Source organism: Podarcis melisellensis (genome assembly GCF_964234715.1).
Source record: "Podarcis melisellensis genome assembly, chromosome: 1".
In the NCBI taxonomy this organism is placed as follows: Eukaryota; Metazoa; Chordata; class Lepidosauria; order Squamata; family Lacertidae; genus Podarcis; species Podarcis melisellensis.
The window spans coordinates 3,286,422-3,509,557 of record NC_138528.1 but is presented as its reverse complement, the minus strand read 5'-3'; the positions used below and the strand labels follow the sequence as shown (position 1 = coordinate 3,509,557).

Sequence of the window (223,136 nt, the reverse complement as noted above, 5' to 3'; positions counted from 1 at the left end):
CAGCAGTAGCTCCCACTTCACAAATAAAGGCTTTATTGAGCCTGTCTGGTTTTTAAGGCATATCTGGCCATTTTTATTCATATGCCCCAAAGTGAATTGTGATCCCTGCATTTCAGGGGACTGGACTAAATCATTCTCAAGGGTCCCTTCCAACTCTTCAATTCTGCGAATACCAAAATTCTCAATAACCTGAATTCCAGTTAATGTGGTCCGAGTGTTTTAAATGTGTGGTGCGCACCTTGGAGGGCACATTCTCAGCCTTGCTTTCAGTTCCTGCCATTCTCGATGGGTTTCTTCTGCAACACTCCATTGACGCAATACTAGTGCATTCGTAGTGGATTAACATTGGACCACCCACCCTTCCTTCTGTGTTATTATTTTGCAGTGTTTCCCCAGTGTTTTATTGCTGTCTGGAGGGGCACTCTAAAAAGTTAGAGGACTGGAGATAAATAAGTATGCCTACCTCCAAAACTTCTGCAGGCACAAACAATATTGAAAGCTGGGTTGTGTATGACCACCCCACTATGGCATCATAAGGGCAAATAAAAATTATGCTAAGTTGTGGGTGAACATATCAGACAACACAGTGATTCTTCAGACAGCTCTTGTTTATTCACAGGCCAGAACAGAACTGAACTGAAGGGTTCAGCCAGCCTGCTTATATAGAGCTCCACTACAACGTAACTGTAACAATTTTCTAAAACTATCCAATCACTAAATGTCACTTTCGATCCCTTATTTGCATAACTATCTACAGTCTCCCCCTGCTGGCCCAGGGTGAGAACTTCAGTACATAACAAATTATGCCTGCATTCTGGGTAGTTGCTGAGAGTCACGGCTGATCATTGTAGGCCAGGCTAAACAGTCCCATGACGCAGTCGGGCACCATCAGTCCTGTGGGTTTTCTGGGAAATTTCCTGTGCAAATTAGGGGTCAGTTGCATCTGAAAGTTTTCTGGTGACCTAAGTGTTCTCACTCAGCCGGTTCATTTCAAACATTTTATTTTATGAACAAAGCGGACAACTTCGTAAAACGCCAAGTTTGCCCGATACTTATTTGCAGCTGGCGCCTGGTCGTTGTTACCGCCAAAGGTATGGTAATTTTCCGTGGGAAAACGGAGCTCTAAGAGAAGCCTTTCCACCCTCAGGTTGCAGAGTCGTTGGCCACCCTGCCGTGGACCGCAGCTTAGAGACAATGAAACTTGAACATGCCTTAACTTGCGCTTTAACCGTGGCCTCACCTCTGCCGTGTCAACGCCAGAGGGGAATGCTCAGGGAACAGCACATGGATCCTATAGCCATGTAGTTTTGCGTGAGTCCTTTCTTCTGACTTTACGTGAGCACCAAACCCTCTACTGAGTTGCTGCTAGGGAGACCCATCGCCAGCCAGCCAGAGCAGGGAGCCTTCTGGCCCATGTCCAAGGCTTGTTAGTCTATTACCGCACAAGGCAGCTCCACGTATTCCTTCTATACCCTGGAGGATGTGGATGCTGAAACCCACCAGTTGCCTAAATACAGAGACCAGGCACCAGTTGAGATTCCTACATTGCAGAGGGTTGGACGAGCTGAATCTTGGGGTCCCTCCACAGTTCTATTATTCCTCTTCCTGCAATTGAGCTGGTGCATTCCCCTAACCTGTTTAGAGGGGCAAGCCCCACACACTCCTTAGGGATGCCAGTTTTAGGGGAATCGAGCCATTCACCACCTATGGTTCTTTATTCCCATGACGTGATTGAAACTCTAGGGGCCTGACAAACAGCCTCGTGGTGAAAAAATGCTCCATAGAGGCTCAGCAAAGTCCTAGCCTGAGTCTCTTTTGAAAGCACTGCAAACCTAGTCAAAACAAAAAAAAAAAAATACCTTCCAGTAGCACCTTAAAGACCAACTAAGTTAGTTCTTGGTACAGTATGAGCTTTCGTGTGCATGCACACTTCTTCAGATACACTTCTTCAGATACAGTTCATACCAAGAACTAACTTAGTTGGTCTTTAAGGTGCTACTGGAAGGAATTTTTTTTTTGTTTTGACTATGGCAGACCAACACGGCTACCTATCTGTAACTGGAACTGCAAACCTAGTTTTCGTTCACATGGACTATTTTGGGTAGGGTTACCTCTGCATATGCTATGCTGTGACTAATTTTAAGGGTAACTCTCATGCATGTTTGTTGCCTTGTTATCTCATCCTGAGGCAATAAATATAAATAAATAAAATAAAACGAGGCAAGTGTTGTCATTTTTTGAAAGTGCAGATTCTTTCCGTATTCAGTCATGGCTGCATATCATTCCATAAAAGTTTGCAAAATGTGTAAAACACCTTGAGCCTTTAACAAACGAACAAAAGAAGTTCAAAATAACAAAAGCACAAACCGTTTTGCAAAGAAGTGTTGCTGTTTGTAAAACTGCTTGTGCGAAAGGGGAAAGTGATCAAACAAAGAGGAAGGAGGTCCCAGCCTCTGGCTCAGGGCTATTTCTCAGTCGGAGACGTCCTCTGAGCAAACTTGAAAGCCTCTTTATCACCGTCAGAGCAAGGACGGTCCATCAGTTGCCCCAGTGCTCCAGCATATGATGGTATAGCTCCTGCTCAGGGGGGCCAGAGTTGCATTCCTCCAAATCCCTTTGTTATAAGAAAAATCCGCTCCTTTTCCCTTATGGGGTGTCCAAGAGCCCGTATAGAGTCCTCCTGTAGATTCTCTATCGTAGGAGAAGATAACAGAGACCAACCAGAGAATATTGAGAAGCAAAGCAGCTGGTAAGCCTGCTCTTTATTAAACTTTTGCAACAGGGTGCTCACTCACCACACACAGGAGGGAGGAGGAACCCAGAACATTGGTGTGCAAGATCTTACATAGACTTTTGAAATTGCCACCCTGTAGCTCAAAACCACCCCCCAAAACATCATACATACATCACAGAAGGAGGCGTTCTACAGCAGAAGAGGTGGTCTACAGCAGAAATCCTGTTTGCCAGGATACCCGATAATGGTCACTGAGTGCTTTACCTGGGCAGCCTGGCTATTCTTTTATGATGGTCAATACTTTAGTTCCTGAATCCAGGTCACAGGCTCACTCTATTCACGCACAAATACCCCCTTAAGACAGGATTTGTGAGTAAAGAGACAATGGAGACAGTGGCGTGCTTCAAGCTTTGGCGGGGGGGGGGGAGGCAAAGAGCAGATGGCTGGGGCATGGCTGGGGCGCGTCCCGGGGGCGTGGCACGTGTCCTGGAGGCGTGGTGCACCGCCTGCAGGGATGTGACGCCCAGCGGGGAGGCAGCCATGATGGCACCCCACCGCGATCGTGCCGCCGGGGGTGTCACACTCCCCCCGCACCCCTGTTCCTCTGCCAGTGAATGGGGAGGCTTTTCCCATTTCCTTCCTCACTGCAGAGAATTATTTGAGGTCACTGGAGGAGTCAAAATGGGTTCAGGATTGCTCTCCTGTGCTATTTCAGACATGTGGTTTACATACTGATGTATGTATTTGCCTTGTACATTTATGAACATATGATTTATATATACTGTGGTACCTCTGGTTGCGAATGGGATCCGTTCCGGAGCCCTGTTCACAACCTGAAGAGAACGCAACCCGCGTCTGCGCATGCGCGGGTCACGATTCACCGCTTCTGCACATGCGTGTGACGTCATTTTGTGTGTCTGCACATGCGCGAGCGGCGAAACCCGGAAGCATAGCTGTCAACTTTTCCCTTTTCTTGCGAGGAATCCTATTCGGAATAAGGGAATTTCCCTTAAAAAACGTTGACAGCTATGCCTGGAAGTAACCCTTTCCGGTACTTCTGGGTCGCCGCGGGACGCAAACTGAAAAGACGTAACCTGAAGCTAACGTAACAAGAGGTATGACTGTATGAGATACATATATCTCAGAGACCTTAGAATTCCTACAACACCTTCCACTACATCACTGCCAGTGCAGAGAAAAGGAATCACATCATGCTCGGAGACATGAAAAGCCTCCAAAAGAGAGAGGCTGGGTCTTGCTTTCTTGCCCAGGCTACACTGCAGGTGCTACTCAGAGGTGCACTCCCACCACTGCTCAGCACGGGAGCTTTGGCCTGCTCTGTCTCCAGCCTGGGCCGGTTCGCCCCTCCTTAGGCAACCTGGTAGCCCCTGGCTCCCCAGAGAGCCCCCATGTTGATGCTGACCTTGGCCAGGACACCTGCTCCACGTAGCCCACCGCAGCCTAGAACTCCTGGACTCAAGCAATCCTCCAGCCTCAGCCTCCCAAGGAGCTGGGATCACAGGCAGGAGCCACCATGCCCGGCTGGCGCTCTGCAGCTGAACAGCGGGATTACAAAACCCAGATTGCCCATCAGCCAGGAGATGGCAGCAGAAGAACGCTGTACTAAATCGATATTCGCATTATTTACAGTGCTAAGAAAAATAGCAACAATGGTCTAGTTGTTCAAACCAGTGAACTGAAGGGAAGGAGGGTAGCTCAGAGGCAAAGCACCGACTTTGAATGCAGAAGGTCCGGGTTCAATCCTCACCATCTCCAGGTAGAAGCTGCAGCCATGACCTGACTTTTTCCCAGGTCCATGTGAATCTCCACCAGGGCAATTGTCTTGCTTGTGTCGTGTTGCATCGTGGGAAGCGGACCCTCTGCGGCTCGTGCCTTGGGAATCGAAGGCCAGACTTCCTGGCTTCAGAGGCAGCAAAGGACAGGGTTCATAGCTGTCAACTTTTCCCTTTCCTTGCGAGGAATCCTATTGTGCATAAGGGAATTTCCCTTTATAAAAGGGAAACGTTGGCAGCTATGACAGGGATGGATAATGTACCTGCAATAAGGAAGAACGCGAAATGGATAGTTAGCTAGCTCTCTGGAGGTGCGTCGTCTTCTCCAAGGCAAGCTGGTGTGCATTTTAACCTAAATAAAAAAATTCCTTCCAGTAGCACCTTAAAGACCAACTAAGTTAGTTCTTGGTATGAGCTTTCGTGTGCATGCACACTTCTTCAGATACTGAAGAAGTGTGCATGCACACGAAAGCTCATACCAAGAACTAACTTAGGTATCTGAAGAAGTGTGCATGCACACGAAAGGTCATACCAAGAACTAAGCTATGGTTTTCCCAGTAGTGATGTATGGAAGTGAGAGCTGGACCATCAAGAAGGCTGATCGCCAAAGAATGGATGCTTCTGAATTCTGGTGCTGGAGGAGAATCTGGAGAGTCCCATGGACTGCAAGAAGGTCAAACCTCTCCATTCTGAAGGAAATCAGCCCTGAGTGCTCACTGGAAGGACAGATCGTGAAGCTGAGGCTCCAAGACTTTGGCCACCTCATGAGAAGAGAAGACTCCCTGGAAAAGACCCTGATGCTGGGAAAGATGGAGGGCACAAGGAGAAGGGGACGACAGAGGACGAGATGGTGGGACAGTGTTCTTGAAGCTATGAACATGAGTCTGACCAAACTGCGGGAGGCAGTGGAAGACAGGAGGGCCTGGCGTGCTCTGGTCCAGGGGGTCACGAAGAGTCAGACACGACTAAACAACAACATAACAGTACATTATAGCCCAGCAGCAGCTGGGCGCAGAGCAGTCTCCCTCCCTGCCACGGGGGGCGCTGTTCATCGGAGCCCGCCCTCTCTGCGCCGCCACGCCCTCTCCGTCCTCCTCCTCGGGGCCCCTTTTCGGCGCTTGCCTTCCCAGCGGCCCTCGCGCGGGCCAGCCAATCGGGCGGCGACGCCGGGGCGGTGGGCGTGGCCAGAAAGTTTCCTCGGCTGCCTGCCTGCCTGTGAGGCGCTGAGGGGAGCGCGAAAGGGAGCCGGGCGGGCGGGGCTCTTGGCGCCCCCTCCCCGAAAGGCCCCACCCCGCGTCTTGACCCCCATGGCGCCCCTCCGGGAGGGGCCCGGCTCCGGGGGCGGCGGCGCGGCGGGCTGAGGGACGGGGGGAGGGGCGGAGGGGGAGGGGATGCTGTCCCGGAAGAAAACGCGCGCCGAGCTCTCCAAACCGGGCGAGGTGCAGGGCAAGTACGTGATCAAGGAGACCAGCCCTTTGCTCCGCAGTGAGTCCACAAGCCCTTCCCTCCTCCCCGGGTGGTTTGGGCTGGGGGGGTCAAATGAACCCGGGGGGGCGATCACCTTCCTCCCTCCTCCCCCCAAGGCGGGTGGGGTGGGGGGGTCAAATGAACCGGGGGGGGCAATCACCTTCCTGCCTCCCACCCCCCAAGGCGGGTGGGGGGGTCAAATGAACCGGGGGGGCCCGCAATTCAGTACCAACATCACCTGGTCTCCAGAGGGGAAGGAGCTGCCTGGTGGGGGGAGAGGCTGGGTGCTAACTTTATTAAAATACAGCGGTACCTCAGGTTACAGACTCCACTAACCCAGAAATAGTACCTTGGGTTAAGAACTTGGCTTCAGGATGAGAACAGAAATAATAATAATAATAATAATAATAATAATAATAATAATAATAATGTTTTATTTGTACCCCACGCATCTGGCTGGGTTTCCCCAGCCACTCTGGGTGGCTTCCAACAAAGATGAAAGATACACTAAAATGTCACATATTAAAAACTTCCCTGAAATCGTGCTCTGGTGGAGTAGCTAAAGTGGTGCTTCAGGTTAAGAACAGTTTCAGGTTAAGAACGGACATCCGGAATGAATTAAGTACGTAACCAGAGGTACTACTGTATATAGAAAGGAGCAAACCAGTGATATTTTAGAGAGCAGGCTAGCAGGCGGGGCCCATGACTTACATCATAGGAGCCTACACAACACAAAACACTGTTGCTGTATATAGGTTATATTTCAATTGTTTTTTATCTTATACAGTGGTACCTCGGGTTACATACACTTCAGGTTACAGACTCTGCTAACCCAGAAATAGTACCTTGGGTTAAGAACTATGCTTCAGGATGAGAACAGAAATTGTGTGGCGGCAGCAGGAGGTCCCATTAGCTAAAGTGGTGCTTCAGGTTAAGAACAGTTTCAGGTTAAGAACGGACCTCCAGAACGAATTAAGTACTTAACCCGAGGCACCACTGTATTGACATCACCTGGCCCCACCTGGTCTCCAGAGGGGAAGGAGCTGCCTGGTTGGGGGGGAGGCTGGGTGCCAACTTGATTAAAATACAGTGGTACCTCAGGTTACATACACTTCAGGTTACATACACTTCAGGTTACAGACTCCGCTAACCTAGAAATAGTGCTTCAGGTTAAGAACTTTGCTTCAGGATAAGAACAGAAATCGTGCTCTGGTGGAGTAGCGGCAGCAGGAGGCCCCATTAGCTAAAGTGGTGCTTCAGGTTAAGAACAGTTTCAGGTTAAGAACGGACATCCGGAACGAATTAAGTACGTAACCAGAGGTACTACTGTATATAGAAAGGAGCAAACCAGTGATATTTTAGAGAGCAGGCTAGCAGGTGGGGCCCATGACGTACCTCATAGGAGCCTACACAACACAAAACACTGTTGCTGTATGTAGGTTATATTTCAATTGTTTTTTATCTTATACAGTGGTACCTCGGGTTACATACGCTTCAGGTTACAGACTCCGCTAACCCAGAAATAGTACCTCAGGTTAAGAACTTTGCTTCAGGATGAGAACAGAAATTGTGCTCCGGCGGCAGCAGGAGGCCCCATTAGCTAAAGTGGTGCTTCAGGTTAAGAACAGTTTCAGGTTAAGAACGGACCTCTGGAATGAATTAAGTACTTAACCCGAGGTACCACTGTATCGACATCACCTGGCCCCACCTGGTCTCCAGAGGGGAAGGAGCTGCCTGGTGGGGGGGGGGAGGCTGGGTGCCAACTTGATTAAAATACAGTGGTACCTCAGGTTACATACACTTCAGGTTACATACACTTCAGGTTACAGACTCCGCTAACCTAGAAATAGTGCTTCAGGTTAAGAACTTTGCTTCAGGATAAGAACAGAAATCGTGCTCTGGTGGAGTAACGGCAGCAAGAGGCCCCATTAGCTAAAGTGGTGCTTCAGGTTAAGAACAGTTTCAGGTTAAGAACGGACATCCGGAACGAATTAAGTACATAACCAGAGGTACTACTGTATATAGAAAGGAGCAAACCAGTGATATTTTAGAGAGCAGGCTAGCAGGCGGGGCCCATGACGTACCTCATAGGAGCCTACACAACACAAAACACTGTTGCTGTATGTAGGTTATATTTCAATTGTTTTTTATCTTATACAGTGGTACCTCGGGTTACATACGCTTCAGGTTACAGTCTCCGCTAACCCAGAAATAGTACCTCAGGTTAAGAACTTTGCTTCAGGATGAGAACAGAAATCGTGCTCTGGCGGCAGCAGGAGGCCCCATTAGCTAAAGTGTGCTTCAGGTTAAGAACATTTCCAGGTTAAGAACGGACCTCTGGAATGAATTAAGTACTTAACCCGAGGTACCACTGTATCGACATCACCTGGCCCCACCTGGTCTCCAGAGGGGAAGGAGCTGCCTGGGGGGGGGGGGGAGGCTGGGTGCTAACTTGATTAAAATATTGAAGGGGGGGACAGGTAAGCCTCACCTACCCAGGGGCTGATTTAGGTATAATGAGGCCGTGGCTGGACCTAACAGTCAAGGGTCCCTTTAAGCTACTGGAGGTAATGGGGCCCTTGATATGCCCAGCTGTCCTTTGCCAATAACAAATGGTCACTGTTTTTTGTGTTGAATATATGCCATATGTCTAGTTACAGGTAGGTAGCCGTGTTGGTCTGCCATAGTCGAAACAAAATAACAATAATAAAAAAATTCCTTCCATTAGCACCTTAGAGACCAACTAAGTGTGTTATTGGTATGAGTTTTCGTGTGCATGCACACGAAAGCTCATACCAATAACATGCTTAGTTGATCTCTAAGGTGCTACTGTAAGGATTTTTTTATTATTATTTTGTACACGCTATAGGGTAATTTATGGACCTAATAGGTATCTAAAGCCATTTGCACACAACAAGTAGGAGCCTGAACAACACAAAACACTGTTGCTGTATGTAGGCTTTATTTTTATTTTTTTACTTTATATTTTGGAAATGTACATCCAGTTTTTCCCCCTTTAAATTTTTTGGGGGCCCCCAAGAAAGTGAGGCCCTAAGCTAGAGCTTGTTTAGCTTATACGTAAATCCAGCACTGACCCCACTCCCACACAATCGATCTCAAAGACGCACCCCATTTAAATGGTCATGTGCTTTGGGGAGGGCTGGTTCCCCCCTCACATACTTTATTTGGGGGTGAAGGGACCTCGGCCCCTAGGAGCCGGCTGCTATAGCTCTGGGGTGTTCTCCCCTCTTCCCCATGAATCATTTTTTATTACTACATTTGCTTTTTCCTCGAAGGAGCTCAAGGCGGCATATACGTGGTTCTTTCCCCCACCCCACCCCCCATTTAATCCCCACAACAACCCTGCGAGGTAGGTGATGCTGCATCGTAGATGGAAAGGGGAACTTCCCCAGCGGCGGCGGCACCAAGGGGCCATCTGGTCCAAAGAGTTGCCGCTGCTGCAGTGCAGGGATGGGTGCAGCTGGAGCACCCATGGCAGGTGGCCACCATCCTAGGAAACTGTGGACACCCAAGGGCTCATTAGCCCCCACCTCCAGTCCAAAGGAAGTATCCATGGCAGGTGACCGTCCAGCCCCTCAGCACAAAAAAAACTCCCATGAAGGGGTGTGTGCATGAATGACTTCAATCTGTGGTGGTGGGTGGGTTTATTGTTGGGGGCAGTATGGAGACCAGGGTTTGCACTCGGAAGATTCAGGTTGAAACCGTAGCCCTGCTAAATTCAGTGGGGTTTGTTCCCAGGTTAAAGGAGGGTTCTGGTTATCTGCAGTGTTCAGCACCTCTTTTGAATGTGTTGCAACGGTTAAAAGGAGTTAGGAATTCTGAACGAGGAAGGGAGCTGAAGGTGAACACGTGTATGTAAATGGAAACACAGCCTTATGGCACCTTAAACCCCACCACACACATTTATGGCATGAACATCTTGTGGATAGACCCTGTGCTTTGTGCCTGAAGTGCAATCCTAAGTTGGCACACTTGGGTGCAGGGCAGGCAGGCAGTGGGGGACAGAGAGGAGGGAAACCAGAGGGGAGCAAGGTGCAGAAGGGCAGTTTTCCTTCCCTAAAAACCAAATAGTGAGCATGGTAACACATACATCCTGCTGCTGGAAAGCAGAGCCACCTCACCTGTCACTATTTAGCCTTTTTGTACTTTTCACCATAGGTTTGTTTTGCATTTGATTTCCCTCTGTATTTTTTTCATTATTCATTTACATACATACATACATACATACATACAATCCCAGTGTAATTTACACCTTAGGGCAGGGTTAGCCACATAATGTGGTGTCCTCCAGATGTTTCAGACAACAGTGACCATCATTCCTGGCTATTGGCCTTGCTGCCTTAGGCTGATGGGACTTGTAGTTTCCAGCATCTGGAGATCACCACATTGGTAACTAATGGAATGGGGTGAAGGAGGTTCCAGGGGGCGGGGATTTTGACAGGGCTGGGAGATCTTTTGGGGGCCAAGGACTTGCCTTACCCTAGTGGAAAGCTATTGGGGACCACATTCTGGTTGTATCCTGAAAATTGCTTGACTACTTTTTGGATATTTGCAAGAAGAGATTTCTGCCGAGATATTTCCCCTCTGCTTTGAACTTGTTTATTTATGGAGCTTACTAACCAATTCCTAGATGAAATGCCTCCCAAAGTCAGTGTACAATAAAATCCTGTGAAGAGAATTGTTACTGCCTCACCCAGTTTCAATTCTGCCTCACCCAGACACATAGTAATTTTTAAAAATTCGATGAAATAATGTGCCTACTTTGACCATGCTGAGGCTTTTCAATTTTTACTGCAATGCTCTGTTGCAGATCTGATGCCTTCATTCATCCGTCATGGTCCAACCATTCCAAGACGAACAGATCTCTGCCTTCTGGACCCGGGTTCTTCTGCCTACGCCGCGGGTGGGGATGGAGCAGTTTCCAGAAACCAGAGCTTCCTTCGGACTCCAGTGCAGAGGCCTCCTCACGAGATAGTGAGGCGGGAAAGCAACAGACTCTCTGCCCCTTCCTACCTTGCCAGGAGCCTGGCCGACGTCCCGCGGGAATATGGCGTATCTTCCCAGTCCTTTTTAACAGAGGCAAACTCTGTAACTGAAAACGGCGATGCCGGATGCCGTCACTATTATGACCACCACTTTTATAATGGTCAGAGGCGGCACCAGCTGGGGGATCATGTGCAGGAGGAATATAGATACTATGAACATAACACTGACCTTGTCCAAAGGATGTCACAGAATCAGGGAAGGCATAGTTCAGGCAAGTATCTCGACTTATTTTCCAGAATTTGCCATTCTGAAGTACAGCTTTTGTGTCTACATGTGTCATAAAGGTAAAGGTACCCCTGCCCGTACGGGCCAGTCGTCACCGACTCTGGGGTTGCGCGCCCATCTCGCTTAAGAGGCCGGAGGCCAGCGCTGTCCGGAGACACTTCTGGGTCACGTGGCCAGGGTGACGAAGCTGCTCTGGCGAGCCAGGACCAGCGCAGCGCATGGAAACACCGTTTACCTTCCCGTTATAAAGTGGTACCTATTTATCTACTTGCACTTAGGGGTGCTTTCGAACTGCTAGGTGGGCAGGAGCTGGGACCGAAGGACGGGAGCTCACCCCGTCGCGGGGATTCAAACCGCCGACCATGCGATCGGCAAGTCCTAGGCACTGAGGTTTTACCCACAGCGCCACCCGCGTCCCTAAGACATGTGTCATACTGGTGGCAGTAAACAAGGATCTACTTGTGCCTAAATACCTTTCAGCATCTCAAGCTGCATTGGAGAGAGTGGGACTATTGGTCCATAAAGGTCATTATTGTAAGGTGTGGGGGATTTTTCTTCCAATCATGTTCCAGAAGCTCCTCCTCAGAGAGAAACCAAGCTGTCTGCTGACTTCTGAGGCGAGGCCATGGGAGCATTCACAAATGCCTGGTGACCTGTGTGTGTTTCTGTACTGTCTTCTCGAAGGGTCATTCTGTGAATGGTTTTTAAATACAGCCAGGGCAATGTTTGCAAACTTGCAATTTGCAGGAAAAGGAACGTGGGCGAGAGAGATGGAAAAACACAGGCCTTTTTTATATGCAGTTGAAATGTTGAGTGTTATCTTAGTTTCCTCAGAAAACTGGTGATTTTGTTCTTGAAGAGTGAGGGAGCATTTGGCCTTTGAAGTCGAGCGAGAAGACATCAGATGTTTGCCTTGGAATGTCACTCTTCCTGGGCGTGACAGCATTCCGGATCACATTTTTCATGTGGTTTACTTGTGTTTACTGGTGGAAGCTCATCAGACAAAGTGAAATTCTTGAGTAGCGCTTGTGGAACCACAGTACGGGGCACAGCATAAAGACTCTCAAGCTCTAAAATGTGGTATTTATGTTGTAAACATAAACAGATCAATATGTAAGCATTGTCATACTTTCCCCCAGTTTCCTTGGTTATGAAACGCATTGCATTCAAGTTGACCATCTTGTGCAGATTGCAGAGGGGAAAATAAATCTGCAGGCAAGAATGTCAAAACTTTAGGGTTACTGACCTCAAATATGAAACTCTGCTTTTGAGAAAGAGATGCTTTTCTCTCAGAAGGCTTTTTTATTATTATTAGAAGAAGAGAGGCTGAGCTCCAAAGAGTTAGAGACTGGTTCTGTGCTGTGGAAAATTAAATGCCTGTGCATTTGACTGTTCTATAATGTTTAATTTTGGTTTGTTTTAGGAATGATACTTGGTGTATATAGCTTATTCAGATTAGCAGGGGGGAATGTCAAGTCTGCAAACCAAATAACCCATATCTGTTTCCTGTGGCCTCCATTAATCTGCCACCCCACCAAACTCCTGCTGATTGGCAGGAGAGAAGTTTTTGAAGAACATGAGCTCATAGGAGTCTGCTGGTGGGAGTGGCTTGGTTGTGGAAATGGAGTTGGACGCTGCTTGGCTGCCAGCCACCATGGAGTGTACATGATGGCAGAGAGGGGGAAAGCCAAGCCACAGATGACGCAGCTTCTTGAAGGCCTTCACTTAAAGCAGTTTGTTGGCGTGAGAGACAGTAATATGCTCTAGTGAGGTAGCAGGAGGCTGTGCTGGATGGGAGATTTGGGATGCAAACCCCACATTTAAGGAAAGGAAACGTGTGTCCTTTAGAGGGAACTGGGAACTTGTGAACACTTTGTGAAAATGGCTCCATTCCGGCTTCTGAATCTGGTTTCAGAGTGTAACAGTTGGGGATTACCCCTTGGTGCCTCAGGGGCTTGTTTTTACAGTTCCCCAAAGGTTTATCTTGCCCCTTTGCATGGAGCCACTGGGAGATGTCATCAGGGTATTTGGAGTGACATGTCAGCTACTATACTGATGATACCCATCGCTATCTCTTGGTGCATCTGAATCAGGAGAGGCAGTGGTAGTGGAGGTGGTAATGGGCCGGTTGTGGTCCAATAAATTGAAGCTGAATCCAGCCAAGATTGAAGCACAGTCTCTTGCAGGTTCTTGAGCCTAGGAATTTGGGAGATGGCTAGTTCCCTTCAGGGTTGCAGTGCTCTCGGTGGAAAAGGCTATTTCAAGCTACAGTTGGTTCACTATCTCAGAAGCTGCAACTCGTGCAAGATGCGGTAGCAAGGCTGCTGGCAAATATTTCTAGCTGTGTACGTACCACACCGGTTTTGGAAGAGAAACCTTAGGAAGAACTTTCTGACAGTAAGAGCTGTTCGATAGTGGACTACCTGGCAAGGCGGTGGACTCTCCTTCCGTGGAGGTTTTTAAGCTAGAGGTCCAGGATGCTTGAGCTGCGATTCCTGCATTGCAGGGGTTGGACTAGATGACTCTTACGGTCCCTTCCAACTCTACCGTTCTACGAATCTGTGATCTGCATTGGTTGCCAATTCACTACTGAGCCCGGTTTAAAGATGCTAACATTGAAATATGAAGCCCCAAATACAGTGGACCCTCTGGAGACAAAATTAATTCGTTCCAGGGGGGGGGTCCATGCACACCCCGAAAAACCCGTATCCAGAGGCGCCACTTCTGCGCACACGCACAGCACGATAGAGCGCTTCTGCGCATGTGCGAGTGGCAAAACCTGGAAAAAATACTTCCCGGTTTACCGCTTTCGTAACCCGAAGTTTACGTTACTTGAGAATGATGTAACCCGAGGGTCTGCTGTATCTGAAAGAGTGCCTTCTCCCAAATGAACCTGCTTGCCTGTTAAGCAGGGGAAGCTCTGTTGGTAGCACTGCTACTCTCTGTCGTTTGAGGGGCAGTAGCACTTGAGAGGGAATGACCTCCCCTCTTATGCCCATCACTCTATGCTTTCCAACAGTTGGTCAAGATGCACCTCTTTGCCCAGGCCTTCCCCCCCCCCCCATTGCTGTGCACTGTATTCACACGAACCATTCAGGCCTCCTGCTTGTTCACATCAGGGCTGTGGAATGCCAGCTCTGCAAGCCAAATAGCTTTCATCTGCTTCGTCTGGGCCCCTTTATCTTTCTCTCCTCCCCACCATTGAGGGATCGTAGCTGAAAAGCAGAGCACATGCTTTGCATGCCGAAAGTCATAGGTTCAGTCCCTGGCATCTCCAGCTGGAAGGACCTGGTAGTCAGTGATGTGCAAGGCATCTGCCTGCATTGAGAGCTGGAAGGTTGCTGCCTGCCAGAGTAGGTGAACCCAGTGGTCTTGAGTCAGTGTAAGACAGATCGCCATGTTCCCTGGCAGCCTTGCCTCTTAAGCAGGGCTTAATTCATGCCTAGAGAACACCCTCCCACTTCCATAATCTGTCTCTTGATTTATTGGGAAGCTGGGGCTGAAAACTTGAGGCTTTCATTCCAACATTTGCTCTTGGATGTCCTGGGAAACAGATTACACAATCAAGAACCATCTTTTTTTCTGATAAGCAGCCGTGTTATGCAATAGCTCTGGGTCAAGTGTCTGTGTTTTGTCAGTCTTGAAAACATGGAATACTTCCCAATTTGAACTTCTTTGAATACTTCTCTTTCAACTGCTTATCCCCTTATCTGGCTTGGCATGTCTGTTATGTTTTGGGGTATGTTTTGATAGTTGCTATCTTCACCCTGCCTTCCATGATACCGAGTCTTCCCATTTAAAAAAGTTCTCTTTGGAGAATAGCCTTCTGTTCTGGGAGGCTGGGTCTTATGTGTACAAACCTGTGCTGAGGTGAGCTGGGGTTTAGTAGCCATGTGGCATGGAGGCAGCTGCCCAACCTCTTCTGACTTTACTAGCTAACGAACTTCTGCAAGCAAAAGGAGCATGTTGCATAGAAAGCACCAGTGCTCTCTCAAGGCAGGAATGTTTGTGAGAGGAAACGATAAATCTAGGCACTGAGAAGGGGGTGTATTGTGGAATTGATGACAATCTTTTGCTGCTTTTCTGAGGAAAAGAAGTTGTGTAACTTTGCAAGAAGCCTGTTAAATGAGTGTCTGCTTTACTGATGCTGTTGTGGGTTTTTTTTTTCTCCTCCAGGCATTGGGCGGGTGGCTGCTACATCGTTAGGAAACCTAACAAACCACAGTTCGGAAGATTTACCTCTCCCTCCTGGCTGGTCTGTGGACTGGACTCTTAGAGGAAGGAAATACTACATAGACCATAACACCAACACAACACACTGGAGTCATCCACTTGAGCGAGAGGGGCTGCCTCCAGGGTGGGAGCGTGTGGAATCAGCTGAGTTTGGTGTGTACTACGTTGACCACATCAATAAAAGAGCACAGTACAAACACCCTTGTGCCCCCAGGTAAGTCGTCTGTGGGCTTCCCTTGGGAGTTTCAACCAATGCCTTAGGCTGCAATTCTGTGACCACTTACCCGGGACTTATCCCCATTGAACTCTGTCAGGCCTCTGAATAACCCTGTAAGAGAATGAACCTCAAATGCCTTACTGCTAGCACACATGAAGGACTTTCACTGGTTTCCAGCTTCTAAGGAAGAGTGGAAAAGAACCCAACATCACATCACCAATCTCAGAACTTTGAGCCTCCATTAGCAAAGTCTGCCAAGGGTAGATGACAGAGCACACAACACATAGGTCATACTCAGCACTTGCTCTCTACTTCCATGACAGGCAGCGCAGAGCCCTTGTCTGCTTAAATCCTTAATTTTTCTGGCTTCTCACCTGTTGAGACACACCCTAGAGACATGGTTAATCCCAGACTGGCAGATACAAGAATTTATACTACATTGGTGTTCGTCTAAGTGGTGGAATTCGCAAGATTTAACACACCCACCTTTTAAACATAGATAAGCTTTGTGGCACAGATCTCTCCATCCAAATCTGATAGACTAAACTCCCAAGTATGGGTATGTGTGCTTTGAAGTTGGCTTTCAGAGTGTCGTCAAGCTGTATTCAGTCAAATCGTTGCACCAGCACAGGGATTCCTTTTAACGCAGTGGGACTTGCCTCCTCTCTTCCCCCCTGCACCCTTCCCAGATTAGCCCTGGAGAGTTGGGGGAACTCCAATACAACCTTTTGTATCAAAGTATGGGTTGATCCCTGGGCTGGCACTGTTGTGCCTTGCTTTGCATTTCCTAAATCAGGAACACACACAAAAAAAAACTGCAATGGGAATTTGCTCACTCCAAGTTTCTGCACCCCAGCCTAAGAGAGCTGCTGTTACCATTTTTGGTGTTGAAGTGACTCATTTGATATTTTCTGTATCTCTGTGCAGCGTTCCCCGTTACGATCAGCCACCTCCGATGACATACCAGCCACAGCCAGCCGAGAGGAGCCAGCCTATCCTTGTGCCTGCGAATCCATACCACACTGCGGAGATCCCAGATTGGCTGCAGGTCTATGCCAGGGCTCCTGTAAAGTGAGCATTAAGCACATGTCTTATGAACTTTGATTTTTATTTCTGCCCAGTGGCAGGCAATTCATTGACTATAAGCTTGTATTTTTTTTAAAAAATGGAGGCATTTTGTTTGGGACATCATGAATGCATCCAGAACATTAAGCTTAAGTTTGTGTAGCATCTTAAAAATAAATGTTATGCTCTTAATATAATCTGTATTGGCTGGTTATCCAAAGTAGCATAAGAACATAAGACCTCTGGATTAGACCAGAGGTTCATTTTGTCCAGAATCCTGTTCTCACAGTGGCTTGTTTTAAGGTCATGTCCAGAAGATTCCTAGTTATTGCTGGCTACTGGCCAGGAGGGCTCTGCCGTGCCTCCGCCGTCAGAGGCAGCAACGCTTCTTAATACCAGTTGCTGGAATCCACAGGGAGGGAGGGAGAAGGTCCTTGTGCTCAACAATAATAATAATAATTTATTATTTGTACCCCGCTCATCTGGCTGGGTTTCCCCAGCCACTCTGGGCGGCTTCCACAAAGACCAAAAATACACTAAGATGTCACACATTAAAAACTTCCCTGAACAGGGCTGCCTTAAGATGTCTTCTGAATGTCAGGTAGTTGTTCTCTTTGATATCTGGTGGGAGTGCGTTCCACAGGGCGGGTGCCACCACCGAGAAGGCCCTCTGCCTGGTTCCCTGTAACTTGGCTTCTCGCAATGAGGGAACCGCCAGAAGACCCTCGGCGCTGGACCTCAGCATCTGGGCAGAACGATGGGGGTGGAGACGCTCCTTCAGGTATACTGGGCCGACGCCGTTTAGGGCTTTAAAGGTCAACACCAACACTTTGAATTGTGCTCAGAAACGTACTGGGAGCCAATGTAGGTCTTTCAAGACCGGTGTTATGTGGTCTCGGCAGCCTTTTCCAGTCACCAGTCTAGCTGCCGCATTTTGGATTAGTTGTAGTTTCCGGGTCACCTTCAAAGGTAGCCCCACATAGAGTGCATTGCAGTAGTCCAAGCGAGAGATAACTAGAGCATGCACCCCTCTGGCGAGACTGTCCGTGGGCAGGGAGGGTCTCAGCCTACGTACCAGATGGAGCTGATAGACAGCTGCCCTGGATACAGAATTGACCTGTGCCTCCATGGACAGCTGCGAGTCCAAAATGACTCCCAGGCTGCGCACCTGGTCCTTCAGGGGCACAGTGACCCCATTCAGGACCAGGGAGTCCTCCACACCAGCCTGCCCCTTCCCCCAAAAACAGAACCTCTGTCTTGTCAGGATTCAACCTGCTTCCAAGTTTTTCTCATGACAGGAGGCTGGGTTAGATGGGCCATTGGCCTGATCCAACAGCCTCTTATTTATTTATGAAATTTGTGCACCGCCCTTCACCCGAGGATCTCAGGGCGCTTTGCAGCATAAAGCTCTCCTTATGCTCTCCTTATCTTTATCCAGTGCTCGCCCAGTCGGTTACATCGTTCTCTTGTCTCTTGCAACAGATACGACCACATCTTGAAGTGGGAGCTCTTCCAGTTGGCTGACCTGGATACATACCAGGGAATGCTGAAGCTGCTTTTCATGAAGGAACTGGAGCGGATAGTGAAGCTGTACGAAGCCTACCGCCAGGCTCTGCTCAGCGAGCTGGAAAACCGCAAGCAGAGGCAGCAGTGGTATGCCCAGCAGCAGCACGGCAAGAACTTCTGAGCTCCTTCCCTCTGAGGGCTCTTGGAATGTTAGGGGACTCTTTAAAAAAAAGGAGAAATCGTGAACAAGTGCTTTGGTTAAAAAGGCAGCTTCGCTCTCGTTGATCTTGCACCTTTTGTAATTACCTTCTTGTGTATCATGTTTATTGAATACAAAAGATGTTTGTTATATTGTATAAAGAAAGTTAGTTTCTTATTCTGAGAGCCAGTGTGGCGGGGAAATTCAAGGAAAGCCACGTTTTATATTGTTATTATTATTTTGTCTGATAACCTTTTTTTCTAGCAACGGTTGTACCTTGGAGAAGAAATTTTATTTTCGAATGCTGTCAGTGCGAGAAGCGCCCTGAAAGTTAGATGAAGCCTGTTTGCTGCCTTCCGGCTGCTGATCTTGTGGGCTGCCTTGCCTCCAGGGGAAAAGGAGGTTCTGTTTTTCTGCTGCACCTCTGTGGCCGTGGACACAGCTTTAATATGCAAAAGGTCCACATGATCTTCCATTATAAAAACATTGCAGAAATACGGTTCTGTTGGACCCAAGCAATGAATAAGCGACTGCCTTATTTTGACTTTTGAGCTCATTCTTCTAGTTTGCTGCAGATCCTCTCAGGAGCGTTTTGCCATATGCAGGCTGGCGCAAGTGGGCTGCGTTGAAAAGCAACTGGAGAATCGAGCCGCCTGCCTTAGCCATTTGGAGCAAGTCTCACCCTAATCAAACCAGCAAGGAACGATTTTGTGAAAACTTTCATCCAGTGGTAAAGTTGCCTTTGTATCTCATTTCACATTTTGATCTGTCATCCTGCAATTTCTATGAAAGTTCTGTAACATCTGTGTCCTGTAAATCTCAGCAATCAAATAAACTTGTTTTTGTTTATGTGGCTGGAACAAATTTATCTCTGATTTCCACATGACAATAAGCTGCGGTTGAACGCTGTCTAACAATAGTTTAACTTGCTGCTAACAAACCAAAGGCTGAAGTCATGGCTTCTTGCTGGCTGATGGACGTTGGCTTGTTTTAAACGTGGCTTGGCATTATGTGGAAACCCAGTAGCACCCTTACTTAACCATGGTTTGTTGTCCTGGCTCAGATTGCTTGTTGTTGTTGTTTAGTCGTTTAGTTGTGTCCGACTCTTCATGACCCCCTGGACCAGAGCACGCCAGGCACTCCTGTCTTCCACTGCCTCCCGCAGTTTGGTCAAACTCAAGTTTGTAGCTTTGAGAACACTGTCCCACCATCTCATCCTCTGTCTCCCCTTCTCCTTGTGCCCTCCATCTTTCCCAGCATCAGGGTCTTTTCCAGGGAGTCCTCTCTTCTCATGAGGTGGCCAAAGTCTTGGAGCCTCAGCTTCACGATCTGTCCTTCCAGTGAGCACTCAGGGCTGATTTCCTTAAGAATGGATCGGTTGGATCTTCTTGCAGTCCATGGGACTCTCAAGAGTCTCCTCCAGCACCAGAATTCAAAAGCATCCATTCTTCGGTGATCAGCCTTCTTTATGGTCCAGCTCTCACTTCCATACATCACTATGGGGAAAACCATAGCTTTTACTATACGGACCTTTGTTGGCAAGGTGATGTCTCTACTTTTTAAGATGCTGTCTAGGGTTGTCATTGCTTTTCTCCCAAGAAGCAGGCGTCTTTTAATTTTGTGGCTGCTGTCACCATCTCAGATTGCTTACCAAGCTACTAAGGCTCAAGCCAAAAGCAGATTGAAAACAAACCATGGGTTAGTATTGGGGACAAATGAGGCCACTGTTTTGTTACCTACTAGAGTGGCTAGTGCCTGTTAAGGGCAAACAGGCAGAATCGTGGGATTGTTTGGCCAGAACAAACACACTTGCTGATCCCATGCTTGGGTGAAGTAATTTGCTTTCTAGCCCTTAAAGTTGGAAAGTTATAGGAAAAAACCTTACTGTGTCACGGCACAATGAAGGCTATCTTATAACCTTCCCCTTGAAGGCGTAACATGTAATTCCCTGTTGAAGCTAAATGTACAGACACTTTACTTTCCAAAAGTAATTTGAGCAGGGGCCTGCCACCTAGCAATGAGAATAATATTTGAGCTGTAGAAGGACAAGCACCTTTAATTGCAATTGGCGTTTAGCAGTGTGTGCACTGAAGAATTGAGGACCCTGATCCACATACAGTGGTACCTCGGGTTAAGAACTTACCGTATTTTTCGCCCTATAGGACGCACTTTTTCCCCTCCAAAAATGAAGGGGAAATGTGTGTGCGTCCTATGGGGTGAATGCAGGCTTTCGCTGAAGCCTGGAGAGCGAGAGGGGTTGGTGCGCACAGACCCCTCTCGCTCTCCAGGTTTCAGGAGAGCCGCAGCGCCAGCCCCGGTCTTCCCGCTGTCCCCGGACCTGGTCTTCAGGCAGGCGGCAGGGAGAAGAGCGCTTCTCCCCGCTGCCGGCCCCACAAGCGCCTGGGGGGGGGGAATAATTTTTTCTCTCTTTATTTCCCCCTAAAAAAACTTGGTGCGTCCTATGGGGCGAAAAATATGGTAATTCGTTCCGGAGGTCTGTTCTTAACTGTTCTTAACCTGAGGTACCACTTTAGCTAATGGGGCCTCCTGCTGCTGCTATTTCTGGGTTAGCGAAGTCTGTAACCTAAAGCATCTGTAACCCGAGGTACCACTGTATGTCAAGCGGATTTTAGGCTTGCTTTTCTTAAACTCTGGACTCCAAAACTTCTTTTAAAAAGCAGCTTGTAATATGTAATAGCTATTCAAAGCTAGAACCTGTTTGTTTTGGTTCAAAATACTTTTTGCTCCGGTTGAAGGGTCTACTGCATATACGTACAGGTGCTTTCTCCTGATGCTGAAGGAAGCTCTGAAAGATGCAAAAGGTGACAGGATCATGTCCATCCGGTGCTTAGCATGTAACGGGAAGGAGACTGGGTTCAGTTGGGAGTAGGTGATAATGAATTAGGGACAAATGAGGTAATTGTCTTAGGAACCAAACTTTTAATTGACAATTAAATAATAAAAACTTGATACACTCTTTATGCACTAAACAAAAATATATACAGTGAAACTCTCAAATACATGTACAAAAAAAAAAATACTTCCCATCTCTTTTAACATACCATCGCAAAAGAAATATTCTTTGTAGCTTCTGAGAAGGCAGTCTTAAAGTGAATAAATTATCATTCACAGCTGCATGAAGGGAATGGTGTTAAATAAAAACCTCTTGAGTACAAATTTAAATATGTTAATGTGACGTGGTGTCTCCTGAATATGAGCCACATTCCGTTTCAGAATACTGGCCGTTGGATTAATGGCATGGGAGCTTGGATCCAGAGGAGGCTATGAATGCATACTCTGGGATGGCAGGCTGCCACCATTGCAAAAGGAAGGTAGAAACCACTGCCTTCTCTGGCTCCAAACCTCAGTCTTGAAAAGTCCTGGGCCAGGGCCAAGTGTTCTGGAGAACCGAACCAGTAATGTATCTGCAGCAAAATTAAGTTTTAAGAAAACGAAAGTCATGCTGACCCATTCCCCTCTCAAGCAGGGCATTGTCCAAATTAAAGCAGCCACACTTAAGCCATTGGTACAAGTGAATGAGCTATCTGTTTTCCTCTGTCTTCGATTCACGGAGTGGCAGAGTCTCATACATGGATGCAAAATGATTAACATGTTTTAACGATGTGTTTTCATGCACCTCTGTGGAAAACAGCCGGGTTTACATTGTCTTCTTTTCCGTGCTTTCGGTGGGCTCAGCCTTCTGCGCCGTAGGGAAAGCGTGGTGATACAAATGTCTGTGTGTGGCAGCTGCACTGTAAAGTTTGTACAAAGCCTGCACACAAAAGCACAGAAAGGTTAGTGGAAAGGAGGGGGGTATGTTTTAAAAGATGCTTTCAGGGCTCTGGGGGTGCACCTCGATTCTGCAAAAGTGCCAAAAAGTCTTACACTCTTGGCACTGGTGGCAGAATTCAACTCTCCTTTTTTAAAAAATAAAGTTTCAAGTCTGCATATATATGTTTTAGTGTTTGTGTGTGGCCAGATAATATTGCCAATGCCCAGGGATTCCGGTTTGCTTGGTCCCTGCAACCTTGCTCGTCCTATTGCTGGCAGAAGCAAAATAATTAATGCAAAACATGAAAAGGTAAAGGGACCCCTGACCGTTAGGTCCAGTCGCGGACGACTCTGGGGTTGCGGCGCTCATCTCGCTTTATTGGCCGAGGGAGCCGGCGTACAGCTTCTGGGTCATGTGGCCAGCATGACTAAGCTGCTTCTGGCGAACCAGAGCAGCACACCGAAACGCCGTTTACCTTCCCACCGGAGCGGTACCTATTTATCTACTTGCACTTTGACGTGCTTTCGAACTGCTAGGTTGGCAGGAGCAGGGACCGAGCAACGGGAGCTCACCCCGTCGCGGGGATTCGAACCGCCGACCTTCTGATCGGCAAGTCCTAGGCTCTGTGGTTTAACCCACAGCGCCACCCGCGTCCCTATAAAAACATGGAAAAGTGCAACATAAATAGGGCAAAGCGAGCCAATCCATTATATAATCTGCGTAACTTCTAGTAGCTGCAGAATTCTGTCCTTGTTTGAGTTTGGGTTATAACTCACTTAATATTTTCAGCTACGGCGTGGAACCTCAAAACAAAACAAATTTCCTTCCAGTAGCACCTTAAAGACCAACTAATTTAGTTCTTGGTATGAGCTTTCGTGTGCAAGAAGTGAGCATGCACACGAAAGCTCATACCAAGAACTAACTTAGTTGATCTTTAAGGTGCTACTGGAAGGAAATTTGTTTTGTTTTGACTATGGCAGACCAACACGGCTACCTATCTGTAACTGGCGTGGAACCTGTTAGTTTGGAGCTCCAGCATCCTGCTGCCTATTTGCATGAGGCAGACCATCACAGTGGGCTAGGTTTAAGCTGCTAGAGTTTATTCCTGCCTCTGCATAGTCTCCCAGCTGTCACTCTAATTCTAGGTGAGCTTCTCCTCTTCTCAACAGCTTTGGCAGAATGCTCCAAGGAAGACAGCGGTTTCCCTTCAGCTGAAGGCAGGCACAGAACATGCCAGCCTAACACCACTGGTGTGGTAGAAGGGAGAGAGAACTTGCCGCAGTTTAGGATCGAGGCCAAGTCTATGGATCAGACATCTGGTACTCTGCCCCACGATTCTCATTTCTGTGAAAGCAGAAATGCTGTTTTTGCCCAGCAAGCTTCCCCAGATGCACCCAGGGTTCAGTCCCGCAAAAAGCCATCTCACACAAAGCAGCACATTCAGCAAGCGTGGATTTTTGGATTTCAACTCCAGTGCAACAGCCCTGAAATCAGGCAGCGCGAACCTGGTTGTGCTCGTGGCTGAGCCTAGGCTAAGAAAGGAACGATTTCACCCTGCCTGAAGCGACATGGCCCATTGCCGTCAGGCTTAGCAAACAAGCAGCCTCTTAACTGTGGTGCATAAGCATCTACCAGCGAATCCCAAAGGCTCGAGTGTCCTTAATTTGAACTTTTATTCTTAAAAGTTGTTCCTCGGTCCTCCTGCAATGTCCCCGGTTGTCACATTTTTCTGGGGTTTTCTGCAACAGCGTCTAAATGATTGCTAGAAACTTACCATGGCACTTGCCAAGCCAACTACCAGGAGCAACTAGAGCAGCCTTGCCCAACCTGGTCCCCTCCTAATAATTTAGACTGCATCTCCCATCAGTCCCAGCCAGCACAGTTCCAGCGGCTACTGCTAGAAGGCACCATGCACACTTATGGTTAGCATGGGAAGGGCCTGCTAGGTCAGGCCAATGGTCCACCTAGTCCAGCATCTTGTACTCATAGTGGCCAATCAAAGGCCTCTTCTGGCAAGCAGTTCTCCCCTCCTGTGGCTTCCAACATTCATAAGCATTGGCGCCTCCAATACACAATTTCAGCTTGGTTTCAGCTACCACTACCTGGGAACATCAGTTCCCATTCAACGTTGAGCCCACCAGAGAACTTGAGCCCTCCAGGATCAGGCCAGCCAGAAGCGTGTTCAATGCTGCTAAAGGATCATAGGACGCTTTCTTATATACAGAGCCAGAGCACTGTCAAAGTGGCTCTCCAGGCTTTGAGGTGGGAGCCAAAGCCCAGCTTTACCTGGGAACTGAACCTGGGGCCTTTTGCATGCAAGCAGAGCCTCCACCACACAGCTATGGCCCTTACCCAAGGCCTCCTGCCTAGAATTGCAAGAAGGAAGGCTGTCAAGCCCCGGACAGGTCGCAGGAGATGCACGATGGGGCTGTGCCATCAACGCCCTGGGCACAATGGGGCTGTGCCATCAACGCCCTGCAGGAGGCGCGTCTTGCAAGCCAGGAAGTCCCGAAGCAAAGCAAGCCTACCTGCCTCTCCTTCCCCACTTGGACAAAGGAGGCAGGAAGTTGAAGCATTTAAGCACCCCAAATATAGCACAGTTTGCACACACAGACGGACACTGAGAGAAGTGCAGCTGCTGCGGCATAAAGAGTAATGGGCTTACCTCATTCGTATTTCCCTGCAGGTAAGGCAGTTGAAGGGGGGAAAAACACAAGGTGAGAGAAAGAAGACATGTGCACTCTCCCCTAGACCTCTGTCCGCTTAAGGGCATCCTGGCGGAAAATTTGGACACTCCTTCCTCCATCCCCTCCCTGCTATTTGAACCCTTGTAAAGCGTCATGCCATCAGCCCAGGTTGCACAGCCTTCATCCAGCCCTGGGCCTTCCAGGCAGGATTCGGACCAGTGGCGTAGCGTGGGGGTGCAGGGGGGGCCGGGCACACCGGGCGCAACATCTGGGGGGGGCGCGCTCGCACTCGCAGCTCTCTGCCCCTACCTGGCTCACTCACTCTCTCTCACTGCAGTGCTGGCTGTGCGAATCCGATCTGAGCCGCCTGGTCGCCGCCCACTGTGGAGGGGGTGGGTTCCAGGCATGCGGTGCGGAGAGAGAGAGAGCGAGGGACTATCTGGGGGAGGGACAGTGCAGCGGCCGCCCAGCGCAGCGCTGAGCGCGGGAGAGAATCACACCAGACCAGACCAGGCAGCAGCAAGAAGCTGGCAGTGGCGGCAGGTTAGGGGTTAGGGGGCGCAAATTACTTGCCTTGCTGACAACCCACGCTACGCTGCTGGTTCGGACTACAACTCCCATCAGCCACAGCTAGCACAGCCATATGATGCTCTAACTCTGGAAGCACAGCTGTGCTGCCAGGGGGTGATGGGAGTTGTAGTCCGAACCATGCAGAAGGGCACCAGGGTTGGGGAATGGCTGACTGCGCTGAAAACAGGCCTCCTGGCACAAATTCTGCCACCTTTTTCACTGGAGGTTTACTTTTAATCATTCTTGTTTTGGATATTTTTTTGTGGTCGCTATAGACATCTGATGCTTCAACTGTCAGGAAAGCTGGGAGACAACAATTTGTCAAATATACACAGATGTTATAAATATATTAGTTCTGGGCAAAGTTTTGTTGGCATCAATTTTGCAGCAGGTGTTGGTGGTCAGGCTTCTTTTTAAAAGTTCATTTTATCTTAGGCATAAATACAATGTGGTTGAGAACTTCTTCTTTTTTAATGAGGAGAGGGATAACCCTCCCACACACAATATAAATAATAACCCCGGGGATTGTGTTCCACCATTGCAAAACGTTTTCTCCAGGAACACAGACAGAGTTGGTGTGGCTTTTAAAAGGGGGCAAAGAATCTCTTGGCCACCTCTGACTTAAGCCTAAGATCCTTAGAAATTTGCTCCCCGCCCTCCAAATTTTCAAAATATCTCCCCACCAACTTTCACGGGAGCAGAATGGTCCTGTGGAAATGGGGAGGCATTTATTCCAGTTCTAATTTATACCCCACCTTTTCAGGAGTCATGACCAAAAGCACATGAGGAACTGAACCGCTCTTGGTGTCTGAACTGAAAAGTGTTTTAAGGTAAAGGTAAAGGTACCCCTGCCCGTACGGGCAAGTCTTGCCAGACTCTGGGGTTGTGCGCCCATCTCACTCAAGAGGCCAGGGGCCAGCGCTGTCCGAAGACACTTCCGGGTCACGTGGCCAGCGTGACATCGCTGCTCTGGCGAGCCAGAGCTGCACACGGAAACGCCGTTTACCTTCCCGCTAGAAAGCGGTCCCTATTTATCTACTTGCACCCGAGGGTGCTTTCGAACTGCTAGGTTGGCAGGCGCTGGGACCGAGCAACGGGAGCGCACCCCGCCGCGGGGATTCGAACCGCCGACCTTTCGATCGGCAAGCCCTAGGCGCTGAGGCTTTAACCCACAGCGCCACCCGCGTCCCCGAAAAAAAAGTGTTTTAGAAGCCTTTAATAAACATGAGACCTTCTGCATGCAAAGGGTTTGCCCCTGACCCATAGCAGCTCCAACCTTTCAGCCTGGAGTTTCGCCCAGCCCCACCTGGAGATGCCAGGGACCCCACCAGGGCCTTCTTCATTCAAAGCAGGTGCCCAGCGCTGAGCTACCGTCCTTCTGTTGGCGAGGAGTATTGACTACCACCAGCCACTGGCAGGCAGCTCCTCCTCCATGGATTTGCCTGGTCCTTTTTTAAAGCCATGCTGCTGGCAGCCATCCCAGCCTCCCATGCACATAAACTGATTTCCCCGTGTAGAAGTGCAACCTCCTTGTGGACATCCTAGTAAATAAGGTTCACTGGATGACTCCGACGCTCTAAAATGTCTCTGTCCTCTCACTCCTCACCATTCATACTTTTGTCGGCCTCTGCCCTCACCCGTCAAAGCTGAGTTTTCCCCTTGTACTTAATCCTGTCTCCCTCCCTCCCTTCTTCTTCTTCTTCCTCCTCCTCCTAATCCCATGGGGGGCTTCCAGATGAACCATTTATTGAGCAGGGAGATTAGACAACGTTGACTATTCAACGAGCAATTATTCTGATCTGTTTGCAGGGAGGTTAGACAGTGTTTCATCATAGCAAGCATTACCCCAACGCATTCCAGACTATTTCCCCATCACCTTGCTTCCTGCAAAAAAAAAAAAATCCAATCTTTTTGGGGAAGCGGGTTTGTTACGCAAGACTCCCCCCAGTCTACTATTTATATTATTGCCTGTCTGTCCAGCTGTCCTCTATGCATTCGCGCACCTCTTGGGACACCGTTTCCCAAGTGGCATGGCAGCGCCCAAGATGGAGCAGGAGGCTTTTGTCTATGTTTGAATGCCCTTAAGATGCCATTTTGAAGGTAGATGGCGGACCGAACCTCTGAAGATACTGTTGCCCCATTTGGCGGGACAGTCGCCAAGATGAAGGAGCAGGTCTCGGCCTATATTTGGATACCGTCAGGTGCCATTTGGAATAAAGATGGCGGATGGAACCATGTAAAACTGCGCTGATTTAAAAAATGCACCGACTTATTTTGGTTTCTTAGACTTCCCATGCAACGCTGAGCACTTCTCTCTAAAGGTAAAGGTACCCCTGACCATTAGGTCCAGTCGTGACCGACTCTGGGGTTGCAGCGCTCATCTCGCTTTATTGGCCGAGGGAGCCGGCGTACAGCTTCCGGGTCGTGTGGCCAGCATGACTAAGCCGCTTCTGGCAAACCAGAGCAGCACACGGAAACGCCGTTTACCTTCCCGCCAGAGCAGTACCTATTTATCTACTTGCACTTCGTGCTTTCGAACTGCTAGGTGGGCAGGAGCAGGGACTGAGCAAGGGGAGCTCATCCCGTCGCGTGGATTCAAACCGCCGACCTTCTGATTGGCAAGTCCTAGGCTCTGTGGTTTAACCCACAGCGCCACCCGCATCCCTTACTTCTCTCTAGCCAGCTATAAATGTGGAAGCTGAATTTGTTGGTGTGTGACTGAATCCCCCCCACCCCGGAAACAGAGGCAGCCTGGAAGTGCCCAAGGCTGCCAGTTGCTGGCCAGGGGCAGCCTGTTCTACTGTCAGGGACTGGGCAAGGAGGAATGGTGGAGATGGCCTCCCCAGCCTGAACCTTCCGGAGAAGGAGGAGACAATTTGGAATTACAACAGGGATTTGAGGGAGGTTACAGCTCAGAGGCAAATGAGGGGGGAAAGCTGGGAAATAACGAGAGAGGAGGAAGAACAAGAAGCACCAGGGGAGAGACAGCTGACAGACTGAGAGTCTTTAGAGTGCATTCCAGTCCCCCTGCTCTCCCAGAACACGGCATGCCTTGAAAGTAGGAGAGCAGAGGGCTCAGAGGCAAAAGGTGTTTTTCAGCACCATAGAGATGACTCAGGAGAAGTGGGAGGGACGCAGGGAGTGGGGCTTCACTCGGAGTCTGCATTTCTAAGCCTCTCTCTGTGACTATTGAATAAAAAGCAACTGGTAAGACCTCTCCAGTCTTGTCCACTCCTGGCAACCTACCGTGGGGGGGGTTTGGATACTCTGAGGCCTGACGTCTGCTCACCTGGTCCCAGAGCGCTGCGGCCACTTGGTCTATGACGGCGCCCAGCTCCCTGTACTCCCCTGAGTACCTAATGTAGGCCCAGGTGCAGAGGGTGATCAGGGTCAGGCCCATGATCATATTGCACAGGCTGGCTATGATGTCCAAGCCGATGAAGCCGGTGACCCCGGCAATGACGTAGGTGATGAAGATGACCACAAAGAGCGTGGCAGGCGTGCGGGCGGCATGGAAGATGTTCTTGCTGTCATTGTGCTTGATGTATTGGACGTAGAGCTCGTCAATCTCGGCTTCCAGCTGCTGGAGGTAGCGGCGGCTGAACTCCTCGCCCCCCATCTTCTTCACGGACCGGAACTGCCGCACCGCCTCCTCCTTCAGCTCCAGGTGTTTGCTCTGGAGGTCGCTGGGCGCCAGGAAGGGCTTGTCGCCTCCACACACCTGCAGGTTCACGGTTTCTGCATTAATTCACAAGGCCCTGAGCTACATGGGCCCCAAACTGTCGCCCAGTTCTTGCACACAGAGGGCTTTCCCACGGCCTCTTAGAAGGCACCCACTGCAGGCCAAAGGGGGGCCTGGTGGAATTATGGAGGAGCCACGCTCCTTAATGGAGGACGCAGTATCAGGCTTACCTCTTCCATTCTTTTGTTGTAAGTGTCTTTAGCCGTGGCTACAGCTGCAAGGTTGTTTGCTTCTGCTGTGGCCTGCAAGGGATCAGGAGGAAAGGTCAGAAGAGGGAACCAGAAGAATAAGAGAAGAGTTTGGATTTGATATCCCGCTTTATCACTACCCGAAGGAGTCTCAAAGCGGCTCACATTCTCCTTTCCCTTCCTCCCCCACAACAAACACTCTGTGAGGTGAGTGGGGCTGAGAGACTTCAGAGAAGTGTGACTGGCCCAAGGTCACCCAGCAGCTGCAGGTGGAGGAGCGGGAAATCGAACCCGGTTCACCAGATTACGAGTCCACCGCTCTTAACCACTACACCACACTGACACCACCAGGAGGAGGGAAAAGGGTCACTGGGCCCAAGGAAAAAAGGAGAGGGAGTGGGGAGGAGCATCTTTAAGGGCTCCTCCAAACACCTTTTCCATTGCGCATCCACAATCATTTGTGCTCACGATGGCATCAGGGCAGTTACAACACTCTGCATGGAAGACGTTACGCTATGTTTCCAATCCGTGCTCATCCTGTAGCTTCCTGCTGAAACTCTGTAACTTGGTATACCTCAAATGTCCCAGTTTATTTTTTGTCCCACTTCTGTTTTGGTTTTTGTTGCACAGCTGCAGCACTCTAGTGTGCGCACGCACACACACACACCCCGGAGCAATGAAGCCTGGAGAAGTACTGCAAAACAATGAAGAAAGTAGGATTGTGGTAGTGGCCGAAAGGGCCATAATGAATGTGATAGTGTGAACCTCTATAAATCCTTGAATCTGCTTCTGATAGAGAAGTTATGGTAACCTGTTGCTTTAAGAAACTGATGGTTTTGCAAGTCGCCGTCCCCCACTGGGACAGAAGGACGGTTAATACGTAAATCACGAAAATACAGTTCATAAACATGGTGCAAATGGCTACACGTCACACGAGTTCCCAACATGCATACTCACACAATGTAACTGATCACAGTGAATATCAAAGCTTAGTCAGCAATGCTTATTGTGCATGTGTATTAAACATGAAATGAGGTAATGATGTATGTGATTGGTGGAAATTGAAATGCTTTGTTTGAAACTTATAAATACCCCCGCTTGGACCCTTGGGTGGGGTTGCAGTTTTGTGAAAAGATTCGACTGTAACCTATTGCTTTGCAATAAACAACAATGGACTCCTAACTCCTCTTGTCTCTGAGTTTTATGGGCGTAAACTCAGAGGATAAGCCGTTTTGGGCTTACAACAGGATGACCATTCAGAACAAATGCATCTCTTCGTTGTTGTTGTTTATTCGTTTAGTTGTGTCCGACTCTTCATGACCCCCTGGTCCAGAGCACGCCAGGCACTCCTGTCTTCCACTGCCTCCCACAGTTGGGTCAAACTCATGCTGGTAGCTTCGAGAACACTGTCCCACCATCTTGTCCTCTGTCGTCCCCTTCTCCTTGTGCCCTCCATCTTTCCCCAACATCAGGGTCTTTTCCAGGGAGTCTTCTCTTCTCATGAGGTGGCCAAAGTCTTGGAGCCTCAGCTTCAGGATCTGTCCTTCCAGTGAGCACTCAGGGCTGATTTCCTTCAGAATGGAGAGGTTTGATCTTCTTGCAGTCCATGGGACTCTCCAGAGTCTCCTCCAGCACCAGAATTCAAAAGCATCAATTCTTCGGCGATCAGCCTTCTTTATGGTCCAGCTCTCACTTCCATACATCACTACTGGGAAAACCAGAGCTTTAACTATATGGACCTTTGTTGGCAAGGTAATGCATCTCTAGTGCACAGCTATTACATCAGTTGTATGTTGCAGATGGCACCTGTAAAAAAACCCCAACAAACCCCACCAGTCAGGAGGGCCCTAACCCACCGTGGAGAGAACAATCCAAGTCTTGTAATGTGAGTAAAAAATAAATACACCTCAGTTTGTTTAATAACTGTAATCAGTGCTGTGCGACTTACCTGCAGCATCGATTTGGGGTGAGGCAACTCCTCTCCTTGGTAGATCTTTATATAGGCCTGGGAAGAAAACAAGACAAGAAGACAGGACAGGCTGAGTTTATGCATGGACAGAAAAGTCCACAAAGGTCTGTAAAAACTCAGGAAAACAGGAAGCTCCAACTGGTTGACCTGCAAGGCTACCAGCTTGTGAGGACCAAGAGGCTCACATGACTGAAGTCCTGGCTTCTTGGCTGCAGTGCCTTCCTCTATGCTTCTGGACTCACACCTGTCCATGGAGGTGCAGGTTAATTCTGTGTCCAGGGCAGCTGTCTACCAGCTCCATCTGGCACGCAGGCTGAGACCCTACCTGCCCGCAGACTGTCTTGCCAGAGTGGTGCATGCTCTAGTTATCTCCCGCTTGGACTACTGCAATGCGCTCTACGTGGGGCTACCTTTGAAGGTGACCCGGAAACTACAACTAATCCAGAATGCGGCAGCTAGACTGGTGACTGGGAGCTGCCGCTGAGACCACATAACACCGGTCTTGAAAGACCTACATTGGCTCCCAGTACATTTCCGAGCACAATTCAAAGTGTTGGTGCTGACCTTTAAAGCCCTAAATGGCTTCGGTCCTGTATACCTGAAGGAGCGTCTCCACCCCCATCATTCTGCCTGGACACTGAGGTCCAGTGTTCAGGGCCTTCTGGCGGTTCCCTCCCTGTGAGAAGCCAAGTTACAGGGAACCAGGCAGAGGACCTTCTCGGTGGTAGCACCCGCCCTGTGGAATGCCCTCCCAGCAGAAACTACCAGACTTTTAGAAGACATCTGAAGGGCAGCCCTGTTTAGGGAAGCTTTTAATGTTTAATAGACTATTGTATTTTAATATTCTGTTGGAAGCTGCCCAGAGTGGCTGGGGAAACCCAGCCAGATGGGCGGGGTATAAATAATAAATTGATATTATTATTACCATTCTATGTTCACCTTCAGGTGCTGGCTTTGACATTTAAGCTCTTGTAAGCCACCAAGGTCCAGGGGTGCTAGACTACAACTCTCATCATCCCCGACAATTGGCCGTGCTGGCAGGGGCAGATGGGAGTTGGAGTCCAACTCCCATCGGAGGGCAGAAGGTTCCCCACCCACTGCTGTATGACCTCCCAACACTGGTGCTACGAAGAAAAAGGCCCTGCCCTCCAGCTTTTTACAAAGGACGCCCTCTTCATGAGGCCGAAGAGGGAGGCGGCGCCCTGCCCAAGACGGCCCAGCAAGAATGGAGTTCCTGAGTCCGCCTCCTGACACCTTGAGGCTCACCTTGAAATATTCCACCAGGCCTCGGCAGGTGATCTGGTTGCCGTTGATCTCCTTGACGTCCAGGCTCTTGGGGCTGAGCAGCCAAGGGATCAGCACCTTCAGGTTCTTGATGAAGTCCTCGTCTATTTCTGTGGGGGGGAGGCGAGTCAGTGGAAAAAGCAGCCCTTGCAAGCAAGCGGATGATGTCAAACTCTTTGGAGAAGGACGTCAATTCTATAAAGAATCTAGTGCTTATGTTACCATCAGCAGCCAGGTGGCTAATAGCCTGGTCCTGGAAATCGTCAAAAGTTCCTAAGTGGAAGACATGGTTCCCTAATGTAGGAAACATTGATTTATTTATCAGATTGTCTAGTTAGAAGTGTAGTCTGGGGCGAAGCCAAATCAGGCAGTTTTGATGGAGACGGAGACAGACTAGTCTCCATTTTTTATTTTAACAACGACAACAACAATTTTATTATTTGCACTGCATCCATCTGAACGGGTTGCCCCAGCCACTAGGGGAGCCATGGCAAGTACTCTTCCCATTTTGTGTTTTTATTCTGTATTTTTATGTAGTGAACTGCCCTGAGATCTTCGCACGAAGGGTGGTATACAAATTTAATGACTATTTTTAATATATAATGATGATGCACGCCTCGTTGTGGTTGTGCTATATGGACTCATCTTAAAAACTTGGCTATATGTAAGTGCATCTCTGTGATTTGTTTTTTTATATGGAATATGTGCTATTTATGGTTCTCTTATTGTTCCTAAGATTATGCATTAGTTTGTCCATCTGTTTGTGATAAATTAATAAGAAGAAAAAGAACAAGTGGCAGGCGCATGTCTGGTTTTGATGCTTTTGTCATTTCAGCACCAGGCAGAGAACCACCATAGATGAAAGGTTAAAGGTAAAGAGATCCCTGACCATTAGGTCCAGTCGTGACTGATTCTGGGGTTGCGGTGCTCATCTCGCTTTATTGGCCGAGGGAGCCGGCGTACAGCTTCCGGGTCATGTGGCCAGCATGACTAAGCCGCTTCTGGCGAACCAGAGCAGCGCACGAAAACGCCGTTTACCTTTCCGCCGGAGCAGTACCTATTTATCTACTTGCACTGGTGTGCTTTCGAACTGCTAGGTTGGCAGGAGCAGGGACCGAGCAACGGGAGCTCACCCCGTCACGGGGATTCGAACCGCCGACCTTCTGATCAGCAAGCCCTAGGCTCTGTGGTTTAACTCACAGCGCTACCCGTGTCCCTTGCAGATGAGAGGTTGGTTGCTGCTAAAAATTGTAGGATTGGATTTTATTATGTTTTAACTTTTCTCGTCAGTTCTGGAACTGTTGCTTCGATTGTGTTTGAGATGCAGCTTGGGATCTTACAGTGAAGGGTGAAATACAAATACATTTCAATAAAACAAATCACAGATGAGGAAATGGATCAGGCCAGCAGGTTGGAGCCACATGGCCTTGTAGTCCAAAACTGGAGGCACGGGATTGGGAAAGGCCAGTTTAGAGCATAAGCTTGCAGGTGCCCTGACGGGAAGAGAGGAGTTTGCAAGAGCTATTGGGAGTCCAAATGCAAGGGACCTGTATCTGGTGGGGGGGGGGGGGGAGAGAGACCAGGCACACAGGAGGCAATCGGAAAAATGAAACGTGCAAACGAACCTACCTTTGAGTTTCCCGTCGAAGTTTGGGTTGGTGGCCACTTTCAAGCCCGGGTGAGGTAAGAGGAAGCAGGAGATGTTGGTGAAGCAAGAATGGATGTGTTTCCGGACGTTCTGCAGCTCTTCGTGCTGGTTCCCCGAGACCTGAGAGCAAGTGGGAGGGCGGATTAGCAAGGTCGCTCTTTAGAGGGGGACCAATGGCTTGGGAAGTCATAGAATTGTAGAGCTGGAAAAGGACCCCCAAGGGCCAACCGCAAGCAGGAATCACAGCTAAAGAACTCCTGGCTGGTGGCAATCCAGCCTCTGGGAAAAACCTCCAGAGGGAGCCTGTTCCACAGTCGACAACCTTGCTCCTTTGGAGTGAGGGAGCTCTGCCAAAACGGCCTCAGACCAGATAGAAAGGTTCCCCACCCCTGGCCTAAAGGCAGGGCCGTCTTACGCATAGACCTAAGTGGCGCAGGGCGCCAGGGTGCCAGATTTTGGAGGGCAACACCGGATGAGTGTCCGGGAAGGAGAGTCAGGGTGCGCTCCCTTCCCCGCTCTGGGGCAGCCCGCTCCCCTCCTCTCAGCCACCCATCGGAGCACGCTGCGTCCGGCTCAGGGAAGCCCCTTCGCGTCTCCTCCTGCCAGGGCTGCCTAATGGGCACGATCGGGGACAGGGACAGGGCACCCCTCTCTGGCCGCGTCACTGCCTGCACACTTCCCTGCGGAGTCTGCGAGCGGAGCAGGGAAGTGCCCTGTGCGATCCCGGTGCCCAGCGAGGGTGGCACAGCTGGTGAGGCATCTGATCTGCTTGCTGGCCCTCTTGTTATTGCAGGAATTTATGTATAGGTTTGGGGGGGTTGCCCCTCCAGCAGATATCATGTACCTGCAGCCCACTACCAAAATCAGCACAATCACTTTTGTGATTTGCCCCCACAAAACACTTCATCACAGTTTCTTCCTCTCTATTCAAAGGGCCTTTGCTGCACGATACCAAATGTAAGAATTCACTGATAAATGTATCTATGTACTGGCTCACTGGGAAAACTTCAGAAATTCATATAGACATGTGAGCTCAGCTCCTCAGCAGCCCCTCTGCCTGAGGGATAATCCCTGGCCTCCTGATACCTGAGTGCCAGACAGGTAGCCGTTCCAGAAATAACAAACCCAGACGAAGACAAAAGGATGTGATTCACTTGGCTGGGAAACAAGGAAATGTAAAGATCTCTTTTGTTCCACTTGATGGGTGTTTGGTGGAGGGCAAGGGGAACCATGGGGCAGGGTCCAGGATGCTCAGATTACTGCCACCAGACCTCCCCTTTCATGATGTAACCGTGATGTAGGAGTGATGTAGTTTGGGGGCGTATCATGGGGATTAGCAGCTAATAAAAGTTTGGGTTCTCTTTTGTTCGGGGCTTCCATCTTGTTCCACCTGGTGGCAGGTGGGAGTCCTGTTGCGACAGTTTCAATAAAGACCAAGCCTACTGGCTGCTGTTTTGCTCTGGTATTCCTGGCTGGTGTCCTTGATTTCTGTCCATGGGTGCCCTCAGATTTCTCCGTTAACACTGTGGCACAGACTTCCCTGGACGGGGACAGGTAAGGGGCGCCGGGCATTTAGAGGGAGGCTTCGCGGGAGGCCATCTGGGCTGCGATCCGGGCGCCCCTTTCTTACATGCAGCGCCGAGCGCGCATCGGACCACGCGATGTAAACGAGCCGGACCGAAGTGTCCCCCCCCCCACTTTAAAAGGGTTGACAACTCTGGGAAATGGGAGTGGGTGGGCACCAGAGAGATATTTGCACCACGGTGCCGGTTATGCTTAAGATGGCCCTGCCTAAAGTCACAAGGAAATGCTACCACCTCCTTGTCCAAACTGGCTGAGAATGCAGCTTTCAAAAGGGGGTGGTCCCCTTTTTGTATCTCTTATCCAGGCCCCGCCCCACCCATATCCAAAGGCTCCCACACAAGGATGCTCCATTCATCGTCACCTGACTGCCCAGCTGAGTCACATGACACACCTGCAATTGACCAGGTGCTGCCTTTTAGCAACAGTTACTTGCAAGCGTCGTTTGTTCCGCTTCCCATTTTAATTTGCTCATTTTTATTTTTTACTACTTGATGGGATTTAAATTGTTGGGAGTTTTGAACATTTAAAAAAAAAAAGCAGGAGAAAAGAAAAGCATTAAGACCAACCTTGAGGCGCTTTTCCAAAAACCTGGCTCCACCATCTGCCCCGTAGGAAAACTCGTAGGGAAAGCTCCAGTCGCGAACAAGGAAAATGAGAGACTGCAAAAGGGACAAAGAGAATTACTCGTGTGCAAAGTGAAATAAGTCGCCCCAACTACACAGCCAAGCTCTGTCCCCAACAAAACACTGAATACGCCACCCCAATCTCTGAACACTGAAGGACTCTGGGGGGTTCCATGTGCTCCCCCAAGTTTGGTTTCCTTGGAATGAGGGTCAGTGGAGACTGTGCTGTCTTTTGGATATATGGCTTTATTTACACACATATAAAGGTAAAGGTAAAGCGGGTGGCGCTGTGGGTTAAACCACAGAGCCTAGGACTTGCCGATCAGAAGGTCGGCGGTTCGAATCCCCGCGACGGGGTGAGCTCCCATTGCTCAATCCCTGCTCCTGCCAACCTAGTAGTTCAAAAGCACGTCAAAGTTCAAGTAGATAAATAGGTACCGCTCCGGCGGGAAGGTAAACAGTGTTTCTGTGCGCTGCTCTGGTTCGCCAGAAGCGGCTTAGTCATGCTGGCCACATGACCCAGAAGCTGTACGCCGGCTCCCTCTGCCTCACAAGTGACGCTGACACAAAACCCCACATATATTAAGTAAAACAGAAACATCGCCACCCGACCCCACCCCCACCCATCTTCCACCACCCCCCTTTCCCCTTTTTCTTCCTAATGTCTCAACAAATGAAACTGATCTGTAAGAAATGTTACTTGGAGAAAAGAGAGAGAGAGAGAGAGAGATTGCACATACTGTATTTTTTGCTCTATAAGACTCACTTTTTCCCTCCTAAAAAGGGGAAATGTGTGTGCATCTTATGGAGCGAATGTAGGCTGCGCAGCTATCCCAGAAGCCAGAAGAGCAAGAGGGATTGCTGCTTTCACTGCGCAGAGATCCCTTTTGCTGTTCTGGCTTCTGAGATTCAGAATATTTTTTTTCTTGTTTTCCTCCTCCAAAAACTAGGGGCGTCTTATGGTCTGGTGCGTCTTATAGAGCGAAAAATACGACACTTTCGTAAACTAAGAAAATATTTAATAAAAATACATATAATGTAAGTAAAGGAACTTGCTAGTGCAAGTTAGAAAGAATATTACTAAACAATATCTCCTCTCCTGCCTCCCTGAACATTCCCACTGATACTGCCCACTGCACCATCAAGTTCTCCTCCAACCTGTGGCCCTCCAGAGGTTTTGGGTTACGGCTCCCATATTCCCTGGCAATGGGACACACAAACTGGGGCTGCTGGGAGCTGGAGCCTGGCTTTTAGATCATCTGCCAGCTAGCAACACAGGTGGAGTGGGGTGCTCCCTGCACACGCCCCTTACCTGAAAGGGCTTCAGGAACGTCTCCTCCATGGCCAGTCTCCCATATTCTGTGAAGAGCTGAAACAAGAAGCAGACCAGCAAAAAAGATGAGCTTTTCTTTTGGGAATTATAGAGACAGAACTACCTAAATTGTGTAGAATTTTATGCATGTATGCTACTACAGCAGCAAGAATGCTACCAGTAAAGAAACAGAAGTCCCAGTAAAGGAAGAATGGATACATAAACTCATGGAATATGCAGAAATGGCGACACTTACCGGAAGAATAAGAAATCAAGATAACAAGCTTTTTATGCAAGAACAGAAATGGTTTATTGAATATTTACAGATAAACTGTAAACAGATGGAAACATTAGCAGGATTATTGCAATAACCTGCAGTTTTATAAAAGTATGTATTTACAGTAGATAATTAAATGAGCAAGTAAATGAACTTGGATATGCAGAAGGTGTTAAAAGATATTTAAGGAACCACTGAAAGAGGGGGAAGGAACTCAAATTTTGAAATGTTAAATGGACTGTAAAACTAATGAAATGTATTAATTTGAAAAGTATATGTATATAAAGAATTCGAGGGAGATGAATGTGTCAAAGAAGGGGCTGTGTTGAAAGGGGGCAGAATTCAACAAAGCAAAAAGTGGGGAAAGTGTGGGGGGGTGAGGTCTGCTCACGCCATGCGTCTTGCTCCAGAGCAGATTTAAGAGGTGTGCAGGAGGCACAGAGAAGGGAAGTCCAGTTGCGCTGCCAGACCTTGTTCTACACACATGCAACTTCATTTCATCGAGCCCTTTGCACTGGAACATTTGTTTCCAAGGTTGGACGGAGACAAACATTCTTCTCATCATTGCAAGTTCAGCAGATGATATCCAAGTAAGTCATACTAAAGAGAAGACCCACAGCAATCAAACGCCCATTTATTTCAGAAGGTCTATCTACTCCAAGTATGACCAACACTGGATAACAAGCTGTGTCATTGGAAGAGAACCCACCCTCTTTTGAATTAAATATTTTAATCTGGGCTCCATGATCACTGCAGATGGTGACAGCAGGCACAAAATTAAAAGACGCCTGCTTCTAGGGAGAAAAGCAATGACAAACCTAGACAGCATCTTAAAAAGCAGAGACATCACCTTGCCAACAAAGGTCCGTATACTTAAAGCTATGGTTTTCCCAGTAGTGATGTATGGAAGTGAGAGCTGGACCAAAAAGAAGGCTGGTCGCCGGAGAATGGATGCTTTTGAATTCTGGTGCTGGAGGAGACTCTTGAGAGTCCCATGGACTGCAAGAAGATCAAACCTCTCCATTCTGAAGGAAATCAGCCCTGAGTGCTCACTGGAAGGACAGATCGTGAAGCTGAGGCTCCAAGACTTTGGCCACCTCATGAGAAGACTCCCTGGAAAAGACCCTGATGTTGGGAAAGATGGAGGGCCCAAGGAGAAGGGGACGACAGAGGATGAGATGGTTGGATAGTGTTCTCAAAGCTACCAGCATGAGTTTGACCAAACTGCGGGAGGCAGTGGAAGACAGGAGTGCCTGGCGTGCTCTGGTCCAGGGGGTCACGAAGAGTCGGACATGACTAAACGACTAAACAACAACAACAACAATTTTAATCTGTAAAGGTAAAGGACCCCTGGACAGTTAAGTCGACTATGGGGTGTGGCGCTCATCTCCACTTTCAGGCTGAGGGAGCTTTCCAGGTCATGTGGCCAGCAGGACTAAACTGCTTTTGCCACAATGAGACACCATGACGGAAACCAGAGCTCACGGAAACGCCATTTACTTTACCTTTACCTTTTTAATTTGTAAAAACAAGGAGTCTTGTGACATCTTATTAGAGAGGTTTCTGAAATCATACATGGCATGGAGAAAGTGGATGGAGTGAACTGCTAAAAGCAATAGAAGAAGCATATCTAAGCAATATATAAAACACATTTAAAAGTGCAGAACCAATAAAACAAAGCAGTAGCAGAATAAAACAAATTTGAGCGTTATTTTAAAGGAGCCTGGAAAACAGGCAAGGACCAGAAACCTCTTTTCCTACAGACAAATGAGAGAGATTCCCAGTGAGGTTCATTCTGTGCTACTTCTGCCCAAACCCAAACCCCATAAATGGGGAAGGGGAGGGAGGGAGGGAGGGAGGGAGGGGGAGGGAGAGAGAGAGAGAGAGAGAGAGAGAGAGAGAGAGAGAGAGAGAGAGAGAGATAAGAGAGTGATATTACCTGCAAGTGCTGGAGGTCGTCTTCTTGAACATTCTGGGACAAATTGTACACCTGGGTGCAAAAAAACCCCACAAGCATGTAAAAATTAACTGAAAGCAACCCTGGCTTCTCTTTTGTTGCCAGAATTCCACCCCACTATGGCGAGTGGGTGGGTGTCTCCCCCCTGCATGTGATCTTGTGCCTCTTTGCCCAGAATCAGCGATTTTTCAGAAAGGGTGAGGATATGCACCCCAACTCAGCTCTAACCACTGAACTACAAACCTTCCCCTAGAAATCAGTTTACTAGGCAATCAAGTGTGCCATCAATTATGCTAACTAGCCAGGTCTAATGACGTTGAAGAACTCTGCTGGAAACGGGAAGAGGAGCGAAACTGTCACAATTCACGAATTCAGCAAAGGTCAGGAAGGGAAACCACGCAAGCAAATATGAGTTTTGTTATTTTCTGCATTCTTTTGGGCATGGATTCCCTTCCACTGAAATGCGCTGGAGGTAATTATCTGATTGCATAACAAATGACGTCCAGTATACCTGAAGGAGCGTCTCCACCCCCATCGTTCAGCCCGGACACTGAGATCCAGCTCCGAGGGCCTTCTGGTGGTTCCCTCGCTGTGAGAATCCAAGTTGTAGGGAACCAGGCAGAGGGCCTTCTCGGTAGTGGCGCCCGCCCTGTGGAACGCCCTCCCACCAGATGTCAAAGAGAAAAATAACTACCAAACTTTTAGAAGACAGCCCTGTTTAGGGAAGCTTTTAATGTTTAATAGGTTATTGTATTTTAGTGTTTTATTGGAAGCCGCCCAGAGTGGCTGGGCAAAGCCAGCCAGATGGGCGGGGTATAAATAAATTATTATTATTATTATTATTATTATTATTATTATTATTATTATTATTATTATTATCATTCCAGCCACAGTGGATTGTGAGACCAAACAGGCAGGTTTTAGCAGAAATCAAACTGCAGCTGAGCAGAAACAGCTCTGGTTGCAAGAAACGCAGGACGAGGCAGAAATCACAACCCCCTTGTGTCCCTTGCTGGCAGCTGTTTGCATCCTGCTTACTAAGGTCAGCTGGTCAAGCACAGAGCACAGCCCATCCTCTGTTCATGCCGTCTTCACCTTAGCTGTCAAGCATCCCTTATTTGGCAGGACAGTCCCTTATCCCAGCGCCGCGTCCCGCTGCTGTCCCTTATTGATGATGTCCCTTAAATTTCCTGGGTTTCAAAGGAAGTAGCTCCTCTCCCTCCCTCCCTGCCGGCCAGGGAGGAGGGAGGCTCCAGCTGTGTTGCTTGGCTGCGTTGCTCACCCAATAAGGAGCCTAAGTACGACTGGGGGGTGGAGCTTGCATGCCTTGTGCCGATCAAATCGGCCGCGTTGCCTGGGGACTCGCCTTTGCTCAGCGCTTCCCAGCGGAGAGGTGACAGTGGTTTCCCTTGCTGCATCCCCTTTGCCGGGTTGCTGCGCGGTGGGAACCACCGCTTGAGGCTGGTTGACTAAAATCCCTTATTTTGGCTGCTGATCCCTTGTTTCCGAGGCTGCTGGCCCCTTATTTTCAAATCTGTAAGTTGACAGCTATGGTCTTCATACACAACCTCCCTCCCTCCCCCCCCCTTCCCATCATCGCAGTTACCTGGATAGAACTGATCATGGTACTAAGAGCAAAGACGGTGGCTGAATCTCGCAGAGTTGACTGGCTGTCAAAGGTCCCCTGTGTGTCCATCAGCAGCACAGCCACCTGCAGGAGACAGAATAATAATAATAATAATAATAATAATAATAATAATAATAATAATTTATTATTTGTACCCGGCCCATCTGCCTGGGTTTCCCCAGCCACTCTGGGCGGCTTCCAACAAAGATGAAAGATACACTAAAATGTCACATATTAAAAACTTCCCTGAACAGGGCTGCCTTCAGATGTCTTCTGAATGTCAGGTAGTTGTTTATCTCTTTGACATCTGATGGGAGGGCGTTCCACAGGGCGGGCGCCACCACCGAGAAGGCCCTCTGCCTGGTTCCCTGTAGCTTTGCTTCTCGCAATGAGGGAACCGCCAGAAGGCCCTTGGAGCTGGACCTCAGAGTCCAGGCAGAATGATGGGGGTGGAGATGCTCCTTCAGGTATACAGGACCGAGGCCGTTTAGGGCTTTAAAGGTCAGCACCAACACTTTCAATTGTGCTTGGAAATGTACTGGGAGCCAGTGCAGATCTCTCAGGACTGGTGTTATATGGTCTCAGCAGTCACTCCCAGTCACCAGTCTAGCTGCCCCATTCTGGATTAATTGCAGTTTCCAGGTCACCTTCAAAGGTAGCCCCACGTAGAGAGCATTGCAGTAGTCCAAGCGAGAGATAACCAGAGCATGCACCACTCTGGCCAGACAGTCCGCGGGCAGGGAGGGTCCCAGTACATTTGGGGAAAGGGTTTCCAAGATTGTCCTTTATTTATTTAGAGCAGCGGTTCCCAAACTTTTTCAGGCCGCTGCCTCCTGGTTTCCATGATCTCATTCCCACTGGCCCCCGCCACCCTACCCTATAAAAAGCATTATACACTGCTGACCTACTAAACAATTTTGAAATGAAACATATGAAGAAAGCAAAAAGATGTTCAAAATATCTCTTAGTAAAAAACCAGAGGCATTCCTTTTAGGTATAATCACAAACGATATTCCTGGCAATCAAAGGAAAGGATTCCTCTATGCGACAACAGCTGCCAGGATGCTCATTGCCAAAAATTGGAAAGGGGGAGAAATTCCCATCAATAAAAGAATGGCAAATCAAATTTTGGGAATCTATATATCTGGCAAGATTCACAGCGTTCTTCAGGGGACAATCGGACCAAAAATTAGTAAAAGAATGGGATTGTGTTAAAGAATATATGAGAAAACCTTGTTCTGGAGTAAGGGTTAAAGAAATTGAAAAATGGTGCGAGAGGTATAAAAGAGAGAGGTAATCTACACTAGACACAACAATATAGAAAGATTAAAAACTATGAGGTCTCAGAACAAAGGAAGGAAGTCAATATGTGTATATGTACGTAACGATTAGTATGACGATACGGTTTTCTGTGTAGGTGTGATTTTTCTTTTTCTTTTTTGTTTTGTTTTTAATCTTTGTTTTGCTTTGTCTTGTTTGTTCTGCTTTGTTTTAGACTTTATGCTTGTAATCTATTTTTAAAAATAATAACAGTAATAATAATAATAATAATAATAATAATAAAGCATTATGCAGAATATCCGTTTGCATTACCCACTAAGGAAGATAATAACACAATAAAATCCAAACCAATAACAATTAATTGCACATTTCTTCAAAATCCAAAACTATGTGGTTTAATTGATTAAACAAAATGGATGAACTTGGTCCAGTGATACCAGCTTTCCAAAGTCTGAGTCGTTTGCATGGGAGAGTGCAGTCAAACATAACTATGCACGACTGCTAGTTAGTACATGAAGGGGTTAAGGACCACAGAGTTCTATTGCTAGATAGACTCGGTTAGGTCATGCCCCCTCTCCTCTGGAGAGGAAGCAAAGTTTCTTTCTACTTCCTCTCTCTCTCTGCAGCATGTAATGAAGAAGAGTGTTTATATGCTTGCTCCCAAGCTTATAACACGTTTGAAACTATATTCTGTATTTTCTGCCCAAAAGTATTTTGCCTGTGCTTTCCTTGCTGCTGCAAGGAACAATGCATGACAGACCTTGAATCTGTAAGTAAAGCATTTTAAACTTACTTAACAGTGTGCACATTGCAAGAGGGGTAGAAAGAGTCAGCTGCTGTGTTCAGCTGACAGAATAAAAAGATTTAACAATCTATGTTCCCAATGCTATACTACTGCTTAACTTTTATTAGTTTAAGACTCTGCTACGGGGGGGGGGGGGGGATCTCTGTATGCTAGCCCTGCATTTTGAATCCAGGCACCCAACCAATTTGTTTGTTGTTCACCCACCCATGCGGGTCCACAGGGATACATATATTTTAATTCCCCCAGAATTTGCAATTTTATTCCTCCACAAGAGGTGGTACCACCCACTATAGGAACCACTGAGGTAGACCAACTGGATCAGCCGAAAGGACTGCATGGCGATAGCTGTGAGTAATAATAATAAATAATAAATTTTTATTTATAGCCCACCCTTCCCGGTTCAAAAAACCAGGCTCAGAGCGTCTAACAACAAGTTTAAAGCACTTAATTGATGCAACACAAAACAGCATAAAATACAGTATAAAATGTGAATAACAATAAATTCAGAATTCAAAAATCAATTTAAAATTAAAATTAAATATTAGACGATCACCAGGGCTAGCTGGCTAAGTTAGTCCTGTTTGGGCCAGCGAGGAGACCAGGGAAAATTAGCTGTGGGATCCCAGAGCGGGTAATCTTCATAAAAAGGGGAGAAGGAGGGAAGGAAGGGGAATAAAAGACCAGGCTAAGTTCAAATTGAAAGCAAGGCGGAATAGCTCTGTCTTACAGGCCCTGTGGAAGGAGGTTAAATCCTGCAGGGCCCTGGTTTCATGGGACAGAGTAGCACCAAGGAGCTGCCCACCTTGTTCCCGTCGGGCTTGTCCACGAGGAAGACTTCGCTCCAGATCTGGATGCCTGTCGTCTCCCGCTCCGAGCCGCCTCTCCAGGAAAAGCCCGTCAGAGGCTCATTGTAGTCGCCAACCCAGTCTGCCAACTCCTGCAAGGTGGAGAGATGGGAAGCGGTAGTTGATTCTGTTAGTTCCCGTAACTGGTGGGCCAAATCAGGCCGAGATTAGCATCCCACCTGGAGGCTAAACCAATCTCCCATTTTTGCTATCTGTCAAGAACCTGGCACAGGCCACAAAGCATGGCTGGAGAGTCGCTTTGGCCCAGGGTGGGTGTGTCACTAGAGACGCAAGCCTGCATGAAAGGGCAGGGGAGAGAGACTGCAGGGTGTGTGTCATCATACAGGGTGTTATTCTATATTTGCATTCGGAAAAGGATTAGTGTTCGTGCAATGGTATCTCTCCTCCCCATGAACCAAGCCCACATCTGCTCTGGGGAGCGGCGGATCCCCCAGAATAGATTTAGAGGGAGCAGTGTCATAGCATGGGGGTGCAGGGGGGGGCCGGCTGCACCAGGCGCAACATCTTGGGGGGGCGCACTCGCACTCGCAGCTCTCTGCCCCTACCGGGTTAGGGGGCGCAAATTACTTGCCTTGCCCCGGGTGCTGACAACCCACGCTACGCCACTGAGAGGGAGCACTGGGGAGAATGTCCCGCTGCTCAAGGAGAAATAAGAAATGCCTTCCTTAAAAGGTAAAGGTAAAGGGACCCCTGACCATTAGGTCCAGTCGCGGATGACTCTGGGGTTGCGGTGCTCATCTTGCTTTATTGGCCGAGGGAGCCGGCGTACAGCTTCCGGGTCATGTGGCCAGCATGACTAAGCCACTTCTGGCGAACCAGAGCAGTGCACGGAAACGCCATTTACCTTCCCGCCGGAGCGGTACCTATTTATCTACTTGCACTTTGATGTGCTTTCAAACTGCTAGGTTGGCAGGAGCAGGGACCGAGCAACAGGAGCTCACCCCATCGCGGGGATTTGAACCGCCGACCTTCTGATTGGCAAGTCCTAGGCTCTGTGGTTTAACCCACAGCGCCACCCGCGTTCCCCCACGTTAGTGCTGTCCCAAGTACAATCCATAGGGCTTACTTTGGAGGCCTTTCCAGTGGAAAAGTTGGGAAAAGCAGGAAGCATACCAGATCCACCATATTCTTTTAATTGGATTTAATATTGCATCTTTACAGTGCTGTAACGTGTCCTGGGACCTTACAGTGAAAAGATCCTGGCTGGCGTCTCTGTTGCATTTGAATGGCTTTTAGACGTGTGTTCCTGTTCTTCTTGCTTTAAATTGTTTTTATAGATACCTATAATGGCTTAAATAGATGCAAATGTTCCAGCAGCCTCGCTTCAAGTGCACAATTGTTCTGAGCATGCTTTTATTGCACCGTAAATTGTTCCGGGATGCCATGTGGATATTGATGGGTAAAGGAAATAAATCAATGGCAATGAAAACACACACTACTATTATGGCTGGGAAGCTGGGGCTACACACAGATCAATAGCTCTCAAGATCTTGGCAATGTGTCTGCTTGGGGTGCCAAATGTCTGGGGCGTCCCCAGAGCTGTCAGAACAGCCCGCTGTGTTGCATTCTGGACGCTGGACAGATCCCCTCAACATTAGGACTGGCTAGACATTTAGGTGAGTTCTGGGACAAGGAGCTGGCCCCTAGCCCACGTCCCCTAGCCCAAAGGAGAGAGCCAGGCATTGCTCCTTACAGCACCTTCCCTGCTTAACCCCCAAGTGGCAAGGGCACGGTGTTAGAATTCCTGCTCCGTGATTGCAGTCATGGGATTGTTGTCTTTCACATGATGGTGTATGTTTTGACTCCAGAGTGGGAAGTGACGGAGACAGGATGTTTGTGTTCCTGTGTTCTGTGAAGTGGGACTATTGTCCTTTGTTCTTTTTCTCTTTGCTGTCTGATGCTAGAGAGAGAGGGAGCCATGTTGCAGTGCTCCGTGTGTGTTGATAGGTAAATAAAGTAGATTAGCCAAAATGCTGAGTTGCTGAGGTCTGTTATGCAACTGCGCAAACTCTGCGGATCCCTAACATAGCTGTCAACTTTTCCCTTTTCTTGAGAGGAATCCTATTCGGAATAAGGGAATTTCCCTTTTGAAAAGGGAAAAGTTGGCAGCTATGATCCCTAAGTGTGCCGGTCTGTTGGCATCGGTCGCTGTGATGTTCGGGCTGAAGAAAGCTTTTGAAGCTCCTGAACAAACGACCAGGAGGGAGAGAACATGCCAGTCGGGCATGTGTCTCTGCCAGGGTCCTACTCGAGTGTAGGCTGAACTCCTGACACACCGCTCGCGCTTCACCACCACCCCAGCAGGAGAAAGCCTGCAGGAACCATCAGGAGCAAGCCAGTTCAACGGCCTCCCCATCCCACCCTCCATTGCCTGGGACCCTTAAAAAGAAGCGTTGCTGTTTCGGTACTTATTCTTGCTCTCTCTTAAATTTTTTTATGTGGAATAGTAATCCTGCTGTCTTTTTGGCAGGAAAACAAATGCATTTTATTGCTTCTGAAATGTTCAGATTTAGCATTACTTTTATTGCATTTACAGATAGGTAGCCGTGTTGGTCTGCCATAGTCAAAACAAAAAAAATTCCTTCCAGTAGCACCTTAAAGACCAACTAAGTTAGTTCTTGGTATGAGCTTTCGTGTGCATGGTGTATCTGAAGAAGTGTGCATGCACACGAAAGCTCATACCAAGAACTAACTTAGTTGGTCTTTAAGGTGCTACTGGAAGGAATTTTTATTGCATTGTTGTTTATTAAATTGTTAAATTATTTTTTTTAATTATTACATTTAATAATTTTAATTTCATTTAAATTTAATAATTTTAAATTATTAAATTTATATGCCACTCTTCATCCAAAGATTGCGGGGTGGTTTACAATATACGGTGGTACCTTGGGATGCGAACGGGATCCGTTCCAGAGCTCCGTTCACATCCTGAATGGAACGTAAGACGCGACAGTGCGTCTGCGCGTGCACGGGTCGTGATTTGCCGCTTCCGCACATGTGTATGACGTCATTTTGACCGTGTGCGCATGCGTGAGTGGCGAAACCTGGAAGTAACGCGCTTTGTTACTTCTGGGTTGCCGCTGAACGCAACCCGAAAGCGCTCAACCTGAAGCACATTCAACCCAAGGCATGACTGTAAAGAAATTCAAAATTAAAAGCCTAACAAAACAAACCAACCCCCCACCAAAATATTATTACTTATTACATTTATTTCATAGCAGCACATAATCGTAGCGTTAGAAGGGATCCCAAGGATCATCTAACCTCCTGCAATGCAGGAATGTCAACTAAGGCATCTATGGCATCCATCAAACCTTTGCATTGGTTTATTTCTACAGTGGTGCCTCGCAAAACGAAATTAATTCATTCCACAAGTTTTTTCTTCTTGCGAGTTTTTCGTCTTGCGAAGCACGGTTTCCCATAGGAATGCATTGAAAATCAATCAATGCGTTCCTATGGAAACCGCCTTCAGACCAGGTCCGGGGACAGTCTGTCCCCCGACCTCTTCTGAAGTCCGGCGGGGGGCGAAAGTCTTTGCTCCCCCCCCCGCCTGCCTTCCAGGGGGCTTTAAAATCGCCCCGGGACAGTCCTCCGCTGTCCCGGGGCGATTTTAAAATGCTGGCGGGCGGCAGCGCTGCCGCCCGCCAGCATTTTAAGATCGCCTGGGACAGCGGAGAAGTCTCCGCTGTCCCGGGAAGGCAGGCGGTGTGGAAGCAAAACTTTCGCCCCCCGCCGGCCTTCAGAAGAGGTCGGGGGACAGACTGTCCCCGGACCTGGTCTGAAGGCGGTTTCCCCCGCCTGCCTTCAAAAGCTGTCCGGGATAGCGGGAAGCGCTTCCCTGCTATCCCGGACTGCTTTTAAAATGCTGGCGGTGGGGAGCAAAGCCTTTCGGCCCCCGCCGGCCTTCCTGGACCTCTTCTGAAGGCCGGAGGGGGGGAAAGGTTTTGCTCCCCACCGCCAGCATTTAAAAGAGGTCCCCAGAGATTTCCCTATGGGCTTTCTTCTTGCGAAGCAAGCCCATAGGGAAATTCGTCTTGCAGAACGACTCAAAAAACGGAAAACCCTTTCGTCTTGCGGGTTTTTCGTCTTGCGAGGCATTCGTCTTGCGGGGCACCACTGTATTTGCATTTTTCATTTCATTTAATTTATTAGTCGCTTTTCCCTGCCAGCCTGACTCAAAGTGGCTTACACACATACACAAACACATACCACACCCTAACAAACAAAAGCCCACATACGTTAATAAATAAAATCAAGAATTCATTTTAACGCATTAAAGATAAAGGCCAACAGTCTGGTGAAAGAGGAATGTTTTTGCCTGGTGCCTAAAGGTGTGTAGTGAGTGACGGAGCCAGGCAAGCCTCCCTAGGGGGAGCATTCCACAAGCAGGGAGCCACCACAATAAAGGCCCTCCAGACGGACACAAATTTGCATTTGCACTGTTTGTGAGCTGCCTTGGGGTGCTTTTTTTTTCTGCCGAAAGGAGGAGTATGAATAAATAAGAACAGAACATCTGCCCAACCTCACCTATTGAAATTGAAATTCTTTATTGTCACTTGTACAACTTGTATACAGTGAGATTACACGAGCACCCGTAGCTGTCAACCTTCCCTTTTTTTGCAGGAAATCCCCTTATTCCAGCACCGTTTCCTGCTGCTTCCCGCATTGTTAGATATCCCATAGACTGTCCCCAGGACAGGTGAGGCTGCTGATCCCTTATTTTCAAATCTGAAAGTTGACAGCTATGGAAGCACCCCTCACTCAGCTCTCTTAGTCTTAATTCCCCTCGTTTACTGACGCACACCCACCAAACCCGAAAGCCAGTTGCCCTGTTGTTATCTTTTCATTCAGCAGCCTAACAGCCCACGGATAGAAGCTGTTCTTTACCCTGTTGGCACAACTAATAAAAAAAAAAAGTGCCGGCCAGGGTGTGAATCATCCCTGATAATTTTCCTCACTCTCCTGAGGCAACGTTCTTCCGCTATTTCATCCAACAGATTCACAGGACAGCCCATGATATAATATTGCAAGGGCAGTGGACGGATCCCAAAAGCTCATTTGGTCCTGCCCTTGTGGGGAGGCCCTGAAGATGCCATGTGAGGCCCACCTACCATGTTGTACATGTATCTCAACATGAAGTCCATCAGGAACGACTTGCCCTTCCGGAAAGCCCCCGCCACGGAGACGGCCACCACCTCGCGGTCTCGGACGGCTTCCGAAAGCAAGATGCGGTTGAGGGCCTCTTCGTCCAGCTCAAAGGAGTGGTCATCCTTCACGATGAGCACCTGCACCGGACGGGCCTTCCCGTCGGACTCCTCTTCCTCTGAGCTCCACTCGTAATTCTTTTCGGAGAACCCGCCTGTGTCGGAAGAGAGCAGCCCCCAGGGTCAGGTCCCAGCAACAGAGGGTAGAGCTGAATCAGCCCCTTCAACCACCGCCCTCCAGCTCCCATCAGCCTCAGCCATCATGCCCAATGGCCAGGAATCATAGAATCGTACAGTTGGGAGGGACCCTCAAGAATCATCTAGTCCAACCCTCTGCAATTGTCATACACTGGAGGATAGATGGCAGAGGATGGAGGATGGTTGAAGGATGGATGGCGGCTAACAGATTGAGGTTGAATCCTGACAAGACAGAAGTACTGTTTTGGGGGGGGCAGGGGGCGAGCGGGTGTGGAGGATTTCCTGGTCCTGAATGGGGCACTGTGCCCCTGAAGGACCAGGTGCGCAGCCTGGGACTCATTTTGGACTCACAGCTGTCCATGGAGGTGCAGGTCAATTCTGTGTCCAGGGCAGCTGTCTACCAGCTCCATCTAAGACCCCACCTGCCCGCAGACTGTCTTGTCAGAGTGGTGCATGCTCTAGTTATCTCCCGCTTGGACTACTGCAATGAACTCTACGTGGGGCTACCTTTGAAGGCAGAAACTACAGCTAATCCAGAATGTGGCAGCTAGACTGGTGACTGGGAGCAAACGCCGAGTCCATATAACACCAGTCTTGAAAGACCTACACTGGCTCCCAATACGTGTCTGAGCACAATTCAAAGTGTTGGTGCTGACCTTTAAAGCCCTAAACGGCCTCATCCCAGTATACATGGAAGAGCGTCTCCACACCCATCGTTCTGCCCGGACACTATTTTACCTTTAAAAGACAACTGAAGGCGGCCCTGTTTAGGGAAGTTTTAAATGTCTGATGCTGTATTGTTTTTAATATTCGGTTGGAAGTCGCCCAGAGTGGCTGGTGAAACCCAGCCAGATGGGCGGGGTATAAATAATCATAATCATAATCATAATTGACACAATGCAAGAATTGCAACTAGAACATCCTTGACAGATGGCCATGCAGCCTCCACTAAGAAACCTGCAAGGAGAGAGCATCCACCACCTCTCCTGGGACTCTGTTCCACTGTCTAACAGCTCTTACTGTCAGAAAGTTCTTCTTGATGTTTAGCCTGACTCTCTTTTGTTGGGATTTGTAGCCCAGAACACCTGGGGGAAGGTTCTAGATTCAGGTACGTAGCTGTGTTGGTCTGACGCAGTAGAAACCACCTAGGGACGCGGATGGCGCTGTGGTCTAAACCACTGAGCCTCTTGGGCTTGCCGATCAGAAGGTCAGTGGTTTGAATCTCCGTGATGGGGTGAGCTCCCGTTGCTCGGTCCCAGCTTCTGCCATCCTAGCAGTTCGAAAGCACACCAGTGCGAGTAGACAAATAGGTACCACTGTGGCGGGAAGGTAAATGGCGCTTCTGTGTGCTCTGATTTCCATCACGGTGTCCCGTTACACCAGGAGCGGTTTAGTCCTGCTGGCCACAAGACCCGGAAAGCTGTCTGCGGACAAACACTGGCTCCCTTGGCCTGAAAGCAAGATGAGCGCCGCAGCCCATAGTCTCCTTTGACTGGACTTAACCACCCAGGGGTCCTTTACCTTTACCTTTAGAAACCACCTAACCCAGGTAGAGCAATGACAAACCTAGACAGCATCTTAAAAAGTAGAGATATCACCTTGCAAACAAAGGTCCGTATAGTAAAAGCTATGGTTTTCCCAGTAGTGATGTATGGAAGTGAAAGCTGGACCATAAAGAAGGCTGATCGCCGAAGAATTGATGCTTTTGAATTATGGTGCTGGAGGAGACTCTTGAGAGTCCCATGGACTGCAAGAAGATCCAACCTCTCCATTCTGAAGGAAATCAGCCCTGAGTGCTCACTGGAAGGACTGGTCCTGAAGCTGAGGCTCCAATACTTTGGCCACCTCATGAGAAGAGAAGACTCCCTGGAAAAGACCCTGATGTTGGGAAAGTTGGAGGGCACAAGGAGAAGGGGACGACAGAGGACGAGATGGTGGGACAGTGTTCTCCAAGATACAAACATGAGTCTGACCAAACTGTGGGCGGCAGTGGAAGACAGGAGTGCCTGGCGTGCTCTGGTCCAGGGGGTCACGAAGAGTCGGACACGACTAAACGACTAAACAGCAACAAACCCAGGTAGTCTTCCTGTACCAGATCCTGTACTTCGATCTCAAAGAAGGTCTTTTGCACCAGCTGCTACCTGAACCTTCTTTTAAGGAGAGATGAAAGACTGAGCCCTGGCTATTCTGTATGCAAAGTACATACACATTCTTTTACTGAGCTATGGGCCCCTCCATCCTTGCCATTCAATCTGGTTGCAAACTCACTGTCAATTATCGGTGAATTTGGCAGCATTTTAAAGCTGCTTTTGCACTGCAAGAAACCAGCCCCCGCCCTAGCATGAGCCAGCACAGAAAGTGACTTCCAAGAAAGCTATTTCTGGCCCAACTGATTCTCATTTGCCTGGAAATAAAGGGACTTGGTCCATCACACAACCCAAGATGTGCTTTCAAGCCAATCGGGTCTTCCTTTGCTTTGGCAACATCTTAGGGAATGTCACCTCTGCAATTATATCGCCCATTAAGCTGTTTGGTTTTAAAAGTCAGCGGGGAAGTTTTCCTTAAATAATTTAAACCACAACAACACACCAAACCTGTATTTATCACATGTGCAATTCGCCACAAAGCTGAACAGAAACTTCAACCATAATAGTTGGGCATCTTTGACTTATTCCATTTATATCCCACCATTTTGTGGCACACAAAGAATCACAGTGTTGGAAGGGACAACAACCCTGCGAGGGAGGTTAGGCCAAGAGGCAACGGAGCTGGCAAAACATTTCCAGTTGATGCCAAATTCCAGGCAGGAAGGACATACTGTTTAATCTAAGCTCTCTTCTGGGAATATTGACATTCCATTTTAGCTGCAGCTGGTGCCAAAAGGAAATTAGCTTTGGTGAGATCTTAGCTAGCGTCCGTGGTCAGTGACAGTGAACTCCATCATTAAGTCATGTCATCATACAGTTGTAGAGTTGGAAGGGACCTCGAGGGTCATCTAGTCCAACCCCCTTAAATGCAGGAATCACAGCTAGACAAAATTAATGGACTACGCAGAATTGGATAAAATGAAAGGAAGGATTCGAAACCTGCGGGACCAGAGATTTACAGAAGATTGGAAGAAGTATATGAACTATCTGAAGAGCAATTGTAACCAACAAATTACGCTAGTAGGACTGCAAGAAGTTCTGTAAGGAGAAATATATGAAGTGCTACAAAGAAGAGAAAGAAGAGAGATATTAGTTATGAGATTTAAATATAATAGGGAAAGTAAGAAATGTACACTAAGAGATTAGATTGGAAAATTTTCAGATGAGATTGATGGAAGTAAAAAAAAATGTATAAGATGTAAAAGTATGTTTAATTACTGTTGAAAATGATATGTTAAAAAACTAATTAAAAAATATAAAAAAATAAAAATAAAGCGGGATATCAAATCCAAAACTCTTCTTCTCCAAGGAAGAACAGCTCACCACTTTGTTCTACTTCTCTGCAGTATTTAAAGGAAAAACTTGCAACTCAACCAGACCCTTCTCCCCATTTTAGCTGCAGCTGCGTGGCTAAGGCAGGGAGGGAGGGAGAGCAGTATGGGAAGAGCTCTGTCAATCTTCACAGCTGCTCCAGAGGAATTAGCATTCGAGGACTTGCTGCAAAGACAAAATTTGCTACTCGGGGTTTGCAGTTGCTTGCAAAGTAGAAGAACGTGAGTGAGGCAGGGCTGGAGAAATAGGCGATGGAGAAGTCACTCTAGCTAGCATAAAGGCTATTTTGTTTTTTTAGGAGGAAATCATTTTCTGACATTAAAAAAAGATGCACATGACACTCGGCAGCCATATTCAGAAACACGGTTGGTTACAAATAAATCATAACCCCTTACACGACGCATTTTTTCCATCTTTGAAGGCACTTCACATATTTGATCTCAGCACTCTCTACAAAAACAGCAGGCCGGCATTACTATTTGTAGGTTGCAGATCATAGAAAATAATAATAATAATAATAATAATAATAATAATAATAATAATAATAATAATAATAATAATAATTTATTATTTATACTCCGCCCATCTGGCTGGGTTTCCCCAGCCACTCTGGGCGGCTACCAACAAAGTATTAAAATACAGTGGTCTGTTAAACATTAAAAGCTTCCCTAAACAGGGCTGCCTTCTAAAAGTCAGATAGTTGTTTATTTCCTTGACATCTGGTGGGAGGGCATTCCACAGGGCGGGTGCCACTACCAAGAAGGCCCTCTGCCTGGTTCCCTGTAGCTTTGCTTCTCACAGGGAGGGAACCGCCAGAAGACCCTTGGCGCTGGACCTCAGTGTCCGGGCTGAACGATGGGGGTGGAGACGCTCCTTCAGGTATACTGGACCGAGGCCGTTTAGGGCTTTCAAGGTCAGCACCAACACTTTGAATTGTGCTGTAGAGTTGGAAGGGATCCCCAAAGGGCATCTAGTTCAAGCCCATGCACTGAAGGAATCGCAGCTAAAGCATCCCTGGTAAGCCAACCTCTATTGAAAAACATCCACCCACGTCCGAGGGTGTCCTTTCCACAGTTAAACAACTCTTGCCGTTAGAAAGTTCTTCTTAATGTTTAGTCGAGATCTTTCTTGTAATTTCAATCCATTGGTTGGGTCCTACCCTCTGGAGCAGCAGGAAAAAAGCTTGCTCCATCTTCTATTTTGACAGCCCTTCAGATGTTTGCAGCTGGCTATCATGTCACCTCTCAGTCTTCTTCAGGCTGAACATACCCAACTCCTTCAGCTGTTCCTCACAGTGATGAGTGGGGTCAAGAGTCTACAAACTATGCTCCAGGACCTCTCTTGGGGGAAGGCTGATCTGTTGCCTTTGAAAGCAGCTGGCTCTCCACAATCCAGCCACATGCAGCCTTTGTAGAAAATACTGAGGGCAGTGGCGTAGCGTGGGGGGCGGGGGGGGCAGCCGCACTGGGCGCAACATCTGGGGGGGCACGCTCAAGACTCGAGTGCTAAAATCCATGGGTTAGGGGGCACAAATTACTTGTCTTGCCCCGGGTGCTGACAACCCACGCTACGCCACTGACTGAGGGCATTCCAGGGTCCATTTTCACTTCGGAGGAGTCTGGAACAGGGAAGACTAACTGATCTGGCCAGCATTTCACATGATCCAGGCCATAAGGTCATAGCCAGTGGTGGCTGGTGGCTGTTGGAGCTGGGAGGAGGACAGAAGGCAGGGAGACCCACAACAGGCAGGCAGTGACCGCCAGAACCACCCCATGAAAAGGCAGGCAGGCAGGCCAGACTGAGATTGGTGGGGCAGTGCCCCATTTGCCCTTACCAAAGGCTGCATGTACCATCTTAAAAAAAGAAAAGTTCATGTGGCTGCTTTTGACACAGTTAATGTGAACCACCCTGGTCTAGGACAGCAGCTGCATTTTTAAAAATATAATACCATAGCTATTTTCCCAGTGCCTGTTCATCGAAATGTACAGAAATGAGTAATGGTTTCATATGCATTTTTTTTTAAATTGCAAATATATATATATATTATAATAATAATAATTTTTTATTTATACCCCGCCCTCCCCAGCCAAGGCCGGGCTCAGAGCGGCTTACAAGCAATAATAAAAACAAGATGAATGATTACAACTTAAAAACAAAAATAAAATACAACATTAAAATAATGGAACATTAAAATATTAAAATGTAGCCTCATCGCAGGAGGAGAAGGAAAAGAAAGGGGGGGAAAAAGAGAGAGAGGGAGGGAATCAAATTGGCTCCAATCCAAAGGCCAGGCGGAACAACTCTGTCTTACAGGCTCTGCGGAAAGAAATCAGATCCCGCAGGGCCCTGGTCTCATGAGGCAGAGCGTTCCACCAGGCCGGGGCCAGTGCTGAAAAGGCCCTGGCTCTGGTTGAAGCCAATCTAACTTCCTTAGGGCCTGGGACCACTAGGGTGTTATTATTTATGGACCTTGAGGCTCTCCGTGGGGCATATAATATTTCTATATATTAATTCTATTAATATATAGAAATTAATAAGGGTGTTTGCCAATTCTGGATGCAGTGACCTAGACTGGTGAACCATATGCAACTTTAGAATTTTCTACAACAACTCACCCCATCCCACCCATCCCATTAGGCCTGGGGATTTGCTGTCTGATATTGTTCCCTAGCTGGTAAATCCTGGTGAGGGGCGGAAGAGAGAGAGAGGGACTGTTCCAACTGGAAAACACCACAATGGCCTTTCCCCTTCTTCCTTCTGCTTCCCCTCCTCTCACCTGGACAGCTCCTCCTCCTTCAAATGCAACACTGCACAGTCACCATGAGTCGCTTAAACTCAACTCACCTTCCCCACTTCGCACTTTGTTCTGCAAGCACAACCAGATAATGAATCTGGAAAGCTATTGGGTGAAAAGGGAGGGGAATCCCCAATAAAGCGTTCCAATAACTGGGTGTGTGCCCCCCCTTTTAAGGTAAACCCCCAGTTCCAAACCCACAACCCCACACACTGGATCTATTCCACGTAAACCACCCCCCTTGTGCACAGTCCACCACCACCATTTTAATCAGGATTAATTAATGGGGCATTTACAACAAGTTCAGTGGTCACCACTATTGATATGGTTTGGAATCTTACCTACAACAGGTATGTGTCATAAGTGTGCAGGGATAAGGGTGTTGTTGTTGTTGTTGTTGTTTTAAATGACTGGGTGGCTAAGGAAGGACTAGAAGATGGCACTGAGTTCCCTAGAACAAGAGACCTCCAGCTGCACTGACTACCAATTCATTCCTGGGCTCAGTTGTCTCAGTCCTGGACTTTACATTTAAAGCTCTGAACCACGGCTGGGGAAAGTGGTACCCTCTGGATGCAGCTGGACTCCCACGTCCATCATCCCTGACCATTGGCCATGCCAGGTGGGGCTGCTGGGAGTTGGAGTCCAAGAACATCAGGTGGGCCACAGGTTCCCCACCCCGATCAATATCCTCCTTACAGCGCAGCACCCAGAACAGGAAACAGCACTCCAGAAACAGTCCGACTAGTGCAGAATTAAGTCAAACTCTTGTTCCTCGTGACTCAGAAACAAAGCTTCTCTTAATGCAGCCTTAAAACTGTGTTAGCTGACTCATGTTTGACTTGTGATCAAGTGCAACCTCCAATACACCCTTCACATGAACACATCAGGGATCCCTCGCGTCATGTTTGTTGCTTCCTCCCCAAACTTTGCACTGGTCTCTGTTGGACCTCCGTTTTCTACTCCTTTCTATCAAGGTCTGTTTTGAGCTTTATCCCAGACTCCTGTGGTGTCAGGTGCTCCTCCCAGTTCTGTGTCATCCGCTCATTTCACAAGATGCCCAGAATTTCTACATAATGCTACCTTATTCCGTTAGCTGCCTGCAGCATCTCTGGGTGGGAAGGCAGCCCACAAAATGCAGTAAATATACACGTGCATTAAAATTCACCCCCTTCCCTGCTGATTCAACCTCCTAGCAAACACACTCAGCACCACACCTTTGTGGCTTAGGAGATTTCCATCAGTTCACACATTATCACAACACAGAGACACCCTGCACAAAACTCCCAAGCCTGGGGAAGGGGGCTTAGAATCCGGTGCCTCCTTGTGCAGGAAGATCACGCCTAAAATTCATGATTTAAAATGGATCAGATCGCACCCACTCCTGCAAAAGCAACAATCACACATTATTTTAAACGGGGGGGGGGGGGAGAAACACTACCTTTGGCCACCAAGGAGTACTAACAGGCTACTAAAATGCATCTAACAGCCAGACACCTTTTTTTTTTTGCAAGGCCACCCTGTCTGGACCACCGTCTTCCAATTCAGGGTTTGTTTACTTCTGACAAGGGGGAAGAGAAGAAACAATGGCAACCCGCTCCCCACCCCTTGCATCTCTTTGGCCCCATTGTTCATCCTCTCCCTCTCCCCCCCCCCCCAGCCCCACAATCTGCCGGCCGGCGGGGCTGCATCCATCCACCCTCCCTGCGCCCTGTGCGCTGCGCCCCCGGGTGGGAGCCACAGCCGGGGCCGCCGGGGAGCTGGGGAGCAACATTGGGGATGGGCGCAGGGACGGGCGGCTCCTCCTGGCCTTCCTACCGCGCGCCCCGCTCCAGGATCGCCGGGGAAGGCCGCAGGAAGCGCGGCCGGGCCAGACCTACCCCAGCTGTTCCTCTCCTTGCGGTGCTTGGCCATGATCGCCGCGCCCGGTGGCGGCGGCTGCGGCTGCCGCGTCGCAGGAAGCCTGGGCCGGGCCTGGGGATGCTGCGGCGGCGGCGGCGGCGAGGCGAGGACGAGGGAAGCGGCGCTCAGCTGCGCATCTCCGGCGGGAGGGCGCAGGGAGTGGCGGCGCAATCCGGCTGGGGCGCAACCGCGGCTGGGCGGGGACGGGGCGCCCCCTCCGCCGGCGTCAGCCTCCGCCTGCTTCGGGCGCGCGCGCGCGCGTCGGGGATCGCGGGGAGGCCGCAGCGCGGGAGCACCTGCAGGCGGCGGAGGCGGCCGCGGCCACGCGCGCGCGGCGGAGGCGCCGCTCCCGGCGCGCAGCCGGCACTGCAAATGCGCCCAAGCAGCAGCAGCAGCATCGCAGGGCGCACGGGACCCCTTCGGGGACCGCGAGAGGCGCTTTGGGTTGTCCCCAGAGCCGGATGCACCTCGGCTTTTTGGCTTTTTGTTGAGACAAGCCCCTGCCCCGGGCAGCTTACAATCTGTGGTGCGCTGCCCTGCCGGAGAGGGAGGCTGGGGTCAACAGGAAAGGACCCGCGCGCACGTGTGAACGGCACACGCGTGTTTCTGGGAGTGGGGTCCTCTGCAACAGGCGTTGCCCAGACGACAGCCGTCTCCGCATCTCTGCAGGTGTGTTAAAGGGCAACTGGAGGTGCGGAGGATGCCGAGGCCAGTTTTGGGTACCGGAAAAGCACAGGATGCAGCGTCTCTTAAGGCCGGGCATCTTGTTAGCTGTTCCCAAACCTTCACGACCAAGGCAGGCAGGCATGCATTTATGTTGTACTGTATACTGCCCTTCATCCGAAGATCCAGGCTGGTTCACAACAGAAAAAACACACTTAATGAGAATACAAAATAAAGTACGCAATAAAACAAAACCACAAACTGGTGAATGCCACACTTACAACCAGTTCCTTGTCTGGATGCAGTGTTGTTGCTGTTGAGTCGTTTAGTCGTGTCCACCTCTTTGTGACCCCCTGGACCAGAGCACGCCAGGCCCTCCTGTCTTCCACTGCCTCCCGCAGTTTGGTCAAACTCATGCTGGTAGCTTTGAGAACACTGTCCCACCATCTCATCCTCCTTCGTCCCCTTCTCCTTGCGCCCTCCATCTTTCCCAACATCAGGGTCTTTTCCAGGGAGTCTTCTCTTCTCATGAGGTGGCCAAAGTACTGGCGCCTCAGCTTCAGGATCTGTCCTTCCAGTGAGCACTCAGGGCTGATTTCCTTCAGAATAGAGAGGTTGGATCTTCTTGCAGTCCATGGGACTCTCAAGAGTCTCCTCCAGCACCAGAATTCAAAAACTCACCCGCCTAGCCGACGCTAACACTCCTGCACTTCGCAACAGCCTCCTAACCTTTGTCTGTCTCCTCACCGCCAGAAGCAGCCGATTGCCCACCCAATTGCCGCAGCAACACCCAATCAACACCACCCCTTGCCGCAGACAAAACACAGTCTTATACACAGAAAAGTACGGTATCTACCCGCCGCGCTGAATTCAGTAGGACTCCCAGGTAAATGTGCAGGTGATGGCAACCCTACGAACGCTTGTCTTGGAGTTAGTCCCTTTGGCTTACTTCTGAGTAGACATGCACAGGATCACACTGTTCCCAGGCTAGCACAGTGAAGATGGCAATGCCAGAATGGCTCTGCTCTGCTTTCACAGTTGGAGGTAGCAATGGTTCTAAATATCATCTGGGAACTGCCAGAGGGGAGAATATTATTGTTCTCTGTTCAAGGCAGGCATCTGGTTGACCGCTGTGAGATCAGGATGCTGGACTGCACGGGTCATTGGCCTGATCCAGCACGCTCTTGTTATGTTCTTCATAGGCCTGGATCTGGCCTGTTGTTGCCATGATAGCAGCTCAGGATCTAGCAGATCCAGTTCTGCCCCTAAAACGCTTCCACTGGCAGCCACTGGTGACCAAACCCCTTCGAAAGGTCAGATAAAGAAGCAGGTCTAGATTGCTCTGTTCGCTGGTCTTACTAACATAAGAAGATCTGGTCAAGGTCCTATCTAGTCCAGCATCCTGTTCTCACAGTGGCCAGCGATACGATACAATACGATCATCTTTACTGTCATTGTCCCATAGAGAACAATGAAATTGAAAAAATCTACATCAGGCCTTCAAAAACCAGCAAGCCTGCTATCCCAGCCTGGTTAACCCCCTAAAAAGTCTGATACCCCATAATTAAATACAATATACTCCCACAGAGACTACCTTACACTGCATTTAAAACCAAAATCACATCTGGATAGAAACTGTTTCCCAGGTGGCTAGTCCTAGTCTTTATAACCCTGGACCTTCTTCCAGAAGGCAGAAGCTGAAAGAGATCATTTCCAGGGTGCGCACTATCCTGCGCTATCTCTGCAGCTTTCTTATGGCACCTGCAAACGTAGATTTGATCCAAGGTGGGAAGAGTACACCCAATTATTCTATCCGCAGTCTTTACAACCCTAGACAGCATTGTTTTTCCCTGACCGTGCAGCTCCCAAACCACACACACAGACCATAAGTGAATACACTCTCCACAGTACCATGGTAAAATGCCACCAACAGGTCCTTTGAGAGATTATTTTTCCAGAGGATTCTGAACCAGATGCCTGTGGAAGGCTCACAAATGGGACCCGAGCATAAGAGCCACTCTGCTCACCTGTGGTCTCCAGCAAATGGCATTCAGAAGCCTGATCCCATGGAAATTACTTCCCCGGCATATCTACTTAACATGGCAGAGGGAAGGGCTTACTGGCAGGTGTTACACTGGTATGAAGGTAAAGGTAAAGTGACCCCTGACCAGTCGTGACCAGTCGTGACCAACTCTGGGGTTGCACTCTCAACTCGTTCTATAGGCCGAGGGAGCCGGCGTTTGTCTGCAGACAGCTTCTGGGTCATGTGGCCAGCATGATTTCTCTGGCAAACCAGAGCAGCACACGGAAACGCCGTTTACCTTCCTGCCGGAGTGGTACCTATTTATCTACTTGCACTTTGATGTGCTTTCAAACTGCTAGGGTGGCAGGAGCAGGGACCGAGCAACGGGAGCTCACCCCGTTGCGGGGATTCGAACTGCCCACCTTCTGATCAGCAAGTCCTAGGCTCTGTGGTTTAACTCGCAGCGCCACCCTTGTCCCTTTACACTGGTATAGAAGGCCAAAAAGGGGGGTTACGCCATGGGCAGGGGACGGGTGTGTTGGAGGCAGGGCGACGGGTAAACAAAGCGACTGTATTCCCAGAATAGCCAATAAGCTGCCCTCCAGATGTTGGACTGCAGTTCCCATCTCCCCTGTCTGTTGGCCATGCTGCCTGAGGCTGATGGGAGTTGTAGTCCAACAAGATCTGCAGGACACCACATTGGTCAGCCCTGCTGTCCCCTCCCTTCATTCACTGATTCTGTCCACATACCTCAGTGGAGTCTTTGCTATCAAAAATGCAGGGGCAACTGAATTTACAGGAGTTGGGGTTCAGTCAAGTTGCTGCAGGAAACAATCAAAGTCCGCTCACACAAAGGGACATTCTTTCACTCCACCCCACCCATCCTAAATCTGCTCTGGATGGCCTGGGGGAATCCCACACTGTGCAGTTGTGTCTATTAACTTCACTGGACCTACTCAGAGTAAGACCACCATCGAAACAATCCAAAAAAGCATTTTAAGATTTATGCAAAGGATTAGGGTGCGTCATTAAAGTGGGTGGGATTCCCTTCCTGACCAGCCCTGTTTGCTTTTGCAATAGGGCTTTCCCCCTCCCCCCCACCAGGTACCCCCCAAGTGGCTCTTGAGTGTTTGGGAGGGCATGGGGTGGGGAAAGGGGGGGTGTCAACCTGCCTGGATGCTCAAAGCAGACAGAATGACTGGAAGAGTGCAATATTTAATTCCACCCTCTGTCTGCCTCATTGGCACAATCTTGCGCTCAGAAATAAAGGGACAGAGGCAGGGGGATCTGGCCCACTCTGGTCTTGCATGTTAGAGATACAATGCGGCAGAGCAAGAATATGTGTGTGATTCTGCAACAACAGCAGCAAGAATACTTATCGCAAAGTATTGGAAGACACAAGATTTGCCCACCTTGGAAGAATGGCAGATGCAATTGATAGACTAGATGGAACTGGCAGAAATGACTGGCAGAATCCGAGACATGGGAGAAGAACAAACAGAAGAAACAGACTGGAAGAAATTTAAAGATTATCTGCAAAAACATTGGAAATTATTTGAATGTTAAAGTGATGCAGGATAGTGAGACAATGTGGCATTAGTGACAAAGTTGAAAGGAATATGCAAAGATGTTTTATAAGTAACAAGTAAAGAAACACAGTTAAATTAATCAAATGATGGGGGATTAGAAGATAAGTGGACAGCAGTGGGAATTGTTAATTTAAAAGAAATTAAGTAATATTAAGTAATATTAAAATTAGTCAAAATAGAGCAAGAATTTGCTGAAACTAAATTGGAAATTTGAATACAGAAAAGGGAGATGTGAGGAAGTCGGGAAAGTAAGTTATATGAAACTAAGAGGTGAACTTATATATTTTTGTTTGATTTTTGTGTTTTTTACTGTTTATTGTTTGTTATTGTGTTGTTTTATCTTGTTTGTTATTATAAAATCTGTTGAAACTTAATAAAAATCTTTTTTGGGGGGAAAAAAGAATATGTGTGTGATTGTGTGTGTTTTTCTGGGCAGGCTGTGACAGAAGAAGCCTGTTTTACTGAACCCATGTGCAAGAACAGATTTTATGCGGCTCACCCCAAGAGTGTTGGTGAGAATTGGCCTGTGGAATGACGTCTCAGAGAGGAATGATTGCCCATGCCTGCTATGTAGCAATGGTTCAAAATCATTTGTACATGAGAGACTTGCAGCAGGATGGGGGAACCCTTTTTCTGCCCAAGGGCCATATTGCTTTCTGGGCAATCTCCTTGGGGCCACATGCTGTTAGTGGGCGCAACCAAAAACGGGTAGCACAACAAATGTAAATGTTTCCTTTGTACAGGAGATTAGTTTGCATACACACTCACCCCCGCCCCTTTGTATCCTCCTCCATCCAGGCAAGAAAAAGGCAATAATAATAATAATAATAATAATAATAATAATAATAATAATAATAATAATTTTATTTATACCCTGCCCTCCCCTGCCAAGGCCAGGCTCAGGGCGGCTAACAACCAATAATAAAAACGAGTTCAATGAATACAACTTAAAAACAAGATTAAAATACAACATTAAAACATTAAAACAATTAAAATGCAGCCTCATCACAGAAGGAGAAAGGAAAAAGAGGGGGAGGGAATCAAGTTGACTCCAAGCCAAAGGCCAGGCGGAACAACTCTGTCTTACAGGCCCTGCGGAAAGAAATCAGATCTTGCAGGGCCCTGGACTCATGAGACAGAGCGTTCCACCAGGTGGAGCCAGTGTTGAGAAGGCTCTGGTTGAGGCTAATCTGACTTCTTTGGGGCCCAGGACCTCTAGGGTGTTGCTATTTATGGACCTTGAGGCTCTCCGTGGGGCATACCAGGAGAGGCGGTCCCGTAGGTACGAGGGTCCTAGGCCGTGAAGGGCTTTAAAGGTCAAAACCAGCAGCTTGAACCTGACCCTGTACTCCACCGGGAGCCAGTGCAGCTGGAAAAGCACTGGGTGAATATGCTCCCATGGCAGAGACCCCGTGAGGAGCCTCGCTGCAGCATTCTGCACCCGCTGGAGTTTCTGGGACAGCTTCAAGGGCAGCCCCGCATAGAGTAGTCAAGCCTGGAGGTGACCGTCGCATGGATCACAGTGGCCAGGGCAGGGCGGGAGTTCTAGCCAAAACTAAATAGGATGAGAAGTAGGGTCAGTGATGAGTGTGGCCTGGGGAGAATTCCAAGGGCCAGTTAGAAAGGCCTGGGGGCCGCATCCAGTCCCTGTGCCAGAGGCTCCCCAGCCCTGGCCTAGAGTTTAAGTTTTTAAAATTATATTGCTGACACTTCTCCACTGCTGTTTTAAGGTTCGTGGAGATTCATATTTATATTATATGTTTACTTATGATTCCATGACATCACGGCAGCTGAACCAGTAGCATCCCATAGTAAGCAACAGCCCTTTTGTTAGCCCATCGTGTAGGTAAGACGTGATCTAATTATCAGCTTCAGCGATAACCCACATAATTGCTTTGGTTGGAGTCTTACATTACATTACAGAACCACTTCCTGTATTTGGCAGGTGGGTTTTTAATGGTTTCTGGTGAGAGTGCTGATTATATTTGTGGTGGGGATGTATTGCCACAGGCCCTGCAGAGAATGCCACTGCTATATCGGGGGAGCAGCTTATTCTGCTGCTCCCCCAACAGCCCCCACCCCCATTGAGTTAATGCAGGATTTTCTCGGCCACTCACAAACACTCATCACGAGACTAAAAGCACTCATTTCAGTGGTGTTTTTAAAAATATCTGATCCTGCAACAATCAATAAAAATGCTAATATTTGAGTGGTCAGTTAGTTCCAGCTTGATACAGAACCATGCCATTATTATTATTATTATTATTATTATTATTATTATTATCATTTCATGACCATTTAGTTTCACTGTTATAATCCCCACCCATGAATATGTTTGTCTGTTGGTATAGACATGCATACATACAGCATATCTGCAAGATGACGGTAGCACTTCATTAATCTGATAAACTGGGCTCTAATCTACTTATGCCAAAATTAATCTGCTACTTTTAAGCTTCTAGAAGTCTGTTTAGAGGGGGGAGATACAGGGAGGAGCATCCGGCGTGCAGATGAGTTACACACAGAGATTAGCCATTTAACTTTATCCACATTGTAAGTGGGAAGCATAATGGACTTTCTCCTTCCCCTATACCTTGTGCAGGACGGTTTGTAAGTGGAAACGCACTCATATCAAGCGGGGTAGACAATCGGGCTTCCAGTCCAAGTAAGTGTTTGTGTGAATACAGAACCAGGGGAGTGGTGTTAAACAGAGCAGAGCCACAATGTGTGTTTAAAGCAAAACAAAAAAAATTCCTTCCAGTAGCACCTTAAAGACCAACTAAGTTAGTTCTTGGTATGAGCTTTCGTGTGCATGCACACTTCTTCAGATACACTGAAACAGAAGTCACCAGACCCTTCTATATAGTGAGAAGGTGGGGAGGGGTATTACTCAGAAGGGTGGTGGGAATGGGTGATTGGCAGATAGCTGTGATGAGCCTGTTGACGACTCAAAGCCACTTTTCACATTCTCACCCCTTGCTTTTTCCTGTAAGACCTATTGCAGTCGTTAAGAGTCGTCAACAGGCTCATCACAGCTACCTGCCAATCACCCATTCCCACCACCCTTCTGAGTAATACCCCTCCCCACCTTCTCACTATATAGAAGGGTCTGGAGACTTCTGTTTCAGTGTATCTGAAGAAGTGTGCATGCACACGAAAGCTCATACCAAGAACTAACTTAGTTGGTCTTTAAGGTGCTACTGGAAGGAATTTTGTTTTGTTTTGACTATGGCAGACCAACAGAGCTACCTATCTGTTTAAAGCAAGACACATTTGAAGCACATGACTTCACCCAAAGAATCTGGGAACAGCAGTTTCACCCCCACAGAGCTACAATTCCCAGCCCTCTTAACAAACTACTGTTCCCAGAGTTCTTTGGGGAAAGTCATGCATGTTAAATGTGGGTTGGATGTGCTTTAAATGCACGGTGTGACCTTTATATTTGTGAATATAAAACCTTTTGGTGCACAGGTAGTCTTTCCTGCTGAAGGCCGTGGCCCAAGAGGAGTGAGGAAAACGCTTGAGGTGAACCACTGGCTTTTGGCTTCTTGGATCATGGTCTCCGCTTCCTTGAGGTAGGACTTCTGGCAAGAGATGGGCTGCACCTCACAGCAGTTGGCAAGAATGTGTTTGTCAAGAGTCTTGAGAATCTGATCGGGACAGCTTGAAACTAGATCTTGGGGAGGGAGAAAACAATACGGACGACAAAAGAACACCTGGGACTGGGGGCAACAGCTTCATTGATGCACAGGAAAGTGAGGTGGTGTTCCAGAAATCTGCTAAAGGGCAAGAAACCAAGGGAAGGAACCAGCTGCAGGGAACAGCTGCATGGTTCCAGTTGTCTCTACACAAATGCACAGAGTATGGGATGAAGGAATTGAGGGGATGCTCATCAAATTTGCACATGGCACCAAACTGGGAGGGGTAGCTAATGCCGCAAAAGACAGAATCAGAATTAAAAATGACCTCAACAGATTGGAGACATGGGCACAAGCTAACAAAATGAACGTCAACAGGGACAGATGTCAGGTTCCGCCCTTAGGAAGACTCAGAAGCACCAATTCTGGGCGTCACAATTTAAGAAGGATGTTGACAAGCTGGAAGGTGTGCAGAGGAAGGCGACCAAGATGACCAAGGGTCTGGAAACTAAGCCTTATGAGAAACGGTTGGAAGATCTGGGGATGCTTAGCCTGGAGAAGAGAAGACTGAGAGGAGATATGATAGCCAGCTTCGAATATCTTAAGGGCTGTCACATGGAGGAGGGAGCATGCTTGTTTTCTCCTGCTCTGGAAGGTAGGACTGGAACCCACGGCTTCAAGTTACAGGAAAGGAGATTCAGACTAAACATTCTTTCTGACAGTAAGAGCTGTTTGGCAGTGCAACAGACTCCCAAGCAAGGTGGTGGACTCTCTCCTTCCTTGGAGGTTTTTCAGCAGAGGTTGGGTGGCCCTCAAACAGGGATGCTTGAGCTGAGATTTCTGCATTGCAGGGGGTTGGACTAGATGACCCTCAGGGTCCCTTCCAACTCTTAATATTCTATGATTCTATAAGAACATAGGAACATTGGTTCCAGATCAGGCCAACAGTTGCCCTCTCCCCACAGGTAGTTCCTGGCATTTGGGGACAAAATGCCTCTGGAAGCATACAGCCCTGCAGTTTGTGCCAGATTAATTATCCCAAAGAGGTGTGATTATATGCTTGTGTTTTTTTAAAAAAAGGTGGTAACAACTGGTATCCACACATTGAAAGAACTTTCTGAAGGAGCGTCTCCACCCCCATCGTTCTACCCGGACGCTGAGGTCCAGCGCCGAGGGCCTTCTGGCAGTTCCCTCCCTGCGAGAAGCCAAGTTACAGGAAACCAGGCAGAGGGCCTTCTCAGTAGTGGCACCCGCCCTGTGGAACGCCCTCCCACCAGATGTCAAAGAGAACAACAACTACCAGACTTTTAGAAGACATCTGAAGGCAGCCCTGTTTAGGGAAGTTTTTAATGTTTGATGCATTACTGTATTTTACTATTTTGTTGGAAGCCGCCCAGAGTAGCTGGGGAAGCCCAGCCAGATGGGCAGGGTATAAATAATAAATTATTATTATTATTATTATTATTATTATTATTATTACTACTACTACTATGAGCTTGCCCATTGGGCGCATGTGTGCATGAGAGATAAAGATTGCCTGCTACTCCTTATGAGTTAATCTGGAACATTACAAGAACCCTGCCAATGGCCCCTCTAGCCTAGGATCCTCACAAGAGCAGTTCTCTCCTGGGTGGTTCCCAGCAACTGGCCTTCCGAAAATGTTTCTGGCCCTCGAGGGAGAGCAGAGCCACTGTGGCCAGTAGTATCCACAGGCAGCTAGCTGTCTTCTCCACAAATTAATTTGTCGCCTCCTCTTTTGAGGCCTGTTGTCTTTGTCCATGGAGTTTTCTTGGCAGGGATACTGGAGTGGCTTGCCGGTTCCTGCTCCAGGTGGATCACGTTTGGTCAAAACTCTCCACTATGACCTGTCCATCTTGGGTGGCCCTGCACGGCATAGTTCATAGCTTCTCTGAGTTATTCAAGCCCCTTCGCCACGGCAAGGCAGTGATCCATGAAGGGGAACAACTGACTGGTTCAAAATTGGGAAAGGAGTACGACAAGGCTGTATATTGTCTCCCTGCTTATTTAACTCATATGCAGAATTCATCATGCGAAAGGCTGGGCTGGATGAATCCCAAACCGGAATTAAGATTGCCAGAAGAAATTAAAGAACCTTTTAATGAGAGTGAAAGAGGAGAGTGCAAAATATGGTCTGAAGCTCAACATCAAAAAACTAAGATCATGGCCACTGGGCCCTTCACCTCCTGGCAAATAGAAGGGGAAGAAATGGAGGCAGTGAGAGATTTTACTTTCTTGGGCTCCATGATCACTGCAGATGGTGACAGCAGCCACGAAATTAAAAGACACCTGCTTCTTGGGAGAAAAGCAATGACAAACCTAGACAGCATCTTAAAAAGCAGAGACATCACCTTGCCAACAAAGGTCCGTATACTTAAAGCCATGGTTTTCCCAGTAGTGATGCATGGAAGTGAGAGCTGGACCATAAAGAAGGCTGATCGCCAAAGAATTGATGCTTTTGAATTATGGTGCTGGAGGAGACTCTTGAGAGTCCCATGGACTGCAAGAAGATCAAACCTATCCATTCTGAAGGAAATCATCCCTGAGTGCTCACTGGAAGGACAGACCCTGAAGCTGAGGCTCCAATACTTTGGCCATCTCATGAGAAGAGAAGACTCCCTGGAAAAGACCCTGATGTTGGGAAAGATGGAGGGCACAAGAAGAAGGGGATGACAGAGGACGAGGTGGTTGGACAGTGTTCTCGAAGCTACCAGCATGAGTTTGACCAAACTGCAGGAGGCAGTGGAAGACAGGAGTGCCTGGCGTGCTCTGGTCCAGGGGGTCACGAAGAGGCGGACACGACTAAACGACTCAACAACAACTTTTGAAGCCTCCCAGGTTGGTGGCCACCGCTGCCGCCTCCTGTGGGAGGGAGTTCCACAGGTTACCAACGCGCTGCTGCTCGGAGGGGGAAAACAACAGCCTCCATTTCCTCTGCCTTGAATCTCCAGGGTTGTCCCCGAGGGAATGGGAGACCCTTTCCCCTTCTCCTTTCCCCCAGTTTTAATCCTGCCGCCTGTCACTTTCCCCCAATTAAGCAGCGCGGTCCTGGCGGCGGCGGCCGTGAATCCACCTGGCGGGCGAGGGCCGGCCGCGGCTAATCCCTGGGCGGCGTTAATCCGGATTACCTCACGCCGGATTCCTGAATTCGGAGTGGGAAGGAGGAGAAGAGCGCGGCGGGAACCATGGCTCCTCCGAGGGGCGCCGGAGCCCGAGGCCCGAGGAGGAGGCTGGCTGGGCGGCGGAAGGCCCGCTTCGGGGCGCTGTGGCTCCGCCTCAGCCGGGCGGCTGGCGAGGAGGCCGGGCCGAGGGCGGGACGGCCAGGCGAAGGCGGCACCGGCGGCGGCGGCGGCTGCCTGGGTCTGGCGTGGCCCGGAGAGGGTTCGAGCGGCGGCGGTGTCGGGCGAGGCCGCGCGGACTGAGGAGACCAGGCCGAGCCTGAGGAGACCAGGCCGGAGCCTCGCGGCTGAGGCGGCCCCCGCCCCAAGAGGCTGCCGACCCGCGGCGGGACAAAGAGGGGCCTCGTCCTCCTCCGCCTCCGAGGCCGGCTGAGAGAGGTAAGGACCCGGGCCGGGCCTGCGCGGGGGGCAGCCGGCCTGAGGAGAAAGGAGTTCGCTTGCTCATTAGCTGGGGGGGGGAATTGGGGGTTCGGAGCCCCCCCAACTAGAGGCCTCTCAGGCCTGGGGGTCAGGTAGACTGCGAGGCGGAGGGAGGCTCTCCTAGCAGGCTAGACGGGAGGAGGTGGGTGCGGGGAGTCCATTGCCCCCCATTCAGAGATCACAGGCTGACCGGGGTGTGGGGTTTTGGGGGGGGCAGCTGGGACCCCCCTCTGGCCCACTCGAGGTGGGCTGGTGAGGGAAGGGCGGGCGAAAGCGGGCGGGGAGCGAGGCTTCTTGTGCACACGTGTACACGTGTGTTTCCTTCACACGCACCACAAGATGGTCTCCAGATAGGTGGAAAGTGGATCTGCCTCTCCTGGAGGATCTTTTCTGGGGGATCTGCAACAGACGCAGCTGTCTCCAAAACAGAAGGATGCTGCCATTGTGGAAAAAGCTTGGAGGGACCTGGAGTGGGTTTTGGGGGGTGAGATCCGCTCACTTCTGCTGCTCAAGACAAACCCCTGGACTCTGGAAATTTAGATTATAAGTGCCTGTCTTGACCACCAGGTTCTGAGTGGTGGTTCTTTTGGGGGGGTGCCTAGCAAAAACACACACACAACCACCCACCCCCCAAACGGACCCTGCAAGCCTGAAGTCTGCCAAGATGGAAAGATGCCTCCCCAATTTGGTTTGGAGTAAGGTGGGGGAAGCCCCCAGCCCCTGCCTTTATCCCTGGAGTTAGGGCTGAATGGCTGGGTTTGGTGGGTTCCCACCTCCTCTGGGTGGCCTCCTCTGGGTGGCCAACCAGATCCCTGTGGGAAACCCGCAAGCAGGACCTGAGAACCTGAGCTCTTTCCCCTCCTGTAGTTTTTCCAGCAATCTGGTACAGTAGTACCTCGGGTTACATATACTTCAGGTTACAGACTCTGCTAACCCAGAAATATTACCTCGGGTTAAGAACTTTGCTTCAGGATGAGAACAGAAATCGTGCTCCGGCGGTGCGGCGGCAGCAGGAGGCCCCATTGGCTAAAGTAGTGCTTCAGGTTAAGAACAGTTTCAGGTTAAGAGCGGACCTCCAGAACGAATTAAGTACTTAACCTGAGGTACCACTGTATTCAGAAGCAGAACAATGGAAGCAGACTAGTGACTAAGTAAAGGTACTCCTGACCAGTCATGGCCGAATCTGGGGTTGCGGCGCTCATCTCGCTTTATTGCCCGAGGGAGCCGGCGTACAGCTTCCGGGTCATGTGGCCAGCATGACTAAGCCGCTTCTGGCAAACCAAAGCAGTGCACGGAAACGCTGTTTACCTTCCCGCCGGAGTGGTACCTATTTATCTACTTGCACTTTGAAGTGCTTTCGAACTGCTAGGTTGGCAGGAGCAGGGACTGAGCAACGGGAGCTCACCCCGTCGCGGGGATTCGAACCGCTGACCTTCTGATCAGCAAGTCCTAGGCTCTGTGGTTTAACCCACAGCACCACCCACGTCCCTAGTGACTAGTAGCCATCAACAAATAGCTTTCTCCTCCATCAATTTGTCTAATACTCTTTTAAAGCCATCTAGGTTGGTGGCCATCACTGCCTTCCCTGGGAGCAAATTTCGTAGTTTAAACCGGCGCTGCGTAAATAAGTACTTTGTTTTATCTGGCCTAAATCTTCCAACATTCAGCTTAATTGGATGCCTGTGAATTCTAGTACTGTGAGAGGGAAGGAAACTCTTATCTCCTTTTTCCTTGCCATGCATAATTTTATAAACCTCCATCATATTGCTTCTGAGTTACCTTTTCTCTAAAATTAAATGTCCCAAATGCTGCAACTTTTCTTCATCAAGACGTCGCTCCATACCCTTAATTGTTTGGGTGGCCCTTTTCTGAAGCTCTACAATATCTTTCTCGTGATGAGGCTAGCAGAATTGTAAACAGTATTCGAGATGCGGGAACACTGTAGATTTGTATAATGCCATTATGATATAAGCATTTTAATTTTCAATTCCCTTCCTGATGATTCTTTACACGGAATTTACCTTTTTCATGGCTGTCACACATGGGGTCGACATATTCACTGAGCTTTCTGCCATGACTCCAAGGTCTTATTCCTGGTCCGTCACCTCCAGTTTAGACCCCATGAGCATATGTGTGAAACAATTATTTTTGGCCCCTCCATGTATCTACCCCTGTTTACATTGAATTGCACTTACCATTTTACTTCCTATTCACTCAGCTTGAAGAGGTCCTTTTGGAGCTCCTTGCAATTTCATTTTAACAAGTGACCCCTAACTCTAGATTGTTTATGAACCAGTTAAACTGCACAGGTCCCAGTCGTGATCCCTGGGGGACTCCACTTCCTACGTCTTTCCATTCAGAGAACTGTCCATTTATTCCTGCTGTTTGCTTCCTGCAACTTAGCCAAGTCCTTATCCGCAAGATGACTTCTCCTCTTATTCCTTGTCTGCTAAGCTTACTCAAGAGCCCTTGGTGTGGTACTTTGTCGAAAGCTTTTTGAAAGTCCAAGTAAACAATGTAAGCCGGATCACCTCTGTTGATATGCTTGCTGACACTCTCAAATAACTAGGTTCGTGAAACAGAAGCTGTGCTGGGTTAGAAAACCCTGGTCTGTACAGGTTGGAAGCGCTTAAGGAAAAGTCTGCTGCCACAATTTCCAGCACAACCCCTGGTGACAATTAAGTTTGACAATTAAATTCCTGATGTTTTGCTTTTTAATCTGCAACCCCAACAGGGCCTGTGCTCTTCTGATGCCATGTGATGTGTTTGAGGAGATCTGACTCCCTCTGATGGAATCTTCCTGGCTCAGAAGCCCGCTCAGGGTCTTCCTGCTATCAAGGGGTTTGTCTTCGGCCTCCTGTTTACAGTGGTGCCCCGCAAGACGAATGCCTCGCAAGACGAAAAACCCGCAAGACGAAAGGGTTTTTCGGGTTTTGCGACGCTTCGCTAGACGATTTTCCCTATGGGCTTGCATCGCAAGACGAAAGCCCATAGGGAAATCTCGGGGACCTTTTTTTAAATGCTGGCGGTGGGGAGCAAAGCCTTTTTCCCCCCTCCGGACTTCAGAAGAGGTCCAGGAAGGCCGGCGGGGGCGAAAGGCTTTGCTCCCCACCGCCAGCATTTTAAAAGCGGTCCGGGATAGCAGGGAAGCGCTTCCCGCTATCCCGGACGGCTTTTGAAGGCAGGCAGGGGGGGCAAAGACTTTTGCCCCCCCGCCCGCCTTGGGAAGAGGTCCTGGACCTCTTCCCAAGGCGGGCGGGGGGCAAAAGTCTTTGCCCCCCCTGCCTGCCTAACCGGGGGCTTTTAAATCGCCCCGGGACTGTCCGGGGCGATTTAAAAGCCCCCGGACGGCTTTTGAAGCCTCCCCCCCGCCGCCCGGCATCGGGGCATCGTCCCGATGCCGGGCGGCGGGGCAGGAACGCCTCCCCCCGCCGCCTGGCATCGGAACCATGTCCCGATGCCGGGCGACGGGGCAAGAAAGCCTCCCCCCGCCGCCCGGCTTCGGGGCATCGTCCCGATGCAGGGCGGCCGGGCAGGAACGCCTCCCCCCGCCGCCTGGCATCGGAACCATGTCCCGATGCCGGGCGACGGGGCGGGAAAGCCTCCCCCCGATGCCGGGCGACGGGGCGGGAAAGCCTCCCCCCGATGCCGGGCGACGGGGCGGGAAAGCCTCCCCCCGCCGCCCGGCATCGGAACCATGTCCCGATGCCGGGCGACGGGGCGGGAAAGCCTCCCCCCGCCGCCCAGCATCGGAACGATGTCCCGAAGCCGGGCGGCCGGGCGGGAAAGCCTCCCCCCGCCGCCCGGCATCGGAACGATGTCCCGAAGCCGAGCGGCGGGGCGAGAAAGCCTTTGTCCCCCCTGCCTGCCTTCCCAGGGGCTTTTAAATCGCCCCGGACAGCGGAGAAGTCCTCCGCTGTCCCGGGCGATTTTAAAATGCCGCCCGCCAGAAGAGGTCGGGGGAAGGCGTTTTCCATAGGAACGCATTAATTGATTTTCAATGCATTCCTATGGAAAACCGTGCATCGCAAGACGAAAAACTCGCAAGACGAAGAGACTTGCGGAACGAATTAATTTCGTCTTGCGAGGCACCACTGTATATGGTTTAGTAAGAGACTGTGCAGGGATTCATGTGAAAGCAATTAGCTTTGTTGCAAACCCCTTTAACAGGAGCAGAGTAAGCTCCGTGCTAAGCGAATCCAAATTCAGCATCCGTGCTGTCTGTGCCAGGCTAAGCTGGAGGCTGCAGCAGGCTCTCTTGGTCAGCCAAGCAAGCAAATGTGAGTTATGTCTGCCCCTTGTATCCAAGTCTGCTTTTGTATTGACTCGTGCCTCCTGATTGCTGGGAATTCAGCTCTGGCTCTGCTCTTGCAAGTTTAATTGGTAAAATCGTCAGCTAAAGCTCTAATTGCCTCTTCAGTGGTGGAAGACCAGGAGGGAAGGCTCTGAAAGTTAAGGGCAGGCACACATTTTTGGTAGGTGGGGGGGGGGGTGTTTGGAAGCGATTGCAGTTCTATTGGATTGTGGTCTGTTTGGCTGACAGCGAATGGTTACTTTTGTTTATTGAATTCTGATTTCTTGCATGCCCTTTTGTGTCTCAAAAAGGTGTCTGTTTCTGTAATACTCAAATTCGTTTTGATAGGAAAGGCCATTAATGAACTAAAAATGTTTTTGACTTATTCAGTTCTGCTTTGTTAGATCTCACCAAGCCTTGTACTGTACATTTATTTCAAGCCCACCTTTATGGTCTTGAGGGCTAGAAGCTTCATGTGTTTGTAAAAGCTGAAATTCTCAAATTGCTGAATTCTCTGCTGTGCATATCTTCAGCATTCAAGCATCCTGCCATAGCATACTTGTCACCCTGTATTTTGCTATTCTAAAAAGGGAATTTCTGGTGAATTTCTCTTTGATATTAAACATTCTGAGGGCTGAAGTAGATCCTTTCTTATGTAAATAGTTTTCTTTTCTCCTTTTTGGTTACTATTTTTATGGGGAAAACACTTTTTGAATCAAAGCGCAGCAGCCAAATAGTTTCTCTTGCAAAAAAACGTTTAGCCTTGGTCACTGTGAGAGATTTTTCCACTGGCAAATGTAGGGCTTCCTCTTGTGGGAGAATCCATAGCGGTCATCATCCTTATGGGGCCTGCCAGCTTGCTCTGCCTCTCCCCTGACTGTTTTGTCTGGCATTTGGAAAAGCAGCAGCTAAAGGCTTGGAACATGGAGAGTACGGAAGGCAAACCTGTAGGAGACAGTGTGTGCAAGGGTACATACGTTGTGTTTCATTTCCCCAGTCTTCACTCGGGGGAGCAATCTGTTACTTTCATATAATATATTTATAAAATATAATTCAAAAACACCACTGTTTTTTGGTAAATACGGACATGCGCAGGATAATGCATTAATAAGCTTGGCAAAGAGAATACCTGGAAGGAATACTGTATACTTACCAATATCCCTGTTATATTGCTTCATCTAGTTAATAAGTGATACTCTTAGCTGCTCAGTATTGCTTATTTTATCTGCCTTTAAAATATATATATTCTGGGCCTTCAGTAATATCTGTTGCAGCTGAACATAAAAATCAGAAAATGATAAAAGCATCAGATAAACCACTATAAATATAACACATGGGTGGCTATTTAGACCCCTGTGACATGCAATATCTCCTGCCAGTAACTGACAGCTCCTGTGCCAGTTTATTTCCCGGTCGGAGGAAAGACCTATAGGCATGTCAAGGCAGGGATGCAAACATTAAAGACAAGAGCCATCTGGTTCCTGGGAATCCAGTGATTGTGCATAGCCAATCCCATGCCACTGCCTGCAAGATCAGATCACCATCTGGGGCCGTCTCCCAGTCTTGGTATCTGTTCTCCAAAGGGAGCCTTCATGCTCTCTCTTCCCCATCTCTCCAGCTATCAAGGGTTATTAGACTTTTCTGCTCTTCAGAACCAGGCAGCTGGCACTCCTCTGTTGTGGTCATTGACTTATTTGTTTGCTTAAGGTGTTTCTGCCCCCCCCCAGGGGTTTACAATGTAGTGCTTCTTGTGTTTCTGTCTGCGTAAGGCCCAGAGCTGGGTTCTGTCATCCGTCGTTCCATAGGCAGCTTTTAACAGCCATTGCACCATTTCCCCATTGCACATTTCCTTGGTGTGTCCAGAAGATCAAAAGATCGCTGTGGTTATTATTCTTTTTTTATACATTTTTATTAATTTTTCAACATATCATTTCCAACAATCATTTAACATAACTTCTTATCTTATACAATATTTTAGACTTCCATCAACAACCTCTGAAGATTTTTCGTTCTTTATCACTTATTCTGCATTTCTTAATTTCTCTATTACTTTTAATTATCATTGACTAATAGTTCTCTTCACAGTCTTCGTTGCAATATTTCACATAATCCTCCTTACAGAACTTCTTGCAGCCCTACTAGTGTAATCTGTTTATTACAGTTGCTTTTCAAATAATTCAAATATTTACCCCAGTCTTCTAAGATTCTCTGGTCCCGCAGGTTTTGAATCTTTCCTGTTAATTTATCTAATTCTGCATAGTCCATTGCTTTCATTTGCCACTCTTCTTGCTTCCATTTTTGTGCCAGTAGTAGTCTTGCTGCCGTTATTGCATATAAAAACAATTTACAGTCCTGTTTGTTAATGTCCTCCCCTACAATGCCAAGTAAAAATGCTTCTGGTTTTTTAATAACATCTTTCAACATCTTTTTCATCTCATTATATGTCATTTCCCAGAAGTTTTTCACTTTTTTACATTCCTGCAGCTGTAATTATTCTCATCCATGTACAGTAATCTTAGGTAGGGCTGCCTTCATTCATGATTTCACAGTGTGTGGACAGAAGAAACTGATATGTAGCACCTGCCAGGCTAAGAATCTTGAGTTGCATTTAAGAAGGACCCAAGTTCCTAAGAGATGTGCTTGCAGCATTTTATAACAAGATTTGCGTCTGTGTAGGAAATAGATGTTATTAAGTAGAGAAATATCAACTCCAGTGTGGGTCAATTGTTATTTACTCTCCCAACATTATGAGGGATGTTCACAAGTGTCTGCCTTCTTTTGCTCCAGAGGGAGCTCCTTGCAATCTGTCCCTCTGGACAATTAGTATTTTATTGGTCTCATTATGTTCCTATTTCAATTAGGCTTTGAAAGTGTTCAAACATCAGCTGGCACACTCTTGAAGTGTGGTTGGTTTGGGGTACCACATGAGTTCTAGTCACTGGGGGCAAAGTGACCCCCCAAGACAATTTCTTCCTGGAACTAATAGAAGGATGGGTATATTCCCTTCCAGGGAGTCAGATGTATTCTGAGAGAAGAAAGATGAGCTTATAGATATGAAAGAAATAAACAGAATCAATGATGAACGCAGCAAAATTCACAGAGGGCACAGAGTTTCATTTATACAGAGACTTTGAGTTATGTGGCGCAGAGTTTTAGCTGTTTTTTAGTGCATGTCTTTTTAATTTGGACAAACGAGATGTTGTCATGGAGCCTCGTAAGGCTCTGTTATTTTGGCAGATGGGTTCGGCCTTGTTTGGGCGTGACATATGGTGTCCCATAATGCTGGAAGTTTAAGTCTCGCCTCAGCTGCGAAAGTGGCAAGGTTTTTTCCTCTCCACGTCCGCCCTCTCATTGCGATATGCAGATAACGCTACTGGCATTGGGTTCTTGTAGTAAGTCACGGGTTTCCAGCCTTTTTGGCCCATGGGCACATTTGCAAACTGGAGAAACTGTGGTGGACAATACTAGATGTACATGCATCCTGTGACCAAACACACCCCACAGCTACCATAGGATGCTTCTTTCAAGCCTAATCCCTGGGGCAGGGAAGGGAAGGCACCAGGGATCAGGTTGGTAGCCCATGTCAAGCGTTTGAAATACTATTATTTATTAATTTTATATCCCGCCCTTCCTCCCAAAGGAGCCCAAGGCAACACCATGCACAGTAGCGCTAAAACAATACAGCTAAAAATAGGAAGCTGAAAACCACTTTAAAGTCTCTAAAACATTTAAAAGCAATCACATACCCCTCACAGCTAGTAATCTCAAGGTTGCTAGGAACAGTATCTTTGCCATCAAACGCCTGGAAGACAGACACACCTCACCAGGGTGGGCATCGCAGAAACTGCCTCCAAGAAGGCTCTCTCGTGGGTCAGGGCCAACTGGGAAGCAGCCAATGGCAGCACTGCCCTTGCCACTGACTGCCTTCGAAGACAGAACTGTGGGTTAGCTAGCCTGGGTTGGTGAGGCTGTTTTTTGTGGTATGAGGCCAGGTGAGGGGACCCTCCTCTGCCAGTTACAGACAGCAGGGCATCTGAGGCCCTTCTCTATGTCCCTTCTCCGAGAGGTTTGGAGGGTGGCAACCAGAGAATGGGCCTTTTTTGTGGTCGCCCCCGTCTGTGGAATGCTCTCCCCAGGGAGGCTCGCCTGGTGCCATCATTACCTGTCCTTAGGCACCAGGCAAAAACGTTCCTCTTTACCCAGGCCTTTAACTGTTAAATAATATTTGCCCTGTTAAAGCTATCATTATGATTATTTTATTGCTATGCTGTCTGTTATTATGCTCTTTACAGTCAAACCTCGGTTTTCAAACGTCTCAGCTGCCAAACACCGGAAACCCGGAAGTGAATGCCTCTGTTTTTGATCACGCCTTGGAAGTCAAATGGCTTCCAAGGCGTATTTTTCAATTTTTTTCTGTTGACTTTGCAGCCAGCCCCTTGATCCTCGGTTTTCAAACGTTTCAGGAGTTGAACGGACTTCCGGAATGGATTATGTATTATGTTTTTATTATTGATCCTCTGTAAAATGTGTTCGTAATGTTGTACAGCACCCTCGGATCTTTCGATGTTATCATTGTTACTATTATTATTTATTTGATTTATAATAATTGATGGAAAGATCCAACCCTTGGGCCACAGTTTTCCAGATTTTTCTCTTGCGCAGGCCCATTAAAGTGAATGGAATCTGTACACAGCAGGGCTGCCCCATGTTAGCTAGCAGGGATTCCATTTGGATTTTCTGCCCGAGCCACCAGAGCGCCTTGACTACCTTCCAACAAGCTCTCATGGATGTTCCTTTCCCCTTAAATCTGCTAGGTCCAAAGAAGAGTGGACGGAAGCCATGCCTGCCGCCAGGGGATCACCTCGCTAGGACCTTGCTCGCGTTGCTTCTCGGTATTGCAAAAGCCAGAAGTAGAGGAAGGCAGAGGCGGCTGCACACCATTCCTGTTCCCCCTCGTGGAGGGGGGGCAGGGGGGAGGAAGTGGAGGCTGCATTAAGGGACAATGGATCCTCTGGCCCGCTCGAGTGGGGATATTATGCGGCGGAATCCACAGCAAGACTACGAGCTGGTCCAGCGCGTGGGGAGCGGCACTTACGGAGATGTCTACAAGGTGAGAGTCCAAATGCCAAGGCCTTTTCCGCAGCGGTCATTTCCGATGCAAATTGGGATTTCTCTCTCCCTGCCTCATGTGGCAGCTTGGGCCGCTTTACCGTTAAGGAAGGGCAAAATCAACATACGGTCATACCTCGAGTTGAATGTGCTTCGGGTTGAGTGCATTCGAGTTGCACTCCGCGGCAACCCGGAAGTAACGGAGCGTGTTACTTCCGGGTTTCGCTGCTCACGCATGCACAGGCGCTCAAAATGGCGTCATGTGCGGAAGCGGCAAAACTCGACACGCGCAGACACGCCGTCGCGTCTTGCGTTCCGTTTGGGATGCGACTGGGGCTCCGGAACGGATCCCGTTCGCATCCCGAGGTACCACCGTAACTGCTTCTATGGGGAGAGTCATGGGCATGGTAGCTGGTCCCTTTCCCCCACTTTTGCGTTGGAAGTTGCATTTTCACCAGTCTACAGAATTGTTGCAATATGCAGATTCAAGTAGCCACCTTAAATTATACGAATCAACCCTTTCTGTGTGTTGGGTGGGCTTCACCTAGCGAACCCCATCAGCGGAAGCCCTGCGTGGGGATTTCTGCTTGTGCAAGAGAGTTGCCCCCCTCTCCTCCCCTTCACCTGCCCCCTGCAATTGGCTCAGGATGGGGTGGGAGAACCCCCAGAACAGCAGGTTCAGGGCGGGGGCTCATCGGTTCATCTGGCAAGCTGATATGCCTGTGCAGACAGAACATTGGTACACAGCACAAGGCTGAATTCCACCCGCTGCTCCCCAGGTTTTGTCACGGGATTGGTTGGCATTTCTTAATGGGGCTTTTGCTCATTGTTCTCTTCACCCCAACACTGTAAAACAGTTTGAAACGGAGGGAAGGAGAGCAGAGAGACTGCCCTCTATTCTTTACTTCAAGGGTTCAACATTACAGTGGTACCGTGGTTTAAGAACAGCTTGGTTTATGAACAACTTGGATTAAGAACGCTGCAAACCCGGAAGTAGGTGTTTTGGTTTGTGAACTTTGCCTTGGAATAAGAACATGTTTCGCTTCCTGTTGAGTGTGTGTTCCATTTGTAAATTGAGTCCCCCACTGCTATGGGAAAGCACGCCTTGGTTTAAGAACGGACTTCCGGAACGGATTAAGTTCATAAACCAAGGTACCTCTGTGCTTGTTCAGCATTAATTTTGAAACCCTGGCTCTGGCGCAAGTGAGGATTCTTTATTCAGTGCTGATAAATGAGGCTGCTGTTAGAAAGCTGGAATGCTTTTTTCTGACAAGCGAAGAGAGGAGAATTCCCCATAATTTTTCTTTAAAAAAAGAATGGTTTGCTGCCTGATTTAGCTCCGAGGAAAGAGGCAATTGGTCGGAGTTAGCCTGGTGGACTGGGCAGGTTGGGGGTAGGAAAAGAAGAAACTGGATCTGCAATGGGAGGGGTCAGGGTTGTTGGAGGCTGAGATCATCCACGCTTGTCTAAGAAAATTGTGACATCCCTGAAATCGGCTCAATTGCCACAGGTCCCCTTCCATCACTGCAGCGCTTTTGTCTTCTCCTTGTGCCCTTCACTTCTTCATGAGTATACTCATTTGGACTTTTGACTTGATTTTATATGACTAGGTATCGTCCCAAGTTAAATGTGATAGTCAGAGGCTGTGAGGCAAAGTGAAGTGGAGACGTTCAGGTGCTCTGAAGAGCAGCGGCAGCAGGGCAGGATACAAGATGGATCCGTCCCATGAGTCACAATCCCCTGGGAAGTTCTCCTGCACAAGACCCAGTGGGAAGGAGCAGAAGGCTGCTCACCAGGCTTGTGCAGGGGTGAATTTCCCACTGAATAAAGGAGGAGGCATGGTTGTGATTTTTCACCTCTGGCTCCAAATATCTTTGATGTGATCTGGTAAAACGTTCGACTATGGTCACAGTGACTGCTGCCCCAAAGGTTTGCTCCACAAACTTTTAATAAACTTGCCCTACAAGTCAGCAAAGTGAAGTCCAGCTTTAAAGGCTGATTAATTCTGCTTCTTTTATATCATGGGTAGGCAAACTAAGACTCGGGGACCGGATCTGGCCCAATCGCTTTCTAAATCCAGCCTGTGGACAGGATTCAGTGTGTTTTTACATGAGTAGAATGTGCCCTTTTATTTAAAATGCATCTCTGGGTTATTTGTGGGGCATTGTAATTCGTTCATTCTCCCCCCCCTTCAAAATATAGTCCGGCCCCTCACAAGGTCTGAGGGACAGTGGACTGGCCCCCTTCTGAAAAAGTTTGCTGACCCCTGTTAAATGCTTCAAACTGTTACGGTGTTCTGTAAACGGTCCTTTGGGCTCTGTGAATTCAATGCTTATTGCAGAATTCCAGAACCTCAGAAATGCAGTTTTTATTTAACACCAGGGTGGTGGATGAAATAAAACCACCTTTAAAATATCAAGACACTGAAGCAATGAAACACACAAATAAATTCCTATGTGTGCCAGCAGCAGAGATGGGAGAGAGCAGCTCCTGTAGCTTTAGAAGACAACAAAACAGGCCTTAGGCCCAGCTGGCAATGCTTCCATAATGGTGAGGTTGTCATTGCTATGTGGCCCCACCCCCTGCCATTCAGATGATGGTGATGATATTGATATTTGTACATTGCCCATCTGACTAGGTTCCCCCAGATGCTCTGGGTAGCTTCCAGCAAAATATAAAAACAAATTAAATCAGTCATTAACAACTTCCCTACACAGGGCTGCCTTCAGATGTCTTCTAAAAGTCAGGTAGCTGTTTATTTCCTTGACATCTTATGGGAGGGCATTCCACAGGGCGGGCGCCACCACCGAGAAGGCCCTCCGCCTGGTTCCCTGTAACCTCACATCTCGCAGGGAGGGAACTGCCAGAAGGCCCTCAGAGCTGGACCTCAGTGGCTGGGATGAATGATGGGGATAGAGACGCTCCTCCAGGTATGCTGGGCTGATGCCATTTAAGATGAGCAGAGGAAGATAATATTGGAGACAGAGAGAGCAGGTTGGGAGGAGCCGGTGATGTGGTTGTTACTGCCCCAAAGGCAGGAGACTTTGGTGTTTGGCACAGCCCCAGAGGCCAACAGATTAGGTCAAGTTATGAAGATAAGTTATGGTTTCGCTTTGTGGGGGGGACGGGGGGTGTCCGTTTTTATGTCTCGGCTGATTTTAAAGTCTTTTGGTGTTTTCCATTGTGCTTTTGCTATTGTTGTTATGTGAGATTCTCCTCTTAAAAAGTGGGATAAAAATCGGTTAAATAAATAATTCAAATAAAAGAAATTGGCTTTTCCTTGGCATGGAATTAGGATTTTTGTAGTAAGCACTGCTGCCCTTAATTAATTGGCTACTTCATATCCGCTCATTTTAATAAAGGAATCCTTTTTTTAAAAAAAGAGTGGTTACATTTTTACTTTGTCAAAAAAGAGGCCCCTGCATCACTTTGGCCTAAGTCAGCCTGAACTTGATTTGATTTTAAATTGGTGCACTTATCATTCTATACGAAGAAACATTGTGTTTTAACACATTGGGTGAAGCATTACAAAGTATTAAAAAGCTGCAGAACTCCTGACTAAAACTGCTGCCTTCTGTATTCCTGACCCTCTCAGAGCAGGTGACTGTATATTTGTCTCTCTCTTGTGGGAATGTGGCATTTATAGGGTCAGATTAAAAGGACACAAGTTGATCCCTAGGTTAAGAATAGCTCACAGGAAGCAGATTAAGGTGCACAGGCGGCTTGCAGCATGGCTGGAGTTAAGATACGCCCATTTCCAGAGGTGCTTGTTTTGCTTGCTCTAATTCCATTTCCATCTTTGCTCAGGATTGTTCATATGGGCTGCCCTGGTTCTGGAACTGGTACCCAGTGGGGCACTGCCGCTAATGCAAAGCCTGCTTGCTGCCCCTGGCAAAAATGCACAGTGCTTGCTTACCTTGTGCTGTCCGTCGAGGTTTGCAGCACTTCTCCAAGGTCTCAGGCAGCAGAAAAATATGATTTTCCCACAGGAAGCAGAGCATGCTGGCCAGATGGCATTGTAGGGATAGGATAGGCAGAATAAGATCCAAGAGAGGCAGTGCGACGAGTGCTTTTCATGGTATTCTTATTGATATTGTAAATGTGGTCCTCAGAAAGTTTTCAGAAGAGCAGGATGCCAGTGTCTTCATTAAAAGGTAAAGGAACCCCTGACAGTTAAGTCCAATTGCGAATGACTCTGGGATTGCGGCGCTCATCTCGCTTTACAGGCCAAGGGAGCTGGCGTTTGTCCACAGACAGTTTTTCCGGGTCATGTGGACAGGAGGACTAAGCCACTTCCGGCACAACGGAACACCAACACGAGAGCACACAGAAACGCCATTTGCCTTGGTGCTGAGCCATCACACTTTCAAAGTGTGAAAGGAGCCTCTTTGTTGCAGAGAATGTGTTCTGAAAGCTTTTTTGGATTTGACTCTGCATACATTCAGTTTGCAAGGAGAGAGTCATCTCGGCTGGTTCTAAAATCCTCCCTTCATCTTTTAAGCCCATAGAACCTCAATTTGGAAGGGAGCAAAGGTCTTCTGGTTTAAGCCAAGACTGGCCTCCAGAGGCTGAATTATGTTCTTGTGTCCCTGCTGCTATTCCCAGAGGAGGTGCCTGGGACAGCCCCAGTTTTATGATTTATTATATGCATTCGTAGAGTTGCACACCAAAGTGTCTCAAAGTATCTGATTTGATAAAAATAGAATTAATGAAACATAGTAACACCAAATATGAAAACAGCAGCACAAGGCTCATCTAAAAACAAGGGGGGCAAAATTTTCCCATCTCACTTAAAAGGGTGAGCACAAATATAACTAGTTGTCCTCCCAATGAAAAACCAAAGGCCTGGGTAAGCAAAGTTGTTTTTGCCTGGCACCTAAAAACAGACAGCAGTGGCTCCAGGCATGCTTCCCTGAGGAACCTACCACGGAAAAGGCGCATTCCTGTGCCACCACCATCCACATCTCCCTCGAGGAGGACACACAGAAAAAGAACCTCAGTTGATGACCACAGTGCCAGGGTTGGTTCATGTGGGGAGAAGCAGTCCTGGAGATGTTGGCGGCTGTGAGTCTCCAAACCAGCACTTTGAATTGTGCCTAGAAACTAATTGGTAGCACGTCCAGTTGTGCCAAGATTGGGGCTATAAGCCCAGGTCGACTTGCCTTAGTCAGCGATCTGGCCACTGAATTCTGCACCAGCTGCAGTTTCTGAAGAGTCTTCAAATGCACTGTAGAACCTAGAGGTGACCAGAGCATAGATAACCTAAGTTAGGCTGTCCCTATCCATCTAGGGACATAGCTGGGCCACCAGCCGAAGCTGATGGAAAACACTCTGTGCCACCTGAGGCTCATGTGACAGTGATGGATCCGGGAGTAACCCCATGCTACGCACCTGCTCCTTCAGAGGGAAGGCAGTGTCACCCAGAACAGTCTGAACCCTGCCCATCCAGTCTAGGGAACCACCCACTAACAGTGCCTTTTTCTTACATGGATTAAGCTTCCATTTATTGGGTCTCATCCAGTCTTTTACCGAGACCAGCCGTTGTTCTACAGCAGGGATGTCCAACAGGTCAATCGCGATCTACCGGTCAATCACGGGGTGTTTTGGTCGATCCTGGTTGATTGCAAGACCCCGACCCCCCCCCCAAATGCTCAACAACTCTGGCTCCCTAAAAAAGCTCAGCAACTCTGGTCAATACAATGGGGTCTCTCGGAAGTTGGACATCCCTGTTCTATAGCATCCGCTGCCGTACCTGCAGATGTAAAGGAGAAATAGGACTGCATATCATCAGCCTATAGGAACAGTGGAAGCTGCCTTCTACTGAGTCAGACCATTCTCCAAATAGTCAGTGGCAGTGGTTCTCTGAGGTTTCCGACTCAGGGACGTCCGCAGCCCTACACTGGGCTAGGAGCTAGAGCCTTTGCCCTGACAATGCACGCCATTGAACAGCACGAGGGATAAGATTGAATTCTGCAGCACCCAGCACCGAAAGCTCAATGGTCCTGAACACCCTCCCTCTGCACTACCCTTTGGAGACAGCCATCCAAGTAGGACTGAAACCACGACAAACCAACGCTGCCCACCCCTAATTTGAACTGTCACTCGGGGAGAATGCTGTGGCCGATGGTATCAAAAGCTGGAGAGAGATCAAGGAGAATTAACAGGGACACTCTCCCCCTGATTTTCTCCTGACAAAGGATATCAAGCAGGATGACTAAGTCAGCTTCTGTGCCAAGACGGGGCCTGAACCCTGATCGAAATAGTTATGGAAAATCAGTTGGGGAAAGAAGTAGGGCAACGGATAGTCTGGGGGGGGGGAGGAGGAATGGGATTGACGAGCAAAATAAAGGATGGGAAGCTGCGATTTATAGATCCAACTTGGTTCCTGCATAGCTTGTTTCTCGGTGCATTTTTACTACAAAAGGCAGGTGGGATTCTTACTAGGAAGAAGAAGAGTTTGGATTTAATATCCCACTTTACCTAAGGAGTCTCAAAGCGGCTAACATTCTCCTTTCGCTTCCTCCCCCACAACAAACACTCTGTGTTGTGAGTGGGGCTGAGAGACTTCAGAGAAGTGTGACTGGCCCAAGGTCACCCGGCAGCTGCATGTGGAGGAGCAGGGAAGCGAACCCAGTTCACCAGATTACGAGTCCACTGCTCTTAACCACTACACCACACTGGCCTGTGAGAAGCAGGCAAACAGTCCAGATTTGCTGGCCCTGAAAGTAAAACCATTCCCCCACCCCCCAAGAAGATCATAGCTGTTCAGAGAAGGGAGAAGCACTTCCCACCAAACATCTAACATGACGGGAGCTGTCTTAGCGGCTTAGTCTCCCCCCCGGCTGCACAGCCAACCTGTCGTCTGTGATTAGAGACTTTACTCTGGAAAACCATGTCAGACGCTCATCTTAATGCCTTTCTTTTATCATTGTACTAGCTCTCAGTTGGGTTACTGGGTAGAGTTTAGGTAAGGGGCATCAGGCTTGAGCTTGTCCACACAGCTGAGAGTCAGGAGGTTGTTGTTTGAACTCAGGAGCAAGGAAATGCATGCGTTTGGGAGCATGCCTTCTTGCCAGTCACTTTCAGTACTGGGCTGTGCACAGTTGAGCACATAAGAAGAATCCTGCAGCTGCATCAGAGTTGGCCTTTTAGTCCAGCATCCTGTTTGCACGGTAGCCAACCAGATTCCTTGTGGGAAGAGTGCAAGCAGGACCTGAGCACAACAGGACCCTCCCCTGTGGATTCCAGCAACTAGTATCCAGTTTGTGTTCGCTTGTGTTCCCCGGTAACTGGTATCCAGAGGCTGTGTATCATAATGGAGGTAGCCAGTGGGCTTATATAGTATCTGTTGAGTAACTCAGCATTGGGGCAAGAGACCTCTGGTTTGAGTTCAGGCTGATTTTGATGACCACTCTAAGCCCTAAATACCTGTTGCTTTTGACCAGAGAGCTGGACAAGCGCCTTTTCTGGACCTAATATAACTGAACATGATGCGTGGGGTGCTGCTTGCCATCACAGTCCTCTGAATCTGGTACTGAGCACAGAATTCTGCTTCCTAAGGAATTCAGTTGATGGTTTGGTGTTGGGTTGGATTAGGTTTTTAATCAAGTTTTTAGCCCTTCTAGTTGAGAGGTAACACATGCTGTCAGTCACTGGTGGTCGAGGAAATTCTTTTTTATTTTATTTTAATAAATGTTTATTATTTTCCTTATACATACTTTTATAATACATTACAATAAATCGCTTAAATACTTTGAGCTCTGCCAAGCTTGCGACTTGCCTCCACCTCTTCAGCGAGTATCCCTTATTTTCTTAAATAGCGTATTCTATTTTTTTAAAAACCCCTATATCTGTCATACATTGTAAGAGCTGTTTCAGTCCTGCCAGTGTTCTTAAATTTTTACAAGTATCCTTTATACACACCATAAATTTACTCCAACTTTCTTGAAACCTCTGATCATCCTGATCCCGAATTCTTTCCGTCAGTTTGGCTAACTCCTCGTAGCTCATCATTTTCGTCTGCCACTCCGCAATAGTAGGACTTTCTTGCAGTTTCCAATTTTGGGCAAGTATATTTTTTGCCGCTGCTGTGGCGTACAAAAAAAGGTCCACTTTCTTAATTTCCTTCCCCATCAAACCCAGCAAGAAGGCTTCTGGTTTTTTGGGAAAGGTGTATTTACCGTAAATATTTTCTTAAGTTCATTATAAATTAGTTTCCAAAAGTTCTTAACTTTGCCACAAGTTCATCATATGTGATAAAAGTCACCGTCGGCCTCTTTGCATTTCCAACATTTTTTGTCCTTTAGCTGGATGAGGAAATTCATGTCTACTGTGGAGTTCAGTCCCACACTGGCTATCTGCGTAGTCTTCCCTGGAGCAAAGCCAGGGGGCTGAGAGCTTGGTGTGACTCTGGGTTGCCATCCCAGTTCAGGCAGAGGCCTCGCCAGGTGTCTGCAGACTTCTCCAAGCCTCAGTTGCTCAACTGTGTAATAATCAAATGCCGAGAGTGGGTGTGAATATGTGATGCATTGCACAACCCTTTTTGCTGGTGCATAAGTGCAGCTAAGAATAATCAGGTTACCCCCCCCCCCAAATCTGCCAGCATGTAGTATTTTGTGGACTGGCAGATATTTCTGACTTAGTCTTTTGATCTCAGAACTGGCTAGCAAGCACTGTCTGTGCTGTCTGCTCCAGGTGATATTCCCATGGCAGCATTGCTAGAGGAGGTTGCTCCTGATGTACTAGACTTTGTGTAGGACGTAAATTTCTATCCCTCACGGCTGCAGTTAAACCAGAAAGTGAGCCCTGCAAAATGACTTGTGCAGCAGGGTGTTGGTGGGGTTGAGCGGGAGATTCGCCACCCAAGTGCGGCCAGACCGGAATGCTTTGCAGTTCACGGGCCCCTGCCTGTACGTATCAAGCAGAGGCAGAATGAATTGTGTGCAGAAGCAGATAGAAGGCTGGTATACAGTACAGTGGTGCCCCGCAAGACGAACGCCTCGCAAGACGAAAAACCCGCTAGACGAAAGGGTTTTCCGTTTTGGAGGCGCTTCGCAAAACGAATTTCCCTATGGGCTTGCTTCACAAGACAAAAAAATCTTGCGTCCCCCGGTGGGGTTTTTTTTGCTTTTTTTGCCCTTTTCCTAAGCCGCTAAGCCGCTTATCAGCTGTTCCGCTGATAAGCCGCTTAACAGCTGATCGCTGGAAGCCGCTTGACAGCTCTAGCACTAATCCGCTAAGCTGTCAATAGGCTTGCTTCGCAAGACGAAAAAACCGCTAGACGAAGAGAATCGCGGAACGAATTCTTTTCGTCTAGCGAGGCACCACTGTATTGGTTGGGAGGCTGAGCTAGAAACCAAGAAGCCCATTCTTCAAACCCCCACTCTAGCAAGAACTCATGTGTCACTTTAACCAAGGTCAGGGCTAACCAGGGTAAGATGCTTGCTAATAACCCTGGTGAAGGGGGGAACCTAGTTAGCCTTATGTGCAATTAACAGTGCAATGTTAATTGGCGAAGACCAAGGAGGTTAATTTGTGCTCCAAAGAGGAAAAGGCTATGAGAAGAAGTGTGCTGCTTAACAATGGATTGGCAGGCGTACTAGGTGTCTGTCTTGGATACTTTAGTTGATATTCCTGCACTGTAGGGGGTTAGACTAGATGACCCTCAGGGTCCCTTCCAACTCCACTCCTGAAATGTCTTAATGGCTGCTACTTAGACAGTTCAAGAGTCAAATCCTGCCTGCTTGCTTGCTTGCTTGCTGGATCTGGAGGGCTGCTAGTTGTTAGTGTTAAATCAGAAGATACCTTCTTTTTCATGCTACATTTTGGCTTAGCTGCTAGGATTTTTCAAATCATTTCTGGATGGCTAGGCCAGAGACCTAGATTTGCTTTTGTTGCCTCTGGCTGTCAGAGCCAGGAGTTTGCCTGCATTTAAGATACTTAACAGAAAGGCCCGGTGGTTGTCAGGCTCAATATGGAAAAGTTAGAAGAAAGATTCTTCTCCGTTGGGCTCTTTTTTTTAAAGCTACATATGCAATTTATCTTTTGGGAACCAGGCTGTTGAGAATGGCATAGTGTATAGTATTTGTGTCTGTTCCACTTGTGCAGCAGAAACTACACCCCTACGCTTTGTGAACCCCCTAAATCTGTTCTAGGGGTTCCCCAACTCTCCGGAGCAGATTGGGGGAGGGCAGGGGGGGAGAGGGGAGAAAGTCCCCTTGCACTAGTGGTAATCCTTTCACTGACAGAACAATTTAGTTAGAATACCACCCATTATTATTATTATTATTATTATTATTATTCATTAAATTTCTATCCCACCCTTCATCCAAGGATTACAGGGCAGTTTACAGTATAAAAACATAAAAATATATAACATAATAACAAACAAAAATAATATGCCCCCACAACTTAAAAAGGCCATAGATTGTTTAATTAGCCAAATAAATCTTGATTCCCACCCACCCTCTTTTAGGACTCACACAATTAAATACGTGTGCAGAGCGGGCAGGGGGCAGGAAGACAGAAGCCCCCCTTGTGGGCTAGTATCACTTGTAGACTTATTTGCAAGGCCAACTTGAAGATAGGTGGTGGTTGTTTTAATTCGTTTATTTAGCTAATTGAAACTGAAATCTAGGTGTTTCAGGCTGGGTATTAGTTGCCCTGCTGTAGTGTACAACAGTGTTTGTGCAATCATATTGGTGAAAAGCTATACAAAGGGGCTTCTGCTGGGTGGAGCTGAGGCAGCAGTCGGGTACAATTCTCTGGCGTTTGACTAAGCATCTGTTGCATAATGGCTTTGGGTTCGCTCCAAGCATTTCAGTGCTGTATGCACACGGCAGTGGCATGGTTTGTGCAAGGTTTGCAACTCTGCAGCTTATATGTCCTCTTGAAAGATTTTTGTGTGCCACAATGCAACTATAATCCCTCTCAGGGTGGGAAGTCACCACTCCCTGCCTCACATTGGGGTCTTTCCATGACTCCAGCTTACCCCATGTCAGGGTTTCTGGGAGAGAGGAGGAGATGACAGAGGAGACGGAGAGCGAGTGGGAGGAGGGGCAGAAGGATGAGGAAGAAGATGACGGAATTCTGAGGGAATCCACGAGTCTGAGCAGCGAGTCAGAGGATTCTCAAAAGGGGGTTACCTTAATCAAGCAAAAGGGAGGAGAAGGGAGAAGCGGAGAGGAGCCCAGTGGAAGACAGACGCAGCAAGAGGCGTCTCAGCCGGAACGGAGTAAAGGGGGTGGAGTCGTCAGCCTCTCGGAGGGAGCAGGATTAGGAGAGAACAGAGAAAGGGGGTTGGAGCAAGGTGTTCAGCCGGAAAGGGTGGAGAGCAGAACAAGGGGTGGTGTAGCGGTCGAAAGAAAGGTCAGCAGCAACGTACGCGCGCCAAGTTCAAACGTAGAGGCGCGCGGAAGTGGAGAGAGCTCAGGGGAGGAGCCCGGCCCTAAAGCCAGAAGGAGGGGGGAAGAGGCGGCAGAGGATTCAGCCTCAGGCGAGTCACGGAGAGAGGGAACCCAGGGGGGCAGGAAGACCCTGCGGAAAAGAAAGGAGAGGAAGAGGTGGTCTAGAGCCAGGCTATTAAGTTGGTGTGGAAGAGGGGAGGAGTCAGAGGGGACTTCAGCGGTCTAACGTGACAGACGTACGGCCACGATGCTGAACTGTACGAGAAGCAGAAATCTTCAATAAACTTTTCCTGTAAATAAACTGCAACGGAGTGAGGTCTCTTGTGAGCTGGGACCCGTCCTGGGTGGCCGTGACAGTAAGTCCCCTCTCAGAAAGCAAAAAATTTTTTTTGCGAAGCTCACGAACGGGAGCAGCCATGAGCGCTGAGGAGCAGCTGGTTGCACTGCGGGATCAGGTTACCGCTCTCACATCGGCAGTCATTGCTTCGCAGAAGAAGAATGACGACTTGGAGAAGACGTGCCAGGATTTGCAGGCAAGGTGGGAACACGCGGACAGGGCGGGGGCCCCAGGTTCCAGAGCGGAGGGCATTGCGCTTGGACGGAGGGGGGGTGCCCTGGTTCCGCATTTTAATGGCAACTTGCAAGACTATCCCAATTTCAGAGCGGACGTCGTATATGCACTGCATTTACTCCGTCACGATTTTAAAGATGAGGAGGAGAAAGTGGGGTTCATTGTTTCGCACCTGCATGGGGAGGCCAGGGCTTGGCTACGCAATCTGTGGCGCGAAGATGGACCGGCCCGTCGCAATTCAACTGCGTTCATCAAAGCGATGGATTCTTGTTTTCAATCCTCTGTGGATGTGGACATTGCGCGCCGTCAAATGCACGGGCTGAGGCAGGGGAAAGCGACTGTGCGCCAATACCACTCTAAATTTTTTGCATTGCTCACCGCCTTAGATTGGCCAAAGGACAGTAAGCCGGTCAGAGATCTTTTTTGGGAGGGATTGAGCCCCCCCATCAAGGATGAGATCGCTAGGGGGGACAGACCCCAGACCCTAGAAGACGTGGTGCAACGGGCTTTAGCTATTGGAATTCGACATGAGGGACGTCCGTGGCACGAGGAGGACGGGCCCCAAGCGCGTGCGCAAGCGAGGACTCTCCCTTTTGTGCACAGGGATTTCAGCCGTGCGCACCCCTCGCCAATGGGGAAGGACAGCGAGGAGCCAATGGAGATTGGTGGTGCTAGGGCTCAGAAGCCATCCCAGAGCCCTGTCCCTGGTGCAGCCAAAGCGAAGCCTCCTAGAGGAACCAGGAAGTGTTACATCTGTGACAGTGCGCACCATATGGCGAAAGAGTGCCCCCAGAGGCTCCAGAAGCACACTGCAGCACTGGCAACTGTAACAGCAGAGGTGCAACCAGGGGAGCAGCTTCAGGGAAACGACAGTGCCTGGCTGGAAGCAGAGCTACTGGGGCTCAGCCAGGCGGATCTGTAGACAAGCCCCCAGCATCACTGCAGAGCGTGGACCCTTTGCCTCCCAGACCGGCAGTTCTGCTCACAGCAACACTCCAGTTGCCTGATGGGAGACTCCTCGAGGTTCCAATAACGATCGATTCGGGAAGCAACGCCGACTTCGTGGGACTGCAGTTCGTTAAGCAGCACAACATGGCGCTCCTGCCTGCAACGACGCCTCTAAACGTGGTCACGGTAGACGGCAGGAAGTTGCTGGGGGGGCAAGTGGTGCAGCAAACCCCTCCCATGATGATGCAGATTGGCAACCATCGAGAACTTATTAGTTTCAATGTCACCCACTTATCGGACACACCCATCGTGTTAGGCATGAGTTGGCTGGAGAGGCACAGTCCCGCGGTTGCGTGGTACCAGCGGCAGATCACCTTTTGTTCATCGTATTGTGCTCAGCATTGCTTTCAGACCGATCAGGGAGGAGAAGCCGAGCAGCAGTTGCATCTGGGTATGGTGCAAACAGTGCCTCACAAGTACCAGGACTTCTTGGAGGTTTTCTGTGAGAAGGAAGCTGACAAGTTGCCGCCTCACAGACCTTACGACTGCGCGATTGATTTAGTGCCAGGGGCGCAACTGCCTGCTGCCAAGCTGTACTCCATGTCGGAAGACGAGATGCAAGAGCTTCGGGAGTTCATAGACCATAACCTCAAGCGAGGTTTCATCCAGGAATCTAAAGCAGCGGGTGGCAGCCCTGTGTTCTTTGTGAAGAAGAAAAACACGCCCCAAAAAAGGCTTATAGTGGATTACAGGTTCATAAACAGCTTGACTAAGCCCAAAGCTTTCCCCATGCCCAAGATTGACGACCTTTTAGCGACCGTCAGGAGGGGCAAGATTTTCACCAAGCTGGACCTACGTGGAGCTTACAATCTCATCCGCATCCGGAAAGGAGATGAGTGGAAGACCGCCATGTTCACCCCTCTGGGCACATACGAATACAGAGTCATGCCTTTCGGTCTCCAAAATGGCAGCCACGTTTTTCAAGCATTTATGCACCACGTGCTAGCAGGTCTCCTCTACAAGAAGTGTGTCTGCTTTCTCGACGATATCCTGATTTTCTCGGAATCGCCGGAGGATCACGATAAGGACGTGAGGGAGGTCCTGCAGAGGCTGAAGGACCACAGGCTGTACGCCAAGTTGGAAAAATGCCAGTTTGATGTCAGAGAGGTTGATTTCCTTGGCTACAAGTTGTCCGACGAGGGACTGGCCATGGACAGGGCTAAGGTTCAAGCGCTGTTGGACTGGAAAAGCCCTCGAAATCGGAAAGAGGTCCAGAGGTTCATCGGCTTTGCCAATTTTTACCGCAAGTTTATTAAAGGTTTTGCGAACGCGACGGCGGCTATCACTGACACCCTCAGTTCCAAGAAGAAGAAGTTCGTCTGGACCGAACAAGCGGAGCGGTCCTTCCGGACGCTTAAAGGTCTTTTCGCCTCCGAAGAGCAGCTGCTCCACGTGAATCCCGGCAGACCCATGCGGGTAGAGACCGATGCGTCAGACAGAGCGGTTGGGGCCGTTCTTTTGCAAGAGGATTCACAAGGCAACTGGAGACCGGGTGCGTTCTACTCCCGGAAGCTCAGCAAGACGGAGCGCAATTATACCATATGGGACAGGGAGTTGTTGGCCATTCATGCAGCTTTCAAAGCGTGGCGACACTTCTTAATAGGAGCCAAGCACACGGTGCAAGTCCGCACGGATCACAAGAACTTAGAGTATTGGCGGACGGCTAAGTTACAGACCCAGCGACACATGCGCTGGGCGGAGTTCTTTGCGGATTTCGACTTCAAAATAGAATACATCCCAGGAGACTCCAATGTTATTGCAGACGCGCTGTCCCGAAAGCCGCAATACTTGGAGGAAGCAGCTCCAATCGCAGCAAAGCACATTTTCGCACCGCAGGCGTGGACGTGCGCTACCATCGCAGTCGACCTGGACGCGGTGCGACGCGCGTTGCAAAGGGATCAGTTTGCACAGTCCAAGATGGAGGAGCTACGCGGAGGGTTGCGAGACAACGATGAGTTCCAATTGCAAGATGGACTTTTGACTCGTAAGGGTGCCCTTTACGTGCCCACCGACGATCTTCGAGCCAAGGTTCTGCAACAATTGCATGACGCCCCTAGTGCAGGCCATTTCGGCAAAGAGAAGACGATGGAGTTGGTGGCTAGAGACTTTTGGTGGCCCCAGATGAGAGGAGAGGTGGCGGACTACGTCGCCAGGTGTGATATCTGCCAGAGGTCCAAACCAGTGCACCAGAAGCAGGCGGGATTGCTAGAACCGCTGGAGACACCGCAGCAACCGTGGGAGAGGGTAGCGTTGGACTTTGTTACGGACCTGCCCAGCTCCAGAGGTAAGACGGCGGTGTTAGTGGTGGTGGACTTGTTCACCAAGATGGCGCATTTCATCCCTTGTGCCAAGGTGGCGACGGCAGAACAGACCGCAAAGCTCTTCATCGATCACGTCTTCAGAGTGCATGGACTTCCGCAGTCCGTCTTGTCCGACAGGGGGCGCCAGTTTGTTTCCACTTTCTGGCGAAAGCTTCTGGGCATCTTGCACGTCAAAATCAACCTGACATCGGCGAGACATCCACAAACCAACGGTCAAGCGGAGAGGGTCAACGCGATCATGCAGCAGTACCTGCGGTGCTACGCCAACCAGCGACCTGCGGCGTGGGTGGACTATCTGCCGATGGCTGAATTCGCCTACAACAACACGAAACACGCATCCACCGGGGTGACGCCTTTCTTCGCGAACAATGGCCGTCATCCCAGAACCTTCCCGAGATTTGCGGCACCAGGAGGGGGGGGGGCCTCAAGATGCCGACCAGTTTGCAGCGGAGTTGCAAGAGGTGCACGAGGAGCTGCGGAGACATTTGGAGCTGGCAAAACAGGCGTATAAGGTGCAGGCCGATAAGCACAGGAGGGCGGGAGAGGACATCCAGATTGGGGACTGGGTGTGGTTAGCAGCCCACGCGATGCCGGCCAGGTCATTGGCCAAGAAGAAGTTAGGACACAGGCAGCTAGGGCCATATCAAGTTGAGGCTAAGATCAATCCGGTGGCTTTTCGTCTAGCCCTTCCGGAGGGTTCCAGGGTGCACCCGGTCTTTCATAGGTCGGTGCTCACTCCCTACAAAACCCCACACAGGTTTCAAGAGTCAGGAGCACTCCCAGAGCCACGTAGGAGGGCGCCTGAGGGGGGGGAATCGCCAAGACCAGAACCTCTTAACGAGGTCACAGAGATACTGGACTCGAGATGGGGGGAGGAGGGAGTTGAATATTTTCTAGCCAGGGAAGGCACTCCGGCCTCTGCCAATAGCTGGGTGCCGGGTTACGCGTTGGACGAACCCCTGTTGAAGGAGGAGTTCCATGCACTTTTTCCGCACAAGCCCATGCCCGAGGAGTATTTTGATGATTGGCTTTTCACGCCCACTTTGTCAGACAGCACGTTCGAGGGTTTCTCCTCACCCGAGGGCCATGCGCCCGAAACAAGCCCGACCAGGGATCCGAGACTGGGGGGGGAGGAGACAGGCCCTTGTTGGTGGGTGGATCAGCCAAGGGAGGCATGGAGTCAGAGATGGATGGTAGGTCCTTGGCAGGCAGCGCCAGGAGAAGCAGTGATGGAGGAAGAGACTGTGAGGTCTGTGGGTGGGGAACCCGAGTTCGAACACACATATACGGAGATGACAGAGGAGAACGTTGAAGTGGACAACTTGTATCCTGAACCGACCCCGGAAGAACCACGTTTTCCTCAACCTGCACCCGGCGAGCGGGAGGGGGGAAGGGGGGGCTTCGAGGGGGGGATGGATGTCAGGGTTTCTGGGAGAGAGGAGGAGATGACAGAGGAGACGGAGAGCGAGTGGGAGGAGGGGCAGAAGGATGAGGAAGAAGATGACGGAATTCTGAGGGAATCCACGAGTCTGAGCAGCGAGTCAGAGGATTCTCAAAAGGGGGTTACCTTAATCAAGCAAAAGGGAGGAGAAGGGAGAAGCGGAGAGGAGCCCAGTGGAAGACAGACGCAGCAAGAGGCGTCTCAGCCGGAACGGAGTAAAGGGGGTGGAGTCGTCAGCCTCTCGGAGGGAGCAGGATTAGGAGAGAACAGAGAAAGGGGGTTGGAGCAAGGTGTTCAGCCGGAAAGGGTGGAGAGCAGAACAAGGGGTGGTGTAGCGGTCGAAAGAAAGGTCAGCAGCAACGTACGCGCGCCAAGTTCAAACGTAGAGGCGCGCGGAAGTGGAGAGAGCTCAGGGGAGGAGCCCGGCCCTAAAGCCAGAAGGAGGGGGGAAGAGGCGGCAGAGGATTCAGCCTCAGGCGAGTCACGGAGAGAGGGAACCCAGGGGGGCAGGAAGACCCTGCGGAAAAGAAAGGAGAGGAAGAGGTGGTCTAGAGCCAGGCTATTAAGTTGGTGTGGAAGAGGGGAGGAGTCAGAGGGGACTTCAGCGGTCTAACGTGACAGACGTACGGCCACGATGCTGAACTGTACGAGAAGCAGAAATCTTCAATAAACTTTTCCTGTAAATAAACTGCAACGGAGTGAGGTCTCTTGTGAGCTGGGACCCGTCCTGGGTGGCCGTGACACCCCATGAAAGCAAATGTGCTCAGGAAGGAAGAGGGAAGTGAAAGGAAAAGAGCAGCCATTGGAAGATGGCAAGAACGAGAGAGATGGAAGCTTAGATGAGAGAAGTGAGCATAGGGAACATTTCTGCTTGGGGTTAATCTTGCCTTTTGTATCAAATTGTAGTAGAAATTTACACTTGCCCACTTACCTTCCTGGCAAAATGTGCAATCTTGCAGGCATAAAACAAGTAAGTTTTAGCTCACAAGAAAGGACTAACCCACCACGTGTACCTGTGTCAGTCGTGTGTGTGAAGCCTTTAAAAGTTTATTCACCATCAGAGGCAACCAGCTTATTAAAGCCCTGCAACACAGCTACCGCCGAGGGCAGCCTTCCCCAACCAAATGCCCTCCAGTTGTTTTGGAGCACAACTCCCATCGGCCAACTCTCCTCAGCCCCGGGCTGGCGAAAGTTGCAGCCCAAGACATCTGGAAAGCTTGGCTTAGAATGGGTGGGAGAGCTCAGTTCTGTTATCCATCTAATGCTCATTCGCCACTGGGCTTTGCTGCCAAACTTGTTCCTCTTGCACCAGCCATGCCCAGCAGGCAGTTATGTAAGGGACCTGAATTCAGATTGCTGGATTTGGGCATCGGCCCCTGCAGGTCTCAGAAAGATAAAGCCTTTCTCTACTCTGCGCAGCTCTTGATGTCAACAAACTACCTGTTGAGGCCTGCAGCTTGCTAGGTGGCAACTAGGTCAGGAGCTACCTGATTATTTTGCCGGAGGGCAAAGTAAGACTCCCGTCAAGGGCTTCTGCACAAAGACAGGCATGACTTTTGAAAAATTGCAATGCCATAAAAGAGACGGTGTGGGCTTGGATGTGGCAAAGTGGGGCCAGCGGAGGCCAAGGTGGGACCCTCTCTCACTAGGTAGCGCACCAGCTTTGTAAATGGGTGTGGATGTCCTAGGCTTAGTTTCTCGCATCTCTGCTGGTGGGGCTGGGAAACATTTCAGCCAGATCCCTCCTAGAGCTGTTGTTGGACAAAGTACTGTGTTTTTCGCTCTATAACACGCACCAGACCATAACACGCATGTAGTTTTTAGAGGAGGAAAACAAGAAAAAAAATATTCTAAACGAAATAGTGGATATATGATTTTTGTGGTTCATGCTGTGGCCACAGACATGTGATCTGACAGTGAGTTTGGAGTAGCCCAATGCAAAAATCCTGAGGATCCATGTGGATCCATGCTTTGTAACCACGGAGGAGGGAAGGAAGGGGAACCATGGATCCTCTGCTCACGACTGCAGCAGATCCCCCCCGCCACCCTCAGGCATTTGCTCCATAACACGCACAGACATTTCCCCTTACTTTCTAGGAGGAAAAAAGTGAGTGTTATGGTGCAAAAAATACGGTAAGTTGTGCCGAACACTTCTGATTCAGTTACAGATAGGTAGCCGTGTTGGTCTGCCATAGTCAAAACAAAAAAAATTCCTTCCAGTAGCACCTTAAAGACCAACTAAGTTAGTTCTACCAAGAACTAACTTAGTTGGTCTTTAAGGTGCTACTGGAAGGAATTTTTTTTCTTCTGATTCAGCTTCATGTGGTCAGGTCACCGACTCTCCTTGAGCTTCTCAGGGAAAAGGTTCAGCTTCAACCCATACACTTCTCAATGTGGGGCTTAAAGGCTGTTGCTTTGTCACGCTGGAAGTGTGGAATCCCCACTAATCCGACACCTGACACACTTAAGTGGCTCAGTGCCTTACATTGGCTGTCTCCATCCTTGCAACAGCATTGCATGCTATGTCTCCATCGCTCCTGTTCTGTAAGCAGGGGGCTGCAGGGGTTGGGGGAGAGGGAGACAGAGGCTTTGCTCAAGGCTGCAGAATTAGGTCTTGCTAAAGAAAAGAGGAAATCCCAGGACCGGTCAACGCATTTTGGTGTGCTCCCCACCCCTGCCAGTTAATTTGTATGGGGTACAATTAGAGATGGAGAAGTCTGTCAGTTTCACATTTCTGTGTGTTGTTTCCTGCAATAAATATATTTTCTACATACTTCCTCCTAATGGACACATTTCTGTATAGGCTTTTCACTTCAAGAATGGCATCACTGAATTTGGGGAAGTGCAAATTTCAAAAGAGAGCCGCATTTCTGTTTGCTTTACTGTTTTGGGAAGTGCAGATTAGATAGGCTCACATTACACTGCAGACCAGATGGCATTCCGCCCCTACATTCCCTATTCCTAGGTGAGATCCCCTGGGAAGTTCCCCTCTCCTCTTTCAACCAGCTCCCATTGATTTCAGCATGAGATTCTGTCCTGTCCAGAAAGCCAGTCAGTAAGTATTTTTATTGGGTCCATGGCTCAGAGGAACCCAGGAAGCTGCTTTATTCTGAGTTAGACCATTTGGTCCATCTAGCTCAGTCTTGTCTGCATGCTCTCCAGAGTTTCCAGATGGTGGATATTACCAGCCTCTCTGGATTGAACCTTGGGCCTTCTGTATTCTAAGCGGATGGGCTACCACTGAGCTATGAGCCTTCTCCTGTGGCTCAGATCTATCTGCCCTCCACTCTAGAGTCCTTAAGCAATTCTACAGGGATCAACTGGTGTGTTATTCTCCCTTCCCATCCCAACAGTTTTTTTCTGGGCTGGATGGGAGACGGAGGGTCTGTGGTTGGGGAAGGCTGTTGTGGAGAGTGAACAATATTCCATGTGTGTCAGCCCATAGTCTTTGGTAGCTTAGCAGGCTTTGTTGTCCAGGCCTCCAATTTCGAGGTACAGCAGTACCTCGGGTTACATATGCTTCAGGTTACATATGCTTCAGGTTACAGACTCCACTAACCCAGAAATAGTGCTTCAGGTTAAGAACTTTGCTTCAGGATGAGAACAGAAATTGTACTCCGGCGGCGCGGCAGCAGCAGGAGGCCCCATTAGCTAAAGTGGTGCTTCAGGTTAAGAGCAGTTTCAGGTTAAGTACGGACCTCCAGAACGAATTAAGTACTTAACCCGAGGTACCACTGTACTCAGGGCTCGGTCCCGCCACTCGACCTCGACCCAAGGCAGGAGCTGGATGTCTTCCTTTCCAAACATGGCTGGTCTCTGTAAACTGAATGCCACCTGAGAAGGGTTGTGCTGCCTGGAGCCAGTTGATATTCATGCAACCTTTTTCTCTCTCCCCCACTCCTTTGATTTTCTAACCATATTCCTAGTTCAGTCTAGGAGATGCTTGTGCGCTCTCTCTCTCTCTCTCTCTCTCTCTCTCTCTCTCTCTCTCTCTCTCTCTCCCCCCTGCTCTTGCTTCCTCTCCTTCCTGGCCTGGTGTGTTGTGCTGTTTTCAGCTGGCCTTGTAAGTACTGGAATTGTACGTTGGAAAAAGGCAGTCTGCAATCTGGTGGAGCACGTCTGTGCACTGTGTTGGGTGCTTTGCATGTGGAAGGTTTGATACATGGCACCTTCCAGTTAAAAGGGCAGGTTGCAGGTGATGAAGACCCTGGATTGCTGCTGGCAGCCAGAAAGGGCTGTGCTGGGTTAGGGGGTTTGATGTGGTGTGAAGGCAGCTTCGTATCTCATAGATTGTGCTAGACTAGTGCAACAAGCGATGGGCCAGAAGACAGCGTTTGGGAAGAAATGCAGGAAATAGCACTGTGTAGGATAGGAATGGTTCGGAGGAGAAAAATCTGCCTTGTCTAGACATGCCCAGCCATCTGGCTGTATCTGCTGGAGATCTGAACTTCTGGAACTGCTAGATGAATTGTTGATGGTCCCCCAGAGCAGAGCCTGTTCTGTTCCTCACCCTCTTCCCACATGGCTGGCTGCGTTCTCCTTTGCCAAGTTGAACTAGCTGTGTTCTAGGATTTTGTACTTCCGCTTGGTATCATTTTCCCTTTTTTTTTTAGTTTTGTCTTTTGTTATTGATTCGTATTTCATGTCATTTTAGCAGTTATTTATTCTGAGTCACCTGGGGAGCTCCTGCTTGGGCTGAAAGGCAGGGCGGAAGTGTTTCTTTCTCCTCCTCTCGTTAACCTTCAGTTGGAATTTGCACCGCCCTGAAAGTCTCTTATGGTTTAGGTGGGTTTTTTTGTTTGCTGTCATTAACTCAAGAAGACAAACCTGTTTGGGTAGTGTGCAAATCTTGCAGAAGGTCAAGAATTTGGTTCCTGTTCTTCTGTGCCTTCTAAAAATAAAATTCTGGACTGCAGTTCCAGAGCAGAGGTGGGGAGAAGTTGGATCTGAATCTGCTGGTAGATCTTGGGGTGATTTGCAGTAGATCACGAATAATTTCTACACATTTTTCATAGGTTTTCCCATGTTTCCCGTCCACACTGGTGGTGGCGCTTGCAAGAATGTTCCTGTGCATTGTTCTCTGCTGCCTCCCTTCACTCACTGTCTTCCACTACCATTTTCCACTCTGGGAATTTCTGTACCTGAGGGTGTGAACATTAAAATAAATCATTATTATTATTTTAGTGCAAAAGATCAGAGGTTACCAGGTTTTATTTATCAAGCTCTCCAACATGCAGCGTAGAGACTTATCCTTTTTGGGCGGGGCCGGAGGTGGGGACAGCATGCGTTTCTGTTTGGTGAGGGTTTTTGTTTTGTTTTAACACCTGTGGATACCAGTTCCTGGGGAGCACAAATGGGGAGAGGGCTGCTGTTGTGCCTTGGTCATGCTTGTGGGTTTGCCCTCTATGGGAAACAGGTCCTGACAGGCAGGGGCGAACGAAGGCTAACTGACACCTGGGGCGGGGCAAACTGTCGGCTGCGCATGCATGACACCGATATGTACGACACATGTGCCATATGTAACGATGCCGCACATGCAGCGTATATAGTGGTTTGACACCGGCACCGCTGACAGTGGCAGGATCCTCTGCTTGCAGCTGCAGCCACAAATGGCGTATCCTCCACATGTGGCTGTGGCAGTGCGATGGCTGCTTGTGCCGCCACGCCCGGGGGCGGTGGGGTGAGTACCCCGTGGGGTGCCTTTTTGTCACACACCCCCCCGACATGGCACCCAGGGCGCACCGCCCCCCCCCCCTTTGTGATGCCAATGCTGACAGGATTATGCCCTTGGACTATTCCATCAGGGCTCTCCTTAAGGTCCTAATTGAATTGCATTTGCCCTTTTCTATTTGAATGATTCCTACAGATACCTTACTATATTTTTATGGCTGCCATTTTAAAATTGTTACTTGCTAGATATGCTATTTTGGTTTTTTGGTGTTTTTTTAAATGCTTTTTTGCTTCTTCTGTAAATTAATTTGGTCTGTGACAGGAAAAGCCTATATAAGTATTTCCAATAAATACATAAATAAATGGGACCTGGGACCACCTGCGTGGTCCTCCTAGGGCATTGTGCCTAGTAACCATTAGGAGCCTAATCCTCCATGAATCTGCCTAAATCCTCTTTTGAAGCCCTCCTTGCCAGAGTGAATTCCATAGCCATAGATGATGAGGATGATTTTATTATTTGAATCCCCACCCATCTGACTGAGTTGTCTCAGCCACTTGGGTACTTTCAGGTGTCTTCTAAAAGTTGTACAGTTATTTATCTCCTTGACATCTGTTGGGAAGGTGGGTGTGACTACCAAGATGACCCTCTGCCTGGTTCCCTATAACCTCGCTTCTTGCAGAGAGGGAACCGCCAGAAGGCCCTTGGAGCTGGACCACAGTGTCTGGGCTGGATGATGGGGCTGGAGATGCTCCTTCAGGTATACTGGGCCGATGCCGTTTAAGGACTATGCTCTGCCTTCACAGTTGAAGGCAGCAATCCTTCTGAATCCCAGTTGCTGGAGACCATAGGAGGGGAGAAAGTTCTCTTGTACTCAGATCCTGCTTGCTGGTTTCCCACTGAGGCATCTGGTGAGAATAGGATGCTGGACTAGATGGGCCATTGGCCTGATCCAGCAAGCTTTTCTTATGTTCTTACATTTAACTATAGTCATACCTGGGGTTACAGACGCTTCGGGCTGCATGATTTCAGGTTACGCACTCCTCCGAACCCAGAAGTACCGGAACGGTTACTTCTGAGTTTTGGTTCTTTGCGCATACACAGAAGCACTAATTCGCACTTTGTGCATGCGCAGAGTTGCGGACACCATGGATTGCGAACGTGCTTCCCGCACGGATCACGTTCGCAACCCAAGCATCCACTGTAGTTGAACCTTGTATGAAACCCACAAGCTGAGTGCGCATCAGTCCCCACCCTAATCTTGAAATATATATTTGCGGTTTGGGGGAGGGGAAGCAAAATAATTGTCTTTTTTCCCCTGTTTGCCTTTTTCCCTCCCCTTCCCATGTGTGTGTGTGTTGTTGCTGTTCCTGCTGCTGCTGTTGTTGTTCCTTTCCTTGAAAAGGAGCAGGGGTGCCAGTCCCAAGAGACAGATCCCTTTAACAGTTGCGAGTCTGTAAAGTCTCTGTTTCGGCTGTGTTTTCTGAAAAGCCCAAATGCCCTCCACGGCGATAATAATGGAGCCTGTCACGGCTCTGTCTCTCCGAGCTCCAGCTGGGGTGGTTAGGGCACAGAATCCACAATGGCCTCTGGCAGAGCTTTAAAAATGAAAAGAACTACAGCTACAAAGGCCACCGGGGCTCCCTTTTTTCCCCTGGCAGCCGGCGCTGGCTTCATATTTGCTTAACTTGTGGGCACCAAACGCCCAGATGAGTAAGGGAATACCAGTGGGTGGTGAATGACTGCATCTTGGAAATAGTTCCAGGGGTGGCCAGCACCAAGCTGTTTACTCTGCGCCTTCGCACTGGGCCTTTTCGCTCGGTGGCCGTGCAGGGCAGGGGTCGGAGCGGAAGGCGCCACAGGCCAGATTTTGGCCAGGGCTGAGAGTGGGTACTAATCTGGAGGGGTGTGTGCCAGCAGTGGGGAAGCCTCCAGCCTGCCAAACTGTTCTAGGCAAGCCTTGGGAGATCCTCGTTGATGTGTTTCAACACAGGAGGGTCTGTGCAGAGCTAGAGCCAGTGTTAGAAACTAGCTAGGCGCCAGGCATGTTTTGCAAGGTGGCACAGGTCCTGTTGTGACCACATGGAGATCTCTGGAAGCCAGGTTGGCGCCTAGGGAAAGCAAAATTTCACTTAGAGAAGGATCTGAAATATTTCCTTTGAAGCTTGAATTTGTCTTATTCTGGTGTGTTTTATTTGTTGTTTTAATGTGTTGTAAACTGCTTTGAGATTTGTTCTTCAGAATATAAAGCGTTATAGAAATGAAATGAAAAACAGCAACAACAAATCCCTAGGTTTAAGGTGCCGTTTGGTAATTAGATTGTATATTTGAGCTTCTAACACTTGTTAGAGCAGGTTTCCTTTTTTAAGCATGCATTTTATTGATTCTCAGTGTACAGGAAAGAAAAAATAAACAGTACAAAACACGGAGTGCAGATTATCTTTCACCACCGAAGTTACAGTGCCACACGGAGTTACATCTTATCCAGGAATCGGGTCTCTCCATAATGGTACATGTGTCACAGGCAGTTCAGCTAAGGTGGCAAACTTATTAACATAAGCGAGAAACATAAACCAAGTAAACTTGCCTTCTTAACCTGACCTCTGACAACTCTGCTATGCTGAGCTAACCTCTCCAGTAACACCATTTCCCAGACTCTGGCAAAACGGTTTTGTATCGTAAGCCCTAATTGAGCTGCAAATTCCACCCTAGCAGCCACCAATAAAAACGTTGTCAAATCCTTAAAATAACCTCCGGATTGATTTCATTTCCTAATGCGAGGAGAGCCAGTAAGTCCCGAACTGGTTTCTGGGGACTTAAGGAATGTAGAAAGGGAGGTTATATTGAGTCAGGTCATGTGGTCCATCTAACTTAGTACTGCCCACACTGACTGGCAGTGGCTCTCTGGGTTTTCAGACAGGGACCTCTCCCGGCCTTACTTGCAGATGCTGGGAATGGAAGCTGGCACCTTCTGGCCACAAAAACAGGTGCTCCACCGGGGGGGGGGGGAGTAAATGAGGATGTAGGACAGGCACAGGGAACCTGTGGCCCTCCAGCGCCCCTTTCTCCCTTGGCTGTGTGCTGTTGACCCAAGCGCTCCTTGGTAGCTGGAGGCCACGAGGCTTCTGCTCACCGCCCAGCCGACTTGACGCTTGCTTGGAGTCTGCATTCCGAAAGCAGCCTTGCTTCTCAATCTTTAAGCGAAGGTGGGGCGAAAGAGAGGCAAGTTCGTAGCCCTTGTGGTTTTGTGAAGATGTGTGAGCTACAGAGGAGACAAGGCCGTCCATAACTTTGCTTCTCCTCTAAGGAAAAAGCAAATTCTGAACACGGAATTGGTATCTACAGCCACAGCAGGCGCTGTAACTGTCCAGCGGTTTGACTTCACCCCCGAAGGCACGCTCTTCCATATTGTCTCCCGAGACAGGCAGGTGGCAACCATCAGAAAAAATGCAAACCAGTTTATTATGTATTCTATCCTGAAAATGGAGGGCACAGAAACAGAAGAAGAAGAGGAGTTTGGATTTGATATCCCGCCTTTCACTCCCTTTAAGGAGTCTCAAAGCAGCTAACATTCTCCTTTCCCTTCCTCCCCCACAACAAACACTCTGTGAGGTGAGTGGGGCTGAGAGACTTCAGAGAAGTGTGACTGGCCCAAGGTCACCCAGCAGCTGCATGTGGAGGAGTGGAGACGCGAACTCGGTTCCCCAGATTACGAGTCTACGCCTCTTAACCACTACACCACACTGGGGCAGGGAGCGGGGGCAGAGGGTCTCTAGAAGCAGAGAATCGTAATCATAGGGGGCTGAAGGAAGGTGATGGGAGGAGGGGTGAAGAGGAGTGCAAGCCACCAGAAGAATTAAGCAAAATGGGAAGCTGTGTACATGTGCCTCATTTATTCAGGAGACCGAAGCTGGGTTTGCCTCTACAGTCGTACCTTGGTTCTCAAATGCCTTGGTACTCAAACATTTTGGCTTCTGAATGCCGAAAACCCAGAAGTGCCGTATTTTTCCGTGTATAAGACGACCCCTATTTTTTGAGCCCCAAATTAAGAAATAAATGATTGCAACATTCCGTGTATCAGACAACCCCCAATTTCACACTTAAAAACTTGGGGGAAAATATGGCAAGTGTCCTGGTTTTCGAATGTTCTGTGGAACCCGAATGTCCAATGCGACTTCTGTGGCTTCCGCGGCTTTCAGTTGAGTGCAGGAAGCTCCTGCAGCCAATCAGAAGCTGCGCCTTGGTTTTCGAACATTTTTGGAAGTCAAACAGACTTCCGGAATGGATTACGTTCCAGAACCAAGGTATGACTGTATATAAATTAAATCAGAAGGGAGAAAATGGAATTTAGCTGCAAGCTAAGTTGGAGATGATGCTTCAATGCTCCTGGGCAGCCCTGCACAACTTCTGATTGGCCAGGGCCAGCGGACATGCACTATGGTCTAGCAGGGGCTCCCCAAACTATTTGGGCTGGTGGATTCAGGTTGTATAGGTCTGGCAATGGGGTGTCTTGTGCTGATAGCCAGTGTGGTATAGTGTCAGGCTAGGACTTGGGAGACCAGGGTTCAAATCCCCACTCAACCAGGAAGCTCACTGGGTGACCTTGGACCAGTCGCTGCCCCTCGGCCTAAGCTCCTTCGCAGGATTGTTTGTGGGGATTAAATGAGGAGGGGGAGAACCATGTATGCCATTCTGAGCTCTTGGGAGAAAAAGGAGGGATATAGATGCAAATAATAGTAGGAGGAATAATAATAGTAATAGTAATAATAATAATAATAATAATAAGGCATGTGCACTGTCTTCCTAATACTTGAAAGGACCATTGCTCCATCTACCCACTACAGTATATTCTGCAAACAGTAATGGACACTAAAGGTAGGCAAGTCAGTGGGGAAATTGAGGGAGAATGTTTTGAGTATCAGTGGTGAGCTGAGCAATCCCCAAAAGTGGCAGGTAGAGAGCTTGCACCTGGAGGACAGAATGTACGGCTGGAGGGGGAGGCTGTTGATCCTCACCATCTGATTTCAGTGTCCCCTCATTTTCCTACAAATGGGGGGGGGGGAGTCTGTTCTTTTTATGGTCCCTGGGATCCCAGGATTATGCCCTAAATCTGCCAGCCCAAGCTTGTAGCTTTGCTGTTCTCTGTAGCTGTAGAGCAGGCTCCTTGCAATCCCTTTATTTAATTTTATTCTTCCTTTTTTTGGTAATGTTTTATGTGTGTTTTTTCACTCTTTTATCACTTGCAAAGGACTGAATGTACCCGGGTTTGGCACAGATATCATGCGCTTCCTGCAGGCAAAGAAGGAAGCAGCTGTCTTCCTGGATTTAGGGTCATCCTCATCGTCCTTTCACCCTGTTGAGCAGTCAGGGAGGCAGTGGGGGATGCAGAAGGGGGGGTGGGGGTGGGGGTGTGACCCAGAAGGCCAGGCTGGGATGCGGAGAGGGGCAGAAGGAAGACAAGAGCAGGAAGGTGCAAGCAGCGGGGGGGAGTAGGGAAATAAGACTCTTCTGCATCATTTTTCAACTGAGAGCACATTTGCAAACTAAGCAGAGTGGTTTCAAATTGGATGGGGGACCACATGTTGAGATTCCTGCATTGCAAGGGCTTGGACTAGATGACGCTCTGGATCCCTTCCAACTCTACAATTCTGTGATTCTATGAAAATCTCAGCAAACTTATTACAAACAGAAAAAACAGAGCAGCAGATTAAAAAATGCATACCAACAAGCTAATAAGCCAGCAGAGAGCTATAAAAGTAAAGGGACCCCTGACAATTAGGTTAAGTCGTGACCAACTCTGGGGTTGCGGTGCTCATCTCACTTTATTGACCAAGGGAGCCAGTGTACAGTTTCCAGGTCGTGTGGCCAGCAGGACTAAGCCGCTTCTGGCGAACCAACGCAGCACACAGAAACGCCGTTTACCTTCCTGCTGGAGTGGTACCTATTTATCTACTTGCACTTTGACGTGCTTTCGAACTGCTAGGTTAGCAGGAGCTGGGATAGAGCAACGGGAGCTTAACCAGTCACGGGGATTCGAACCGCCGACCTTCTGATCGGCAAGCCCTAGGCTCTGTGGTTTAACCCACAGAGCCATCCACGTCCCTAGCAGAGAGCTAGATTGGCTCTAAAGACCATCCAAGATAAATGAGCAGCAGGAAGGTCAAAAGTCAGAATCTTGCTGGTAGGTAAAAGTTTTCTAAGTGATGGTGCAATACCCATAAATAAAGAGATGTTGCAACCTCATGGGGCAGTGAGTTCCATAGGCTGGATGTCACTACGAATCACTGCTTCACTTGCTTTTTCTATAGTGGCCTTGCTTTTTATATGGGTAGCCCCATTTCTGTATGGTTTGGCTGGACATCTGCCAGGGCGGTCTATAACAGTGAGAGCATAATGTGGTTGTGCATGTGTAGCCACTGTTCTGAGTACAGTACAGCCACATCTTACGCACGGATTTGTTCCAAAGGCTACATACTTAAATGAAAATGCGTACTCTAACCACCTCCATGCGAGCATCCCAGGCACTGGCTCTGGAAGATTAGGGATGTTCGCGCAAGATTTCACGGGAACTTGGACAGCTCCATGAGATCTCGCAAGAGCATCTCAGGACCAGTGTGCCGACAATGCCTTGCCCCCACAAGCAAGAAGGAGAGCTTAAAAGCTCTTTCTGTGCCAGGAAAACCCAGAGCAAAAAGAGCTTTTAAGCTCTCCGCCTTGCTTGCATTTAACTTGTGAAGTTTTAACCAGCCGGCCTTTAACTACATATGGTTGAGCTCACACAAGTTAACTGCCCCTAAGATGCACTTGTACTATAGTTGTGGCTTGACTGCCAAAGATTTAAGTGATGAGGGGCCTGTGCGTGTCATTTTCCTGCTACCTGGCCGCTCTTCCCTGCCCGCTTCATCTTTCTAGGTAGCAATTTCCCCAAATGATGCACATCCTGACACACAAGCCTCTTGGTTTAACACACTGATGTACATTCCTTTGCACTCTGCTTAAATCTGCTGTCATTCTGTTTTTTCCTAGGCCAGAAATGTGCACAGCGGAGAGTTGGCTGCAGTAAAAATTATCAAGTTAGAACCAGGTGAGCTCTTCCCTTCTTTTCTTTTCTCTTCTTTTTTTTTTTTTTAAAAAAATACTCATTTTTTATGGATTTGTTTCCCTGACAGGCTGCCTATCACACTCTTAGTCCACAGTGCTCTGGGTAGCTTTCCCTTTAAAGGTAAAGGTAAAGGGACCCCTGACCATTAGGTCCAGTCATGGCCGACTCTAGGGTTGCGGCACTCATCTTGCTTTATTGGCCGAGGGAGCCAGCATGACTAAGCCGCTTCTGGCGAACCAGAGCAGCACACAGAAACGCTGTTTACCTTCCTGCCGGAGCGGTACCTATTTATCTACTTGTACCCCCCAGTTTATCCCCACAACAGCCCTGTGAAGTAGGCTAGGATGGCAGGGGTTTGAACCTGTTTCTCCCTCGTCCATCTCCACTGTTCCACAATATTGTGCCACACAATGAGGCTGGTTGGACTGAGGGGTTTTGTCTTAACCAAGCCAGCTCAAGGGACTCTTGGCTCAGTAGGTAGCTGAACCCTATAACATGCTCAGGTAACAACATACATCTATCAGTTTGTTTGCTCTATCATCCTGGCTCTTTGTGGCTGTCAGATTGACCGAGTTCTGTCTGCCTGCCTCTCTGTCTGTGTCGCACAGCAAGGCTTTGTAGTAGCAATCCAGTCTATTCCTATGAAAAGAGGTACGAAAGAAAGAGGTCTTTTGACTCTTAATTCATAGCACAGTCAACAACTTCTGCTTCTTTGGTGTTTATTCTTTGCTAGGTAACAGTTGCAGCTTCATTTGAGCAGGGACTCTCATTCCTGGGGTGGCTGAATCAATGAATAACAGTACTTCTGAGCATGTGCAGGATGTATTTCCTTCCCCGTTGGGTGGCCCAAACCAGAACACATACGAGCTGTGAATTGGAGGATAAAAATCAAGCCAGGGTAGATACCATTTTGGAAGTTAAACACCGATATGTAAATGCCTGTGTACAATGCAGAATGCAGGAGCCGTTCCTTATATCTTAGTTGCTTTGGCATGCATGGTGACTGGGTCTTGCTGTTGCAGGGAACTGTGCACTTTTCCTATTAGGTCTCCTGGGATCTTTGGTGAAATGGCTGGGAGATTCTGGTATTTTAAGATCCAAAGAGGTGCCTTAGAATAAGTTCCAGCTATTGGATGGTGAGCACCCGCCCACCTTTGGTTTCTTGTTCTCCTCCAGTATTTCCTAATCGCATAAGTGGAAGAAGCTCTGTGCGGCTCATAGCCATTGATTTTGTCTAATCGTAGTCATCCGTCCCCATCGCCATCAAATATGTCTTTATATCATTTTGTGACATAGAGGAGGCAGCTACAAACTGCAAAGAAGGACAAGCAGAACAAGAAAATGGATGAAAAATATTAATACAATGACAAAATAATTGTAATAGTTTTTTGTGATGGATAAAGATATAACGCAATAGGAAAGGTTTGAGTAAAAATACTGTGAAGGTGAAGGTGGGAAGTCGACTTATGAAACAATGTACAGTGGTACCTCGGGTTAAGTACTTAATTCGCTCCGGAGGTCCGTTCTTAACCCGAAACAGTTCTTAACCTGAAGCAGCACTTTAGCTAATGGGGCGTCCTGCTGCCGCCGCACTGCTAGAGCACGATTTCTGTTCTCATCCTGAAGCAAAGTTCTTAACCCGAGGCAATATTTCTGGGTTAGCAGAGTCTGTAACCTGAAGCGTATGTAACCCGAGGTACCACTGTATTTGATTTGAAGGTTATTGTGAAAACGTTTGGAAAAGAACAATACAATAAAAGAACAATACAGTGAAAGAGAGAAAAGTAGGCTATACAGCAAAGCTACAAATACTTAGCATTACATACCTTTTGGAAGAAAGCACCTCAAAGCTAAATTTGTAAAGTGTCATACAAATATTATACGAGTTATACCAAGAATCATGGGTGATCGCTGTCCTGAACTGTCTCCAAAAATTCAGCTGTGAGAGTGGAGGTTGAGTGAGCCCTTCTGACCAGGTAACAAACAGCAGGAGAGACCACCAGATACCCTCAAACTTGTCAGTCCTAGGAAGACCTTTATACCAGCAGTAATCATGATTGAAAACAAAAACAAATCCCAAAGCCATGCGAGCCAAAGGCCATTGGTGCATCTTGAAGAAGTGAATTTCATAAGTTAATTATTCATTGTGCAACAAGCAGTATTAAGAAATAAAAATTCCCCCATAAGACTAATCATGTCTGCAGGAAAAGGACAACGTTGAGCCTCAGAGAGTTCATGCATCTGATGAAACAAGTTCTTTCCACAATAAACAGTTTATATACTGTGGCGGGGATCTCTTTCAGCTCATGTAAACAGGGCTGTGTTCGATGCACCCTTTGTCTGCGAAGCAACTCCTTAGTTCTTTCTTTCTCATTGAAAGGATTTCCTCCTCCACCCTTTCAGCCAAAAGGGGTCTCAGAGCTGCTTGTGGCCAGCAGTAGCTTCATTGATCTAGGTTGGAGGTGGACCCCCAAGAATCGCCTCCACTGCAGATCTCAGTTTGCAGGCAGGCTGGTCATGGGTGCAGGCAACCCATCCAATATCTTCCCTTCCAATCTTTTTAAGGATTTGAAGCTTAAAACCAGCACTTTGAATTGGGCTCAGAGATGCGTTGGCAGCCGCTGAAGCTGATGTAATAGTTTTGCCAAGACGGACTGCCTCGGTAACATATGAAACGAGAATGCCCTTTAGCCCAGATGTGGGGAACCTTTGGCCCTTCAGATGTTGCTGAACCACAGCTCGCATCAGCCTCAGCAAGCGTGGCCAGGGACAATAGGAGATGTAGTCTCAGACCACGACCAGGTCACTGCCTGTTCTAAGGTGAATTGCACTAGCCAGCATGCAAAGATATGGTAAAAAAAATGAAGAAATGGGTTCTGAAATGCATGTTTGGGTTTAAGAAGGATCCTGAGTCTGAAAAAAATTGAAGGCCAGCGACTTCCTGCAAGGGGAAGGTCACAAGTCTGTTTGGGCATTAAGCGTTAAGCAAATAATAATTATATGCCATAAATAGTGCTGGGCTTGTCAGTCTTCTGGGCAGCTTGCCTTCTGTTTTTTTTTTATATATATATATATAAGATATTTATTAAAGGTTTAAAAATACAAAAAGGAAAATCAAGAAAAACATCCTTTTAAACAAGAAAGATAAAATACAAAAAAGAAAAAAAGAAAAATCAAAAGGAAAAAACAAAGAATTAAATTCCATTCAGCAAAAAAAGAATCAAAAGAGAAAAAAAAAGATACAGCAAATCTTCCCATTACTTTCCTTTCATTGGCTTATTTCCCTGACACCTCCCTTTTTTGTATTCTAAGTCAATTATCCATTTCAGCAAATCCTTTCCCTCTTTTCAAATTTTTGTCCTGAAAATTTATCTTGGTATTAATATAAGTTTACTTTCCCTCCTTTCAGCAATTAACAGTCTATTTTTCTTAAATCTTTGTTACATTTCTGCTAAAATCACATAAATTCATTCCAACATCATTCTAACATTCATTAATCTTACAATACTTCTGTAGATAATCTTAAAATTTCTTCCAATCTTCCTCCACCGACTCTTCTCCCTGGTCTCGGATTCTGCCAGTCATTTCCGCCAGTTCCATATAGTCCATCACCTTCATCTGCCATTCTTTCAGGGTGGGTAGATCTTGTGTCTTCCAATGCTTTGCAATAAGTATTCTTGCTGCTGTAGTGGCGTACATAAAGAAAGTTCTGTCCTTCTTTGGCACCAATTGGCCGACCATGCCCAGGAGGAAGGCCTCTGGTTTCTTCGGAAAGGTATATTTAAATACGCTTTTCATTTCATTATAGATCATCTCCCAGAAAGCCTTAATCCTTGGGCATGCCCACCAAAGGTGAAAGAATGTTCCTTCCGTTTCTTTACATTTCCAACATTTATTATCGGGCAAATGATATATTTTCGCAAGCTTGACTGGTGTCATGTACCACCTGTATATCATTTTCATTATATTCTCTCTCAAGGCACTACACGCCGTGAATTTCATACCTGTGGTCCATAACTGTTCCCAGTCAGCCATCATAATATTATGTCCAACATCTTGTGCCCATTTAATCATAACAGATTTCACCGTTTCATCCTGAGTGTTCCATTTCAGCAGCAAGTTATACATTCTTGACAAATTCTTGGTTTTAGAATCTAACAGTTCTGTTTCCAATTTGGATTTTTCCACCTGGAAGCCAATTTTTTAATCCAAATTATATGCCTCCCTTATTTGATAAAAGTGAAGCCAATCTCGCACTCTATTTTTTAATTTTTCAAAACTCTGCAGTTTTACTCTGTCTCCCTCTTGTTCCAAAATTTGGCAGCTTGCCTTCCGTTAATGGCCGTCTCCTTTTGACAAGATGCCCCCAGGGTTCACCTGGATGCCATTTGGGAATGCCTGCCGTCTTGTGGCTCTGCCCTCTAAGCCGTTGTGAGTGGGGCACAGTCACCAGATGCTGGGACGGTTCCTCAGGCAACCAGCGCAAGCCAGCTGCCACACATAGGGAGGAAGGAGAGGAGCTTTTGCTCTGTTTGTGGAGCTTCAGCAGCGCTGTCCTGCTCTCTGAGCTGCGGTAGGCCGGAGAAGGATCTGTCCCGTGCCTGTGCAGGAGAAGGCAGGGAATCCTAAACAGGCTTGGCCCAGTATACCCGAAGGAGCGTCTCCACCCCCATCATTCTGCCTGGACACGGAGGTCCAGCGCCAAGGGCCTTCTGGCAGTTCCCTCACCACGAGAAACCAAGTTACAGGAAAGCAGGCAGAGGGCCTTCTCGGTGGTGGCACCTGCCCTGTGGAACGCCCTCCCACCAGATGTCAAAGAGAAGAACAACTACCAGACTTTTAGGGGACATTTGAAGGAAGTTTTTAATGTTTAACAGACCACTGTATTTTAATACATTGTTGGAAGCCACCCAGGGTGGGATATAAATAATAATAAATTATTATTATTATTATTATTATTATTATTATTATTATTATTATTATTATTTATTCCTGCGGCTATCATTTGTTATCACTGTTTTTAGTACTGAACTTTAAATTGTTGTAGCCTGGGGCCTGCTGGTGAAGGATGGGTAATAAATTTAATCATCATCAAAATTGTCACCATCCCAGTTTGTCCTGAGCCCACCAACCTCCCTGCTCCCCCTCCCAAATATAATCTCCAGTTGACCTCTGAGCCAGAAACATCTCCTCCACGCCACCCATTGAACTTCTTTCCTCCGCCTTAGACATTCCCAAGGTCTCCTCGCCAGATTCCAGGGGAATAAAACTGGTTTTACAACCGGAATGTTTTGTGAAGTTTCCGTGATTACGGGACAAAATAAAAGCGAGGCCTGTCAGAGAGGCACGTTGTCTTGTCTGCCTCCTCACACTCCCCCTGCCTGCTGCTGCTGCTAAGCTGACTTTTCTGTCTGGTATTTGAGGTTTTGCATTCAGCTTTTGAGCCACCGCTGCTATTTACAAGTTTCCAGGCCTGTCTTGGAGCCAGGGGTTGCTCTCTTGGTGCCGGGGCTGAGCTGAAGGGCCTGTTTCTCTGCTGCAGGGTTCAGCTGTGGTGAGAAAGAGAAGCCCTTGCAGCCAGACAGCCTCATTTATCTGCACAAGCCAGCAACTGCTTACTGCTTTGCTCACTCTCTTGCATGTGGGATTCAGAACTTCCGTTTTCGGGGTTTGTGGCTTCCAAGCAGACCCAAAGACCTCGTATTTAAATAAAGAAACGTGCAGCGTTTTAACTTGAGCAGAGCTGACACGGTTGGATCCTCCTCCGGCTTATTATTTGCACAGTGCCACCGGTGTTCCGGTGTTCCTTGCAGAATTTCATAGAGACATATAAATGAGTCTCTGCCCCCAAGGAGCTTGCAAGATGAAATAGACAATGAGAAGGAAAGGCGAACAAAGAGGCACACTGCTCTCGAAGGAACTTTGTTCACTGTAAAATCTCCCATCGGGTGGGAAATGGAGGAAACGCTTTTGAAACTTGGAGGCATTGCAAAGCCTTACGTAGCATGCAACCGCGAGCATTTTAGGGAATGATTGCCCAGGTTCGCACATTGATCCAGGTCCTCTGAAATGAACCATGTAGCATTGGGGCAGAGAGACGGAGCAACGAAATGGGAAGACTCTGGTTCGAATCTTGCCTCTGCCACCAGATAATATTTGGAAAGCAACCGCCCCCCCACCTTCAGTCCTGCACCTCCAACGTAGGGATACTAATATTGTTCTTCCGTACTGGGTGGTTGCAAGTATTGTAAGCACTGTTCTGTCTTTGAAATGCTCTGGACACTCTGGAGATCTGAAGGTTTGGAGTCAGACCACTGGGGAACCGCCGGCGTTCCTGAACTACAGCTCCCAGCAACCATAACAGAGGGTCAAAGCTTTGCCACCCCTGCTTCAGCCCCACATTGTCTGATGGGGTTTGTAGTTCAAAGCATTTGGAGGGTGCCGGGTTGCTGAAGGCTGCTCTGAGGCCTCGGGCAGAGAGAGATTTTCCGCATCACCCTGCCTACCTGGGTGCCCACCTTAAGAGTGTTTTTGCCTACAAAGGAGGAGCTTTTCACTTAACGGCATCCCCTTTACTAAGAATGCAACTAACGCTTCCATTATTACTTTGTAAGAAAGCAAATATGTCAGTTCTATAGTTCCTGTTTGGGGTATGTGGCTGACACATTTGGCAGCGCTCTGAATCCTTTTTACATGTGTCCTGAATTATCTAGGTGTTGGCTCGTGCTCAGTTAATAAAGAGTTGGGCAGAAAAGCAGCCTTCTTTCTCCTCCCCCAGTTAAGCTGTGGATGTTGAATTCGAATGTTACCAGCTGTTAACGCTGATTCTGAAATTAGACTAATGGGAATCTTTGCACTGTGCCATGTAACTGGAGCTATGTGCCTTCACTGTGCATATGCCCATCCTGTCCTGAGAATCTCTACTTTTATTTTATTTTATTTAAAAACAAAACAAAACCAGAAGGAATTGTAAAAATAGGATAGCTGTGTGTCACTAGCTTTTTGGCATGAAGCTAGCCCTCAGCATTTTAAAAAACACAACACTTGGATTATCTGGAAGCAGAACCAAAAACACGAAGGCATGTAGCTAGCCTTCAGCCCTTCAGAAACCACGAAAGAAGAATTTGGAAACATAGAGGCAAGAAATGCGAAGCTCCAGCTCAATCCCATTTTTTCAGGGTTTGGCTGAGCTTGTTGTATTTGAGGGCAATAGGCTTTTGAATGGGGCCATTGTGCACAGGAAAGCCATTTGTGTGTGTTCTGGCGGGGGGCTCCTCATCTGCTTTCCTAAAAATGACGTACAGATGTTGTTTATGTTCAAAACATACAGATCAGCGGTGGCCCTCGCTGAGTGCCTCCCCTGATCAAGGACGAGGCTGTCAGAAGGTCGTGATCTGCGTGACTTTTGACTTGTTCGGGGGCTTTCCCCATATCTTCTCCTCGTCTGCCTGGGTAGGGTGGGGGGAAGCTGAAGGCCACAGCAAGACTGCGGTCAGGACCCAGTCAGTCAAGACACTGGAAGCTGTGCCCTGGCAGGGGATCAAAAGCTGTTTTCAATTTCCCCTCTCCATACTTGTTGATGGTTGCTCTCGTCTTGGTATCTTGCTTTGGACGGCGTTTATAATGGGTGAGAAGCTGGAGACCAGCTTCCTGTTGTTTGCTGGATTGGTACAGGGCTGCTTTCAGATCGGAGGGCGTTTCACGGGGAGGGGGCCACCACCGAGAAGGCCCTCTGCTTGGTTCCCTGTAACCTCACTTCTCGCAGCAAGGAAACTGTCAGAAGGCCCTCGGAGCTGGACCTCAGTGTCTTGCCTGAACGATGGGGGTGGAGACGCTCCTTCAAGTATACTGGGCCGAGGCTTTAAAGGTTAGCCAATGAAGATCCTTTAGGACTGGTGTTATATGCTTCTGGTGGCCACTCCCAGTCCAGCAGTCACATTCTGGATCAGTTGTCGTTTCCGAGTCACCTTCAAAGGTAGCACCACATAGAGTGCATTGCAGTAGTCCAAGTGGGAGGTGACCGCCCTGTGCCCCCCTGGCGAGACAGGGCACAGGCAGGTAGGGTCTCAGATGGAAGTGTGTGAGAGGCCCCTCCTCTTGGTGGGTGCCAGAGCCCTGTTGAAGGTGGAGAGCCAGAGGTCTCATGTTGCACTGAGCTGGAGCATGGACGAAGCACATCCAACCACTTCAAGGCTTACCACAGGCATAGGCAAACTCTGCCCTCCAGATGTTTTGGGACTACAACTCCCATCATCCCTAGCTAACAGGACAAGTGGTCAGGGATGATGGGAGTTATAGTCCCAAAACATCTGGAGGGCAGAGTTTGCCTATGACTGGCTTAGCAGATTGCAAGGGACCATCTCCTGAGTTCTTCGTCTCTCCCTGAGGATGTGCATGCTTTTTCTGCCGGCCAATTTGAAGCTTGGAACGGCTCCTTGCAGAACTGGGCTATTCCCTTGTAAAACAGCAGGCAGAGCTGTCGCCCTCAGGCGTCCTAAGAGGCTCCCAGCCCATCTTGCGGGTCCTGAGCACATTCTTTCCAGAGTCACTGTGGCGCTTGAGCCCCCGAGGCTGCCAGCCCAGCCCTTTGAGGAGCAATTTTGTCTTCAGCCAGAGAAAGTAATAAAACGTGGAAAACCAGTAGAGTGGAATTCATTTAAGGGGGAGAAGTAGCGGTGGAGGGGGAGATTTTTTAGCATCGGTCGAGCAGTTGGAGCACTCTGTATTGTATTGATTTGTTAATAATTGCAAACATGTTCTGGGATATATTTGTCAGGCTTGAGTCTTTTGTCGCTTTGGTTGCCTGAGCAGTCTGCTTTTCATCCACCTAGACCGGGGTACCAACCCCTACCCTGCGGCCAGTTGATGAGTAGACCTTGAGCTCGGATGAAAATGCTGGGTTCAAAGCGAGTGCTGTGGTTGGTGCCGCCTCTGGTCACTCCTGTGCCTCAGATAAGATTCGCAGTCCCATTGACAGAGCGAGAAAATGCACTCGCACACATTTCCCTGGGTAAAAGTCAGATCCTGGGGGAATTAATCCTTGAAAAGCGTAGAGAGCTGAAAGTGGAAGTGGGAAACAGCAACTCTCTTCCAACTTCCCATGTCACGTCTGTGTACAGTTCAAGGGAGAAAAAGATAACTACCCTCCCCACCGCATGATGAAGAGGTCAGTGAGTAGGAAGAGAGCTCAACTCCCACTCAGCTGCTCTCCCGTGATAACACAGAATCACAGAATCACGGAATTGTAGAGTTGGAAGGGACCCTAAGGGTCATCTAGTCCAACCCCCTGCAATGTAGGAATCTCAGCACACAGTCCCCCATCCTTATGGAAACCATACCAGACCCTGCTGGCTTTTGCAAATGTGCTGGCAGTTTTATTGCTGCACCACTAGGATGAACGCATTAACTGCAGGTGTAAGAGAGCTTGCACACTACCAGTGTTTTATGAATTGTGATGTTTAGGGTTACGTTTTTTCTGAAGTGTTTAGTTGATTGATCAAATTAGTCAGTCAAAATTAGTTTAATTGGCCCATAGCGCTGCTTGTGGAATTTGAATAGGAATCCATGGATTCTGCTGCACCTTTGGGTCATGGCGTGAATTGGAACATAATTGTCCTTCAGATTTTGCACCTCTCCAAATTATGCAGGATAGCCCTTGGCTTTAAAAAACGCACCAAAATGCATATTATAGCATAAAAAAACACACACATATGGATGCATTGATGTCAGATACATAGCTAATTATGTATTTTTTGACAAAATATGAATTCTAGTGAGGATTTAACAAAAAAAATGGTAGATTAATGCAGAGTGGGGTTATTATTATTATTATTATTATTATTATTATTATTGGCATGTATTTATTAATGAATACATGCAAAACTGACACAGAGTGGAAATAGACTGATCCATCCTGCCTAGAAAGATGCCTCCAGTTATTTAATCCAGTAGATTAAAAAAATTAAAAGGATTCAGTTTTTAATATACAGTGGTACCTCGCAAGACGAATGCCTCGCATGACGAAAAACGCGCAAGACGAAAGGGTTTTTCGCTTTTTGCGTTGCTTCGCAAGACGATTTTCCCTATGGGCTTGCTTCGCAAGACGAAAATGTCTTGCGAGTTTGCTTCCTTTTTCTTAAAGCCGTTAATACCCAGCGAATCCGTGCTCCGCAAGACGAAAAAATCGCAAGACGAAACAACTCGCGGAACGAATTAATTTCGTCTTGCGAGGCAGCACTGTAAGCTCTTATGAGACCTTCAGGTGTCAAGCGCCATCATGGAAGGAGTATTCCCTCCTACCAGAGAGAGAGAGAGAGAGAGAGAGAGAGAGAGAGAGAGAGAGAAGGGGGTTGCCTCTTCTTTGATGTTAGCTGCTCCTACACACCTTGCAGGACATTATCTAAACCAGCCCTCCCGTCTATTTTGGACTGCAACTCCCATCAGCCCCAGCCAGCACTATGCCTTTCCCACCTTTGGCGTTCTTGGGTTTATTTCCCCCTCATATTAAGATTCAATACAGTCGTTCAGCCAGGCTTCCTTTAACCAGGCAACAGCCCTGGTTAAAGTAAATAACAAATCTGCTTTGTGTTTTTCCCCAGGGGATGACTTTTCGTTGATACAGCAAGAGATCTACATGGTTAAGGAATGCAAGCATCCTAACATTGTAGCTTACTTTGGGAGCTATCTCAGGTAAGGCCTCCTGCATTCTGCTTTGTAGAAACGATTTGCTGTGCCAACCTCCTGCCAGGGACCTAAGGTTTTTCTGCACAAGCCCCAGGGAAGGTGGCATTCCCCACTGGTTTTTGAGCTTGCTATCTGCTGCGGTGGTCCTACAGTGTCAGATACAGTGGTCCTACAGTGTCAAAGTCGATGGAACTATGTGCTGGGGCTACATAGAGCTGCTTTTTAAAGCTCTGGTGGGACAGAAGTGAAGTACTTCTCACCAAACCTGAAGCACCATATTTTCCAGTCTGCTATAATTCTGCATTCTGTTGGACGTGAATCTCTTGGGACATCCCTTATCCCTCAACAGATTTGATCCGTTTCCCTGCGCTTGCATGTTCTGATATTCAGAAGTTTGCTACATGCTCCCCCACCAAGAAATCAAGGGTTGTGTTTTATGTGATACTTAAAAATCTGCAAAGGGGTCAGAACTTGACGTTGCTGTGGGTCTTGAACCTATGATAGCTAACTGCGTAAAAAATGGACCTCCGACCTCCGTTCCTGTCTGTGTAATGGGAATAATGGTGTCAAGGTGGCACCTAATCACTACAAAGCGCCTGTTTGAGATGGGTAAGAATTATTAACTACCCTGAGCCTCAGGGACAGGATTGGCTATGAACATCAATGCAATACAAATAAATGTTTTTCGATTCGTTATAAGCACCAGGCATTCTTTTTGATAATATCTGCTTAATTTCATAGCCGTGAGAAGCTGTGGATTTGTATGGAGTACTGCGGAGGAGGATCCCTTCAAGATATTTATCATGGTAATTGGCAACCTTATTATTTTATACCATGCCCTTCCTTCAAGGGGTTGGGGTGGGATGCGCGACTCTTTTCTTCTCTGTAATTTGGGGCACAAATCACTGTAAAGCGCTGCATTCCAAAACCTGCTGCAACAGATGAGAAAGCCCTGTGGACTTCCATACTTTAGCCACGCGCCGCATGACAAAGGACATCCTTTTATCAGCCCCACACGGGTCAAGAGCATGCCACCACATCATGCTTCATTGTTTTATGTTTGATTTTCCTTTCAGTGACGGGGCCGCTGTCGGAGTTTCAGATTGCGTTTGTTTGCAGAGAGACGTTGAAGGTAAGGCACTGCTGGGCAGGTCTTGGGCGACTTTTGGCGTAAAGAAGAACGAAGCTGTTTCAGTAGAACTGCAGTCCAAAGTACATTCAGGGCAGCGGGAGAAGATCGCCAATAATAATCTTAGCTAATAAACTGCTCTGTTGTTGTTGTTTAGTCGTTTAGTCGTGTCCGACTCTTCGTGACCCCCTGGACCAGAGCACGCCAGGCACTCCTGTCTTCCACTGCCTCCCACAGTTTGGTCAATTCATGCTGGTCTCTTCGAGAACACTGTCCCACCGCCTCGTCCTCTGTCATCCCCTTCTCCTTGTGCCCTCCATCTTTCCCAGCATCAGGGTCTTTTCCAGGGAGTCTTCTCTTCTCAGGAGGTGGCCAAAGTATTGGAGCCTCAGCTTCACGATCTGTCCTTCCAGTGAGCACTCAGGGCTGATTTCCTTCAGAATGGAGAGGTTTGATCTTCTTGCAGTCCATGGGACTCTCAAGAGTCTCCTCCAGCACCATAATTCAAAAGCATCCATTCTTTGGTGATCAGCCTTCTTTATGGTCCAGCTTTCACTTCCATACATCACTACTGGGAAAACCATAGCTTGAACTATACGGACCTTTGTCGGCAAGGTAATGTATCTGGTTTTTAAGATGCTGTCTAGGTTTATCATCGCTGTTCTCCCAAGAAGCAGGTGTCTCTTAATTTCTTGACTGCTGTCACCATCTGCAGGGAAGGTAAACAGCATTTCCATGCTCTCTGGTTTCTGTCATAGTGTTCCATTGCACCAGAAGTGGTTTAGTCCTACTGGCCACATGACCCGGAAAGCTGTTTGTGGACAAACACCGGCTCCCTCGGCCTGAAATCGAGATGAGCGCCACAACCCCATAGATGCCTTTGACTGGACGTAACCGTCCAGGGGTCCTTTACCTTTACATTCTTACCTATATAGTGGAGATTGTTGCATATACAGTGGTACCTCGCAAGACGAATGCCTCGCAAGACGAAAAACGCGCAAGACGAAAGAGTTTTCCGTTTTTTGAGTCGTTCTGCAAGACAAATTTCCCTATGGGCTTGCTTCGCAAGACGAAACATCTTGCGAGTTCTTGCGAGTTTGTTTCCTTTTTCTTAAAGCCGCTAAGCCGTTAATAGCCGCTAAGCCGCTAATAGCCGTGCTTCGCAAGACAAAAAAACCGCAAGACGAAGAGACTCGCGGAACGGATTAATTTCGTCTTGCGAGGCACCACTGTACATAGAATTAATAGAGGTTTCCTGTGTTCAAAGCGCTTCACGTGCTTTCTCTCAGGAATCTGCACAACTGTCTAATAAGGTAGGTGATCATTTCTTATTCCCACTTTGCAAGTGAAAGAGGATACCCAAATTTGTTTCTCAAATTTGGGGCGCCAGCTTCAACTTCCACCATCCCTAGCTAGCAGGATAACAGCTGGGGGCCCAAGCTTGAGAAACACTAAGGTCACTTAGGAAGTGGCCCATCTGCAATTTGAAGTGGAGACTGCTTTGCAACAATGCAGCCCCATCTGTTCACAGGAAGGGCTGTCCATTCTCTCTGTTAGCCACATTATGGAGATGGTCTTTTATCCCACCCAAGCTGAGATTCTGTGGGTGTGAAATGTTGATCTTTGAATATACACTCAATTAGAGTCTAATTCAGCACTAAAAGAAGCCCTTCTAAGGTGCGGTTTAACACTCTGTTCAGAACACTTTTGAAAGAGAGTGTGATAGCTCAATACTGAGACACCTGTACTAAAAATACCTTCACCCAGAAGCAAACCTCCTCTTCACAGCTCCGTTTTATTCTCTGTGGATGAGGCAGAGGACCAGTACATTGGGGCTGCTTTGCTGAACCACATTGGGGAACAGGGACCCCCCCCCCAAAATCATGAATCACAATGTCTCCTCCAGCTCTAGTGATTTAGAAGAGCAAGGTCATGGTCTGTAGAGTTGGAAGGGACCCTGAGGTTCATCTTATCCTGGGTTGTCCAACCGGTAGATCGCATAGGTGATCGTGGTCGTCATGGTGCAAACAAAATCCCTGTATCCAGTCTCCAGCGCTGTCTCCCTCCTTCTGCTGCGCTGCCATCCCTTCTTGCCAACCCCCCCAAAAGCTCAACAACTGTGGCCAACCCCCCCCCTGAAAACACACACTCCTCCCTCCCTCCAATGACGGTGGGTAGATCACTGACAGTTATTTTATACTTGGAGTAGATCACAGTCTCTTGGGAGTTGGAAGTGCCTGATCTAATCTAACCCCCTGCAATGCAGCAATCTTTCACGCAACGTGGGACTCGAACGCACAACCCTGAGATTAAAGAGTCTCATGCTCTACCAACTGAGCTATTCTTCAGACAATAATAACACAAATAAAGCAGAGTAATATGTTTGCATAAGGACTCATTTAAAAACATTTTGCATGCATTATCTCAGCAGTTCATTTAAAGTTAGTGGGGCAGGTGAAGGGGGCTCAGGCAGCAGCCCGTCGTCTCGTGGGGGAATTGGTCCTGGTCACTCTGGCCTTTGATTTCTTAGGCCCTCTTGGAGTTCCATCCTCATCTTTGCCGCTGCTTTCTTTTTAGGGGCTCGATTATTTGCACAAGAAAGGCAAAATGCATCGGGATATTAAGGTAGGTGATTCCTGAATGGAGCTCTTTCTCCGTTAAAGAAAGGGGGGGTGTTGGTGAGTGACCGTAAACTCAAGGTTTTATTTTTATTTTTCAGGGTGCAAATATTCTGCTGACAGACCATGGGGACATCAAGCTGGGTAAGTTTGCTTGCTCTCCTTGACTTCCTTGAGAGAGTAAAGACACGTGTAACATTTGCGGAGCAGCGGAGACCGTCTCAGAGGCATCTTTGCTTCAGGCAGTGCAAATGTGCCTTCTCTTCTTGAGGTCATGCTCTGCATGCCACAAAAGCCAGATGTGGGCGGGACTGATTGGCTAGCTCCTGTGCCATCTCCAACCCCTAAAGGAATTGTGCAGTTTTTTAAAATTCCCTTTTAATTCAGCCTCCAGTTTCATCCACTCATCTGCCCCTTCCATTTTGGGTGGGAGCTTGGGAGGCAACGAATGAAGTCCCTGTGGCTGGCACTATTGCAAATTTAGCAAATTTAGCCTCTCTTCACCCTCCCCAACCCCTCCCAAGAGGGCCTACTTAGAGCCTTTTCCTTGGTCTGCATGAAATGGAATGCCAGCTTCTAGAAAACATCTTCCACTCTTTCTCCCACAGCTGACTTTGGCGTCGCGGCGAAAATAACGGCCACCATCGCAAAGAGGAAGTCCTTCATCGGCACTCCTTACTGGTAATAAATTCCTTGGGATTATTCAAACAAGGGTCTGTGATGCTGAGCCAGGGTTTCTGGACTGCGCTATGAGGATGCAGAAAGAGGAGTTTAGGATGCAGTGAGTTGGCAGAAACAGACTCAAAGCTATTGAGCTGTTTTCTGACTTCGTTGGCTGGGCATCACCTCTTCCACTGCTGCTGAATACCTTCTGCTGATTCACTTTAAGCCAGAGGTGGGGACCAAATGCAGCCCTCTAGTCCTCTGTTAAGCCCTTGAGACCCTTCCCAGTGCCTTTGCCAAGCTGGAATCAGTCTTTGAACTATGGCAGTGCTGCTTGCTCGACAGGATGGAGGTGTGTGTGTTTGTGTAGCATGGCTGGAGTGTGACCTTAACAGTTGCATCCGTTGCTCTGTCTACTCTTGCATCTGGCCCCATTCACAACTGGCATGTGACACCCCCCCCCCCAAAAAAAAAATGTCAATGAGGGAATGTGACACTCAGGCTGAAAAAGGTGTCCCACCTCTGCTTTAACAGCCCATACAAGGTGTCTACACAGGTGAGACAGAAGCACACAGATCTCGGCTGCAACAACTTTTAGAAACTGGAAGGTGAATATATATACACACCTTGGGTGTGTATTTACATCCTACACTGTTCACAGGAATAGACAGCTTTTGTCAGCCAAGGAAGCAACCTTTGGATGAACATGGAAGTAGCACAGACGAGCAACTTGTGAAATGCAGGTTGTTATGTTCAGCTCACTCATTAAAAAAAAAAAAGAGTTATAAATATCCTGCCTTATAAATAAGAGTTATAAATATCCTGCGGTTGGTTGTGCACAAATTGAGGATGGGTGCACCAGGTCTTTCAGCTGGGCTAATGGTCAAGTCTTCCTTGAAGCAATTGTTCCGAGAAGTGGCTCAGCATTCTCAGAACTGCAGTCCCCAAAATTCCTTAAGGGAAGCACCAACAGCTCAGTCAGTGTAGCTTAACGCTGCTGGGTTACCAAAAGTTCCACAAACCCGGTGGGGTTTGTAGGATCCACTTCCTGCTCCACCCTAGGACTCCTTGAGGTCCACCAGCTGGAGTCAAGCGCAAATGAGTGACTTACAAGGAAGATCAGACTTACACTGAGAATTAAGGAAGTGGTGGGAGTTGCTTATTATTATTATTTTTATCATTATCATTTTATTTTATTTATACTCTGCCTATCTGGCTGGGTTACTTTGAGCGGCTGTTGTTAAACAATTCGGAGACAAAAAACACCAGGTGATCTATTGCAAAAGAGATCTGCAAAGCACTCCCTGTCTGCCTTCTGCCCGCACCGCAGCCAGCCTGCTCCTTTTGCTGTCTCTCCCAAGTCTGCAGGACCAGGCTGCATGTCTGGCACCTGGTAGACAGCAGCATGTTTCTGTCAGGCCCCAGTTCTCCAGTCTTCTTTATCTAGCCCTTAGGACTCTCTCCAGGCCTTCCTCCTCAGGCTACCCTACTCTTTCCAGGGTATGTGCCCTCATTGCTTCTCCTTAAAAAGCTAAAGGGACCCCTGACCATTAGGTCCAGTCATGGCCGACTCTGGGGTTGCGGCGCTCATCTCACTTTATTGGCCGAGGGAGCTGGCGTACATCTTCTGGATCATGTGGCCAGCATGACTGAGCCGCTTCTGGTGAACCAGAGCAGCTCATGGAAACACCGTTTACCTTCCTGCTAGAGCGGTACCTATTTATCTACTTGCACTAGTGTGCTTTCGAACTGCTAGGTTGGCAGGAGCAGGGACCGAGCAACGGGAGCTCACCCCGTTGCGGGGATTCGAACCGCCAACCTTCTGATTGGCAAGTCCTAGGCTCTGTGGTTTAACCCACAGCGCCACCCGCGTCCCTTGCTTCTCCTTAAGGGACTGCAATAATACCTCTTGCTTGCTTGCGGGGGAGGATGCGTGTGAGAGTATGTGTTTCTGTAGAAACCTCTGACCTCTGCATAACTGGGAATGCCACTTTCTGTGCAAACAAAAGATCTGCATTCAGCAGCCCACCTGCTTTACATACACAATTACCTTTATTGGCATTATGAGTTAAAACATTTCAGAACACTAGGATAAATTTAAAAGGGACGGGGTGAGGCTATTGTGGATCACAAGGTACTCGATTGTTCTGCTTCACCCTATCCATTCCCTAGAGAGGGATGATTAATTAAGAACCCTTTCGGGTAAGAGGCTTTATGCCTCTGGCTCTGCCTACCCCTGGCAAGCAGCCTCCAGAAAGTTGCCCACGAGAAGATGTGGCCCTGGGGCTGCGAAAGGCTCCCTAGGCCTGGGCTGCAAGCACAGGAGGGGCATTTGGGTTCATTCAAAAGCACCAAGAGGAGGTGGGGGAGGTCTTGGCTCTTCCTGCCGCCTGACAGCGTTTTTGTTCCCCCCACGTAGGATGGCTCCGGAAGTTGCAGCTGTAGAAAAGAACGGCGGCTACAACCAGCTGTGCGACATCTGGGCGGTGGGCATCACGGCCATCGAGCTTGGAGAGCTGCAGCCGCCCATGTTTGATCTTCATCCAATGAGGTCTGTGGACAGGAAAGGCTCCTCTACTCACACTCTCTCTCGCCCTGAAGTAGATGAGTGTTAAAAAGAACGCTAGTATCTGAGAGCTGGAAGGGACCATAAAGGTCATTTGCCAAGGCAGGGAACCCAACACTCCGGCATCCTTGGGGCGTGGTCCTCCCTCCTGCCCAGGCTACAGAATCTTTGGCTGGAGAAAGAGGAGAACCTTCCACCTAGAATAATATTAGCGCTCTGTAATTTGCTTTTACTGACCTATGGTCCTCCCCCACCCCCAAAAAACCCTATTTCTTTAATTGACAGTTAACACAGTTGGTGTTATTTTTAGATTTTCTATGTTGGTATTTTTTAATTGGTATGAAAATGTGCAAGCATCATCAAAAGAGGAAACAAGATTCACAACACTTCAGTCTTGCAAATGCAACATTTATAATGTCTACATTTTTAGATGGTTGCTGATACCATGTTTGCGCGATACTGTGAGCTTCCTTGAGTGGGCTGTGCCCCGAAAGGCAGCTCACAAATAAATTAATAAAGCCTGACCTGCCTGACTGTTCCACCATCAATTCAGTGTGTGCAGTCAGGAAGTTCTTCCTAATCTTTAGGGGTGTTGTGGACTGCAAATCCCATCATCCCCAGCCAGCAGAGCCAATGGTAAGGAAAGATGGGAGTTGTAGTACAAACCATATGGCAGGCGCCACTTGGTCTACTCCAGTGAAAAACCCCTTTCTTCCCTTACAAATCCTTTCCTTCAGGTAGGTAGCCATGTTGGTCTGACACAGTCTAGATGATAGATAGATAGATAGATAGATAGATAGATAGATAGATAGTCCAGATGCACCTTAGAGACCGACTAAGTTTGTTCTGGGTATAAACTTTTGTGTGCATGCATGGTATCTGCAGAAGTGTGCATGCACATGAAAGCTTATACCCAGAACAAACTTAGTTGGTCTTTAAGGTGCTACTGGACAATTTTTTAATTTATTTCGAATCCTTTCCTTGTACAGCTGTGTTCTGCACTTCTGACGGGGTGGTTTCCTTGTATTTCAGGGCCTTGTTCCTAATGTCCAAAAGCAACTTTCAGCCTCCAAAGCTAAAGGAAAAAACAAAATGGTAAGTCTGGGAGTGCCTTTTTCATTTATTTTCCCCCCAGGGGTCTCGCCCTTGATGGTTTGTGTCTAGTTCCTTTCCATACCAATAGGGGCACCCTTTGGCTGCTGGTGGTGACCCCTGAAGGTGGCTGAAAGAGATGCTTAGAAAATTCCATCACATACCCCCCCCAAAAAAAAGGGGGCTTAAGGGATGGGTGTGGGGAGCAGAAAGAGTTTGACCTGCTGATATTGACTGGCAGCCCCTCAAATTGCCCCTCCCTCCACTCTAGTCATGGGGCAGTACAATCCTTTGATGGTTGCCTTTCTTTTTAACCAGGACGCGGGTGGCGCTGTGGGTTAAACCACAGAGCTTAGGACTTGCCGATCAGAAGGTCGGCGGTTCGAATCCCCGCGACGGGGTGAGCTCCCATAGCTCGGTCCCTGCTCCTGCCAACCTAGCAGTTTGAAAGCACGTCAAGTGCAAGTAGATAAATAGGTACCACTCCGACGGGAAGGTAAACGGCGTTTCCATGCGCTGCTCTGGTTCGCCAGAAGTGGATTAGTCATGCTGGCCACATGACCCGGAAGCTATACGCCGGCTCCCTTGGCCAGTAAAGCGAGATGAGCGCCACAACCCCAGAGTCGGCCACGACTGGACCTAATGGTCAGAGGTCCCTTTACCTTTACTTTCTTTTTAACCAAAAGGCTCCTCACTGGATCATTTTGGACACCCCCCTGCTGCAATTATTTTAGGGTACAGTTGCGGTATCGTCATACTGTGTTGCCTCCCCTCGTTGCCTGCGTGTGTTTTTCTAATAGGCTGCAGTTCAGTTGTGATCTCCATGGTAGCCATATTTTCCAGCACCCAGACAGTCAAACCACATTCTTTTGCTACAGATGTTTTTGCCGTTTGCACAACAGTCACACTGGCCTTCTGTTCTTCCCTTCCCCTTTTTGGCAAAAAATGTAGTTAAAAAAACCCAAAAACTCAGACAGTTGGGGGGTGGGGTGGGGGGAACAACTTGAACTTTTTTCTTATTGCTGTAGCACTACAAGGGCCAATGCAGATGGAAGGGGAATGCATAAGACTTAAGAAGAACTCTGAGGTTGGGTCCGACCAAAGGCCCATGCAGTCATAGAAACATCTAGTGGAACCCCATGCAATGCAGAAATCACAGCTCAAGAATCCCTGCTTCTAGCCTCTGCTTTAAAAACCTCCAAGGAAGGAGAGTCCCCCCCCCCCACTCCCGAAGGAGTCCATTCCACTATCAAACAGCTCTTGCCATCAGAAAGTTCTTCCTAATGTTTACCGTATTTTTCTCTCTATAAGACGCACTTTTCCCCTCCTAAGAAGTAAGGGGAAATGTGTGTGCATCTTATGGAGCGAATGCAGGCGGGAGGCTCTGCTCAGCACTCCCTTTAAAGAGCACCGTGGAGCGTGTGTGTGGCTTTTGGGGGAGCCTTTCTCCCACTGCCCTGAAGAGGTCCCATAAGCCAGCAGCGATCCCTCTTGCTGGTCCTAGCTTCTGGCAGCCTCTTCCGGGCAGGGGGAGCCTTCATCCTGCTGCCCTGAAGAGGCTTCGTGTGGCTATCCCAGAAGCCAGAATAGCAAGAGGCTATCCCAGAAGCCAGATCCCTCTTGCTGTTCTGGCTTCTGGGATTCAGAATATTTTTTTTCTTGTTTTCCTCCTCCAAAAACTAGGTGCGTCTTATGGTCTGGGGCGTCTTATAGAGCGAAAAATACGGTAGTTGGAATATCCTTTCTTGTCATTTGAATCCATTGGTTTGTGCCTTGCCCTCTGGAGCAGGAGAAAACCAGCATGCTCCATCTTCCCTTTGACAGCAGTTTGGATAGCTCAACATTTGCTATGTTGAATTCCATCCTTTATTTCAGATAGAGATGATATAATTCCTATCTTTTGCACTTTCCCCCTAATGATCAGTCAACCTCTAATAACTGGAATTAAAAAGAGTACAATTATGAGTTATCCATGGACCTTTTCCCGATTCCTCTTAAGCCACGTAAAGGAGATAATGCTTCCAGATGATGGTTGAAACAGTACCTTCAAAGGTAGCCCCATGTAGAGCGCATTGCAGTAGTCCGAGCACGAGATAACTAGAGCATGCACCACTCTGGCGAGACAGTCTGTGGGCAGGGAGGGTCTCATCCTGCATACCAGATGGAGCAATGCAGGAATGGTCTGTGGATGAAGGACAGCGTACAAATTCAATAAATAATAATAATTCAGAAATTGGGATCCTTCATACATTATACCGGCCTTTCTGAACCTGATTCCTTCCAGATGTTCTGAACTACAAGCCCCAGCTAGCATTGCCAGTTTGTCAAGGATGATGGGGGTTGTAGTCCAGAGCATCTGGACGACACCAGGGTGGGGAAGGTTGCATTTATAAGAATGGTGAGGTACAAGATGCAGTGCAGCCACTGCTGCTGTTTACGCTGAACTTTGCTTAAGAATGCTTAGTTTATTTTATTGTTGTCGTTCCTTTGCATATATGTTTATTTGTGTCATTTATATTTTGTATTTTTAATTTATTCATTTTCTTATTGTGCAATGGTTGCCCATTATAAAAAAAACAACTTTAATAATACAGAATCTGAACGTCTTTTAATCACCAAGCAAGACCCATCACATATGATAAAAGCTGCGCTTTCTCTCTCTTTCTCTCTTTTAGGTCACCGACATTTCACAGTTTTGTGAAAGTAGCACTTACAAAAAACCCAAAGAAGAGGCCCGCGGCTGATAAACTTCTTACTGTAAGCCTGTTTTCTTTCTTTTTTGAAAGATGAGAGTAAAATCTCATCCCCACTAGTGGAGTAAATGTTCTGGCTTCCAGGGTACACTCCAAAGGCCTTGTATACTTCTTTTTAAAATGCTGTAATGCGTGATGAATATAAAAAACTTTCCAGGCATGTAAAAAGCTTCTTGTTTTTACAAAAAAAAAAACCAAACGCCTCTGTGTTAAGATTGTGCTGAGATAATTCCCTCCGCTACTAGATGAATCACGTTTTTTAAGTGTCTTAAAGACTTTAAGCAAACAGACAGACAGACACTCAAATTCCCCAAATTGACCTCTAGTGCAGAGGCTGTCAGAAAAGTGAAGAATTGGGAGATTTTGCCTTGTTTGGATGGAAGGCTAAACCATGTTGCATGTCCTGATCCAGCACTTCTTAAACTTCTGTTGCACTGCAGGCTGCTGTTCCGGTTGCCATGTGTTTTGGGGACATTTTCTTGCCTTACAGTTGCCGCACGGAGACAGTGCTTGAAAGTCTTTTGATATAAAGCTCAGCCTCCTGTGTTTGGTCTGTGCGGTGCTCCCAATCCATGCAGGGGAAAAGCTTCAGAGGCAACCTCAGATTTCCACACACATGAAAAGAGAAACCTTTCTTTGGGGCCTGACCCTGCAGCAAGTCTTGCAGTGCTGAAGAAGCAAGCTGCCTTTTCATTTAAGTTGTAATACGCAAACTTCAGCATGCCTTAGAAATCTTGAAGAAGCCACATGTGATTGCTCCATTTATTTAGTCATTTATTTATTTTTAATTAAGTTAGTTGCTTTCTCTTGCTCAAGGCAACCCCAAAACAAAAAAAATTCCTTCCAGTAGCACCTTAAAGACCAACTAAGTTAGTTCTTGGTATGAGCTTTCGTGTGCATGCACACTTCTTCAGATACACTGAAACAGAAGTCACCAGACTCTTCTATATAGTGAGAAGGTGGGGAGGGGTATTACTCAGAAGGGTGGTGGGAATGGGTGATTGGCAGATAGCTGTGATGAGCCTGTTGACGACTCTTAACGACTGCAATAGGTCTTACAGGAAAAAGCAAGGTGGTCTTTAAGGTGCTACTGGAAGGAATTTTTTTTGTTTTGACTATGGCAGACCAACACGGCTACCTATCTGTATCAAGGCAACCCCGAGCAACTTAGAAACAAACAAAAAAGCCCAAATAGAAACATTAAAACAAAGGTGTTAAATACACTAAAAACATAATAATTCTATTATTAAAACTAAAGAGGAGCCACTTCATTGCTAATTATTATTATTATTATTATTAATTTGTATCCCGCCCTCCCTGGCCAAAGCCGGGCTCAGAGCAACTAACAAGTAAAAATTGCACAGTGTACATAAAATCACACAGTCAATTAATTAAAATACATTCTAAAATCTTTCTAAGAAAGGGCAGCCAGGGGTGTCTATAAAACATAGTAAAAAGCTTAACCGCAGCCATGAAATCAGCATGTACCTCACACTACTGGGATATTCTCTCTCTCTCTCTCTCTCTTTTTTAAAGAAAGATATTTATTAAACTTTAACAATTACAAAAAAAGAGGAACAGACAGTAATAATAAAAAAGATTACAATACTTCAAAAATAAAGGAAAATACAATACTAAAAAGAGAAGAAGAAAAAAGAAAAAGAAAAAAGAGAGAAAACCCAAAAACAATACAGTTAAACAATAACATTTAAAAACAATAACATCCAGTATTTTCATATCTTTATCTTTCATTTACTTAATTCCATGACTTCCTCGCGCCTCCTTTTTGTATTTTTAATTCATAATTGTTTCAGCAATTCCTTTCCCTCTTTCTCAGATTTTGTTCCATAGTTTATCTTAACGCAATTTAACCTTAAATTGGGATATTCTCTCAAAGAATAACTAGGCATAATGTTTATTACTATTATTATTATACATTTATATACTGCCTTTTCTTCCAAGGAGCTCAAGGTGTTGCATGTGGTTCCTCTCCTCCCCATTTCATCCTCACAACCCTGTGAGGCAGGTTAGGCTGAGAGATGGCAACTGGCTCAAGGTCACCCAGTGAGCTGAGTGGCGAGATTCGAACCCTGGTCTCCCAGATCAGAGCCCATCACTCTAACCCCTACACCCCACTGGCTCTCCTAAACACCCGAGGCACAGCCTGGGGAAAGTTCCTGTTCGCAGGGGCAGCTAGCAGACGAAGGATGATAGCTTTGTGGTAGGGCTTTGGTTTCTGTGCAGAAAGTCCCTGGTTCTCTCTCCAGCTTCTCCAGGGAGCTGAAGAGCCTCTGCTAGCAGGTGCAGACCAACGCTTGCCAAACTGGTGCCCACCGCAGCTGTGCTGGCGGGGCCTGATGGGAGCCATGGTCCATCTGGAGGGCATAGGCTGGTTTGAACTGGTCAAGGCTGGTTTGTGCTTCTCCAAACCAGTTTGAACAGGTCTAGGTTTGTTTGAATTGGCACAAGCCAGTTTGAACAGATCCAGACAGCTTCGAGCAGGTCCAGGCCGGTTGGATCAGGTGCAGGTCATTTGAAACTGGACCAAGCTGGTTAGAACGGGTCCAGGGCGGTTGGAACAGGTCTATGTCGCTTGGATCCAGCCCAGGCTGGCATGGACAGGCAAGTCCTGAACTCGCCCTCTTGTTATTTTTTAGCATACCTTCGTTGGGCAGCCCGGTCTCTCTCGGTCGCTGGCCGTCGAACTGTTGGACAAAGTGAACAATCCCGACAACCACCCTCATTACGCCGAGGCGGACGATGACGATTTTGAGGTGAGCAAGTCACTCCTCTGGGCAGTTCCCTCGCCTTTGGGCCTCGTTCTCCCTTGGAACTGGCGACCCTGGGAGGCCTGCGTAGGTCTTCATTGTGGGGAGCTTACACGAGAGAATGCTCCCTCCGTGGGGGAAAAATCCCTTTGCAACTATGAACATGCAGCCATACGGTTATGTGGGGCACCCCATTTCCCTTCGGCGGGCGATGGAGCCTTGCATGTGTCACAACCTCTAATGTCTCCCTTTCTGACTCCTGCAGCCACACCCAGTTATTCGCCACACCATTCGCTCTACCAACCGGAACGTCAGAGCAGAGAGGACGGCGTCTGAAATCAATTGTGAGCTTCTCCAATTATATTATATTATATTATATTATATTATATTATATTATATTATATTATATTATATTATATTATATTATATTATATTATATTATGACATAACGGGGGGAAACACGCACAAAAACAAAGGACAAAACAAAAAACATTCCTTAAAAATAAATAGAAACTAACCTTACAGTATTTGTTCTTAGACTGATTTTGGTCTTTACTTATGAATTCTAATATTTGAAAATCTAAGATTTATTTACTGATATATTTATATCATGCGAAAACAAAAATTAAGAAAAAATGAAGAAAGAACAACTAAGTCAACGTAACAGCTTTAACAATAAAAATACCTATGTATTGATAAGTATTACCTTTTCATTTTGTTATATTATTGACTTCCTTCTACCTCGTTACTGTTTCTGTTTGACCATTCCTGTTTTTACCCTGTATTTAATTGTTTCATCTTCATTTTGGAGTGAAGAGAAAATATTTTACTTCACTTCTCCTCTATTTTAAAGCTAAACGCTTGCCCCCTAATTTAGCACCAGCCTAAGTGTTCATTATTACTCCGGGGTGGGTGTGTGTGATGATGATGATAAGGACGATTTACTAGTCTCAATAATCCATCTGTTGCCAAAAAGGTCTCCAAGAGACTTAGATTTAAAAACTGCCTATCACCTTCTATGCAAATAGTAGTCTGGGATAAGAACTTGCATCTTTCGGTTATATTGCCTGAACATCGGCTGCAAAGTGGGATAGTTGATTCTTTATCTGTATGAAAGAATTTGTGTGTGTGTGTGTGTGTGTGTGTGTGTGTAGCTATAGACATAGATTCATTCATATGTTTTTTAAATTGTATTGTAATCAACTTGTTTTTCTTATTGGTTGTTAGCTGCCCTGAGCCTGGTCTTGGCTGGGGAGGGCAGGGTATAAATAAAATGTATTATTATGATATAAAATTTAACCAACACCTACAATTCTTTTATACAGTGGACGCTCGGGTTGCGAATGTGATCCGTGCAGGATGCACGATCGCAATACGCAGCGTTCGCAACCCGCACGTGCGCAGACGCAGGTTGCGATTCGGCACTTCTGCGAATGTGCGACCGCCGAAACCCGGAAGTAACCCATTCCGGTACTTCCAGGTTTCGGGGGTCCGCAACCCGAAAAAACGCAACCTGAAGCAGCTGTAACCCGAGAAATGACTGTATATGAATGCACACACAAGCACCCAGCCTTAGGAAGCTTAGGCAGCACAGTAATAGCAGAACAATACCAGCTCTGTCCGTCAAAGGCCTGGCAGGAAAGGTAAATCTTCCCCCGGTGCGAAAAGGATGCCAGTGAAGCCACCAGGTGGTCCTCACTGGAGGAGAGCATTTCACAGACGGGGATCCAGAAATGGAAAGGATGGAGCAAAGTTCTCTGAGCTTCTTCATTGGCCCAAGAGAACCTTCTAGGCAGGCTGCTCCCTGGGTTGCTCGTTAAGTAGTAAAAGGTAAAGGGACCCCTGACCATTAGGTCCAGTCGTGGCCGACTCTGGGGTTGCAGCGCTCATCTCGCTTTAGCCAAGGGGGGCGGCGTACAGCTTCCGGGTCATGTGGCCAGCATGACTAAGCCGCTTCTGGCGAACCAGAACAGCGCGCGGAAATGCCATTTACCTTCCTGCCAGAGCGGTACCTATTTATCTACTTTCACTTTGACATGCTTTCAAACTGCTAGGTTGGCAGGAGCAGGGACCGAGCAATGGGAACGCACCCCGTCGTGGGGATTCAAACCGCTGACCTTCTGATTGGCAAGTCCTAGGCTTTGTGGTTTAACCCACAGCGCCACCCACGTTTCCATGAAGTAGTAGTTGTGTGCAAAAAAATGCAAGCACTGCCTCCTGACCTGTGCGCTGCTCTCTTCAAAATCCCTTGACAACGTGTGGTTGATCCGTGTTATTGCCTCACCTTAAAATAGATTGATTGGTTCATTAAAAAATATATTTATATGCTGCTAAATCCTAAAAATATATCAAAGCCCATTACAACATTAAAAAGATAAAAACCATAAGAGTCTAAAAAAAGACCCCAAATCAATCCAAAAACAATTTAATAGCAAAAAAAGCAAATAAAAAACTTTCAGACGGCAGGAGATACCTTCCCCTCTGCTTTTGGGCCAGGTGCCCACAATCTCAATTGTTTTATTTTAGTCTCCAAAAGAAATTGGTCGAGGATCCTACAATGATTAAAATCCTCTTTACGTTGCTTCTTCGCCTTCTTGCCTAACTTCTCTTCAAAGCATGCCGTTCCAGAGGAAAGAGTTGGTAGTTGATATTCTTTCAAGCAGACACACTCCTTGCTAGTTTCATTTTTGCAGGGGGGTAGTTCTTGGAATCGCAGCCCCTCATAAAGAGTAGCGTTTCAGAAGAGAGTGTTTCAAACCGAAAACAAAACCCTCTACCTTTTTCAGGCATGTTAAGAGGAAATACTGTTTAATTGTCTGATAATAAAACTTTTTAATAGGCTCTTCTAAGCCACTTTGAGTCCCTGTCAGGGAAGAAGGTGGGGTATAATTAAATATATCATCATCATCTAAGTGGCCTATATTAATAAATTTGAACATTTTTGCTATGGCAAAAAAGCCTTGTAAAAGTTTTGTTTATAAAGTTGTAAATGTCTCATGTCTTTCAGTTGACAAGCTGCAGTTTGAACCGCCTCTACGGAAAGAAACAGAAGCGCGAGATGAAGTGGTACGGATTTGTTTTATTTTTATTTTTTATTTAGTATTTATTAATACCACTTCATATCTACAGAAATCTCTAGATGAGTTCACCACATGCTACATGCACACACACATCCCCCAGGGGTTTGCAGAACGCAGATTGGGATCTATAGGTAGATCCCTGGGTGATCTGCAGTAGATTGGCAAAGGATTTCTGGCTCCCAGTTTTAAGAAGAGCAAGAGCAAAGGAGCTTTTCCCACTTGTGCTAAGCTGATGAGATGGAAAAGTTGACCAGGACTGGCCATCTGCTTGGAAGAACTGGGAGCTCACTTCAGTTTCAGTACTGCTTAGAATGAACTCAGAGGCACTCTTGTTCTTTAATTCTAGTTGTATGTCGTTTGTACTTGGCTCCGATTGGCAGATTATTTTTCAGGAGGATTCTCAGAAAACATAACCTCTGTTGTGCTCTCTTCATCAGGTCTTTACTGTTTTTGAGGCTACTGTTGATAGCCTCAAGTCCACCTGTGGCCTTTGGCCATGCGACGGTTGAGGCCTGGCATTGGGCTGGTCCCCAGTCTGTGCAACGCCTTTCCTTGTGTACATTTCCCAGACCAGAAGCAGAACCGAGCAGATCCAGAAAACGCTACTCCTGAATCAGAGCCAGGGAATAGGACCTGATATTATATTGGGGTGCCCTCATTAGATATTAGCTGTAGACATTGCTCAGCTGAACGTTTTCCCCTCTGCAGGTGGTGGCAGCTGGCGCACACTTCGCTTCACACTGGAATCCTTTTGTTGATGGCGGAAGCTGCGCAAAGTAAGTATGCCTGGCATTTCAAGGTTACCACCTGCTTGGGAGGAAAAGTGGGGGCAGGAACCGGATGATCTGGGCAAGTCAGGCTTTTGAGTGAGTTCTGCAGGACAGACGGGGCCTTTTTAAAAAATAAAAAATAAGTTTTTACTGAGGGATTTTCCAAAAGTAACAAAAGTATCTTTCGTATCTCTGTTTTTAAATCGTAGAATCCTTCATGCAAATCCATTGCAGTCAGTTTGAGACATTTTTGTTGCAGGTAATGTGGGGGTGAGAGGGAAAGAGGAGAGAGAATAAAGCGTATATGGATAGGTTCTTTGTCAGCATCATGTGGATAGGTGTCCTATTTTTGCTGGTGGAGCAAGAGGTCAGCGGGACCTGGGTGTGGTTGGTTGCACTTGATTGATTGATACAAGATGGGTGACACCTGGCTTGAGAGCAGTACATGTGAAAAGGATCTAGGAGTCTTGGTTGACCACAAACTTGACATGAGCCAACAGTGTGACGCGGCAGCTAAAAAAGCCAATGCAATTCTGGGCTGCATCAATAGGAGTATAGCATCTAGATCAAGGGAAGTAATAGTGCCACTGTATTCTGCTCTGGTCAGACCTCACCTGGAGTACTGTGTCCAGTTCTGGGCACCACAGTTCAAGAAGGACACTGACAAACTGGAACGTGTCCAGAGGAGGGCAACCAAAATGGTCAAAGGCCTGGAAACGATGCCCTATGAGGAACGGCTAAGGGAGCTGGGCATGTTTAGCCTGGAGAAGAGGAGGTTAAGGGGTGATATGATAGCCATGTTCAAATATATAAAAGGATGTCACATAGAGGAGGGAGAAAGGTTGTTTTCTGCTGCTCCAGAGAAGCGGACACGGAGCAATGGATCCAAACTACAAGAAAGAAGATTCTACCTAAACATTAGGAAGAAGCTCTTCCTGACAGTAAGAGCTGTTTGACAGTGGAATTTGCTGCCAAGAAGTGTGGTGGAGTCTCCTTCTTTGGAGGTCTTTAAGCAGAGGCTTGACAACCATATGTCAGGAGTGCTCTGATGGTGTTTCCTGCTTGGCAGGGGGTTGGACTCAATGGCCCTTGGGGTCTCTTCCAACTCTATGATTCTATGATTGCAGTGTGTTGTGTGTTTTTTGTGGGGGGGGGGGGAGAATTGCTGGATTAAGTTAGCCATATTGATTTGTATGTTGTTGGGGAGATTGGTCATTGTCTTGTTGGGCTGTGTATGTGATAAAGGGGAGCCACACGGGGGTGAAGGCATCCTCCTTTGTCCCCGTGATAGTTTCAGTCAGTTAGTCAGTTAGTTAGTGAGTCAGGGCAGTTTCCTGTAGAGTTTGGTACCAGTGGTCTATATCTGGTTATGATGCTCCTAGCTGCTCAAGAGTAAGTGACATTCATTCTTTGTCAGATAGAAGCTTTTTTCGCGTTAGCCAATGGCTAAAGCAACAATAAAACATTACAATATACACTGAAGAAAGGAAATTTAGTATAAAAGCACAGTTTAGGGTCCTGAATCAGCAGTCAGATTGTGGCCCTTATTCTGATTGCCCCTGCTTAAGAACCTAGCAACCTTTGCTGTTATCTGCTCTGTTTGGTCTGCCAGGAGAAAGGATACTGTGGCAGTGGTTGTGCGCCCTGGGATGGTCAGTACGAGTGGGATGATGACCTTGTTCCTCAGGCCTTTGTAGAGAGTGCAAGACAGGAGGACATGAGCCGCTGTTTCGGTGCTACCATCTCCACAGGGGCAAAGGCCTTTCTCAGGCGGGATCTTTTGGAATCGGCTCTCAAGTACCGCAGATGGCAAAACGTTCAGTCTTGCGAGTGTGAAAGCACGTCTGTATTTTGGGATAGCTAGTTTGTGCAGGTATGGAGCCAGAGAATCAAAATGGGAAGATGGAAATTGATCATACCATGGGCAGAATTTCCTTATAGTGGCCAGGTTGCTCTGATGCTCGATACCTTTTAGACATTGACAAATGAGACTGTTTGCTTTGGTTAGGTCCATAGTTAGGCCCTTTGTCAAGTGAGTGTGCATTCTTGGGCAGATGTGGCCTTTGTGGGCCTGCCAAGGTACAGGTGGAGGACTTTGCTCTCGCTGAGCTCGGTTGGCAGCATGACATGGCGACCCTCTGCCATTTTCTTGCCTCTCCTGTCACACTTAGGATGTGAGTGTGAACGCACATGAGTCTCACTGCACCCTGACCATCATGCTGCTCCGGACCAGCTTTGTGGTGTGGTCAGCTTTCTGAGAGCTTCACTCAAGCCGTATCTTGGTGTGCGGAGAAAGGGTAGGGGAATCGCCCATGCTGCAGCTTAGATGTGGCTACACCCCACAAATGACCTAATCTGGGGTCTGTGTGATTTCTGATGGGTGGGACAACAGGGGGAAGGAACGTTTGAAATAAGTAACTCCCATTGCCTCAGGGTAATGAGCTGGTAGTCTTTGGGTGCTGTTAAGTGTGGCTGCAGAATGAGGAGACTGGATCACTGGGCAGAATGTGGCCGGGGAGGTTCTGCGGCTCAAGGCCTGTTTCGCGGCAGGTGGGGCCCCTCTGTTCATGGTGTCTGTGCAGAGGAGTGCCGTTTGCATTTACTGCCTCAGGCATGCTTAGTGCAGCTGCTCCAGAGTTTATTGAAGCAACAGCTGCCCATCTCAGCTTTCTCCCAACCTGGTATCCTCCAGATGTTTTGGGCTTCGATTCCCGCTCGGCCCAGCCAGCACGGCTGATGGGAGATATTGTCTGGAACATCTGTAGGGCACTGGGTTGGGGAAGGCCAGGTCATCCCATTACTGTGATTTTAAATCCCTTAGAACAGTCTAGCGCTAAAAAAAACCCCTGACCTAAGCAACTTTGTAGTATTGCATTCCTGTGTCTCTCTGCAGCCGCAAGGACCAGCCAGTGTCTTTTGCAAGCCAGGATTCCCCCAGGTTACCATAAGGAAACCTCGAGCGCCGCAAGTTGCTTGTGCTGGAATGTGAAGGAGCCCATGGAGGCGAAATACCTTTGCCTTAAAAGGCCTTCTCTGCTCTGGCTCCCTTGGCCGTACAGCACAACTTGTGTTGCTTTTGGGGGAGCTGTTCCCTGAATGCCTTCCTCTTCCTTCTCCTGGTAAAGGCCTGCTCTCCTTTGGCCGGCTGGCTGTACAGCTGTTTCCACAATCACTCACGAAGCTCCATTAATGTACATGGCACTTCTTGCGTAGCAACCCACCCCCACCCCCCCGGCCCTCCGCTGTTGTTGTAGGAGGAGAAAGAAGCCAGGCTCCCCACCACAAGCCGCTTCGAGTTTATTTTTTTACCACGGGGTAGGCAGCAACAGGAACGACTGTGCTGGGGGGAGAGAAAGGACAAATGTGAACAAATGCATTCCTATGTACTTGGGCTTCAAGGTGAGGGTGAAGCAGTCGTGCCAAAGTCTTTGTGGGTACCCACTTGGCAGATTTCCATTCTGTCTCCCAGTCTTCTCTGGACAGAATGCTGGAGTAAGTGGGCCCTCTTTGGCCTGATCCTGCAGCCAAGCTCGCCTTATGCTCTCAAGTTCTTATCTTCTCTGGTTGTAAATATCCATAGTGGTTTTGTAGGTTCTGCCTTCTGTTGAACTAAGAGGTTTTGCCTTTCCTTTCCCCTCCTCTCTCCCCACTTTTCTTTTCTTTCCTCTTCCCCACCTCCTTTTCTTTTCTACTGTGCTTTTCTCGATGGCCAAAGCTCTTAAATCCTTGCGTGTACAACCAGGCTGGCATTTTCTGCGGTGGCTACTAGGACCAGGCAACTGATAAGGAGAGGAGCATGCAGGAAATGTGGGGCTTCTGGCGTCGCGTCTGGCATTTGCTGCGGCTTTGGGCGTGATCGGAGCTGGCTCGGGCACAGCTGCATTCCAGGCAGCTGCAGAGGAGCCCAGAGGCCAGCCCAGAGCACCACATCACAGTCACCTGGGCAAACGAAGCCGGGTTGCTCATGGTTCCAAACCCCCAAAGAGAGGGAGCGTATCTGCCCCTCCAGCAGAGGGTCACGTTCTGCTCAGCACCGTAAACAGGAAATGCTTGGGGTTTTGGGAGGCTTGGAAGGCTGGATAATGTCACTGCCGCGCAGAAAGAAAAAGGAGCTGTGGCTTTTGGGCCGCTTTCCGTCCTCTTGGGTTCGTCCAGAAAAAACACAGCGCTGATTTATGGCCTCCGTCAAGGGGTCAGCTCTGTGTGAAAGGTCCGCCGTGGCCTGCCAGCCTTCTACTGGAGGGATATTTGCTTTAAAGCTGCATAAACATAAAGTTGTATGCAGATGATGGTATTGCTTGATTGCTTTCCCCCTGTCTCTCCCCACACTCCCCAAAAATAATTACAGAGGGAGAGAGCTCTCCAGATCTTTTTCCAGTGTTGCACATATGAATTTTCCCTGTCATGGGTCTGGCTGTTGATCTATTTAGCCCAGGGCTGAAGCATCCAAGGTTTTCTGGAGAGCTTTTATTCTCCAGCCTGGATATTCTTTTTTACTGGGGAGATCAGGGATTGAACCTGAGGCTGTGTGTGCAAAACATGTTCTCTGCCACTGAGCGATGGGGCCTTTTTTTTGGAGGGGAGGAGAGGAGTGCCTATTTCCCCTGTCCCTTCAGGAACATTTTTTAAAAGCCATTCCTAAACCCTCTTTATTGTTCCTCCACCACCATGACTCTGCCCATTCCCACTCATTGTGGGCCCCAGACCTGGGCTGGTCGCCAGAAATAATGTGGTCGTGGGAGGGCCTAAGAGAACATTGGGAGCATTGTAAGTCAGCGGGAGGCAGGCATGACCCGAAGGCAAGAACTTAGAAGACGTTTCAATCAAAGTTACCGGATTTTGCGTTTCAGAGCACTAGTAATCCGGGAGGGCGAGCGCCTGCTCATCCCATTGCTTATTTGTTTAAAACTCTGTGGCTTTTTTATTTAAAAATAAATAAATCCCAAGACTTTATTGTGACGTTAAAGTAGAAAACATGAAATAAAACAGAGAAGGGCGCATAAAAGCAGTACCAAGAAATGAAACCAAAGCAAACCAGGGTTCACAGCCATTAGCTCATAAAATAAAGTACATTCCCGAGAGAGACTACACCGTTGAGTTAGACGTTGCAACCCAAAATGGCCTGGTACAGAAACGGTACAAAACAAACATTTTGAATACCAAATAAAGCCGTATTTCATCGGTGGATAGAGGGGGAGAGAGAGAGTCCTTGTGAATCATTTCTGTAATGCTACTGAGCGCAGAAAGTGCTTTGCACTTGAGCAGTTTCAGACTGGTCCTTTCTTGGTGTTCTCTTCCCATCTCTCGAGTCCTGGGGAAGCCATTGTGTGAAGGGCGCCCTCAACTTCCGCTTGGGAGGCCGATGGGCAGGGTTGCTTCCGGAGGAGGCGATTTCAGCCCTTCCCTCTGTAGCTCAGTGGCAGAGTGCTGGATCCGCTTGCAGGAAGCCCCGGGTTCAGCTCACGGCAGCATCTCCAGGCAGGCCTGGGATTGTCCACTGCCTGAAGCCCTGGAGAGGCGCTGCCAGCCATTGTAGTCTGTGCCAGGGTAGACGGACCAAAGGTCTGACTCAGGGTAAGGCAGCTTCCGGTGTTTCTCTCCTCCCTGCAGTGGGGGCCTAGTAAGGTAAAGGGACCCCTGACCATTAGGTCCAGTCGTGGCCGATTCTGGGGTTGCGGCGCTCATCTCGCTTTACTGGCCGAGGGAGCCGGCGTACAGCTTCCAGATCATGTGGCCAGCAGGACTAAGCCGCTTCTGGAAAACCAGAGCAGCGCACAGAAACGCCGTTTACCTTCCTGCTGGAGCGGTATCTATTTATCTACTTGCACTGGCATGCTTTCGAACTGCTAGGTTGGCAGGAGCAGGGACCGAGCAATGGGAGCTCACCCCGTCGCGGGGATTTGAACCGCCGACCTTCTGATCGGCAAGTCCTAGGCTCTGTGGTTTAACCCACAGCGCCACCCGTGCCCCCTCAATAATAATAAACATTTTATTTATACCCCTTCCTCCCCAGACAGAGCCTGGTTCAGGGCGGCTAACACCAGTAAAATTACAATAAAAACATAATAGGGGAAAGAAGAAGAAAAATACATTTAAAATACAGGTTAAAATGCAATTTAAAATGCAGACTCATTTTAAAAGTAGGCCATGGATCAAAACCGTAAGGGGAGGGAAAACATAACGGCCAGATTATCTATTGCATAATCTATTGTTGCTGTTGGAGAGTTTGAAGGGATCCAGAGGATCATCTAGTCCAACCCACTGCAATGCAGGAATATGCAGCTGTCCCATTCGGGGATCGAACCTGCAACCTTGGCATTATCAGCACCATGCTCTAGCCAGCTGAGCTATCCAGGCTGCCTCTGTTGCTATTATTAAATTTATAGCTCAGCTTTCCTCCAAGGGAGCCTAAGGTGACAAACATGGTTCTCTAGCTCCCTTAGTTAGTTAGTTAGTTAGTTAGTTATTTTATTTATTTATTTTACCCTCACAACCGCCCCATGAGGGAGGCTCAGCTGAGAGACAGCAACTGGGCCAAACTCACACCCAGTGAGCTTCATTGCTGAGTGGAGATTCGAACCCTGGACTCTCTGCTCCCAGCCTGGCACTCTTAATTTTCCTAGTGGCAGTTGCAAAGAGTGCTACACGCCAGGTCACATACTTACCTATGTCTGCAAGGAGATATAAATTCATGTCAGAGGGGTTCTGGCTAGGGGACCTTGTCATTATAGGTGCTAAAAATCCATTATATAAGGGGCAGCGCAGGATATAATGCATAAGGTCCACTTCAAGACATCCAGCCTGGACAGATGCAGCTATGGATTACAGTAGCATTTTCATTCTTTAAATCCGTGTTTCTCAAACCTGGGTTTCCGGCTGTTGCTGGACTACAACTCCCATCATCCCTAGCTAGCAGGGCCCAGCGGTCAGGGATGATAGGAGTTGTAGTCCAACAACAGCCAGGGACCCAAGTTTGAGAAAGAACGGCTCAGTCAGGCTAAAGAAAGTCAGGCGTGATTAGAGAGCGGTTGTCACATGGTCTTAAGCCAGCAAAGTGCCACCTAGGACTTCAGGTATGTGAAGAAGCCCTTTGTCATCAGTGCTGATGGTTTTGTACAGAATTTCAGAAGCTTCTGGGGTCTCCTCCCGAGTTTGATTTTCCCCACGTAGCCGCTCTACAGATCACAGTCCTGGAGTCTAAGCCACAAGTGCTCTGCAGCCCTACTTACCCCAGTCTAAATTTTATTTTTTTAAAAAAATAAAATAATTTTATCAACGTTTCATCTAGGGGGCTTCTCACCAAATTTGGCGACGGCCACGAAGATGCTGAGGAGTGAGTGATTTCTTTCTTGACGTTTGACTTTCCTCTCTCTCTTTCTCTCTCTCTCCTTTGCTACCTAACAGATCTGGCTTTCTTTAACAATATCTCAGTGACCCTTGGAGACCCTAAAGGGGCTGGCGTTTCTCCTGAGTGGGCTGGGAAACCCCGTCTTTCGTTTCAGTCCAGCCTTTCTAAACCGTTCTGCATTCAGAGAGTACCTGAGATGTTTATAGCAGTTAGAATCATCGAATTGTAGAGGGACTCCAAGGCTCAATCCATTCCAACCCTCTGCTGTAGAGCAATAAAACACAATGCAGACCATAAAACAGCATAAAAACCAAACACCGTTTTAAAAAAATCCATAGAAGTAAAATGTACTGATTTGGGAAGGCCTAGGGAGAAAAGGAGAGCTTTAAGTAAACATCGAAAATATAACAACGTTTGGACTTGCTTCACTTCTGAGGGAAGAGGGTTCCGGAGAACGTGATGCCTTTTCTGCCTCCACACACAAAATTTTGGCTCTGGGCAGGAAGATTCTCAGGACTTCTCTCGCTTCCCACCTGTATTGCGATGCCGTGTTCATTTCCATGTCCAATCCTTTCAAAAAGTGTAGCTGGCTTTGCAAAATTCCATGACGCCATCTGCAAAGCTATTAACACATTGTCCCACCAAAAATATGTTCTCCTTCCGATGGCTTTTATTTTTAATTGCCATCTGGCAGAATAATTCTGAAAAATCGAAGAATGGCAAGGCTGGAGTAATTAGAGGATGTGCTTTCTCTGTGCTTAAAAAAAACAAAAACAACGCCCAAAAACTTTACATTATGCTAACTGCAGTTCAGTCCTGTGCAGAGTTTTCAAACCACGTGTGGTGAAGAGATCAGAATTGTGCGAGTTTACAGATCGCAGGGTTTGTGGGGGCGGCCATATTCAGATTTGGCAGGGGGAGAGGGAAGAGGGGTGGGACAGACAGTCACAGTCCTGATCTCGTCACCATACCTTAGTCCCAGGTGTCTGTAGGGCTTCCTGCGCCAAAGAAAAACTAAGATCATGCAACCTCATACCAAGAACTAACTTAGTTGGTCTTTAAGGTGCTACTGGAAGGAATTTTTTTATCATGCAACCTGTATAAGTCAAGCACATCTTCCCCTTTAAGCTGGATTTTGGAAGTTTCAGGGCAGACAACAAGAGAGAAGTCCTTCACACTGCACATAGTTAAACTCTGCAGTTTGTTTCCAGAAGATGTAGGGATAGCTACCAACACACAGAGAGAGCCTTGTTGGGCAGTCAAGGTGTTCGTCTGAGAAACCCCAGAGGGATTTGAGAGGCTGCTCACATTTTCAGGGCCCTGCAAAAGTGAAGCATTTCCTGGTATGTGACAGATACTGACAGGAGAGGGAAAACCCCACCGAGAAGGGCTGTCTTCCACCGTGTGTTTTATCCTGCTGGTTTTCCCCTGTCCTCACTAACACCCCTCCTTTTAAAAGTGACTTTCTGCAACCAGAGGCTTTGGTTTTGGAAAAATGAAACGATAGCCTTGTCAGCCAGCTAACCTTCCTTTTGAAAACCTGCCTGCACATCAAAGCTGGGTGGGAAGGAATACCATTTTCGTTGGCTTTTCTTCTCGTTTCTTTTTAGATCAACGCTGAAAAGGGGAGGACCCCCTCCGCTACCTCCAAAGGTGAGCGAACGCCGCAGCCACATGACGTGTTCCTCCGGGCTGGAATGCTGAAAGTGTGTGCGTGGAGTGTACTGAACCGGTTAGCAAAGAGAGGGGGCAGACCAGTGGGGTAGAACATGGGGCAAAAGAGGGCAGGGGGCAGGAGGAGAAACCGAGCTTTGCTGCATGTGGCATTTCCTCCAGGCCAGCTATTGAGGAAGGGGAGTGCTAGTACATCAGATTGCAAAGCAGCTGCCATCTGCAGACTCCATTGGCAGAACCGGTGCTCTTAACGTAACACACATTCTGCATTTCTAAGAACTCGATCTTTTTGTGTGGCGGCACCTGCGCTGCGGAACTCCCTGCCTCTTGATACCGTACCCTGTTCAACACCTGCTGAAAACATTCATGTGTAGAGAAGCCTATCCTGTTGTTTAGAAAGCTGGTGGCAAGCTTAAATCTGTTTTTGGTCTATTGTCATTTTAAAAGTATTCCTTTGGTGCACATTTTTATTCATGATTTAAAATGTCAATCAAGGTTTAAAATATAAATGAAAGAATGAAAGAAAAAAATATATAGATATACTACTTTTAATTTCAGTGTTCTGAAATCAATCAATCTGTTTCGCTCTCTGTGTCTTCTCGCTCTAGCCCAGGCTCAGTATCTACCAAGAGGAAGGCCTCGTCGATGATGAGAAGTCCCAGACGATCAAGTATTGCCCCGACTCTCACGGCCAAGCCCCACCGTCTCACCGGAGACAGAGCATCCCGGTGTGCGGGCCTCAGACAGAACCCTCCCCAATTGGGATGACCAGCAGCGTCAGCAGTCCTGGTTTGCTCACCACCCGGTACAGCGACTTGGGTGAGTATCTTCATCCTGTGAGGGCCACCTGCCCTGCCGCTTTGGGCTGGGTGCAGAATGCACTAAGCACCTGATCACCCGATCATCACAGCCGCCCCACGAGATATCTGGGACTACGGGGGGAAATGTTAGAGGCAACCTCCACTGGCAGTTTCCGACGGTGATGGTGCCAAATTAAGACTTGGCTCCTTGGTGCTCCCATGCAGCTATACTGAGAACAGTCTGGGGGAGATGAAGGCCCCCCCCCCGTGGGGGGACCAATGCTTGGTGCTCCATGCCACTGACCTGCAAAAGTCCCATTTCCCTTCAGTCGATCGTGGTTCATTCTTTTGGTTGGGGTGCACAGTACGGCTGCACCAGACTATAGAAGGAGCTGGCGCTTTCTTTTCCGCTTTTAAGTCAGAAGTTTTCTAAGCAGGCTTCTTAAATCATCTGAAGGGTGCCAACTTGGTGAAGTGTGCTGTAATTTAAAAAATACGGTCTGCAGTCAAAACAGTCAAGCTTGACATCTTGAGGCCCTGGACAATAGCAAGGTGCCCCAGGCCAGAAGCTGGATTTTGCACCTTTGCCTCCCCAATCTACATTCTACACTCTCCCCACCATTCCATCCTGTCCCAGTTTTTTAAAAGCCCATGGACTGACCTTTAAAGCCCTAAACGGCCTCGACCCAGTATACCTGAAGGAGCATCTCCACCCTCATCGTTCAGCCTGGACACTGAGGTCCAGCACCAAGGGCCTTCTGGCGGTTCCCTCACTGCGAGAAGTGAGGTTACAGGGAACCAGACAGAGGGCCTTCTCGGTAGTGGCACCCGCCCTGTGGAACACCCTCCCTTCAGATGTGAAGGAAATAAGCAGCTATCCTATCTTTAAAAGACATCTGAAGGCAGCCCTGTTTGGGGAAGTTTTTAATGTTTGATGTTTTCTTGTGTTTTTGATACTCGGTTGAAGGTATGTATACCCTGCCTATCTGGCTGATCCACTGATGTATACCCCATCCACTCTGGGTGGCTCCCAATCGAGTGTTAAAAACAATACAGCATTAAATATTAAAACCTTCCCTAAACAAGGCTGCTTTCAGATGTCTTTTGAAGATAAGATAGCTGCTTATTTCCTTGACATCTGAAGGGAGGGCGTTCCACAGGCCACTACCGACAAGGCCCTCTGCCTGGTTCCCTGTAACCTCACTTTTCACAGGGAGGGAACCGCCAGAAGGCCCTCAGCGCTGGATCTCAGTGTCCGGGCTGAACAATGGGGGTGGAGACGCTCCTTCAGGTATACTGGAACGAGGCCGTTTAGGGCTTTAAAGCTGCTAACAAGCCAGCAAGTAAAAAATAGACTAAGCGTCACCAGTATATCATGTCATATTACATCATTAGCAAGTATATAAAGGCATCTGTATTCTAAAAACAATATGACTTAAATGTTTGCTTCTTTAGGCAACGGGGACACTGTGCCAAAGCTCGTGGAGGAGAACGCTGACGGCTTGGGCTACGTGCCACAGCTGCCACGGAAGAAGGACAAGCGGGAATATCTGGTGGGTGGTTTTGCACTCGGCTCCCTTGCGTGGCCTCCTTGTGGCTGCTCGTTATTGCCTGCCTCCATCAATCTGTACCCAAGAACTGCTCTTATTCAGGGCTTTGGGAATTTAATTAATAGTCGTAATGTTGATGATGATCCTGTACCAGGAGTGGTCATGTGTACCAGAATGTATTATTATTATTATTATTATTATTATTATTATTATTATTAGTAATATTAGTATTGAAATTTGTATACTGCCCTGTACCTGCAGGTCTCAGGGTGGTTAATGTACAGGTAACAAGGACAAGGTAGCCTGATCCAGGCTTGACAACAGAAAGTTGCACACCGCTTTTGCAAAGCAACCGCATAATGTGTCAGCTTGGATTTGAATTTCACCCCCCTCCCTTTAAGGTGTTGCTCCCAAGGAGCAGTGTTTGCATTCCAAAGGTGGTTTGTGATACTCTTTTTTCCCTCCTATCCACAGAAGCCAGCAATCAATGGCCTCCCACCGACTCCCAAAGTGCTGGTAAGAAAGCTTTTTGATCGTGTACGAGGAGCTGAAATGGCACGTCTTGAAACTGCTCTGCATGTTGTGCCGTTTCTAGCTTTGCTTAGCCCTGAGAGGAAGGGCCCGGACAGGGACGAATTCTCACTCCGCAGCTCCTTAACGTTAGCCTCCTGCCTTTGAGCCAGGCTCCCATCTCTGTTTCTTCTAACGGAGATCAGGGTTTGCAAAAGCATCTGTGCCCAGGGTCAGCAGCAGCAGCTGGCATACTGGGGCATATACTGGGGTCTCTGCAGCACTGCAGGGGCTGCCACCTTGTTTCAGCCCTCTGGGACTTCGTTGCTTCCTGTTCATGCTTGCATGTGAGCTGGCTTTCCAGAGGCGGGGTGTGCATTCTGTCACAGGCCAGGAGCCGTCATGTTACAGTGCTGTTGATATAGGGCAGCCCCCTTTCCCCCATCTTGAACAGGAGAGTGGGGTTGGGTGGGCTCCCCAGCATTTTACAGTGTCGCTGCCTCCACTGAATAATCCAATTTGCAGGAGAAAAAGATCAGAAGCGCAGATCCTTGTGTGGCCTTGAAAGTCCCATCCCGGCACAACCAGTCATTTCTCTGGCCTCTGAGACATCCATTGGCCACTGCCCCCTCATCTGCTTTGTTTCTTTGTGTTTCCTAATGGTCAGAGGAACTAGAAACTTGTGTGTTGCATTTACGCCAATGAAGACACCCTGCGATTTCCCCTTTTTGCTATTCCAGATGGGAGCCTGCTTCTCCAAAGTGTTTGACGGCTGCCCTTTGAAGATCAACTGCGCCACATCCTGGATACACCCGGACACGAAAGGTGAGGGTGACTTTCCATTTTTGAGCCGGGGAGGAATTCACACCCCACCCCGGTTGCGTTTCCGAAGAGGCTAAGCCAGTTTCCCCTCCGCCATGTTCTAGATCAGTATATCATCTTTGGCACGGAAGAAGGCATCTACACTCTGAACCTCAACGAGCTCCACGAAGCCACCATGGAACAGGTAGGGGAGAACTGCTCAGGGCCAGCGGGATCCTTCTGGGAGGCCGAGGCCAGGGAGATGGGCAAAGCCCCCTTTCAGGGTGGGGGACTAGGTGCGCCTCCTCCGGGGCAGGAGGGCCGGGTGGCCATTGTGGGTGGAGCAAAGGGCTCTCTGGTCTTCCCTACTCTAAGTTCCACCATCTTAAGACAGCAGTGGAAAACCTTGTGTCCTCCAGGTGCTGCTGGACTCCAACTCCCATCAGCCCTGGGTCTTGGCCACACTGCTTGGGGCAGATGGGAGTTGGAGTCCAGCAATACCTGGAGGGACACAGGCTCCTCAACCTGAGAAAAAAGTGGAACCAGCCACTGGAGCTTCTCAGGTTCTCCAATTTCCCTAGCTAGTATCTGCAGCCATATGACTTAAGTTCAGCCTTCCCCCAGCCTGTTGCCCTTCAGATGAACCACAGCTGCAGCCAGCCCCATGCCATCCTGATGGGAGCTGTAGTCTCTAAAACACGAGTTCCGCTTTTGTTCTACAGGTGAAACTCGAAAAATTAGAATATCGTGGAAAAGTTCATTTATTTCAGTAATTCAACTTAAAAGGTGAAACTAGTATATGAGATAGACTCATGACATGCAAAGCAAGATATGTCAAGCCTTGATTTGTTATAATTGTGATGATCATGGCATACAGCTGATGAAAACCCCAAATTAACAGTCTCAGAAAATTAGAATATTAAATGAAATCAGCAAAACAAGGTTTGCAAATAGAGCAATATTGGACCTCTGAGAAGTAGAAGCATGCATATGTACTCAGTACTTGGTTTGGGCCCCTTTTGCATCAATTACTGCCTCAATGCGGTGTGGCATGGATGCTATCATATATTACAGTGGTACCTCAGGTTACATGCGCTTCAGGTTACATGCGCTTCAGGTTACATACTCCGCTAACCCAGAAATAGTGCTTCAGGTCAAGAACTTTGCTTCAGGATGAGAACAGAAATTGGGCTCCGGCGGCGCAGCAGCAGCAGGAGGCCCCATTAGCTAAAGTGGTGCTTCAGGTTAAGCCTAGTTTCAGGTTAAGAACAGACCTCCGGAATGTATTAAGTACTTAACCCGAGGTACCACTGTATATTATTATGGGTGGTATCATATATTAGTTTTACCTTTTAAGTTGAATTACTGAAATAAATGAACTTTTCCATGATATTCTAATTTTTCGAGTTTCACCTGTACTCATTTAATTTCCCCAGGCCATCCTTTTAAGATACTGCCTGAAAGAGGTTTTTATTCTGTGCTGCTGCCCTGCTTTTATTGTTTCTGCTGTTTTTCAATATATTTGGTTCCAATGTGTTGGTTCTCATTGTTTTTAGTTATTCAATATCATCTCGAGAGGTGACGAGGTCCCCCCCCATGCTGGAGGCATTTAAAGAGAGGTCAGGCGGCCCTCCATAAGGGAGGCTGAGGTTGCATCCTGCATTAGGGAGCCTCCTCTGAGGTGGACTTTGTGGCCTCCAAGTGTCTCCTTCCGACTGTAAATTTCTGTGGTCTGTGAGTCAGCCTGGAAGTGTGAGGGATAGAGAGAGGTTATATAAGCTATGTATATATGAAAATAAAACAGATTACAACCGAGTGTAACTCTCGAAAGCTTAATAGTAACCTCATGACCCAATGCATACTTATCTGGGTATATACCCCATTCATCACAGCAGGACCTAACTTCTGAGTTAACATAAAAGCATGGAGTTGGAAGGGACCAGAAAAATTTAACCTGAGTTGCCGGAAACTGCCTTCCATGGTTCCTTTAACGCCTCCCCAGTTTTTCACCCATGGGAATCTCTTCTGCTCCTTTTTCTAGCTGTTTCCGCGGAGATGCACCTGGCTCTACGTGATCAACAATACCTTAATGTCGCTCTCAGGTATGTCAGCTGCTAAAGAAATGCACCGCAAAGCTTAAATGGGGGGTTGCAGGGGAATAGGATGTTCTCTTAGGAAATCTTCCCTTTGGTGTGCTGAATTTAGCTTGGCTCACGGTAATGCCACGGAAGTCATTTTTAATTTGTTTCTTTCTCTTTTGCTCTCTGCAATTTGCTTGGACCTCTCTGGATATTTTGGGGCTGTCCTTTTTAGAAGGTAACCCTTTTCCCACTCTGTATTCTTTGTTTTTATTCAGTATTTGCATCTATTGTTATGATATGCCAGAGTTTTGAGACAGGCCATGTTTCTGTTGCAGGGAGAACATTCCAGCTCTACTCTCATAACCTAATAGCTTTGTTTGAACAAGCCAAAAAAACAGGCCTTGCTGCTCATATTCAGACCCATCGGTTCCCCGACAGAATATTGCCCAGGTAAGCTAGCACTCTCTTACCTCTTGAACCCAGTTTCAGGGCTAGCCGACGTAATGCCTTCAAGAAGCTGTAGGGACTACAACTCCCATCAGTCCCAGCCAGTCAAGGATGATGGGAGCTGTAGTGCATCAGTGTCTGGAGAGCCCCACGTTCACTGCCCTGGCAATAAGTGTGCCTTCCCTTGTTTTTTTATTTATTTAGATAACACAGATGGTAAGCTCTTGGAATGGTTAGGTGTGTGCGTGTTTTCCACTACGAAGTAAATCATTTTTAAAAGTCAAGTAAAACTGCAGTTTCAAGAAACAGGAAAACATGGGGCAGAACTTAGTATTGCACTCTAAGAGTTGTTCCAGCAGCACAAGGGTTTCAGCTTCCTTGATGGAGTGGTCACTCCTTTCCTCCCCCTCTGTGCTGTCCTGGGCATTTTCCAGAAAGCCACATGCACCCCAGGCAATTTGCAGCGATGTGGGTTAGCCCTGCTACACTAGCAGGAGTTGTTGCACTGGCTCCCACTAGCACAAGTATTCAGTTGAATCCGTCCCCAAGTGCCCAACATTGTGGTTTGGGCCTCTTCTTACCCCATGAGCCTGCCTGGACATGAAAAAATCTTCTTCCAACAACCTTCACTTACCTTCAGAGGTAAGTGGCAGCTTATCCAAAGAAACCTCATTTCTTAGAGGTTCGATGGCCACCAACTTTCAGGGATGCCGTGATACAAAATGCAAAATGCCTTGATAAAGAACAGGATATGAAATCTTGCACAGGGTGGAGAAAGTGAGAAGGGGATTAGACTGTAATGAGGGCTATCAATCATCGCTTGCCATGATAACTGTGTTCTACCTCCACTGTCAAGAGGCAAGTATATTGCTAGACACCAGGTGCTGGGGAAGAACAGAGGAAGAATGCCATTGCGCTCATCTGATTGGCCAGAGGCATCTGGTTGGCCACTCTGGGTAGCAGGAGACTGGACTCAATAGGCCTAAGGCCTGATCCAGCAGCCAGGCTCTTCTTATCCTTGTAGATAAGAAGTCAGATAAAACACGGGAGGTCTGATTTGTGGGGGAATGGGGGTTACATCAGGAGAGCCCTGCTGGCTCAGGGTCCATGCTTTTGGTAGGTCCTCCAAGGGAACACAAAGACTACCCACTTCCCTCTCGTATGCTTCCCCCGGCTGCTAGGCAGAGGTAGACTGCCTCTATCCATGGAGGGTCTATTTTGGGCCCATTTTGCAAGCTTGGGCAACAGTCACATTGGTTTTGCTCCATCTACGTTCCCGTTCATATTCAGCGGGCTGAATACAAAAGTGACATAAGAGATAGTCCTAGTTAAACCAACAACCCATTAACACTTAACTCTCATTTCAGGAAATTTGCCTTAACGACAAAGATCCCGGATACAAAAGGGTGCCATAAATGCTGTATAGGTAAGTCTTCCGCTTGAGCTTCTGGAGACTACCCTCTCCCAGTTTTGTGGACCTGCTTGGACCTTCTCGGCCGGGGCATCTGCTCCTCCCTCCCTTCCTCCCTCCCTCCAAAGTTTGTTACCTGCTTATATCCACCTTCCTTCCATCCCGGAACCCAAAGCAACATATATGTGTTTTGATATGTTTTCAGACCCCTGGGCTCTCACTTGTGGGGTGCCTCAGGGTTCTGTCCTCTCCCCTATGCTTTTTAACATCTACATGCAGCCACTAGGAGAGATCATCAGGGGGTTTGGGCTGGGTGTCCATCAATATGCGGATGATACCCAGCTCTACCTCTCTTTCAAATCAGAACCAGTGAAGGCGGTAAAGGTTCCTGTGTGAGTGTCAGGAGCAGGTTGGAGGATGGATGGCGGCTAACAGATTGAGGTTGAATCCTGACAAGACAGAAGTACTGTTTTTTGGGGACAGGAGGCAGGCAAGTGTGGAGGATTCCCTGGTCCTGAACAGGGTAACTGTGTCCCAAAGGACCAGGTGTGCAGCCTGGGAGTCATTTTGGACTCACAGCTGTCCATGGAGGCACAGGTCAATTCTGTGTCCAGGGCAGCTGTTGACCAGCTCCACCTGGTACACAGGCTGAGACCCTCCCTGCCCGCAGACTGTCTTGCCAGAGTGGTGCATGCTCTAGTTATCTCCTGCTTGGACTACTGCAATGTGCTCCACGTGGGGCTACCTTTGAAGGTGACCCGGAAACTGCAATTAATCTAGAATGTAGCAGCTAGACTGGTGACTGGGAGCAGCCGCCGAGACCACATAACATCGGTCCTGAAAGATCTTCATTGGCTCCCAGTACGTTTCTGAGCACAATTCAAAGTGTTGCTGCTGACCTTTAAAGCCCTAAACAGCCTCAGCCCAGTATACCTGAAGGAGCGTCTCTAGCCCAGACACTGAGGTCCAGCACCGAGGGCCTTCTGGCGGTTCCCTCACTGCGAGAAGCCAAGTTACATGGAACCAGGCATGGAACCTTCTCAGTAGTGGCGCCCGCCCTGTGGAACACCCTCCCATCAGATGTCAAGACAATAAACAACTGTTTTACTTTTAAAAGACAACTGAAGGCGGTCCTGTTTAGGGAAGTTTTTAATGTCTGATGCTGTATTGTTTTTAATATTCGGTTGGGAACCGCCGAGAGTGGCTGGGGAAACCCAGTCAGAATGAGCGGGGTATAAATAATAAATAATTATTATTATTATTATTATTATTATTATTATTATTATTATTATTATTGATACCAAGTAGTATGCAGAAGATTGGGGTGGGGAGCTGGATGATGGAGCTGGCCTGTCAAACAGAGCCAGCCAAGTGAGTTCTGCTCCCAGCTCTCCCTCTCCTGGAACTGACTCAGCCCTGACCCTTTGGGGTTGTTCCTCTGCTTTGCTTTTCTTCCTCTGCAGTGAGAAATCCCTATACAGGCCACAAATACCTCTGTGGAGCGTTGCAGCTGGGGATCGTTTTGCTTCAGTGGTATGAACCAATGCAGAAGTTCATGTTAATAAAGGTGCGTGAGGCCGTTTTTGCGCGACTTCGTGGTGGTGTTTCATGGGAATGTGTCCGCTGAGGGTGGAACTTAAAGGTTTCCGTGCAAGACGTTAAGCCGTTTCAGATCTGGAGTGGGAGTCGCATCTGCCGTCAGTTAACTTCTGTGCTTGGTTCAGGGTGTTGATGCTTCTCATCAGAGCCCTAATAGACCACTTTGAAGGGGCAGCCAAGACTTGAGGGACAGAGAGGACCCCCTTCACCATTGACCCCTGTGCTGGGGGATACCAAGGCCCTCCCTGCAGCTCATCGTCACACTGTCTCCAACTCCATTTAGAGTAGCAGATGAAGGGCTCCTTTTCAGGAGAGCCTTTTGAAAGTGATCCTGAGTCTTCTATACCTGTATATTTTTATGTTGATGTTGCTTTTGTTCATTTGCATTGCGAGGGGGGGTTGAACTAGATCAGGGTTTCCCAAACTTGGGTCTCCAGCAGTTTTGGGACAACAACTCCCATCATCCCTAGCTAGCAGGACCAGTGGTCAGGGATGATGGGAATTGTAGTCTGGAGACCCAAGTTTAGGAAACTCTGGACCCTTTGGCTTCTTCCCAGCTCTGCAATTCTGACTCTATAGTGATCTTAATTTACCATATTTATCTGTGTATAACATGCCCCCAATGTATAAGATGACCCCTATTTTTTTTTAACCCAAAATTAGGAAATTAAGTAGTTTAGCTTTTTTTGGAGGGTGGAGGAGGTCACTTCTGCCAATCGCTCACCCGCCTGCCCGCTACTGCCGATCGCACACCTTGCTGCAGCCGCCAATTGTCTGCCCGCTCGCCGCCACCAACTGCCCACCCGCCCACTTGCCACAGCCACCAATCACCCTCCCAATCACTGCTGCCAATCTCCTTCTTGCTGCCGCCATTAAGCACACCTCCCCCCTCTGCATTCACTATAATAATAATAATAATTTATTATTTATACCCCACCCATCTGGCTGAGTTTCCCCAGCCACTCTGGGCAGCCACTATCCATGTATAAGAGGACACCCTTTTTTTTTTTAGCAAAAAGCATCATCTTATACACAGAAAAATACAGTACTTTAAAAAAAATATGCTGTTGAGGCTTGTCATTGTTTACAGGGTGAGATCTAAATGTTGAAAATAATTTAGATGTCCACTCCGTAAGAAGCCAAATCTCAGAACAGACCGGTTGTTGTTCAGTCTCATCTTTACTTTCCTTTTGGTGGCCTTGTTGTTTCTTTCCCCCTGCCCCTTCCAGCACTTTGATTTCCCGCTGCCGACCCCCCTGAATGTCTTCGAAATGCTGGTGATCCCAGAGCAGGAGTACCCCATGGTGTGCGTGGCCATCAGCAAGGGAGTCGAACCAAACCAGGTTGTCCAGTTTGAGACAATTAACCTGAACTCTGCTTCTTCGTGGTTTACAGAAACTGGTGCAGGTGAGGCTCCGGCAGACCGGAGTTCAGTTTACTATAAGAGACAGTATGAGTTACTCACAGCGAAAGTGGGGGAGTGCCGGAGGTTGGAGGGGCCAAGTTCTTCTCAGAGGAGGGCTCTGTCACCCGGCAGGCTCCTTTGGGGGGAAGGGCAGCAGAAGAGGTGGCATTATAGCGTGGATAATAATAATAAATTTATACCCCATCCTCCCCAGCCAAGAAAGCTCAGGGCGGCTAACAAACAATAATAAAAACAAGTTGAATGAAGATTAAAATACAACATTAAAATACTGAAACATTAAAATATTAAAATGCAGCCTCATCACAGGAGGAGAAAGGAAAAAGTAAGAGGGGGAGGGAATCAAATTGGCTCCAAGCCAAAGGCCAGGCGGAAAGACTCTGTCTTACAGGCCCTCCGGAAAGGAATCAGATCCTGCAGGGCCCTGGTCTCATGAGACAGAGCGTTCCACCAGGCCGGAGCCAGTGTTGAAAAGGCCCTGGCTCTGGTTGAGGCTAATCTAACTTCCTTAGGGACCTCTAGGGTGTTGCTATTTATGGACCTTAAGGTCCTCCGTGGGGCATACTGGGAGAGGTGGTCCCGTAGGTACGAGGGTCCTAGGCCGTGAAGGGCTTTAAAGGTCAAAACCAGCACCTTGAACCTGACCCTGTACTCTACCGGGAGCCAGTGCAGCTGGAAAAGCACTGGGTGAAGATGCTCCCATGGCAGAGACCCCGTGAGGAGCCTCGCTGCAGCATTCTGCACCCGCTGGAGTTTCTGGGACAGCTTCAAGGGCAGCCCTGCGTAGAGCGAATTACAGCAGTCAAGCCTGGAGGTGACCATCGCATGGATCACTGTGGCCAGGTCAGGGCGGGAAAGGTAAGGGACCAACTGCTTGATGCGGCGAAGGTGGAAAAATGATGGCGAGAGCGGAGAGAGAAGATTCAGGGGTTTGAGGAAGAGTTGCATCGGTGGGCTGGATGCAAATGGTTGCTCTCTTCTTCTCCCCCCCATCAAGGTTGCCAACAGCTCGATGCCATCCACGTCACCCAGCTGGAGAGGGACACAGTTCTTGTCTGCTTGGACAGTAAGTAGCAGGAGTTAGAACTTGTTTTCTTTTTTTTCCCTTTTCTTTTTTGAGCTCCGAGGCAGAAAGCAATGGAAAAAGAGGAGGGGACAAACAGAATAAACACAGTAAAACATAATAATAAGCTAGCTAGGGGTGATGGGAGTTGTAGTTCAACAACATCTGGGGACCCACAGCTTGAGAAAGGCTGTTTTATGGCAGATGAAGATGATGGATTTTTCAGAGCTGGCCGACCTGACTGGAAGAGTCCGCGACCAGAAGGAGGAGGAGTACCAGGAAGAATGGATGAAATTCCAAGACCATTTAGCTAAATATGTTAAGATAACTTAATTGGAAAAGCTTGCAAATATTAGATAGGCTTAGGATTTAAATATGTAAGGATAGGATTTAAGATGTTTAAAACTAATTGAGAAAGAATGAAAGATGTTAAGTGATCAAGTTAATTTTTTGAGAAATTGGATTTTGGAAAACTGTTAAAATGATATATAATGAAATTCAACCAAGGGGATTTGAGGAAGTCACTTAATAATATTACAAAGATTGGTTTAATTACAAATAGGATATATGTGTGTTTGTTTGTTTTAATTTTTTGGAAAATAAATAAAAAATTTAAAGAAAAGAGAGAGAGAAAGGCTGTTTTAGAAATGAAAGCAGCATTTAAGGTAAAAATCAGTTTAAAGCAGCAATAGAATTAAAACCCTACATAGATCAGTTCCTCAAAACACATAGTTTATTAACATTCCTGTGTTGTTATGATGGTGGTGGTGATTTTGCCCTCTGTCGCTGTGGTTCTCCCACAGCAGCTGTTGCATGTATTGTGGGCTGAGTGGCTGCTGCCGTGAGCCCTGGCTCTTCCCGCTTCCATGTATTTGTTGGGGCAGCCTCTGAGCTGACCCAGCAACCCCGATTTGGCTCTCGTTTCTCCCTTTTAAGGATTTGTGAAAATTGTGAATCTGCATGGGAAACTGAAGTCGAGCAAGAAGCTGGCCTCCGAACTAAGCTTTGATTTCTGCATTGAATCTGTAGGTGAGCAGAGACCGTCTTCGCCATCGTTTCTTGTCTCCAAAGTGCACGCTGTATGTTAACTCAGAGGTGGGGGTCCCTTTTCAACCCCGGGGGCCACATTCCCTTCTGGGCAACCTTCCAGGGGCCAAATGCCACAGTGGGGGGGGGCAGGTACCAAAGCAGGCGGGGAAACACCTGTGAATTCCCTCTTCACTCCACCAGAAGTTTTGTCAGAGTTCAAGGATGCATTCTAGCCAGGCAAAAATCCTCAAGGAGGGGGCCAAGCTGTGGCCAGTGAGAATGTGTAGCCTGGAGAGAGTCTTGGGGGCCAGGTAAAGATGCTTGGAGGTCCCAAATCCCTGCAGTAGATTGCATGCAACCCCACAGGCTCAGAGTCTGCAAGACACAAGACAGGAAGATGTTGGAAGTGACATTCCTCAAATGCCTGGGAGGCTTTCCCTGGTGAGAACCAGCCATTGTTATGGCGGGAATGTTCCTCCTGGCGGCAAGTTTGGGCCTTCTGTGCGGCTCCTCAGCACTCAGAGTGTGTGATCAGTGTCCCTCATTGGCTGGAGGCTGGTGGGAGTTGAGGGGGGCCGCCCGTCTGTTGCCATGACCCACTGACCTTGGAGGCTTGCGGTGGAGGCTGCAGACAGAGTTCTCTAGCCAGGGTTACAGCTGCAACCCAGAAGCCAGGCCTCTGTGCTGGCATTGAAAAATCAAGAGGCGACAATTGGGCAATGCCTTGGCAGACACTTCCTGGCATTGCCAAAGACCAGCTGTCTCCAAGACATGTCTCTGGACTCCTTCCCACCATTTAATGGACTTCTCACTCAGCATGTGGGGAGGTCTCCCCTGGAATCCCCTCCCCGTGCTCAGCAAGACCACCCCGTAAAACAGCCCTGATTGGCCTTGCCTTGTGTCTTGAGGCAGCGATGGCCACCAGCCTGGATGGCTTTCAGAGGATTGGACACATTCAGGTTGGAGAAGACCATGCATGGCTTTTAGCCACGATGGCTTTGCTCTGCCTGCAGACTTGGAGGCAGCAATGCTTGTGAATACCAGTTGCAGGAGGTATTCAGGACAGGAGGACAGGACAGTGTTGCTTTTTCTGCTCAGGTCCTGCTTGCCAGTTTCCCATTGAGACATCTGGCCAGCCACTCTGAGAACAGGATGCTGGACTAGATAGCCCAGGGACCTGATCCAGGAGGGCTGCTCTTCTTCTTCTTCTTCTTCTTCTTCTTCTTCTTCTTCTTCTTCTTCTTCTTCTTCTTCTTCTTCTTCTGTCTTGTCCGACTCTTCGTGACCCCATGGACCATAGCACAACAGGCACTCCTGTCTTCCACTGCCTCCCACTCATGTTCGTAGCTTCCAGAACACTGTCCCACCATCTTGTCCTCTCTCGTCCCCTTCTCCTTGTGCCCTCCATCTTTCCCAACATCAGGGTCTTTTCCAGGGAGTCTTCTCTTCTCATGAGGATCTGTCCTTCCAGTGAGCACTCAGGGCTGATTTCCTTCAGAATGGAGAGGTTTGATCTTCTCGCAGTCCATGGGACTCTTCAGAGTCTCCTCCAGCACTATAATTCAAAAGCATCCATTCTTCGGCCATCAGCCTTCTTGATGGTCCAGCTCTCACTTCCATACATCTCTACTGGGAAAACCAGAGCTTTAGCTATACGGACCTTTGTTGGCAAGGTGATGTCTCTGCTTTTTAAGATGCTGCCTAGGCCTGTCATTCTTACCTTACTGCATCTCTCCCGCAGTGTGCCTTCAAGACAGCGTTCTGGCCTTCTGGAAGCACGGGATGCAAGGGAAAAGCTTTAAGTCTGACGAAGTAAGTCTTGGGTTGGGGGGGCCCTTGTTTTCCCAGTCTTGTTGCCCTCCGTGGAAGGAACGTGGTTGCTCTGCTGAGAGAGGAACGCCGCTTCTCAGGGAAAGCCAGAGAGGGGAAGGGAGCCCCTGCTGCTCTGGTCTAGTGAAGGATCATAGTTGGCCCATGTTCGTTTGGAAGAATGTTGGGTGCCAGGTGAGGGGAAAGAGCCTTCTCTGGCCATGATCCAGCAGAGCAACGGACAGTCGGAATAGAAGGGCAGTTGGCCTGACCTGGTGTGAGATGGCTTCTTGTGGGGATGCCTGATTATCATCTTCCAGAGCAACTACCCTATTCTGAACTTAAAAATGGAAAGCATAATGCTGGTGGTCAACAAAAGGTTTATAGACTGTCTCAAGGCAAATCTAAAAAATGTAGTATAAAGACTGGCAACTGGGAAACACTGGCCTGCGAGCGCTCCAATTGGAGAACAGCCTTGACCAAAGGTGTCATGGGCTTTGAAGACACTAAAACTCAGGACACAAGGGAGAAACATGCTAAGAGGAAGGGATGCTTGGCAAACCCTGACCGTGATCAACTCCTGCCCGGAAACCAATGTCCCCACTGTGGAAGGACGTGTGGATCCAGATTGTGCTCCACAGTCATTTACAGACTCATTGTTAAAACCATGTTTATGGAAAACTTACTTGGCTATGAGGGATCGCCAAAGAAGAAGACATTCTCAAGTATAGGGACTTAAGGGTGGAGGGGCATCGGCAGTCAGGTTTGTAGCCCCCAGAACACATCCCAGCTATGAAGTCACTAACAGGCCTTGGTCATTCCCACCACCATGGAGACAATAACAGAATCAGGGAATTGTAGAGTTGCATGGGACTCCCAAGGGTCATCTAGTTGAACCCCCAAATAAAAGCGTATGAAATTGCACAAACGCACTATACAAAGTTTTTGTGAAGTTTATCATGACAATGTGAATTGCTATTTTTTATTATTATTATTACTCATAGTTGATTTATATTGTTTTACCAGTACAACTGCCCAGTAACTCTCATGTAAGACTTGCCATAACGGCACAAACAACGTGCTTATGGTTCTCACTTCATTATGGGAGGGACCATTGGCCAGTGGCGTAACACCTTCCTAGGGGCATTGTTTGCTGTCTTTGTGTTGAGGCCATTGGTCCGTCTAGCTCTATATTGTCGATACTGGCTGGCAGCAGTCTTCCTGGCTTTTAGGCAGAGGTCGTCCCCAGCCTCCCCCCAGGATAGCAGCACATAAGCATTCCTATCTAGCACATTTGGAGAGTGGGAAGCATGATATGCACACATTAACTCAGTGATAAACCTAACAATAACCCTGTAAGGCAGGCCAGGATAATAACAGCTTGCCCAAGGCCACAATGAGTCTGTGGTTGAAGTGAGATTTGAATTTGGGCTTCCCAGCTCCACGAGAATCCTGCCCTTGGGCCACCGCACTGTCGTACAAATTAAATGTAAGATACAACAAATAGCAATGCAACAATAATGTATATGGGTAGATTTCTGTTTGGGCCTTTAGCACTGAGTGCTTTTGCACTCTGTTCCAGCGCAGAGGCAAGGAAAGAGTGCCTGGGCCTGACACCCATTCCCAGGTGGCTTAAACCAGAGGTGCAGAACCTGGATGGTGTCAGACTCCAGCTCCCTTGACCCCACCCAGCATGTCCCAGAAGTCAGGAATGGTGGGAGCAGGAGCCCAGCAGCATTTAACCATGGTTCAGTAAGCTGCGAAGGTTGCTTCTGAACTAACTTGCTGTGCATTTTGTCAACAGCGACCGGACTATTTGACTCAACCCTCCTCCGCAGTCTTAGCTGGCTCAAGTGTCCCTTTCTCTGCCCCTTTTGCAGGTAACCCAGGAGATCTCAGACGAAACTCGGGTGTTCCGCTTGTTGGGCTCTGACAGGTGAGCTGAGAAGATTTTGACACACTGCACAGTACAAATCTTATATTTAGATTTCCAGTCTTTCTGCATTAGAAAACTTCATGGCCACGTTCTTAAAAGAGATGCCTTTTCCCATGTCATGGGATGCATCCAGCAACACGCCCCCTTGTAGCATGTTTAATAATAATAATAATTACTATTATTATTATTATTATTACAATGGTACCTCCAGTTGCGAACAGCATCCGTTCTGGAGGTCCGGCTGCATCCCAAGGTATTCGCAACCAGTGGGTGGCTTTTACGCATGCGCATGGCGCGGTTTAGCACTTCTGCTCATGCGCATGGTGCATAGAGCGCTTCTGCGCGTGTGTGTGCAGCAAAACCCGGAAAAATACTTCCAGCTTTGCCGTGTTCGCATCCCAAAGTTTACGTAACAGAGGGATACGTAAGCGGAGGTACGACTGTATTATTATTATTATTATTATTATTATTATTATTATTAAGTCCGATGTTAGCGCCCACGGTGGCTGGTGGCAGTGGGAGTTGTCGCCCCAACATCTGCAGGGTACCAGGCTGGGGGAGGCTATGGTGCCAGGGAACAAGGGCTCCAGGGTGCCCACTTAGAGTGAGGGCTAACTTGCTCGTTCCTCCTTCCCCTCACAGGGTGGTGGTGCTGGAGAGCAGGCCGACCGACAACCCAACGGCCCACAGCAATCTCTACATTTTGGCCGGCCACGAAAACAGTTACTAGGCAACCGAAACCCGACTCGGAACCGCCAGCCAAGGAATACGTCACATAAGGAAGCAGCCCTCAAGGAAATGCTATCCAAGCCGGACTCTCCCTCTCTCTCTCTCTCTCTCTGTTTTCTCCCTCCCTCTCCCTTTGCTCTACTGTGTCAATATCCAAACGGACCCATTTTTTTAGGAACGAGAGCCAAACGTCGCCTGGGCGTCTTGCAGCTGGGAAGCAGCTGATCTGTCACTTGCCACTGTGTGGTTGGTTATGTTGAGTTTGCTTAATAAAAGCTACGAGGTTAATAAGCCGCTCTGGTTCGTTAGGCCCGGGGGGGGGGGGGAGATCCCAAATGCGTTCACGGTGCCATGCGGTTCTCGACGCAGACTTCTTTTGTCTTCTGGTTAAAATACCAAGGCTGCCGCTGCCTTCCTATCTTGTGGCAATGCCAACTGTTGAATGCTGGTGGCCGAGATCAAAATCAGGAACATTGAGGCTGGCAGGGAAGGCGGGTCCACTTTTGGGGACCCCCCCCCATGGGGAGGACTTCCTATGCAAAGCCCCTCTGGATCTTGTCCAAATGATCCACTTTCAAGAGGTCATCAGCATTCCTGAGATATTGTGGGTTTTTCTGTTTTTTAACGCAACTGTTCTCTGTGGGTTTGTAAAATAGACTATTTAATCCTTATTTATTAATCTGCTGCTAGGGTCGTGTGATGTATCCTAACCTCTAGCACATGAAGGTTGCAGAGCAGCTTTTGGGGGGGGGGTTGAGGGAGGGGGCTCCTTCCCCCCTCCCTTCTTTATACAATTGTACAAAGAACCTGGTATCCATTTCACCCTTTTTGCCTCTTAGATGAAGCCCGTCGTCTGAGGGAGGTGTTTATATATAGATAAATATATATATAGGGGGACTTAGGGTGGGAGGAAAGACCTTTTGGCTATTCTGTTTTGTACAAGAGTCTTTTGTAGGGGTTTTTGCTCGTGGGATTTGTCACCAGAGGGAGCGTGTGGCAGAAATGCAAAGCCGTATCTCCGTGAGGAATCAAGGATCCCTAGATTGGCTGGAAAGATATATTGTGTGTGAGAGAGAGAGTGTGTGTGAGGGGAGCGCACAGGTGTGTCATCATCAGGAGCTCCTGAGAATGTACGGAGAAAAGAGATGAAAGGAAAGCTCATCCAGATCTTGTGGATCCCTGGATCCCCACCCAATGCAGTCCAGGCATGGTGGAGGTCTTGGTTCAGGCTGGGTGAGAGAGAGGTGGTAAGGCCGATTCCAGAGGCTCCCTGGTCCTTGCAGCTGGGTCCCTGGTGCGAAACATCCCTTTCCCTGGAAACATCCCCCTTTCTGTCACGACAGATGCCAAACTGGGAGCGCAGGAAGCCACCGAGTGGATGAGCCTTTCTAAAACTGCTTTCAGGGGAGAGCTTTTTTTAACGCTTCAAGGACACGTATTTTATTTATACTGTGCCAGAGGAGAAAAGGCAGTGCCTGGAAGAAAGGAACTAGATTTCCCCTGGACTGGGCGAGTTTCGAAAGGGTCTGTTTTTTAAAAAAATTCCCGGTGGTATAGTATAAATATATATATAAGACGCAGTATTGTCTAATAAACCTTGGGGAATATCCTTTGTTCCATTATCCCTTTCTTGAGGCTCTCATCCATGTTTCTCCTCCCCGTCCCCCTTTCATCCATTAAAGTATCCTTTTTGCTCCTGATTTTTGTCTGCTTTCATTCATTACGCTTTAGTGGTTCTGCAGAGGAACACGGGGGGGGGGGCATGGCTCTCTTGCATACAGGAGGGCCCAGGTGGGGGTCTTTGGCGTCTCCAGGTGGGGCTGGGGGTGTCGTCTGAAATTCTGGAGAGCCACTGCCAGTCTGTGTAGGTAATATGGAGTTAGGCGGACGAGTGGCTTGGCTTGCTACAAGGCAGCTATGTTTACAAGGTACCCATTCTGCATTTCCTGCTAATTCGGTAAAGATTTGGTAAAGAAAGTAAGGGTATAAAATTATATATGTATTGTTATGTCTTTTTACGTTTGTTTGTCTATATAAAATGTGAAAACCCAATAAAAATTAAAAAAAAAAAAAGATTTGGATTCCCCGCCCCCATAAGGAAAAGCTACCACATCAGGGATATTGCATCATCCCAGAACTTTGCAGAACTGTAAATTTGGAAAGGGACCCCAAGGGGTATCTAGTCCAACCCTCCCAAAGTGCAGGAATATGCAGCTGTTCCATACAGGGATCAAACCTGAAGCCTTGACATTGTCAGCTCCACACTCTAGCCAACTGAGCTATCCAGGCACAATATACAGTGGTGCCCCGCAAGACGGTGAACTCGCTAGACGAAAGAGTTTTCCGTTTTGGAGGTGCTTCGCAAAACGAATTTCCTTTGGGCTTGCTTCGCAAGACGAAAATGTCTTGCGAGTTCCTGCGGGTTTTTTCCCCTCCCCCCCTTTTTCTAAGCCACTAATAGCGCTAATCCGTCAATGAGCTTGCTTCGCAAGACGAAAAAAACGCTAGACAAATTGACTCGCAGAACGGATTCTTTTTGTCTTGCGAGGCACCACTGTACCATTGATGGGAAGGTGCGGTTCATTCCCCAGCTAGCAGGACCACTGGGATGTCAGAGCACTGCTCTCCAGATGTTTCAGACTAGTAATAGTAATTTATTATTTGTACCCCGCCCATCTGGCCACGTTTCCCCAGCCACTCTGGGCGGCTTCCAACAAAGATGTAAAATACATTAAAATGTCACACATTAAAAACTTCCCTGGACAGGGCTGCCTTAAGATGTCTTCTGAATGTCAGGTAGTTGTTTATCTCCTTGACATCTGGTGGGAGGGCGTTCCACAGGGAGGGCGCCACCACCGAGAAGGCCCTCTGCCCAGTTCCCTGTAGCTTTGCTTCTCACAGGGAGGGAACCGCCAGAAGGCCCTCGGCGCTGGACTACCAATCCCATAGCCAGCACTGGAGTGGGAGTTTTAGTCCAGCACAACCCGAGGGCACCAGGTACCTAGCAAAGGCCGGTGTGGAGTTTGGTTGCATAAGTGTCACTGGATACTGGCCATGCCATCCCTGGCATCAAGCATGACGACACTCCCCCTGCCCATGTCAAAACTGGAGCGTTGCCTGTAAAGATTAAAAGCTATAGTGGGAGCCAACAGAAAGCGGAGAAGCCCCTGCTCACCACTCTGGCTCCCCTGTTTTCAAGACTCAAAGGGCTTGTTTGGCACACCGACCCCTCTCTGCCTGACCTGTGGGACTCTTGTCCCTGGGGACACCCATCACTGGCTGTGCTCCACACCTCCTTCAATGGTTTTGCCTCTTGCTTACCTGCACATGTGTGTGTGCAGAAACTTGCTGAGTTTTCCCTGGCAGGAATGCAGCCGTATACAAAGCTCAGAATCCCACCTGTTGCTCCGCCCACTTCCTGCCTCTGGCCCCGCCCTCACATGTATGGGTCCTTAAGGGGGTGTGGCCTTTGGCCTGAAAAATGTTCCCTATCTAGGGATAGGATTTTGTGCAACAGAAAGGGCTTCGCCTGGTACCTGAAGACTGGCAAAGGTGGTAGAAGGTACATCTCCTTAAAAGCAGCATTCTGTAGAAGGACACCATCCCCAGTTGGAGGACGGGCTTTTGCTGAAGACCGCAGAGTCCAGGCTGGTTCACTTATTAATCTAATCAAGGGGGAGGGCCAGTTTCTAGCTGATGGGAGTTGTAGTCTGAAAACCTCTGGAGGGAACCAGCTTGATAACAGCTGCCCTACAGGGAAGGTGGAACCTATTCACTGTGGGCATTGGCGTCCTTCCCCTTGCAGAAGACAGAATCGGGATTCAAGAGGACCTTAATGGAGCGGAGACCTGGGCACAAGCTAACAAAATGAGCGTCAACAGGGACAAATGTCAGGTTCTGCCCTTAGGAAGAACCAGAAGCACAAATACGAGGCGGGGGACACCTGGCTTACTAGCAGTACAGTGGTACCTCAGGTTAAGAACTTAATTTGTTCCGGAGGTCCCTTCTTAACCTGAAACTGTTCTTAACCTGAAGCACCACTTTAGCTAATGGGGCCTCCCGCTGCCGCCGTGCCGCCAGAGCCCGATTTCTGTTCTCATCCTGAAGCAAAGTTCTTAACCCGAGGTACTATTTCTGGGTTAGCGGAGTCTGTAACCTGAAGCATATGTAACCCGAGGTACCACTGTACATGTGAAAAGGATCTAGGGGTCTTGGTGGACCACAAGCTGAACATGAGTTCACAGTGTGGTGCAGCAGCAAAAAAAGCGAATGCTATTCTAGGTTGCATCAACAGATGTACAGTGGTACCTCGGGTTACAGACGCTTCAGGTTACAGACTCCGCTAACCCAGAAATAGTACCTCGGGTTAAGAACTTTGCCTCAGGATGAGAACAGAAATCGTGCTCCATCGGCGCGGTAGCAGCAGGAAGCCCCATTAGCTAAAGTGCTTCAGGTTAAGAACAGTTTCAGGTTAAGAACGGACCTCCAGAACGAATTAAGTACTTAACCCGAGGTACCACTGTATAGTGTTCAGTTCAAGGGAAGTAATAGTGCCACTCTCTTCTGCCTTGGTCAGACCACACCTGGAATACTGCGTCCAATTCTGGGCATCACAATTTAAGAAGGATGTTGACAAGCAGGAAGGTGGGAGAGGAGATATGATAGCCAGCTTCAAATATCTGAAGGGCTGTCACACGGAGGAGGGAGCATGCTTGTTTTTTCCTGCTCTGGAGGGTAGGACTCGAACCCATGGCTTCAAGTTGCAAGGAGATTCGGACTCAACATCAGGAATAACTTTCTGACAGTAAGAGCTGTTTGGCAGTGCAAGAGACTCCCAAGCAAGGTGGTGGACTCTCTCCTTCCTTGGAGGTTTTTCAGCAGAGGTTGGGTGGCCCTCAAACAGGGATGCTTGAGCTGAGATTTCTGCATGGCAGGGGGTTGGACTAGATGAAATTGGGGGTCCCTTCCAACTCTACAGGTCCAGTCCAAGTGGGTGCCCTTCGCCCCCTCCTCCGTTCCAGCTGCGCGCTGCGCGAGGAAGGACGTCGAGGATTCCCTGCTCTGCCCCGAGGAGTCTCCTGCTTCTGCCCAGCGCCGCCTGCCAGTCTGTGCCAAGGCAGGGAGACGCCCGCTCAGCCTCGCTCCTCCCGGGGGCGGGCATCGCCCCCGCTGCCCAGGCTCCGCCGCCCGCCCTGATTGGCTGCTGCGCGCCTTTAGCGGCTCCGCGCAGAGCTGCGCCCGGACAGAGCGAGAGACGACGGCGAGAGGAGGAGCGCGCGGGGCTGGCGGCGGAGGCAGCTGCAGGCAAGAGAGGCGGGGGGGGGGGAGGAAGAGCAAGGGATCCTCTGAGCGCGTGCAGAGTGCCCAGCACCGGAGGGTTGCGCCAGCCCCAGGCGGCATGCCCGTCTCCCCCAAACTGCGCTCAGATGCTCCTCTGCGCTCTTACAGGGCGGCTGGCTGCATGGGAGCCGATTTCTACTTCCAAGGTCCCTTTGCCCCCCCCAAAAATAAAATATTTGAACGTGGTGCCCCCCCTAAGTTGATGGGCACCTTTCAGATGATGTCCGTGTACTGCATCTTGTATGTGGCACGGGGCTTACCTGCCCCACCTAATATGTTACTCAGGTTGGCACTGCCAGCTGCCCGGAGGGGAGAGTGCCCCTGGGCATGTGCAGAGGGCCCTTTAGCGTGGGGACACTTTTCCTGCTCCAGGAGGAACTACCAAGCTGCTTTGGAGGGGAGCAGGGTGTGCCAGCAGAGCCTCTGCCCGCCTCTTGGCTGGCAAGAAGGGAGGTGGTCCCAGCAGAAGGGGCTGGGGGGCTGCCTTTCCTCCCTGCTGCCCTTTTGCCCCTTCCCGGTGGCGGCGCAGGGTTCCCGCTGCGGGCAATGCCCTTCTCACCTCCTGTGCTCCCAAGGAGGCTCCTTCCTTCTGCAGACAAGGAAAGTGATCCACGAAACAGGATCCTGCCCGCCTCCTTTCTAAGAAGAGGCCCTTGGGGGTTTGCTGCTGATCTTGAAGCTGCCCGCAGAGCCTGCCTTGGCAACCTGCCTTCCCCCAAAGGGCCTGAATTAAATTTTAATTTCCAGACGGGCCTTCCTTCCGCAGGAGGAGGAGGAGGAAGCTGGCCTGAAGATGCAGAGGCGGCTGGAGCTGCCCCAGAGATCGGCTTTCACGGCTGAAGCCACCGGCTCCTTGGCTTTGCGCTGACGACATCCGCGCCACCTTCGCCACAGGGTGCTTTCTCCCAAGTAAGTCCATCTGTGCCCTGTGGCACTTATGCCAGAGCAAATGTGTGGGCCGTTGCTGGCTTAGAGGCACGACTGGCTTCTCGTGGTGCTGGGAAACCTGCTGGGAAACAGCCTACAGTGCTAGATGCTCGGTGCGCTATATGAATTAATGTTGGCAAGAGGGCCAGAATTAGGTTCAATGCGGCCCTCAGCTCCTGAAGGTAATGGGGCCCTTTATATGCCCAGCTGTCCTTTGCCAACAACAAATTGTCACAGTTTTTTGTGTTGAATATATGCTATATATGGTAATTTATGGACCTAAATCTAAAGCCATTTGCCCATGTTGCCCTGCAACCAGTCCATGCAGAATGTAGGCACCCTGTATATAGAAATGAGGAAAGCAGTGATATTTTAGGGAGCTGGCGAGCAGGCGGGGCCCATGACTTGCATCCTAGGAGCCTACACAACACAAAACACTGTTGCTGTATGTAGGTTTTATTTTATTTGTTTTTTATCTTGTATTTTGGAAATGTACATCCATGGGTGTGTTTTTTCCATTGAATTTTTTTTGTGGGCCTCCAGGAGAGTGGGGCCCTAAGCTAGAGCTTGTCTAGCTTATACAGTGGTACCTCGGGTTACAGACGCTTCAGGTTACAAACTCCGCTAACCCAGAAATAGTACCTCGGGTTAAGAACTTTGCTTCAGGATGAGAACAGAAATCACGCAGCAGCAGTGGGAGGCCCCATTAGCTAAAGTGGTGCTTCAGGTTAAGAACAGTTTCAGGTTAAGAACGGACCTCCGGAACGAATTAAGTTCTTAAACGAGTATGTAAATCCGGCACTGGTCGGCAATGAGATCTCTTTGATAACTAAACAAACGATTACTCCGTCTTTCCACCTGGCGCTTTTGCAAACAGAATAGGATTCGGAAAGCAAATAACCTTCTTCTCATCTCTTAACAGCAGCCCGGGGCTGCATTGCCAAATCTTGGAAGTCTTAATAAGTTGGACTGTTTGGCAAATCACCCTCTGGGAAGTGATGTATCACAAACTAAGAGCTTAAATGGCTGTTTTTTAAATACATGGCATGATTTTATTTCTTACTCAAATATTGAGGCACCTGGTCATTCAGTGCTGTCAGTACATGCAAATGTCTGGCTCATTTAAGACTATAGAGAAACTTTATTCACAGGTGGAGATAACTTATTTATATTTATTATTTGTAAGGGGAATCTTTGTGTACACTTTATGGTTTAAATTTTCAATTATTTGTGTTATGTTTGCACTTTTTTTGTTAACAAATCAATAATATATCTATGTATTTAAAATGAATGGCCTTTGGCAATCTTAACCTCACTTAAAACAATTTGAAAATGTAGAACAACACTATGACACCATCACTGTGGAGACTTCATTTTATTTTTCAGTTTTTCAAATTAACAATAATCATCATCAGATACCATTGCATACATAGTTGTTTAGACTTCCCTCCTCCCCTTCCTTGGTTCCCTATACAAACATTTTAAAAGCTGCATCTCCTCCTTAACTCCTGTTACTTATCACTCTCTATATGTCTTCCAAAATCACCTTTTAACTGCTAGATTTTAAATTAATCCTGCTAAGGTATTTAATTGTTTACAGTTTTAGATAGTCCAAATATCTCCCCCATTCTTTGTTTAAAAACTCTTTCTTCTTGATTTCTGAATCTTCCCGTAAGTTTTGACATTTCTGCAGAGTCCATTAACTTCGCCATTCTTCCTTTGGAAGACTTCATGGGTAACACAAATGACTAGGTACTCCTTGCTCCAGGGAGCGCACAGAGTGTAAATTTTGTCAGAGGAGTGAGATTTGAAGAGGAGGGTTTAACCAGACAAATGCAGCTGTATATTAAGCTGAGTTTCTGTAGCTCAGCTTACCCCAGACTGGATCTCCCCAGATGTTTTGATCTACATCTCCCATCAGGTTCAGGGTTGGCGAGAGTTGTACTGTACTCCAGAACATCAATAATAATAATAATAATAATAATAATAATAATATATTATACCCTGCCCATCTGGCTGGGTTTCCCCAGCCACTCTGGGCGGCTTCCAACAGAATATTAAAATACAATAATCTATTAAACATTAAAAGCTTCCCTAAACAGGGCTGCCTTCAGAAATCTCCTAAAAGTGTGGCAGGTTTGTAAACACTGTTGTATATATAATGAGTCCAGTTAAAAAGAAAGGCGTTGTTAAAAGAATTCCCTACTCCTGCTAATTTGTATCACACCTCCAGGACCCCGCCCATTTACAAAAAAGAAAAAGGCACCAAAATGGATTTTGCATGACAACAACATGATGGAAAGGGTCAACTCCTGTTTTCCTATGAACTCTAAAGTTTCTGCAGCTGCTCACAGAGTGTTTTCTGTTGTGGTTTGCTCTCGTTTTTACAGGTTGAAGACCTCTCTGGTCACCTGAAGGATTCAGATACCCAAAAGGATAAATTAATTGCTGGAGGGTATTTCCGTTTCGTATTTGCAATGGAGAAATACGAAAAAATCAGCAAGATTGGCGAAGGCTCCTACGGGGTGGTGTTCAAATGCCGGAACAGGGACACAGGTCAGATTGTGGCCATCAAGAAGTTTCTGGAATCGGAAGACGATCCCGTTATCAAAAAAATTGCCCTTCGGGAGATCCGCATGTTAAAGGTAACTTCGTCAGAACCCCGTTGTGGGGAACCCAGTTAAACGAGGGGCTGCCTACAGATTCATTTTCCCACAAATTAAATCGTGTTCTTCTTTTTAACCGATCTTATTGACCGAACAATTTTAAGATTAAAAAAGAAGACGAAATCATCAGCACATCACAGCACAGGTATATTCCCTAATACGCTAATTTTTGTGGAGCTTTGTTTGGTTAGACATCTCCCCTGGGAAATTTGGGGCGGTGCGAAATTCAAACCATGCCTGTGCTTTGGTTCTAGTAATCTTTTGGAACCTGCAAAAATCTGATAGATTGGGCTACTGCAATGCGCTCTACGTGGGGCTACCTTTGAAGGTGACCCGGGAACTACTAATTCAGAATGCGGCAGCTAGACTGGTGACTGGGAGCGGCTGCCAAGACCACATAACACTGGTCTGGAAAGACCTACATTGGCTCCCAGTACGTTTCCAACCACAATTCAAAGTGTTGGTGCTGACCTTTAAAGCCCTAAAGGGCCTTGGTCCAGTATATCTGAAGGAGCGTCTCCACCCTCATCATTCTGCCCGGACAGTGAGGTCCAGCGCCAAGGGCCTTCTGGCAGTTCCCTCGCTGTGAGAAGCAAAGCTACAGGGAGCCAGGCAGAGGGCCTTCTTGGTGGTGGCGCCCTCCCTGTGGAACGCCCTCCCATCAGATGTCAAAGAGATAAACAACTACCCAACGTTTAGAAGACATCTGAAGGCAGCCCTGTTTAGGGAAGTTTTTAATGTGTGACATCTTAGTGTATTTTTGGTCTTTGTGGAAGCCGCCCAGAGTGGCTGGGGAAACCCAGCCAGATGGGCGGGGTACAAATAAATTATTATTATTATTATTATTTGAATGCAAACCGTATCAAATCACTTTCCCATCCCTAATCACGGCATCCCTGCCTGCCGTCCTTCCTTTCTGGCAAACTGGGAGAAGCTGGCTAGTTTGAGAGTTGGCGTCAGAAGCTGCTTTTGGCCAAACATTGGGTCTGGCTGATGGCGACTGGTGTGGCCACCCCATTCTGCCCGCCCAGCTTTTGCGCAGTTTCTGCTGTGCAGGAGAACTTGCCTGGGAGTGTGCACCTTGCAGATCCGATCTCTTTCTAGCCCAGCCTTTGCCATCCTGGCGCCCTCCGCACTACGACCTCCATCATCAGCCCCTGACAGCATCTTTCTTTCCTTTTTTGTTTGCATTTTATTTATTTATTAACATTCTTATATCACATTGGTAAACATTGTCATATTACATTCCAGGACTTACTATAATATAATTTCCAACATGTATACAAAAATTATATACAAATTTTATATAACTAGAAAGAAAAGGAAAAAGAAAGAACAAAGGAAAAAAACAATCCCCCCCCCAAAAATCATATACATACCAACACACTAGACTTTCTGTCTTTCCCATTGTATATTCTTTTTTTACAAATGAATGTACTCTTATTATTGCACATTTCTTTACATATCATTCCTGTATAAATATGTGCTCTTTGTCTTATTTCTCAACTCAGTCTCTCACCAACGTCAATCAAATGCTAGCACAGATAGAGAACCTTGACTGTATTTTTGAACGTGTGTTTTATATTTATCTCACTTTTCCATAAATTTGTGTTTTGAGTTGCCTGTCAGGGTATTGGTTAACTGCACCGTTTCAGCAAATTATTGGAGCTTTGTAATGCCAGTCCGTTATTGTCGGGCTTTTCGTTCCTTTCACCCCTTTGCCACCAAAGTCCGAGCTGTGCCCTTTGAGCATAAGATCCCCTGACAGCATCACTGCTGGCTGCTTTGGCCTGTAAGGACATATCCCACATCCCGGCTTTGTCTCAGGGTAGTGTTCTGAGCTTAAGGGACGTGAGAGCTCAACGCAGCCGTTGCTGTTTCCCCCCTTGCTAAGGATATATTTCCCGTCTCCCCTCTTTGTTCTGAACGGTTTTAAAGTCCAGACTGGTGTCCCAGGGTGCAGGAATGTGTCACCTAGGAAACATTAGAGGGGTGCCTGGGGGCGGCTTTTCCTGGGAGACGCTGGCCGAGCGCACTAACTAAGCCATCTTACTCTGTGGCTCCTAATCTCTGGTTTCATCTTGGCGCATCTCCCAGAGCCCTTGGCATTTTCACCCGCATTGTTGTAGGAACACAAGGAGCAGGCGGTGTGGTCTCCTTGGGCTGAATGGTCTGTGCTTTTCTCCCAGCAGGGAAGGATAAAATTGTAGAGTTTGAAAAGGGGCTCCAAGAGTTATCAAGTCCAACCCCCCCTTTAATGCAGGAATAGGCAGCTGTCCCTTACGGGGATCAAACATGCAACCTTGGCGTTATCACAACTGAGCTATCCAGGCCCAAGTATCACCTCTGGCGGAGATTTCCCTGAACTGCAGTGTAACGTCCGATAGAGGAACTGTCTAGCTAGAAGAGCTTTGTCCACTCATTAATATTGTGAAATAATAATAATAATAGGGACGTGGGTGGCACTGTGGGTTAAACCACAGAGCTTAGGGCTTGCCGATCAGAAGGTCAGCGGTTCGAATCCCTGCGACGGGGTGAGCTCCCGTTGCTCAGTCCCTGCTCCTGCCAACCTAGCAGTTCGAAAGCACGTCAAAGTGCAAGTAGATAAATAGGTACCTCTCTGGCGGGAAGGTAAACGGCGTTTCCGTGCGCTGCTCTGGTTCGCCAGAAGCAGCTTAGTCATGCTGGCCACATGACCTGGAAACTGTACGCCGGCTCCCTCGGCCAGTAAAGCGAGATGAGCACCGCAACCCCAGAGTCGTCTGTGAATGGACCAAATGGTCAGGGGTCCCTTTACCTAATAATAATAATAATAATAATAATAATAATAATAATAATAATAATAATAATAATTTATACCCCGCCCTTCCTGGTTCAGAAAACCAGGCTCAGGGCAGCTAACAACAAATTTAAAACACTTAATTGATGCAACAAAAAACAGTATAAATTCAGAATTCAAAAATCAATTTAGGGGGGAAATCCATCCAATAAACATTAGATGATCCCCAGGACTAGCTGGCTAAATTAGTCCTGTCTGGGCCAGCGAGGAGACCAGGGGAGAATTAGCTGTGGGATCCCAGAGCGGGGAATCTTCATAAAAAGGAGAGGGAAGGAATGTACTTAAAATACCCCTGAGCTTCTGCGATGGTGCAGTACAATATTATACCTGTTGCTGTTTTCTTTTGCAAATCGTGAATATGTGTAGTATGGACCTTTCACCGATGGGGCAAGCAGCTAGGTGCCAAAATCCCCCTCTTTTCCTGATTCGTTCCCTACCTGTTTCCACACCCAGAACTTCTGTCTTCAGGTGGTGACAAGGAGATGGGTGCTTGTCAAATCCAAGAACGGGGGAGGAACCCCTCTCTGCTTTTCGCTTAATAGTGCAAGAACCCCAAATGAACAGTCCATTTACTGGAAATATAGAATTGCAGAATTGCAGGGAAGGGCCCCCAGGGGTCATCTAGCCCAACCCCCTGCAATGTAGGAATTCCAGCTATGGAATCCATGACAGATGGCCACCCAACCTCTGCTTAAACTTTATTCCAAAAACTGAAAAAGAATTACAAACGTCAAATTCAAAATCCATATTCATTTTGTAACACAAGCCAATTACATAGTTGACTAGATTAAAATATACCTAATTGCTATAGACTTCCCTTTGCTATATATAAACGCAACACAATGAGAAATATTATATTAGGATTTTTTTATAAATTCCCCTTTACCCCCCACTCCCCTTCACCCATGTGGGAGCTCAATGTATTTTTTTTAACTTCTTCCATCTTGTTGTGTTGTTGGAGTTTAATAATTATTCACTTGGTTCTTTTATTATTTCCTTGCATACCCCTGCACCTTTTACACATTATCTATTCATATTCCAGTTCCGGAACCGTATTTTTTCCTTCCTTGTAACTCGAAGCCATGAGTTCGAGTCCTAACCTCCAGAGCAAGAGAAAACAAGCTTGCACCACTTGAGCTGGTGTTGGCGGCAGATGCACTTCTAGGCCAGCCTTTCTCAACCTTGGGGTCCTGAGACACTGGACTACAACTCCCATCATCCCTAGCTAGCAGGATCCTGTAGTCAGGGATGATGGGAGTCGCAGTCCAACAATGTCGGGGGACCCAAAGTTGAGAAAAGCTTTTTCTGGGCTATCCATGGCAGCGATGGGATAAGAACAGAACACCATCCCATCTGGTCCATCGAAGTTAAGCATCCTGGTCCACAAGCAGAATTCGAACACAAGAGCAACTCTTCCCCCCCCCCGGGGTTTCCAGCAACTAGTGTAGCCTTATTGGAGTTCACCGATTGGGTCTGTGTTGCTCCCAGACAGGAGGAAGGAAGTCAAATGACACCGAGGGTTGGTTCAGAGAAAGAGTTATTTATTTCTGCACTCTGGAACAGCAGAAAGGCACCTGTGTGGTGTGTCCACAGCAAGTCCAAAGAAATGAGAAATTTCATGCAGTATATATATCCTCCAGACACCCTCTCCCCCTTCCCCAGGAATCCAGCCACGTCAGCTTGTACACGCAGGTTGACATCACAGATGTTCCTGCTCCGGTATTCTTAACCATAAAAGGGTATTCCTTCCTATACTTCTGACCATAAAAGGATATTCCTGTTCCTACTCTTATCTTGGAGCAAGAGGTCACCAACTCCAAGAACACCCTCTGGCGCTCTTCCCAAACTAGGTCTGTGCGTCAGAGTGTGGTAAGATAAAACCCAGACATGTCATCCCTACTGCACTGGAACAGCCAAGGTCATCCTTGCCGTCACAAACTCTGAGCACTTGTTTATACAGCCAGGTTTTTGTTTATACATTGACTCAGAGCTCAAGTTAATGGATTTTAGCTAAGGGAAAATAAGGATTTTGGTGCCTGTTTCAAACTGCCTGCACAGTCAGTTTTTGGGTTTGGCAAACCCATTCCTTCACTAGTATTCAGAGCTCCCTCCTGTGGCAGGGAGTTCCACAGTTTAACTATGTGCTGCATGAAGAATGGGTTAGCTACCACCCTCTCCCTTTGTGCACTGTGTCACAGGCGCAAGGCTAGTTGATGACCCGGACTATGCAAATGGTAGCCTGCAAATTAAAACACATTCTGATGATGATGATTATTATTATTATTGGTGTTTGTTTATGCCACGTAGCTTTTCCATAATGGTGTGAACACACTGATTTCCGCCAGTCCTTGGACAAATTCGTAGATAGTTCCAGGGGAGTCACAGTGCTGTCTTGTTTCTGGGGCTTCCTATCAATGGTTCCCCCACCTAAGTTTTTTGTTGTTCCTATGTTATTGTATTTTATTGTATTGTATTGGTTTGCTGGAAGCCACCTAGAGTGGCTGGGGAAACTCAGCCAGATGGGCGGGGTATAAATTTATTATTATTATTATTATTACTATTATTATTATTATTATTATTACTATTATTATTATTATTATATCTGCAAGCCACCTTGGGTCCCTATCATGGAAAAAAGTGGGGTATAAATAAATATTTCATAATTTTAATTTCAAGCAAGAAGCTTTGCAATCAGAGTCTGTTGCTTTTTCACCAGCCTTGTAATATAATAATAAGAATAATAAGAAATTTTTATTTATATCCCGCCCTCCCCAGCCGGAGCCGGGCTCAGAGCGGCTGCCAACAGTAAAAGTAACACAGTTTACATAAAATCACAATCAATTAATTGAAATACATTCTAAAATCAATTCAGAATCAAATCAATTCAGAATGAAATTAATGGCATCCATTGGGCTAGAGTTCGATGAGAATTACCAAAGGTACTCTTAAACCAAAGGACGGTTCGTGACACACTCTTCTGGCCCGCAGATGTCTGCATAACTTTTATCTGCCGCATCAGAGTCGCCGTTTCCTTGGTGTGAGATTTGCCGCGGGTGACGGCCGTTACCCACCATGGCCTGTGCCTGCCATAAGTCTTCCGTATACAATACCCTGGCACAGAACTTGAGTCGCTGCCCATCAGCTAAGAGCTGGAGATTAGGCCGTTCGCAGGAATTTGCTTATCGTCGAAGCACAGAACTGTACAGCAGGAAGGGACCCCGAGGACCCATCCCAACCCCCCGAAATGCATGTCGTACCCATCCAACCTCTTGCTTGATTGCATCAAAGTCCTATCCATTCCAGAGACACCTGAAGCCTGGTAGAGCCCGGCAGAATGGAAGTGTTTCCTGCAGGCATTTAAATGTTGGCACAGAAGGGGCTCGCTCAGTCTCTAGTGGCAGGGGGTTCCACAGGACTGGGACAATAACCCTAAGGACTCTGTTTCTTGTTATTGTCAAATGAGCCTCATCAGCTTGGGAAGTGAGCAAAGGTGCTCCTGCAGATGATCTCAAGGATCAAGCTGGGATAGAAGGGTTCGGGGCGGGGGGTCCCTGAGACACCCTGGTCCTAAGCTGTTCAGGGCTTTGTAAATTAATACAAAAACCTTGAATCCGGCTCGGTAGTTAAGTGCATCAACTAAGCCTGCCTTCCCCCAAACTGGGGTCAATATCAGATGTTGCTCCTTTTAATTATTATTTAATCAATAATTAAATCAATAATTTAATTAATTACTATTCATATAAATAAATAAATTATTAATTTAATTATCAATCTAATTAATTAATTAATTAAAAGTTACTTATTAACCAAACTAACAATTTAATTAATTATTAATTTGATTAATTTGTTTATATGTGCAAACAAAAAGTAAAACAAGCACAGTATTTATGTAATTTTAGAGCAAATTATTTGGTCTCTGGAACTCACTCCCACTGGAGGCAGTGATCATCACCAACCTGGATGGCTTAAAAAGAGGACGAGACAAATTCAGGGAGGAGAGGACTATTAATGGCTATGCTCTGCGTCCAGAGTCAGAGTCAGTGATGCCTCAGAATCCCAGTTGCAGGAAACCCCAGGAGAAGAGGAGGGCTGCTCTTGTACTTGGGTGTTGCTTGTGGGTTTCCCACTAGGGCAGCCTTTCTCAACCTGTGGGTCCCCAGATGTTGCTGGACTACAACTCCCATCACTCCTAGCTAGCAAGGCCAGAAGCTCAGGGATGATGGGAGTTGTAGTCCAACAACATCTGGGGACCCACAGGTTGAGAATCACTGCACTAGGGCATCTGGTTGGCCACTGTGAGAACAGGATGCTGGACTTGATGGGTCATTGGCCCTGATCCAGCGGGTTCTCCTATGTTCTTAAGTTCAGCAGAAAGCTCTGGAACATGCGCTGACTGTATGAATTGGTGTGTCCACCTGAATGCCTTTGCAGATGCAAATAATAATAATAATAATAATAATAATAATAATAATAATAATAATAATTTATTTATACCCCGCCCATCTGGCTGGCTTTGCCCAGCCACTCTGGGCGGCTTCCAATAGAACACTAAAATACAATAACCTATTAAACATTAAAAGCTTCCCTAAACGGGGCTGCCTTCAGATGTCTTCTAAAAGTCTGGTAGCTGTTGTTCTCTTTGACATCTGGTGGGAGGGCGGGTGCCACTACTGAAAAGGCCCTCTGCCTGGTTCCCTGTAACTTGGCTTCTCGCAGTGAGGGAACCACCAGAAGGCCCTCAGAGCTGGACCTCAGTGTCCAGGCAGAACGATGGATGTGGAGACGTTCCTTCAGGTATACTGGGCCTTTGAGGCCATTTAGGGCTTTCAAGGTCAGCACCAACACTTTGAATTGTGCTTGGAAACGTACTGGGAGCCAATGTAGGTCTTTCAAGACCGGTGTTATGTGGTCTTGGTGGCTGCTCCCAGTCACCAGTCTAGCTGCCGCATTCTGGATTAGTTGTAGTTTCTGGGTCACCTTCAAAGGTGACTGTGTATGACCATCCTCTGCACAAATAATAATTAATGCTTGAGTTTTTAAAAAAGACTTTGGTGGTCCCCTTTGGCAGACCAGTTTGTTTGTCTTGGTGGAAACCAGCTTCCTTGAGTGGGAACCTTTGGCCCTCCAGATGTTGAGGAACTGGAATCCAGTGGCATCTCGTGGGCTAGAGATTCCTCTTCCCTGGTCAGCTGTCCCCAGTGCCCAAAACCCTCTTGCGGAAATAATAATAATAATAATAATAATAATAATAATAATAATAATAATAATAATTTATTATTTATACCCCTCCCATCTGGCTGGGCTTCTCCAGCCACTCTGGGCGGCTTCCAACACAATATTAAAATACAATAGTCCTTCAGATATTAAAAACTTCCCTGAGCAGGGCTGCCTTCAGATGTCTTCTAAAAGTCTGGTAGTTGTTGTTCTCTTTGACATCTGGTGCGAGGGAGTTCCACAGGGCGGGTGCCACCACCGAGAAGGCCCTCTGCCTGGTTCCCTGTAGCTTTGCTTCTCACAATGAGGGAACCGCCAGAAGGCCCTCAGAGCTGGACCTCAGCATCCAGGCCGAATGATGGGGGTGGAGACGCTCCTTCAGGTATCCTGGGCTGAGACAATTTAGGGCTTTAAAGGTCAGCACCAACACTTTGAATTGTGCTCAGAAACGTACTGGGAGCCAATGCAGATCTTTCAAGATGGCTGTGGGTCTCTAGAGCCTGCAGAGAAACCCAGCAGCTCAGGCCAGGCTCCCGGGTGACAAATGCGCCTTCTGGCCATACACCCGTCGGTCAACAAAACGAGAAAGGCAATGGGGCCGAGTGGGGAGCGTTTGCCAGCCTCCGCTCTGGGTTGGTTCTGGCAAGTGTGGGCTTGCTTCTCCACCATCTCTCAGAAAACACCTTCTCAGTCAATAGTAACAGGTTGTTTGTTTGAGAAGCGGAGAAGGACTGAGCAACGGAAGGGCTTGTCCGACATCTCAGGTGGCTGCACGTTCAGCAGGGGGAAACGGGATTCCTGATCAGTCATTTTTCAGCCGTGTAAACACTTACAGGACAAAGGCCCCAGTGGCACACAGAAGCCCAGATCAGGGAGATTAAAGAGGCCCCGCTGTTTATCTTCCTTTTTTCTCCCTCTCTCTCTCTCTCTGAGATGCAAATGATGGGTTTTGAAATATATGGGAGGCAGGAACGCCACAGCCCTTTCTCCTCCTCCTCGCTGTGATGTTTTTAGCAGCTCTGTGTTGAGCTGGGCATTAAAAGGGACTTTAAAGACTAAGATAATCAAAGGTGGGTTTCTGCAGCTGACAAAGGGAAAAGGCGTGTTTATTGGAGAATGGAATTTGCAGGTGTGGAAGGAAAAACTGATACATGAGAGAAGCCGGCATCACAGGAATTCATGCCCACGTTTAAAATAGAAAGATTTCACTTATTCATTTCGTTTTTAATTCATCCCATTTGTTGTCGTTTAGTCGTGTCCGCCTCTTTGTGACCCCCTGGACCAGAGCACGCCAGGCACTTCTGTCTTCCACTGCCTCCTGCAGTTTGGTCAAACTCATGCTGGTCACTTTGAGAACACTGTCCCACCATCTCATCCTGTGTCGTCCCCTTCTCCTTGTGCCTTCCATCTTTCCCAGCATCAGGGTCTTTCCCAGGGAGTCTTCTCTTCTCATGAGGTGGCCAAAGTCTTGGAGCCTCAGCTTCAGGATCTGTCCTTCCAGTAAGCACTCAGGGCTGATTTCCTTCAGAATGGAGAGGTTGGATCTTCTTGCAGTCCATGGGACTCTCAAGAGTCTCCTCCAGCACCAGAATTCAAAAGCATCAATTCTTCGGCGATCAGCCTTCTTTATGGTCCAGCTCTCACTTCCATACATCACTACTGGGAAAACCATAACTTTAACTATACAGACCTTTGTTGGCAAGGTGATGTCTCTGCTTTTTAAGATGCTGTCTAGGATTGTCATTGCTTTTCTCCCAAGAAGCAGGCGTCTTTTAATTTCGTGGCTGCTGTCACCATCTGCAGTGATCATGGAGCCCAAGAAAGTAAAATCTCTCACTGCCTCCATTTCTTCCCCTTCTATTTGCCAGGAGGTGATGGGCCCAGTGGCCATGATCTTTGCTTTTTTGATGTTGAGCTTCAGACAATATTTTGCGCTCTCCTCTTTCACCCTCATTAAAAGGTTCTTTAATTCCTCCTCACTTTCTGCCATCAAGGTTCCTTTTTCTCCAAAGAGCTCAAGGGGGCCTGCACATTTCTCTTCCTCCTCAATTAATTCCCGCAACAACCCTGTGAGTCAGTGACTGGCCTAAGACCGCCCACTGAAGTTCATGGCCAAGTGGGGAGTTTCTTAATTCCGTTGTTGTTTGTTATTAAGTAGGATGTCCTTATTTTCATCACAGAGATATTGAAGGGTATGTAGTTTTAAGGGACGAGGGAGGCGCTGTGGGTTAAATCACAGAGCCTACGGCTTGCCAATCAGAAGGTCGGCGGTTTGAATCCCCGTGACGGGGTGAGCTCCCGTTGCTCAGTCCCTGCTCCTGCCAACCTAGCAGTTCGAAAGCATGTCAAAGTCCAAGTAGATAAATATGTACTGCTCCGGTGGGAAGGTAAACGGCATTTCCATGTGTTGCTCTCGTTTGCCAGAAGTGGCTTAGTCCTGCTGGCCACATGACCCGGAAGCTGTACGCCGGCTCCCTTGGCCAATAAAGCGAGATGAGCACCGCAACCCCAGAGTCACCACCGACTGGACCTAATGGTCAGGGGGCCCTTTACCCTTTACCTTTATGTAGTTTTAACTGATTTTTATTGTCTTTGGTTACTCATGTATTGCTGAGATATTGTGATTCAGTGGTATGCAAATTGTTGAAATATATATATAATAAATATTTTCCATGGAAATGGAAGCATATACTTAATTCTTAGTGATGCCTCTCAACTTCCCTATTCCTTTTTCTTTGTACACTTTTAAAAATTATTCTTACACAACTCAAAGATAAGGGAAGGGAAGGGAAGGGAAGGGAAGCCCTCCAGCATTTTTTCTCCATCCATTTCTATGCAAAAAAGCAAAACGAACTTGCTAACCCCAGCAGAAGAATGCAAATAAAGTCAATGCACAACTGACCTGCGGACGCAACCTTGCAGCTGTTTATAGGGTGGAATTAAGAAATGCAGGGTTTGGGTTTGGGGTTTTGTGTGTGTGTGTGTGTGTGTGTGTGTGTGTGTGTGTATTTGCAAGGAACGCAAGTCTGCTGAGAGAACGTCCCCTCTGCTCTGATCTTTTGTGGGGAAAGAGCTGTGGTTTGCACATGCTCAGAGCTCTTTTCTCTCTCTGGGTTCTTGCTTTGACCAGGGAGCTCTGAGTTCAAGTCTCCATTTGGCCACAAAGCTGACTGGGTGACCTGAGCTTGCTTGTGTTCTCTCTCTCTCTCTCTCTCTCTCTCTCTCTCTCTCTCTCTCTCTCTCTCAGCTACTTCACATGGTGGTTGTTAGAATAAAAAAAGGGGGGGCATTATTTACATTTTATTTTATTAGATTTACTTTAGTTTTCCAGCCTGCTTTTCAGGGTCTCGGCCCACACGAAGTAGAGTGCAATGTACTTTAATAAAAGAAAGAATTTCAAGCCATAAAGAGAGAAATACCCAGCTAATCATTATAACAACAAATAGCCACGTCTTTATTCCAGCGTGCATTTGGCTAATTTTAGTGTACTGCGCTTGTAACTGAGGTTATTATCTGCGGCTGTTATCTTATTAATTGTCTTAAGAGTGCAGCAGCAGATAGTTCCTTGGTTACGGATTCAATCCACAGTCCTCTTAGAATAAGGTTACCAGATTTTTTTCAATGAATCCGGGGACACGTTAAATAAATAAATAAATACTACACTTTGGGACGTTGATGCTGCAGCGATGGCGGTGGCAGAGGGGCAGCCGCCGCCTTGACCTCAACCGTCACGTTTCCCCTTCCTCCGAGGCTTCTATCTCCTTTCTCCCTGATCCTGGGCAGCCCCTGAGTTGTTGGTTCTTCAGTGGTGGTGGCGGGGAAGCGTTGCACAGTGGTTCAGGCATGGAAGGCGGAGAAGGAGGGCCAAGAGCGGTGGTGGTGATGAGGCTTGGACAGCTCAATGCCTCCCTTCCCATCGGAGCAGCCCCAATCCCATTCCTACTTGTGTGACACTGCCTTTCAGAGCAGCCCCATCCCAAATCCTACTTGCGTGTAAGCAGGAGGGGGCAGGGATCTCTCAGCCAGCGTGATGCCTCCCTTCCCATCAGACCAGCCCCAATCCCATTCCTACCTGCGTGCAAGCAGGAGGGGGCTGGGATCCCTCAGCTGGGAAGGGAGGCTTCCCGTTGCCTAACTGAGAGATCCCTGCCCCCTCCTGCTCGCATGCAAGCTCTGATAAGCAGCGTGAAGCCTCCCTTCACAGCTGAGAGATCCCTGCTCCACTCCTGCTTGCACGCAAGTAGGAGTTGTGAGGCTGCTCCGATAGGCAGCGTGAAGCCTCCCTTCACAACTGAGAGATCCCTGCTCCACTCCTGCTTGCACGCAAGTAGGAGTTGGGAGGCTGCTCCGATAGGCAGCATGATGCCTCCCTTCACAGCTGAGTTGCTGGGGTCAGGGAAGGTGGAGGCAGCCCGGAAGCTGCATCTTGGAGCCCCTGCACCACCATCATCTGGGGACTTCCCAGCAGCTCCTGAAGCCAGCCAGAGCCAACTGCTCCTGGCTGCTGAGACTGCCGCTGCTGCGTTTCCCAGGGACATTAGATGAAATCCGGGGACATTCCGGGGATGGAATTTGTCCAGGGACTTATTCGCAAATCCGGGGACTGTCCCCGGGAAACGGGGACATCTGGTAACCCTGTCTTAGAATGCCCTCCTGTCCTTTCCAGCAACTGAAACACCCCAACCTGGTCAACCTTTTGGAGGTTTTTCGGAGGAAGAGGAAGCTCCACCTGGTCTTTGAATACTGCGACCACACAGTCCTCCATGAGCTGGACAAGAACCCACGGGGGTAAGTAGCTAGTCCCTGGTGTGACTCCCCTGTAACCCCTCTGTCAACAAACCAGCACAAAACAAGAGTACACCATTTGGGCACCGGTTTAGAGCCAATTGGACCAGGCTGGGTTTGGGGCCCTTTACTCAGGACTCCGGTTTGAGTGGAAATCGCTCAGTTTTCTGGGGGGGCAGCGTCACAAAAAGTTGGGTTTGTGGCACAAAACCAGCACAAAACTTTGGCACCTGTTTGGAGTCAACCAGACAAGATTGGATTTTGGGGCATTAACTTGCAACTCCATTTTTATCAATTACTCGGTTGGAGGGCAGCATCGAATGTGGAGTTCACAGCATAAAATGGCAGAAAACTATAGCACTAACTCTGTCATCAGTTTCAGGGGGGGTGCAGAATTTCGAGGTCACGCATTAATTAAGCTTCAGTGAATGCTGGGGAGAGACGATTTTGACTTACTGTTGCTGCGGTTTTATTGTTTTAAGTTAGGGTTAGGGTTACCAGACGTCCCCGGTTCCCAGGGACAGTTCCCGGATTTGCAAATCTGTCCCTGGACAAATTCCGTCCCCGGAATATCCCCAGATTTGCAAATCTGTCCCCGGGAAATGTGGCAGCGGCAGCCTCAGCAGCCCGGAGCCAGCCCGGTAGCGCAGTTGGCTCTGGCTGGCTTCAGGAGCTGCTCGCTGCCATGGCGCCCGCCATTTATCCTCGCCAGAAATCCCCATATGATGTGTCTTGTGCAATCTCCTGCCCCCTTCCCCCTTTGTTTTGACTGATCGGGGGAGGCTCAGCAGTTGCTGGCGGGCGGCCGTTGCCCAGTTTTTTAAAAACTCTGTGCATTTATGCTTCACAGGGTGCGAAAGAAGGGCTTTGCACCTTTATACAATATGCATGTGTGCTTGGGCCCAGGGTCGTTTGCCTCAATATCCCCACTACTGACTCCCTGTTGCTACTCAGCTTTTAAAAAAAAAGTGTCCCCAGATTCATTGAAAAAAATCTGGTAACCATATTTTAAGAACACAAGAAGAGGCTTCCGGATCAGGCCAGTGGCATAAGATGGAGATGCTCACTGCATTAGCATTCTTACTGAAGATGTTGCTCGCCCATTAGGTGTCATTGTTTTTTTTTTGGAGGGGTCATAGCTTGGGACACAGTGCAGAGAATGAGTCTAGCCTCTTTCCAGCTTCAGACAAGGATGGTCCCCCAGCAGATTCCCTTACACCCAGGAAGACATTGTCTGCAGCCTGCCTTATATCAAGGGGCAGGGAATTCCAAAGTGGATCATTGGCGGCATCTTAAAAAGCAGAGACATCACCTTGCCAACAAATGTCCATATAGTTAAAGCCATAGTCTTCCCAGTAGTGATGTATGGAAGTGAGAGCTGGACCATAAAGAAGTCTGATCGCCGGAGAATGGATGCTTTTGAATTCTGGTGCTGGAGGAGACTCTTGAGAGTCCCATGGACTGCAAGAAGATCCAACCGATCCATTCTGAAGGAAATCAGCCCTGAGTGCTCACTGGAAGGACAGATCCTGAAGCTGAGGCTCCAAGACTTTGGCCACCTCATGAGAAGAGAAGACTCCCTGGAAAAGACCCTGATGTTGGGAAAGATGGAGGACACAAGGAGAAGGGGACGACGGAGGACGAGATGGTGGGACAGTGTTCTTGAAGCTACCAGCATGAGTCTGACCAAACTGCAGGAGGCAGTGGAGGACAGAAGTGCTTGGCGTGCTCTGGTCCATGGGGTCACGAAGAGTCGGACACAACTAAATGACTAAACAACAACAACCATTTGGAGGCCAATTGACACCTTTAGACAGACAAAATGGAATTGCCCAGTGCTTTCTTTATCATGCCTCCTTCTCTCTCTCTCTCTTTTAAGTATATCTTTATTGATTTAAAATAAATACATTTATGGGAAGACAGACAAACGAACAAAAAAACACACAAACGTACAATTAAACAAACAAATAATGAAGAAGTCAAACAACCACAATATAAGAAACAACAAAATTAGTATAACTAACATCATTTATACTCCCGATACTGAAATCAATTATAAAACTTATAAAGAAAGAAATTAAAAATGACTTCCAATTAATCTCACTGTGCTTTATCTATCAATTACCTTATACCGCACAGTTGCATATTTCTTATTTAGTCTCTTTTTATATCATGCCTCCTTCTCAACAGCGTTTTTGCTCCGAGAATCAAGTAAACCACAGACTCCAGCCAAACCACAACCTGTGTTTCTTTTTTTAACAATAATTTCTTATTGTTTTACAACACCAATATACAGTTTTATCCAACTTTTAACAAACAAATTCTCTCTTTTTGGATTTCCTTCAGCTTCTCTGACAATCATCCATCTTTACCTCTTAATTACGCATTCCTTCTCTTTAGAATCATAGAATCATAGAGTTGGAAGAGACCACAAGGGCCACTGAGTCCAACCCCTTGCCAAGCAGGAAACACCATCAGAGCACTCCTGACATATGGTTGTCAAGCCTCTGCTTCAAGACCTCCAAAGAAGGAGACTCCACCACACTCCTTGGCAGCAAATTCCACTGTCGAACAGCTCTTACTGGCAGGAAGTTCTTCCTAATGTTTAGGTGGAATCTTCTTTCTTGTAGTTTGGATCCATTGCTCCGTGTCCGCTTCTCTGGAGCAGCAGAAAACAACCTTTCTCCCTCCTCTATGTGACATCCTTTTATATATTTGAACATGGCTATCATATCACCCCTTAACCTCCTCTTCTCCAGGCTAAAGATGCCCAGCTCCCTTAGCCGTTCCTCATAAGGCATCGTTTCCAGGCCTTTGACCATTTTGGTTGCCCTCCTCTGGACACGTTCCAGTTTTTCAGTGTCCTTCTTGAACTGTGGTGCCCAGAACTGGACACAGTACTCCAGGTGAGGTCTGACCAGAGTATTGTTGTTAGTCTTCCCTCCTACATCTATTATTTTTGACAATACATCTCAAATTTCACAGTGCTCCTTTAAATCCCACTAACGTTGTTTGCACATCACATGTATTTTTCAGATATTCTACAAATTTCCCCCAGTCTTCAATGAACTTTTGGTCCTTAAGATATCTAATTTTCCCAGTTAGCTTATCCAATTCTGCATAGTCTGTCAGTTTCAATCTCCACAACCTGTGTTTCAGGGAGAGAGGGGTTCAGACCTGGACCTGCCGTCTGGGGTGCTGCCATCGTGAAAAGAACTGCATTTAAATGATTTTCGTTTTAAATCTTCCGGAACAGGGCAGAAAAAAAGTCCCATACATGCTGCAAATTCCTGAGATGTTGGACTGGACAAGTACGACATTTTAAAAAACAACCACCATCCTGGGGGACACATGGTTTTTGGATTCCCCATGGATGAGACCCCATCTCTGGGGGAACAGGGCCAAGGGTGGTCCTGTGCAAACGGTTGCCAGGGGGTCTCCTTCACTGCCTGCAGTATGCGGGCAATAAACCGTCTCCTAAAAGTCACACTGGGGCAGCTGCTGCTACTTTCACTGGTTCCGGCGCCAGCGAGATCCCTTTCCCCTTTCATTTGTCATTTTTATCACCCAGTTTTTCTCCGCATGATGATTTCAGACTTGCTGATTCTGTTCACAAGAAAAGTTTTAAAAGTTGTGTCAGCTTCTTCTCTGAGCTTCCTTACTTTGGGACCTTCTGCATTCAAAGCAAGTTTTCTGACACTAAATTACGGCCAATCTCTGTGTGTGAACAGAGGATGCTGCGTTATACAAAGCCAGACTGTTTGTCCACCTAGCTCAGTGTTGTCGACTGGTGTTGACTGGCAGTCGCTCACCAGGTTTCCAGACTAACTTTTGCCCCAAACCTACGTGGAGAGATACTAGCGTTGTCGGTGCATAGTTAAACTATGGAACTCACTGCCACAGGAGTCAGTCCTGGCCACTAACCTAGAAGGCTTTAAAAAAGAGAATTAGGCAAATTCACGGAGCAGAAAAAGGCTATTGATGGCTATGAGCTATGCTGGCTCTGCTCGGCCTCCATACTTGGGGGCAGCAATGCATTTGAATACCAGTTTCTGGAAAGCCCTGTCCTGCAGCAGAGAGTTCCAAAGGTCCCTTGCACATTGCGCAAGACAGCTCTGTTTATTTCCAACACACATGAGCACATGTTCAGTGAGTGGCTACTAGCCACAATGGCTAGGCTCTCCCTCCACAGTCAAAGGCAGCAATGGTTCCAAATACCAGACGCCGGAAACCCAGGAAGGGAAAGATGGTTCTTGCACTTGAATCCTGTTTGTGGGTTTCCCATAATAGACATCTGGTTGGCCAGTAGGAGAACAGGATGCTGGACTTGATGGGCCTGGGCCTGATCCAGCACGGCTCATCGCAGGTATTGCAGTTTCCTGCTTAGAGGTGTTTTGTTGTTGTTGAGTGGGTCTGTGAATTATGTTAAGTAACATAAAATCCTCCTTCATGGACAGGTCATAGTGGAGAGTTTTGACGAAAAAGCAGAGACATCACCTTGCCGACAAAAGTCCGTATAGTTAAAGCTATGGTTTTCCCAGTAGTGATGTATGGAAGTGAGAGCTGGACCATAAAGAAGGCTGATTGCCGAAGAATTGATGCTTTTGAATTCTGGTGCTGGAAGAAACTCTTGAGAGTCCCATGGACTGCAAGAAGATCAAACCGATCCATTCTGAAGGAAATCAGCCCTGAGCGCTCACTGGAAGGACAGATCCTAAAGTTGAGGCTCCAAGATTTTGGGAAAGATGGAGGGCACAAGGAGAAGGGGACGACAGAGGACAAGATGGTTGGACAGTGTTCTCGAAGCTACCAGCATGAGTTTGACCAAACAGCGGGGGGCAGTGGAAGACAGGAGTGCCTGGCGTGCTCTGGCCCATGGGGTCACGAAGAGGCGGACACGACTAAACAACTAAACAACAAAACCCTAGTGCGGGAATACAATCTTCCCTTTGCTGATGGACTTAGGTCAAGTGGTTGTGGAATTTCAAGCTCTTTCATCCTTCTCCTCTTTTTAATTCTCTTTGCAGAGTTCCGGAGCACCTCGTGAAAAGCATCACTTGGCAGACCCTCCAAGCAGTGAACTTTTGCCACAAGCACAACGTAAGTCTTGCCGTCAGCACAACCGACCTGCAATTCCATTTCCCCTACCGTCTGTCCTCCCTAACCCTATTTACGTAGGCTGCAAGCGCTGGCGTCACTCTGCAAGCGATCAGATCATACCTCTGGCCAGAGCAACCTGCCCACCCGCTTGCAGCCCCCTGGGGTGCGAAGGAAGGGAGAAGAAAGGGGTGGGGCCTGCTAGAGATAGGGGAGAAAGTTGGCACTTTGCATTTAAAGGGGGGGGTTACCTAAATCACACATTCCAAAATATTCGCAGACGGAAGCAGATGCCCTTTGAACTTTGCACTTCTCTGAAACCTTGCAGTGCAGCTCTTCGGCCAAGTATTTTGTGCAAAATGCAGATACTAGGATAAAGCCTTCATAAAAATGCACATATTATTTTAAAAAGTATGCAAAAGTGCATTGTTTTAGCAGGGGGTTGCTTTGCAAAACTTAGCATGTTGGGCAGAATTGCTTGCAAACTTGTGTATATTAGAAACCCACACCAGAATGCTGATGAATTCTCATGAGGATGGTGTTGTTGTTTTAAAACAACAACCACAAACTGTTCTGGGAATGTGGAGAACAAAACTTAGGATTCTTTGAATATTGTACACCACCTTGATATTTTATGATATGGCAGGACAGACTGCCTCTATAAATAAATACTTTTCTCATATGTTAGTTACAGGGGGGGAAACTATTACAGTGTGAAATGTTTCTGTTTATTACCATTTTTCTCCCCCCCCCTACAAATAAATGTGGGCTTTTCAAAATAATAATAATAATAATAATAGGCAGGCCCAGATTGCCTCAAAGGCCAGATCCTAACTGGGGCTCCCCATTTGCTACACTCCAATTTTAAATAAGGTGAAGCCTCTAGTTTTCTACTTGATTGTCACATTGACAGCTCTTCCTTTGCTTCCAGTGCATCCACCGAGACGTGAAGCCAGAGAACATCCTCATAACCAAGCATTTTGTCATCAAACTCTGTGACTTTGGCTTTGCTCGCATCCTCAGTAAGTGCCTTGATTTCTCGCTACAATTTCTGTCTCTCTATCTGCTAAGCAGCTGGGCATGGCTTTCCCTGCATCTACTTTCCCTATATAATCCTTGGAATGTATTAACAAAATTCAGCAAAGGAGGAATATATGGGGGAAGGGAGGAGCTCCTCTGGCGCCCTTGACCCTTCAGGGCTATTGTTGGATAGATCACCCTTTGTGTGTGTTTCTCAACTCCTGCTCCCACCCTCCCTTATCCAGCTGGGCCCAGCGATTACTACACAGACTATGTGGCCACTCGGTGGTACCGGTCTCCCGAGCTGCTCGTGGGGGACACCCAGTATGGCCCCCCCGTGGACGTCTGGGCCATCGGCTGCGTCTTTGCAGAGCTGCTGTCCGGCATCCCTCTGTGGCCGGGGAAATCGGATGTGGACCAGCTTTACCTGATCAGAAGGACGTTGGGTAAGTCCTTGAGAGGTGCCAAGGAAACAGAGAGGCGTCTTTCTTGACTGCAGCTGGCTACAATCTGTCTCACTCTCCTCTCCGTGGTAATTGCCGTGGAAGGTAGTGGAACTATAGCAGAACAAAATGCAATTATGGCATTCGTTTCCATTTGCAAATGGATTTTCGCCGGAAGCAAATAGCCGAGAAAAGAGAACCAAACATGCATTATATTCCACTATGGCTCCAGAAGAGGGTTTTATGGTCATGCGAAACGTAACACGGAGGGTATGGTCGTGAGTGTCAGTTTGCATTTCTTAGTGCAGAAAGTATTGATCTGATGTGTAGAGATCTTTCCTATTCTACTTAATTCAAGAGGCTTCCGGAAGCTTCTCTGTGTGAGAGAAGCAGGCGGAAAGTTCATGATTGTTTGGGTTATATACCTTCAGAGAAAGTGAGTACAGCTGGTTAAAACTGGTTCTCCTATCTCTTTATAAAAGTAAGGCCAGAAGGAGCCTTAGTTTCACGTTCTTTTTCTGTCTCTCTTTTCTGGTAGTATGCTGAGTGTTAAGGTTTAGACTTATTATAAGTTAAGTAACTGTAAGCTTGTTAAGTCTGCTGCAACTGAATTTCTTAGGGACAGTGCCAGTCCTGAATGTATTGGATTTGTGACCATTATGTTCATTTGCCTTCAGTAGCAGTAAAAGCTCTGCTGGATGAAATTGCCTCTGGTCTATTTTGGGGGAATCCTGCAATGGGTTCAAGTTTTCACTCTGCTAACTATACATTGAAATCGAGTCTGGATCACGAAACATAACACTGAAGGACTGACAGTGAGCCCGAAATACACTGCCCTGGGAATGTAGCCTGAGGTGTCCCCCGCGTGGCCCATTTGGAATATCTCCTGCACAGTCCCCACTATAAAGCACAGGACTTGCACACTGTTTTGAGAGAGACAGGTTGGCCAGGGAGAAGACTGTTGGAAAGGGTGCATGGAAGTGTAGGACACCCGTGGAAGATGGAGAAGCCAGCCTCCTTCCCTCTTCATCAGGCTGAGCAGCAACTGCCCAGTTGCCTTAGCATTTGGGTTTTCACAGTGCAGGCTAATAATGAGCCAAGTGGGAATGGAGCTGGGGATCAGAGGTGGCTTCTTCCATCCAAGGACATCAGCACGGCAATAGAGGATACCGTATTTTTCGCTCTATAAGACACACTTTTTCCCTCCTAAAAGGGGGAAATGTGTGTGCGTCTTAGGGGGCGAATGCAGGCTGCGCAGCTATCCCAGAAGCCAGAACAGCGAAAGGGAGCGCTGTGCAGACTGCGTAGACTGATTTCTTTGCCCCCAACGGTTCAGGACCTGCTTTCGGACAGGAATGATCAAATTACTTTAATAGTGGCTGAATTTTTGAGTGCTGTCCATGTAGAAAGACCGGGTCATTATAAAGATAATTAAAAAGGTAAAGGTAAAGGTACCCCTGCCCGTACGGGCCACTCTTGACAGACTCTGGGGTTGTGCGCCCATCTCACTTAAGAGGCCAGGGGCCAGCGCTGTCCGGAGACACTTCCGGGTCACGTGGCCAGCGTGACAAAGCTGCATCTGGCGAGCCAGAGCCGCACACGGAAACGCCGTTTACCTTCCCGCTGGTAAGCGGTCCCTATTTATCTACTTGCACCCGAGGGTGCTTTCGAACTGCTAGGTTGGCAGGCGCTGGGACCGAGCAGCGGGAGCGCACCCCGCCGCAGGGATTCGAACCGCCGACCTTTCGATCGGCAAGCCCTAGGCGCTGAGGCTTTTACCCACAGCGCCACCCGCGTCCTACTAATAAAGAGAATTAGTGGTTCTTAATTGATGGGTGATGTGGTAGTGTTGTATTGTATTATATGCAAATTGATTTTCTCTGGAGTTAAAGATCTGACCGGGACAAACCTTCTTATGTTGAGCTCGTATTTTGCACCATTTGTATATGGTGTCTGTTTGATAATGTGTGGTTTGCTATGCCTAATAAAGGACTAAGCCGCTTCTGGCAAAAAAAATAGAGGATAGACTGGTGGTGGGGCAGTTTATGGCCAAGCCATTCCTCCCACCAGGTGTGGAGAAGGGGAATTTGCTTCTGGGCTGAAAGGCAGTTTTGCGGTCTCCTGCAAAGATCCATCTTGGACTGCACTTTGCAAGCCCCCAGCCATCAGCTGGTTGCAGGAGCTTTCATAAGATGAATTCCCCACCTCTGGCCCAAACTGATTTTTGCATCGCAGCAAGGATCCAGCAAATGGATCTTTTAAAAAGCTGGGAATTAGGGGAGATCCACTTGTGGGACTGAAAGCTTGTTTAGTGCTATTTGTGTCTTCCTTAGAAACAGGAAGGATTTTAGAAAAAAGGATGATGGGATGTGGCAGAGGAAATGTGTAGGAATGCCTGTTTTGGGCTAAGGTGCAAGTTTGGGGCTGGTTGCTTTGGCGGCGATGCTTCTGCGTAAACATATGTGGTTCGTCTTGCACCCCACGTAGAGCAATTGCCCCCCCCCCAAGATACTAAGATACTCCTGCTGCCAGCAGGAATGTTTGAATTTATTTGTTTGTTTCATGAAATTATATGCTGCTTTATTGCGGAAAGAAACCCCTAGAAGTTGTTTACAAACAAGGTAAAGCAGTAGACCTGTCAATAAAGAAAATGAACGACAATAAGTTAAGACGTTCAGGGAATAAGTTGTAAGAGCAACAGACTAAAAACGGATTAAGACTCGCCTCCGCTTTCTAAACTTCTGGGCAGGCAGGTCTGAACAAGGATGTTTCTAGCAGGTGCCGAAAAGAGCCCAGTGAAGGCGCCTGCCTGATATCATGAGGCAGGGGGTTCCAAAGTTTAGGTGCTGCCACACTAAAAGACTGAGTTATTGGAAATGCAGAACAAATGCGGATTTGAGTGTGATTCAATTTCCTTCTTCTCCAAAGGGGACCTCATTCCCAGGCACCAGCAAGTCTTCAGCACAAACCAGTTCTTCAGCGGGGTGAGAGTTCCAGACCCAGAAAGCATGGTGAGAATGCCCCCCCCCCGCCTTGCACAAGTCCTGCTGCAAACAAGACACAGGAGGCTCCTCCGCTTCCTAGGCTTTTAAGGCCTTTTGCGTCTCCAGGCAAAGGATTGCTTTTTTGTTTTCGGCTGCTTGGAGATGAGGTCCATTGTCCGGGAACTAGCGACCAGCTCAATGGAATGGCTGCTCCTGGATGTGGTTTCGGAGACACGTAGACGCTGGCAATTGGGACGTCTGCGCCCGCATTTCAGTGGTTGGGAGGGAAGGATCACTCTTGGAAACGGAGAAGAAAATTGAAGGTCTCCAGGTCCAAAGGGGCAAGATTGGCGCGTCTGCTTTCTGACCTGTCCAGGGAACGAGTTCTTCTTCAAATATAGAACTATAGCTGCTCTGAGACCGGCTTTGGCTGGGGGGGGGGATATAAATAAAGTTATTATTACTGTATTTTTCACTCTATAAGACGCACCAGACCACAAGACGCACCTAGTTTTTGGAGGAGGAAAACAAGGGAAAAAATATTCTGAATCTCAGAAGCCAGAACAGCAAGAGGGATCGCTGCGCAGTGAAAGCAGCAATCCCTCTTGCTGTTCTGGCTTCTGGGATAGCTGTGCAGCCTGCAGACGCACACACATTTCCCCTTACTTTTTAGGAGGGGAAAAGTGAGTCTTATAGAGCAAAAAATAAGGTATTATTATTATTATTATTATTATTATTATTATTATTATTATTGAAATATAAACATGAAAGGGGGGAGGGAACCCCTAAGCCGATGATGCTCATTATTTTGTCCTCCTTTTCCCCCCAGGAGCCTCTAGAAATGAAATTCCCAGGCATTTCCTACTCGGCCCTCGGACTCATGAAGGTGAGCAAGTACTGTAGGTGTTTGATGCTTTAATGGGCTGTTTTGCATGCAGAAGGTCTCAGATTCAGTCCCCAACAGCGGGACGAGATTTCAGGCTTACTATCCACATTAAAATGCACTAACATTTTGAGACGGCTCTTTTGCCTTCATCCCTGCTTAACCTTCTTTACTGAAACCCAGTTTAGCAAGTTTAACCATCCATTTCCATTTTATTTGCCTAGCGCTCATTGGAGGGGGCCATTTGGAACTCGCTGCTTGGCACGCCAGTTCCGCTGCCAGCTTGCAATTAAGTTGATGATTGACCAAGCCCTCGGCAGTCTTTTTCCATTTCTTTTTTATATAAGCAAACCAGGAAAGGGGAGTAAACAACTTGGAACGAAGCATGCACAGAGCGGAGTGTTTCTGCTCAGACGCTCCATTTCAACCGTCTCCCAATTTCCCTCTCCCTTCTCCCCCAAAGTCAGCTCACATTCTATGCCCACTAAGTACTGCTGGGTTCGGGGGGGGGATGTTTGTGCACCCCTGGGCTGTTTCCCTTCCCTTTTTTTGTCAGCTCTGCAAACCCCTGCAAGCCCACAGAAAAAGTCCTGAAACCATTTTGTCCCTCCCAAATTGACCTCAAATATTTCTCTGCAAGGTCGAAGGAAAATGGAGAAGCCTCCCCATTTTCTTTTTGTTCACAAATCCTGTCTTAAGGGTATGTCTGTGTATGAATAGAGTGAGACCTGGCTCAGGAACTAAGTATTTGTCATTACAAAAGACTGGCCAGGTTCCCCAGGGTATCCAATCAAGTAACCATTAACAGGTAAAATGCCAGAAAAGAGATAAGCAATGCACTCAGATTTCTGTTGTAGACCGCCTTTTCTGTAATGTAGGTATGATGTTTCTGGGGGGGGGGGGTTTTGAGCTACACCCCTTCTGTGATGTATGTATGATGTGTCTAGGGTGGTCTTGGACTACAGGGCGGGCAATTTAAAATGTCTATATAAGGGCGGACACACCTTTGTTCGGGGTCCTCCTCCTTTCCTGCGTGTGGGGGGAGACCCTGTTGCAACAGTTCAATCAGGCTTACTAGCTGCTTTGCTTCTCAATATTCTCTGGTTCACCTCTGTTCTTTTCTCTGACCGATGGAGAACCTACAAAGGACTCTATAAGGGCTCTTGTGTCCCCCATAAGGGAATAAGGGCAGATTTTTGTTTATTACACCATGGTGGCATCTGGTTGGCCAAGGTGAGATCAGGATTTAGGACAAGGTGGTGGTCCACTGGTCTGACCCTGCAGGGCTGTTCTTACATTCTTAATATAGGAAGCTGCCTTATAGTGGGAGATGTGATCAGTCCATCTGCCTCAGCAATGCCTGGGAATTCAGGCAGCCGACATTCCCAGGCCGGATTTGAACCCAGAACCTTCTGTGTGAGGAAGCAGGCACTGTTGCCACTGAGCCACGCTTGACTTGTGTCTGCATCCTCCAGACTCTTTGCTTTTTTCCCTTATCGCAGGGCTGCCTTCACATGGATCCTGCAGAAAGGCTTACTTGTGAGCAGCTCCTGCAGCACCCGTACTTCGACAGCGTCCGAGAGGTTGAGCTGGGGAGGGAGCGAGAGAGATCCCTCACACGGAAGCCAAATCGGCCCACGCGGAAGCACATCCCCGGGGTAAGAGGCTGCTCAGATATTTCAGGGGTCTCAGGGATAAAATTTCACGGCAGCCAGGAACACCCTCCTGCTACAGGCCACCCCAGTCCCTGCTGAGCCCTGCACAGGATCCCCAGATGTCTTGACCCTCAGCTCCATCCGGTACGCAGGATGAGACCCTCCCTGCCCGCAGACTGTCTTGCCAGAGTGGTGCATGCTCTGGTTATCTCCCGCTTGGACTACTGCAATGCGCTGTACGTGGGGCTACCTTTGAAGGTGACCCAGAAACTGCAACTAATCCAGAATGCGGCAGCTAGACTGGTGACTGGGAGCAGCCAAGACCACATAACACCGGTCTTGAAAGACCTACACTGGCTCCCAGTACGTTTCTGAGCACAATTCAAAGTGTTGGTGTTGACCTTTAAAGCCCTAAACGGCCTCGGCCCAGTATACCTGAAGGAGCGTCTCCACCCCCATCGTTCTACCTGGACACTGAGGTCCAGCACCGAGGGCCTTCTGGCAGTTCCCTCACTGCGAGAAGCCAAGTTACAGGGAACCAGGCAGAGGGCCTTCTCAGTGGTGGCGCCCGCCCTGTGGAACGCCCTCCCACCAGATGTCAAAGAAGTAAACAACTATCTGACGTTTAGAAGACATCTGAAGGCCGCCCTGTTTAGGGAAGTTTTTAATGACTGATGTTTTAATGTATTTCTAATCTTTTGTTGGAAGCCGCCCAGAGTGGGCAGGGTATAATATATTATTATTATTATTATTATTATTATTATTATTATTATTATTATTATTTGGGCCTGTGCTCCTTTGGACAATTGAATATGTGGCGGTTTCTTAATGGCCCTGGCTTGGCCAGGTCCTTTTGCACAGGATAGCCCAGGAATTCCTCTGCAGCTGGCATTTCTCCCTTTATATCCCAAATAATCAAAATCTGCAATTTATTAATTTCTAGGGTTTAGGGGGGTCCCAGCCTCAAAACTATAGTGATACTTTTACCGGCATGGGTGGTGCCAGAGGTCAGCAGGACTGGGTCTGGACTAGATGACCCTTGTGGTAACTCCCAATTCTACGATTCTAATTTACAAACCTGGGGCCAGGATACTGCATGGATTGACCCCTTCTATCCCAGCTTGATCCGTGAGATCTTCTACAGGAGCTCCTTTGGTCATTCCCCACGTTGGTGAGGCTCATTTCACAACAACAATAAACAGAGCCTTTAGTTATTGTCCCAGTCCTGTGGAACTCCCTGCCAACAACAGAGACTCAGGCGAGGACAATTCAGGGGCCAGGAGAAAGCAATCTTTGAACAAGCCTTTGGCTGATTAAACAATGTATGGCCTTTTAAATGTGTCTTGGAAGCTTTCGCTTTCTTGATATTATTCAATGTATCTTGTGCTTTTAAGTTGTAAGCTAGCCTGTGATCTTCAAATGAACATACATTTTTATTATTAAGCAGGTGTCGTCTGTGCCAAACGTTGGACACCTACTGAAAATTTTTCTATTTTGTCAGGCCTGTGTTTAATAATGCATCTTTCAACAATAATGCTTCTTTCCACCTTTTTTGTTATATGGTTTTATTGAATGGTTCTATTGTCGTAAACCACTTTGATTTTTTTAATGTATAGTGGTATACAGCTATTTTTTTCAAAAAATAAATTCAAGACCAGCACCGCCAAAAAGGGGTGGAGGCAGCCCCCAGCTGCCCATTCACCTTTGTGTCATTTTCAGAACAGTTTGCATTGCTGTCCTTTGCTAAACTGAAAACTGCCTGCAACTTACTCTTTATTCTCTCTTCTTAGTTACAGTACCTGCCCCAGTTAACCAGCAGCAACATTCTACCTGCTTTGGATAACAAGAAGTACTATTGCAGCACAAGGAAACTGAACTACCGTTTCCCAAACATCTAAAAAAAATTAAAGTGTGGGTGTCACGGCTAAGCCGGATTAACCGCGGACAGCCTTAGCGCATTCCCAGCCTTGAAGTGAGCTTGAACGGAGAAAGGGGATATATTCTGTTGGTGCACAATGGAGCGAGCCGTGAAATGACCGTGTTAAGAATGGCAAAGCTTTAGAAAGAAAATCTCTGCTCCGAGAGACAAGAGAGTCGGCTGAAGGTCTGGAACTTCTTGTGACTCGGCAGAAAATGCATCTCTCTGGGACTTTGGGGGGTGGGTTGGGGGCAGAATAATTGTGATTGCATCAGTTCAGGGTTCTCAAGAGCTCATCCTGTGTACTGTGTGGGTCTGCTGCCTGTTTGGGAGCAGATGGAGTGGAAGCGGAGGGTGGGTGGGATCCAGCTATGCCAAACACATTTAATTCACAAAATCCCATGGTGTCAAAGAAGAAGGGAGAACGTCTGTTCTCATGTGCATTTGTAGTTAATAGCAAAGGCTGGTTGATCCTGCAAGACGCAGTCAAAGATGCGAAGAACTCCGATTCTGTGAAATCTTGCATCAAACACAGATCTCCCAGCAGGGTGGTTAGAAATCAACGTCTTTCCTCTGCTTTTAAACTTGTAAATTTCTGTTTGTCTCTTTGAATGATACTTCCTAAAAATAATAATACCCTGGGTTAAAATGAAACCTCCATGTAAGAAGCAAGCATGTTTGCCGAAATATAGGATTCGGTTCCAAGAGATGGAGACGCGTTATCGCACATTAATAGGACCGGGGGGGTGGGAACCCTGACTTTTGAATTCTTTCGTTAGAAATTATACAATTAGTCATGCTTGTATTTATTATTGCGAGTTTGCTGCTGGACCCTAGAGATGCTCAATTGCCCACATGGTGATCTGACACTCCCAATCTTATGCCCTTCAACTAACCTTGCCCTGCAAATCCTTCAGTTCTTGGAGTATCTGGTACTCTGTAAACCCAAGCAGGATGCGGCCCTTCTATTTTCCATCTCCTGGAGAAACACTGCTTTGTCCAGTCCTTGCTGCAGAAACTCTGTGGATACACACTGGTCCTCTGGATGTTCAGAAACTCCCATCAGCTCTATGCAGAATGGCCAATGGCCAGGGGTCTTGGCAGTTGTGGCCCCAACATCTGGCGAGCCACAGATTTTACCATCCCAGCTGCATGCTTACTTGGAAAGCCCTACTTTGTTATTTCTCTAGTATCCTTGGATAGAGAACAGCAACAACAAAAAAGAAATCTGACTGTGAATAGACACAATTCTGGGCTGTATAGCCAAAGGTTTTTGGATAATTCACAAAGGTTCTCTGTGCGGTTGCGTTATAATTGCTTTAGCAACCAGGTATCACGCATGCTCGTTCAGGGAAGAAATGCAAAATTCTCTTTTCCTTGTGATCTAGATCAAGGGTCAGTGAACTTTTTCAGCAGGGGGCCGGCCCACTGTCCCTCAGACCTTGTGGGGGGCCAGACTACATTTTGAAAAAAATAATAATGAATGAATTCCTGTGCCCCACAAATAACCCAGAGGTGCATTTTAAGTAAAAGCACACATTCTACTCATGTAAAAACACACTGATTCCCGGACCTTCCGCGGGCCGGATTGAGAAGGCGACTGGGCCGGATCCAGCCCCCAAGCCTTTGTTTGCCTACCCATGATCTAGATTCATTTGAACAGATGGGTGGAATTCACCTTCTCCTCCAGGCTTCGCTCCTGCCTCATCTACAAAAGGCAGACTGTGATTAGGGGGTTTCTTCTTCCAGGGCTGCGGTCGTACATAAGGAGAGTGCCATGGCTGCCTTGGCAACGACACCCTCTCCAACAGACAGGTCCAGCTGGAAGAAATGTGTACCTATGTGTTGTGTTTCCAAGATCAGCTCGCTGCAAAATCCGCTGGTTATCGGAGCTGCTCCATAGAAGCTGTAGCCAAGTTTTGCTAGGCCATGGTTCTGGCAAATGACTACCAGATTTTGCCTGGTATAAACCAATGTCTGTAACGCTTGCGTAGGAAACAGTAAACTGCATATTACTCTGGAGTTGTTTCTAGTTCATTTCCACCCCACCTACCCCGCTTACATCACTCTGTAAATTGCCATAACCGCCATAATCTCCTTGATGACGTGAGAGCATCAAAGCAAATATTTTTGGTTTGTCTAAGCCAGGCATGGCCAAACTTGGCCCCCCAGATGTATTGGGACTACAATTCCCATCATCCCTGACCACTGGGCCTGTTAGCTGGGGGTGATGGGAGTTGTGGTCCCAAAACATCTGGAGGGCCAAGTTTGGCCATGCCTGGAAGCAGAAGGGAACAGGGGGTTAAGATGACTTTGTATTTTTTTAAAAAAATCTCTGGAAGAAGTACATACCATGTTTTTTGCTCCATAAGACGCACCTAGTTTTTAGAGGGGGAATGCAAGAAAAAAAATTTTTTTTAAGGCTCTGCTCAGCGTTCCCTTTCACGAGCCGCGTGGAGTGTGTGTGCGGCGCTTGCAGGCTTTTCCCCAGGAGGGAGAAGGGCAGCCTGGGGGGCTTTTCCGGGAGGTGGGGGAAGGGACTGAGGGGCTGCCCTCTGTCCCTTCCCCCACCTCCCGCAAAAGCCAGAAAGAGCTGCGCGCTCTTTAAAGGGAGTGCGGCTCTTGCGGGCTTTTCTACGAGGTGGGAGGAGGACAGCCCGTCAGTGATGGGTTGCCCTTTTCCCTCCTCGGGGAAAAGCCCACAAGAGCCGCGTGGAGCATGTGTGCGGCTCTTGGGGGCTTTTCCTGCCTGCATTCGCTGCATAAGATGCACACACATTTCCCCTTACTTTTTAGGAGGGCAAAAGTGCATCTTATGGAGCGAAAAATACGGTAGTTCTCTGTAGGAATCTTTTTGACCTTAGATTGCCCAAACTTCCAGGATTTAGCACCCAAAGTCAACATCTTCAACAAGTTCTTCAGAAAGTCGCCCAGGGCTGTTGTAGTCTTGATTTATGGGGGTGGGGGGAGTAGCTTAAGGACAGATCACACGCCTAGCACTGACCAAGCCGTAGCATCACCTGTTAAGGGATTCCCAAAAGCAGAGGCCTCCCTTGAGAGGCTGGAGAGCGGAGATTCTGCAGAGACAGCAGTGGGCTGAGCAATTCTCCACCTCCACAACTTTCACAGGTTTAAGAAGACTATGAGGCCCAAGTGAGGTGGCAATTCCTTTAATCCAAGTCCAGTTCTAGCTGCAAGCCTGGCAATGATTGCCTGAGGGTCTGAGCAGTGGCTTCCTTCTCTTTTATCCCAGGTAAGTCGCTCAAAAACAAATATTCCAGATTACTGTAAAGAAGAAGAAGAAATATTTAATTTAGCAAAAGCTGCTGACTGCACTGGAAGACAGGCACACATTAAGCCCACTATTCACAGATGCCTTTTATTTTCGTCCAACCAAATTGATATACTGCTTGATTGTAACATAACCTCCAAGTCAGTGGTTCTCAAAGGGTGCAGGAAAGTTCAAGGACAATCAAAGAAGCATTTTAACATTTTAGTGTAGCGCAGGACCAAAATGTTTTTTCATTTGCAGAATATTGATAGACATCTTTTCAAAATGTGAGCAAGAGCATCCCGTGGCCCTGACGGAAATCCTAGTTGCGTTTTCCAACACCAATTTAAAAAACTGATACAGCAGGAGCAAATTCGTATTCTGAAAGTGCGTCTCCCTTGTCCCCTCCAACAATTTGGCTTGGGGGGAAAACGCCTTTCATGGTAGGCAAGGGAAGGAATCTTTGGAGCCTAACTGCAGCAGGGAGAGAGCTCCTGTAAGTCACCTATATTTTCCGTTGGTGGTTGCGAGAACAACAGGGTTCATGATGCAGCAAAAACGCAGGGCTGCCCTTGGCGGCCTTGCCTACCTGAGCTTATGCAGCGCAATGATGCCTTTGTCCGTGACGTTCCCGCAGGAAATGATCCACAGGCGCAGGAGGCTTCTCTGCAGGTTGGGCGTTTGGCTCAGCCGCTGGAGGCACTCATCGTAGATGTACATGCACTTGCAAAGCCGGATTTCCTCAACGTGTTCCAGGCCGTCTGAAACAGGCAGAACGTCAAGGAGGGGGACTTGCAACACACAACCGGCCTGAAGATCTACAGCTTTTGCCCATGCAAGTGATAAAGTCTCCTTGTGGAGACTTCACCACCTGAGAAAGGGCTGGGTCTATGTTCCACAGTGCGACCTCTATAAGCAGGCAGTGATGTAAACCAGCTTTCAACAACCTTTTTGGACCAGTCGTGTACATTTCAAATTTTGTGAGTGCTGGTGGACAGGGGTGTGTGGCATATTGGGAATATTGACGGACCAAGCTGGTTAGAGCCAGTGTGGTGTAGTGGTCAAGAGTGGTAGTCTCGTAATCTGGGGAACAGGGTTCGCGTCTCCGCTCCTCCACATGCAGCTGCTGGGTGACCTTGGGCCAGTCACACTTCTCTAAAGTCTCTCAGCCCCACTCACCTCACAGTGTTTGTTGTGGGGGAGGAAGGGAAAGGAGATTGTGAGCCGCTTTAAGACTCCTGAAGGGGAGTGAAAGGCAGGATATCAAATCCAAACGCTTAGTGTTTCAGCTAATAGGTAAAGGTAAAGGGACCCTTGACCATTAGGTCCAGTCGCCGACGACCCTGGGGTTGCGGCATCTCGCTTTACTGGCCGAGGGAGCCGGCGTACAGCTTCCGGGTCATGTGGCCAGCAGGACTAAGCCGCTTCTGGCGAACCAGAGCAGCGCACAGAAACGCTGTTTACCTTCCCGACAGAGTGGTACCTTTTTATCTACTTGCACTCTGACGTGCTTTCGAACTGCTAGGTTGGCAGGAGCAGGGACCGAGCAACGGGAGCTCACCCCATCACGGGGATTCAAACCGCTGACCTTCTGATCGGCAAGCCCTAGGCTCTGTGGTTTAACCCACAGCGCCACCTGCATCCCTAGTGTTTCAGCTACTTACCCAAATAATCGAATCCCTTGGCCATGATGCAAGATTCTGTGGCATTAATTGACTGTATCTTATATTTCCCTAATGGTCCCGAAGGGAGAGCATTGTAATCTTGCTGCCATTTGTCCAAGCCTTGGTAACGCACGAGTGCCCCGCACCGAAGGAGCCATTCCGAAGCGGCTCTGTCTGGGCCAACGGCCTGGATCCGCTCATAGTCCACCCTGTAAATGAGGAGCAACAGCTACTTTTAAGGACAGTTTTGTTTTTATTATGCAATCCTCTTTTAAAGGCATTCAGGTTGGGTGGCCATTAGCACCTCTTGTTGAAGTGAGTGCCATAGGTTAATGGTGCGCTGGGTGACCCCTTACTTGCTCTGCCTTCTGTTATTGGGCCCTGCTAGGCCTATGTAGTATAAACAAGTGTAAAGTGATTCAAGTCAGAGCAAGCAATAATTTCACATATATGCTTTTGGGGTCTGAAGTGGCAAGTGACCTGGGGTTTGTAGTAGATCGCTCAATGAATATGTCAACTCAGTGTGTGGCAGCCGTAAAAAAAGACCATTCCATGCCTAGAGATCATTAAAGGTAAAGGACCCCTGGATGGTTAAATCCAGTCAAAGGCGACCATGGGGTTGTGACGCTCATCTTGCTTTCAGGCTGAGGGAGTCGGCCTTTGTCCACAGCTTTCCAAGACATGTGGCCAGCAGGACTAAACCGCTTCTGGCGCAATGGGACACCGTGACGGAAACCGCAGCACATGGAAACATTGTTTACCTTCCCGCCGGAGTGGTACCTATTTATCTACTTGCACTGGCATGCTTTCAAACTGCTAGGTTGGCAGGAGCTGGGACAGAGCAACAGGAGCTCGCTCCGTCACGGGGATTCGACCCACCGACATTCTGATCGGCAAACCCCAGAGGCTCAGTGGTTTAGAGCACAGCGCCACCCGCATCCCTATCTAGGGATCATTAGGCAAGGAATTGAAAATAAAACTGCCAGCATCCTAATGTTTGGAATACTGTGCAAAGTTCCGATTGTCTCACCTCAAAAAGGATATTGTAGAGTTAGAAACATTTCAGGAAAGGGCAAGCAAAATGATTAAGGGGTTGGAGGGACTCCCCTATAGAGAAAGGCGGCAGCGTTTGGGGCTTTTCAGTTAAGAGAAAATGCAAGAAAGGTGTCACACGATGGAAGTTTACAAAATTATGCATGGCATGGGGAAAGCAGACAGAGAAAAGCTTTTTGCCTTCTCCATCAGTGCTACAACTCAGGGGCATTCAATGAAGCTACATGCTGGAAGATCCAGAGCAGGCAGAAGAAAGGGCTTCTTCACACGGCACGTGGTTAATCTTTGGAACTCCCTGCCACATTAGGCAGCAACGGCCACCAACCTAGAGGGCTTTAAAAGGCAAATGGGTTTCAATTCGCAGTGTCCTTTGTGGGAGCTGATTTAGTTGTTCTGGCCAGCACACTTACTTGTTGAAAACGGCATTAAGCCATCCCCAAAAACTCCTGCCTGTATCCCAGGAGGGCTGCCTCTTTAATAAGCCCGTTCGACGTGTCAAAGCTCCAATCAGCATCATTCAGCTTCTGAAAAAGAAACAGCAGCAGTTTAGCGGATTCCCGCACAAAGAACACACATCAATTGTCGGCAGGTATAAGAGTTACAAATAAAGACAATCTATTAAGGAAGTGATATAAAACACTAATAATAATGATCCTCAGCATTTATAGAACTCGTTTCAAGGATTCAGAAAATTCATAGGTTGTCTCGCTAAATGCTTAGAACAGGTTTGTGCGACAATATAACAACTAAGTGGGAGTCTTTAATATGCCACAAAACAGTACTTTTTGCAGCTGAACTGAGGTTTCCTAGGTTGAATAGATCCAGATTAAAATTTAGGCCCTAATGAAATCAGTGGGACCATGAGCATAGCCAGGTTTTTAGTTTTGGGGGGGGGCCAGAACCACAGTTTTCTATGTATTTGTATTGATTTTTATTTGTTTATGGGGGGGGGGACAGCTGCCTTTCCCTGCCCTTCTCCCCTTGGCCCATGAGTGGGGGATGTTTGCAATGACTTAATCTCACCGGTCTCAAAGGGAACTAGTTGCAATTTGCTAGGTATGGATTTAACCTTTGGGTCCCTTCCAATTCTACCATCCTATATGACTCTAGGCAAAGGATCCCTGCTGCCCTGCAAGGGGCTGGACTAGATTGACTCTCGTGGTCCCTCCCAGCTCTACCATGCCATGCAGACCAGGGCTGGATTTAGGTTTCATGCGGCCCTAAGCTACTGAAGGTAACGGGGCCCTTTATATGTCCAGCTGTCCTTTGCCAACAACAAACTGTCGCTGTGTTTGTGTGTTGAATATATAATAATAATGTTATTGTTTAGTCGTTTAGTCGTGTCTGCCTCTTCATGACCCCCTGGACCAGAGCACGCCAGGCCCTCCTATCTTCCACTGCCTCCCGTAGTTTGGTCAGACTCATGCTGGTAACTTCGAGAACACTGTCCCACCATCTCGCCCTCTGTCATCCCCTTCTCCTTGTGCCCTCCATCTTTCCCAGCATCAGGGTCTTTTCCAGGGAGTCTTCTCTTCTCATGAGGTGACCAAAGTCTTGGAGCCTCAGCTTCACGATTTGTCCTTCCAGTGAGCACTCAGGGCTGATTTCCTTAAGAATGGATAAGTTGGATCTTCTTGCAGTCCACGGGACTCTCAAGAGTCTCCTCCAGCACCAGAATTCAAAAGCATCCATTCTTCGGCGATCAACCTTCTTTATGGTCCATCTCTCACTAATAATAATAATTTATTATTTGTACCCCACTCATCTGGCTGGGTTTCCCCAGGCACTCTGGGCAGCTTCCAAAAAAATATTAAAATACTGTAATACATCAAACATTAAAAGCTTCCCTAAACAGGGCTGCCTTCAGATGTCTTCTAAAAGTCTGGTAGTTGTTGTTCTCTTTGACATCTGATGGGAGGGCGTTCCACAGGGCGGGTGCCACCACCGAGAAGACCCTCTGCCTGGTTCCCTGTAACTTGGCTTCTCGCAGCGAGGGAACTGCCAGAAGGCCCTCGGAGCTGGACCTCGGTGTCCAGTATATATATGCTATATATGCAGTAACTTATGGACCTAATCGGAATCTAAAGCCAATTGCATGCAACAAAATATGTATTTTATCAAAGTAATTGTTGAACTGAAATACAGTTTAGAAGAAGTATTTTAATCGTGATTTTTTTTCTCACACCCCCCCAGAGTAGGGCCCTAAGCTACAGCTTGTTGTTTAGCTTATACATAAACCCGGCACTGACAGACTGGTAACAGCAAACAACGCAGGTCACTTTGCAAGATGCAAGTCGCTTTGGGCTGCCTTGGGCAAGACAAAATAGCAATAGCAATAATGATATGATGGTGGTGGTGGACGTGTCCTGGGAAAAGAGGACATATGGCAGCAGCAGCAGCAACTTGCATAAACAACAACAATTTGCATAAATGACATTTCTGAACGCAGGTCACTTTGCAAGATGCAAGTTGCTTTGGGCTGCCTTGGGCAAGACAAAATAGCAATAGCAATAATAATACGATGGTGGTGGTGGACATGTCCTGGGAAAAGAGGACATATAGCAGCAGCAACAACAACAACTTGCATAAACAATAACAATTTGCATAAAAGACGTTTCTGTATCTGAAGAAGTGTGCATGCACACGAAAGCTCATACCAAGAACTAACTTAGTTGGTCTTTAAGGTGCTACTGGAAGGAATTTTTTTTGTTTCTGTACCCAGGTCACTTTGCAAGATGCAAGTTGCTTTGGACTGCCTTGGGCAAGACAAAATAATAATAATAATAATAATAATAATAATAATAATAATAATAATATGGTGGTGAATGTGTCCTGGGAAAAGAGGACATAGGGCAGCAGCAGCAACAACAACAACTTGCATAAACAACAACAACAATTTGCATAAACGACGTTTCTGAACGCAGGTCGCTTTGCAAGATGCAAGTCGCTTTGGGCTGCAAGACAAAACAGCAGTAACAACAACAACAACAACAATAATAATACGGTGTTGGTGGGCGTGTCCTGGGAAAAGAGGACACAGGGCAGCATCAGCAGCAACAACAACAACAACAAGTTGCCTAAACAGCAACAATTTGCCTCAAGAGCAACCCCCCCCCTTGCCTGCTCGCCTCCCCCCGGAGCCCCCGGGCGCCTTGCCTCTTTCCCGGCGCTGCAGGCCCTGGTGGCGGGGCGAGGGCGAGGCGAGGCCGCGGCGGCGTGAGGCCCGGCCGGCCTGGCTCCTCCTCGGGGCGGCGCCTGGCCGGGAGGGCGGCGGCTTCGGAGCGCCATGGCCCCGGTGTGCGGCCGGGCCTGCGTGTGGCGGGGCGGGCGGGCGCGCTGGCTGCGGCTCCCCCCGGCGCCGGCCCGCCTTCTCCCCGCCAGGCACCTCGCAGGGACCCCCGGGAGGTGAGCGGGGCGGGGCGGGAGGGCAGGAGAAGCGGCGCAGCTTCGGGGGAATTGACGTCGAAGTGAAGCGGGCTCTGGCTGAGGGCAGGCCTAGGCCCCTCAGGTGTTTGGGGACTACAATTCCCAGCATCCCACGCGCTGGTCCTGTCAGAGAGGGATCATGGGAGTTGTAGTCCCGAAACAGATGGAGCCTGGCTTAGGCCCCACTCTCTTGGCTCCCCCCCAATTAAAGGAAACCTAAAACTGGATGTCCATTTCCAAAATATCAGATAAAAAGCAAATAAAACCTACATTGTCAATATTTGATAATAATAGTAATAATAATAATAATAATAATAATAATAATAATAATAATAATAATTTATATATTTATACTCCACCCATCTGGCTGGGTTTCCCCAGCCACTCTGGGAGGCTACCAACAAAGTATTAAAATACAGTGGTCTGTTAAACATTAAAAGCTTCCCTAAACAGGGCTGCCTTCTAAAAGTCAGATAGTTGTTTATTTCCTTGACATCTGATGGGAGGGCGTTCCACAGGGCGGGTGCCACCACCGAGAAGGCCCTCTGCCTGGTTCCCTGTAGCTTTGCTTCTCGCAATGAGGGAACCGCCAGAAGGCCCTCGGCGCTGGACCTCAGTGTCCGGGCTGAACGATGGGGGTGGAGACGCTCCTTCAGGTATACTGGGCCGAGGCCGTTTAGGGCTTTAAAGGTCAGTACCAACACTTTGAATTGTGCTCGGAAACGTACTGGGAGCCAATGTAGGTCTTTCTTTTTTTTTTTTAATATAATTTTTATTAAGTTTATAGTATACAAAATCCAACTTCCAAACACTTATTTCCATAAATCTAGTAGGTCTTTCAAGACCGGTGTTATATGGTCTCGGTGGCCGCTCCCAGTCACCAGTCTAGCTGCCGCATTCTGGATTAGTTGCAGTTTCCGGGTCACCTTCAAAGGTAGCCCCACGTAGAGCGCATTGCTTGGCTGGGAAGGAATAAGGACCAGTGTTGGATTTAAATATAAATGAAACAAGCTCTAGCTTAGGGCCCCACTCTCTTGCCCCCCCCCCAAAGGGCAAAAAAACCTGGATGTACATTCTGAGGTACCACTGTAATTGATGTAAAGGTAAAGGGACCCCTGACCATTAGGTCCAGTTGTGGCCGACTCTGGGGTTGCGGCGCTCATCTCGCTTTATTGGCCGAGGGAGCCGGTGTACAGCTTCCGGGTCATCTGGCCAGCAGGACTGAGCCGCTTCTGATGAACCAGAGCAGCGCACGAAAACGCCATTTACCTTCCCGCTGGAGTGGTACCTATTTATCTACTTGCACTTTGACGTGCTTTCGAGCTGCTAGGTTGGCAGGAGCAGGGACCGAGCAACGGGAGCTCACCCCGTCATTGCGGGGATTCGAACCGCCAACCTTCTGATCGGCAAGCCCTAGGCACTGAGGTTTAACCCACAGCGCCACCGACGTCCCTTACGTAAAAAAAATATTTTACGTAAATGCAAAAAAAGCAAAAACAAACAGACTCCTCTTGGAAATTGTCTGATAGCTTTTGACCGAAATAAGTTCTTTGCTAGTGTGGAGCGTGTGATTTTCATTCTTCTCAAACCCGTTTTCAATAGCACTTTTGATGTGGCTGTTGTCGGCGCTGGGATTGTGGGACTGGCATCAGCCAGGGAGCTCAGCCTGCGACATCCATCCCTCACTTTTGGAGTGCTGGAAAAGGAGAAGGAGTTGGGTATGATATCTGAATCTGATAAAAGAGCTCAGCGCCTCCCGTATTAGTTTCCCTCATGCATTTTTAACTTCCGCCTGCCCCATCTTCCAGATTTGGTGGTGGTTATTTAAATGGCTTACTAAAATGCATCGTTCAGTTAGGCGCAATCCATTGGGAACATTTCTTGTAAGGGGCCAATTTTGTACAACTTCCCATTTATCTTAAAAGGCCTACTGCATGGAAAGGGATGCTCTCCACCCTGCCCCTTCTTCCACCAAAATTAGGCTTGGAAGATGACTTTATTGTCACCAGTAAGAGCTTTTTTCCAAGCCTAATTCCAAGGGGGGGGAGGGCAATTTGGAGGGGCGGTGGCAGTGGATGAGGGACGAGCTAATCCATCATTGCAAACTTTTCCTTATATATTTCTGGTCAGTTTACACCACATTTATAGTTACTTCTCATGGCTGAAAAATCACCTGGCGGTTTAAATATGTATTTCACCTGACAAAAAGAATAATGGTCCATGCAGCATGTATTTCAACATCTCTCCTTATTTGTAACACATCTCTCCGACTAGCCTTCCATCAGAGTGGACACAACAGCGGTGTTATTCACAGTGGGATCTACTACAAACCGGGATCTCTAAAAGCGAAGCTGTGTGTGGAGGGGGCTGCCCTCTGCTATGAGTACTGTGACCAAAAGGGAATCCCGTATAAACAATGTGGCAAGGTATGGTAGGTGCAGCACTTTTTGCTTTTCTGTTCCAGCAACTCTTAATAGCCTTGTAGAGCACTGTACATCAAAAGAGTTCTTACGCCTTTGCTTTATACATTTGAATTTTCTGACTGTCATAAGAACAGTCTCTTAAGGCCATGCAGACAGAGCTGTTCCACCTGGCCTTTGGTTTGGACTCAGTCTGACCCTTATGTTTCCCTCCCCTTATGGTTTTGATCTATGGGCTACTATTAAAATGAGGCTGCATTTTAAATTGTATTTTAACCTATATTTTAAATTGTTTTTTTCTCCCCTCCCCCCCTTATGTTTTTATTGTAATTTTACTGGTGTTAGTCGCCCTGAGCCCGGCTCTGGCTGGGGAGGGCGGGGTATAAACAATTTTATTATTATTATTATTATTATTATTATTATTATTATTATTATTATTATTGGTACATCGGCAATGAATTACAGTCATACCTCAGGTTGAATGTGCTTCGGGATGAGCGTGTTTGAGTTGCGCTCCGCAGCAACCCGGAAGCAATGGAGTGCATTACTTCCGGGTTTCGCCGCTTGCGCATGCGCAGACGGTCAAAATGATGTCACGTGCATGCGCAGAAGCAGCGAAAAGCAACACGCGTGTGCACAGACGTGCCATCGCTGGTTACATTTGCTTCTAGATGCAAACGGGGCTCCGGAACAGATCCTGTTCACATGTAGAGGTACCACTGTAACTGAGTTTCCTGGTCTTAATTAGGGTGAAGCCCTAATCATGAACTGGACCCCAAATGAGATATAGCTATTTAAAAAAACACACTCTTAAAATGCTCTGAAAAAAAACCGTTGTAATGCTCACAATGGGAAATTTCATAGAGTTCCAATTTTGGCCTTACAGCGCCATCTGGTGTCACAGTGTTATAACGCATTTATAATGTTTTATTTTTACTAATGTAGCTGAGTCCTTGATCTTTTGGATATATCGGGGAAAACACACCAGCTGGTAGATTGGTAGATCATGGGGTGCCTGTGGTAGATCATGGGACCCCTCGCACCCCCCCCCCCAAAAGCATAACAACTTTGATTTCCCAAAAAAAGCTTTTTTTATAGTGGGAGTAGATTGCAGTCTCTTGGAAGTTGGACAAGCCTGACCTATGCCAAGTTTTTGAAAAGAGGATTAATTTCCATTCCATTAAACTTGTATTTAATTAATATGGCAACATGCCGTTCCTCCGGCTCCATCCCACACAGCATGGTTGTCGTTACCTTTACTCTGTCGTTGCATTTTTACTCTGTGGCTGGCTCACGTTCCGCATTGTAAATTCCTTTATTTCTTCTGCAGCTGATCGTTGCAGCTGAACAGGAAGAAGTTCCGAGACTCAAGGCGCTGTATGAGAGGGGCCTGCAGAACGAGGTCCGCGGACTGAAACTCATCTCTTCCAAGGAAATACAAGCGAAGGAGCCCTACTGCCGGGTATGCAACCTCATTCGATGTGATGATGATGATGATAATAATAATTATTATTATTATTTATTTATACCCCGCCCATCTGGCTGGGCTTCCCCAGCCACTTTGGGCGGCTTCTAAAAAAATATTAAAATACTGTAATACATCAAACATTAAAAGCTTCCCTAAACAGGGCTGCCTTCAGATGTCTTCTAAAAGTCTGGTAGTTATTGTTCTCTTTGACATCTGGTGGGAGGGCGATCCACAGGGTGGGTGCCACTACCAAGAAGGCCCTCTGCCTGGTTCCCTGTAACTTGGCTTCTCGCAATGAGGGAAACGCCAGAAGGCCCTCGGAGCTGGATCTCAGTGTCTGGGTAGAACGATGGGGGTGGAGACGCTCCTTCAGATATACTGGACCGAGGCCGTTTAGGGCTTTCAAGGTCAGCACCAACACTTTGAATTGTGCTCAGAGACGTACTGGGAGCCAATGTAGGTCTTTCAGGACCAGTGTTATGCGGTCTTGGCGGTCGCTCCCAGTCACCAGTCTAGCTGCCGCATTCTGGATTAGCTGTAGTTTCTGGTTCACCTTCAAAGGTAGCCCCACGTAGAGCGCATTACAGTACTCCAAGCGGGAGATAACCAGAGCATGCACCACTCTGGCAAGGCAGTCTGCAGGCAGGGAGGGTCTCAGTCTGCGTACCAGATGGAGCTGGTAAACAGCTGCCCTGGACACGGATTTGACCTGTGCCTCCATGGACAGCTGTGATGCATCTTTTTTGTTCTAGGAACCTTTCGGAGGGGGTTGGGATCTAGGGAAGCCCAGGACAGCTGTTCACCTCCCCATCTGAATTGCAGTGGTACCTCGGGTTACAAACGCTTCGGTTTACAAACTCCACTAACCCGGAAGTAGTACCTCGGGTTGCGAACTTTGCCCCAGGATGAGAACGGAAATTGTGTGCCGGCAGCGCGGCGGCAGCAGGAGACCCTATTAGCGAAAGCACATCTCAGGTTAAGAACGGTTTTGGGTTAAGAACGGACCTCCGGAATGAATTAAGCTCGTAACCCTCCATTAAAGGAGCATAAGAACCTGTCTTCTGACGAGTCACATCATTGATCCATCTAGATAAGAGGTGGAAGCCTCTGGCCAGCAGACCATTAAAGCTTATCAGGCTATTATCCCCCAAGCTTCACCCCTGGTAGTGACCTCAGCTGATGGGCGTGAGGACAGGATTTAATTCTGCATTGGTTGCATGATTCTGTTCCCAGACAGCAGGGTTTAATCTCTGCTCATTCATTTAGTGAGGGTTAAAATGCTATGCAAAAGTGCTCTTTGAAGCAGCACTCAGGGGCGAGCTACTTCAAAGAGCACCTCTGTGGTTTGAAGGAGAAGCGGAGAAAGCTCTTGGTAACATCCTCCCGCGAGGAGGTGTACAAATGTACAGAGGGCTCTTGGAAAGCCCTGTGGTTTGCTTTGAGGTCCCGACAATTAGGTTCTTCAAAGTCAAGTGATGTCACTGCGACACCAGAGGATTGGCAGATGGGCGGCCCAAACACCTGCCAACTTTCGCCTGCCCCGGGTGCAGGAGATGAAGATCAGACCCTTCAGCCAGAAAAGGTGGCCCACCCGCTGTTTAGATCAGCTCTGTCTGCACTGGCAGCAGTCCTCTAGCCTTTTGCTTTCGCTGAAGGCTGGAGAGCAAGAGGGGTCGGTGCGCACAGACCCCTCTTGCTCTCCAGGCTTCAGGGATAGCTGCCTGAAGCCTTTGGAGCGCAGCGGGACCTCGCGCTGCGCTCCAAAGGCTTTGGGTTCCTTTTGCTGAAAGCCAGGAGAGCTGCTCTAGCTTGGGGATGGCTGTGCATAGCCTCCGCAGGGCAGTGGGGTGAAGGCACAGGCTGTCCCAGAAGCCAGAACAGCGAGACGGACCACTGTGCAGCGCTCCGTCTTGCTATCCTAGCTTTGGGGTTAGCTGCGCAAAGCCTCCCCAGGGCAGCACACAAAGCGCACAAAGCTAGACCAGCTATCCCAGCGGCTATCCCAGAAGCCAGAACAGCAAGAGGCTATCCCAGAAGCCAGATCCCTCTTGCTGTTCTGGCTTCTGGGATTCAGAATTTTTTTTTCTTGTTTCCTCCCCCCAAACTAGGTGCGTCATATCGTCTGGTGTGTCCTATAGAGTGAAAAATACGGTATATAAGCCCTGCTGGAGCAAGCCAAAGGGGGCCTCCTGCAGCAGCCGAGCAGATGTCTGTGGGGAGCCCACAAACTCTCTCCTGCTTGCACCCCCCAGCAGCTGACTGGGAATTGGAGGTCCTTTGTGTTTACTGCTCAAGTGTGCTGCTTAAGAGCCTGTCTGGACTGGCAGCTTCTCAGCAGGCCTGAAATGGAGTCTTTCTGTCTTCCTCCTTCTTGAAAACTCTCTGTGGCCCTAAATCCCTTTGAATGCCTTTTCAGGGTTTGATGGCCCTGGACTCGCCGTACACAGGCATTGTGAACTACAGGCAGGTGGCCTTTGCCTACGCTGAGGATTTCCAGGCAGCCGGAGGGACTGTTTTGACCGACTTTGAGGTCAAGGGCATTGAGGTGGCCAAAGAAAGTCCTGCTGGAAGTGAAGACGGTAAGGAGCTTTCCTTCTGACTTCTTTGTCCTTCCTTCCCACTTTGGCAGTCTTCCTCCGTGAGGTTTTGTCGTGACATGCAGTCCTGGAGCTCACAGCCTCTCAGGTGATCCTGCGGTTCATGGGATGATCTAGGGGAGTGACGTGGAATGTTTTCAGGTGTACGCAGGAATTGCTTTAGAGACCATCCGGGGAGATGCAAAATTCCAGAACTAGCCCATAGCCTAAATTCAAAGAAGCCGTAGCTGAGAGAGACAGAGCTGCGGCAATTCAGTAAACTTTCCTTCCTTGCAATTAAATAGGAAATCGTTAGTTTATAGTAGGTATTCTGAAATTATTTTAAAACACAACTGGTGCCTTGGAACTGAAGCCGTTCTCTGAAACTTTTCGCTAAAACGAGATGATGGCACATTCTCTTTTTTTGGTCCGTTCAGAACCCAGTGCGAAATGTGATCTGACTATTTTGTATTGTGGGTACATAGAAATCGTGCCTATTTTTCACCTTCTGAGTCTGAAGAGCAGTGGAGGCTGTGCGGAGGTAGAGAGAGGGTGAAAGAGGCGAGCTAAAGACCTCTTGCTTATGGGTCACTTCTGAAAGAGCAGCTTGTCTCTCTTTAAGGGTAGAAACTCTAGCTCAGTAGCAGAAAACCTCCCTTGTATTCAGAAGGTTTCAGGTTCAATCCCAAGTCTCTCTTGCCCCACTCCTCTCTGCTTGAGATCTATTGCCCATCACAGCAGATAATACTGGGCTAGAGGGACAAGTGTCCTGACCCTGGAATTAGAAGGTTGGTGAAAACTCCTGTTCCATTCTGTTGGGTACAGCTTTGTTTTTAGCCTGGGCTGCCCTAAGTATTTAGGGCCTTGAGTCTGCCTGACAAGTTCTTCTGTTTTGTCCTTGTGGTTCAGATGTTCTGCTTACCATATATGTACTTGTTTTATGTGTGCCGTTTATAGTTTTCATCTTATTATTTACAGGGATGAAATATCCAATTGTTGTTAGAAGCTCAAAGGTAAGTCCAAGTTTTCAGATTATATTTTACTTCTCAAGCGCAGAATATTTTCTTTGTGTTTTGGCATTTGTCGCATGTCAGGCATACAAAAACTTTAACCACAATTTCTGTCGTCGCCACAAAAACAGTTTGAGATGGATATTAATGTGAGTCAGGCAGCTCTTGCCTCGAGGGCTTCATAGTCCTTTCCCTGCTCAAGGTCTAGTCTTAAGAGAGGATGGTGCCTGACTCGCTCGGAAGGTGGTGGACTCTCCTTCATTGGAGGGTCTTAAGCGGAGGTTGAATGGTCATCGGTCATGGAATTGAGATCCCTGCATAGCAGGTGCAGGACTGGATGACCCTTGGTGTCCCTTCCTACTCTACAATTCTGTGATTCTATGACTCTGCCCTTGAAGGACCTCAAGCGCCTCTCATGTGGAACCTGAATCTGCAGTTCTGCCTGCGCAGCAGCTGCCTAAGACCCCTTGCTCCCCTGCAAAGAAACAGAAAAGACACTGGCAGGTCACCCATTGAGGACCAACTGGGGGGTTCCAGGCTGGGATTCTGCACCTTTAATTCCTGCTGGCTTAGCTATCAGCAAGCCACACCAGCCTCCTGCAGGAGCTCTCCGTGGTCCTGAAGAGCCTGCCAGGTGCTCTTTGGCCTGTCAGACCACTCCTGGTCAAGATCAGACCTCTTCACCTCCACCTGTCACACTAGAACAGGGACCTTCAAGCATGGTGAAGTGATGGACATGAGGCAGGAGTTGATAATGCAGGTGAGCTGCACATAGGTGAGCTGCAAGCAAGCTGCCAGCCAGCTCTGTGGAGCCTCCTTTTATTGACATAATATGCAAACCCAGGGAGATACATTTTGGGCTGTGACCTTTACACATCTTCTGGTCCCGAGATAGTGGGGTGGTACAAAGTTACTGTTTCCACCGCGTCATTTTCCCCTTGCACAGTGTACGATGAAGGAGACAAAGGTCTCAGAGACAAAGGTTACAGACAGGACAACGCAGGCTACTGAGACCGCAAAAGGTTAGACAGAGGGCACGATGTTCAGACAGCTGTGGTTTTGTCTGTGAGGGGAAGTGTGCTCCATACCCCAAGGTCACGCGTGCTGAGGCTGCCTGCGGGTGGGGAGTGTGCTCCGCACCTAGTGATCATCCCTACACATGGGGAGCAGCAGGGTAGAAGGTGTGGAAATGGAGGAATAAACAGACAGCCTAGTGGGTCAGCTGGTTTTGTGACGATGTTAGATGGAGCTGTAGTTTTGCTGAGCCTCGACATCTTCTTTTGCGCAGGGGGAGGAAATCCATTGTCGGCATCTTGTGTCCTGTGCAGGGCTTTATTCGGACCGCATCTCTCAGATCAGTGGCTGCAGCCCGGAGCCTCGCATTGTTCCATTCCGGGGAGATTACTTGGTGCTGAAGCCAGAGAAGTGCTATTTGGTAAAAGGAAATATTTATCCGGTACGTCAGTTTACGGAGAGCTTGAGAAAGCCCCTGGTGCTTCGGGATGCTTTGAGTACTGGTGTTATTTATTTAATATTTATTTAATACAATATTTAATATTTACTAAGCTGTACACATGGTGTGAGAGGCCTTCTAGTTTCAGGGCAGATCCACTCTGCAAACTTTAGCCTATTTGAACTATTTTGGCTTTCCTCTAATGAACCTTGGGATTGTCCTCTTCTGAGAATCCTCAACCTGTGGAATGCCCTCCCTTCAGATGTGAAGGAAATAAGTAGCTATCTTATCTTTAAAAGACACCTGAAGGCAGCCCTGTTTTTAATATTTAATGCTGTATTATTTCTAACACTCGATTGGGCGGGGTATATTATTATTATCATCATCATCACCATCACCAACCACCCGGAAAATTAGTCCTGCGGCTTTGGTGGTCAAAGACACGTACAATGCTGGTGGGAAAGTTATATAGATATTGAAATTACCTAATCTGAACCAGTCTGCTTTAGAGAGGGTATATTTGGGAAATGTCGGCTGCTCTAAGCAATTTCCCAGAATATTCCAAGTTACTGCTGCCAAGTTCCCTTTTCTCCATTCTGACTCTCTCCACCCCCCCCCAGGATGCTGATTTTTATATATCCGTACATTTAGCTAAGTAAGAGTTTGTATCTCGATAGACAAAATCCTCGGAGATGTATTTAGGTCCACACATGCACTAATCTTTCTCAGGAGGGCAGAAAAGAAGAAGTGTGTGACTACAAGTGTTGTTGCTCATATTTATCATGTGATGTGCCTAGCCTAAAGAACTCCACAAAGATTGGCACTGAGACACATGGGGGGAGGGAGCGCTACCTGATGAACTATAGTTGCCAGATCCCCATCTTTCATTTAAAAAGAGGGTGAGAGAGAGACAAGCCTGCTCCCTTCTTTTCAATGTTTTCTTTGGTTTCGCCATTCAGAGAGATGCTCCTTGGGCCATTCTTGTGTGATGCGGAGTGTGGTTCTTTCAAATGCATTTTGACTCCTGAGTGTGTTTCTCATGCTTTAGGTGCCTGATCCCCGTTTCCCCTTCCTGGGTATCCATTTCACCCCGAGGATGGATGGCAGTGTTTGGCTCGGGCCTAACGCCGTGCTTGCTTTCAAACGAGAGGGCTACAGATTCTATGACTTCAGTTTCCAAGATTTTGTAGACGCGGCGGCTTACAGGTAGTGTCCTCTTTTCCATTCATCTGCAGGTGTAGAGCGAGAATCTCATTACCTCTGCCCTGCCCCACTTTCTGCAGTCTGTAGTATGAACTATAGTAATCCCAGGAAGCATCGCGCTGCATACTATGGGTGATGGACACCTGCTTCTTGCATAGGTTGTTCTCCAGGGTGTTATGGGTTGAGCATGTGCATTTCTGATGCTGCAGGGAACACCAGGGGGTGGGTACAGTTTCTGTAATATATATATTTTTCCGGTATTGTTGCTCTTTCCTCTTAAGTCAGCCAGCCCCCAAGCCCTTGACTTTGGCTGCATCTCAGAGCTAAGGACCAAAATCTTGTCACTTTTTAAAAAAGCATTAAGCACACCTGTAACATACAGTGTTAGTGAGGGACTACCATAGCTGTTATAAAAATGAGAGTTTGGTAGCGCCTTCAAAGTTGAACAGGTTTTTTAATGTTAACTGATGTGGTTAAACTATTTTTTTAACTAAAAAAACCCCTTAGACTGAGTTTTAGCACACATGAAAAACTTAAAAACAAATAATTATTTCCTGATGAATAGCCTTTGGACTATAACGTAACTTAAATAGAAAATTTAAAAATCTTTAGAAAGCTTTTTCCTCCAAAAGCATTTTATTTAATTTATTTATTTATTCAAGAAAAAAAACACACAAAAAAACACAAATACCAAATTACACACAAATTACAAAAATAACCACAAATTACAAAAATAACATAAAGCATTTTATTTTAAAAATCTGATTTAAATAAAAAAAATCTGATTTGAATTTTTAAAAATCCAATTTATTTTTTAAAATCATTGATTTTTATCTACCCTGCTTTGTGAATGGTAACTGCAAATAGTTTACACTTCATCATGAGGGCCTTTTTTGCATTTCTTTCATTTTTGACTGCTCTGCTTACATTTTCCCTTTACACTTGTGTGTGTGTGTTTGCATGCATGTGTATGTACATATCTACCTACCTACCTACCTACCTACCTACCTACCTACCTACCTATCTATCTATGAATGGAAGCTACTTGCAATAAATGTTGCCTTCTCTCCCCAGTGGCTTATGGAAGCTGGTGTTGAGGAACTTCTCTTATGGAATGGGAGAAATGTACAGAGCGTGTTTCCTTAGTGCTCAGGTGAAGCAGCTGCAGAAATTTATACCAGAAGTTACCATCGATGATATACTCAGGTAATCCTTTTGGGGATTTAGACATCACGGAAGAGGAGAAGAGCCCGGCTGCAAGTCCTGCACCTGGTTCTCACAGTGGCCAAACAGATTCCACTTCTGGGAAGCCTGAAAGCAACGGCAGGGCTCTCCTGACCTGCGATTCCCAGCAGCTGGCATTCAGATGCATACCACCTCCGACAGTGATGTTGGATAAAGGATGGTATATAAATCTGGTATATAGAGCCAGTGAGAGCCAGTGAGGTGTAGTGGTTAAGAGCAGTGGACTTGTAATCTGGTGAACCGGGTTCGCTTCCCCGCTCCTCCACCTGCAGCTGCTGGGTGACCTTGGGCCAGTCACACTTCTCTGAAGTCTCTCAGCCCCACTCACCTCACAAGAGTGTTTGTTGTGGGGGAGGAAGGGAAAGGAGAATGGTAGCCGCTTTGAGACTCCTTCGGGTAGTGATAAAGCGGGATATCAAATCCAAATCCAGTTTAATGTAAATGCCCAGTGCGCTTCCATCGTCACAAGTCCCACTACAGCAGAGCATTTCGCGCAGCAGTTTAAGAAGGGCAGGAGAGGCAGTATCTTCTCAAAGAGGAGTCTTGGAGCATGCGGTTGTAACTCAAAGATAAGGTTTATTTACAAAACAAAACAAACCCTGTTGAAGAACCACACATCTCAGCAAACACACCCAAAAAGGGGAGAAGGGAAGAACAAACACACGGGAGACTATTTATACAAACTCATGTTCCTGGAAGCCTAATGACCTCCAGCTGCTCAGTGATTGGAGCGTTTCTGCTACCTTTTAACCCTTTGATAGCAACAAAACTCTAATAAATTTTAAAAAGCGCCTGAGATATGCAGTTTCCACTTAAAACAGCATATGAGCATCTGTAGGGTCTAATAGCAATTTAAGCATTTTGTTCCTAGACAAGCAGGCCGGGTCCCAAGTCTCCTGTTGCATTAGCTGTGATAATCAGAGATACAATTCAAGGTCCACTTTGCCCTGTTTGAATGCCCAGCTTCTCCTTTCTTTTTGCAGAGGCCCAGCTGGTGTCAGAGCTCAGGCCTTGGACAACGACGGAAACTTGATCGACGACTTTGTGTTTGACGGAGGCACTGGAGACATCGGCAGCCGAATCCTCCATGTCAGAAATGCCCCTTCACCTGCTGCTACCTCCTCCCTTGCCATTGCGAAAATGATCGCTAACGAGGTGGAGCGGAGATTTGAGCTCTGATGGAATCCTGGAGGCCCGTTGGATCTCTTTTGTGTTCAGACACTGTGCTTGGAAGGGTGGCAGTCAAGGAAATGACAGGGAGGTGGCCTTTTGGGGAGAAGCAATCAGAAAGAGAGGCTGCCAACTGGAAAGCCTCAAGCTTTGCAATATTCCGATGAACCTCAGAAGTCATGCCACGTAAGGTCAAACACAGTGAACACTAGTCAGGTCCATTAGACGCCATATTAATTTGGCAGGAGAGATTAACTTGGCCCTGTGGTGTACTCAGGAATGCAGTTAGAGCAGCAGACATCACCACTGTTTCTCCTTATAATTTCGCTTTTGAACTAACTGGGTATGCAGGTGCTGTGGCTGTTTTAATTTCCCTCCGTCCCAAAATCACCTGAAAAAGGCACAGAAGGAACACAGTCTGCTCTCCACAAAAAGGGGGTTGTCTGCCCAAAGCACGGTAAACCCACAAGTCTGTCTTTCTCCCTGCCCATGCCAGGCCACACTGTGGGTTGTGGCAATTGCAATAACAGGCGGGTGGTACCATTGCCAATGTGCCCTGAGCCCCAGGGAAGGATACCTGTTTATCAGAGTACTGAATGTGATTCCCACCTTCCAATTTGCAGAACTTAGGAAGTACACCGCTGGCACGATCCAGAGGGAAGTGCTCGTGGGGGGTTGGACTAGATGCCCCTCAGGATCCCTTCCAACCTTACAATTCTACCATTCTAAGCCCCATTGAGTAGCTGAGAAGTGTGCGGGAGGACAGTAATAGATAGTCCTCTAAATATTGGATGCACGGAGTAGTTTGGTCACAGCAAGTGGTGCTTTTTCTTTGGAGGGTTTTTCTGTTTCAGTCTTCATTGAAAATGGGCAAACAAATTGGTGTTTCATTTTCTGGTTAGATCTACATATGCACACAATCTTCATTTACTGGATAATCCAGATATGCAAAGATCAGGAAAAAATAAGTTTTATCTAATTAAATGGAAGCTATTTTTATAAAACAAAAGATAATGGGGGTATATGATTAGAAGCAAAAACAGCCATGATCTGGATCTACATTTTTAGAATGTGAATTCATGCAAAACTTGTGCATTACAACGATAAATAAACTTAAACAAAAACTGTTGCATAAATGCAAATGCATTGTCTTCATTGAGTTACGGTGTACAGTGGTACCTCAATTTACATACACTTCAGGTTACATACGCTTCAGGTTACAGACTCCGCTAACCCATAAATAGTGCTTCAGGTTAAGAACTTTGCTTCAGGATGAGAACAGAAATCGTGCTCCGGCGGCGCAGCAGCAGGAGCCCCCATTAGCTAAAGTGGTGCTTCAGGTTAAGAACAGTTTCAGGTTAAGTATAGACCTCCGGAACAAATTAAGTACTTAACCCAAGGTACCACTGTACATTACATTTTGTTTCTATTCCAAATAGACTGTGAATCACTGCAGTTCTTGGTATTACAGTCATCTGCATCCCAATATTTTTTGGACCTAGCCATCCGCTTTGGTGAGAAACATGAAAGCCTGACGTCTTGACACCCCTTTCCTGTCTGCAGAACCCCTTCCAACCTTGCTACTGAACCTCTGCCTTGTGAAGCAGGAAAACTTGCTTGTTGCACTTAAAACTACATTCAGACACCAGTGAAAGCTGAAAGGGAGAGAAGCAAACCTGTTATACCCTTGATGGGGAAAGAGGCTGCAAATAAATTTCCCCCCGTAAATATTGGTTGCCAGCACCTTTCAAGGGAGCAGAGGCAGGAGTTATGTGTTACCATTGCTTAATACCACTAGGAGAACCTAGTATTCTGGATCTGTTATTGTAAGGGCAACATCGGCTATATATAACACCAAATCAGTCTGAAAATCAGTGTACTGTATATATTGTATATTGTTAGAAGAGAATTATATGAAAATGATGTACTGATGGTCTTCTTTGGCGATCACTCATAGCCAAGTAAGATTGTCTTCCACAAACACGATTTTAACAATGAGTCCATAAGTGACTATGGAGGCCAATTCTGGATCCACACGTCCTTCTACAGTGGGGACATTGGTGTCCGGCAGGAGTTATGGTGAGGGTTTGCCAAGCGTGCCTTCCTCTTAGCACGTTTCTCCCTTGCGTCCTGAGTTTGAGTGTCTTCAAAGCCCATGACACCTTTGGTAAAGGCTGTTCTCCAACTGGAACGCTCACAAGCCGGTGTTTCCCAGTTGTCAGTGTTTATACTACATTTTTTAGATTTGCCTTTTTTGGATGTTGAGTGATAGGCCAAGCTTTTCGTAAGCTTCTGCAAAGATATTTAGGTTTGAAGGTCATCCTCTGAGTGTGCGCACACTACGTTGTCATCA

At 47.9% G+C, this 223,136-nt stretch overlaps 6 protein-coding genes across 12 annotated transcripts; 4 read left to right on the top strand and 2 right to left on the bottom strand.

Moving 5' to 3' along the window:
• The first annotated feature begins 5,857 nt into the window (after positions 1-5,857).
• SAV1 (salvador family WW domain containing protein 1) lies at positions 5,858-19,355 on the top strand. The gene is made up of 5 exons (XM_081914255.1): positions 5,858-6,012; positions 10,826-11,272; positions 15,463-15,733; positions 16,664-16,807; positions 18,284-19,355. Exons 1-5 carry the CDS (start codon positions 5,919-5,921, stop codon positions 18,486-18,488), a joined length of 1,161 nt encoding a protein of 386 aa, XP_081770381.1. The 5' UTR covers positions 5,858-5,918; the 3' UTR covers positions 18,489-19,355.
• Positions 19,356-21,423: 2,068 nt separating this feature from the next.
• On the bottom strand, positions 21,424-58,344 carry ATL1 (atlastin GTPase 1). Of its 3 annotated transcripts, XM_081912042.1 has the most exons (14): positions 58,251-58,344; positions 49,810-50,057; positions 44,635-44,769; positions 41,726-41,830; positions 40,102-40,152; positions 37,886-37,942; positions 36,517-36,609; positions 34,348-34,486; positions 32,701-32,828; positions 31,414-31,470; positions 29,448-29,519; positions 28,825-29,256; positions 24,944-24,958; positions 21,424-22,278 (listed from the first exon to the last, which is right to left on the bottom strand). In XM_081912042.1, exons 1-14 carry the CDS (start codon positions 58,282-58,284, stop codon positions 22,165-22,167), a joined length of 1,680 nt encoding a protein of 559 aa, XP_081768168.1. In that variant the 5' UTR covers positions 58,285-58,344; the 3' UTR covers positions 21,424-22,164. The 3 variants fall into 3 exon arrangements, with proteins under 3 accessions (XP_081768168.1, XP_081768167.1, XP_081768169.1); XM_081912041.1 differs by lacking the exon at positions 24,944-24,958 and having other exon boundaries at positions 28,768-29,256; XM_081912043.1 differs by lacking the exon at positions 24,944-24,958.
• Positions 58,345-78,992: 20,648 nt separating this feature from the next.
• On the top strand, positions 78,993-164,753 carry MAP4K5 (mitogen-activated protein kinase kinase kinase kinase 5). 3 transcript variants are annotated; one of them, XR_014168165.1, is made up of 33 exons: positions 78,993-79,206; positions 108,646-108,703; positions 119,320-119,410; positions 120,146-120,210; positions 120,481-120,536; positions 123,111-123,158; positions 123,253-123,295; positions 123,760-123,832; positions 126,234-126,365; positions 127,413-127,475; positions 130,148-130,229; positions 132,883-132,999; positions 133,259-133,337; positions 136,001-136,059; positions 136,782-136,849; positions 144,132-144,176; positions 145,802-145,844; positions 146,474-146,684; positions 148,121-148,218; positions 148,690-148,731; positions 149,466-149,550; positions 149,652-149,731; positions 151,568-151,628; positions 151,943-152,057; positions 153,422-153,480; positions 154,929-155,032; positions 156,294-156,471; positions 157,485-157,553; positions 158,487-158,579; positions 160,321-160,391; positions 162,269-162,324; positions 162,967-163,501; positions 163,597-164,753. XR_014168165.1 is itself a non-coding variant. In XM_081910262.1 (32 exons), the coding sequence occupies exons 1-32, from the start codon at positions 79,099-79,101 to the stop codon at positions 163,052-163,054; spliced, it is 2,640 nt and encodes an 879-aa protein (XP_081766388.1). In that variant the 5' UTR covers positions 78,993-79,098; the 3' UTR covers positions 163,055-163,511. The 3 variants fall into 3 exon arrangements, 1 of the variants encoding a protein (XP_081766388.1); XR_014168164.1 differs by lacking the exon at positions 144,132-144,176; XM_081910262.1 differs by lacking the exon at positions 163,597-164,753 and having other exon boundaries at positions 162,967-163,511.
• A 3,544-nt stretch (positions 164,754-168,297) lies between these two features.
• On the top strand, positions 168,298-199,132 carry CDKL1 (cyclin dependent kinase like 1). Of its 2 annotated transcripts, none has more exons than XM_081914626.1 (11): positions 168,298-168,357; positions 169,141-169,302; positions 171,711-171,965; positions 184,706-184,827; positions 189,852-189,924; positions 190,853-190,943; positions 191,187-191,387; positions 194,313-194,395; positions 195,198-195,254; positions 196,754-196,909; positions 198,697-199,132. In XM_081914626.1, the coding sequence occupies exons 3-11, from the start codon at positions 171,798-171,800 to the stop codon at positions 198,802-198,804; spliced, it is 1,059 nt and encodes a 352-aa protein (XP_081770752.1). In that variant the 5' UTR covers positions 168,298-168,357; positions 169,141-169,302; positions 171,711-171,797; the 3' UTR covers positions 198,805-199,132. The 2 variants fall into 2 exon arrangements, with proteins under 2 accessions (XP_081770752.1, XP_081770753.1); XM_081914627.1 differs by having other exon boundaries at positions 168,324-168,357; positions 169,163-169,302.
• A 2,846-nt stretch (positions 199,133-201,978) lies between these two features.
• Positions 201,979-208,025, bottom strand: DMAC2L (distal membrane arm assembly component 2 like). The gene is made up of 5 exons (XM_081915800.1): positions 207,933-208,025; positions 205,223-205,336; positions 203,760-203,968; positions 202,685-202,856; positions 201,979-202,109 (listed from the first exon to the last, which is right to left on the bottom strand). The coding sequence occupies exons 2-5, from the start codon at positions 205,327-205,329 to the stop codon at positions 201,995-201,997; spliced, it is 603 nt and encodes a 200-aa protein (XP_081771926.1). The 5' UTR covers positions 205,330-205,336; positions 207,933-208,025; the 3' UTR covers positions 201,979-201,994.
• A 45-nt stretch (positions 208,026-208,070) lies between these two features.
• Positions 208,071-221,925, top strand: L2HGDH (L-2-hydroxyglutarate dehydrogenase). 2 transcript variants are annotated; one of them, XM_081913338.1, is made up of 10 exons: positions 208,071-208,217; positions 209,841-209,956; positions 210,513-210,664; positions 211,989-212,120; positions 214,543-214,705; positions 215,681-215,715; positions 217,001-217,168; positions 218,214-218,371; positions 219,443-219,574; positions 220,597-221,925. In XM_081913338.1, exons 1-10 carry the CDS (start codon positions 208,099-208,101, stop codon positions 220,790-220,792), a joined length of 1,371 nt encoding a protein of 456 aa, XP_081769464.1. In that variant the 5' UTR covers positions 208,071-208,098; the 3' UTR covers positions 220,793-221,925. The 2 variants fall into 2 exon arrangements, with proteins under 2 accessions (XP_081769464.1, XP_081769465.1); XM_081913339.1 differs by lacking the exons at positions 208,071-208,217; positions 209,841-209,956 and having other exon boundaries at positions 210,526-210,669.
• The last annotated feature ends 1,211 nt before the right edge of the window (positions 221,926-223,136 follow it).

Coding starts and splice junctions, on each gene's coding strand:
- CDKL1 (XM_081914626.1), top strand. CDS start 171,798: ATGGAGAAATACGAAAAAATCAGCAAGATTGGCGAAGGCTCCTACGGG. Junction 189,925..190,852: donor ACTTTTGCCACAAGCACAAC/GTAAGTCTTGCC, acceptor CTTTGCTTCCAG/TGCATCCACCGAGACGTGAA. Junction 191,388..194,312: donor CCTGATCAGAAGGACGTTGG/GTAAGTCCTTGA, acceptor TCTTCTCCAAAG/GGGACCTCATTCCCAGGCAC.
- ATL1 (XM_081912041.1), bottom strand. CDS start 58,284: ATGGCCAAGCACCGCAAGGAGAGGAACAGCTGGG. Junction 37,943..40,101: donor ACGACCTCCAGCACTTGCAG/GTAATATCACTC, acceptor TTCTTGTTTCAG/CTCTTCACAGAATATGGGAG. Junction 32,829..34,347: donor CTTCGACGGGAAACTCAAAG/GTAGGTTCGTTT, acceptor TCCCCCCCACAG/AAATAGACGAGGACTTCATC.
- MAP4K5 (XM_081910262.1), top strand. CDS start 79,099: ATGGATCCTCTGGCCCGCTCGAGTGGGGATATTATGCGGCGGAATCCA. Junction 130,230..132,882: donor CGGCTGATAAACTTCTTACT/GTAAGCCTGTTT, acceptor GTTATTTTTTAG/CATACCTTCGTTGGGCAGCC. Junction 151,629..151,942: donor TACCTTAATGTCGCTCTCAG/GTATGTCAGCTG, acceptor TTTCTGTTGCAG/GGAGAACATTCCAGCTCTAC.
- DMAC2L (XM_081915800.1), bottom strand. CDS start 205,329: ATGATGCTGATTGGAGCTTTGACACGTCGAACGGGCTTATTAAAGAGG. Junction 203,969..205,222: donor CTTAATGCCGTTTTCAACAA/GTAAGTGTGCTG, acceptor CCTCATTTACAG/GGTGGACTATGAGCGGATCC. Junction 202,110..202,684: donor ATTGCGCTGCATAAGCTCAG/GTAGGCAAGGCC, acceptor TCTTCTTTACAG/TAATCTGGAATATTTGTTTT.
- L2HGDH (XM_081913338.1), top strand. CDS start 208,099: ATGGCCCCGGTGTGCGGCCGGGCCTGCGTGTGGCGGGGCGGGCGGGCG. Junction 208,218..209,840: donor CTCGCAGGGACCCCCGGGAG/GTGAGCGGGGCG, acceptor CGTTTTCAATAG/CACTTTTGATGTGGCTGTTG. Junction 212,121..214,542: donor CGAAGGAGCCCTACTGCCGG/GTATGCAACCTC, acceptor ATGCCTTTTCAG/GGTTTGATGGCCCTGGACTC.
- SAV1 (XM_081914255.1), top strand. CDS start 5,919: ATGCTGTCCCGGAAGAAAACGCGCGCCGAGCTCTCCAAACCGGGCGAG. Junction 15,734..16,663: donor AAACACCCTTGTGCCCCCAG/GTAAGTCGTCTG, acceptor ATCTCTGTGCAG/CGTTCCCCGTTACGATCAGC. Junction 16,808..18,283: donor TATGCCAGGGCTCCTGTAAA/GTGAGCATTAAG, acceptor CTCTTGCAACAG/ATACGACCACATCTTGAAGT.